At 41.7% G+C, this 247089-nt stretch overlaps 30 protein-coding genes, 2 long non-coding RNA genes and 4 pseudogenes across 42 annotated transcripts; 18 read left to right on the plus strand and 18 right to left on the minus strand.

Moving 5' to 3' along the window:
- Positions 1–13273: 13273 nt before the first annotated feature.
- Positions 13274–14114, minus strand: LOC6618395 (39S ribosomal protein L21, mitochondrial). The gene is made up of 2 exons (XM_002042629.2): positions 13951–14114; positions 13274–13872 (listed from the first exon to the last, which is right to left on the minus strand). Exons 1-2 carry the CDS (start codon positions 14018–14020, stop codon positions 13337–13339), a joined length of 606 nt encoding a protein of 201 aa, XP_002042665.1. The 5' UTR covers positions 14021–14114; the 3' UTR covers positions 13274–13336.
- Positions 14115–14480: 366 nt separating this feature from the next.
- LOC6618396 (ruvB-like helicase 2) lies at positions 14481–16258 on the plus strand. The gene has a single exon (XM_002042630.2). It carries the CDS (start codon positions 14652–14654, stop codon positions 16095–16097), a length of 1446 nt encoding a protein of 481 aa, XP_002042666.1. The 5' UTR covers positions 14481–14651; the 3' UTR covers positions 16098–16258.
- A 268-nt stretch (positions 16259–16526) lies between these two features.
- Positions 16527–19753, minus strand: LOC6618397 (lysophospholipid acyltransferase 5). Of its 3 annotated transcripts, none has more exons than XM_032717375.1 (4): positions 19736–19753; positions 19185–19300; positions 17635–18665; positions 16527–17473 (listed from the first exon to the last, which is right to left on the minus strand). In XM_032717375.1, exons 2-4 carry the CDS (start codon positions 19291–19293, stop codon positions 17123–17125), a joined length of 1491 nt encoding a protein of 496 aa, XP_032573266.1. In that variant the 5' UTR covers positions 19294–19300; positions 19736–19753; the 3' UTR covers positions 16527–17122. The 3 variants fall into 3 exon arrangements, with proteins under 3 accessions (XP_032573266.1, XP_002042667.1, XP_032573265.1); XM_002042631.2 differs by lacking the exon at positions 19736–19753 and adding an exon at positions 19623–19725; XM_032717374.1 differs by lacking the exon at positions 19736–19753 and adding an exon at positions 19639–19724.
- Positions 19754–20694: 941 nt separating this feature from the next.
- LOC6618398 (BET1 homolog) lies at positions 20695–21507 on the plus strand. The gene is made up of 2 exons (XM_002042632.2): positions 20695–20888; positions 20981–21507. The coding sequence occupies exon 2, from the start codon at positions 21018–21020 to the stop codon at positions 21369–21371; it is 354 nt and encodes a 117-aa protein (XP_002042668.1). The 5' UTR covers positions 20695–20888; positions 20981–21017; the 3' UTR covers positions 21372–21507.
- Positions 21508–21759: 252 nt separating this feature from the next.
- Positions 21760–23346, minus strand: LOC6618399 (protein max). The gene is made up of 5 exons (XM_002042633.2): positions 23149–23346; positions 23008–23073; positions 22642–22749; positions 22314–22437; positions 21760–22252 (listed from the first exon to the last, which is right to left on the minus strand). The coding sequence occupies exons 1-5, from the start codon at positions 23191–23193 to the stop codon at positions 22110–22112; spliced, it is 486 nt and encodes a 161-aa protein (XP_002042669.1). The 5' UTR covers positions 23194–23346; the 3' UTR covers positions 21760–22109.
- A 230-nt stretch (positions 23347–23576) lies between these two features.
- On the plus strand, positions 23577–24137 carry LOC6618400 (SOSS complex subunit C homolog). Its single transcript, XM_002042634.2, has 2 exons — positions 23577–23794; positions 23854–24137. Exons 1-2 carry the CDS (start codon positions 23669–23671, stop codon positions 24106–24108), a joined length of 381 nt encoding a protein of 126 aa, XP_002042670.1. The 5' UTR covers positions 23577–23668; the 3' UTR covers positions 24109–24137.
- Positions 24095–25958, plus strand: LOC6618401 (methyltransferase-like protein 5). The gene is made up of 2 exons (XM_002042635.2): positions 24095–24607; positions 25713–25958. Exons 1-2 carry the CDS (start codon positions 24120–24122, stop codon positions 25864–25866), a joined length of 642 nt encoding a protein of 213 aa, XP_002042671.1. The 5' UTR covers positions 24095–24119; the 3' UTR covers positions 25867–25958.
- On the plus strand, positions 25165–25756 carry LOC116801032. Its single transcript, XM_032718326.1, has 2 exons — positions 25165–25528; positions 25713–25756. The coding sequence occupies exon 1, from the start codon at positions 25203–25205 to the stop codon at positions 25479–25481; it is 279 nt and encodes a 92-aa protein (XP_032574217.1). The 5' UTR covers positions 25165–25202; the 3' UTR covers positions 25482–25528; positions 25713–25756.
- On the minus strand, positions 25887–28060 carry LOC6618402 (putative aldehyde dehydrogenase family 7 member A1 homolog). The gene is made up of 2 exons (XM_002042636.2): positions 27977–28060; positions 25887–27579 (listed from the first exon to the last, which is right to left on the minus strand). Exon 2 carries the CDS (start codon positions 27576–27578, stop codon positions 25956–25958), a length of 1623 nt encoding a protein of 540 aa, XP_002042672.1. The 5' UTR covers position 27579; positions 27977–28060; the 3' UTR covers positions 25887–25955.
- Positions 28061–28481: 421 nt separating this feature from the next.
- Positions 28482–32635, plus strand: LOC6618403. The gene is made up of 7 exons (XM_002042637.2): positions 28482–28642; positions 28701–28804; positions 29659–29740; positions 29800–30561; positions 30656–31067; positions 31130–31594; positions 31662–32635. The coding sequence occupies exons 1-7, from the start codon at positions 28568–28570 to the stop codon at positions 32384–32386; spliced, it is 2625 nt and encodes an 874-aa protein (XP_002042673.1). The 5' UTR covers positions 28482–28567; the 3' UTR covers positions 32387–32635.
- A 1606-nt stretch (positions 32636–34241) lies between these two features.
- On the plus strand, positions 34242–38240 carry LOC6618404. The gene is made up of 5 exons (XM_002042638.2): positions 34242–35088; positions 37230–37290; positions 37341–37415; positions 37703–37951; positions 38016–38240. The coding sequence occupies exons 1-5, from the start codon at positions 34962–34964 to the stop codon at positions 38140–38142; spliced, it is 639 nt and encodes a 212-aa protein (XP_002042674.2). The 5' UTR covers positions 34242–34961; the 3' UTR covers positions 38143–38240.
- A 295-nt stretch (positions 38241–38535) lies between these two features.
- Positions 38536–39238, minus strand: LOC6618405 (collectin-12). The gene has a single exon (XM_002042639.2). The coding sequence runs from the start codon at positions 39221–39223 to the stop codon at positions 38558–38560; it is 666 nt and encodes a 221-aa protein (XP_002042675.1). The 5' UTR covers positions 39224–39238; the 3' UTR covers positions 38536–38557.
- A 526-nt stretch (positions 39239–39764) lies between these two features.
- LOC6618406 (glycogen-binding subunit 76A) lies at positions 39765–50959 on the minus strand. Of its 2 annotated transcripts, none has more exons than XM_032718201.1 (3): positions 49950–50959; positions 43605–43794; positions 39765–43495 (listed from the first exon to the last, which is right to left on the minus strand). In XM_032718201.1, exons 2-3 carry the CDS (start codon positions 43770–43772, stop codon positions 41621–41623), a joined length of 2043 nt encoding a protein of 680 aa, XP_032574092.1. In that variant the 5' UTR covers positions 43773–43794; positions 49950–50959; the 3' UTR covers positions 39765–41620. The 2 variants fall into 2 exon arrangements, with proteins under 2 accessions (XP_032574092.1, XP_032574094.1); XM_032718203.1 differs by lacking the exon at positions 49950–50959 and adding an exon at positions 46874–47032.
- Positions 50960–54048: 3089 nt separating this feature from the next.
- On the plus strand, positions 54049–57961 carry LOC6618407 (deoxynucleoside triphosphate triphosphohydrolase SAMHD1). The gene is made up of 5 exons (XM_032717978.1): positions 54049–54394; positions 56221–56387; positions 56453–56624; positions 56686–57386; positions 57445–57961. The coding sequence occupies exons 1-5, from the start codon at positions 54242–54244 to the stop codon at positions 57509–57511; spliced, it is 1260 nt and encodes a 419-aa protein (XP_032573869.1). The 5' UTR covers positions 54049–54241; the 3' UTR covers positions 57512–57961.
- LOC116800982 lies at positions 54401–56143 on the plus strand. The gene is made up of 3 exons (XM_032717980.1): positions 54401–55536; positions 55589–55794; positions 55848–56143. Exons 1-3 carry the CDS (start codon positions 55426–55428, stop codon positions 56065–56067), a joined length of 537 nt encoding a protein of 178 aa, XP_032573871.1. The 5' UTR covers positions 54401–55425; the 3' UTR covers positions 56068–56143.
- Positions 57745–96700, minus strand: LOC6619343 (heparan sulfate 2-O-sulfotransferase pipe). Of its 8 annotated transcripts, XM_032717976.1 has the most exons (7): positions 96436–96700; positions 77767–77936; positions 72139–72197; positions 67803–68120; positions 67502–67746; positions 67288–67442; positions 67044–67223 (listed from the first exon to the last, which is right to left on the minus strand). In XM_032717976.1, the coding sequence occupies exons 1-7, from the start codon at positions 96522–96524 to the stop codon at positions 67045–67047; spliced, it is 1215 nt and encodes a 404-aa protein (XP_032573867.1). In that variant the 5' UTR covers positions 96525–96700; the 3' UTR covers position 67044. The 8 variants fall into 8 exon arrangements, with proteins under 8 accessions (XP_032573864.1, XP_032573866.1, XP_032573865.1 ...); XM_032717973.1 differs by lacking the exons at positions 67044–67223; positions 67288–67442; positions 67502–67746; positions 67803–68120 and adding exons at positions 57745–58248; positions 58497–58651; positions 58718–59277 and having other exon boundaries at positions 96436–96699; XM_032717975.1 differs by lacking the exons at positions 67044–67223; positions 67288–67442; positions 67502–67746; positions 67803–68120 and adding exons at positions 61646–61911; positions 61968–62122; positions 62194–62753.
- On the minus strand, positions 59543–59840 carry LOC6618409 (heparan sulfate 2-O-sulfotransferase pipe). The gene has a single exon (XM_032717982.1). The coding sequence runs from the start codon at positions 59782–59784 to the stop codon at positions 59590–59592; it is 195 nt and encodes a 64-aa protein (XP_032573873.1). The 5' UTR covers positions 59785–59840; the 3' UTR covers positions 59543–59589.
- LOC6618410 (heparan sulfate 2-O-sulfotransferase pipe) lies at positions 60622–61655 on the minus strand. The gene is made up of 3 exons (XM_002042644.2): positions 61643–61655; positions 61020–61605; positions 60622–60958 (listed from the first exon to the last, which is right to left on the minus strand). Exons 1-3 carry the CDS (start codon positions 61653–61655, stop codon positions 60757–60759), a joined length of 801 nt encoding a protein of 266 aa, XP_002042680.2. The 3' UTR covers positions 60622–60756.
- LOC6618414 (heparan sulfate 2-O-sulfotransferase pipe) lies at positions 65686–66145 on the minus strand. The gene is made up of 2 exons (XM_032717981.1): positions 66006–66145; positions 65686–65937 (listed from the first exon to the last, which is right to left on the minus strand). The coding sequence occupies exons 1-2, from the start codon at positions 66121–66123 to the stop codon at positions 65771–65773; spliced, it is 285 nt and encodes a 94-aa protein (XP_032573872.1). The 5' UTR covers positions 66124–66145; the 3' UTR covers positions 65686–65770.
- Positions 96701–99340: 2640 nt separating the features above from the next.
- On the minus strand, positions 99341–166453 carry LOC6619346. Its single transcript, XM_032718650.1, has 14 exons — positions 165934–166453; positions 144940–145210; positions 144485–144621; positions 140581–140706; positions 134028–134132; positions 132811–132902; positions 131504–131740; positions 130422–130580; positions 123837–124015; positions 114726–114913; positions 109602–110252; positions 106698–107629; positions 104210–104568; positions 99341–102566 (listed from the first exon to the last, which is right to left on the minus strand). The coding sequence occupies exons 2-14, from the start codon at positions 145208–145210 to the stop codon at positions 102220–102222; spliced, it is 3783 nt and encodes a 1260-aa protein (XP_032574541.1). The 5' UTR covers positions 165934–166453; the 3' UTR covers positions 99341–102219.
- Positions 123972–125191, plus strand: LOC116801082. Its single transcript, XR_004361767.1, has 2 exons — positions 123972–124061; positions 124863–125191. It is a non-coding gene; the product is annotated as an uncharacterized LOC116801082 (long non-coding RNA).
- Positions 146633–149146, plus strand: LOC6619347. Its single transcript, XM_032718651.1, has 3 exons — positions 146633–146842; positions 146906–146938; positions 146996–149146. The coding sequence occupies exons 1-3, from the start codon at positions 146673–146675 to the stop codon at positions 149085–149087; spliced, it is 2295 nt and encodes a 764-aa protein (XP_032574542.1). The 5' UTR covers positions 146633–146672; the 3' UTR covers positions 149088–149146.
- A 13113-nt stretch (positions 166454–179566) lies between the features above and the next one.
- On the minus strand, positions 179567–180106 carry LOC116801288 (cuticle protein 70, isoforms A and B-like). Its single transcript, XM_032719932.1, has 2 exons — positions 180086–180106; positions 179567–180030 (listed from the first exon to the last, which is right to left on the minus strand). Exons 1-2 carry the CDS (start codon positions 180095–180097, stop codon positions 179635–179637), a joined length of 408 nt encoding a protein of 135 aa, XP_032575823.1. The 5' UTR covers positions 180098–180106; the 3' UTR covers positions 179567–179634.
- A 332-nt stretch (positions 180107–180438) lies between these two features.
- On the plus strand, positions 180439–180902 carry LOC116801287 (cuticle protein 16.5-like). Its single transcript, XM_032719931.1, has 2 exons — positions 180439–180475; positions 180535–180902. Exons 1-2 carry the CDS (start codon positions 180464–180466, stop codon positions 180877–180879), a joined length of 357 nt encoding a protein of 118 aa, XP_032575822.1. The 5' UTR covers positions 180439–180463; the 3' UTR covers positions 180880–180902.
- A 1447-nt stretch (positions 180903–182349) lies between these two features.
- On the plus strand, positions 182350–183727 carry LOC116801290. Its single transcript, XR_004361918.1, has 3 exons — positions 182350–182697; positions 183413–183589; positions 183645–183727. It is a non-coding gene; the product is annotated as an uncharacterized LOC116801290 (long non-coding RNA).
- A 17699-nt stretch (positions 183728–201426) lies between these two features.
- On the minus strand, positions 201427–206078 carry LOC116801289. Its single transcript, XM_032719934.1, is given in 3 exon segments — positions 201427–202004; positions 205530–205571; positions 205574–206078. Coding segments are annotated over 3 exon segments (480 nt in total). The 5' UTR covers positions 205616–206078; the 3' UTR covers positions 201427–201608.
- Positions 206079–206677: 599 nt separating this feature from the next.
- Positions 206678–209680, plus strand: LOC6619348 (chromodomain-helicase-DNA-binding protein 3). The gene has a single exon (XM_002043529.2). The coding sequence runs from the start codon at positions 206745–206747 to the stop codon at positions 209391–209393; it is 2649 nt and encodes an 882-aa protein (XP_002043565.1). The 5' UTR covers positions 206678–206744; the 3' UTR covers positions 209394–209680.
- Positions 209681–223352: 13672 nt separating this feature from the next.
- On the minus strand, positions 223353–224037 carry LOC6619349 (annotated as a pseudogene).
- Positions 224038–226160: 2123 nt separating this feature from the next.
- On the minus strand, positions 226161–226709 carry LOC6619350 (cuticle protein 67). Its single transcript, XM_032719928.1, has 2 exons — positions 226602–226709; positions 226161–226542 (listed from the first exon to the last, which is right to left on the minus strand). Exons 1-2 carry the CDS (start codon positions 226686–226688, stop codon positions 226204–226206), a joined length of 426 nt encoding a protein of 141 aa, XP_032575819.1. The 5' UTR covers positions 226689–226709; the 3' UTR covers positions 226161–226203.
- A 205-nt stretch (positions 226710–226914) lies between these two features.
- On the plus strand, positions 226915–227510 carry LOC6619351 (cuticle protein 70, isoforms A and B). Its single transcript, XM_032719929.1, has 2 exons — positions 226915–226991; positions 227047–227510. The coding sequence occupies exons 1-2, from the start codon at positions 226980–226982 to the stop codon at positions 227440–227442; spliced, it is 408 nt and encodes a 135-aa protein (XP_032575820.1). The 5' UTR covers positions 226915–226979; the 3' UTR covers positions 227443–227510.
- A 2425-nt stretch (positions 227511–229935) lies between these two features.
- LOC116800995 lies at positions 229936–231160 on the plus strand (annotated as a pseudogene).
- A 2046-nt stretch (positions 231161–233206) lies between these two features.
- Positions 233207–239110, minus strand: LOC116800996 (calphotin-like). Its single transcript, XM_032718052.1, has 6 exons — positions 239033–239110; positions 238591–238977; positions 235705–235911; positions 234265–234493; positions 233730–233860; positions 233207–233670 (listed from the first exon to the last, which is right to left on the minus strand). Exons 1-6 carry the CDS (start codon positions 239042–239044, stop codon positions 233275–233277), a joined length of 1362 nt encoding a protein of 453 aa, XP_032573943.1. The 5' UTR covers positions 239045–239110; the 3' UTR covers positions 233207–233274.
- On the plus strand, positions 234042–234586 carry LOC116801284 (cuticle protein 16.5-like). The gene is made up of 2 exons (XM_032719930.1): positions 234042–234119; positions 234175–234586. Exons 1-2 carry the CDS (start codon positions 234108–234110, stop codon positions 234517–234519), a joined length of 357 nt encoding a protein of 118 aa, XP_032575821.1. The 5' UTR covers positions 234042–234107; the 3' UTR covers positions 234520–234586.
- Positions 235507–237196, minus strand: LOC116801285 (annotated as a pseudogene).
- A 204-nt stretch (positions 239111–239314) lies between the features above and the next one.
- LOC116801283 (cuticle protein 16.5-like) lies at positions 239315–239881 on the plus strand. Its single transcript, XM_032719927.1, has 2 exons — positions 239315–239422; positions 239482–239881. The coding sequence occupies exons 1-2, from the start codon at positions 239336–239338 to the stop codon at positions 239824–239826; spliced, it is 432 nt and encodes a 143-aa protein (XP_032575818.1). The 5' UTR covers positions 239315–239335; the 3' UTR covers positions 239827–239881.
- Positions 239882–240813: 932 nt separating this feature from the next.
- On the minus strand, positions 240814–242562 carry LOC116801286 (annotated as a pseudogene).
- Between the last annotated feature and the right edge of the window lie 4527 nt (positions 242563–247089).

Genomic DNA, 247089 nt, shown 5'->3' on the forward strand with positions numbered 1-247089 from the left:
ATTTTTTTGCAATATTTAAATCAATAATAATACCTTAAAAGTTAAAATTGCTATAATTAAACTATTGTGAAATAATTTGGGATCTCAAATAAATTGGAAACTTTAATACTTTTTTGTTAAGTTTCCTCCTCCAACACTTAACGTTTAATCCAAAAAAGCATCAAAGTAGACAGACATTTTTTTCAGTGCACCCACGAGCGCTGGCTGAGAGACACACAAAATGTTAATGCAAATAAATTGCCTGCTGACTTTATTTAAATTTCCCATAAGACACACATGAACGAGGACTACCGCAGGAGAGAGCAGGCGGGTGATAAATGGTAGGGGACCCGAGGTCCTGTCCTGAAGGAGCCTCCTAAGCAAAGTGCTAGGCCGGAGTTCCATCCGCTACCCAACAGACATGTGTTGCCTGCGGCAGCTTTTTGTAATTTTAATTTTGATTTTAATTTGTGTTGAAATATTTACATAATCACTGACTGACAACAGTGCGCCGGTCGGAACCGAACCCGGTCCTTGAGAGCTGGAGGCCGAGTTTGGGGAGGAACATCTGCTTGGGCGCAGCAGATTCCGTATCAAACTTTAATGAAAATTTATAAGGTTTGCATGAATGATTAAGCAAGCATGTGGTGGCCGGAAAGTGTTTCCGCTTTGTCCTAGTTGTTTTCTAAGTTGGCCTAGCATATTCTTTGGCTTTGAGGAAGCAATAAAGCATTTTATTACCTTAACCACAGGCGACGATTTAAATGGGCTGCTAAACTGTTGCCTATCTTAATGCGTTGAATTAGTAAATAGCAAGATTGAAGCACGATTAGTTTAGGTTGGATTATAAATTAGATCTAATCCTTGCTGTTTTCAAATTCTATAAGAAAAAGACTATAGCTGTCACTCGTATGCGAGAGTTCACTGTGCACTAACCTCAGAACTTTTAGGCTGATCCATGAAATATTTTCTCGACCTGCCCTTCAATTTGAACTCTCGCATGGATGGTTCTAAGTTCTAATTAGTCTTGAATATACGAGAATATACACAATTTGCAAAAACTCTCAATGCTTGATGTCTGTTTTAATTGCACCTGCCAGGCCCGAAAAATATGCATAAAAAAATGCATACAGCCCGGCATATACTTTTAATTAGAAGGCAAGCCGAGGCCTACGCTATCCGCAGCCTGTTTTTTGCAATTAACTTTGGCAGAGGCGGCTTGGAGTGGAGCTCGACTATCCGCAAGATGCAATCGCTTTCACTTTGGCAAAAGATCAAAGGCCAGCGACAAACATATGCCCAACAATGGCTGCCTCATAGATACTTCCTCAACCCCAAACCCAAACCCCAAACTCGAACTCTAACTCAAACTCAAGCTGCAACTCAAACTCAAAGCCATACATATAGAACGCTTAAAACGAGTCGCGGCCTCACAACAATAACAAATGCAGCTCCGGCGAAAGCAAAATGCAACAAAAAATGGTTTGTGGGTTAAATGAGGGGGCGGCGAGTAAGTGAATGAAAAATATTTATGAATGGAATGTAACTACCGCTGGCAGATAAAAGCCGTGGCCCAGGCAGTGTTGTGAAAGGTACTTTCCAGGTGAAATGGGTTAAGGTACTCTATATTCTATCAAGTGAATGAAAAACGATATTGTACCGCATTTTCATATCATATTTTCGTTGTATTTATTGCCATAAGATAATGATAATCTATTACTGTTCTTGAGTACATTAATGGAATTTCATATTTGTAAGATATTCCTCTTCTTCAGTTCTTAATATCATACTAGATTTAAGAACTATAAGCTTTTGAGGTTGCTCTTATTTCGACCTACAGATCTACTTATTATAACCCTATAATCACATTCATGGTGGAAAAAGATTTATTAATTCCTCAGAATAGAGGTATGTCCCCAAAAAGTGTCGCATGTGTGTACTCAACTGCTTAGATTCGCAACAACACTGGGCACAGGAACGCACAGGCCATAAATACAGGTAGTCGCTTACTGAATGGCTTCGTAAACGATGCCAAGAGAGGTATGCAGCTGGATGTGGAGTTGGAGTCCTAAGTGAATTGCCACACTGGGCGCACACACGACTTCCTGACAATGGGCCTCTTCTCATAGCAATTGCATTGTGCATAGTTTTGCCAAAGTCCTATTCCTCGAATCCTGGTTCCTGGCTCTCGAATCTCCCCCATTTGCAAAACCCCTTTGATTTATGAGATGTGCGTTTTAAGTTTGATTTTTATTTTGCCCACATATGTATGTCCTTCGACGGTACAGTTGCTTCTTCCATTAATTGGCACAAGCGAAGTTGTTGCATACTTTTGTGCGCTCTGTTCACGTGAAGAAATGTGAAGGTTTCGCACTCGGTCCCACTGTCTGTCCCGCCGACTCTTTATATTGAGAATACCTTAATTTTTTCAATTGAGTAAATAATTCTTTTAGTACAACTTAGCTATGGAATCGCAAAAAACAGAAATATTTAGAAAATCATAATTTACGCATATAAGACAAATACCGCGTATTGACATTGTTTTGAATGGGTTTTTAATTGTTTTAAGTATTTTGTGTTCGCTTTCTTGGTGATAAAATCCATGACTTAAAATCCGATTAAGAGGTACAGCCTATGTCTATTCGATTCACGATGTCTTCGCCCAAGTTAGCCAAGTGTTTTGTGGTCGACAGTGCACTATAGGCTGAATGGTACCTTTTTGTGGCAAAAAAAACATACTGGATATGTATAAAATCTCAATAGCTGATTCAGTATATGATGATGATGAGGACAGATTAAAAACACATTGCAAAAACTTTTGCTATAGATTGTCGCAAAAGTGGACTGCAAGCCAAAGAAATCTGAAGCTATTTGAATTATTTACCGCACTAAATTTGTATACTTAAATGCTAGAAACCAGAACTTGAAATATACGATGAAAAATGTACTTAGTTTTGGCAATACAAACTGAACTCTTGAAAATAAATGTTGTAATATATATCAACCTGAATATATTTACGCAAAAACAAATTGCTCTAATTGCAGCTACATGTAAGCTGTCATATCCATTACATTGCTTTACAACCAGGTAGCACAGGAATATGCTAGATAGTACGGCTGAAGCACCTTTGCCGGATAAAACGCATGTTAATTTTTGTGGAAATGCGAGAAACACGCGCAGCACACAAGGATGCCAGGTGCAGCAACCACATGGAAATGCAACTGCGGAGGAGACCAGGCTCAGCGGAGGGGAACCAGAGGGTTGATGACATCGGGATGAAATGTTGGGCCAAACGAGAGCCACAAATTGCGGCAGAATGCATTTTTCAAAAGACAAAACCAGAGAGGAGGATGCAATCTCAAGTGGTTATCTCCGAGGCCCTCTGGACCTGTGGGACATGGGGACCAAAGTCAACATCAAAGTTCACGCCGACAAAGCGTCGAGAGTAAATGTTTAATGAGCGAGGCGCGCGGGGAGCGTAGTTTGCTAAAAAGGAGTAAAGGATCAGGACTCCTTCAAGCCCGGGCGCAAGCCAATTAAAACAAAGGCCAAAAAACAAATGCACTTCAAGGGGCAAAAGCTGGGGGAGGAAAGCGCGTTTGACAGTGTCAAAGGACCCGAGGAGCGAGCCTACCACGTGAAGTGTTTGGCAACATTGTTGGACCTGCCAGGACCACCCACAATCTCCCAGGACCTCCCGCTCGCACACCCCCATTTCCATTCCCAGCACGCACTCCAAGCAACAGTTCTTCTTTGAAGTCAAAAAGATTTTTTCCCAGGCTGCAGCGAAAATCGCAGGCACAGTAAATTAGCTACACTTCACTCGACTGTTTGGCCCCCGGGAAAGGAAAGGGGTTCAGGAATTTCCACTGGAGAGTGATGAAAATTCCATGCTGCAGCTGCTGCATTCCGAAGTATGGATGACATGCTAATCAAGGTGGCAAATTAATCGGGGAGTAGAGAACTTGATCGCTGGACTGAAGTGGGACAAGGGAAATGGTCTCTAAATTAAGCTGTAAAGTTGGCTAAGGTCAGTGTAATAGAAGAATCTGAATCTTGGAACTATGGCCTAATCTTTCCAAGCACTATGATCTCTTTTAAGTATTGTAGTACTTTTTAGGTTCGTATTGTTCGAAATTATCGCAAATATTAGGATTTTGTAGAGGTTTCCATTAAAATGCTAGTCATTCTAATTGAATGAAAATTGCAAAGTATATATATAAAAAGAAGTACGAGTATCTCCTGGAAGCTCTGCCTTCGTTTTCCTTTTAGCTTGAGCTGGAGATCCAAATCCTGAACCAAGGACCATGATTTTCTCGACATTTTCATCGCTTTTAATTATGCTTAGCTGACAGCGCCAACTACAATGCTCGTGACGCGAAGAGGCGTCCGCAAAAGCAGCAGGAGAAGGGGGAGGAGCAGGAGCAGGAGCTGGAGCTGGAGGAGCAGGACAATGAGGAGGATTAGGTAGAGAAGGGCTTTAGGCCCACTGGCGCCCGGCGATATGTGACAGCCATTTAATTTGATTTATGGCAAGTGAATAGCCTTGATTAGGACGCGTTCGCTACAATGAGAACCGACGACCGACAAGGATGCCTGCGGGGCAGGATGTGTGCATGTGGAGATGTGGATGTGCATGTGTGGATGATTTTAACTCAATTTCACATAAATCAAAAATGTAGCCATCCCAAAACCCGCTCCAGCTCCTGCTCCAGCTTGCGAATCCGAATCTCCTCCCGAATTCATTCATTCATTTCCCCCGTGTGCACCTTGGCGCTAATCGCATTTCAATTGTTGAAACGAATTGCGAATTGAATGAAGTGTTGAAATTTCAGCAGCCAAGCTCGTGAGTACACTGGGGAAAAAGAAGCAAAATTATTTACATTTTATGTTTTTAAAAGCAAAGCTTTTAAATCAGCTGAAAAATAAAACTAGTTTATGCTTTTAAGACAGAAAATCACTAGTTATATTTCAGAACATTTTCTTGTTTGAATAGCTACATTCAAAAGAGTTTAAAAATCTAATCAGAACCTTACCTGGACTAATTTTTTTGAGTGCATAGATATAGATTTCCCCTATGAGCGGACAAGTTCATAAAAGTAAATCCAAAGCAGGCAACAATAAGCGAATTTAGGTGTCAAACAGCAGGTGGCAATGGCAGCCAACGGAAGTGCCTGTCGTCCTTCGATTGCGGACTGGGGTTGCGACTCGGTTTGGGGTTTGGGGTTGGGTTTGGGGCTCGGTTTCTGGGTTCCGGGACTGTGCGAGTGCGGGACTCCGGGTTTCCGGAGTCGGGTCTTTGGGGACTGCTTGGTATCGTCAGAGACAGATGATATCTTAAACACACACACACTCAGACAATCACACATGACTAGCCAGCCAAATGTTATCAGAAAAGCAGCAACAAGCGAAAAAAAACCAAACTGTTGTACAATTTTTGACATGGGTTACACCAAACAAAGGGCCACAAACTTGGGGCGGGCTTTTGATACATATACATATAGGTACTACATATGCGTATATATATATATATATGGGAAACCTTCTTTCGATATCATTTGAACAGCGCCTGTGTGTTGGCAAACCGCAAGAACATCAACTGATGGCAGATAAATTAAATTTTGCGGTTCTAAATGGGCAATCAATGAGGCGATCCACAGGAGGTCCTGCTGCGAAACTCCGCTTCCATTCCGAAAACTATGTGGAAATAAAATTTAAAAATTGAACAAACACCAGCCAATAACTTGACCTCCGACAAAGGAGACAGACACGGCGAAATTGCCAAGAAAGGTGAGGCATCCGAAAAGTTGTTAGTTGCTGCTGAAACTTTCGGCTACGACATCAAATATTGACTCAAGTCGGGTGGGACTTCCCCCATCTTCCCCCACGACTCAAGTGGGTGTTGTTGTGTACAGTTGACACCTGGAATCCCCCTTCTACGTCACCGTTTATTGGTATTTATTCGGCAGCCGGAATGCCTAATCAAACAGTCGGAAGGCACTTCAAGGACTGCTTGAGCACACAATATACAACTAATATTGAACGCGATTCGGTATTCGCAAGGGAAATCCTTAAAGCCCGGATAAAATCGGGCGAAGGGTTAAGACTCTTCCCAACTCTGTGGAAATTGCATTTGTTGGAGAAAAGTTGAGCAACAGGAGTCTTAAATGGTTTAAAGTTTCAATAGAAAATGTTTGAAAATCTAACAATTATTGAAAGACTCTAGAATATATATCTATTTATAAGCACTTCGACTATTTGAAGAAAAAATAGAGTTCATCCATTGAAGACTAATTGACTAGACTATAAATTCAATCAATTTTATTGTAACCTTTTGCCATAATAATAATACTAGTTTTGCCCTTTCTTTTTAAATTTTTTATTCGTTTCAGGATAACCCCCTGCCAGTCTAGACTCAACAGTTGACCAGTTATTACGAGTGGGTTAACCGTCCAACGCTGGCTAAAAACGGGGCAAAAGGCCTAGACCAACTGGAATGAATGGGCCAAAAGCCGATGCCATACAATTCTATATCAAAAGGATCCCCTTTTTATGTACCTCAATCGGCGGCGCTCGAGGGAAATATTTATTAATTAACCATTATCGCCGACTGGTCCCTGGCTGACTGCTGATTCCGATTCTGGTCCTGATGCGTTGTTGATGATAAATGGATGTCTGAAGTGCAATTTGCATGCGAGCTGAACAAAAAGGAGTAGAGAGAGAGAGGAAATCAGCGGCGGCCATTGATGCCATTGAGATGTGGACACAAAACAGCCGGACAGAGGGACTTCCGGACGTGATGGCAACCTGTCCACTGATGAGCATCATTATGCCAAAGGACATGCTGCTCGTCCTGCGGATCGGGCTCCCAAGAGTTGACAATTATGACAGACGCAGGCACGGGACATTTCATTCGTCGTTGCTGCTGGAATTAACGCCATTTTAATTGAATTTTAATATTTCACATACGACTCAACAGCCGGAAGTGGAAGTTCGCAGAGTAGGGCTTTCGAAACTCGAAGCCCAGAAACCGCAAGTAAAACGTGAAGAGTAGGCGGAATGGTTTATGGCCAACGACCATAACGGATGCCCTCAGGATCTGGCTCCGACTGACTGACCAATGAAATAGCCATTATGGAAATCTGTTGCCAAGTTTGGTCACATAATGGGCAATGACGCATTAAATGCTGAATAACTACCAAATTTAAGGCTTGTGCTGTCAAATAAAGCTAAATGCTTTTAAAAATATATTAAAGTAGCAATTATGGCTTGACTGATTAGAATATTTTAACGACTTAATTTGAGTTATCCTTATTTTTAAAAAATCCTTAAAATATCTCTCTTTCTTAATAAATACACTTTTACGATTAAGTCGAGAAGGCCCTTAACTAAAAAGCAAATTTAAATAAAATCGATCTCAACACCAAAAGCTATCGATAACTCAAGATTGCAGCCCTAGCAGTAGTGTTAGAAAATTTTAGAAACACGTGCTCACCTTAACGCTTGGCTTTTCTTCAAAGTCTATTTATATACAAATAAATAAAAAGAAACGAACTGTCAGCTCCAATTATGTACGCAAAGAAAATGGCAAGTAAACTTCGCATTATATGAATATATCCTTAGTATCAATAAAACCTTTATGCAGATGGCAGTGCGTAATGAACGAAATACTCAGGCCAGACTTCGGATGAAGACACCTTCGTTTGATAAAAGGGTCATTGAATTGGAGCGGCATGTAAATGGATTAGCCAGAGAGGTGCGAGAATACAAACATCAGTATTGTGAGATCCCCGAACAGTTCCAAAACGTTGAATACCTCGTTGTGGAGTTGGTAGAAGGACCGATTTTGGTGGATAGCCCTTGATTTTCTACAGGAACGAGAGGCCCAGAAACATTACTAAGGCCTAATGTTATAATAGTAACGAACATATAGCAGTCTCTAAGTGAAAAAAGTACTTATTACTTATAATGCTATGATTCTTTCGAATCAATTAGTTTAAGTGTTAAGAAACAAGAAATTGAAAGTTAATCCTAAAATGTAAGTGAAAATATACATAGAAAACTAAGCTATGGAAAGTAAGAATTACTTTTAAATGTTAAACTAAAACATGCTCAAATTGTAAGCCCTTATAAATAAGAAGTGACAGGTATTATACCGCTTTTAGTTCCTTACTATGGACTTTATTAATCCAAACAACCTTACTTGTTAAGTACACGCTTTAAATCATTGTTTAAGGAACTTACTTATACGTATGTGCTCAGATTTTCATTTGCCATTGTACAATTCGAAAGTTAAAGCCAAAATCGGCGTTTATAGCCAACAGGATGTGCCTGAAAACCTGATCAAATATTTTGTCACGACCAACAAGCGCTGGGATGTGCCAGTGTCCAAATATTAAATGCCATTGTGACAAACGCCGCCAACTGCCTATGAAACAGCAAACTATTGGCGTTGATGAGGACATGGTGGCCCAGACCAACGGGAACGGGGCAACTGGGGTGTGACAAACGCAGATGGCAATTTCTTCGTGTAACATGCAAATTTCAACGATTTTCAATCACAACTCGGCACTCACTGCAGTTCCCTCTGCATCATTTGGGCAGTGCTGCCGCCTTAGATAGATTTAAGTCTGCAAAATACCATTTGAAATGTATTATAAGCCACTAATGACACCATCTACTAAGGCGAAACAATGCCAAAGCTCTAATTGGCATTAAAAAGTTGGTTGATATATAAGTATAGTTAGGTAATTAAGTGAATTTGGAATTAAGTAAATGTAGCCAGAAATCTTCTTAAGAAAAATATGTAAATACATAAGTGAAACTCATTTCAAACTTAATTCATAAATTCGTCTTAGTGTTCATTTTACAGCTTTGCGGATGCAGTTAGTTTTCCCATCACCTTGGTAAACATTCCAGTTTTGTATTCCAACAATCGCTGGCTTTGAAAAGCCGTTTGTTTGACATTTTTGGAACCCATTCCTGCTAAAAGTCACGCAACACTGGCCTCTGCTTTGACTCGCGCGGGCACACAGTGCGTATGAGCAATGGAAAAGTAATTAAATTTAACAGGCAAAAGCGAGAACTGCACAGAGGAGACCTGCGTCCTGGGCTCCATTCTCTGTCGATTTCCCGGCCAGTTAGACTAACAAAAATAAAAGGAGAAATATTGGGGAAACTGTCATTATTAACGCATTGAGCGCGGCTCTGACAGCTGTTGCACCCCTTCAAAAAGGATGGAGAGGATGAAGTGGAGGCGGTCGGTAGGTAGGTGCCATGTGCCATGTTGACACTTTGCCGAGACCAAATGACATTTATTGAAATTTCATCATTAAGCGGCGTAGTGGAGAAGCCATCCCCGAACTGTTTGCGAACTTTGCTGCTCATCGAACTTATTTAAATTCGAATTGCGACACGTGCGGGGAGTGGGAGTTCGAGTAGATTGTCATATCACCATCAGGTTATCAAAGAGGCGGAACTCACGGAATAGCACAAAAAGAAAGCCATGACAACCCTTTCCGCTGAAAATCTCTTTTTCTGGCAGCGCAAACAACAATTCAGTGAACTGAAAAATATCCCCAAGGAGCAGATCCAGCATTTTCAACATTTTTGCATAATTTTCAAGAGAAACTTTTCAAGTTATGCGTTAGGTGACAGATATCATCGTCATCCCCTCATCGAAGAATGATATGTGAGTTTATAATTCGAATATAATATGCTTTGGCCAAATTGATGGAGACGAGGGTTGGGTTTTCGGGATCGATATAATGCGAAAATAATATTCCGATTGTGGAAGCTAAAGTTTTGGGAAAACAAATTGATGGATACGAATATGAAAGGCGTAGGGGAAATAAATGGGATCTTCTATGCAGAAACCCAATATTTTACTCGAAGTGCTTGCAACTGATGGGTTCACTGAGCTCTTAACAAATTTCTTTAAAATAGCCGTGCTAAAAGAAAGAAATCTTAACTTTAACATTTATTTAAAATAAAATGAAAATGAATAAATAAATTGAGAACTACATATTCATATTATGCTTATATACAAAGGCTTACTTTAACGGATCTTTGGTAAATTTAGAAAATATTCGAAAAAAAATGGTTTATATCTATGAACAGACGCCTCATTAATGTACCATTTATTTATTACTATTAATGTGCTACCAGCTTATGTTCATAACTAGAATCATCATTTATGAACTTCAAATAAAAAGAGTAACAAATATGACGAACAGAGGTGATTGCTAAGCGTCAATAAAAGTGGGATTACAATCAATTGCCCGCCGTCCTGACTTCGCCACTTAGCCGGCGATCCATCGGCACACCCGAATCCCGCTCGAGTCAACCCCCTGTACCATATCAAAAGCCACCCCTGGTGGATTCCCTTGGATTCCCTTGGAATGCTTTGGCTATATCCTCGTTCTTCGGATTTGACCAGCCTGCGGGCTTGGGCTCGGGCTCGTCGGCCGGTGTCTAATCAAAAATGCAATGTTTGGCTTGGTTAAGCGGAAATCGGTAGATTGCGTTCGCACAGTTTTCGCTTGTTGATATTAACACATTCCTCCCACTCCGTTTGCATCCTATGCCATCAACACCCCCACTGGCGGAGGTGGGTTAATGAAACGTCACAGATGATGACGACGTCGGCATAAGATTTCAATGATATGTCAAAACTGAGTGATGCTGATGATGGATGGGTGGTCATAACACAGTATCCTTCGTCCTAGCTACACGCAAAGAAAATGAGCCACACTTGTTGAAGTTTTATGATGACTTATCCTCATCAAAATTATGTTATTATATACTAAAATATTAATTTGATTAATACTAAAGTTAATCATTTTATACATTAGTTAGCATGGCAAGTATTTGAATAGTTACTTAAGATGAGACACCGATGGTAAACTTTGACTTTTTTTGTGTTTGAATAAAGCTTAGCTAAGTGGATGAGAATCTACCTATATTCTTGCACACTTTTTCTTTCAGTGCCTGCGTTCACATTTCCCTTTCTTCTGTCTTCCGCCTTCTGCGCCCCATACATCACACGCTTCTACGCATAAATTTGGGAAATTTGGGCCAACTTGAGCCGCATTTACATGGGATTTTCACGGCGGGCACAAGGGAGTAAGGGTTGCCAGAAAGTGGTGGCTTAGATGGACGTGCGACAGTGGGTGGTGGGTGGGTAGTGGGTGGAAACGGAAAGGGGATAGGGGAAAGGGTCCAGGGGGCCAAGGGCATGGGGCGCCATAAGAAGACAAACAAACCCAGCATCCGCTTGGTGGCAATTTCCGTTTTGTCACTTAACGCACATCAAATGCAATTTTCCTGGGCAAATAACATAATCATCAGGGAAAAGTAACAGGAGGGGCGTGGTGCCCAAAACTTGGCCAAGCAACCAGTGCCGGGAGTCAGTCAGGTGAAATTTTATCACACCAAAATGCTTTCAATTTGTGTTTCTATTTTCCGCCAACTCTTTTTATTTTGCGCCTCCCATATTGAAATTTGATTTTTCGCCGGCAAAGTGCAGCTGGAATACACATTCTTGTGATGGATATTTGAGCAAAACTTGCCCGAAGTGTCGACAATTGAATTTGTGCTGCTTGTGCAATTTGCGAAATTTGATGTGGCACCATTAGAAAAGCATCTACGTCGGTTTCCACTTGGAGAATGGGCTCCCCAGGATGGAAACCATAATTTTTAATGGCGTTTTTATATGGAGCGAAAGTGATTTTATTTAGATGGTGTCAACACGGATGTCGCCAAGAACGATGAGGCGAAGGAAACTCCTCGAATTTATAACCAAGCCTCTAAGATGGGAAAGGAGTAGGGGAAATGGGTTGGATCTCAAACGGGAAACAAGTTACTCTAATATAAATTAAATTCACATAAAAATGGAATAAGTAAGATATACCATATTCAAGGTTCAACAAAAAAATGTATGGTATCAACCCTTATTATTATAAAGATCTCACCTTTATTAAGCAATCTATTTCCATATTTATGTTAAAATGCCACATTTTTAAGTTTTACGTTAAACTAAACTAACATGTATAACATTTGTGTTTCTGACCAGTAAGCTTATTTTGATTTTTAGATTTTAAATATAGTCAAGACGTACATATTATACTTATAATCCTTTTGCTTAGTTACGACTTAGAAAAAGTTTTTCAAAAGTAGCTGTATTTTTTCAGACATATGTGATTTAGAAAATATATATATATAGAAATAGTTTAACTGCAATAAATTTAACTCGCAGGCCCAATCAAAGTGGAATTCTTTGGCCTCGCGTGTTCTTTCAATTTCCATTTCCCCCGCGGCCCCGCCCAACTGAAACCGGAAAGGCCAAACTGGAAAATGGGGCCAGGGAAAAGCAAAAGCAGCTTTACCAGGCAAAGGCTAAAAAGTAAACGCCTTTGGTTAGTGAAAAGTGAAAGAGCAGCGTAAACAAATACGACAGCCACCGACTCGGGAGCAACTTACATCTGCTGATAAAGAAAACAGCAGGCATCCCATGTGAGCCACGTCCATAGGTTATAAATCGTGGTTGGGCTGCCTGGTTGGGTGGTTCCGACCTGGCTAGGTTGGTTGGTTGGGTGGTGCAGCGACGTCTTTTAATGAAAGATGGCAACAACATCATGGGCGATAAAAGGTTGTCATTAAAATTGCAGTGGTTCTACTGGTTGCTTCATTAGAGAAGGCGCCTCTCCTTTGTCGCGGTGCAAAAGTCGGGAGCTGGGTGGCTCGTATTCCGAACTAGGTTGCCGTTTTGGGTAAATACTGTCGGGCAGAGTCATTGAATCAAGATGAAAGTGGAATTTCTAATGGCAAGACAAAAAGCAACGGCAGAAGGGCAATATGTGCAAAATTTCACTATGCAAAAATATGAATGAAAATTGGTAAAACATTTGCTTGGTTTTAAAAATTGGTAGAAAAAATAAATTGCGAAAACTTTGAAATCAGCGTGATGGAATTTAACAATCATATTCATTTTGCCATATGTTAAAAGTTAATATAAGTTTAAAATATACGAAATTATATGTACTATTTAAACTGTTATCAGTTAAAATTAAACTAATGCTTACAATTGATTTTTGTGATAAGATAATTAGAACAATCAATTACCAAATGGATATTTTTCTTAATAACCTGGATTGTAACAAAGTCTTGCGGATGTTCCACTTTTATGACACTTATTATTAATGAAAAGTTTCAACAGTTTTAGAGATTAAATATCCAAAATCAGCATTTGTATAAAGTTATCCTCTTTTAAGTTCAAAGTGATAAGCCGTTGCCTTGGGTTTTCTTAATTACCTTCCAATAATTTGGTTTATTTTTCTTGATCAACAGCATTTTAAACTAAAACAAGCGCCTCGAGGAAGCCTCCCCATCGCCATTCCCGTCCACTGGACGAGCCAGTTCAATGGAATTGATCCGGACCATTGTGTGCGGGGATCGCTGGAAGTTGATGCGCATGTACTGCTTCCTGCGCTTCTTCCTGAAGTGTGTCTTCGTGTGGCTGAGCGTCTTCTCCACGACGGTGGCCTTTACCAAGATGAGTCCAGGCTCCAGAATGGGCCTTCCCACGAGCGTGAAGTCGCGGGCACCGGCCAGGAGCACCTTATCTAGGCTGATCTCGTCTCCTATCGTTGGCGGCCAGTAGCCCTCCACCAGGATGATATCTCCTGGAGTTACTTTGAATTGCTTGCCGCACAGGTGGACAACCGCGAAGAGTCGTCCCTCCTCGGATTTTTGCACCTGCCGGTTGATGCGCTCGCAAATGCTCAGGCATTCCTTCTGCTGATCCTTGGCAATGGCTGATATATCCACCGATTCCGTCGCCGGCTTGTTTTGCTGTTCAATTACCGGCGATATGCTCAGTGGACGCATGGCACCTACAAAAGAATGGGTTTTCAATAAGACCTGGTTATGTCACATTGTTTACATCGATGCTATTCAGTGAATACACTTACCTGCCGTCAACAAACTGCGATTGGGCACGTGGCGCAGCATTTGGCGCATAGTTTGCGCTAGAAAGGACATCGTTTGGCTTTATTTTTATTTCAAAAAGAACATAAATAAATCGGATCGGTTAAATGTCGCTGGATAGGCAAAATATGAATTACACTAACGCGTTTTCGGACAGCTGTGTTAGCATGCGCACGTTAACATTCCTGTTATTTACAGCTTTAGCTCTTTATGTTGCATCTGCACATTTTTAGAAATAGCTAGTAGTAGCTAGTACAGCTAAAACTTGAAAGCAAGTGCAACTAAATAAATAACAATAAGTAGCCGCACAGTTAAGTATAATATTTGTGTAAACTGGTATTTAATCTTGGTTTCCTAAGCTAAGCCCAGGCAAATTGCCTAAAAATAATTAAATTGTATCATATTTAGCATTTAGTATCATTTTATTTCGAATAAAGATTACATACCTAGCTGCCGCTAGCGAATGTTCTCCCACGCTGCCATCACTGACAGCATGTGCTGTGATTACAGTGTTGTATAATCCCCGCACTTTCAACACTACTCCAAGCAGGCCGGCAATTTCTTATACGAATTTTGTGCTTAGCAACTTATTTAAGCCCAGTAAACAACTAGTGAGCCACTGAAAAGATCGCACAAGAGTACAAGTCCCGATCAGTTATACAGCAAACAGAATCAAAAGCACAAGATGGCAGAGACAGAGAAAATCGAGGTTCGCGACGTGACTCGCATCGAGCGCATTGGCGCCCATTCGCACATCCGCGGATTGGGATTGGACGATGTGCTGGAGGCTCGCCTGGTATCCCAGGGAATGGTGGGCCAGAAGGATGCCCGCCGCGCCGCCGGCGTTGTGGTGCAGATGGTTCGCGAGGGCAAGATCGCCGGAAGATGTATCCTTTTGGCCGGGGAGCCTAGTACCGGCAAGACTGCCATTGCTGTGGGAATGGCGCAGGCTCTGGGCACCGAGACCCCATTCACTAGCATGTCCGGATCGGAGATATACTCGCTGGAGATGAGCAAGACCGAGGCTCTGTCACAGGCACTGCGCAAGAGCATTGGCGTTCGCATCAAGGAGGAAACCGAGATCATCGAGGGCGAAGTGGTGGAGATCCAGATCGAACGCCCAGCCTCGGGTACCGGGCAGAAGGTGGGCAAGGTCACCCTCAAGACCACCGAGATGGAAACCAACTACGATCTGGGCAACAAGATCATCGAGTGCTTCATGAAAGAGAAGATCCAGGCTGGCGATGTGATCACCATCGATAAGGCGTCCGGAAAGGTTAACAAGCTTGGCCGCAGCTTCACCAGAGCCAGGGACTACGACGCCACTGGCGCCCAGACCAGATTCGTCCAATGCCCCGAGGGTGAGCTTCAGAAACGCAAGGAGGTGGTGCACACTGTGACCCTACACGAGATCGATGTAATCAATAGTCGCACCCACGGGTTCCTGGCCCTGTTCTCCGGCGATACTGGCGAGATCAAGCAGGAGGTGCGCGATCAGATCAACAACAAGGTTCTCGAGTGGCGCGAGGAGGGCAAGGCAGAGATAAACCCGGGAGTACTCTTCATAGACGAGGTGCACATGCTGGACATTGAGTGCTTCTCCTTCTTGAATCGCGCCCTGGAATCGGACATGGCTCCGGTGGTGGTGATGGCCACCAACCGCGGCATCACTCGCATTAGGGGCACCAACTATCGCAGTCCGCACGGCATTCCCATTGATCTACTCGATCGCATGATCATCATACGCACTGTACCGTATTCCGAGAAGGAGGTTAAGGAGATCCTGAAGATTCGCTGCGAGGAGGAGGACTGCATCATGCACCCGGATGCCCTGACCATTCTCACACGCATCGCCACAGATACCAGTTTGCGCTACGCCATCCAACTGATTACTACAGCCAACTTGGTCTGTCGTCGCCGCAAGGCCACCGAAGTCAATACCGAGGATGTGAAGAAGGTCTACTCGCTCTTCCTGGACGAGAATCGTTCGAGCAAGATCCTCAAGGAGTACCAGGATGACTACATGTTCAGCGAAATTACCGAGGAGGTGGAAAGGGACCCGGCCGCTGGAGGCGGAGCAAAGCGTCGCGTGGAGGGCGGCGGAGGAGATGCCCAGCCCATGGAGCACTAGAGTCCGAACTGTTATCGCAGCAACCTCCCAGTACATTCTCATGACTATTTTATGATCAATAAATAAGTTTCCTTGTATCTATGATTAAATTAAATGGCTATGATTTCGGTCATGGTTTTATAACGATAAAATAAACCATTATCAGCATTTTGGGCTAATAATTTCGGAAAATATTTAATTAATTTTAAAAGGTAAAAATAAAATGCCTATTGTGGGAATTGAATCCAGTCCTTATTGCAGCAAGAAAATCAAGATAGTAAGAATTATAGAACTTAAAAATTGCGCTTAGAATCATGCAAAATAACAAATAATAATCAACAAAACGCAAGAATGAACTTAATGCGCATGTGATTTGATTCCAACTTGACCATTGCTTATTAGTTTCTAGTTTAAGCTATCTTACGAAATAACTAGAAAAACAGCCACGCGTCTTTTACCTAAAAATAATTTCATTGCATTTATTTCGCATTTCAATTTACTGACATTAAAACTTAGCGTGAGCATATCAAAATATATCGTCGCATCATCTTTACATTGGTATAAAACTGTCTTTATGGCTTAGTTAGTCTCCTTGAGCGCTGCTCCCGTTTCAATAAATGAATTTGTTTGATTTTCAAAGACCCTGGTGTATCGTTATAGTCTTGAGTGATCTGTCTAGTTCCTAGTTGAACTAAACTGGTTTAAACACTTATACAATTTACAATTCCATATAATATATATATATATACGACTGAGAATATGTTCTTAGGCAAGATAAAACAGTAACCTATCGCCAAAATACACACTGCATACTTGTGGATGACTCCTCCTTGACTAGGCAGACAATATATATATATATATGTTAAAATTGTATTTCAATAGCTAGTTAACAAATCTCTAATTACATTGTGGCTCGTTATTTGGTAATCTTCTTATTTGGTTATTAAGAACAATTCGATTATGTGTAAAAAACCAATTCCAAACAATTGTCAAGGCAAACCAAAAATTTTGAGAACTGCCAGTAGCTTCCTCCTATTGCTTCAATCCTACTCAGACTTCTTATCTTCTGGTTTCTTTTCCTCTACGAGTTTGTCCGTGTTGTCCTGCAACTTCTGATCCTCTCCAGCTAGTTTCCGGGAACTGCTCCGGAAAAAGTGATTGTAGGTGTGATAGAAGGCAGCCCAGAGTACTAGGAATGTGAATCCATAGTAGCTGACCGCTCCGTAAACCACGATCCAGCGCTCGTATTTCAGAAACACAAATGCGGTGAGGCACCAGCCCATGTACACAACGTTGTACGACTTCAGGGTGATGAAATAAAGCAGTTTGTAAATGTCCGAGTTGTTCAGAATGTGGCCCCACTGGGGCAACACCACTTTGGTGTAGAAACGGGTTATCTAGAAAAGGGGTGAGGAAACAGATTAGTTTGTGATTGTGAGGATTGATAAAGATAAGCTTTGCTTGGCTTTTTATTAGCAGGTTGTATAACTTTTAACCGATTTGAAGATACCAAATAAGCTTAATTCACTTCCGTTTTACCAGCCTATTGAGTACTCACTTGTTTTTCGGTGCTCACAACCATGTATTCCATGAGGAATGTCATGTAGTAACCGCTGTGGTATCCATGCCAGACCGCCAAGAAACCCAAAGCTGCACCATAGCTGATCGTGCGGTTGTTGAGGAACTTGAGTCTCTTGTAGATATACTGTCCAACCCATTGGTTTGTGTTTACATTGAAGCTTTGAACGTAGTGCTCCATGGTGTTTCCGGTCTCCAGCAGCTTTAGCTTCACATTGCTGCAGCCCGACCAATCGGGCTGACCGTTCTTATCCTCGCCCTTGTAGGTCAGACCAATGCAAATGAGGGCTCCCTCGGTGAGCAGCCAGCATGATATGTACTTGTATAGACTGAATTTGGCCCAGAAGCCGAGGAAGTAAATCCTCTTGACGAACGAAACTTGCGCAAACTCCGGGGTGAGGAAGTACGAATCGGGCAGATATATCAATCCCACTTGACACACAATCAGATAGAACGCACCAGCTCCAAAGCGACGAACGCCAGCCTCCACGTTTCCTTCGTGCTGACGGAATTGGCCATCGACAAAGGCCTTATACCGGCGGAATGGGAACTGCGGTCCAACCAAAAATCCACTGGGGAAATAGGAAAAGGCCAGGAGCTCCAGCAGAGAAGGCGGTTCCTTCAGAGCAGTTTCCTTTTGGTCCTTAGACAATTCCGACTCCTCTTTCAGTCCGTCGGTGATGTCGAAACCATAGCCAATCATACGAAGAACCAAAATGCAGTGCGGCATCGTCCACAGAATATCGTAATCATTGCTGGACGTGTAGAAATATCCCAGCAGCAGGTAGCTCATATGGAATATGAAGTTAATGGCCAGGAATATCTGCGTCTTCTTTCGCAGGAGGAGTACCAAGAAATAGGTCGTCAGGATGGCTATCAGTGAGTGATATGTGTCGCGGCCATAGTTGAAGTAACACAATCCAGCGCCGCATCCAGCGAAGAACATGTGATGCACTGTTTTATCGGCAATAACAGCAATAAACTTTTGATAAAATGCTGCCACCGGATAACCTAAAACAAATGATGTACATTAGTTGGATTGATTTATAAATTAAAAGTTTAGCTCATGCAGTAAATTTTTTCACCTTACTACAATTCTATTAGATTCAGTTGGTTTACGTTTTTGCATAGCCTGACTGTTATGGAATTTTGGGAGTCATGGTACAATTTTAAAGGTCTTCGTAATTTATTTCAGATCTTTAGTAATCATAAGTTTTTGATACTTAGGATTAGAAAATGTAATAATCTTATTGTTACTAAATAAGTTTGTGAAAAAGTTCATTTAGCGATAAACCCTAAAAGTTATATATGACATTGGACGAAAAATAAGGGAAGAACAAATATAACACACTCTTTAATGATAGGTACATAATTTATAAACACCTGTGCATACATATAATCTACATATATGTGCAATGAATTTGCGTGATATGCTAAATATATAAATATCCATAGAACATATGTTTGACTTTAAGATACTTTAAGTATAGAGTGTCCCTACTTAAAATCACTGCTGCTGTGGCATCTTACCAGCCAGAATGGTGAGGAGCAGCCGGAGTGCCTCCACGGGAACGCCCACTCCCGATGCGATCACGTCCATCAGGCCGTTGTGGGGCAAGTCCTCCTCGAATTCCGTCATGCTAAATCTGGAAGGGAGAAGAGTTGTAGTGCTATCAGTGAACTCTACTCGCGTGATTCGATTCGCTGGGTTATTGCGCTCCAGTCCTTATCACGCCGTAATTGTTGCTGTTGTCATTGGCGCATATTACGCAAACTGATTGTTTTTTGATCATCAAAGGAGAGCGCCGAGGGGCAGGGGGGAGGCTGATTAAGGCAAGAGGAAGAGCAGCGGAAAGAGCAACAGCAACAGCAACAACAACAAACGAGTGTACTTAGTCAGGGTCAATGAAAATGCAAATGCAAAGGTCGCATTATCTCGGTGAACCAGTGAACTCGATAATGACGCACTTGCCACCGAACGAACTTGAATATTTGATGCTTATTGATTTCACGGCCAGTTGCTGAAAGCGAGTGGGAGCAACAAAATCGAGAGCGGCATGCCAAATTGTGGCCAAAATTACCTAAAGTTAAGTTACTAACAGTGGAGCAGTGTGCCCGTAGGCGGGAGCATTGAAATTACCTGACTCTAACAGTAATAGACACACGGATTAACCCACTGTTTCTAACATTTAAAAGTATTTAAGATCCACACTAAGACAATAAAAGTTTTTACCATCTATTTTACTAAAAACGTGCTTTAGTTATATTTAATTAAAATTGTTTGCATATTAAAACAAACTGCTAATAACAGTATTTTATTCATTGTTATTAAATAATTCTTTGACATATTTTACATTTGTCCCATATTTTCATGAACGCTTACAATAAATACAAATATAAAACCAAAATGTTTCGGTTACCTATTTACTATTTTACTAATATTTAACTAAAATTGTGTTTGTATTATATATAACAAACTAATAATTCTTACACATATTCTACAGTATGTACTATATCATGAACTACTGAAATTAATACAAATTTTATACCACTAAATAGTGTAAATATATGAATATGTAGTTGAGCATATTGAGGACTTTATACTTTTCAAGCGCCTCAAATTAACGAAGATCAGTTAGCGGCAATGGAGGAACGGTGGATATTGGAACATGGGGACGTTTTTATTTATTTACTTTTTCGTTATTTGGAGGTGAATTTTAACCGACAGTTCCACCGACTGTCCCACCAAAGTGTCCCAACGACCCTGTCCCGCCGACCATGTCCTGAGGACCCTATCCCGCCGACTGTCCCGCTGTGTGTCCCTCCGTCCCGCCGTGTCCCGATCACCCTAAATAAATTTTCATGAAGTCTTAAAATAAATATTTAAATAAAGATAGACATATAGATATATATATATATATTAAAATAGTACATTTCGGAAACTTATAGAAAGAACTTACAATATTAAAAACGTATTGGCAAGCAATGGGTTAATTGAAAATTGTAATGTCTGTCACACGCATTGCTACGGAATTATGTTGCTACTACGCTTTGGTCACACTGCTCGGCGACTAGAAATTGAATTGCATGAGAATTTAAAAAGTTTCGTTTATTAAGTAGAAGCATTAGTCAACCGATTCTGGAAATCACAACACCGAGGTCAAGGGTCAATGCACAGTCAGCCACAGAGGTTGATCCAAGAAGCGCCTATCCCAACAGCTGTTCTGCCGCTGGGTGAGATTAGATGTTTACGTTTACGTGTCACTTGATAAAAACTGAGATTTGTGAACATTGTATTTATTTCGTTAAATTCACCCAATCTGCAGCAATCCGGATGCCAAACTGGCACACTCGGGGAGCAGTATGCGCCGCAACAACTACCCGTACCAGCCCCTAAACCAGCACCCATCAGGGCCCCATCCCGCGAGCCACGACGCCTTGGAGGCGGAAAACGAGCAGGCGGCGGAGGAGCTGAAGCAGAAGATCGGTGCCCTGAAGTCACTCACCATCGATATAGGCAATGAGGTGCGCTACCAGGACAAACTGCTCCGCGGCATTGACGACGACATGGACCGGACGAGTGGATTTCTGGGCAATACGATGACACGGGTGGTGCGACTGGCCAAACAGGGCGGTGGTGCTCGCCAGATGTGCTACATGTTCCTCTTCGTCCTCGTCGTTTTCTTCATCCTTTGGATAACCCTCAAGTTCAAGTAGTTGTTGGTAATTTTATAAAATACATACCCACATATTTGTATTGTTTAGTGTAGTCAAAGGTTGTATTTGGTTCGGATTGGGGTTCACTTTTGGCCTGAAAACATAAAGTTAAATATATTTTTTAAGTTCAAACCAATATTAGAAAGACAGATACGTACGTTAAAATCTTTTCAGCAAGAGGAGGTTTCAGTATTAAGTGATAAAAATACTTGCAAAAATTGCTGATTTTATCTAAACCTAAAAATCATATTATAGTCGCATAAAATGCCAATAATTTATAAACTTCCTAAAGAACAGCACACATTTAGTATTGCAATTAGGATAAAAACCTGTTACTCAATTGGTCTAATTTCCATAATAGAATTCATCAATAAGAAGCCCCTTTTTTCTAAAATATGTACTTACTACTTTATTCTTTGCGCAGAGAGTGACAATTTGTTGAAAGTACAAAAGACGCACGCATACAAATTAAGGTCGATTGGGTGGGTTACATTTTGGGTTTACAGCTAATGATGATTATGATTATTGGACTTGTTACTGTTCTCATTTCCACATAGTGTGATTGAAGTGGCTTTAATTCGAATTTGGAACCGTTTCCTTCACAAATTTTCGAGGGCTATTGCTTTCGTATAACACAACTCAAAGTTGAACTTAATCCACGTATGTAAGAATTCAGAATGTCGGTGAAAATGAAAACCGAAACACGCCTGTAAGCAGCACTTCGGGCTGGACCAGCGGCTATGCGTGGAAGGTCTTCATCTTTTTATTGCTTCTGCTGAAGTCCTGGTCGAGGTCATCGTCATCGGCCTCTTCGCTGCCCACTTCCTCATCGCTTAGATATTCGGTGAACTGATCCCCATTTTGACTCTCCAGTGCTCGAACTGGAAAGTATATAAAGTATATTAGCAGGAAGTTAATCAATAACCTCTAGTAGTTGCTCACTCTGCTTAGCTAGTATGTTGTTTTGTTTCCTGATCTCTTCGATGTCTTTCTGGTTTTCACTGATCTTCCGCCTCATCGTCTGTATGCATTCGGTGGTCTTTTTCAGGATTTGAGCTCGACTCGCCTGTAACCGGATGAAGATATGTATTATTAACTTATTTACTATTTCTAATTTTTTAATACTTCGAACTTTGAACTTTGAGAATGTACTATATCTCATGCGATTTGTTCAATTAACTAGCACAAATGTAGTTTACTGAAAAACGAACTGGTATGATGGAATATTCTTGGCAGAAAGTGAGCCCGACCTGTTGCTCTTTTGGATTACCTTTTCGCCCTTGAGTGTGGGCACCGCCTCTCGCAGGTTGGTAAAGCTCTCCTTGATGTGATCTCGCCGCCTCCGCTCCAAAGCGTTGTGGTGCGCCCGCTTTTCGGCCTTGAAACAAACATAAAAATTAGCATATAGGAAATTCCATGGCAAATACAGCAGAGCTCAGTATAATAATAACGAAAATTGAACGAAATAGTCTCAAGACCATAGGAATGTAAACATAAGTTTATTGCTGTGAACTCTGCTGTAACGTAATCACGCTTCTGTAACAGCAACAACAACACGTGTGCGTTCTGTTTATCAACAAAAGGCAATGTGCGCAGTCGCTTCTTCCCACTCAGCTTATGCATGATGGATAGTCACCTGGGTGAAATTGGCGGTGTTCGTGTGTCGCGAGGATCCCAAGCCAGTGTCCGAGTCCCCATCCTCCTAAAAAGTCGTTAATTCGGCATTAAAATCAATATTAAGCACACGTATGAGTATTTTCCTCTGCGCCTTGCTTACGTCACTTTCGATGTCTATGTCGCGGTCGTCGTCGCTCATACTCATGTTGCTTCACTTGTTTACACGGATTTCGCGCAAATTAAGAATTACTTGCAAAGATTATTCCACTAAGCTGATAAATTGTATGTTTGTTTGTGAATATTCCAAATAAACATGCAACTTTGTTGTTGTCTGCTCACGTTGTAAGTTTTGCAGAGTGACCAAATCAAGCTATGCTAAAAATACTGCAAACTTAAATGGCACCAAAACCCATATTTTTAATATTTGATTTGTTTTAAATACAAATTATATATATAAAACACAAATTCAATATTCGCATAATACTGTTGTTTGTTGCAGATGGTTTGCTTTCAATTAAGAATATTCACACATTTGGTTCAGTTAGAATACCGCTACTATTTGCGCCACACTACAGCACTCGCCAGTGTGACCACACTGCTAGCAAATGCCAAAGGCAGCGGCAGAAGCAGCAGTCTCCAAGAAGTTTTTGATATAGTTCCGACTTTTACTAGTTTATTTGATGGCTTTTCCCACCACAAGTGCCCAGCAAGCCGAGACGAACCGCAAGATACTCGAGGAGATCCAGACGAAGAAGCAGTTGCTCGCGGGCGGGATCATAAACCTTGGCCTGAGTCCGCCGAACCAGGTGAGTTCGTTGGGAGCATGGCGATTGCAAAATGTGTTTGCCTTCTACTTCAATCGTAGATGCCCGCACCCCAGTTGCTGGGACAGCCGACGACAGTGAATCCAGACTTCCAGGCGGGCGTGGGCATTGCCACTAATGCCACATCCACCACCCGCTCTGCATTTAATCCAACGAGCTCTACGACTTTGGGCTTCTTTATACCTCAGGATTCGTATTTTGGAAATAGCTTTATACCCGTGCTGCCTCGCCTGGAGCCGCTGCCGTCGCCTGCGACCACGCCCACCGCACCGCCCAGCCACAGTATCAGCAAATAGCCGGATCCGCAATGGCCCGGATGAAGCTGAGGAAACTGGAGGAGTACCTTCAGGGCGTTGATGGCTTCGAACAGCCCAAGATCCTATTGGAACAGTACCCCACTCCGCCGCACATAGCTGCCTGTATGGCCCATCATATGCAGTCGCAGCACGAGGACATCGAAGGAAAGCTGGTCGGAGATCTGGGCTGCGGCTGCGGAATGCTCAGCATTGCTTCCACTCTGCTGGGCGCCCAGCTCACGGTGGGCTTCGAACTGGACGGCGATGCCGTGGACACCTTTAGGGGCAATGTAGTGGAGATGGAGCTACCCAATGTCGACTGCGTGCGGGCGGATGTGCTGCAGTTGATCGGCAGCAAGTGGGAGAAGTCCTTCGACACGGTGCTAATGAACCCCCCATTCGGCACGAAACACAATGCCGGCATGGACATGCGGTTTCTGAAGGTGGCCCTACGGTTGGCCAACAGAGCAGTTTACTCCCTCCACAAGACGTCAACAAGGTGAGTTAGTATAAAATTAATTATAATCGATACTCGTACAGGAAAAGGGAAGATTTGATTAGGATTACTATCCGTGTCAAGCCCGCACATTGCCAAAATGTTTTGAAATGTTTATTTTATTCATTTCCTTTCCGATTTCTATCCGTATTCAACGAAATTTCGAATTTTTCCCTAGCAAACCCCGTATTTTATACCAGGGCTTGGATTTAATATTATCTCTTGTTTTTTAATGTAAATGCATTGAGCTTTTAAATATATACATTAAATCGAAGCGAACTCTTAGTTAAACAGATACTCAGGTAGTATGCTTGGTGGTCTATATATATATATAAATATATTGATATTCAATATTCAATATATGAATGTACATATGCAGATTTATACTTCAAGAGTATCTGCTGGTATAAACAGATGCGCAATCTTTTGTTATTGGCACAGTAAACAAAATATACAATTGTGCCCGCTTTTTGGTAAATGTTCTTCCTTACCGCTGTTTATGCTATTGTTGTTGTCTTGTTAAGAGCGCTGCTCACAACTATAAAAAACCGCAGAAACACCAACAAGTTACAGATAGCAACCAGAAGTCAGCAGCAAGATGGTCCCCTCACGTAGCGTGTCAATCCTCGCTGTGGTGCTAGCAATTCTTTTGGCCTCCATGTTTACTGAAGCGCAGATCCTGGGCCGCGGCCAATGCCGCCTCACCGCCATTCGAGTGTCCGCTGGCGGGACAGTGTGCGAGAGACTCTGCTTCCGAAAAGACTACCGCGGTCCGCCGAACCTCTGCCGCCGCATCCCCAGAGATGCAGTGGTTCCTGTCTGCTCGGGTGGATGCTGCCGCAGCGGTCCCAACTGCCTGCAGCTGCTTTACACATAAAGTACTTGGATAAGATGCAGCACGTTTCATCAATAGTTTAGATTTTAGTGAGAAACTATGAATATTAAATATTTCAAAATATATATGCTACTCATTATGAGAGGATGAGTTCTTTAATTAAAAGGGTATATTATTATTCTACCCCTTCCTTCCTGTTAGAATAATCAAACCTACACAACTTTGAAATAGTACATCAAAGCCAATTTTAATATCAATTTTAATTATTCGCAGGTCGTACATTCAGAAAAAGTCACTGGAATGGGGCGCCCGCGGCTCTGTGGTCGCCGAACTCCGGTACAACATCGACGCCAGCTACAAGTTCCACAAGCAGAAGTCGAGGGATATCGAGGTGGACTTCTGGCGCTTTGAAATCGGTCAGGAATAGGAATAATTATATCGGTTGCATTTAGTTTCGGACATTATATGTATTTGTATTTTAAATTGTAGCACATTAAAATTTATAGTATGTGTTATCTACTCCACATTGAAGACAACGCCCTGGGCGCAGGCCAATTCCCCGGAGTGGTTGACTGTAATGGTGGCCCGCTTGCAATACTGCTTCCAGGCATCCGATCCGGACTCGCGACCTCCTCCTGTGGCCTTTTCGCCTCCGAAAGCTCCTCCAATCTCGGCGCCGTTGGTGGTGGTGTTGATGTTAACGATACCGCAATCGGAACCCTTGGCTCCAATCCACTTGAAGGCCTGCCCGATGTTCTCGGTGAAAATGGCAGAGGATAAGCCCTGTTCCACCTCATTGTTCCATTCGATGGCCTGGTCCACGTTTTTGGCTTTGAGAATGTACACGATCGGTGCAAAGGTTTCGCGATGGACAACGCTGGCATCGTGCGGCAATCCAGTGATCACAGTGGGCTCTACGTAAAAACCATCCCGCTGGATGACATTGCCTCCGAAGGCCACCGTTCCTCCTAAGGATTTCGCTTCCGCGATAGCCACCTTGTAGTTCTCCACGTTTTGTTGCGTGTGCACGGGACCCACCAGGGTTTGAGCTTCAAGCTGGTGGCCAATCTTGGGAATTAGCTGTTTGTATTTACCAACCAGCTCCTTTACGAACTGATCGTGTAGCTTTTCGTGGACAATAATCCTCCTGGTGGTGGTGCATCTTTGACCACTGGTTCCAATGCAGCCGAAGAGTGCTGCGTCCAGGGCCATCTTCACGTTGGCAGATTCATCGATGATTAGGGCATTATTACCGCCTAACTCGAGGATCACCTTGCCGAATCTGCGCTGCACTTCGACGCCCACATCCCGACCAGTCTGGCAGCTGCCGGTAAAGGATACGAGGTTAACTCTCTTATCAGCCACCAAGGTCTGACCCACATCGGTTCCTCCTTGGCACAGGGTCACCACCGGCGGCAGATTGTTCCTGCGCAGCACTTCAGCCACAATTTTCGTGGTCGCCACCGAGACCAAGGGAGTGCTGGGAGCTCCCTTCCACAGCACACTGTTGCCGGTGGTTAGGGCGATGGCAGCATTCCAGCCGAACACAGCATTGGGGAAATTGTAGGCCGAAATAACGCCCACCACTCCCAGCGGACGCCAGGCCTCCAAAATCGAGTGATCCGCACGCTCCGAATTGATCAGCTGGCCGGAGTAAATCCTGGAGAGGCCAACGGCGTAGTCGCAGATATCTATGAACTCCTGAACCTCGCCCTGTCCCTCGCTGTAGATTTTTCCCACCTCCAGGGAGACGAGCTTTCCTAGGGGTTCCTTGTACTTTCTCAGCTCATCGCCGATTTGGCGGACTATCTCGCCGCGGACGGGAGCTGGAACCTGTCGCCACTGCTTGTAGGCTTCCACCGCCAGCCCGATGGTCTGCTCGAGCTCCTGGACATTTCCCTGACGCACTTTGGCAATCGGTCGACCAGTTCCGGGATCGTAGCTGGTAACGGATGGCCCACGACCCTGCCACTGACCCGAATAAACACCTGGATTGTCGCGCTCCAGTCCCAATTCTTTCAGGAAACTGTACTCCGGCTGGTCAATGAGAAATGATGAGGACGATGAGTAGCTGGCGGATTGGGTAACCAGGCGGCGCGGCAGCGCCAGCTTCGAAATATTTCTCAAGTGTGCCAACATGCTGCATAAATAAATAAATATGTTTACATATATTATGAATTTGTAAATAATAGAGTTGGATAGCATTCAGTTGTTATCAGTGATCCATATTTTCGTATTTTAGTATCACTTAATATAAAGGAAGAGTTGTTAAATAGTTCATAGGAGCTTGAGATTGAATTATATACTATATATTGTATTGTGGGGGCATGTTAAGATCCAGGGTTATTTCTATGAAGAATTGTTCTTCTGGCGGAGGAGAACGTGAGGAGATTTATGGATTACTGATTAAGAGCTGATACCACTCTTATCGAGCGATAACAGCACCGTCTGTTCTCTGGTTGCTGGCTGGAAAGTTTTGTTTTCAGATCCCCAGCAGAGCGGATCCACTGATAGCATCTCCACTAGAAGGTACTCACTTGGTAGGTGTCCGGATCGATGGAACGACTGACTGGCCGAGTCGCGAGTCAATTATCAACTGACGGCGGATTCTGAATGCTGAACCAGCGGGACAAATCGGCTTTTGTGTGCAGCTTATCGCAGCCGCAAACTGAATTGAATGCTTGAGGAGAGGGGGAGGTAGGGGAGCTCCCCTGGTTCTTATCAATTGAATTAAAAAAATTTAGAGGTTGAGTGCAGCGCGGTCATGAAAAAGTAGCATACTTTCAGATGGTTAGTCGAATATTTTGATGTGTTGGTTTTGACCATTTCCCTAGGATCCATCGTATATAGGAATCTCTTGATACTGTTGCACTAATTTTAGTATTGTGAATTTATTATTCATATTTGTTTTAGTTATCACCAATTCTAATTTTAGTTAAGCTGCGCGTTTTTGGAATGTCCTGTTAAAATATCGCTGTTCATATCCGATTTCCGCTTTCGATTGGCTAAATCCTCTGTTTCCCTAGCAACAAACGAACTTAATAAAATGTTTGTTTGTTAGCACATATTCAGCAGTTTGTTTGCCGTTGAAAGTTTATTGTTAAAGTGTTTGAAACAGGACCTACATAATGGAGGTGCTCGAAGAGGGAAACTTAATGGACAGAGTGCCCATTTTACTGCAGCGCGATCTCGAGTTTTACCAGGTTCAATACCCTAATCCTGACATTGTTGGACATTACGTAACCCATCTCCACATAACAGACACATCAGCGGGTGCTCCAGGAACCAATTTGCTCCGGAGTTGTGGGTGGAAAGCTGGATTTTCCGCGTTACGCCTCCTTTGCGGCCATTAAATTAATAAGATGGTAGGTACATTTATACTATATTTTTCACGGATTCGATGAATCTATTTATTAAGTAAAACAATAGTCAACAATAGAAGCGTATTTATTATTTCTTAGAATTGGTTTCAAAGCTAATGCTCTTTAGTTTTTGTCTACAAAAAAGTTCGGGCAGATGAGTAGTATTGTGTGGTGCGTCCATACCATCATTGGTGCTGGAGGAGTAGATTACCGTACTGATCCATTGATGCAATTGCACTACATCGGTGTAAGATCGCGAGTTGGAGCAGTTCGCCTCGACGGAGTTTGCGATGCCAAACAGAACTGTCCGGTTTGGAAGAATGTAGTCTATTTCACGGGTCAAGGGTGCGCCTGATGGTTCGTCACAGGAGTCCAGATCCTTGTGGCCAGCACAAAACTGGCCCTTGTCCAGTTTTCCACATGCCTGCGGCATACGGACCACTGTTTTGGAGCTCAGTTCCGAGTTCTTCCATGTAGATCCATTGAAGTAGTCCAGTTTATCCAGAATCCAGAATGGTGCAGGATGACCGTCCAAGGACCCACTGCATCTGGCGACAGGCTATCGCGTCTTTCTCCACAGATGTTCTCCAGGAATTGTTCCAATGCTTCCACTATCAGATACCCCTTACTCACATCCCACCTGCACATCACATCCACACCCATCCATACCCATGCAGCGTCAAATCTGCCACGCCCACTCTGGACTATAAGGTCTATTCATCGATTTTCTAAAACAAAAGTTACAATTTCTTTTTATTTGCATTTTCAATAGCTTAATAAAGGGTATCTGACAGTCGGGGCACTCGACTTTTGTTTTAAATTGTCGATGCATGAGAAATATTTGTCAACTTTCTTAGGTGGGAAGATGAATACTTTGCCTCGTACCGCAAGCCATCTGGACTTTTGCACACAGAAAAGGAGATGAACGAAGGAAATTTTGTAAGTTTAATTTATTTAAATAATTTAGAAATTTTTATTTAAAACGCTGTGTTTCTCAGTCAAGTGTCACCGTGAAGACCTCCGATCCGGATAAGTTCGTGCAGCTGGTCACGAAGTCGGCTGACTTGCTGTTGGAGCACATACATCGCCTCTCCCAGGAGTCCTTGGATCACGCCGACCTGTCTGTCCTCACTGCCACCATTGGAGCAGCATCGCTGGTCAAGAACTCGTTGAGTGTCTATATGCAGGCAGCAACCACTACCATATGTCCGCCCAAGGGTGATGAAAAGGGAGGAGCACTCAAACTTAGTTTCAAGCAGTATTCCCAGATGTCCGAGGCTCTGGCCGAACGACTTCTGGATCTCCATTGCCGGCTCCTTTTACTTTACATAATGCAGGATGCCGACTGTCTGCACTGGGAGGATACCCAACCGTTTTTCGAGTCCGAAAGAGGCTCCTATACCGTCCAGATGTGGTGGCATTACATGAGGGGTACACAGACCGATCTGTGGAATTCAGTGCCACCGAAAATGGCCCAAAAGATATTTGCTGGCATGTTGAACGAAACGCTGAGCGTTCTCACTGTCCGATACACTCAGATAGTAACCAGTGTGGCAAGATCGACGCTCCATCTGGTGGATATATGCAACATGTTGCTCTGCATCGCCGAACTGTTGCCCCACATCTGCGAGAGCGGCGAGGCCTATGTGGGACTGCAGCTCAGTAACCAGAGCGTTATCATAAGGGACATCCACGCCAAGTGCAAGGAGCTCTTCTACTGTCTTCTCTTGAGAGGATCGCCATTGGGAGTGCTCTCCAAGGTATGAAGTTATACTTCTCTGTATCTTTAGGGTTTGTAAAACCTTTTATTGGAAATCATATGCTAGTTCAAGATCCTTTGATTTTGCTTTTCAGGTTTTTCGCAAGGGATTGGACAACATGGAAATGTTTAGTTCCCGTCACGGACTGCCCAGTGCCTGGATCATCTTCGCCCTTCCCAGATACTTTCCCAAAGAGCAGTCCTGTCAGTGGGTCACCGAATTCTCTGATCTCTCCACCAACACAGCTATTTCGTTGGACTTGAGGGTACTACTCGCTTTTCCCGAGGCAGATTGGTCATATCTCTTGAAGATTTTACTGATGAGGGATGCCTATCTTACTGGCATTATAATGCGCCACCTGATGCAGTACTTACCCTCATCGGAAAACTTCAAAAATGTGGCAAAGATATCGTTTACCAGTGCTGAGGGTGCCCCTCAGAAGTGCGAGGCATTTTTGTGTCGTGGAGAGTGCTTCAATGTCACAGATTCTATAGCTGGAGATATTGGTAAGATCTAGAATTATATTGTCTAGAATTTGTAACTTTGATAATATATTACTTCTACACAGATCCAGTTGGTCAGTCCAACTACCAGATCGTCCTATCTCTCACCTATTTGGTGGTAGCTGTTGGCAAGGCAGTAGACATCAAGTCCTGCCTGATCAAAACACTGGAGGAACACGCTATTGCTGGATGGAGTGATTGCCTGGACAAGCGACAGGTGTGGAACCAGAAGCGAACCCCCTGGTTAGAGGCCATCATGCACTTCGTGTACCCTGTTCTCGATTGTGTGGTGGACATGTTGGTGAATGCCGTGGAGAACGGAGCCAGTATGTACCAGGCCATGTCCTTGGCCCTGACGTGTGTCTCTGAGATCTGGGATTGCCTGCCCGAGGGGCTGTACAAAATCGCCTCCTTGCTGCAGGACATCATTCCAGTATCGACCAGGCCGTTGGGAGATTCAGTGCTACTGCAGGTGGTTTTTGCGGCACTCTATACAGAGCTGATCAAAACAGCAGAGATGTATGAGCAGGGTGTGTAAACATTTCATACAGTTTCTTTTAATTTTTTGGTTATTTATTTAAATCCTATTCTGATTAGCTAAAGACCTGGACAAGGCTGCCATCTGTTACTCTATATCGGAGGCCATCTGTTCCATTGACGAGGACGACAAGCACACGGATCAGATCGAGCTGTTTCTCAAACAGGCCAAGGAGAGTATCAACTTGGACACGGACTTTGGTGGAACTGCAGGCAGCAATAACCGAGGCGCTGGTGGAATGAGTGCCGTGAGTACCATCAAAATGGACGACCTGGCCCTGACCAATGCGGAGTCCGATCGCCTAAGCCACAGTCCACCCAACAACTATGCCATGGAACTGGATGTGGGAATCGCAGATTACATAGCCGAAGTCCTGGTCAGCGATGTTTTGACCACCAATATCGGGAAACAGGCCCTGAAAGTGGTGTACAACTATTTGAAGTTCAACAAGGACTGGTTGCTCGAGCAGCTGGGAACGGGTGACAATGACCCCAGTCCTTTCCAAGGCATCCAGGGTCAGAATATCAAGGAGGCCAAGACTTCGGTGCTGAGGTCCATGTTCTTCATTGGGAACACCCCCTTCGACCAGCTGCTAACGGGCTCTTTGAAAATCGACTACGTCAGTTGGTTGCAGATGCCGCTGTCCTTGAATCCGGAACGGACCTGGCTGCACTTAACCAGACGCTGCGATTTCCAGGAGGATGCCAAGCTGTCGCTGCCCGAGGTGGCCATGGTGGCCGGGATTACCAAGATAATGAAGCGGCGCAAGGAGTTTCCCAAGTGAGCGGCGCGGAAAGCGTCATTAAGACGGGATGCACTTAAAAAAAATAAATAGTTATGCAGCAACTATGCAAATGAGAAAGATTAAAAAAGCTATCAAAGTTAGTAAGACACCAAACTGGATAAATAAAATATGAAGCCATTCTTAAATGGCTACAAAGTAATTAACTTATATCGTCTAAAAATATCTAAAAGATATTAGCTAACAAAAACAATAAATGTTTATTTTAGCTTGTGTTTTTACCTATGAAAACTAATTTTTAATTGTGTAGAGTGTAAGACCAATTGCAAGCATAGAAGTCCTGGACAAACGAACCCAACTGCAGGAGGTGGTATCAAGGACGACCTTCAGAAGTATTTCGCTGGAATCCTCGAACTGTTCCTTAAGGAAATTAACTTTTCCGAGTGTGGGGCAGCTGTAAATTATGTCGTTGATGGCGGCGGCGACAGTGGAGAGTTTCCTTGGGGGCGACGGCTGCCACTTTGGATGTCATTAACGCCGCATAATGCAAACAAGCCTGATGACAGACACCTTAGCAAATGCACAGGACAATAAGCGGAGGAGCTAAAAAAATATTTACTCGTGCTCCTCCAAAACCCCCATCCTGAATTTGGACCCCATTTAATGTATGAGGATGAGGGCGGTGTAGCAACCGAAAATGTTTTTGTCCACATTCTGCGTACTCACCCGCCTCTTGGCAATTGCTCAGCTTTGCTCCTGGCTGTCTTTTGAGCTTCTTTACGCCTCCCGCCACTCCGCTTCCCTTTCAGCCAGTTATGAAAATTACTGAAACGTGGCCAAAGACGGGTGAGGGAATCCACAGGACCTGCAGGACGAGGGCACGCACACACAGAGCCGCTTCAGCAGTGGCAACAACATGAGGCAGTGGCTTCACACACAGGACAACGTGACAAATAAAATCAAGCTGGCCTTGAGCAATGGGCCAAGTATCCTGTTTTAGGCTTAAAACTCAAATATTTGTCAAATTTAAATATCTTCTTTATACCTAATAGAATATTGGTAACATCGGTTACTCAATAAATAAATAAATTCTTTATCGTTGCAAAAAAGAGTATTAAAAAAGCTAAGAAAATAACTCAGAAAAATTAGGTTCCCGCCCATGGTGCCTTCTTGTAAAAAACCGCAGGACTATAAAGACTGCCCCAATGCGCTACGCTACACAATAAATCGCTGGGAGGAAACACTTTAAATAAAACAACAAATAAAACATACAAACTGTTTTAATTAAAATACCGAAGACAAAAAATAATGAATTATTCATTTGAGTTCTTCAATAATATTAACAATGTTATTCCAAAATGTTGTAGTGTGAATAATGAGTAACCAAATTAAATAATTTCTGATAGAAATTAAATAATTTTAAATTAATATATTTAAAGAGCATAGTTATAAAGAATTCTCATACTGCCAACGCCAAATAAGTTCTCAAATACAAATGATAGTGGATGTCAAAAACAGCTAACCAATTAAAAGCATCTTTAAAACAACATGGATATATTTGCGGTCTCCATAAATCTCAGCATTAAATCGAAAAAACGGATTTAAAAAGAAATAAACACTACTCGTGCGCTCTCGTAACAAATCAACTTAGCAGTTTCGAATGCAGCGCCGCCCCATTGGCTGGTATTTGGCTACAAAGTCAGTGGCAATAGGAAAAGCAGCCTGAGCGGCGACTCTGGATCCTGACTCCGAAAATAGAAACGAATCCTGGCCGGTCCTTTCATTCAGTTTCATTCAGCTGGCGCCGCTGAAAGCGTGCGGACGTTCGTTGTTTAGAGCTCGGCCATAAAGTCGAGTGGCAAAGTGGCACTTTACAAAAATAAAAAAAGTTACAAACCTGCAACAACAATAAGAAAAATATTTAATCAAAAGAAAAAAAACAATATTATAGAGGGCACACAACGTGCGGGGGCAAAGTGCAAATGGTAACGGTAATTTGCAGACATTAGTTGCCACACACACACACACACACAAACAAACGGTGCGGTGATTAAAGGACATGGAAGGAGAGGTGCGAAAAATGTCACATTACGAATACGCAGTGTGTGCCCGAGTTAAATGGTGAAATTTAAAAGCTGTGCGAGCGCTGGAATTGAAAATGTTCGTCTCAAAGTTGTTTGGCCACTTAGTATGCCAGGCACGTAGTGCATTTTTGTGATGTGGATACGGCTCTTTGATTGTTTTATTAGCGATTCCCTTGGACAGGACCTAAAACGACAGTTTCGGAAGAGAGTTATGGAGGATTAGAATGTAGTATATTGAAAATTTGAATTTAAATGAAGTTCTTCTGAAGTGAAAATTAAAAATCAATAAAGATATTAAATAAATTCAAAATTAAGATAGTGGAGCTTAAACATTAATCAAAAAGTTAAAGGCTATGGCTTCGACTTTTGTCACCAGTAATAACGAAAGAGAAGGAAAACTTGAACTCCAATAAATAAGATATTAACGGCAGGATTAAGCCACATTTTCGGCAATTCATAAAATAAATATACATATAAATAAAAAAATTTATAAAATAAATATATATATATATATATATATAACACAGACAGCCATGAGCCTGATGCAACTGCAATCGCAGCGCGTTCGCCGCGCCCGTCACCATCGCCGCAATCAGTCCGCAGAGCCGTGCGAGTGCCTTCGTCCTGTGATAAGGATTTTTGGTCTGCTGACTTCATTCGGTAAGCTCAAGTGCGCGGAAATCCGAGCCAGTGGAATAAGCTTGTCGTTGCCGGTGCCCAGGTGACCCCCGTTTCGAGATAATGCCAATCTCGATACGGGGCTATGATGCATGTGCATGTGCATGCATTTATGTATGAATGTGCAATGCAATGCTTTTCTGGCCCTTGTTTGGAATGTTTACCCTTGACAAATCGTAGGAAATAGTTGTGCATGGTAACCATTGCCTCGGGATATGTTGAGTGCTGTGGCTTATTATATTTCTTGGCACTGAATGGGAATCGCAAGACGAAGATGCTGAATGGGGACATGCTCTTATTGGCTGCTTTTATTGTTCCTTTCAATTCAGGTTCTGCATTTGTTCGAGTAGACTGGCAAAATAAATGTACATAAAAGGAAATGGTTTTCCATATTCGCAGAGCACAGAAATGTGCTTTAATGAACAGATTATTCGATCTAATGTGATTTTGTAAAATAAATAAATTCCATCCAATACAACTGAAATTCAAGTTTAGCTTAACAATTAAACAGAACACAGAGAGTAAATTGGTAGAAGATTAATTTACCTTTTTTTCCGTCATTTAATTACAATTCAATTATGCTTTTTTTTTGTACTACCCAGCTTTGTGTTACATTTTTTCCGCTTAAATTGAGGCAATCATTTTAGATTGACAGCCTGAAATTTAATGGCATTTCGTTTGCCAATTTACGAAGTCAAATTTAATTTATTAAGCAGGCAAGGTAAAGCAAAAGCAAAAACCTAATAAATAAGGTTGCATTTTTTCATTCTCTATCTGCATTCTAATCTGCGAAAATGCAATCACATTTTTTCATCCCAATTTTTCGGCCATCTGGCGGAGTTATCAAAGTTGGCTTAAACGCTTATCGTGGCCAATCATAACGATTTTCCGTCACCATCTGACATTTCCCTAATGCCCTTAAGATAGTGCACCGCCGTTTTTTTTTTACAGAATTTGATAAATCGCCCAGCTGCAGGCCAACAAAAACTTCGGGTCAAGTTCAAACTAATTTCTTTGCAAATTGTTTTGGGGTCCATCATGGGTGCAGTGGCACGCAGGAAAACAAAGTATAAAATCTCTGTAGTTCATAAGCTCCGCATTATGGGGATCCTGGTAAGGGGGAGGGGGATGGGGTTTTCCAAGGAAACTCTCTGGCAGAGCCATTAACAAGGCATTGGCCTCTATGCAGCTTGCAGCTCACGACTGGCATCCTGTGCCAAGAGCACAGAGTTTTCCCAGCCCGATTTTCCCCTTATCAGCAACTATTCCATACGGTCGACAATGAGCTGTGTTGTTAGCCTCTTGGCGCCAGCCATTCGCCAAGTTTTCCTCTTGCGCGGCATCTTTTTTCCCCCCCCACCCCGCCGCATTCAATTATCCTTATAATTTTTGCATGTTTTTTCGATTTCCGCTTTTTCAATTTTTATCTCCGTTGACAGCATTTAATGTAATTGCTTTGGTTTCGCTTCTGCAGTAGTGCTTAAATATGGGGCATACATATATCTAACTGGCTAATCTGATTGCTTTTTCGCGACTAGGCATAATAAAAACAACTTAATTAGGTTATATTTTTATGGACCACTGGGCGTGGTGGCTCCATAACCACGGCTAACCATATCTTATACATTCAAAGTGGATTTGGCTAAGACAAAATGTGAAGTGGAACCATAATGTGATTAGAATATGAATGCTGCGGAGGGCAGTTAGACAAAAATATATAAAATATAGAGAGGTTGTTAAGAAAGCTTTTACGTTATAAAATTTAAGTTCGTTTAATTTTATTTCAAGTTCATATTACAAACATAAATATAATTTATTATCATTTTTATTTTGTTATTTGTTGGGCTTACTTAAAATGCTTTCTTTCAAATTATGCTAGCTTCAGCAAAATTGCCATAAACTTCTCGAGCTCACCTCGTTTCTATTCATTGGTTTTGTATTACATTTTATGGCCAAAGCGTGGTAAACAAAAAAGCCCCAGCTCAATAAATATGCTTATAAATATATTTGCCTAGACAAACTCACAATATTTTGTAGACTCGTTCAAGGATAACACTCCTCGTTTCAACCCGCCAAGAAGGACCCCCCGCACCCAACCTTTCTTAAGCCATTTTTCATTTCAGTTATCTGCGGCGTTGGCGTTGATGTCTACATGCATGGCTATCAGGCCGGTCTTTATATAGTGTAAGTCACGGATCTAAATATCCCCTTTAACTATACTAATTTCTGGTTAGTTTTTCAGCCGTGCTGGTAATGCTCATTGAGATCAAGTGGCTCGTGACTATCTTTCTGCAACTTCAGTGCGCAGAGTAAGAAAACTATTCAAGATTCACAAATTATATGTTAATAAATATAAAAAATATTATATTTTATTATTTAAATATTATTTTATTTATGATTATTTTAATAATATAAATTAAATGTTTTATTATTACAAACTATTATTTATAATAGACGGAAATTCAGTTACCAAACTTGTGCAGTCGAAAAAAGATAATCACTAAATATACTATATTATCATATACTATGCCTTTCCTGAGATTTTTCCTTAAACACTTTTCTCAGTTTACATATCTATGGATTCAATTTGTTTCAGCGATAATTACCAGCGAAGGTCCTGTAGCTGCTTGGCCTGCTGGCGACTTTCAGCGATTTGTGGCGGTTGGCGACCCACTCCTGTTTATGCGGTCATCGGCATCTGCCTGATCCTGTATCCCCACAATCTGTGGCTGAGTTATGTGGCCGGGATGTTCCTGATACTCCTCGGGCTCCTCAGACTGTGCACGCTGCTCCGGTTCAGCGCCTCGAAGGAGGAGGGCCTCCTGCCGCAGTGTGACTTTGAAAAGTGATGCCAGCCAACGAATGTCTGTGTTATTTGTTTCTAATGTCTGTTTGTTCTGCGATGATAGGGTCTCGAGCTTTGTGGATACCATGGAGGATGATTTCGCGGAGATTGGTGCCTCGCAAGTGGGATTGGATGAGGAAGCGGAGGAGGAGGGCGACGACCACACCGCCATAGACGATGATGTTTGCTAATAGTTTAAGCCAGCTTTTCTGCCTAATGTAATGTGAGATTTTAAACGACTTAACAGATGTCTAATAATATACAGTTTGTAAAGAGGTTTCGATTTAAACGCTGCATGGTATAATTGTATTGGTAATCTTTTAGAAAGGCAGCTCGTTTGATTTCGTACCTTAATTATCTGTTCATTCCTTTCGAGAAAAACGTAAGTCCGAATCGTAACACAAAAATCCAAAGTAAGCCCACATTTTGTATAATTTTTCTACCCATTTATAAACATAGCAACTCTAATGCCTGAAATATTCAAAAAGGAATTTTTCCAAATTATTTTAAGAGTTCTTTTTAAGTAACGGGTATCTCTTAGTCGGGTATCTTCTTTTTCCCTCCAGAATTAATTATCAAAGCTATTTCTTTTTAAATACTGTTATTTTAATTTGGTCTTTTATTGGTTTTTGTGCTAAACGGATTTCTGCGTTCACTAAAGGCCAAAATGAAGGGCTGGTCGTCAAATTCTTCAGGTCTTATTAGACCAAACGAACGCTCATTGCCGTAGTCATAGTCCTCCTCATCATAGTAGTTATCGTAGTACCTATGGGGTCCTTTTGGGCCATGTGGTGGTGGAGGCGGAGGTGGAGGATAGGGATACGGCGGATATGAACCTCCGGGATATCCAGGAGGACCCTGAGGACCAGGTTGGCCAGGCAATCCAGGCATCCCGTGGTGGCCCTTATCTCCTCTTGGTCCCTTCTCGCCGGGATCACCCTTGGATCCCTTGGGGCCGGGATAGCCCTTCTGTCCCGGCAGTCCCGGTGGACCAGGTGGACCTGGAGGACCGGGCGGACAACGACAAGGCTGTGGCTGAGGATACGGATACGGATAGCTTGGCTGATAGTGTGGCGGATGTTGGTGATGATGATCGTGATCCTCTTCTATGATCACCTCCTGTGGCGGCGCCGGAGCGGGACTTCCAGTTTGGAGGGTGATCAGTCGGGGCACAGAGGCATCATCCTTGGCGAAAACTCCACCGAGAACTGAAAGTAGTGCCACCAGCAGAATAGTCCAGTTCGCAGAGCGAACTTCCAGATTCGACGACATACTGTAAACTAACGAAAATCAGATCGCAGTCACTTCTTTTATGTGGATAAATGCGTCTGAAAAATGGCAATAGAGGAGAATCATTCAAACTCCCGTTAAGATAGCTCATTTGAGATTTATATGTCTTGTCTTACGATCGCACTATAATTGTATCGTATGCTAATTTCTCTTGTTCAATAAACCAAGCCATTTATTTATAAAGTATCTGATTTGCATAATATTTAATGAATGAGTCGAGTTCTTAGACCGATGAAAGAACTTTCACACCAAATGGATGTCGGACTTTGTGATTGAGCCATGAAAAGTGAATTCTTGTATGCTGGGATGGCTCAATAAACAGGTATGTATATCAAATCTGAGTGTAAAAATAACAAATTTTAAATGGAACCAGAGCAATGTCTGCTGGTGACCAATATGATGATGATACTAACCATTTTGAATAACTATGGTAATTTTGTAATTTTCCTACCCCTGAGATACCATCTGTCCGTCCATTTGAAGCACAAAAGAAAACACTTTCGAGACATGTTAAAGATGTCTGTTTGCAGTTTTATTTTACTGTGGCTTCTTTATTATTCTTTTGTAAGTGTGAAGTGGAACTCATGCTGACAAGAGCCACGCCCACACAAACCTCAACAAATTTTTTGGGTTTTTGGGCAGATCTCATAACACTTCTCGCGTATCTCGCGAAATACTCACGCTTCAGTCTAAGTCATTTGGATAGTTATGTTTGTGAAATTTCTGCTATGTTAACATATTTATGTAAATAGTTGTAACTTTTAAAGTTCGTTTTATTTGTTGTTTTGCTTTTGTTTTACACATGTTTGCTATGCAATAAACATATTCAATAGTTTCTTTAATCATAAATTTACTTTGTTTAACTATTATTCTCTCTTTTTCGTGTTTTCGGTCGGAAAACGTTGAGGTAGCTGCGTTTGCAATTAATTGTTATAAGTAGCTAATCGTTTGTTTATCCCTGATATAGGATATTTAAGGTTCTGTTGTGGATAAGAAGAGCTCAAATGGTATTTATTATTATTCAGAAAATACATAGATAACTGAAAGAATCAACCGAAAAGCAATAACTAAGGTTTATGTTTATTTTATTTTGTATATATATTTATATAATATTACGATAGATATATTACGCATCAACATATACATAGAAAATATTCAAATCGTTTAAATTAAAATTAAAGCATTTAAAAAATCAAACATTAGAGGAATATCAACATTTAAGAGAAACAAAAGTTAAGGTTTGTCTGCTGGATGGCTAAAAGGGTATTCCCCGATCGGGCTAAAAATATAGTGGGATTGGAGTATTTCCTTTTTGACTGCGAATAGTCAAAAGGTAGCAAAAGTAAACTCGAGTTGACTAGATAGTGGATGTTGGTTAGTTATAGTTAACTTTTGACATGATCTCTGTGCTCGAACGGATCTGCTTTTACCGAACAAAAAGTATAAAAATGGTGCTAAGCTCATATACTTCTCAGAACTGCTGCTGAACTAAGATTAATGGCAATTAATCTTTTCACATAACTGATTCATTTAAAAGGTACTTTATCTGGCAGATACACAATCTTAATAGCCCGATCCCACTGGCAATCGCTTTCGCATGACAAACAAACCTAGGAACAAACCAAATAAAATTGGGAAAGTAACTAAAAACAGAAGAAGACATTGAAGAAACTGATCTGAGTTTTAGTTTGTTATCACTTGCTCTTCTTATAACATACGACTAACAACTATCTTTGGGATTCATTCGAACCTTGCTGCTGGCTTTTGTTCTAGTTCGCACTACTCTGGTTTGATTCTTTAGTTTTTTGTGGCGCTCTTACAGCTCCTCTTGCCCTTCACTAACCCTTCAATCTTTTCCGTTCATTCTATAAAAATATAAACAATGTTTGCCTTCCTTGGAAGGGTAGGGTGGTTCGACTTATCGACGTGCAGGGACTGAAATATTCTTGTGGGAGTTATGTAATTTCTTGACATTTCGTACGATAGTTCTTCTTGTTAGTAACAGCTCTTAAGTTGCAAAATATCAAAACTTAATCTGCCTTTGACTGAAAATTTCATTCCAAATTAGTTCCAAATGTGTTGATACGTTACGTTAAGAATTGCCAAAAAAATACTTAGTTCCTTGTGGATTTTCTAACAAAAAATCCAATCACCCTAATGAAGAGCTAGCCCCACGAAGGTTGGTATTCTGATCTGTGATCTCTGACTGGGCGGTCATATGGGACTGCTGGGATTTGATTTCTTACTGGGACGTAGACACCACGACAAGGCCCGGAAACTTTCCCAGATCTTGGTGTCGTGTCGTTGGATTGGGCATGGTGGGGGGGATGGATTCTAGACGGGATGCCAGTGCCTTTAGTGCGGGCCCATCGCCACCGGTTAGTAGAAGGAGCTGCACCAGGCATCGCCCGCCGTGGGGCTTAGCAATCCGACCAGACTGGCACTATGGCCGGTGGATACGGCGCCAGTCGCCACAGACGGAGGCGATGCCGTGGAGCCGCCGACGGTATGTGTCGAGCTGGGCAAACACTGGAAGCAGTAGTTGGCCCCGTAGTTGTTGTCCCAGAACTGTTGGCCCTTGCACTGGAACCTTACGGCGAACTCCAGCCTCTGGCCCACGTGCAGCGAGTTGCCGAACAGCACGAAGGTGAAGATGTCGGAGAAGCCATCGCAGGAGTTCTCCACGTAGTTGGCCTGCAGGTCGGCGTAGCTCCTCCATCCGTCCAGCGAGTACCTTATGTGCACCGACTTGTGAAAGTCCAGATTGCGCACGCGCACCGATCCGGATATCGTCTGGTTGATGTTATCCGTCACGGCAGCGTTCTCCAGGGAAACCTGCTTCTCCCGGACCGCATCGAGGAACTTGGGCAGGCCCCCTGGCTGCTGGAAGAGAGGCATCAGTAGCTTGTCGGACTTGGGGCCGAGCTGAAGTGGCGGCTCCGACTCCAGGATCTCTAAGTCTTCGAACGCCGATTTCGGTATGGTGGGTATCTCGTCCAGGAAGGTCTTCACATCGGCCAGATCCAAGCCAAGGACGTCGGCAAACCTCACTATCTTCTTGCGACCCGGAGTTCCGGGTGGTGTCTTTCCCGTTTTCAGGGAGGAACAACGCCTGATGCGCTGGGGTCTACAATCGTCTTCATCATCTGTGGTATCGACTGTGGCACCCCGACTGGGGGCACCAGTCTTTTCCACAGCCTCAGTGGCATCCTGTTTGGCCTGTTCGATTTGGGCCAGGTCCACATTTACGGTGAGATTACTGGCCGACTTGTCTGTTTCATCCACACCACTGTCTGGCGAGAGCTCATCATTCTTGCTTTCCTCTGGTGATCTTTCCAAAGTGGTTACCTCGGTGGGGATTGATTCTGTGGCGGATTTGTGGTTGATTTCCACTTGAACTGTATCGTTGGAGTTTTTCTCTTGAACCCTTTCATCGGACGCGTCCTCTTGGACTCTGTCTTTAAGGGATTCTTCTTGAACTCCTTCGAATGGCGTTTCTTCTATAACCCTTTGCTGGGAGCTTTCTTTTTGAACTCTATCATTAGGTGATTCCTCTTGGGTTCTGTCAGTGGAGGCTTCTTCTTGTGGAGCAACGATTACATTTGGAGCTCTGTTTGTAGTACCAGCTACCTCCAGGACGTCCTTCAGTTCCAGCTCCTCCACCTCCTCGAGATGCCCATTGGTGAGCTTGCCCTCCTCGGAACTTGTCTGATCCACTTCCGTCAAACTGATGCTGTGCTTTTGGAGCTCACTGAGGATCTGGGCCTGCAAGAAGGTCTCGTCCTCCTGCACCGCATCCTGGCCAGCTGGCTGCTCCTCCTGCACTCCATTGGCCAGTCCATGCCTTCCGTTCAGTTGCAGGGTATTCACATACTCCTTGAGTTCCGAGGCTGGCAGCGTCTGATCCTGGGCAGCTACAGCCTTGGATGTGGAAGGGGATGCGTCAAAGTACGGACCATCATTGCTGCTACTATGGCTGCTGGCCATTGAAGCGCAGGCATAGCCCGACTCCGCCGTGGAGTTGTGCGGCGTATTCGAGGCAGTTTCGATCAGGCGCAGGTACTCGCACTCGTCCACAGGACTCCCCGGCGACTCCAGCTCGCAGTCGAAGTCGAAGAAGGAGTCGGACTCATGGCGCAGTGGCTGCAGGTCCGTCACTGTCTGCTCCGAGTCGTGGGAGTTGACCCACGTGTTCGTGCTGGTTCCATTTATGATCGGCTCATCCTCCGCGTTGCCCTCGCCCTCCTCGGTTGTCTGCAAAGTGGAACACTCAATTAGTTTTGAATGTATAGACTATACATAACAAACCATATAATATAACTCATTTATGATTTTCCCCCCCATTAAGATTACATATATTCACCTGTGATCCCAAGGTGCGCAGCTTGGAGGACAGACTCCGTGCGAATGCCTCGGCTCTTCCGCGACATGAGGACATCCCTATGGTGGGTATGATGGAGATGATGCTGCAGGGCGGCCTGCTGTCCGGAGTGCTCGTGTGTGTCAGTGGTATATCGCCGGGATCGTTCATTTACGTCCGATCTGCGGAATATCTGCAAGTATAGAGTCATCGGGATATGTGACGTGAGTGATATATTGAAACGGGATGAGCAATTTTTAAGTAAACAAATAAATTCGCACGAAATGTTGTTTTCCATCACTTTCCCTTTCCGCTTGTCGTTCCCATATTCCTGGTGGCATTTTAAAACAGCTGGGAAAATATCATCGCTGCGGTATATATGCTTTTATTATACTCAGAGCATTGTTCATTTCTCTTTCGTTGCCTGTGTCTTTCATTTGATTTAGTTGGTTGTCATTAAAATTTAAATAGACTATTGAAAGAATTTCTCGTTTTAATTTGTTCTGTCTTGCCAAAATGTGCAAAATTTCGCAGAAAATATTTATTATGAATAGGGTTGACAAATATACCATATTTGGTTATTATATCTGTCTTTCAGCTGAAGGATTTGCAAAGGATGTGGAAACCCTACTATTTCCGAGGATGTTCACTAGCGCCACCTGGCAGCGATAACAGTATGTGCTCATATGTGGAGGTATCCTTTAAATTTAATAAATATTTAAATTTAATAACGCAGCGTATTATTATTATCAAAAATAACCTGCAAGGGTGACTATAATCTGTACATTGAGCAAAACTTAATATAGTTTCCAAGATCTTGTTTATACGGACGGACAGATGGACATGCGTACGGACGGACACTAGATAGCTGTCCTTCTAACTTTTAAACTTTAATTTCAGTACGTATCCTAATGTAAGACATCTTTAAAATCCCCAAAAGCAGAATATTTTCTTATATAAGTCAGGTGATGAAAACCCGTGATAGATTGTCCGATGTATCCAATGTATCAATGAACCGCCCGATGAACCGGATGACCACAACAAATTGTTAACACCTCACTGTCTTGCTCTTGGCAGATGGCAATGTTATTGTTTTCATTTTGCGGCGGCTGCACGTGCATTACCTTTGATCAGGTGCAAAGCCAAGCCACGCCCACTTAGGGATATGTTCGATGAGAGCGAGAGGGCGTGTTAATTGAGAGAGGAGGTGCCGCCCAATTAAGACATCAGAGCTTTTATTTTCAAAATTAGATGCGCCAATCAAGAGGAGACAAAGTCAATTGGCCTTGAACTTTTCGCGGCATTTCTTTTCATCTGCTTCGATTTTCCGTCCTTTTTCGTTTTATGTGTTTTACTTTTTATCTTTGGCAGCATGCATAGGAAATTTAATTAAGCAGTAAAATGATTAAAAAAAAGTAAGAAAACTGACATTTCTTGCCTCGCCACATGGCGTCGACAAACTTTTTAAATAAACAAACGATCGTCGGACAATCGATCGATTAAGGAGGTCGAGATGCCGATCTCTTTTAAAATTTCCTTAAGTTTAAATGCAGATCTTTTGTACCTTTAGCTACATATATAGTATATGCAGATGCCTCTAGAGATGAGGTGGTGCCACTTATGGCAGATATTTCATGATTCACAGACTTCCCCTGCAACTCAGTACCTTTAATAAACATTTTTCGGCCTACAGATGGGCGGAATACTCTTTTGGCTTTGGGCCAATAGCCTAAATGCGTTTTGGGCGCTAATGACGTTGGGTCAAGAGAGGCATTACCAAACCGAATGCATACATAAAAAATCGTAATCGCTTTGAATTGTTGTCATTTACGTATTTGCAAAATTAAGATACCATTCTGAATATTTGCGATTTCTATAATTGAAACGTAGATTAATTTATATTCTAATTTAACTTTAAGTTTCGTTTTTTTTAGAATATTCTATAGTCCCATAATAATTGCTAGTGCAGCGTCGCGAGCTCACATTTTATAAATAAAATATATGCACAGTGAAAAGAAATGAAAATAAATAACATGAACACGAAATCTATAAATAAAATCTAAGAAAACATATGTCTTTGGCTTTTATTTTACGGCCAAAGTAACATTTCCGTTTTTTCCTCTTATACATGATATTTTATTTGGCTTGGCGAATTTAGGCCTCGTTTTGACGGTAACTGCGTAACTGAAAATATTTTCTTAATTTTTTCTTCAAGTTTTCGACTTAAGTTGATATACGCACTGACTCAAGAGGCACCCATAAAGCTGCTTAATTGAATTAAATTGGGGAAAATGTACGGAATTGATGTTAAAGTGGACACCCCAGCGGCTCACGCAATAAAAAAGTTATTCGAATTATGCTTGATTGGTTCACAGTGGAAGTTTGCAAAAATAGGTAAAGGTGCCAATTTTGTACAGAAAGTAAAAGAATTCTCATTAATTATTACTCATATATGAAGTCTAAAATGGCATGAAAAGTATAGTATTCTAAAACTATTTTACTTACAAATTTAATGGGTTTTCAGCAACGTTTCTAAAAAATTTAATAAGTATTCTCAACAAGGCAATAAGTTATTATTGCTATTAATTACTTTACAAAAGCTGTTCGCATTGCCAAAAATATTTTAAATAAAATATATATTATTATACTTCTTAGTCACTTTATATTTTAAATTAATTTGAGCATCTACTACCATTTGTATCTATAGTCTTTTATATGCTGTATGCTAAAGAATAAGAACATGATTTCAAAATACAAATTCAAATTATGAGAACTGAACCAGTTTGACATTAATTGCATACTTCAACTATACATAATAGTGTAAAAATGTGCTTTATTATTAAACTGGAAATCACTCGAAATAGAAAGATGTGCACTATTTACAAGCCCTTCAGGTGCCGCGACTATTATTGACAGACAATCTTATCATCATGCATCTCGCAGTTGCATTTGTCATGTCAATTAGTTAGTCACTGGTCCAGAGATAGATGCGCCATTAGCTGTTCACTTAAGTAGTTCGATTATATGTTTCCAGGCCCACCCGCTTATCACCTGAACCACACATGATATTTGCCACTGGGCGATGGTTGGATGAGTGGGTGGCTTGGGTGGTTGGGTGGTTGGGTGGTGCGGCGAGCGGAACACTTAATCATGCTGCGGCGGCGTCCCGATTATGAGGCGTGATAACGAATTTGCAGTTTTATTTATAGCAATCTGAATTGACCCGCGAACGCCGCGCTCACAATTGCACTCTTGGTCGATTTTGCACCTACACTAGACGGCTGCGGTGATATAACCGATCGATCGGTTCACCCCACGAATCTCCGCCTGGGATTATGATAGCTGGGGGTATGGGTTTATGGCAAATCCAAAAAGATTTCGAGCCAGAACGAGAAAACCACCGAAAACCACTCGAACGGCACCACGTCTGCAGCGTCACAGTGTCGGGCGTGCACTGACTACCCACCGATCTTTTTTTTTGTGTTTTTGGCATTTAGCAAATCCACCCTGATTGATAAGGCGAAATCGGAACGGATCGGATCGGATGAGATGGGATGGGATGCGATGGGATCGCATCGAAAGCGAAGCGCAGCGCGGCGGAGCGGAGCGAAATCGCAAATCGCAGCCAAACACTGCCCTCAAGTAGATTGCATTCACCCCGCATCCGCATCCGCCTCCACGGGAATGCGAATCCGAATCTCAATTGGTATCGGTATCTGTATCTGTATCTGTCTCTGTATCTGTAGCTGTGCCGCTGTATCTGTAATGGCAGTACATCCTAGAATCCGACTACCGATACTGGCAGACAGCCGCCACTAAAGACAGATGCTCGTGATCAGTGACGTCGCTGTCTCGGTTGGTCTGCCTCCATCTTAATCTTAGCTAACTGCTCTTTGGATTGCCCTGCTCCCATAGAGAGTAATACTAGAAGTAACTTAATTGGTCATTAAATACATTTTAAGGTAAAAACATTGGTCTTACTTCTGTAAAATTGTAACAGAGTGTCTGTGCCTTTATTATATGTACTAAAATAGTTTATTTACTTTTGTCTTTTTGGTTTAAAATATAAGGGGTCCATAAAGTACCCTTTTTCAATTCAAAATAAAATAAACCAGAAAATTCTACACAAATTTTAGATTCCACTGTGCCTCTCAACAGCACATAGAGCAAATCAGCCAACGGATTTCCGTTGCTGCAATAAATTGGTAAGTAATGTAACTTATTGCTTTAGCCATATCTACCGTGTTACCCGCAGATAAACTATCAGCGTTCCATATTTGCTGTCAATTAAGGCCCGTGGGCTCTGGAGAAGCCTCCACCCGCTGTGATTGTGGTATTAAATATTCGAGTATGTGCGAATGCCAGAATTGGCCATTCAATGTGTTTCTAATCAGCGGACGGTTCTTTGCATTTGTTGGCCAAGCATAAGATTAGGCAACTATTTTGTTTGCCTGCGGATTTGGCGCCGGTATACATAGTTTGTAATTCTGATTTGGCAGAACTAAGCCACTTGAGTTGGATTGATGGATGACAGGAGGTGCTGGAGGAGATAAGATTGCCCAGCGGATCATTGAACTGTTCTACAAAGTCAATATGCTCAGAGAATTAGTCTAAACTGGCAATTAATTAGAAATGTGAAGAGCAGTGATAAGCGAATAATCTTATCTTGACCAGTAAATATTTCTAAATTGTTGAATTTATCAGTATCGAGATGCTCTCAAGAAATATTAAATTATAATGTAAATAAATTAATGTTTGAAATTAAGATCGCACGTAATAATAATATATAATTTTGTATATGCTAATATTTTTCTATTGAAAATAATATATAAAATTCAGTTAACAGTTGAAGTTAATAGTAGTAAGATTTAAAGATTTTTTACAATATTTCCTTCGAATAATACGTATATACAGCCACATAAAATGGTCAGCTTTAGAAACTAAGAAATATAATTAGAGAACATTTTCCCGCTGTCATTCAGTGTCGCATATATCATTAGCATAAATTCTATTCCGGCCAATAATTTTCAGACCGGCAAGTGCCGCCCGCGCAGTTGAAAAGAACCCAGAAGATACGTGTTCCACCCATCAACAAACCACAACAGCTGACTGGCTTCTTTATTTATAAATAAACCGAAATTAATAATATATAATATTAATGGGGAATTAGCTGAAATTTGGACTGGCGCATGTGGCTCGATCCCGGGTATCCGGATTTGAAATACTCGAAACGCAACCAAATAAAATCGATTTCTATGTGAACTCCACCGCAATCAATATAAAATACAAGTGGATTACACGAGCCTCGTTTGAAGAGCTAATTTGCCTACAGTAATGTTTCCTATCTATCGGATACAAGGCGCGTGTGTGAGTGCGTGTGCTCGGATGTGGGTGGTTTCCACACTCATTTTTTGCTTTTCGGCAGCGCGTGGATTTTTTTTATTTATATTTGTATGACATTGCTACCGAAAGAAATGTCAAAAGCAAACAAAGCCAAGCACCGTGAATGGCAAAACGAACTGGAAAAACGCTTGCGCCGTTCTGAAAAGTATGTTACAGATACAAAGATACTCGGCGAAGGATACGGATACTTTCGCTTTCCACTGGCTCTCGCTTTCCTTTTTATGGTTATTGTTGGGGAGAATTGCTTGTTTTGATTACTGTGATAACGAGACTCGAATTGTTTTGTTTTGATTGAGGCAGACAAGAAAATTTTCCCATAATATGTTTCTAGTCCACGGTATTGATTAAGGAAAAGTACTTGTTCTAGAATTTGTTACATAAATATTTTGAGTTTAACAAATTCTTTAGTTTAGAATTTATATTCCAAAACTGTTTGCTGGAAAATTAGAATAATTTTTCAATATTATATAACGAAGATAAGTATGAGCTGTAGCCTTTATTTATTTGGGTAAATATTGAACCATCACCAAATAATTTTTTAAACAAAGTTAATCCATTTAACTAGTTATGGTAACTCTGTATTCATTTATGTTTAATTTTGATTTGTATCAATCTATGGAGCTAAAACTGGGTTTTTATCTTAATACTCAAATAAGTTCATTGTCAGATACATTTCTTGAACTGCCTGAACTTGCACTTCATTGAACTTGTTCTGACTTTTGAGTTTAGCTCGAGTCAAATCGAGAAAACTCCATGTCCACTTCGACATATGAAGCTTTGACTTTAAGTGGCAAATCCAATGTCAATTGTATCTGATGGATAAACGCGCAGCCTAATTGCAGCATCACCAATTCGACGAACTTAATTGTGGTACATGAAACCAACACGCAATGTTTTGTATAAAACACGCACTTCATTAAGTAACAATAATTATGATTTACCCACCTGATGTTTTAATATTATTCCAAGGCTTTCCCTTTTTGGCGTTTGGGCCAGCGTTCTACTCGCGCTCGTCGGCGTAGCAATAAAAAGAACTGCTTGTCAAAAGTCGTGGCATAAATATCGCCCACATACACCGATTCTGGGTATATATAGTTACTATATGCGCTGGTGGGCCCGTAGGTATTCGCGTGCCCTGCTGTCGTTTATGCTGCGATGCCAGAGGAGGTGACCCAATGATGGTGAAAGGTTACCGAAGGATATTCGCCGCCGAGAACTTTCTCTTTCCTTTGCCGCGCACACACACACACACTTACACAGGCCACCAGGGGCGCTAGTTAGATAACACTTGCTTATTTCAGATTTCTCGGATATGTGGTTTGCCTTTAATTTTATTAAATTTTTTTTTATTTTTAGGCGGGTGATATCTTTGTAAATGTCAATTATTTCGAATTATTTTAGCACATCTTTCGGTTGTGGGTTAAAGCTTTGATAAGGATCCGTCGGGGCTTTTCGGCTTTCACGAAGGCACGCGAAAGTTCTTTGACTTTAATAAAATTTTCACTTATGTGCAGCGCAGCGTTCTGTTATTTTGTTTCTGTGATAGCTACTATTATTGTGTTATTATTTTCATTAATAATTGTGTGTATTTTTGCCAGCGCTGAGTGGCAGCCGTGGCAGCAGCGCCCGTTAAAGTGGCAACGTTGGCGACTTGGTCGCAATAAGAGTGTCATTCAAGGGCATTGCAAGGTCGCAGCAGTTGCGTCTTTCGGCCACTGGCAGCTGAGATGCGAGAGCGCCAAACGACGGCCTCTTTTCGGTTCTCCGATACACAGATACAACGATTTTCGAGAATATATTTCGTACTTATTATTTATTTTTTGCAAAACATAGTGCCGATGCTTTCGGGTGAAGGGGGGCTAGTTCACGCAGCGTTTTTAATTATTACTATTAAATTTGGCTATACGCGTATCTCACGGATACGAGTTCAGCCCGTGCCCGCGTCTTGTGCCTCCCAAGTCGCCCGTTTGGCCCTCCTGTCGTGTGGCAACTGAGGCAAGTCTCGCCAAAAGTTGCAACCTTTCGGGCCCCACTTTCGCTCTCATTCTCACCGCTTCTCCGGCCGCTTCTCTCGGGAATTCTAACTCTCTAACGGCTCTACAATGTCAACGATTTGAGAGAGGCAAACTCAGGAGAGAGCACTTTTCAAGCAGTGGACCGTGGTTGGCAACATGGAATAAATTTACAAAAGATCATATTTAGAATTTAATGAAATATATATAATAACATATATTTATCCAGAAAGACAGTACATCTTCGAAAAAGGTTTAATTATTCCTTAAATCTTTATCTCTAGCTTTAAGCCAAAGGTAAATTATATTTATTGGCTTTACGATGTCGAAATCATTGCAAAAGTATAAGGATATTAATAAGATAATTAAAAAAAAATTAGAAGAAAAATAGATTTTTTATCGAGTAAATTGCCACTGTGCAGCATTTGTTTGCATTCTGAGTACGCTCTTGTTTTCTCCCAGTGAAATCTCTCCATATTGGCTCTCTTTATCGCTTTACTCGGTCAAGTGTGGAGCCGGCTTTTTTTTTAAATTCCTGTTTTTTGTTTATATTCGCATATCAAAATTGTTTGTCCAATGCTTGTTTTCGTTTCATTGTTTTATTAATTGCTTTCGTTCCTGGCAATTTTTCGTTTACCTATTTGGAGTTGAGTATTTCACTTACACACTGACGATAAACTGCGGCACAGATACAAATGTATCTTAATGCGAATTGTTTGTGCTCTCTGTTATTCTTTAAGTGCGTTGACTGCCGGGAGAATTCTACGAGGAGATGCAGAAAGTGCAATGCAACCTAAAATGAAATTGCATTTATGTGGGCTGCAGATACAGATACAAAGATACATTCTCATTGCCGCGAATCTGTTAGCCTCTCTTTACTTTTTCCTCCTCTTCCTGAACATTTCTCTTCGGTGTGCTACTTTCATCTGTAGGTCAGCGGCAACTTTCGCTTTCACTTCAGTGCGACGGCGCTCTCAGCAAAAGCAATTTCCACGCTAAGTGAGCCACGTGCCAGCCCCCCCACCTCTCCCCGGAAAATATATCCCGCAAAATCTGATGGGGAAAGAATGGGAGCTACCTATTATTCGGCATAAATCGGTTCTTTTATCACATGACATTTAATTAAATGTAATTTGATTTTAAAATTCGGGTGTGTAATTAGCAAGTCAATCAAAAACTACATGAAGTCATTTTTTTGTCAAGAGTATCACTTCAAAATAAATTGTGATTCATTTTAGAATGTGGTTTGCCATGATTCTGTATGTGGTTTAGTTTTAAAATAGCCAATTTTTTTTAGTCGGATATATCAGGAAAAATGTTAAATAATTAAAAACTAAATAAGCTTTAGCGAATACTGCGTAAACATTTCAAATACAAACTGAAAATATTGAATTTCAAACATTATCCCTGTTTTAAAGCCTATGGGCGTGTCCCGCTGTTTCCCGCTGTAACTCCCCATGTTCCACCGCTTTAAAACTTTCTGCAATTTTTTTAATTAATTTAACACATGGAGAATGTCTAAGTCCTGGACTATGGGAACAATCATAGTTCAACAATCTTTTTGGCGTATCGAAAAAAATTGGCATATATAATAGGAAGATAATAATAAAAAGAGATTTTTCAAAAGTGTGGGCGTGGTATTTTTGGGCTGTCTTGTAAAATCCATAGAAAGTTAAAAGACTAATAAAAACGTGTGGGCGTTATAGTGGGCGTGGTATCATTGGTCAAGAATGCTTGCGCGGCATCTATCTCAACATTTAAGCTTTTATCTCGTCGTTCATACTCACTGACATACAGACGGACATACGAAAGGACATGAACAGAACGACTAAGCAATTGATCCTAATACAGAATGTTTTTAACTAGTTTAATATCCTACCTTTTACTCTACGAGTAACGGTAACGAGTATTTCCAAACAAAATTCATTATTTCTAAGGATCCAGAGCGCCGCCATCCCGATTTCAGGGATGTTGGGGGCTGCCATCCTGACTGTTTGAAATGTGTACCCAATTCTAATCGATAAATCAGCATGGGCAGAGAACTAAAAAGCGAAGACACAAACCTTAAAACCAAGTTTCGACGCACTCCGCATAGGTGGCTCATTTGACTCATTTATTTACACAAGCTAGTTACTTTATTTTTTATACATACTATGTGAGTTATCCAACCGATAAATATAGCAATCTACCCCAGTTGATAAACAAATTTCAAACTCCACTCTCAGCAGCATTGCCTTTACCCTTGTCTTTGTCGCCAACACTTAGCCACCCGATAAATAACCAAAATTAAAGTAAACACAACCTCTACTTGGAGACCAAGCCATGATCAACTTATGGCGCTTCAATTCAACTGCATCAGTCAGCTAATTTCAATTTCACAATGCGGAGTAATAACGTCAGCATAAAGCTTTTATCCTAAACATAACTGAAAGTTCAAAATGTTCGAATTAAAAGCTTCTGGCAGAGGTTGATTGGATCATGACTAAAAATTAGAAGATCAGTCTCAATCGGGATAAGATCGCGAACGGCTTCAAGCCAAAAATAAGCTAGTAAAAAAGTGTCTTGTAAATAATAGTAAATATTAAATAATAAAAAATAAATACTATTTTTTTAAATAATTAAATAGTAACAATTTTAATTTGTCACACAAAATCATTTCACTTTTTATATATGGTTATATATATTTGTGCATTGGCGTTTTCCGAAAAGGGAAACATTCCTTACTTTATTATTCTTAATTAAAAGAACAAAAGTGTATAGGAACTATAAAATAGAAAAGCCAAGTATATTGCTAATTGTCTGCCACAAATGATTAAAAACTCTTTAATTTCTAATTCTAGTTCTTTAAATTATCTTTTAAATTTTTTTTCTACATATTGTGCTTTACAAATACTTTCTTATTGAATTTAACATATATTTTATTTGTTCTACTTTCGTAAAACGTCAAAATGTTTAGCTTTACCGTTTGAAAGCGTCGCCATTCTCGTGCAGCTTTTACCGCATCCCTGGTCGATAACTGCAATCAGCTGTGCGCACCCATCACCAAATTAACAGTTGTGTACGCTCTGCTTGACGAATCGGATTTCGCTATAAAATGTGAGAAAAATCCCCGGATGTTTTATATTCGCACAAATCGGCGGGAAGACAGCCTTCAAGACGTCGTGCTGTGCGCATTTTCGGTGTTACTTCGGACGCGGATTGTCGATAAACAGAAATCCAATTAGAATGTCAGCCAGCGCAGTGATTCACTCCCCCGCGCAGCGACGGCGCTCTCTTCCTCTTCCCCTCTCCCACGAGCCGAAAAACTCGAAACTCCCGCTTTTCCCACAACAACAACAGCAGCAGCATGGACACCACGTACAACAACAACGCCCATCTGTGAGTTAACGGTTTGTTATTGGTTGCTAGTGAAACATGACAGCTGATTGCACTCGCAAAAAAAAGCGCATTAATAGCACTTGACCTACTAAACTTTGCACATTGAGTGAGGCTTTGTAATGCTTCAGTCTCCCACATATTGTACAGAAATAGTATAATATGTTTGAATTTTCAAGTCATGATACATTTGCAGTCGCCTTTGTAAACCAATGGGTGTTATACATTTTCTTCTAATCAAAACCGTACGCTAATCTATTTCTTTGGAAATTTAATGAAAGCACAAGCTAAAACAAAGGAGCGTAAAGTATCTGGGTTGGAAAAAGAAAGAATTTTAGTAATTCGAAAATATATGAAGATTTTTATTGATCCCCATAACATTGCAAACTCTTTAAAATTGAAAAAATTTTTGAAAATATAAAAATAGATTAACACCGTTTTATCAGAGAACCAAGAGTTGTAAGAGAAACGTGTAAACTTGATGCAGTGACAAAACTAGATTGTGTTCTTAAGTTCAAGAAAAATTGTCATTCTAGTGGGATATGGCGAAAACAGAGCTTATGTATCAAACTATCAAGCTCTAGTTCTAGTTCTATTTTGACCGTTAATATAAGTGCAGTTAACAAGAACGTCGTGGTTTGTGGTTCAAACTGGTTTCTTGTGAGACAAATTACGTTTCTCTCATTATTATTATTCAAGAAGAAAATGTACGACATATTACTGTTAAAAACACTGTTTAAATTAATATTTGTAGAGTACTTTAGATCTTATCTTTTATGTGGAATCCCCCATTTTTCGGTACTTTGATAATGTTATATTCATTTGACAAAGATATGGACAAAGATAAGAAAGTTACGCAAATAACTGTCCTACCACATAAATTTATTATCAGCAGGTTATGCGTTAGACGATCCAAACATTTTTTATTTTACGTTTTTTCATAAATTAAAGTGACCCATGATTTAAAGTCTTACTCTGATTTAAATTTAAGTGTAGACACATATAGTACATACTTCCTCGACAGGCTGACAAAAATGAAAATACCTGCTAACTTGATCCTGCCACTTCCTCTGGGAAGCCATAGTCCGTGTCAAGATCCATTGAAGCTGTTAAAAATCCATCGTTTGATGCTCCGCCCAGCGACTGTGAGAAATAAGTGTGGACCAATGTAGATTGTTTTAAGATTGAATATTGCAGATCGGCACGGTTGTGACATTGATAACAGCAGCTGTTGTTTTTTTATTTAACAATAATGACGCTTACTTGTCGAAAAATGGGAAGCTGGCTATCGCATCCTTGATTTACATGCTGATAGTTAATTTACTAATTTTTTGCAAGCCTGTAAGCATTCTGGTTTTATTAACTTTGTATGCAGCAGCCCAAGTGCTAACCCTTCCATATTGGTAAGACCGATCTATTTGTATATAAATCATGTTCAAATCATAATCATCCGTAGTGTCTTGCTCATCCTTAACATCCGCCGGTTGATCGATGGCCAGTTCGAGAGGCAGGAGTGTGTTATGGCCGCCCTGGTGCTAGTTCCAGACATTATAGGCCTAAGTCTCTTTATAGTCTCCATGTGCCTGGGTGGAGGATTCGGAAGCTCCGACGGAAGTAGCAGTGGAAGTAGCAGTGGAGGTAGCAGTGGGGGTAGCAGCAGTGGCTGTAGCAGCTAGCCCTACTTTTGTGATGTACTTAAATTATATATATTTATTATATTATCCCATCTTTGGTTTAGTTGGGTCAAGCAGAGTAAGACTTATAGAACATGGCTCTTGCAATAAGTTATGAACTTTGCTTAAGCTTTTTATCATGTTTGTTTCCTTCAGATGCTTATTGAGGATGAGGTTCACGGTGTAATCGAACTGTCGAGCCATATCCAAGAGATCGTCGAGCATCCACTCTTCCAGCGCCTCAAACATGTCCACCAATTGGGTCTCCTTCCGTTGGCCACCGATAAGAAGGCCGATCACAAGCGATACGATCATTGCCTTGGGTAAGCAACACATGAAGTAATATTGATTTATATGTAAAGTTTGTTTTTTTTTTTTTCAACTCCAGAGCCTACAAAAGCGCGCAGGATCACCTTAGGGCCATCGAACGTAATTCGCATTACGAGCCAAAGCTTCCGGATTGGTGTCGTCAGGCGGTGGAGATAGCCGCTCTCCTTCACGACATTGGACACGGACCAATGTCACATGCCTGGGAGTTGGTAACCAACCATGAATTTGATGTAAGTTATCTGTACTGACACTCCTAGAATTCTGAAACTGATATTCCCTTTTCTTTTATAGCACGAGGAAAACGCAATGACCTGTGTGGATAAAATTTTCAAAGATGCCATCAATCAGGAGCTGGTCTCCTTGAGAGACGATGGTGGTGGGCGAGGTGTTCAATTGATAAAGGCTTTGATATTGGGATCCAGTGAGAAGCTGTTGTTTCCCATGCTGGGGCATACCTACATCTTTGATATTGTGCATAATCGTCGCTGCGGATTGGATGTGGATAAATGGGATTATCTGCGGCGTGATAACAAGCGCCTGAAAATACTCAGCTCTGCGGAAATGGACTTTGATGATGTATTTCTTCAGGCTCGCATATCACCCGATGGACAACGCATCGAGTATCGTTATGCAGACTATCATCGGGTATATCGCTTGTTCGAGGCGCGATCGCTGCTCCACGTAAAGGCCTATCAGTATCCTTTAACTTGTGCCATGGATGTTATTTTTGTCAGTGCAGTACAACGTCTTGCGCCAGAACTACTAAGTATTCGCTCAAAGGATCCAAAGTGGCTGGAATTGACCGACGAATATGTTTTAAATGTAATTGAAAAGGATCCTATATCGAGATTTGTTAAGGAACCCCAACGAATCGTAGAAGTCACAAGCAACGACTGTTCCGGATCGGACATCATACGGGTGAACAGGGTCATACCTGGACCTTGGGAGCTTATAAAATCCGCAAGGGAGTTAGTCTTCTTTGGCAACAAGCGGTATACATATCTTTACTTCGATAACTATAGATCACGAGTTAATTATTTTTATTTCCAGCAAGAAGCGTCCAATTACTCGATGTGTAAGCCAGACGATAGTCAGCAAGTGCTTTAAGTTAGAATAGAAACATCAACCATTCGGTTCATTTTTTTATATTTAATAAACTATATTTCATAAAAAGATTTAGAAATACTCCAACGGTTCGTAGTGCGACCATTCTTAATGCCATTCACCTTTTGTTATACAGCATAGTCTGTTAGAATTCGTTGAGTTTTTTTTTAGTTATTTAATGTTCTTTATTTTTATTTTTCGTTTCCATTTATAATTAAAACTGTGAAATCAGTGGAAAGACAAAAGTGTTCTTAAAATAATCATTTATTAGTTTATACAGTGTTTATCATAATCGACTTAAAACTAAAATACTAAATCAAAAATTTCAACAGTTCACTTGAAGACATCACAATTCAAACTCAGGTCTTTATAACATAAAGTACTTACTAATCTATATAAATATAAGATGCATTTGTCATATTTTTGATAACCGCTTTGAAATATACACAAGAGAAAACAATAATAGGGAACTTAGCTGACTACAGGTTTCGAGTACGATTTGTTTATCATATTTGTTGCTACATTTGTTTCATTTTGTTCAATTGCCAATCAGGCCGGGCAGATGTGCTGAGTCTGTGATAATCCGCTGTGGTAAGTGGGCAGCCAGATATTGTTTGTGGAGTCTCTGGCGGCAGAATTGATAGAACTCAATCTCGTTCGTAAAGTTCCGACGCACTATGTCCTTCACATGCTCGCTGACCGGCGGCTTGAAGTTGTTCTTATTGATCTTCGTCAAGTACTCTGCGCTGGCTAAAAGGGGAATTTCAAACAAATACATGAGTCAGGATTGTGTACCATAAATATTATCGTAGCTCAGTTTTGCTAAGTTCACAGAACGATATCAATTATAAGATTGATACAACATTGTATAGAGCCACAAGTGGCTTTATTACTTATTACTTTGTACTACATAGAAGTGTAAAATGAAAACAAAAGCATTGAACAAATACGTTCTCATTATACTTACTATGTAGTTGACGCTGAGCTTATCAACTTACTTGCATAAATATCTCGAACGCCCTCAAAGAACCGTGGTACATATTTTTCAAGTACTGAGAGCGTGGTGTTCAAATCCTCCAGCACTCCAACCACCGCGTACTGCTGCTCTACGGCAAATTTGGCTCGTTCCAGTGCACCCACAGTATTGAAGGGTCTAGAAATTTAGGCACATCAATATGTTTAGAATTCTCTTCTCTTAGGGAAATGTTAAAAAACGTACGTGCACTCGTAGTCGTGACCGCAGAAGAATAAGCTCTGCCTGCGATGATCGCCGATTCCCTCCACGGTAACTCCTTGAGTATAGGTGCACTCCTGATCGCCATTGAGGACACACGTTTCGAAATCTTTTTTAAGCCAAGCGGGATGGGGCAATGGTAGATCCGGGAAAGCAGCTTTGCGCTCCACGAAGTACCACGGAGCCCTCACGTAGTAGAACCAGCTGATCACCCGCTCCACGGGATCGCGGACCACATTTAGGTAAATTGGTCTGGGCAAGTTGAATTTGGTAAAGTTGGTGAAGCACACATGCTTGATGAAGACAGAGGGTTCCGGAAGCTCGCTGATCACCTCGGCCATTTCCTGCTGCTGATCTTCCGCCAAGCGAATTGTCTCCACTTTCTGGACTGCATCGCGGTGGAACTGAAAATTATTGCGCTCCGAAAGTCGACGGAGGAGCTCCATGAACGTCTGACTTCCCACTTTGGGAACTCGATTGAAAAATACCAGCTCCATTTGTGCTTTGCGGGTATTGTTCAGATCCCGCACGTTAAGGGAGGACATCTGGTTAAGGATTACAGAATGTTATTAGAAATAATATCGAGGTAAATAGGGTTTAATATAAGTGTATATCATGTAATTTACCTTCAAATCCTTGGTGTTTGATATGCATTTGGGGGAATGGGAAACTATTCAGGACAAATGGGGTAAAATAGGAATAACTTAGGGGAACTTTTTTTAGCGACCTTGTACGAATAAAAGAGCTCAATTCGAAAGGAACCGTCCCTAAGGATTGGTTTATTCTTGTTAATAAAAACGCACTTATAACTTAACTATGTTCACTTTCTTTATTTGGTTTTTTGTAGTAAAGACCATTTAGTGAAGATTATTCTCGAATTGAAGGGCCAAATATTGCTTATACAAACGCTGCTTGCAGAAGTAGTAGAACTCATATTCGTTGGTAAAGTTTCGTCTTACCATCTCCCTGACATCCGCATCTATGTGGGGTTTGCGATTATTGCGATTCCGATTTCGGATGCTTTTGCTGTGCACTGAAAGAGATAACTCCATGACTCTCGATCCTTTCTCGATGATACCTGAACACTTTCGAGCCAAGCCCCTGAGATTACCTACACTTATATAGAAATCGAGCGTGATTGAAGAATCGGGGAACGTATTTCTCCAGCACAGTAAGGGTTATATTCCTCTCTTCCCAAGTGCCCACCACGGAGTACTCCTTCTCCACTCTACGTTTAGCTACTTGCGTAGCATGGTGGGAGTTAAAGGGTCTACAGAGGGGTATACTCAAAGGATAATTCAACGAGGTCTCAGGGGTACTCACAGGCAATCGGCTTCATTGCCGCAAAAGTAAAGGGTCTGTCTTTTAAAGTCCTGAATATAATCTGCCACAGCATGCTGGACAAAGAGACACTCAGGACTTCTACTTCTCACACACTCATTGAAACTCAGTTGGTACCACTCGTCGGGTCGCTCCCGTCGACCAGGATACATGCGCCTGTATATAGCTCTCTTCACCCGACACCTTCGCTTATAGAAATCTGTAATCATCCGGTCTATCGGATCCTTGACCAGCGAAATATAGATGGGCTTCTTGAATCCGTAGCTAGCAAAGTCCAACCAATTGGAGTGTGCCATATAGATCGATCCTTTCTCCAGTTCGATGGTCCATTCCGCTTCGGTTAGTTGCTCCTTTTCGGTTCGAGTTCTATTCATCGTCCTGACAGGTCCGTTGAGAACCACATTTATGTCATTCATGGCGGCCAATTGCCTGAAAAGTGGGACCATTTGCTCGCTGTCCACTCGGGTTGGTCGATTGAAGATCACAGTTTCAGAACCCGCGAATCGAGTATTGTTCAGATATATGGGGGTCACCCGTCCAAGCTGGGAAGTTCAGGGGTTTTGCATTAAATGCATTCAATGTCCAAGACAAAACACAGATGATTGATATGAAGAACGGAGTGTAAATTGTGTAACTAACTAAGACACAGTATTTTCCCAGGCGCAAGTAATACCCAAAAGTGTTCAAGTAGTCCCTAAAACATTTTTAAACCATTCGACATCGAACCTACACTCAAAAATATTCCTGACTCCCTTGAAGAACCGCGGTATATAAGCTTCGAATACCGTCAGAGTTATGTTAGTCTCCTCCCAAGTTCCTACGACTGCATAATCGCGCTCCACATGCAATTTGGCTAGTTGAATGGCGCGTTGAGAGTCGAAGGGTCTGAAAAGTACTCTCCACATCATCTTTCCAAATCTAACACAATAATTCCGAATCAACTTACAGACACTCCCTGTCGTGACCGCAGAAGAACAGGGTTTGTCTTTTATAATTACCCTCCGAATCTTTAATGCTTCCAGGCACGTACTGACACTCGGGGTCACCACTGCGAACACAATCGTTGTAGCTCTTTTTGAACCACTTCTCCGACTTAATTGGTGCGTTGGGAAATCGTCGATGGTGAATGGCATTGCGATATGCACTACGAACGTAGTAATACCAACTGATCATCCGCTCCACGGGATCGCGAACCAAGTTGATGTAGATGGGTCTTGGTAGCCGATATCTGCGGAAATCCAACCAATTGCAATGCTCTATGTATATGGTCCCCGGCTCCAACTCGGTCACCCAAATAGCCTGTATCATTTGCTCTTTAGGAGACCGGGTGCGGGACTTAATATCCATTGGTCCTTTGGTAACCACTGTCATGTTATTGTGGGGAGACATGGTTTGGGTGAGTTCCATCAGAGCTTCACTTCCAACTTTGGCTCCACGATTGAAGAAGAGCACCTCCAGCCTGGAGTGCCGAGTGTTGTTCAGCTTTTCATTGCTCAGCGAAGCAAGCTGTGATTTGTATAGATGGGATTGGTCTTAGGATTTCATAAGAAAAGCCTAAATGGTTTCTACATGTTAGTAACATAACTATTGAGTACTTTATTAACGAGCTACAGAAAAACTATGTCAAAATCTAAAGTTCAGTCTACGAATTCAAGAAAAATTCAGTCGTTCCAATTCGGTGCGCTTAAGGGCTATGTACTGCATATAGAGACGCTGTTTGCAGAAGTAGTAAAAGTCGTACTCATGGGTGAAATTCCTCCTGACCATGGCCCTGACATCTGCATCCACGTGAGGCTTTCTGTTATTGCGATTGCGATTCTGTAGGGACTTTTGGTACACTGGAAAGGAATTTCTTAAAATGGTAGTCCTAAGTTGTCTTTGATTGGGGTCTTACAGTGAAAGATCATTTTAGCTCTTGCGAAATAACGAGGTATATAGTGCTCCAAAACGGTTAGAGTTATATTGGTCTCTTCCCAAGTACCCACCACTGCGTATTCCGTTTCCACCCTACGTTTGGCTATCTGAACAGCCAGGGGAGAATTGAAAGGTCTGGAAAAGGGTTGGGATTAGAAGGACGACTCTTGAAAAAGTGAAGAATTGACCGCATCTACGGGACTCACAAACAGTCCTGATCGTGGCCGCAGAAGAATATTGTCTGCCTCTTGAAGTTCCCCTCCACATCGCGAACTGCCAGTGGAACATACTGGCATTCGGGGTCACCACTCCTCACACAGTCGTTGTAGCTCTTTTTGAACCAGGCCGTGGGCTTTAGAGGAGCCAGGGGATTGTTGCGGTAGAAAATGGCATTTCGGTAGGAGTTCCTGACGTAGTAATACCAGCTTATCATGCGCTCCACGGGGTCACGAACCAGGTTGATAAAGATGGGCTTGGGTAGATTGTACTCGTTGAAATCGATCCAAGGGACGTGCTCTATGTAGACGGATCCTTCGTCCAGGTTATAGATATAACCAGCTGTCTCAGCCTGAGCCCGTGGCTTCAGTTGCCTCTTCGATCTCTTGTTAATTCCGTACTTATCCACTTGGAAGTTGTTGATTTCCTGCAGATGCTCCATAAACTCCGTTAGCGACTCGCTGCCCACTTTGGCGCATCTCGTGAAAAAGAGGCGATCCATTTCGGCCTTGGCTGTGTTGTTCAATTGGCTAGGTGTTAGGCTAGCTAACTGTTTGGGGGAGGGGGTATGCGATAAGGGTTTTAGTGGCTTCATGGGAGGGTTTTATGTCACACAACAAACGATAAGACACACAGATGGGTTCAACGTGTAAATAAAGTGTGGGTCTAGTCTACGGGTTTACTGACTACTGGTTTATTGAATGGAAGATTTGTTCGCGCATATATCAACTACTACGATCTAAGGTCGGACTCCAAACCAACTAGTTTAACAGACCATGCACCTCCAACTCCTTCAGATTGAGGGCCAAATACTGTTTGTACAAGCGCTGCTTGCAGAAGTAGTAAAACTCGTACTCGTTAGTAAAGTTCCTGCGAATCATTTCCTTGACCTCGGGCTCTACAAACGGCTTGCGTTTGTTCTTGTTCCGATTGGTGATCTTGCTATTGTGCACTGTTTTTGGGGATTGAGAAGACAATGTCATTTCGCTGGATAGAAATTTGGGGACATGGGACCTACTTTCATACATGAGCTTCGCACCACGAAAGAAGCGTGGAATATAGTTCTCGAGAACGGTCAGGGTTATATTCGTGTCCTCCCAGCTGCCCACAACAGCATAATCCCTTTCCACGTGCTCCTTCGCCATTTGCACGGCAGTTGGTGAGTTAAAAGGTCTAAAAGATCACTATTAGCTTGGTCCATGGTGTTGGGGGAAACCTTATTGCTCCTATCTACTTACAGGCAATCGTCGTGATGGCCGCAATAAAATAAGGACTGCCTCTTAAAATTGGCAATCGAGTCCTTGACCGTGTGGGGCACGTATTGGCACTCGGGATCTCCACTCCTTACACAATCATTGAAGTTCTTCTTATACCAGGATTCGGGCTTTATTTTTTGATTGGGCCTCTTTCGGTACTCGATGGCATTCTTGTAGGAACTCCGAGCGTAAAAGAACCAGCTTATGACCCTCTCCACTGGATCGCGCACCAAATTGATGTAAATTGGCTTGGGTAGGTCGAACTCATCGAAGTCTAGCCAATTGATGTGCTCAATGTACATGGTGCCCTCCTCCAGATCGGCTACAAATTCGGCGGACTCACGTCTCTGATTTTTGTTCATTTGCCGAACGGTTCTGGTATGGAGACCACGTCTTTCCAGCGTTAGATCTTCGTTGTACTTTTCCAGCGCCATAAAGAGCTCCAGCATTGATTCACTTCCGACTTTGGCGGCGCGATTGAAAAACAGCACTTCGATTTCCGCGTGTTTTGTGTTGTTGAGGCGATTTGCGCTCAGTTGCTGAAGCTAAAGATGATAGGTATTCTATAACATGGGGTGCTTCTAATCCTGGTTAGTAAGCAGCGACCTTTCCAATTCTTCCCGACTTTCAAGCGAATAATAGTATATTCCGTAGAGTGCGAAGAATCGAAGAGAAAGAAATTATAGCTAAGCTTTGTTGGTTTGGTTATAAGCGATAGTTATAGATTAAGAGAAGGGCTTTAGCTTCATTTGATCTGCTTTCAAGCTTCTGAAGAATAATCCTCTGTATAAAATAGAGCTTATACTAGTAGTCCCGGAAAGTATTCCCATTAAAAAAATTTTTTAAAATTAAAGATGATGGAACAATCTATAATGTTTATACTCTCATCTTTATTAATTTATTTTGTAATATATCTAAGTAGACTAGTTGTTGATGACCATTTCTTTGGCCTCACTTAACATGGCCAATGACTTGTCCACTCGCTTGAGATCGTTCAGTTTGATGGCCAAGTACTGTTTGTGCAACCGCTGGCGGCAAAACTGATAAAATTCAATTTCACGAGTGAAATTCCGACGAACCATATCTAAAATATCCTGCGAAATGTGCGGCTTCATTGGGTTAACATTTTGCTTATCCGCATGCAAGCCCGCTGTAATATAATTAATTTTCTGAAATCTTTCCAATTCTGAAGAGTATTAAGAAGATATAACATCCAAAATCAAGAATCTACTGGTTTTAACATATATTCCAGCAATCTCCGGAATACGTTGATTACCAAGTCTTTCTTGATCCTGAAGATATCCTTCTCCCAACAAAATTCCCACCGAAACTTACAGTAATACATTTTGGAGGCATCTGCGAAATAGCGGGGAACGTAAGCCTCTAAAACGGCAAGGGTTTCGTTCGTGTGCTCCCAGGTTCCCACCACTGAGTACTCCCGTTCCACATTCATTTTGGCCAATTGAAGGGGCAGACGGGCATTGAAGGGTCTACAGAGGGGTTCGAGGTATCACTGAGAGAAAATGCGGCTATGCAACCCTAACTCACGTGCACTGGAACTCATTGTGACCGCAGAAGAACAAAGTTTGTCGCCGATGATCGCCCACATGTTCCAGCAGAGAATTCTCGATGTAGGTGCACACCTTTTCGCCACTCGTGACGCACTGATCGAATTCGGTGTTAACCCATTTGGGATTGGGCATTTCGCGATTATTGCGCCTCCTGCCGGGAACAAAGACCCACGGAGCCCGGATGTAGTAGTACCAGCTGATAACCCTCTCCACGGGATCCCGAACCATGTTGATGTAAATGGGTCTGGGCTGCTCGTGCTTGGTAAAGTTAAGGAAGTTCACGTGGCTGGCGAACACGGTGCCGTCAAGGTTAACAATATTATCGATCATGTCACTCTGCTCGGCGGTCTCCAAGATGGGAATAACGCCCCCCTGTTGGGGATCCTTTTCCACATCGTAGTCATGGACCTTCCCCAGCTGCCTCATAAGCTCAATCAGCTGCATACTTCCTGTCTTCGGAACCCGATTGAAAAACAACACGTCAATCTCGGCCTTGGGTGTATTGTTCAGCTTGTCAGGACTAAGCTGCAGGATCTGCAAAGGTCGTTGGTCACCCCGGAATTAATTTCTGATATGGGTGGCGGAGTGGAGAGTGAATTCAAGCAACCAAGCCATCCGAAATGATTAGTAGCGAAGGAAGGGAAAAAGACTCGAGTTGCAACTTAGGTGTATAGATCATTTGGCAAAACCCAGTATTCATTTCATGTTTGTAAACCTCAAGGTACTTAGTACTAATTCGACTAAAATTCGTTCTTATGCACTGCTATATACTGTTTGTAGAGTCGCTGCTTGATAAACATATATAGCTCTATCTCGAAGGCGAAACTGCTCTTCAGATACTCCTCCACATCCTTATCCAGATGAGTGTCATGCGAAACATTGTTTATCGTAAAATTTTTAGTGTTACCTAGAAAGGGAAGTTTAAAGTTAGCCGAGTTGAGTTCTCCTGAATTGAAGGCATTGACAACAACATACTGTAGTAGACTTTTGTGGCGTCGGTAAAAAACCGCGGTATATAGGCTTCTAACACAGCCAATGTCACATTTGTGTCCTCCCAACTACCCACAACGGCGTACTCCCGTTCCACATTCATTTTGGCGATTTGCGTGGTTGTTTCCGAGTTGAAATGCCTGGATAAGAACACCTTATATGCGAGAACATTCCGAATATCTATCTAATCAACGGCCAAGTTTTAAAGAAATAGGTACATATATGTTCTTCTAAATGAAGAATGAATTGATTGAGCTTGAGTTTCAAAGATGATGATGTAACCTATTTCTTTCTAACTTGGACTTGCGATAATAGTTTGATTTCCGTTTCGAGAGGACTAGGACCTACGTGCAAATTTCTGAGTTGCCACAAAGATGTAGAGAGAACCTCCTCCAATCGCCGTTGAAAGGATTGTGGGCGTCGAAAACACAATGCGGACTGACCCGCTTTCTGACGCAATCATTGAAGTTGGTATCGAAGAATTTCTTGGTCTGCATCGGCTTATTGGGATTCCGCATCAAGCTCTGGGCGAAGATCAGCGGATGGCGTTGGTAGTAGTAGGCACTAATCACCTTCTGAATGGGATGGCGAACCATATTGATGTAGATGGGACGCGGACTGTCGTACTGGGTGAAGTTGACCCAATTGGCGTGCTCCACGTAGACCGCGTGCTCCCCCAGCTCGAAGAGCTGCTCCACCAGATCCTTCTCATCCTCCTCGGATTCGGTAATCGACCTATAGGGACGCACGATATTTCTGTAGGTGTCAAATCCAAGACGATCACCCAGCTGCTTGATGAGCCGTGTCATCGACTGACTTCCTGTCTTTTCCAGGCGATTGTAGAATATGAAATCACGCTCCGCTTTGGGGGTATTATTCAAATGGGCGGGGTCCAAGTTTTCCAGCTTGAAAGTGGGGAGAGAAATAAGTGCGCTTCCTTCCACAAAAGTTATCAAAACCCATGACTTGACAGAAAATGAACTACAGAATTGTTAATAGAAAAACGAAAGGAGCACACAGATGTTCAGAAGTGCAAGTGCTTATTTATTGCAAAGTATTGCCGATACAAGCGCTGCTTGCAAAAGTAATAAAATTCGTATTCCTGGGTGAAGTTAGCCCGCATTATTTGCTTGATGCGTTCGCTAACTTTCGGCTTCCAGTGGTTGATATTCTCCTTCTGAAAGGCCAGGCCGGTTTTGGGTTCTATGGGAATGTGGAGGTATTTTTTTGTTAGCACCTCAAGGAAGGAAGCTTCAAGGGTCATTACCATAGTACAGCTCCATGCTGCCCTTGAAGAATCGCGGTATATAGTGCTCGAGCACTGTCAAAGTGACATTGGTGTCCTCCCAGGAACCAATCACTGAGAAATCTCGCTCTATGTTCTGCTTGGCTCTCGCAATTGCCGCCGGGGTATTGAAGGGTCTTGGGTGGAGAAACCGTACCGTTAAGACTGCGGATCACCCGGATATCAAACTACCTACTCGCAAATAGGGGAGTGTCCGCAGAAGAACAGGCTCTGACGCTTGTGATCGGCGGAATCGTCCTTGAACATAAGTCCGTAGTCATATCGACATTCCGGATCGTGTGTTAGGACGCAATCCTCAAAGTTCTTGGTGTAGTGGGTGCGATTCCCAAACTTCCCCGTCACCTTGTACATTTTGACAGAGTTCCAGGGAGTGCGTTTATAGTAGAACCAGCTGATCACTCGTTCTACGGGGTCTCGAATCTGATAAATCAAGGCTTATATGAGTAAACAGACTAGGGTCGCGATATTGCTCCTACCATGTTGATGTAGATTGGCTGGGGTAGGTTAAATGGGCGAATGTTCATGTAGTTCATGTGCTCTACATAGACAAAGGCTGGTTCCTCCTGTAATTCCAGGATGCGGGTGGCTTCCTCCTTTTGCCGCTCCACACCCCAGTATATTCCAGTGGGTTTCGAAAACGGAGACCTTTCGTTCTGAAAGTCGTTCTTTTTTCCCAGTTGAATCATCAACTCGATCAGCGTTTCACTGCCCGTCTTGGGAACTCGATTGTAGAAGATAATATCGCGAAAGTGAAACTTGGTGTTATTTAGAAACTTCGGATTTAATCGCCACAGCTGCAAAAGTTCAGGACATAGTTGTAGCAACAAAAAAGACAGACCCACAGATACTTTCAGCACAAATGAAGACACACAAAAAGCTCTTCACCGGATTGAAGTTACACAGAAAGCATCAAACACTGTGCTCACACGGAGGAATTTTAGTCACATAATGCCTTTTTAGATCATTTCGATTAAAGCGAGTGCGAGTTGCTCAAGAGTTGTATAAAGTGTTAAAAGATACTTATAGTTTTTCAGCTTCATTTATTTTAATGTGTTCTAGCAGTCCTGAGTTTTCTCGGTTTTCTTATACATTTCATACTGGCTTATCACTTATTCACTTTGTTCCTATCAAAGGTATCCTTACTAATAGGCCTCATTGTAGTCGTTTTGCTGTTCGGGTACCAGAAGATAGTCATCCTCCCCGAATCGCTCTCCATGACTTAGGGCGGCATACTGAAGATACAAACGCTGTTTGCAAAACTCGTAAAACTCGATCTCGTTGGTGAGATTTTTCCGCAGAATAAGTCTAGTTTCATCGCTGACGATTCGAGTGACATTGTTGCGATTCACCCGCGACAATCGGTCTTTTCCCACTGAAAAAATTGTGACGGATTCAGAAATATCCTCAGCTTGCATAATAACACGCTTACAGTAGTAGGCCACTTTGGCATTGCGGAAAAATCGCGGTATATACGCCTCCAAAACGGAGAGCGTTATATTCGTATCCTCCCAGGTGCCCACAACAGCGTACTCCGTCTCCACTGTCCTCTTGGCCTTTTGCATGGCCGCCTCCGAATTGAAGGGCCTATCCAAAGTTATGGGTTACGATCGTACTAACTGCCCTATCTACTTCCTACTTACATGCACAGCTTCTGATTCATGCCGCAGAAGAAGAGCGTCTGTCGTCGGTGATCGCCCACCGGATTCTTGATCTGCATTTGGGTGAACGTGCAGTGGGGATCGTGGTTCCGCACACAGGTGTCCAGATCGAGGTTCATGAACTCTTCCGAGGGCATGGGAATTGCTTTATCCCCCAATTTGGCCTGCATATCGCGATAGTACCACGGAGCCCTAATGTAATAGTGCCAGCTGATGATCCGATCGATCGGATCGCGAATCAAGTTGATATAAATGGGCTTGGGCAAGTGGAAGCGAGTGAAGTTTATGTAGGCTATGTGCTGGCTATATATGTGTGGCTTTGGTCGGGTCAGGAGATCGGCTATAAGATCATTCTGCCGCTGCTTGTTCATCACGATCGTTTCGTGGGCACTGCCCTTATTCCGAGCATGGGTGAAGCCATTGATCTTGCCCAGACGAGCCATCAGCTCCATCAGCGATTGACTGCCCACTTTCGGCACTCGATTGAAGAAGACAAAGTCCACCTCGGCGTACTTGGTGTTGTTCAGGAGATCGGCTTTGAAGTTGAAGTCTTCGCCTTCAGTGCTTCCCACAGCATTGGCCAAGTCATCGTCATTTTCCTCGACTTCATCCTCATCGTCTTCGTAGTGGACCTCATCTTCATTGTGCTTGTTGTCGGGAACAGCCAGTTGTTTGTCATGCGACGCCTTGTGATTGTGCCCATCGATCTTTTCCTGGTGATGCACATGATGGTGATGCGAGTGGTGATCATGATGGTGTCCATGTGCCGTTGGAGTTCGCAGCTCCTCTTCGCTGCTCCGGCGATCGTGAACATTATATCCGACCTTCTGCATGGATGATACGCTGTGTAAGACTAAATCTGTGCGAAATCTACCGAAGCTAGCCCAATCGAAAGTTCACCAAGGGTTAGAATTATACCGGAAAGATCGAAAAGATCGAAGCAGAACGAAAGTTAGCATAGTTTTATTACTCTTCAACGAACCCTTAGGGACTAAATTCCTGCTAATCCCGCAGCTTGGGATCTTCTTCCAGCTTTAGGGCTATATACTGCTTGTAGAGCCGGTGCCTGATGAACTGATACAACTCGATTTCCCGGGTGAGGTTCTGGCTGAGAACGGCCCTCGCCTTGTCACTGAGACTGGGTCTGTAGGTATTCCTGTTTACGTTTCCCAAACTTTTCTTTACAGCGTAGTACTCGTCCTTGGCCCCACTGAAGAATCGCGGGATATAACCCTCGAGAACGGACAGCGTGATGTTCGTATCCTCCCAGGTTCCCACCACTGCGTAGTGCTCTTCCACATTCTTCTTGGCCCGCTGCATGGCCTCATGGGAGTTGAAGGGCCTGCAGTTGGTTGGGTTTCACTCAGTTCTCGATCTTACTTCTTGAGATATCGGGTGGGGTTTTAGCCAAAGGAGCGGTTGATCCAAATGTGGAAACTGGCTATAAAATTCGCACCTTCGACTTGAATCATTGACTTTGTCCGAAAGAACTTGGTTGATGTTGGGTTGGAACAGATCCTCAAATATTATCGATATTATTATTTAGAAACCTATATCTTTACATAGCTCTTAGTCATCACTTTTCGAACAACCTCTCCTCTAGCTTCTACCACCCATCGCTAGGAGGACTACTCACATGCACACCGCCATGTTCTGACCGCAGAGATACAGTGACTGTCGCCTATGATCGCCCAAATTGCCCATTTCCATTTGCTCGTACACACACTCGGGATCGCGTTCCTCGATGCAGCGGTTAAAGTCCTTCTTGAGCCAATCTATGCTGGGCAGTACGATGGCATCTCCAAACATTTCCTTTCTCTCCGCGAAATGCCAGGGGGCGCGGACATAGTAGAACCAGCTGACCAGCCGCTCGATGGGATCTCGCACCATATTGATGTATATGGGCCAGGGTTCGTCCAGCAGGTCGAAGTCCAGGAAGGCCACGTGCTTCGTATAGCTATTGGCTTTGGTGCAGTTGATTACTTCGGTGCGGATAAAGTTTTTGGCGTAGGCGTCGTGCATGTTGACCACTTCGTAGAATCCCTCGACATCGCGACGCGCCTCGAAGTTGTGGCGCTTGCCCAGGATCTTGAGCAACTCCATCATCTTCTCGCTGCCGGTCTTGGTGATCCGATTGAAGAACAGCGTGTCCACTTGGGCGCGAGGAGTGTTGTTCAGCTGGGTGGTGGTCAGGTGTCTTAGCTGCCGGATTGCAAAAGTTGGGAGTGCTAGTTGGAGTAGTTTTCAGCTGGCGGTTTGCTTGGAGTTGGGATCACAGACACAGAGTTACACGCACATAAACGAGTCAAACACAAGTAGGACAACATGTAAACTTTTATAAAAATAGACTTTAAGCGGTTGCGTTTTTATTTATTTTTTGTTCAATTTACTCAAGCAACACACAAGGCACCTGGAGGCATCCCATCATCTTAGAAATTTCGCAAGAAGTTGCTCCAGCACAGCTGGGTATTTGGGCATAAATACTAAGCCTCCCCGCAACGGACACTTACCTTTGCTTTTTAATCTTTATAAATCGATTTTCTATCGCTCTATGTCGCAACTAGCTAACGAGTCAACCAACATCGAAAAAAAAAATCATAGGACTGCGCACTGACAAAATTCGAGGACAGAGTCGAAGTGTAATTTTCGTAGTTCGGTTAGTGTTAGGATAGATTCTGTATAGGATAGTGTAGAGCTAACTAGGATCGGAACAGGTATAGTTGTAGATATAGGGATAGCTGATAGTCTACCAGATGGCTAATTGGCTAATCTTTCTTATTCTAGTGTGTGTGTGGTGGGGTGTTGTTTGTGTTGTGTTGTATGCATGTGGGTGGGTGGGTGAGGTCTCAACTGGAGAAAGCTACAGATATTATGCAATTCTCGCCTGACACAATGAGTGCGACAAAGACAGCGCATGAGCGAGACAGAGACAGAGAGATAATGAGGTTTTCTGGGCAGGCAAATGCTAAATGTATGCTGAATGCTGTAGGCCAAATGCAATATCAATCACCAAGGAGCTGAAGCTACCGTTGATGGACTTTCATCGATGGTTTCTCTTTTCCGCTTTATGAACCACCAGTAATGTATGCAACAATGTTTACGGCGATATGGTAAAATGCAGGATATACCAGGTTTATGGAACTGCTTAGCTTACCTGGCCAGTGCTCTTCAGATATTGGAAGGTGCCGTGCAGGGTGTTGATGTCATCGTGCTCTGAAAGATGTCGTAAAGTTTGATTAAAAGGTTGTAAAAACCATAATAGTAATAAATTGCTTTGCTTTACAATATCATAATGAATCACAGGCCAACTTCGCTCTACGATCGTCAACTCAAAAATCAGCATTTTGAACGACCTCACGATTATCCCATTATCGTCTAACGCCGCCTTAATAACTAATATCAGTTATCATCTCGACCCCAATTAAAGTGAAATACTCGGTGACCTTAAAATGTGACGCCAAAAAAGGAAGCAGACCGAGTACTTTTACTTTTGATTTGGGCCCGCAAGTGTTTATGCAATATTCGAATGGGATGGATGAAGCTGAGGCGCAAGTCGAAGTTGAAGCCATTTGATAAATAAATAAAGACGAGTGCAATAAATATGCAAGCTCATGATGATTCCTTTCACTTTGCCGGCTCTCATGGGATGCGATAGGGATCATCTCCGGCGGATTCGAAAGGCCTCCCCATTTCTTCCCTTCCCCAAAAAGTAGCAGCAAACAACGCATGCAAATGGAGTTTCCTGCGTGTCGTGTGGTCAATTAAAATGCTGATGCCAGGCATTTGTCCATTGCGAAGTCGTAGGCAGTGCATTCAATTTGAGTACGGCTGGCAAATGACTGCAATTGATCAGATGGACAGGATATGCGGAAAACATCTTGATTTTCAAGTGTGCTGCGGCTCGGTCGCACCACTTTTCTTTTGGCCAGGTCTCGGTTTTTATGGCCAAGTATGTATTTCATAATTCGCCGCGAACTGGACGAGGAAGTCTGCGCATATCCAGTCCAATTGCCTTTAAACCAGATCCGTTGTATTTGGTCAATTGGGCAGTTTCGTTGGAAAATGCGAATGAATGAAAGTGTTGCACCGACTGGTTTCAGCACCGCTTGCTGCACAAAAAACCACCGACAACAAAGTCACTGAACCAGGAGTGAAACACATTTTGCGGTCGAAACCTTAAAATAGAAGCCAGCTCCCTGCATTTTTATTTGTCACTTTTTAGCTGGATTCTCTTACGAGTTTTGTGTGCTTTCGTTTCGTGCGGTTTGCAAATTGGGTCACATCCCATCCAGTTCGCCTCTCGATTTGCTCTGATTGGATTCGACTTCGCATTTCTCTGCTGTTCTAATGCAACCTTCAATCTCGGCCTAGCTCCGGTTATTGGCCATTTGTCCGAAGGTGAACCACGTAGCATATGTCGCTGTTTATTAAGTTGTGGCATTTAAGAACAAACATGTGAATTTATTATAGGGTGTGGTCTGCTCGCAGGCTATCATGTGGTAAGAAATAACTGAGGAAATAAATTTTGAAAAATATAAACTAGTTGGGATTGGGGTACATTATTCAGATTTTCATCTTTGAACAAGTCTTTCTCAACACCTGGCATATTAGATCAAGTGAAATCCATTCATTAAGTGTCTAATGACTTATAATTAGGTATACCTACTACTTAAAAGCACATACCAAATAGAATAGGTAATCGGGATTTAAACTTTTCCGTATTCTACTCGAAACTTCCTTATATAAATATATATAGAAATATATATAGACCCACCTAAAACCTCATTCATTAGGTTAATGTTATGTTTCACTTCTCAATCTCCCCATCGCACCCAATCTTAAGATCCGACTCTAAAATTATCCGAGCCCCTTGGAACCGCCCATGCTAACACAAATTGCTTGCTTGCCTACATTTTCCAGCTGAATTGGACCTCAGCTCCAAAACATTTATTTTGGCTATCCAGTGAACTTTACACAGTCGAAAAAAGTATCTAAAACTAAGATAAACCATTGGGCAAGTATCTAAATTATAACAAGCATAACTTATATGTTAGTTGTACTTAAGAATGCATCCTTTCGTACTTTTCCGGTATAGTTTCAAACTTAATTTGATAATATGATAATAATAATTTGATAATATGATTTAGAAATACTTTCTCTCTCTGTAGGTTGAGGTAGCACACATAGCCATTGGTGCTATTTTTATGGGTGTTTGGGTCTGTGGCTCAGTTCGTGTCTTGCGACTGTCTAATTGAAAATAAAGCAGCTGCCCGGTTCGGTAGTGAGCGCAAAGAACTGGTTTGCTATGCATTTTAGCCAGGGGCAAAGTTGGCATTGCACATTTTTGCCAAGATTGTTGTTAGCGTGCCAGTTGAAGGTGCAAACAATTGTTGCGTTGGTTTCTTACTACCGAGACAATGGCTTGTGACAGGTAGAGTGCCGAAAGGTTCCAAAGACGGTTGATCTATTAAATACAGAGATCCGACAGATTTGTTGGGAGAAGGGAGAAATAATAGATTTCGAAAAATTGTGCGATATCAAGACATACAGGCCATATTCATCATTCTCAGTACGATATATAAAGTTCCAAAAACATCGAAATGAGTGCTGTATGTTCACGTACAATAATTAATCTACTGGCTTTAAGAAATATGGTCTTGTAAATTGATTGCATGTTAAAATGAGTTTAATCAAGTAAATAGATATAATAATATACTAATAATAATGAAAATAACCTAAAACAGCCAATGCGCTGCCTGTTTATAATACATTAACATGGTTGCTTAATTACTGTTTTTGAAAATTGGTAAATTTCTTTAATAAATCTAAGCCACTCGCCTTGAATTTATACTTTTTAAAATCCGCAAGAATCTTTCGATTTTCCCCTGCTCATTTCCATTTGCGCGTTAGACCACGAAATTAACAAGCCGCCAGACAACATGGCTTGCATCGTTCGGCACCGTTAATTAAGTTAAGTCAAGTTCAATGTTGCCAGCCAAATAAATATGTACGTACGTATAAAAATAAGTACAAAACGCCGGGCAGACAGAAAAAATCGACAGCTGCCGGCGGCAACAAATGGTGTCATCATCATCATGATGGCTTAAACGAGCATGTTGAGTACGTCGTCATATTCGTATCTTTATCTCGTACTCGACCCCAAGTCGTGTGAGTCAATTAAATGAAATATTTATGAATGGATGAGCACTGTGGCGCACTGGAAGGTAAACCTTTTTTCTAGCACTTCACACTGTTTATTTCGTTTTGTAGTTAGCCCAGAGAAAAAAACTCCATCAGCGTCACACGGTGCTGCACACTTGTCCATGATTTTCGAAAATATTTTCTTTTCTTTTTTCTCAGCTATTTGCTGCACTTTTTTATTTTTACCATTAGCCGGGTTTATGTTTTTCTGAGAGGGGCTAACCGGGGACAATTTGTAACTGTCGGCAATTGACGCGTGCGCAGACGCAAATGCAACAGCGGCAACAATGAAGATGCCACCAGCTGGCATCTGGCATCTCCTGACCTCCGGAAGGTCCGTGGAGCATCTGGCCCGACTTTATCCTCTTGCACATCATCATTATCATCATCATCACTCACGGCACAGTGGAAAATCGACTTGGCCTGCGGAATTTTAGCTACAAATTCACTCGAAGAGGGTATTTTAGTATTAGCTAAGCAATTAATAGATATTTTCAGCCCACAAAAATTATTCATATATGTACATATATATAAAAAAGGAAATAATTATCTGTTATTATATTTGGTTCTTGAAATTAATATCTTGCTTATAATAAGTACCAAATGAAGGTTTTTAGAAACAGTGCTCTAAAATTTTACAAATTCGCTGGTGCTAGCAGAAAGTAAGCAGCTAAAAAATCGCTTATTGGTCAGGGTATTCATATTTCGGTGTCGTAGAGAGGCTTTCTCATTTCCCCAGTGCTGGCATCAGCTGACTGCTGTTGTTGTTTGGCAATCACCGCAGTTAGGCGTGAAGTCTTCTGTTTTCTTCTCCTCGGCCCCTTCAACTCGCGTTTTTACCGCGAAAATCCAGCAACCGAGTGGAGATCACTTGGCACAGCTGTCGTTGGAGCCGCGATGTTGGGGCAACTTTGCCTAATTTGCAAGCGCCCGCCAAACTTCCGGCATGGAAATTAGGGTTTTGCATTTCCAGGGAGCTTGATTCGATTATATATTGTTCCGCGGTTGCCTAATGACAGCATTATTAGTCGGTTGCAGCGGCCTAATTTGTGGCTATATGGATATATGGAGTGGCAGAATCTCAAGTGGGTGCCCCCCACAAACACTTATTTTCATTTCATTGCAGCCAGTTTCATATTTTATTGCCTATGCACTCAAGTGCGGTTTCCTTTTTGGAATTCGGAGTATGTTTGGCAAACATTGTTGTGGAGCAAAAAGGTGTCAAGTGATGGCTTTTGTGGCTGATGGTAATGAGATCTCAATGGGGAGCATTTCGAATTGTTTGGAAATGCTTAACACTCAGAAAGAAGCGCAAAGTAAGCAAGGGGAAACTTAGCATACATACAAATATTATAAATTATTGATTTATAATCTATTATTTTTATTATCTCATATATACACGTACATAGGCGCTTTAGTTAAAAAGCACAAACAGACTAGCGTATTTCATTGCAATTAATCCTCGATTTCCTTTTCACATTATCTTTGTTTACTAATTGAATTAATAATATTACAATCAATATGTTTCATTATTTATCTCGGCCACAAAAACAAAAACGAGCTTAACGCTAGTCAAAAGGTTAAATTCCCAGTCACGCTGATAATGCCTCTAACCTCTTCCCCAGCGAACCTGTCGCTCCTAAATAATTTATTAATGCACTAAAGTATTGGCAAAAAAGGACTCCCCATTTACAAATACATGCAACATAAACAAACTCATGCACATTGTAATTAAAATGTGCATAGCACATATTTGTAGAAACTGAAATATATGTATATGTAAGTATGCATCGACCATTTGCTGTGTTGTTTTAAATGGCCAGTTTATTAGTGCCAAATGTGTAAATTCTCACATATTTGTATTTACTCTTTGCGCTACATTTGGAAAATAGAACATAATTAATTCACGAGCTCTAATTTGAACTAAAACGATCCACTAATTTATGGCAACCGCCAACGCAAAATATTAACAAAGGTCTTAGCCCCGCGGAATCTGTTATTTTTATACTTTTTCCATGGCCTGAGGCTTGGGTCAATGTGGTAATTAAAAATCAATTGGGCGTATCTGGAAATCGAATGAGATACTACATATATTGGAAGGGTGGATTCGGCCATTCTATAAGAAAGGGGTTCTAACAAGCATGTATTATGTGCTCAAAGATAATATATCTCCTATTAAAAGTAGTAACCACTTATGTCGTCTAAATGGCAGTAGTAGATATTATTATATCTAATACCATATCTTTGAGTATGCACATTTCCAAAAGCTTTCCGCTAATATCCACCAATCGTACCCTGTTTTCCATCCACCGTTTTTATCACTTCTCGCACAAAGCTTCCTGTCCAAATCTGATGCCCTGTTCCGATAGGCAACGCAACGCGAATGCAATCGAGCGCATCTTCTGGCCCACAACCTGGCCTTGTGTCCATTGTTCCGCGATGGAAGATGGATGAGATGAGATAAGATGAGTCGAGATGAGATGAGATGCGGTGCAGTGCGGTGCGTTAGATATGCACGTGAGATAGTGGTGGCTGGGGGAAGTGGGTATCTGTATCTGAAACTAGGGGAATAGTGACTTACTGCCGCCCGCATCGTGTCCGCTGATGTGGTTGCCCGTTAGACCGAGGGCCGAAAACTCGGATGGCTGCAGCTTCACCTCCATCTCCTTGAGGCGACTGTTCAGTTTGTTGGTGTGCATGAACAGGAAGAAGGTGCACGAAATAGCCAGCAGGGCGATCAGCTCGACGGAACTGCAAGAGAACAAGCAAATTAATTGTCAGTCAAAGGTTAGCCAAAGCGCGAACAAAGGAGTATGGCGTCTGTTCGCCATTCATAATAGCCATTAAGCTTTTATAATTTACGCCAAATTGGTTTTTAGCAGCTATTATTTCATTTACACTTCGAATTGCTGTCACAAACAGCCAGCTCCGGGCTCTCCATGCTGCCCACGCTCCCCAGGATTCCCCAGGATCCCCAGGATTCGCAGGACTCACAGGACTCGGCGGCAGAGAAAGGTGGCATAGGGGCAAAGGTCCAGGCAGCGGGACTACAAAGTGTGCGCTGTGACAACATTTAATTAAGTTCTGAAAAGCCGGAACGGAATGAAACGAAACAACAAAGCAAAAATCGGCGAAGGGACACAAGAAATGCACTGGCAGTGGATGGGGGAGAAATTGCAAAAATTATAAAAGAAATTATCAAACAACTGGGACTGAGTTGTGGGGTGTTGCTCCAAGGAATACCTGACAGGTGTGCGGTACAGCTCAGCGATTGAGGTATTTAAATCGGCCATTAAAAGGATCAACTTATTGGAAAAAATTAACCTTACAATCGAAAACAGTATTTTAATGTATTTTTAATTTAAATAAGTAGTTGGGAAATATATAAATACCAATTAAATATTAAATGGTTCTCGAAAATTATTAAAAAACAAGCTAAGAACAAAAAACAATATAAGAAGGATAGTAGTAATAACTTAAATTTTGTAAGCGATATTATCAATTAAAAAAACAAATCGCTGAAAAGCTTTTATATCCATGATCAACTCTCCTAATCGACTGATTCAAAACCATCCATGCAAATATATGTGAGCTTTATAACGTGGAAAATAAGAGTAATGCATCTTTTTCTGATCCTCTACTTTAACTTAAGTCCTCTCAGGATATTTTGCTCTCCAGGACGAGGATTTTGCTCGAATAGGAACGGAGTTCCAGGAGGTGTCTCCACTTTTTGTGGAATTATTTTGCTTGAGCTCAAACGCCAGTTCAAACGACTTTCAATTGTTTTCCTTCTATGCATATATTTTCATACCAAATTGAATTCGCAGCGTTCAGATTTGGCATTACTTTTGCTTGAGTCGGTAAGCCAGGGCGGACAACAATGACCCAGTTGGAAGGACTTAGCCGAGTTGCAACAGACCGGACAACCTTTTGTGGGTCCTGGTCAGTCGGTAGTGGAGCACACACAAAAACTATATAGCTAAGTTGGGTGTATTTTCATTTTGTTTTGATATTTTTGCTCTGCCCAGCGTTGATAACAAAACACAGAAGAAAGAAATAGAAAGAAAACAACGAACCTACTAAAGAGAGTTGCAAAATAAAACGAGGCAAAAATTGCAATGCAAACAATTTTCTTTGGCAACTTTTTAATGCAGCTGTCCGTGGCTCCACTGGACGGACAGTCGGGCAGAAAAAAAAAACGAAATTAAAAGCAAAAAAACAGAGTGTATGTATTTTTTATTGTTGGCTTTTGTTGGCATAAATCTACGGGCAGATAGCACGAAAACTGGGCAGACAAACACGAGGAAACTTAAAAAACGGTATCAAAATAATAATGACAATAAATGCGGCCATAGAAGGGAGACAAGCTGGAGAAAGAAACCGGCCAAAAATGGGGCTAAAACCGAAAGCTAAAATACACTCCAAGTTTAGTGGTCTATAATATATTCAAGCACAAATCAACATTTCTATAAAAATGCTTATTTTAATATTAGATATCAAGATTTCTTAAAGCTATGCTTATCATTGTGTACAATTTATGGGTTTATAATCTTTTTTGGGAGTTCCAAAGTTTTGACAAGTACGAAATGCACAATAAAAATCTATAATGACCCCCAGCTATCCCCCCCTTAGCTGCTTAGTCTAGTTTGAGGGATCTTGTTTAGTTTGTCATCAGGTGCACAGACTAATTTATTTCGAAGGACTGCACTGGAGCTGCTCAGCTGGGCGGAATGTCAAAAGGAGGGGAAACCGGGGAACGCCGGTAAAATCCCAGGTCAGACTTCAGTGTATCTGTGTCTGTGTATCAGTGTAAATGTATCTGCAGGATAGACAGATGCAATTGATAGTCGAAACTGTATCCAGGAGGCTGGCCAGAAGGAAAAGCTTAGACGCTCACCTGCTGTGTGGAATCAGCTCAAGTTGCTCAGTATATGAGCGTTTTTTTGGGGAGGCTTCATTTCATTAGCCCACAGTGCCCGCCAAAAGTTTGCGGCTTATGTGCAGGCGAATGTTCCGGCTGGCCATTCATGGCACCGTTTTTTTTCCCAACTTATTGTTAAAGTTGACACTACAGTGCCACGCAAATCCCACTTAAGCGCTCTGGCCCCCAAAACTTGTACTTTTACCTGAGCATATCCCAACTTTGTTACTCACACACACTTGCGGTCAGAATGAAAGTATTTCTTAGAACTTAAGAACTAACAAACAGAACTAAGATATTCTTATATGGAAAATCATATGCTTTTTGTTTTAATGATTTGATTTTGCATGATCATAACATGTAGGGTATAAAATTAATAGCTGTAGTAGCAGCTTTTATAATCTTGCTCGTAATTATATAATATATATTTTTTGGCCAGCCCCAACAAAAAGGCTCGAATTTATTGACATTTTGTTGGCTACTCCCATTGGAACGGCGTCGTGTAAATGCCGAAAGTTATGTGATTATTAAAATAATTTTACGTGACTGCGTCGATTTCTTTGGACGATTCTGCAGGGAAAGTTCTGGGGACTTGCGAGTTGGGGGCCTGTAGATATCGGTTGGTCCAACTGCAGTTCGTTTGCTGCCACGTAGCACATGTGCAGGCCATTAGGGACCCAGAACCCGGGACCTCGGCCACACTTGGTTCGTTAGCGCTTTTTTTGGGACTTTCAACATGGTACTATAGTATACTATATGTATGCGATGCGAGTTCTATTTCCCTTGCTTCGGTGTGGGCGGTGGCGGAGTGGGCGTGGCAAGCGGGGGATGTGGCTCCAAGAGTAATAGCTTCGAGCTCGATTTCCACAGTGGCACAGTTGGCTACAACTTCATCAAGATGATTGAAATATGTGCGTGCATGTTGGTAATGAGTGAAATGGGACGAAGAGTTATAGATATTCGTAAGCTAAAGCTGTCGTTTGCCAGACCGAAATTTAAGCTATTTTTATGGGGTATTTTTGAATAGTTTATAACTTACAAGCCAGCTCCTTAAATGGTAGATCTACGAGTATAAGCGATGTCTAACTGTTTTTGTGCTAAGGTAGTTATGATATGCCTTTGGGCATGTTCTGCATCTAACAGCCATGACTATGGGTACGATTATTCCTACGGTTCATGCATATCCAGCAATTTTTCAGCGAATTCAATTCCCATCTCGGAGCGGAGAAATTGCAGAATCACCAAGAAGTTGCCATAGAACGCTGAGTTCATTGGCCAAGATGTTTTCCGTTTATCCGTCAGCATTTGTTGGCCAACAGACCGCATCGGGCTTCGAAATGGAATAAGTCAGCTGCCGTTGCATGCAAATTGCTCGCCATTTCCGCTCATTGTCATTCGACTGCCCATACACGTAAGCCTAGGCAGCAACTACCATCTACCAACTGCAAACATAATTTAATTAAACGATGGCAAATTTTCCACCTAATCAAACTGTAAAACGGCAAGCGACCGACCAAATTGCAGCCAGTTTCCAAGGCATTAGAAATGAAGAAAAACTACAGTGGAGCTTGGATAAGTCCAACAATAAGAAAAAATACCAAGTGCCTTAGCAAACCTCACATTATTTAGTTCTAAAAATCATGGGTATATATCTATTTGATGTGATTGAACGTATGTGTATGATTGAGGATGCGGATTGCGGACTTTGCACCACCAGCAAACCACTCAAAATATGCTTCAGTGGAATATGTATGTACAGTGAAGCAACCCCAGTTGACGCAGCTCCAACTCGGTTTACTTGCAGAGCAGGCGCAACAAATTGTTTGAGACATGAAGATTTCTTTCGCAATGGGTCCGATATTCGATGGGGGGATCTGCGAAGATGAAACAACCGAATCGCGCTTGGAAGCCGCACACTCCAATCAATACACGCTATAGGCAAGTTTTCGAAAGGTGTTTGAACCCAGATTTGCCCCCAAGCCAGCGGCATTGCGATTAGAAGTGGCCAAACAAGTTGAAAGAACGCGAGTGCTGGAAATATGAAATCATTGGATCGAGGAACACCTTTGGATGTTCTGGACCCGACTCGGTGGAAAGAACTATTCATTGTTGGGCATTAGCATTTCGGCGGCACCATGACATAACCCAAGCCCTAGCCGGCAGATCTTTTAATAACTAGTTTGCCCCCGGGTCAGACCATGATTTGCCTGATTTAGTATGCAAAGAAATTGAATTTTATTCGCGCTTTCGGCTTTTTGGCGTAACAAAAGTTCAACAAACTTTCAGACCGCGCATTTATTTTTTGGAACCTTTCGCTTGACTTTTGGCTGGCATCTGGCATTCGCAATCCATGAGCACTTCATTAGGCAATTTTCGTGGGTCCGGCTCAAAGGCACATTAAAATTGTCAACTGAGGTCAGTTAATGAGGCCTTCCGCTGTAGGTTGTGTAAGCCCGTAGGAAAAGTGTGTGAGAAGCGAGAGAGGTGCAATGAGAGAGGGGTGCAATGAGGTCGAGGGGTCACGGTTCAATCTCTAAAGCTGGGGGTTCCGTTAGGCCTTATCCCCAGACAGTGGGCATATTCGGGGTCATTTAAGGCAGTTTCTCGGGATTTAATCATCGAGAGGAAATGTACTAGGTTTTTATTTGGAACGTTGCATAGTCAAAGAGATGGAAGTTTCATATTTGGGTAGTTTTACAGAAGTTTAATGGAAAATCTTCTAGCTTTAAGATCTACCAGACGTTGTGCGATGCCAAGACCTCTCAGGTGACATTTACGAGTAATCACATTTCCCTTGGGGCTTGGTCCACAGGCGGCATTCGCCTGGCCCACTCCCAATAAAACTATTAACTCTAATCTGATAGCTGGCTCCATGACATGGGCCAGCATATAGATAGACATCAGCAAAAGCGGCAAGAGAACGGGCCGAAATCTCGGCTCAAAGCGAAACTAGGCCAATTGTAATTAAAACGTCCTACGTGCCCCTGTCGATGATTTTCGGTTTACTTGGCAGTAGATGGGGCCAAAACTGACCCACATCGAGCAGTAATAGTTCGTGGCAAATCTCAGATGAAAAGTGCGTACCGGAAGCTCTCTGTTTCGAAAATGTGACCGTAGAAAATTGGGATAAAAACGTCAGTTTCGACCGATTGGGCCAATTGAGCAATTGAATTTAGTGACGTCACGAAAAGTGAAGTAAAGCAAGGTTCGAAAATACACAATAATAATAATAAAATAATATTTTGATTAGAAAGTTGTATAATCTCGAAAGAGACGAGCGCTGCGATCCGAGTCATGTGAATTTTTTATGCAATTGTTTTTCTTTTCAGTCTTTTGGTTTTTGTTTTTGCACGTAGCCTCCCAATTTCGGGTGGAAAAAGAGTCGGAGTCGGAGTCTCGGGGGCGGCTGATATTGTATTGTATAAGTGGGTATAGTCGTGGAAATAGCAACAATTTCCAGCTGTCTGAAAAGCCAGCAAAGCTTGGCATATGATTTAATTGAAGCCGCAAAACACAAGCAGCAACAATCGTCCACAGATTGGAACTGTGTTTATTTTAATTTCACAAATGTTATGCCATTTTTTAACTACATTTTACCATTATTCTTCGTTTTTTCGCTTTGCATTCGGCGCTGCTCTTTTATTTCGTTATTTTTCTGTGGTTTGTTTACTCTAATAACAAGACTCTGTCAGCATTTAAAAACTCATCAAAAAACGAAAAAAATCAGTTATCCTCGTTTTTCACTGCGTTTTATGTGGTAAAGTAATTGTGATCAATTTTAAGTAAACAAGCGAACGGCACTGAAAAAAGTTGGGTCAACACAATTGCTTTTAGACAATGTTTAAACAGGGTGAGATGGTCTAACAAATTTGCCTGGACTTTAATGGAATTTCGGTAGTGGCTTTTGAATGGGGCAAGCGTTTTTGGCGCTTTGGTCTTGTGCTACCAAAACTAAATTATTGCCACAAAAATGTGGAGCATCATAGTCTATTAAGTTCGCCATAAATTATTCTCATTAAATTAAAATCCGTTCGATAAATGGTTTGATCTGATAATTAATTTTACGTATAACGTATTTAAAATGCTTGCTTATTAATTTAATGAGAATAAATAAATTAAATAGTTTTATTAGCTAATTAATTGTAATTATAGCCTTTTAAACATGTTTATATTCTAATTCGGGATAATGGCCAGCCCAGCTGCTATTTTCACCATTTTCCATGCTAGGGAGTCATCAGCTTTCGAGTTTAATGAGTACAGCCTCGAAATCTGATTACAATCAAGCCGAAGGCGACGACTTGCCCGAAATTATTTTAATCTGCTTCGGCACGCTCAAGTTAAATATAATACAACAAATAAGAGTTAATGACTTTGCCAGCCGGAGCGTTCAATAGCCGCAAAATAACAATCAAAAACAAAAACGATTACTGCAGATATGCTGGTGGAAAAGAAAATATTCCGAAGGCATTTCACGCCTGTATCGAATATCGTAAATCCCATACCGTGTGGCATAAAGTGGCGCTTAACACGCACTTAAAAAAATGGAGTTGAATGCGCGGAGTGGGGCAATATCCCCCACCCTGTTCTGCCACTCCCACTCCACCGCCCACCTTTCTCCCCTTTCTCTATCTCATGACTTACTTCCATCCATCAGCTGGGCTTGTTGCGAATAATTCACGTTTCAAATAGAACGTGATCCCATAAAAGAAAGCTGGCTAAAAAGTAAAAAGTAAAAAGAAAAATAAAATCCCAACCGGACACTGGATTCTGTGCTGGGAATGGGTCTTCTTTTCGATCAAATGGCTAACAGCGGTTGCTGTGTAATAGACGCAAAAAGCACAAATACAACTCAACTTTCAATTGCGAATTGTGCGGCGTTTTCAAGGAACGTGCAACTGCAACGCTCCGCTGCAAATCTGTCACTCCCCCCGCCGCCCAGCGACAAATTGTTTTTGCTTAACCCGATACAAATAGATACAGATAGGTAGTACAGTACAGCATCAATAGATTGAACACATATTTGGTTCACATCTTTGGCATTTTTCAGTCTTTCATTGCTTCAACCATTTAACTACTATAATGTTTACAACTTTTTATATAATTTTTAAAAAAATCGTGTTAGCTAAGTTCGTCTGTAGTTAGATAGCCAGATGGATGGATGTATCTGTGCGAATGGAGCTGCGGCTAAAAGTCAGAGTCACAGTCATGGTCGTTGAATAAAAGTGTCAATCTTAGCCAGCAACATCATCATTATCGCCCTCATGATTATCGGTGGTAAGACAATTTGCTCTTTTGTCTTCGAAAAAATGAAAAAAAACGTGCTGGCAAAAATTGAATGGAAAGTAACTCACAAAAGTGACAGCTGTTTGTAGACTTTGAGCTGGAGTAATATATGCACAACGTTTTATTAAACATTTTTTAGTTTGTCAAATGCACAAAGGCACTTCATTGTTGTAGTTCCTAGTTGTTCCTATGTTCTTCCTAATTTAACAGTTTAGAGTTATCAAAGGATAGGTTATCATTAATATTTACCTTCCTTATTATAACTACTTTTGTAGATTCCGTAAATTATGTTCAAACAAGCACCTTTTTGGACCATTGTTGCAATTTCTGAAGTTTTTGGCTTGCACAGCTCTTTTTAAAGCATCCAATTAAAATGCCATTCCAGCCATTTCGTTTCATTTTGCTCGTTGAGCTCCCATTTAAATTTCCTTTGCGATTCCCGCATGTCAAATGAAAAGTGAACACGTGAGGTGAAGCTTCATTTGGCTTAGATTAACGCGGCTTGTAATTAAGTTGTAAAACCTACGTGCGGGCTTTTCAAGTATCTGCCCCCTCGCCGAGTTGCCCCTAAATTTCGCCTAGTACACACATAAAAGTCCTAAGTACACAACACATTTTTGGGTGGAGTAGTGGGAAACTTGTGGCACAAATGGAACTGGAAATTCATTAAGATCTGCTAAATTTTTACCTACACTTGCGGTGAGTAAGTGCCATATAATGTGTATACATTATTCAGAAGTTCAACATATAGAACATTTAACAATATATTCAACAATAAAAAATATTTTGAAATAGAAAGGAGAGATTTCTTCCTTCCGACTGCCGTTTCTTGCACTTATTATTATATGCTTCATAAGTTTTTTGTGGCTTTTATGAATCAATTCTACCCTTTTATCATTTGGAGGTGTTGCTGCTCGTGCAAGTGTGGCATGCAACAAATGTCGCTGGCAACATGTTGACGACGTCCATTAACACACTCCAGTTGTCATTTGTTTTACTGCCGGGCTAGAATTCGTATTTGGCCATGGAGTCGAGGTAGAAGAGATGTGTTGACAATTAACGAATTTCATATCATGGCCGTAAATCTGACGGTTTGCTGGAGTATGAAAGTCCCTTGACGAGCAGTGTGCCAAATTGCGTTTGTGGGTCAAATTGTAAACAATTAGCAGTTATGGTAACCGATTTCGCCGCGAAGGTTAATATTTAATGCCATAATGGAGCAATGAGAGCGGCGGATTTTGGAGGCGGCTAGGCTTGAGGAGCCATCCTAATGATAATGAACACTTTCTGCGGCTTATTCAGCTAAACGAATTAAAGTAGTTAAAAAGTGATACAAGTGAAGATTTATTTCTAATTGAGATCATTGCTGAATTGGTTATATATGAAAGCAAGATATAGTATTAAAGCAATTTCACCAGGAGTTCTCCTTATATTTGCCAACAGAATATTTCGACCAAAAAGCGGAAACCAGCAAAAGGCGGCAAGTAAGACGTTGACAGCTTTAAGCCCTCTTTCCCTTCCTTGCCTTCCCCTCTTTGACTTGCACCGAATGTTAATAACATTTTGTTGCAACAAAACCAGCAACAAACAAAATTTACGCACTCGACAACAGAGGCGAACAACTCGGCGGCTTTGTTGCTGTTGTCTCCATCGTTGTCGCTTCCTTTAACGAGCTCGTCCTTGTTGCAACCGGCGCACGTGACACGCCCAACGCCCCCCGCCCACCTGCAACGTTCGCCCCCAGCAGAGGCAGCCCAATTTCAGGACTCGGAGTCTCCTGCTCCTTGGCCTCCAACGCCATCTACATCTGAAGTCTGCGCCTCCGTGGGTGCTTACTTTTACTACTTGACGCTGTCATTTGCGGCATTGCAATTAATTTTTGGCTGCTCTCTCTGTGTACGTGTGTGTGTGTGTTTGTGGGCGGTGCGGGAAAAGGGGAGGGGCAAGGCGTACACACGAAAATGTTGCCATCAGTTGCCACAAAGAAAATGCATGATTTGCACAGTCTTAAGAAAATACTATTTAATGTTTATTTGAGAATTTTCCTAACATGAATGTATGTAAATATATTCGCAATATTTAAATATATCCCCCGAATTTTCTCTCGGTGCATGGAATAAGAACATGAGGGCGGTATCGGGCCAAACAACTTGGCTCACTAATTCCTGATCTCTGGCCGACCGAGCAACAACTGCATCCGACTGGAGGCGCAGTAGGGATAAGGTGGCGCCTCCCCAGTTGTCAAACGCTTCTCATTTAACGCCTGCCTGGACTCCAAAGTGAAATCAGGGAGAGGGGTGAAATATGTATTGTGTAGCGCGTTGGAAACTGGAGCTGGCTTTTCCGAGCTACCCTGGCCATGATAAGCATTTGCATTGTCATTATTTTACCTGAAACGACTTGCGGCGAGGAAACTGATATTGACAAAGATAGTTTACAGATAATTTTCCAAAGACTAGGCAAAGAGCCTTGAGCTCAGGTTGTTTGATATGGAAAATTGAGATGACGTTTTAGTTGGGGGTGGAGAAACTCATGAAAGCGTTGCACTGATGCAGATGATTTTTTCTGAGCGTATTAATCTGAAATAATAGAGACTAAGTTTCATCGCCGAAACTCTTAAATATATGGCAGTAACAATGTGAAACCACTTTTATTAAGCGAAATGGAAAGGGATATGGATATTTCCAAGGGATCTTAGTACACCTATTGCAACTCCAAGCCAACACCAATTAAATCCATTATGGCAGGAAAACTAACCCCAAGGTAGCTAAATCGGAGCCCCTTGAATTTTCTCTGCCGATGGCGAAGACGTAAGGGGAGAATCCTTTCTCCACGGTCGCTCCACAATCCCCATTGGCCACATTCGCCAATTTGCGTTAACCAAAACCCGCTTTTTAGATGGGCTCACCTGAAAAGGTGGGAGGGTGCTTAGGTATTATGTATTTGTATCACTCATTGACTTTCACATGGCGAACCCGATCCGATTTTCTGCTCATTTGTGATGTAAAAAGAGCGCGCCGCCTGACAGAAACTTGCCATTCAAATTGGTGTCAACCAGTCAACTGGACGCCAAAGAAAGTGGCGCCACGGACCAGGCGAAATGCACTGGAAAAAATATCAGTCATCTTGCATCGTGACACAAACCCTTCGGTCTAAATCAATCTCTTTAGGCCAAATTCCCTTTTCTGTCTTAAACAAGTTTTGCTGAGGCAACAACGTGCAGCATTGGAAAAAGACAATTTGAATAAAAAATAATCTGGTATTAACTTTGGCGACATTTTTCCTTGTTTGGCAGCTGTTTTCGCTGTTCGCTGTCTTTTCGCCACCGCCCAGCAAAGATCTCCGACTTTTTCCCGTCCATAGCCGCAGTCTGAATTCGAGTAACAGTTTTAGCCAGAGGCGATGCCAAAAGTAGGTCGCCAGCGTCGCTGCAACTTGTTTAACCGGCGACCGAAGGAAAAACTCGCTCCGCACATAAAAGTCGCAGAGCGAAGGAACGAAAGGCGGAAAAAATGGATATGCATCCTGGGGGACATCTTTGGGTGCACTAAGACTAAGCTGCATTAAAATTAAATTTTATCTGCAATTTTATTTGCCTGTCGGAGGCGTTCTCTTGTTTTCGCACAAGGAAGAGATAGTGTGCAAATTAATTAAGCAATTCAATTTCCCTCGCAGGTATTTGTCTGTCGTATGTTTGCCATTGCATTTATGTTAATTGGAAGTCATTGGAAGCGAGAAAGGATGTTGGCCATTGCGAGCGGTTGATTTACACAGCAAATAGTTCTGAGACATTTGGCTCCTAGTTTAGTTTAAGTGCTATAATCAGCCGGAACAGGAAACTCAATTAATCCAGCTTGACATTTATTTATTGGCCTGCATTTCAGGGAGTCACTTCAAAATATGTTTTTGGGCTCACCTCTTTTTAAATGTGCCACTTGATTATTTTTTTTTAATTTGTAAGCAACTCAGTTGCTGGTGTGCAATACCTCTTCATAACTACTATTTGCTATTGGTTTCGAATAGAAAATCCCGTTGAACATTAATCTGAGCTTCTCGTGGCCCGGCTAATTAAAAGTATGCTCGACGTACGGGAGGGATTAAACTAAGCTCTGGCATTATCATAGAAATGCAGACGGACAAAGCAAACAAAAGATGTGAGCTGAGCCAGCGCTAAACTAAACTCAGCTGGCATCTTCGGCTTTTGTTTAGTGAAAGGCAGGCGAGCAGCACCTGCTGCACCTGCCACATGAGGAAGGCCCCACCTAATATGAAAACAGTGCTTCGGCACTCCAAAACTGTGGCAGTGGAAAGTACACGCACAGCTGGTGACCTCGACAGGGCATCTTTCGTCACTGATTGCTCACCCGAATCCAAATACTCCAGACATACATGCATGTCTTGGCCATAGAAATGAAAAATTGTTGGCCAAAACCACCCCAGCTCACTCCCTTTCAGGTGGCGGCAACAAAACGAAATGATAGCAAGATTTATGATTTTGGAACATGATGTTCGGTACATGTCCGATAAGCGATCCGAAACGAAGGCATCATTAAAATCAATTTTGATGCTCCAACCTCCTTTCACCGACCATCATCGAGCACTGAGTTCCGAGTAACAGCTGCCACATGCGGGGGCACGGGAGTGGGGCAACACTGGATTGCCACGCTTATTGGGGGTGTTTGGTGGCAGGTTACTACATCCGTCCGACATTCATTAGGGATCAATTTAGCTTTCTTTACGTAGCAATTTCAATTCGTTAACTCTTTCGTCGGCCGGCAATTCGTGCAATCAAATCAGGGCTTTAATGATCCATAAAGTCAATGGCATTATTTTTGCGATTGTAAGCTATCAAACAATTTGTAAGGATTGCTTTCATTAACAAAAGTGAGGCCAATCGGTGGGGGGTAGTCGGGGATATGTAAATAAAATGAGTGTTTAAACATACTTAATATATTTATAGTCCTATATTTGTTATGTACTATTTGGTTACTTTAATTGAAATTTTGAAAAGTGGCCATAAGCATTTTATTTGCAGCCTTTGTAGCAACTTATCTGTTGAAAACTAACTAGTATATGACTGCACTTAGCATACCATTATTCCCAATCGGGATCCTCAATCTGGCACGTTTGCAACATCATATTTAGATCCCCATCAGTTTTTCCAGTGGCTTGAGCATCGTAAACCTCAATTATCTGTGGGACATAATAACCCTAGTCTTTAGTCCCGATGGCCGTTTAAAGCTGGAATAACCACTTCGAGAAAAGGCAGTCAAGATTTCAGTGTTTTCCACACTTACTGGTCTAACCTAGGCCAATCCCAATCCCCCAGGCAATTAAAAGACCGCAGAGAGCGCAATAAAAAAAATATTTAATTATAGATCCTCCTCGAGCCGTGGACCGATTTTCCGTTTGCGGTTCGGTTCGGTTCGGTTCAGTTCGGTTCGGTTCGGTTTAGCCTAAAAGCCAGTGGAGGCACATGAGTTGGCCGGGCTGTTTCATGTGGTCATTACGTCATGATGCAGCTTTTGGCTTTGGAGTGGCACAGTCAAAAGACCGGCGGTATGGTTGCACATATAAAACGGGCGAGGAAGGCGGAAAATGGGGAAAAACTTGTAAGTCGGGGCAGACAAAAACCGCATATTTGTCGTGAGCATTTTGCTACAATTTCAATTTTGGCCTGGTCCATTGTCGGGGGTCGGTTTCTAGATTGCACTCTTTATATGCTCGCGAATCTTGTAGTCTCACTTAGTTTTCTGGCCAGGCGTTGCCTTCGCCTTTTTGTTGCGACTACTCGACTTTGCCAGCATTTGAAAGTGCATTTGTTTCGGTCTTGGCCAATATTTGCCAACTATCAAACTGGTTTATTGCAGTTTTTCATCCAGTTTCTTGAGCTTTGACGAAATGGCCTTTTCTGGCGAGTCTGTTCGACTTCTCAAGTGCAAGGGAGAGGCACACACAAGTTAATAAAATATTTTAACTTTTTGTTCACCTGTATTCTAAGTTGTACTAGATATTACCAATTATTCTTCATGTGCATTTTTTTCTTACAAACTAGTTACTTAATTCCAATTAACACCGAAAGTTCTCTGAACGCTTGACTGGCGGAAAAGTGAAAATAATCATAAATGCGCCCGCTAATTGGAGTTCAATGCTTTCACCTGATGGCCACGAAGAGCACCGCCCACCTGGGGATCTATCTCTTGGGATCCCAGACATGTCCCACCGTTAAATATTCTGCTCGCCCAAGTAGCTGGTGCCCATAAATCTTCGCAGTTTGCCGGCTGTAAAAAGTGATTTACATACTCGAGGTATTTACCAAGTTCGGATCTGAAGCTAAGCGTTAACTCACTTTCGCTGTGTTAGAGTGAAGAAGCGGCAGATAAATTAAATTCAATTTTGCCTCGTCTGCATTTGGCAAACTTAAAAAAGAAAAAAAAACGTACGGATACGGTCGCAAAAAAAGTAAACACACACATTTTGCTTTTTATTCACATTTAGCTTGGTTTCTTATTTATAGCATTTTGCATGCATATTTGATCAAAAACAATCAAATTTTATGAGAAAGTACGAGTAACAACATCTTTATATGTTTGGGGAAAAACATAAATTGAAAGGAGGTTTATGTGCTTTTTCAAACATTTTATGCATTGCATAAAGATAATTTTTATGAAAGTCTTTTCGGCCAAGGAAGTGCCTAAATAAATTAGGGGACCATTTTGGCTGTAGTGCTATTAATGAGTTTTCTTCATTGTTTTTATCAGCGCGGTGAAAGGGTAATTAGTTGATGATCATTTGTCCGAAACTGAAAAGATGCGCCAGGTGGGTCGTATTAGCTATTGTATACCCTTGAAAAAATAAAAATACAACTTAGGCCCTCAACTTAGCCCTATGATAAGTTTGACTAGCCTTTACCTTGATTACTCCCATGACTCATTACTCCATGACTGATTACTCCCAAAGCTCAATAACTTTGAACTAGATCGACCTCCAAACTAACTCCACCTTTCGTTCAACTTCACCTTTTGGCCCACCAATTTACACCTGGCAAACTTGAAACTTGAAGTCCGTCACAAGACGAAAAGAAAAATTCATCATTGTCATCATCACTTGGCTGTTACGCATTGCTGGCCACGCCCCCTTGTCCCGCAGCCCATATTTGTAAATCAAGTGAAAGCTATACACATAATTTTCAACTTGTCTGCTGCGTCTGGGTATTTCTCTGCGCTTGTTTTATTTTTAGCCGAAAAGTGTTGCACTTTTTTCACATGATGGTATTAATTAGCTTTGGCTTTGGCTTTCTTGAAGAGCCTCCGTAATACATAAACTATGCTAAAAATAATGCGAATTTTTTTAGCATTTTGTATTTGCCACTCTCTGCATTCGACCGTTTTTTACATAATGTAGAAAAACTGTTTCGTGGGAGAGGGCGTTGTTTTTTATGTCCACACAGTCATAACCGAAGTTTTTGTTTTTATGGCCAACTAATAACAGCCACATAGTTAGAGACTACCGGTGGGCGTTTGTTGCTCTCCGAAATTGGCCCAGTAAAATTGCCGGTCATCTCTTCTGAAAGGTGCTAAACGGCTGCGGTCATAAATTGCTATAATGTTTACAAAACATGTGAATATTTTGTGGGCTTTCACTTGCCAAAAGTTGCGTGCGAAATTATCAGTGAAAATGGTAGCCAAATGTGGGCAGAGGGCCTACAATTTCACCTGATCATGAGGGTTAGGTGTGAAGTTTTAGGAAAATTGTGTAAAATACGGGCTTAAAAGCACCCAAAGTGTGCTCTTGTTATTCTCTAAACTTTGGTTTCTGTTTAAACTATTTGAAAATATAATTGGAAAGGTAAACATAGCATATTAAAGAGCTAAGTGTGTTTTTGGCACAGCTAATAATTTTGAAAATAATTTTTTATATAAAATAATCGAATTTAATTTAATATACATTTTTGTTTGGTTGTTGAAAATCCTGAACGTGTAAACAAGATTGTGTAAGCGGAAAATAAACTCGTAAAGACTTACTTCTTTCATTCTTTTTTAAAAATATTTTCCTAAATATTTGTAAATAAAAAAAATAGGTAAAAAGAGAGAAAGTCGTGTATTTAACCCTACGGCTATAAATTGGTTTTTTTCTTAGTGTGTGAAGAAAGACATTTTAATTGCAGTTTAAAAACATAAAATTTAGCACATATATATGTTTTTGTTAATAATTATTTTTTAATTTGCCACCCGCCGCAAACGGACAGCAATAATTAACTTTCCCGCGGGCCACCGGCAGCGTGTAAAATTCCCAATATGCATCATTTCCACTGCAGAAAGACAGGCAAAATAAAACAAAACGGCATGCAAAACTCGAAAGAAAATGAAGAAAAGAAAAACAAATCACATCACTGAATATAATTACCAAAGAGTGAGTGACTGCATGTCGTGGCGCCCAGAGAAAGAAAGAAACTGGTAAGAAAGAGAAGAATTGCTGAGAAAGGCGCACAGAAGAAAGACTTGTAGACTCGGCAGCGAAGAGCCAGCTACAGTCTTTTCAAGCCCGGCTTGAGTCTTCGCCCTCTTTCTCCGCACTTTGTAGCCGCTTTTGGGGGCGTTCTAAATAATTTCTGTCACGCTTCGGCTTGCAGTGAAAATAAGAGTGAGTTTTGTATTAGGTAAGCCCTAATCCAAATGGAAAGCAAATCAGAAACGTAATTTATGCTAATTCGGAAGAAATTATTGCATAACTGCACTTCATTCCACTCATTGAGCGTATAATTGTCATTGACTTTTAAAATCGATTCGAATCGATTCCGATTCTGACTGATTTTTCTCAACTGGGTGCAACGAACCCATTTTCTACGTATGCTCATTTATCGCGTGTCCGGATAATGAAGCTGCCAAACATCTGTCGGCGAGTTATTTAAGCAAAACCAATTAATTTCATTAATTAATATCAATTTGAGAGCGTACAAAAGAATTGTGCAAATAACGACGCAAGTATACGCAGCAATATGGCTGCGAATTTATGTTTGTATGTTTCTCTGCAGGACAATTCGTATCTGTTGCGATAAATCATATACATATTCAAATATTTTCACTATTTTGTTGTGCAAATGGTAAGATTACTCGTCTCACTAAGTCCCCTGGCCATCGGAAATGGATAAAAAATAAATGTTTACCTGATTGATTGGCAGACTGACTGATTGGCCAACTGATTGACTGAGAGTTTGCAGCTGCATGAAATTGTCAAAACGAGCGTGAAATTTATGCTTCAGCCAGCGGTAATCACAGAAAGTATCACACATATCTACATTTAAGCCATGTGTTTAATTAATGCCAGTAATTCATACATTTAATGTAATAATTTGTTCTGCAAATAAACGGCAAATGGGCCGAGCTGCGCAAAAATTAATGAGGGCTTAATAGCAAAAAAGGAGTTATTTGACTTTGATATCTTGCAGGAACTTAATAAGTGGAAAAATGTTTAAATAAAATAATACATAAATGTATGTTGTTGATCCAATTTGCCTTTAGCTTGAGCTAAAGCCACAAGTATTCACAAGTATTAGCTGTGAGCCATGACTTCGCCACGTTTTGCCTTAATGAAAAGCAAATTCTCACACCCTTTTAAAAAGTCAACAAAAACGGAAAGAAATAGTTTCCCAAAAGCCAATTAGCCCATAACATGTGTAGTCGGTCGGTATATCATTAGTTTACATCTCGACGCACTCGTTGCAACAAATTTGGCCATACAAACGGAAAAACGAGCGAATCTTGCACAATAGCGGACGCAGTGGCTGAGTTCTCTGGCCTAAACACCTTTTAATAGCCAAAATTGTTATGGGCGGCCGCAGAAACCGCCGGCCGCCGGCCGTCGACCATCAACCATCGACTAATGAGCGGGCAGTCAAGTCGGGGGCTCTTAACTTTTATCTGAGCTGACTTGGCCCGAACTTGGGTTCTGTAAAAGGCCAGAACAAACACCGAAAAATGCAGGCCCACACAATGCAGTGGCAGGAATGGTGGGAGGATGGATGGTGGTAAGACACGGCTCTTTTGGCTACTTGAAATAGTTGAAGTGAGCTCGGCTTTTGTGGTTTTCCTCCTCTTCATCTGCCGCCCCGAGGTGCTACACCAAATGAATTATGAGAAGAATTGAGAATGAAAAACGCAATAAAAAATAGAAACAAGATTGTAGCTTTTAACTGGAGCAGAGATTGAAAAAACGTCAGCCGCAACTGCACAGAGCGAAGTTATTGAAACATTTTAAATTAAAAAGCTTAAATACTTGCTTTTAATAAGTCTTCAAAATATTAGAAAATATTTTAAAAGTATTTTTTATCGGATTTATTGAAACATTTTAAATAATTTTATGATAAATAATAGACCGTTTTCTTGTACTTAAAAATTGTTGAAAATATTTTCAATTATACATAAGCTCATATCAGCATTCGTAATAATTTTTCATGTGTACAAATAGCTAAATTGAAAGTACTCAATCAATTTTCAAACATTATAAAGTTAATAATTATCAGACTGCTATAAATAGTTGGATGATATAATGAATTAAATATTATATATTAAATATATGGCTTTGAGTTATTTATATTATCATAAAGCTCGTTGATCTACATATACCCATCTAAATCGTTGAGATCCATATTAAGTTAAAGATCAACAAATCCATTTCTTCTAGTGTAGCTGCAATTAATTTACTGGCTGCCACTACTTAAAGTTTGGAGTTTTTATTTAATTGTATTTATCAAATGCAACGACCCTGAAACGCTATCTCTTTTAGCCAGCTGCGAAAACGGAAAGTTAAGCGCTTTTTATGGAGAATCGAGAGCAGATTATTTTTAATCTTTTGCGCTGCGGCGAACGCAATCTTCGATCTACCAACTCGATTTCGATTCCCTGGCCATTCAATGGCAATTATGACCGGTTTTCAATTAAACTGAAACTGGAACTCAATTGCATTTCCCCTGTGAAACGAACACCGTTCTCGAGTGAAAGAAATCTTTTCTCCGCCGCCTTTTTCTCGTGTGGAGATCTCACTTACCGCTTGGGATACGGTATGCGCCGGTATTTGAAGGCGTTTTCCACATCGCGCAGTTTCATTTTGTACGATCGTTCGGCGTTCAGAGACATCCAATGTCAATTACACAAAAACACAATCGCTTGAGATCTTAGTTCTCGCAGACCTTTCTTGGCCGAAAGAATTTTCCGGTCGGCACTTGAGTTCACTTTAATTCCGATTCACGACTCGAAGACTTAGAGATATAGACGTCCGTAGAGCTCGGCGATCGCGGCTTGACTGAATGTTCCTGGGGGCACTTGGCCGCCTTTTTGGCCAACTTTAAGATGTTGGCAGCGGCGGCTTACCACTGTTTGCTTTTACCATTTTCTTCGACTCTCTTTGGCTCTGTTTATTCGCTCTTTCGATCGCTCTTTGTTCGCGGGCTGACTGATTTCGTGGGGACGTGACTGTAGCCCATTTGTCTGTGGCAACATTTTTATTATTACCCCACCATCTGACAATAATCTACTTAGACATATTTATTTAGGTCGTCCAAACAGCGTAGTGTCTTTATTCTCCGCGCAAGGAATCTAATTTTGGGCACTTGTTTCAATATCCTCTATTGGATCAGTTGGTTTTCCAACCTCAATGGTAATTTGTTCGATTGAATAGAACATATTGCGTGTGATCCAAACCACGTTGGCAAAAAGAAGAAGTTTAGTTTTTTCTATTTCTTCTTAGAGGAAGGGAGAATTAGAATTAAAAACAGGTTTACCTTTGAACCCATCCCCCCAACTGGACAGTCGAAAAGTTGACCTTCCCGCTTTTGTAATTTCCATCGATTAGTTTTGGCCATTCGTACAGAAATAAGCGATTTTCGCCTCGTTCGTTAGCCAACTTCGGGATCTAAGCTTAATTTTTGCCAAACTCAAATCTATAGTTCCTACAAGAGCTGGATTCCGCGATCCCCGCACTTGCTGTCCACAAAGCTAAGCTCATTGACCCTTATTCAACTGTTGACTCTTATGGCACAGTGGCTCAAATAAATCTTTTTTCAGATTAAATTAGAACATTATAGCATTACATTTTTTTTTAAATAAATTTATAATATATTTCAAGTTATAAGTCTGTGTTATCATATATTGCTTTAAATTACCCTTTTCAGGTACCATAACTTTTCACTCTCACTGTAACTGACTTGTCCACTAACTGGCGTCAGACGGCTGTCGACTTTAAGCGTTTACCCACAACTATCTGCATAGGTCCACATTTTTAGGACCGACAAAAAACTGATTGTTTAGTCTTATTAAACTTTTTTTATTTCAGCAACAAGTTGAAAATTCGTGTAAATTTCTCGATAACAATGACAAAAAAAAGGAAAAACGCCAGCCTCAACATAAAAACAGGCAAAACATAAAAGTAAAATTAAAACGAAATGCGTTGGCGGCACATGTCTTGTGTTTATCTGGTAATAATTAAAGGTATTTCAGCATTTAGTACCAAGAAAGTGAGTAGCTAAAAAGCTGCAAAGTTGCATTGATGACTGTCCAAATCGACGGAGATAATTGAGCTATCTGAATTATCAGACTCTTTCTCCGATTTCGAAACTCGAAAGTCGACGAGTTGTTAGGCTGTCGGTTTTCGGGTTAAGCTTATCAGCTGTCCAATTGTGGTTGCTCACAGTAAGTTGGCTATATCTTTTTTGCTGCCAACTGTCCCTTTGTGGCTGTGCCGATTGCGCTGAGCTGGCCAACTCGATTGTAAACAACATTGCAATTGGCCCTAGGTGCAAACACAAATAGCTGATTGTGTGAGTTTGTGGCAGGTGTGTGTATATATTATATTTGGCCAATACTCGCCAGTGTATTTTATGCAGCGAGGTTGTCCATGGTAATTGGTTGGCATGTTTAATACATCCGTTTAAATATATTAAAGGAATTTAAAATCGTATTTGGTAGATATAAAATATAAATTCGAAATATAATTAGTTACGCAAATTCTAAATTAATTTATATGTATATATTAAGTGTAAGTGCGTACAATATAGCAAATAATTTCAACAATTTCTATTGAACTAGACTGAATATCTGAATTAGATATATATATTAGATGTAAATTAATGACTACGTCAAAAAAAGAACTGCATAAGTATTAACTTTAATAGCCAGATACTTAAATGTGTTAATAATAAATAAAAGCAATAAACATACTAGTTATTAGTTTGATAATCTGTAATAATGCCAAAATACATACATCCAAGGTAGATCCCTCCATTAAATTTGATTATGCTTTGGTATTTTATGTTTTAAATATTTACTTTGATATCAAACTTACTGCAAAAACTCCTTTACCACGCCTCGTTAGCGATTTCCGGTCCTTTTGTCGCCCACGCCCATCAAAGCCATTTTGGCCAAGTCCACGGGCCAGAGTTGCCAGGGCCAGAAACAGAGCTGCCGGCCATGAACACGGAGTCAGAGAACTGGGGAATCCGAGGGAGGAGGCGGAATCTGTGGAATATAGAGCACACACCACACGAGCACCAGGGCGGTGGCTTATGTTTTATGCGGGCTCAGCGAGGGCGAGACGGGGGACATGGAAAGCCCATAGCCACAACGCGATCCCACGGCCAATCCGAGTTCCGACCGGTGAGAACACACGCCTGGAGCTGCCGGCTTGGCTTGGCTTTAACAGCATCTCGTTCGATGTTCCGAATTTTCGAGGATGTCCACCGATTGCTGCCCGGATGCGGGCAATCAAAATCTGTGGCCTACTTGACTGCCAGCTATTTGGACACGATTTGAGTTCGCCTTAGTTTGGCCAACGGTTTTCCCCCGAGCGTCAAACGGAACAGTTGGCATTCCACCCACCCACTAAACACCCCATCCATTCCCCCCGAATATCAAACACCCAACCCACTCACCCACTTTAGCAATTTTGGTGCGCTGTGTTCAGTTTCATTTTTTTATCGGTTTTATTTTGCTTAAAGTTCCTTTTGGTTTTAATTGTCTTGGTTTTAAATACTCGTTTCATCTATTTGATTCAGTGCGTCATTAACTTAAGGTTTCCATTTCATATACGTATAATATCTCTATATAAATATTTGGTTTAGTTTTATTTATCATACAAGTGAAACTTACGCTATCGAACGGCGAAAAGAAATGAAAATCGGGGGAATTCAGAAAGGGAACTTAAGACATGATCTCCTTTCTGGAATTTCTCATTGGGTCACTTTTTTCAGTTTTTTTAGTTTTTTCGGTTTTTAATTAAATATGCGTTGACTGTACGCAGTTTGACTATTTACACAGCTGTCTGCATTATATTGTTATTTACCATCGCGCAGCGTTTTCTTCTCGTTTCGTTTTTGAACATTTCAAATAAATTATATGCAATGTTTTATGTGCGGTCATAATTCAATTTCTCCAACCCACGCCGCCCCCCACTTTTTACTAATTTTTTATCTTTGAATTCTACTTTAAACACAGTTGGCACAGAAATTTCCATAGTTTGGTTTGGTTGAGAGAAGGAACTGAACCGAACTGATGATTGAGATGATGTGAGTTTGTGTGAGTGACAATGGTGGCCAACGAAGTAGTTACAGCATTTTAGCCGGGCTTAAAGCTAACTATTTAAACGCCCTGCCAGCCGTGTTTTCGATTTTTGTCCTCAATTGGCGGCAGTAAAAATGCATTTTTGGCCTATGCGCCTTTTTTAATTAATTTCATTTCCTTTCGCTCTCGTATATGTTTCAGTATTATTTTATCTCTTATTCGAATGTGTGTAAAATATCCTATATGTGTATGCTATGCTGTGTGTCTGAATATAATAACTAACTGCTCGTTTTTTATTAAATTGTACAAAGTGCGTTTTGTTAAATTTTCTTTCTTTCTTTTTTAGCTATAAATATTTAGGTTATTTGCTATCAAAAAATCCCAACCGAAAATATTTGATTTAATTTATGTATATATTTCCATTTACTTTTTATGCTGGCTAAATCATATATTTTTTATACACACGCTTTTCGGCAAAGTTTCATTCGAGTTGAAATTTTAATGGGTTTTTATGGATGTGGACTCTGCCGGCGTTGGCAGAGGTTCTTAAATTTTTAAAATTCCCACTGCAGCCAGTATTTGCTTTGCTTTCAGTATTCAGTTTCATAATTTTTGCCCTAGTTCAGTGTCTATAAAATAAAGTACTTATGTCCTTTTTCCGCTTCTTCTTGGTGTTGTTTGCTTAATCCTACTGCAACTGCCAAAAGTTTGATTGTTTATATGGGTTATGAGCCGTGTCCTAAATGGTAGTTTTGCATACAGTATATTATTATTCTTCGCTCGTAGTTTTTACAAAGTCTATTAACTTTAGGAATGTTACTCACTGCAGCTACTTAAGGGGAATCGGTTTGTGTTCAAATTACGAACATAAATGCTGACGCAAACCAGTGATTGCTCGACAGAAATATTTACATTGATTGTTTTGTTGTTTTGTTGTCTAATCCTTTGGCAGTTCTCTCGATTAAGTGCAGTGAACATATCTCTGGTTTGGAGCTCTACTTAATTCATTAATAACAATTGCATTTAATTAACTTGCTGTATCGACTTGTATATAATAAACCACTAGGTGATGTCCTTTGCTTATGTGTGTTTGTGCTGTACGATAATAACAGAAAAGTGCTGCCTCTTAGTTGACTAGTTAGCTACTAGCTAGTACCTATACAATATACGCCTCCGGTTCTGAGTACTCGTCATGTAAATGCTTCGACGTTAAACATAGTGTTTAAACATAGTTCAGTATGTGCATGCCTTAGATCACAACACTGTAGAGATTACCCTCGACCTTTCCCAACTCCTCTCCAATCGCTGCTAACAGTTTTTTGCCTAGTCTAACCGCTTAAAATTAGTGTCAGACGCATAGTGCCCTACGCATAGGGATCTGCTCTTTGAGTTGCTCTTCTATACAATTTTATTGTAGTTCATGATCTTCCATTTAGTTGCTAAATGTCATTGGATTACTTCCTTTAATGGGTGCTGTGTGCTATGTGGTAATATGCCGAAGTCATCTACGAGCCGCCCACGAATTGTTGTTCTCTAGCTGATCTAACTGGTTTAAAGGTACCTAATTTACAATAGTTTTATGTCCTCTTTTTGTTTGTGTATGTAGTCCTAAACTGAAAAATTGTTAACTCTCATAATCAAACTAAAGCCCAATTATGTAAAGGTCAAAACGGGCTACCATGTGACTAGCAATAAATTCATATTACTCGAACATTTTGAGTTTTTAAAAGTGGTGAGTGATCAGTTTTGATTTAAATTTGGAAACCTTTAATGTGTGCAATTATAAAGATTTTTAATTTGAACTCAAAGATAATTTTTTAATATTGAAAGAATAATGATAGGACATAAAGATCGAAATACCTTAAAAAAGTTCTTACGGTGCACAATCCTGACTCTCTCAGAGCTTTTAAATTATTTATGCTTAAAGTTAAATAATATATACAAAGTAAAAAGCATTAGCAACTCAATAACAGCATTTTCCTTATGACTACATACACACAACTTCGCTAGTGCGCAATTTGTTACTCCCAGAAGCGTTTAGAAAAAGTTATCGGCTTAAAATGTAGGTTCATTTAGTGTTCTCATACCTCCAGGCGTCGACTCTGTATCTTTAAAATCTCCAGGCCAGATTTTGAACGGGATCAGCGGACTGATCCATCGGTCAGGCCAGCTCCATGGAAAGCTCCACATGATCATAGGGGATGCTACAACCGGCGGCAACACATCACACGGTGGTCTCCCGGTCCACGTGGATATATTCGACCGGCTGTAGTCCGTGTCAGGAGGCCGGATCGATGTACAGCGCCTCCTTCTTAAAGTCCTTCTTCAGGGTACCGATGCTGGCGGCGGAGACGTTGCCGTTGCTCGCTCCGTTCATGAACCCGATGCCCACGCCCATCCCGCCCACGCCCATTCCGCCCATGCCGCCCACTCCGGCGCCCTTCTGCACCACCGACTTTTTCCGCTTCCTCATCAGCCCGAACATGCAGAATATCAGGCAGGCGGTCAGGGCTGCTGCAATGCATCCAAGTGCGGCGAAAACTCCGCCCGGCAGTTCCAGCAACTTGCGAGCGGTGCCGCACTCCTCCTCCGACTCATCGAAACCGCTGGGGCAGTTGTGGTGGCCTGAAAAGGAGAGATTACAGGGACACTTTTAGAAAAAAACGTCACTTCTTAGGAGCAATACATCTGTCCCAGTTTTCTAATCAGAATATTGATATCATTGTTATCACCCCAAACGGTCTTAGTCTTAGTGCGTTAAAGCGTTACATATTTAAGCAGTTTCATCAATGCAATCCCTAGTTGAATGTATCTTTTTTATTATGCATATAGTTTCAAATAGAGCTTTTGAAAGTAATATTAGAACAGTATCTTTTCTGTCAGTGCCAGAACAGATTCAGTATCCTAGATAGAGGTAGAGGCGCTGATTGAAAAATTGAAAGCAGATTGGGGTTTGGGAGGAGCACCGCAGCTGGGTGGCCTATTCTAAGGTTACAAATTGAATGCAGTGTCACTCGAGTGGCCCGTGGGGTCCAAAGCTTGTTTAATGCCCTGGATTTTGCGGTTAACCAGCTCCAGATGCAGACGCGCCTGGCTGCCCATAAATAATTGAAGCTAAAAGGCAAAGCCCAGGCTAGCCTTTGTATTTTTTCCACCGAGCGTAAGTTTTAAAGAGTCTGTACGGCTTCTAGAGTGTAAGTAGGAAAATGCAGGAAAATCAATGCAATTTTATACTTATACATCACACATTACACAATCTTTAATGTACAAAGTATATACTATTTAAGAAACAAAATTAAAGTAATTAAATTAATTTTGGGGAATATATGACACTTAAATATTGGTAAGCTCATGTAAATACAGAATGCACGGCGGATTCCTTACAAAAGGGTATTTCCTAGTCTATAAACTTTCCCACATTGCATCTACTTTTTTGCGCCCTTCATCTCCCAAGTGCATTGAAAATAAGTCTGCCACAGCTGTTGCGGCCATTTCGTGTTGGCCTGGTGCAGGACTGGGGGACAAACTTTTTCTGCAAGACATTTCGGAGTTTTGCCGCTGCGGGTTTGTCCAACAACCGGCCATCCCGCCAGTCGGCCAACAATCGCCAACAACCAGCAACCGCCGACAACGACAACCGACCAACGAAGCAACTAACAACTAGCAACCGACAACCAGCAGGAGTGGTGCACTGCAGCCTGGTGCAGCAGTCAGGAAACTTTGCCTGATTACAAGGACGTGGACAGCCCGCTTCGAAATTAACAGACAAGCCAGCCACAAGTGAAATTTTTGGTTGCCTTCTGCTGGCGGCACGCTGCAAATGGATAACCCAAATCCCCAAGACTGAGCGCCAAATCACGTACAAATAGTGCAGAGCTCCAGGCGAAGTTCCAGGACTCTCCTTAGTGATATGAAATTCCCAGAGTAGAATCCTTGAAACCAGGCATACCAAAGTAAGGAGATAAGCCTATTTCTAGCTCTCTAGCGGTATTAATTTTCCTAAGAACGTTTCTACTGAATTTGGAGTATGAATTCGTACCCTAAGTCCTTTAAATTCAAATTTTGCTGGATAATTCAACATGTTCTTTACTCAGATGCCCTTTTCTTAAGTAGTTGCCCATTGACCCGAATTGATGAACGCACGAAAGATTCTTGGCCACGTCGACTTCTATGAACTGCTTTGCATGCAGTGGTTCCATACCAAAAACCCATCATTCGGCAACTCCCTGAGAAATGGTCTGTGGCCTCGACCGGCAATCTGTACTCACCATCGCACCACAAGCTGGCCGCAATGCATGCATCAATTTCAGGACATTTGTATTCGCAGTCGGACTCCTTGGGAAAGAATCCGAACTCGTTCAGCGTCTCGTTGGCCGTTGCTCCGCCTGCAGAGCCTCCGGCGTTGGCAGCAGATCCTGACCCGCTGGTGCCCAGTCCCCCAATGCCCGTGTTGGAGCCGGCTGCGGACTGGGAGGAGGTCTGGGAGCCCATGCCCGTGGTCACGCTAGCGTTCACATGTAGGTCCAACTGCTGCAGCAGCGCGTTCTTGGTGCGGTGAATCTCGAGCCACGTGAAGGAGATGTCGCCGGGCTCCTTCAGGATTGGCTCCAGCACCAGGCTGATGGGTCTGAAAGAGGATATGTGGAAAGCGAGTTCGTAAGCTCAGTGTTTTCAAAAAGATACTCATGCCACCAAAATACTAAAAAAATATAACGATTAGAATACTTAGATATAATATTTTAAGATTGCTAATAGTCCTTTATTCTTAAAGGGAAATGGACTCCACTCATGGTCCCTGCTCTACATAACTTTTGGAGCATCTAGCTAAATGGGGTATGTCCTGCCCCATTTTCGTATCCCGACAGCCTAGTAGTTGCTCAAGTGCCACTAATTACTTGCAACTTTCAAGTTGCCACAGACAAATATCTTACTCGTAGTTTGGCTTAAGCCGCGCATTAAGCGAGTTAGCCGTCAAAGTTTCGCTGGATGAAGTCCGGCCCAATTGGTTTCACTTCAAGCCAATGAAACAAATATTCCCGAATGGCGAATAGCAAATTATACAACTATCTCGAAAGGATATTTCAATTATCTTGGATTTATTATGATGTTATCTCCAGCTGACTTAAATCCCTTTGAATTAATACACTTTAGTGCAATCACACTTCAACGTTTCGTTGCCTTATTGTGTGTGTGGTCATTGTAATTCACAGATGATTTGAAAAGCTCTCAATTAATTACCTAAAAAGGCTCGACACACTCATTAGCCAGCTAGGATATCCCGTGCAATGTCCAATTACCCTTTGGGGTCCCATAAAAATATGTTTTCACATGTCGTCCACAGTGCAATATTCCTTCGCTTCTTTTTCCGCCCATCCTGACTCCCTTTTTATGTTCTGCGGCGACAAAATTGAGCAAAATGCAAACACGGACAAAGGGAGGAAGAGCTGACCATAAAATTTAATGGCAACACGTTAAGCGCAGAACCAGGAAAAGGACACAGGTTGGTCAACTGCCGGACTTTCCCCCAAGAAACGAGCGTAACGTCCAGGTTCACCGGTTCATTTCGGTGGCACGCACCTTGGACATAAATTGCCGGAGCACATACGGCCAAGTTCCAGCGGGCAGAATGCTCTTACCCGTGCGCCACCTTTCCACCTGTCTTCGCCTCATGCTCGCTTTGCATGGTTCATGCGCACAGCACCGGTCACATGTTTAGTGGCTTTAAAAAAATACTAATCTCATTTGAAAGAATCTAAGTATGATAGTTGTGTTGCTCTCCATGGGATTACCTTTTCTTGCGACAGTTTTTCATTCAAGTTAAATTTTCTTTAAGTTTGTTATATTTGCTTTTATTTTTCTCAGTATGCTTAAGCACAAACACTTTTCTGCATGAAAGCTCAAGTGCTCTTGCTGAAAGTACAACATTCCCAGCCAACGAATCTAAATGTAAATTTATCTTAATACATAAACAAAATGCAATTTTGTATTAATACTTTTTTCTGGAATTCAAAACTCCTAATTGGTTAACCGCGGCTGTATACATATGTTCATGTCTGACGGCCATGTTTGTTTGCCTGGACTTCGTCTCGTTTGCGTTTTCATTTTTTCATCTCCTGCATAGCATATTTCTTTGCGCTCAATTTCCTGTATTTTGTTGCCGTCGTAGCCATTTCCTGTTATTGCATTTTGAAGCAGGACTTTTTGATGGAGCTTGTGGAGCAGGGGAGGGGGGAGCAGCCTGATGCCGGTGCAAATAAGTGCACAAGTTTTTTGAAATATTAGCAACTATTAAAATGCAATTAATTTTGAGTGAAAAATTCCCAAAATACTCGACCTAAGAGGCTTTTTGTGTAGTCTTCAGTTGCTCGAGTGGACTAGCTCGCATGCTCTTCATAATGGCAGGGAGTCCATGCGTCATTAGGCATGAATGTTTTCAAGTCCTGCTCTTTCTTTATTTGTTCCTGGAATATTTTCGAATTTTTCCCAGAGCATGGGTAATTGGTCGGGCAGACTTGTGAGGCGACACGACACCAGAGCGTGAAATTGTAAATAATTCAGTCTCCTCTACTAGCAAATAAATAAAGCACAGAAATGTTATCCACAATCTTTCTCAAAAGGGTCAACCGTTGTTGGTTTCCTAAGGTTATTAGTTATGTCTTTTGTATAATTCAAACCACATGGACTCAAGCAGAAAAACCAAATGAAAACTATTTGAAAACTAATATATTTTTAAAATTAAATATATAGTTCACTTACTTGTTCATGAACAAGGGCTGCCCATTGGTCCAGTCCTCGGAGAAGATGTGCAGCGACATTGGCCGCGGACCACTTTGGGCCGGGCACACCACCCTCATGGGTCGCAGGGGTCGTCCGGAGTATATCATCAAGCGGTTCTTGGTGTGACACCGCATGGCATCCTCGGAGGTGGGATCCACGGGCAGATAGGCGCCCCAGGTCTGGACGAAGAGCGACCTCTCGGCCGATTGGGCTTCGATGTACCAGGCCAGGCCTTCGCAACTCGCATCCTGAGTCTTTAAAGGATACTTGAGTTCGTCCTCTCCGCCGGCTCCTTTGAGTTTCAACTGCTTCCTGCAGTCCGGTTGTCTCTTGAATTCGTAGGAAGCCGAGAAGAAGACATCCGCAAAGTCCTCCGATATATTTAATCTCGTGACCGTGAAGGACAGCTCCATAATCCTCGAATGCGAAACGAATGTGAGCGGTGCATTGCTGTATAGGGCACTGGAGTTATCGCAGAAGCAGCCCAGTTGGATTTTCACGTCCCTAAATGGAACATCAAACAGTCGCAGCTCCGTGATGCGGCCCTCCGGATCCAGTTGATTGCAGCGGGGTCTGCCTGTATGCAGATCCGAGTCAGTGGTGCAGGCTGTACCTTCTCCGAAGGACACGTTATGCAGGACCAGTTTCACCCTCTCCGAAGGACCCGCTTCAAAGCGATACAAGCAGGTTATGTTCTTGGCTCCGCCTCGTCCGTACAGAAACACATTCCTGGGAACCTGGATGTTGCCCTTGCGCTTCTTGAAAATTCTTGAGCAGAGTGGCGGCACCGGATCTTCTCCCCGTCTCCCTGCCCACGTCTCGCCACCCTGCTCCGTGTCCACAAACTCGTAGTTCAGAGCGAACTGTGCGGGAAACAGGGCGGTGCCGGTATGCGTGTGGAACTCCAGTTTCTGTAAGGGGAGATGGTAATAAGAGAGTTGGAATACTGTGAAAAACTGTTGCCTTCAATGAGATTACAATAAATTGGTATTTAAAAACGAACTAAAATTTGCACCGGTAGCAACTTTCGATATTTTTAAAGCTCTGCTCAGTTTATAAAGTATTTACAAGCTTTGTAAATCGTTATATTGAATAATTATATGATGAAAAATGCTGTGAAAATGATTTGTCCTACATTTTACATAATATTCAACTTCAATGAATATTCCGCTAAAGGCATCAACTGTGCCATGTTTAATTTATTTTTGGAAACTATTTAATATTGACAGTGCCAGCTAGTGCACATGTGTATTTAATTTAGGGGAGCTTATGGATATTTCGTAAAGTTCTTTATGACTGCATGGAGAGCGCGGAATTGCACAATGCGCGGCGGCTTCAATTTGGCATCACAATATTTGCAGTTCATATTTGTCAACGAGGAGCGACGTCAAAAAGGCTAAGCAAGCTTATTGCGGTTGTCTGTTTGTCCGTGCATGCCGTCAATGCCGCCCCCTTCCCCGCCCATGGCCACACCAACGCCCACTTACCGCCCCCCATTTTCCTTTGTATTGCGTGCGTGTGTGTGTGAAAAGCGGGGGTTGGGGTACTATGGCTTTGGCGAATTTGAATTTGTCGCCTGCCCCTGGGAAATTCGCTCTGCTCCTTCGTTATTTGTGCACGTCTGGCGATGCAGTCGAGTGTTTAATTTGATTAATTTTGTCAAGTTTAAAGCAAACACGAATCGCTCTGCACTCTGCCAAAAAATTCCCAGCTTCCGGCTGCCAGTTTGCAGCTCTTCAGTTCTCCAGCTGCGTTTTATTTATTTGTGAGGGCCCTTGGGCGTGCCAAATTGGGCACTCGGCCCTCGGCAGCCAAGGTGCAGTCACAAAGTCGTGTTCCCCCACTGCCTAATTTTTATTTTATTTTATTTTATTTTTTTAAGCACCGGCCAAAACAAGGAAAACAAACAGTGTCAGCTGACAAATTAGAAAAGTCCTTTGCACAGTGGTTGCCATTGTATGGGAAAGCGGTTCCCGAGTACGGGAACAGTACGGGACCGAGTACGGGCCCGCATATATACCACCTGGGCAATGTTTATACACAATAAACAAAAAGAATTATTAAGTTAAGTGGAAGTGGACGTAACGAAACCTCCAACGAAAGATCGCAAACATAAACAAAAAACATCTGGAACTATATACTAAACACAACACAAATTTACGCAAAACACAAAACGTCGTACATATAAATTTTTTTTAAATATACTAAACACCATTATCTATTATACAAATGGCTTCCATTGCAGAGTAATGCGATTTATAAGGTTTTTTATTGAATTGACGGACAGCTTTACTTGTAAGTTGCTCACGCTGCAATATTCGATTGATATCATGCTGTCTCTTGCGATGCTATTCTTGAAGCGGACAGTTAGAGCAAAACAAAAACATGAATAAATTTGAATAGCTAGACCAATTATGAGAAAGTAATGATACATTTAAAGACAAAATTTGGACATTGATTTTTTTATTTTTGGCATATGGGAGGAACCACTGTGCTTTGGTTAAGTTCTAATTTTCCCGACTTGGTTGTGATGCCAAACGCAGCCGGAAGGTAGGCTACGGTTTTTATTGCTCTGCCGGCGGCGAAGCTAAAGCGTTGCCTACTTTTAGGCTGCTGCAACTACCCAATTACAACCGGAACTGAGTTAAGTGAGATGACTTCGAGCAGAAAAAAACTAATTTTTGCTCTATCTTTAGACATATTAAATAATGGTATATTAATGCTAAGGTTGAACTTCTTTTCCAATTTAGCGGAATAAATGATCAATATGCCTGTTTGCAAAGATAACTATTGCATATTGATTACTGGCAATTTAAACCAAAACGTTTACTACATTCCATTTTTTTGGCATTGAGTTAATTAGGTGGTTATGGCTTAACTTACCAAATCCCTGCCGGTGCTCACGTAGCTCTCCACCGGACTGCAGGGTCTCTGTTTGTTGCCCCCCATCACGGCACTACTTCCGCTCACTCCACTTCCGATGGCAGTGTGATCGCACAGCTTCGGAGTCTCGTAGTCGTAGATCTCCAGCATGAGGCGTCGCTTGCCCTTGGTGCTCATCAAGGCCACCGCACTATTACGATCCGAGCTGACGACCGCCGCTGCGGAGACTTCCTTGGAGGACTTGCCGCTCGAAATGTAGTTGAGGCTTTCCTTGACCCCGGATATGGGCTTGCCGGATCCAGCGGATCCAGCTGATCCTCCGCCAGGACCCCCACCCTGGTAGCCGCTGTACTTGTTCTCCTGGTTGAACACGCTCGACTGCGTGGGGCCGTATATGTAGGTGTCCACCGGATTCCAGGCATTGTCGATGTTCACCCGCAGATTCCGATTCAACTTCGGATTACTGGCACTGTAGTAGTAGCTGCCGTAGTTGCTCTGGTTGAGGAGGGTCGGCTTGCCCCCGTCCGCCGAGGAGGCAACGGGGGGTGGCGGGGGCGGTTGGCCGGTGGTTGAACTTGTCGATTTCATGGGCACATATGTGCCATAGCTGTCCCACATCCTCAGGCGCGTTATCCAAGGTGGCAGATCGCTCTGCAGAAAGACAATTGGAGAGCGAAAAGAAAGCGAACATATGTTATTGTTTAATTCTTTTGTTGACATTATTTTAAGGTGCACTGAGAGAAACTACCCAGGAGAGTTTCATGTCTTAGAAAAAACTATACCAACATCTTCTCCTAATTAATATCCTCGGGAATAAATAATTAGAATTTTATATTTATATAATTTAAGCTGCTTACACTAATGAACAATATACCTAAATAGCATTTGTTTCTTTTGTAATGGTTTCTTATGGTTTGAAATTTTTGGCACTACAAAATTCGATTTCCCTTATTGAAAGTTACGAATATTTTTCCTGAGTATTGGAGTGTGAGTCGTGCCATTCATTCCACGCGTTATTCACGCTTTCCCTTTGGCTCTCTGTTGTTTTTCCTTGTTAGCTTGCCCGCTCGCCCTCCGTTTGTCACATGTCATATTCAAACAGTTGCAAGTGTGAGTTATTTGTCGTTTGTCACTGTCCCCAGTAGAAAGGCTCCACACTCGTCGGCTTTGTAGTTGTAGTCGCAGTCTTTGCATTCCTCACAGTCTCCTTGTTGTTGTTTGCAGGCATTAAATATTTTTCCTAGACGCCTCCTGGCTGACAATGTTTATGTTTTCTTCCCCGCCGCCCCGCATTCCGCTCCATTCCGCCTAGGCCCTGATTATTGTTGACTGTGTTAATAATGAAAAAGACAGTTGCAAACAGCTGTGGCTTGGCTGAAGAAACTGAACTGAAGTTACAGACTCCGGACCCAGACGAAGTGTCGGCCCAGAAACTAACTGACAGCCGTTTAAGTCCGCTGCCTCTGTTCATTTCATTTACTTGATTTGCTTGACGATGCAACAGCAACATTTGTGCATTTAATTCTGTAAAGTTAATCCATGAAATTAAAGTCTAAGAAGTGCAAACAAATAAAACAAACTACTGAGTCTTAAGAACAATTTTAAATCTATCTTAAAGCACGCTGCACATTTTAAAGTAGAAATTCACTTAACTACTTTTAATTAGTAAACTGCATTGCCTAATAACCCATTTACCATAGCCCGTGTAAGTCCCTTATATTTGGCAAATTAATTATTTTCAGTCACAAATATTTGGAAAATGTTACCCATATGAATTCCTAAAATGCTACGACTGCCAACATTTTCTCTGCTTTCGAATTCATAAAATTCCGGAGACAAACCACACAATAAAACACACTACACATGCTGCACCTTGATTGCTTTCGCATTTTAATCAAAGCATTTTCCAGAGCTGTGGAAACTCCTCATCTGTCGTCTTATCAGATAAATTGCCAGACGCTATTCATGCGCTCAAGGTCGTTCTCTGTCTAGACGCATATCACGTGAAACTGGGGGCTCCTAATTTATTTTTGGTAGACACACTCAGCGAGCGCTTGTGCAACTGTGGTGCCAATTAATTTGGCCAAAACCATTGGAAAAGCGGAAGGAGAGCAGATAAATGGTGACTGAACTCTCTGCCAACACCCATACAATTGTCTTTTCCGTTTTTGGGCCACGCCCCCCCGCAGGATGCTCCTCTGTCTGTGTCAATTGCAGTTGCCTCACCTACACTTTAAATTGCGAAAAATGAAAAGCTGCCAGCAGCACACAAATAAACAAAAAACGAGAAGGAAAATATATCGAGGGGGCAGTCAGCGAAATAAAGCAAAACAACTTCGCAGTAACACCTAGCACACCCACACCGCCCAATGTACACTGGGAAAAATTGGTAGTTAGCACATGAAAAAGTGGAGCTAGTAAAAAACTAAAAATTATCTTTAAGTGCATTATTATTATTATTAAGCACATTATTACGGTGAAATATTAAATAGTACATTTTCTTAAATTTGTTGGATCTAAAAACTCCTAAGTTATACATTTTGTTCATTTAATTTCCTTGATTTTTATAAAAATTCGAAATCATTAGTTTCGAATATCATATTATATCATAATTTATGTCAACGAAAAAGGAGTATACTTTAAGTGTAGCTAATATTTATCAATCTGGATAATAAAGTGTGTGCTTTCGCAGGTTTCTGGTTCTGTCAAAGTACGTACTGTAATTTTTTCTCAGTGCATTCATCTCTCCCCTCTTAAGCGGCTACAAACGGGAGTACAATAAAAAGTGACAGGACAGAAATATGTGTAAAATAAAACACAGAACGGGCGACTCCATTGGGCGGGAGTGGGCGGTGGTGGGAGTACTGGAATGGAATCGGCAAAAACAGTTCATGAATTTTGTAACAGCGAGGCAAAGTGACGCAAACAAAAACAGCAGGTACTGCGAACTGAAGTCATTGGAACGTGGGCGATACCATTTTTTGGGGCGGGGGGGAGAGCGTGGATAACGACAAGCTCACAAACAAGTGAATGTGAATTTTCTAAAATAAAAAAGAAACAAATGGAAAAAACAAGCACCACCACCAGCACACAAGAGAAACCGTGGCAAAACAAACTTTTTAAATTAAGAACCAAAGTTAAAACTCGCCGACGAAATAAAAATACAATGGCAGTGGGACTCGGAATGGGTATGATTGGAGTGGCTGTGGAGCAATCCTGGAAATACTTGTAATGCGACGACATTTATGAGACCGCGCAAAGCGTTGACATGTCCCCCATATCATTCCATTTCACCTTCTATTATTTCCATTCTGTGATCTTTGGCCCCACCGAACACACGGAAAATGTTGGGGAGTTCGGAGCACTCAGACAAGCAGCTTTGAAAGTTGACAGCGGATTCCGCTTAGAGATTTTGGCCTTTAAAGTTAAGTTCGTCTGCCTTTGCAAGGGCAATTCAAAAAGTTTTGAGCAACTTGTGAACTCTACTTAATTTCAACTCGAATGATCAAATTAAATATAGGATTTTGAAAACAGAAACTACTTATATACTGAAAGATACAAAAATATTTAAGGTAAAATATAAGTATGCTTGCAACTACTATGCGAACTCTTTGTGCTCTGTCATGATTACTTTGAGTTATCAAAGGCAAGTTCCATATAAATTATTAAGAGATATTAGGTATGATACTTCACTGCTCTGCGCTACCTTGAGCCTTAATCACCGCACTTTAATAAAAATCAGGTCTGCTTGTCGCGGACTCTCCAACCTGCAACTCGAATGCACTTTCGCGTGGCCTAGCCCAAATGACCATTCAGTTATCTGGGGACAGGGGGCGCCATTTCATCCTTTGAGGGACCCGCTGACCCGACATTAAGCGCAGTTCGTCCTGGCGAACTCAACATTCTACCTTGACACAATTCACGGACCGTTAGGCAGGCGACAACGAACATTTAAAATGCACACACACACATACACCGATATGATGAGAGCACTAAGAAAAATGCCCACTAAGTTGCATGTATTTCGAATACTAGAATTTAGATGTGTTTTACAGTTTGATTCCATAGTACAACTATAGTAAAGTGCACTTACAACCTTTGTGTTTACTTGACGTTATTGCCCTGGAACTTTTTTATTCGTATCAATTTGTTTGCTCTGCAGCAGAGAAAGAGACAGCGCGACGAGCGTAGAAAGAGATGACAGGACATTATTATGGACGCTTGATTTTGTTGGCTGTGCCGCATTTTGACGCAGTTGCCTTTGCTGGCGGGCGGACTTCAGACTTAAAAATGTCTCGTTAGGAGTTGCGTAAGCTTTCACTTAATTATACATTTTATACGGCGCATTTCTATGGCTGCATTTTTAATTGGCCAGCAGAGACAAAGTGTCGACCGACTGGCACTAATAGCAAGACATGTAGGGGGCTCTGGAGCTATAGGTGGGGCCAAAGGGAGCCCAAGACAATGGCGAATGGAGGAGACGCCGCTGGCGTAGACGCAGTGCATTTAAGAGACAATGCGAGCGGCAACCACCCACTTTCGCCCACATCCACCCATCTTTCCCCGAGCTCTATACGCCTGCATCCCTCCCACGGGCACAAATTTTATGCATTTATGTAAACGGTTAACTATAACGGCAGCAGAATCCTCACACTGGACAAAATAGCGGATGACATTAAGGATTAATTCAATGCATTCACAATGACTTTGTTGAAGAACGTATATCTTAAATGCAAATGGTATAAATCTCAATTTCTTATTTTATAATAGAGGTGATGAACTATCAAGGCTTTGTCCAAAGCTTATGCTAAAAGCGGTATAATTTAATATTCTTTTTTTGAGAATATTCTATTACAGCTTTCTATAAAAATGTTTCCAAATTAATGTAACTAAATAAGTAAGGACATATATGTATAGTTTTTGAGCAGATCCAATAACAGGAATCGAAACCCTGATAGATTGACTGACTTAATCACTCAAATATATATCAATGCTTCACATGACCTTACTCAACTAAAAACGCATTTTCTCTCAGTGCATACCCATCCCCGTCCCGCGACATCCGTTCGGTTAAACGCTTTATGGCGCAAACACAGACGCTCAGCAAAACTCGACTCAACTCACCCGTCCCAGCGTATTGTTGTCGTGTATCGCCTGCTGCAGGATCTGCAGATTGTAGCTGGTGAACGATAACCAAATCAGGTCACCAGGATATCCGTGAAAGTGGTACGTGCATGTCGTATTCGGCGGAAGCGTGTGACGCGGACTCACAATGCGTCCCATGCGGCCGCGCCGCGAGAATAGCACATCATCTGGAAAGGGGGCAAAAAAAATCAGGCGAGTGAGTGGAGGAGATTATAGTATTCATGCAGGCGTGTATATAACATATAGCATATATAGGATATAGATACAGATATTTATGTACACCGACGAGCTCGGTGCCTCGTCCTTGCCGACTTTTTAATATGTCCTAAGAACGCTGTATGACAAGCGGCTTACGCGTGATTTAGGTTAATTTACAATGTGAGCCTGGCGGGGGGATATTCCCTTTGTTTTTACACACTCTCTGTATGCGGATAGTGATTACGAAATTGGGCGGACTGTATACCAAAAGAATTATTTTAGAAATAATTAAAATAAATTATGTGTGAACACATTGTAACTAATTTGGCAACAATTTGCCTGGTCCTGCTTTTAAGATAATTAAAGTTCCCGGCGATGCATTCCATTGTTGCTGCTCCCTTCATGTCTAATCTCTTGTTTTTAATTTCTGGCCATACCCTTTCATTAATCACAGACAACTTTGCTCAGCATTTGCGCCGAATACAATGTTAAAGCTCCGGCAGTTGCCTAATGCCGCAATTCCGGCTCTCGGCTTTAATTAAAGTGGGCAAAAAGGAAGCGGCAACAAAGGAGCCGTGGAACAAACCAGGCTAACAACGCGCAGAGCAAACCAAAACCCAGAGCTACACAGCTTCGGCCTGGGACAACTTTGGCAACTTTTGATTCAAGTGACAAATTAAAAAAGGCAGCGCGAGCAAAACAACGCCGCAAAAAGTGGAGAAGCCAGGCAAGAGCAACATCTACTCGGCGTTTCAATTGGCAAAAGTCGCCACGTTTCGTAGCAATGCGCCAGCAGGAAAAGCTGGAAAATGCGGAAAAATGGGGGGAGCGGGATGGATGGAATGGGAGAAGCGTGGCTGGCTGAAGTGCCAGTCGATATAAAGGAAACAATCGTCAACGGTATCGATGATAACACCTGCGTCGATTCTAGCCGCTGCGACAGCTTTTCCAACTTGCCGGCGAAAGAGGCCAGGAGACTTTTGATGTGTGCCGTGCCGCATCGAGTGGCAGGCTGGAGGGAGAAGTAGCTGCAGCTGCCACAAGGCAAAAGTTGCCGGCCCACTGAGCCCGCTTTTCTTCTCCTCATCATTTTTTATTTTTGGCTGGGGAAAAGTTGAGGAATAAAGCCAGTTGCAGGATTGTTCCTCACACTTGAATACACTTCGAGAATCGTGGAAAATAATGCTGTTTCTAAGCCTGAAGTGGGTTGTTCCTCTTGAATATGATTGTTAAACGGTTAGGAGAGACATAGAACCAAGCATTTATTACATTGACTTTATATTTACATATCATTATGATACGCAGATAACACAGTCAATATAAACAACTCAAAGAAGTAGCTTATTTCTTTTAGTGCACTGTATGCGAGAGTCCTAGCTAAGTAATACGTTTTTATGAGAGTTTTATTGTCACATTTCGCTGGCTGTGGCATATAAAAGTAAAGTGGCCTTTAAACATGAGCTGCGCCTCCAGAGCAGCGAATGCTGGATGGGAGTTTCAAAAAAGTGTTGCCTACATTCGGGCGTCGTGTATGAAAGGTATGCCATATTAAATACGTACAATGTTTTTGAAACCGCAAATCCATTGTTCATTCCATTTCTGTCATTTGAAATATACAAATCAAATTTAACTCGCATTTCGAATGCAGGCGACTGTATGGTTTTTAAGGCCCTTCTGGCGCAGAGTGGATCAACTGAAGTAAACATTCATAAAATTTGCAGTCGAAACTGTCAACAGAAATCCCAATAACATTTTTCAACTCGCTGGGGAATTGTGATTTCACATAGCAACTAAAATGCGCAAAATAATCGACAACTCGCCACATGAAAGTTACATACACATATGCAGGGATACAAGTGTTTGCGACTAGCAAATGCATATGGCACGTGAAATGTAATCATTGGCCATTCCGGCCCTGGCATGTGAATTAGTTAACAGATGGCCAGGAGCACTCAGTATTAGAGATGGCAATAAAGCCTGAATTAGCCATGAAATATATTTGTACTTCTAATATCGTGCAAGTACCATAAGCAAATGCAATTACAGAATTGTCGTTGAAAAAGAAGTCATTCCTTTATATTTTAATAAAGTTGTTTTGTTGGATGTTCTATAATGAATTATTCTTTAAAAAGAAGGCAATTCTTTAATTCCTCATCTACTTTAATAAAGTTTGTTGGCTTTATGGATTTATGTTCTATACAGAATGGTTCTTTATTCCTTCGATTTTTTATTTAGGTTTCTTCTTAGAACATCGGATAGTATCTTGTGGCATCCTGAATGAAAAGAACAAAGTACAATCTCACGCGCACACCTCTAACTTCCGGTGGAACTCATCTGGTTTCAGTTGCACGAGTCGGCTGTAATAAATTTCGCTTCGACACATTTGCGCTGACTGCGTGGGCTTACAACAATAAGAGTTGCCATAGCCATCGGGACCCGCCAGATATATGGCCACTATATGGTCTCGCACACACGTACGGAATAATTCAAGGCAGGACTGTGTGGGTGCGTAATAGTAGCAATAATAATGATATGCTTATCAGCTGGCCATAAAGTGCGACTATCGAGTGGCAACACTGCGCAGACAGGTGTGTTTGTGAGCCTGGGAACCCTGGACGCATACCCACACCTGGAATAGGAAAACCGCAAGCGCTGGCAATAAAATGGTTATTTCTGCGATTTATTATTAGAGTGCATTTGGGCCGCCGGCGGTGGGGAAATGTTGGTGGCACGGCCACGTTGGCTTTGTATTTTTTGCCTTGGCCAGCAACCGCAAAATGTAGTCGCAACACATTTGGGGCATTAAATTATGGGGTGTTACCTTTATTGATTGCGGGTGGAAAGGCAGCACTTGGTCCTGGAATCCAACTATTGCTGATTGAGTAGCATTTCCATTTCCATTCAGGGTCCTTTTTCCCGCTGATTGTTTACTGGATTGGATTGCCGCCGCGGTTGCTGTTTTTCGATTTCGCATTTCGGACCCCGGCGAGTGCGCAAATTAAATAGAACTCGTCCCGCGGGCTGTGTTATGTATATAGTTAGTGTGGTATATCTGCCCATGGCGAACTGGCCAAGTGGAGCTGTTTATTTTCGTTTTATGCTGCATTACATTCAACACATTCAAACAATTAGCCAGACCGAAACCAAACCCCAATCGAGACTATTCCAAACCGGAGCGGACCATTTAAAATGCAAGTGGGCTCCACTGCGAATACTGTATATATCACTTAATGGATTGTCACGCATATTTGATGGCGCTGAATTGGTTTTTGTTGAATTGCCGGTGGTAAATCGCCATAAGCCTAATGGTCATTCAACATTAAATTGATAACTGCGCCAGACGATCCCTTTTTTCCCTGCATGTTTTTGCCAATTCCCAGCATTCTATGCATATATATGTTTTTGTTTAATTTAAATTAAGGGATGGATGCCTGTTTGAATGAGATGGTTCTGATTTTAAAGGGGATATTAATTGGCTCAGCTAATTTTTATAAAAAGCGTATATAAAGGATACTTGCGCTAATTTCAATTCAAATTAATTTACTCGCTATCCTTTTAGCCGTCGGAGTCCAAGTTCCCTACTGATTTCATATTTTGTTTATTGACTACCGAAACCGAAACCAAAAATAAACATTTTAAGTTTAGCCATGGCCAAAACTAGTGAAACAAGAATAACAAACCCCAAGCCGAAAAGCGAAATATGATTGGTCCGGCGCGCAAAGCAAATTAAACGTAATAAATAATAAATGTGTGGCAAACAAAAACATTCGCTTTTAGCCCGCTTTCCCATTTGGCCACCACATTCGCTGATTAAATATACGTATGCGTATGCGTATGCATCACCAAGTTAATTATGTTTTTGTGCACTGCCAAACCGAAATTTACGAAATTTCCAGCCGGGGGCAGAAAGTAGCTTAATAAATATATGCAGGGGCATGCCCCATGTTTCCGTATTCTGGTTGTTTGCCCTAATAATTAATTTCCATGGAAAATTAAGTTGCCAAAGCTTTCAGCCAATTAATGTTTGGTTGCACCAAAGCCGAAGGTTTCAGAGGGCCAGATGGAACGTGTTATACCATAGCCCTTTAAAGCAATTTGGCTATTTTCGGGCAAGCAAGCTGGAATATTTTCAATATTTGGCTAAAACTCAAATCGCACAAAAAATGGCACACAGTTAATAGAGAGCTGCTAGAATTTTGCCATCCATTGACAAATTCAAAATTAAATATTGATATTACATAAAAGCGCATACACACATGCGAACGCACACACACTCTCGCACACATTCGAATGCAAATAAAATGTTGCCGTTATGTGCAAATATGCTAATTTGTTGTTTGCCAATCATCTGCTCCACCACGCCCCCGCCTCCAACCAGCCCCTCTTGGCCAACTCGGTTGTTGTTTCCAATAGCTTCCTCTTCCCATCCGCTGATTGCAAACAAAATTGCAACTCAATAAGCAAACTAAACAGCAAATATTCGCCGGCTTCTCCGACATCGCAAACCCATTTGCTTCGATTTTCCCATTGGGGAGCATTGAGGAAAACCGGGAAAATCCAGCTGATATCAATGTATCGCACAAATAGGTTTTAATTGTTAGCTATTCGGTATTTATTTATATTTTCCCTAGGTTTTTATTTGCTTATTTATTATATATAATTTTAAAAATTTAAAAATTCAGGATCAAAATAATTTCAGGTATGGAAAATACTTGAAAATCTCTTAAAAATGGAAAGAAATGTAAGAACTTACTTATGATTTAAACAAAATGACTAGAATAAACCGACTTCTGGAATTTAATTATTTACCTCCCTTCACGCATATGCTGTTTAATTGATGTTGTTAATTAGCGTACTAAACACAATTTGATCAGCTAATTTTGTGGGTATTTTTCGTGGCTCTTTCGTCCTTTCAATTTCGCAAAACACCTTTAATTTTACATGTTACATTCTAACCAACCTTCCCCCGCCAACCCATTAAATAAAAGTTCCTTTGTCTTTGCCGCCGTTCCACGCTTCATTGTTTGCTTTCCCTTTCTTTGTTTTCGTCTGTTGACTTTATGAAATTAAAAAGGAAAATTCCCACAAACGTTCCGGGAGACGAGGGAAAAGTAACAGGAAAATTGAAAGGTTTTGCTTAAAGTTTGCTGAAAAACTTTGCGAAACTTTAGGTGTAACAACAGCTGGGGGCGGCGCTGAAAAAATGGCTGAAGTTGGCACGGGAAATGGGTAAATGGGTTGGTGTTAGCAGAAACTTAAGTTCCGCGGGGCGAGTTGGCAATTCCTCCAACTATGTCATCAACAATAATCCGTAAATCAATGAACAGAAAAACGTCAAAACAACTTTTCCGGAATTAGCAAGGGAATCCCGTCGAAACTCTGGCTGTCACATAAGGTTAAAATACGAATGTTGAAAGCTTTTTAATCTCAGCCTTTTTTATCAAGCCATTCAAAATTGTAACTCATTCTTTATTAAAACTCGAGTGTATTTCCTATCCTATATTTTGCTGATTATTTAATAAAATGTTTACAATCGTTTCCATGGCCAAAACATAAATCGAATGTGTTCCTTGGTTCGTTGGGTCATAAATTTTCGGCATCTGTGATTGCCCGTTTTCCATCGCAGCCTGTGTATTCCTGCTTAGTTGGCATAAATGATTTGAGCAAATCTTACAGCGATTCCATGCAGGATAATTTATTACCCAATTTTGATTGGCGGCATTAGATGTGAGAACAAGTTGCCATGGCAATGGACATGTTAAATATGCGCAGGATGAAGTTTTTCCGCTTTTGTGGGCGCTCAATGCTTACGGGATGATCTTCGGCTGGAGTTGATTAGCACTAATTAGGGAATCCGGACGGGATTGAGCATTGGTATTGATTGGGTCAGATAACGCTTGGCTGACGGATAAATCCTTTTAGGAAATAATTGGATCGACAATTGGCAGCTATGACAATGGCTATGAAAATACCCAAGAACTTTTGGCAAGCGCTGTTGTGCGATTGATTTAAACGTACTTTAAACGATTGCAGGGCTGTCAGCGGAAAATGCAAGCAAACAAAATGTAATTAAAATCGACACACACCACAGAGCCAAAGGGTTTTCTTCACTGGCTGGGCGAAAAGTTGCGAATTTAATTAAAGTTAATTGAAAAAGTTATGGCCAAATCAAACCAAATTAAATATGCAACAGATTCAGTTACGTAATCAACGCAATAAGTGAAACCCGAGCCGGACTTCTGCACACAAAGCATCTGCATCTGCATTTGCATCTGCAGTTTATTAATCATACGCCGCGTGGTCCCAGCGCATTATTTGCGTTGAATATTCTACGAGAATTCTATTGAAAACCGCACACTGATGATTATGGTATGTATAACATTGCAATGACCTTTGTTGTTCATAATAAATTGTCCTTGTTTCGCCCGTTCTCTGGCTGAAATTTCAAATATTCAAATACAAATGCATATTGAATTTTAGCCTCCCCATGCTTAATGATGTTGTTGTTGTTTGTGTTTTGCGAAAAGGGGGGTTTTTTGCGGAGTGGGGCCGCAAATAAAACCGCACACAGCGAACAAATGGAAGCAAAATGAAACGATAAATATTTGGTTTTCGTTAAAACTTTAATTAAAATCATGTTGCACCCCCTAATAATTTATTTGTATCGCACAAAGCTGCCGCCCCTCCCACGCAAACGGGGCGTGGCCTTGGGTGTGTGTGCGTGTGTCGATAACAAAACAATTATACCGCCTTGTTGGCCCGAATTGTTGGCCAACTCCTTCTAACTCCCCCTCACCACTTCACCCACGCATTCAGACCGCGTGGTTCCTTGGCTGTTATAAATAAATGTTTCATACGCCGAGTTTTACTAATTGAACGTGCCGCAAAATGTTGCTAGTATTTAAGGCATTTTTCGATTTCGGTCACAACTCGCTTTAACGGAATGCTGTTTGCTATTTCTAATTAGAATCTATTGCATTTCGCTTGTTTATCCATTTGGAATTAGTGATTTTATTTTCTTTTTATAAGAATTTCAATAAGTTAACTTTAATGCTTTGCCTCGCCTTTTTTATTAGGATAATAAAATTAATAGCGATTATTTCGTGGCGGGTCTTGGGTGCTTACAGCTTCAGTTATCCCTTTTTCAAATACACAGCTACAATTTTCCGTCTGAATTATAACTATGATGGATATAGCAACGAAATCGCCGCTAAAAATCCTCCCACCCACCTAGAATTTTTGGCCTAATGATAGCAGGCACATCTGCTGGATTTCCCAGCCAACGCATTAAGCCAAGTCGAATTGAAAAAGCCAAGGGAATGGGGAATGTGGATGAACAGCATTTCACAAAAGTTAAACGGTCAAAAATTAAGCCAAACCGAAACAACATCAACACACTTACATATATATACATGTACATATATATTATATAAGCTGGCAAGTTAATGAGCACAAGAACAACAAGGCGTCGGACAACTGTTATGTAAGGAATAAGGAGGAAAGTAAACTAGGACCGAGTTGATTTGCCCTATACTTTTCCCTTCCAAAATTGCCTGCTCAACCAAAAAACTAATTTTAAATGAGGGCTGCCTCAATTTTCTTTCCTTTTTGCGAGATAAAAAAGCGGTGGAGAAAATAATAAAAGTCCGGCGCTCTTTCGGCTTGGCCAGCAAAATAAAATCTACTCAAAAGTTATTAAGTGCAAATTAATGAACATTAGCGGCTGCCATGGCGTTGCCTACTTTTGGCCACCGCTGCGGCTGCTGCACTAAATTGATGGAGCGTTTCTGGTTCTGGAGATCCTTTCCATTTTCCAGTTCCCTGGCACCCAAGAGGCTCAGTAGGGCAGTCTGAAATTTCATTTAATAATTTTTCAATTAAATGCAGCTGACTGCTGACCAGGGAGCATGAAATTCCAGAGAAGCCAAGTCAAGGGGAAAGCTTAGGTGAAAGATGCAGGCGGAGATGGATGTTAATGGGAGTGGGGAGGCGTATGAAAACAAGTTTAGAATAGGCAACTCCTTCGGTTAGTGGCGAATGTTAATTAATGTGGCCACAAGGATGGGGGTACTTCAGCTTTTTTTTACATAATTAAAGAGTTCATTTTTAGCTTCAATGTAGTTCTAGTCAAATTTACCAGCCTGATTTTATACACCAAGAAAATAAGTATGGAGAGCATAAATAAATTCACCAAGCTTGAAATTATCTATATTTCCCCTTTCCCAATTACCCAAGGAACCGCATCACAGGCATCTAATTTTCCCACTCCTCGACTGAAATCCATCCCGAACATTATCGCTGCCCAAGCAATTACTCATACTTTTCTTCTTGGCCGCCGCATCAAGTCAAACCTGAAAAGCCATTTGGCCAGCTTAAGACTCGGGTTTCCGTTGGGTATTCGTCTGGCCATGAATTTAATTAAAATCTCATTTAGTCTGTTTAGATTAGAGCCAAAGGCTAATAGAGGCTGCATGGTTGCGGCCACGTCCATTAAAATGTGACACCTCGCCGAATGGCTCTGTTTACACCACGTCGCAAAAATACGTCAAGGAATTGGCTTTCAACATCTGATTGTTTTTATGGCAATTAAGCAGTCAGCGAAGTGCTCCGTCCAGAAACATTCATCAGCAGGCAATATAAATAATAATTCCCCGTAAAAAAAAAAAACGAAGAAAAGGAAGCACTCTTGCATTTATAAGGAAGAAATAACTCGTAAAAGTTGCGCAAGAAGTGCGAATTGTGAGCAGTGGAAATGGGTAATGCAAAATGCTGACCCAGTTGATGGTGTCCCTCCTTTCGGGAAAGTTTGCCGCACCTGCACCTGCAGCTGAGCCCCACATTAATTGCCATTAATTACGGTTATTCATATTCATTTGCGGATACCCCTCTCACCTGGATTCGAGGCATTTATGTGGAACTCGCACTGGTTCTTGGTGCCCTGCGCGAAGTCAAATGAGTCGGAGTCGGTGAAGAGGATGTCCACGTCCAGTTCGAAGCCTCGGTTCGGGATGCCCTGCTGCAAGGGCGCAGAAAACGGGCTGGAATGGAAGGCCACCAACATCTCAGGACCTCTGAAAGTGACATAAGACAAGTGACATTAAGTTAAAACTATATTTCGTAAGTGTTGAGAATCTAAAAACAATCGAATGTTTATTTACATATGTTTTGTATGTTCCTGATAAATGCACATAGAACTTAGATACGCTTTCCCTGGTTGTCCTATCACGTTCCATTTTATTATTAAATTCAACTGGATATTGGCTTATTTGTTTGTTTAAAATCCTACGATACTTGGACATGAGTGGCGAGCAGCTGGGCCACAAAAAGTTTTGCACAAAGAAATCTCAGAAGTTTTACCCCAATATCGCTCATACGCCCCGTGGTATCTGGCGATGTTTGTCCATAACCAGGCCACTGGCACTCCAATTAGAGGCGTGAAAAAACTTCAGCGCACATAAATTTAATTTGCACAATTCGGCAAACAAGAAAAGTCGTAAACTTTTTGCCCACGAAAGAGGCAACAAACCCAAAACCAAAACAGCCAGCGAAATAGCACAAACAACAATCTCGGTGGGCGTTTTGCCAAAATGCCGACGAGCCGCGCCCTAAAGTATGACGCAGTGCACCGCCGCTTTGTTTTGGGCTATTTAAAGTGTCCGCTCCGTCTGGTTGTTTGCATTTTTGCTGCCAAATTAACTTTTTTCGCCATTGTCTCGCTGGCGGGCGGTGGGCGGTGGGTGGTGTGCGAAAGTTTTAGGCAAATTTTTTGGCATAACAAAGTAACGAAGTCGAGTTGGGCCAAAAATTCCGGCGTTTGTCTTTTAATTTCGCTGGCCAAAAATTATGAAATGTCAGTCGCCAGTGGGTGTTGCACCAAAAGCATATCCACCCCCTCATATTATTTGTCTCCACTTGCAGACGGCGCGACGCCAGATTTTTTGGAAGCGAAAAGGCTGGAACAGCTGCCATGGCACTGACATCGAGTGTTCATAAACTTCGAGTGGTCGCTACACTTGCAGATGCCGTTTTCACAGAAGTGTCTATCAAATTGAGAGTTCTAAGCGAAAATAATAGTCTTAGTACGACCCTAAAAGTAGGTGATGACATGGTTATTTCCTTGCCTGCGTTAAATCAAATTCATTATCTAATAACTTTTTTTTTGTAAGTTACTCAAACTTTATGCTCTTCAGAGAAAAGTCATACTATGCATTTCATTGAACTATACAATAAATTTGTTACGCAATTTATCAAATCTTTATGATTATTAATCTTAGCAGACCACATATTATTTAAATTTCCATAAGTTCTACTTTCCCCGCTATTGAAAAGTGATGTACGCATGTCTGGGTTCCTTCTTCATCTTCTTTGCATGCCGCATTTATGACCGTATAAATGTGGGAAATGAACCAGATCAGCGAACTAAAATGATCGATAACACAGAGAGCAAGAGAGTAACGCGCAGTGGCAACGCTTATTAACGGAAAGAACAAAAAGGGGACTTCGAGTAGAATGGTGTACGAGGGCAGTCGCAAGTTTTTCAATCGCGCTATATACTTACGCAACTAGAGCCAAACAATTGTCATCAAACAATTAAATTATAATAAGCGAGAACTATTGTCATCAAACAATATAAAGTGTACTATAACCAATTTTCATTAAACAATAAAGTAACACATTATAATAGAAACTTGATACATAAATAATGTTCAAAGTTTTCAATTTAAACATCAAATTGAATTTTTATTGCCCGGGCAAGAGGTGTGCACACACGGCGTATGCGTAATATGGCATGACATAAAATAAAACGGGAACAGAGCTCCCGCACACACACACACACACAGCCACTAACTCACACACTTGCACCCATCCGAGCCAAGACTTTGAACACTTAAAAAGAAACGCTCACGCAGACGATGTCAAAAGCCATCAAACATGGCCAACAAAATGACTTTTTAATACGTGTAAGTGTGGGCGGCAAAGCTCCTTATTATTTAAGCGAAACGTGTCCTCAGAAGGAGGTGCTCGGATTAGAGGGGGGCTTGGGGTCTGGATGCGGAGCAGCTGCAATGCTTTCTGTCAGTGCCAAGTGCAATAAACTGCAAATGAAAAGTATATTAATTTTTAATAAAGCGACACAAATGTTTGGTCCCCACTCAGGCCGCTGGAATTCAGCTGGGGCATGTCCTGGTTGCTTGGGAATGTCCTTTTCGCCAGCGCTTGTGTGTGTTGGTGTACTCGGGGAAATGTCTGGATGTTTTCCAAATTTACAACCCCCACTTAAGAGGAAAGGGTCTGGTAACGCCTTTTATATTTGGCCAAACTTAGCTTATTATTAGAAATACAAGTATAGCTTAATATTTAATATTTATAATTTGAATTCTTTTTATGAATCTAACAATGGAAACATCTTGTCGTAAATACGTCTATCTTTGTTCTTTATCTTTATATCTTAATATATATCTGTATTTTCTCTAGAAGTTTGGTGCTCAGGCTAAAGTCAAATTTTTAAGTTGTTTCTAATTTCTGCAAGTGTAAATTTCAGTACGCGTACTTCCGTGACATTTGGTTACTGTATGGCCTGCGGCACACTTGTGGGTGTCGTAAAATCAACACGAATCCATAGCCAAGTTGCCTCCTTGAACTCGCCACTCCCGTGCGACCTCTGCTCCAAATCGCTGTCCCTTTGTCGGTTATCAATACACGTTGAGTTCTCCGAAGCGTCAGAGTGTCCTGACCGCAAATGGCAGCTATGTCCTCCCCGAAAACGCCCCTCGAAATTCTATGGAATTGCGGTCACCATGGGTGCTCCGGGGGTTTTTGAAAGCCTCGTGTTTGCAGGAGAGCTCAGTAGCAGGCGTGGATTTCAAGTTATTAAATGAGCCGAGCATTAAAAGCTCTTTTTGATACCCAGCATTGCGTGTTTCAATCGAAAATCAAACTGTTAAATTGATTTGCAGCACTAGTTTTCCTACAGTTCTAAAACGATTTTGAGGTACGAAAATTAACCAGATTTCAAAATCCGATACTTTAAAATAATTTCTTTAGTGATACACTGATATTTTAAAGTTATTTAAGCGATTCCGTAATGCACCTCCAAGGCATAAAGCACTTAAAGTTAAACCTTTCCACACGAAATCCCCATCCAAAAAATAGAATTAACCGAAAGCAAACATCCCGTTTTCTTTCACCGATTTTCATCAAGTCTAATCCGCAAAGTGCAACCACAAAAAGCAGGTTTAGTGGTGTGGAGCGCATGGGGAGGGGTGGAAAATTTGCGTCATAAAAAATTAATATGCAATTTAAAAAGTTATCGCTTTGAGTTTTTCTTTTCTTGGCTAACAAAAATTAACATTTACTTAGAGGAAAATCAACAGCTGGTGCTGCTGCTGCAGCTGAGATGGAAATACAACTTTTCCAGCTTTTCCAACCCACTCCCCACCCCCCCAAAAAAGGGAAATGCGAGAAAAAGAAAAAGAGACCAATAAAATACCAACGTCTCACGGCACCTTTAGCTTGTTGCAATTTTAAGTTGCGCTGGGAAATTAATCATTTTCATGTAGCTTCCTCCGCCCCAAGATACCCCCAACCCAACTCACTCATTTCCCATTTCCCTTGTCCTTGTGTGCATATGCGATTTTCGCATCAAGTCAGAGAACCATGTCTGAGGTGAGAAGCAAAGCGAGCGATGTTTGCAGGCGTAGAAGAAGGACTTTTCCCTGCGTCTGTGTGTGTGTGCATCAGTAATTCGTGTGCTCATGTCGCGTATGAAGCTGACGCAGTGCACGGGAAAATTCGGAAAACTGTATAATAAAAATACAACTAAACACAGAATTAGGAAACAATCATTCAAATAATTTATTATATATGTAATGCTTAAATTTGTTTGGTAATTTCTTGTTACCTGGTCTTTTCCTTATGGCCTATGTATCTATCTTTTTGATTTCGTTCAGATCAATCTGCACTGCAGTTCATGTAGTATTAAAGTTCTGATGTGATCAACAATTGGGAAATAACACTGTTTTAAAACATTTTCATCAACACTCTAGCCCACTGAGGAAATTGTTCTCGGTGTCCTGCCAGACGAAGGATGTGAAAAATGAGTGCGGTGTGCCGGTGGAAGGAAAAGCGCGGCATGAGCTACGGCCCTGGCTTCTTAATGCCGTTTTTCTTGGGCACCCACTTTTCCATCAAGTTCTGTGAGCGTCTTTTGCTTCGTTCGTTTTCTCCTTCATGTGCATATTACGCTCTATGCATATTTGATGCGCATTCCCCGATCCCGTCGCCCTCTTTTTGGCACCTGTGCGCGCTTATGCGATTTTCCCAAGGATTCGGAAAGGATGTCAATAAATGTGAGAGTGCAACTCATTAAGAGATTAAGGGGCAAGACGAAGATCTCATCATCGTTGGGCCGATTTTATGAAGCGACACATTTTAAGCAAGTTTTTAAAACATTATCATTTATAAGCATTGACATACTCAAGGTGCTTTAAATTAGAACAGTTGATATAGAAACATGTTTAGGTATTTTGTTATTTTCGAAGTTATGAAGAATATATATAACGGAGTGCAACCCTTAAATGTTTTTCCACTTTTGCAGTCCAACATGAATACATTAATTTGAAAATTGATTGCTTGAGATCTTCCATGATATGTTTTTCCAGCTGCAAGAGCCAGAAGAAAGCAAAGCACAGTCCAGTTAGAAAAAATCCGAGTTTATGTGCATGTCTCAAGAGGTCACCAAGTGGGCAGAGGAGACCCAGACCCTGGAAAAGAGCAAACTTTTGGCCCTGACCAAAGACCGAAAGACAACAAAAACAAATGCTCAAGTGCAAGATAAATGGCCAGAGGCGCCGTCGGAGGGGGTTTAAGGTGGTTGTGGTGTGGGGTTTGGGGCAACTAGGCCACTTGAAGCCATGGAAATGCGTGGGCGTGGCTGAGAGCTGCATTCCAGCGTTTTGGGGATGTCCCGAAAGTGTTCTTAAGCACATCGAGAGCAGACTTCCAAGAATTTATGACAATCTAAACCCAATGAGTTGGTAGTTTAGTATTTGGGAGATAAATGTGTAACTTGTTTTATGGGGATTAAATTATTTTGGTGTCCCGGTGAGCTAACAATTTTGAGCTTAAATCATTTATTTGTAAACTATTTAAACATATATATGAGTCCTTTTGTTAGCATTGTTTCTCTATTTCTTATTTTCGGAACTGCTAGGATATATTTTTAAGCGATTACTTGGTTACTTTAAGTGCCTAAGCTAAAAATGTTTTATTTAAGTTAGTATTTTTATATGAAGGAAATCAAAATACGGACCGTAAAGCTTTTTACTAATGAGCGAACTAGTTCCACTAACTAATCCGAAATTACGCCGATTAGTAGCTGCATTTTAATAAGCCAAACTCCAGGACAACGCCGCAGGTGTGTAAGTGTGCGTTGAAGTTTGGAAACTTAAAACTGCTTTTGAAAGGCTGGTGAGCCTTTAAGAATTTATGGTTGACGATCTAAATGCTGGCAACTGGGAAACTAATGAGCAAAATTTTGCCATTGCATAAATCACATGCATCAAAATGTTTTCAATAGATGGCACTAGCAAAGTTTCAACCGGCAGCATAAATCTATTTATTTCTATGTGTGCGCTGGGCTGTTTTGCACTTTGCGAGTGTATCTGTATCTCGAATTTCGCATCTCTTTTTCACTTTTCGCTCCGAGTGTGTCTGTCTGTCTGTCGGTCGATCTCGGCGTCTGTCCTTCGGTTACTGTCTGCCGAGCAACCCAATTTCCGGTTTTGCTTAAGCATTGCGCACAATTGCAAGGCACACACACGCTCGCCCGTTTTGTATCTGTGTGAGCGGCTTTGTATCTATGTGTAACTGAATAGGAACACATGCGCCCCAAGCCAAACTGCAGTGCAGTGCACTAGGCTGCGGTTCCCAGCCCATGCACACACACGCACACATGCACATCAGTGATGCGGAAAAGGGGATCCCCGTCTTACAGTGATCCGTAAATTACTCTTGGCCAGGGATACATATCAGAGCTTAGAAAATCCCTTTTATTTTGTTCACATGAATTAAGACAACTCTTTGATTATCTAAGTTTTTATTTATATTCATTGGAATTATGTGTTATAAGAATGTATCACATTTCACACATCCTTATAGTTTAGATAGCACTGTGAGGCATCACTGTGAACGATACTTACATCATAGCATAGTGGCACACACACACACACGCTCATTAAAAATGCCTGTCTATCCTTTCTTGTAAATGTATTATGAGTTTTGCTGTGTTTAAAAGTTATTTAACTTTTTCATAACAGGGAGAAGTGGCGTTAAATAAATGTCCTATTTCTGTTTCTTTTGGTCCTGCCTTTCTCTCTTTCTCACCCCTCTCACTCTTTGATTAAGATAATATATGTGAAGGATATGATAGCCTATAAAATGTGAGAAATTCTTGCGCAATTTCATAGTTTGACTTACCGTGAAACGACGCGTGGCAACCAATCTCCTCCGCAGTATTTGGCCAAAACAGGATCGTTGGTGGAGCTGCCGTCGTAGAAAATCAAATGGTCCCGTTCACCTGTACAGTCCGACCAGGCTCGAATGGACCGGGATGTTTTATTAAAGCTGGCTATTGAGCTGTGAGTGTGGGCGGAAAAAATGGGAATCATATTGGAGAGGTTAGCCAAAGAGCACGAACAATATGTACAATTGAAAAACGGAGAAAAGCAATCAAATCGAAATGCAATGAAAACATTTTCATTTGCCAAAGCCAGGCTAGAAAATTTGTTACAGCTGGGGTCAAAATAATAGTAAAAGCTAAAGTAATACAAATAATATTTACAAGTATGTGGAAAAGTGTCGTCAAACAATGGTTACATAGAAATAAATATTTTTCTATCAATTTTATAGTATATACGTTTGTTTCCAATAGCTGTGTTGTTTTCTCTATTCCTTATTGTTTCAATGACAAACTTTTTAGAATCAAACTTTGTAAATTTATAAAAAAGTTAGGAGTCCTGCAATGACTATTTTCGTTGGTGCATATAAAAGCACTGATTTTACACCTGAGCAGAAAACCCAGATGTTCTCTTCGAAAGTTGAAAATAAATGTGAGCTAATATCATAAATACATTTACCTAATCCAATCAATCCAATTACAAACTTCACATACTGTCCTCTAATACGGTTTTGCATACAAATTGCATCGGCTGCCAGTTTGCAGCATTTAATTGGAATATACAAAACTTTTTGGGCGACGAATGCTTAACATTCTCGGACACGAAACAGTTTCATTTGTGCCGTCAGTTAACAAACTGCAAACTGGTACTTCGCCTAGCTATTTGCCAAATTGAAATTTGTCATACAAATGCAGTGCAGATGCAGATGCACTTTGTCTGGCCGGGATATGTATATGCACATATCCCATTCAATTCGGGACCGGACTCGAATTCGTCGGACAGAATGGTAATGCTTATTTAATGCTCTCCAATGCAGGTATTCATTCGAGATTCTTCGGCACAATCCCCCATCCCCGCCCACAATTCCCAGCTCCAACTTACCGTTTTACCAGGGCCTTGTGCTGATTTTCCTGGCTAACGGCAATCATGGCGTGCTTGCTGGTCGGGACTTCCTTCTGCCGGATCGTCCAGTAGCAGGTAACGTTCCTCGGATACATGCCAGGATAATTCGGACTTTGCAGGCGACACTTGTTCCGATAGCACTCGTCGAATTGCCTGGTACAATAGGTGCCGGGTGTCACACGTCCCAGTTCGAGCGGCTTATCGGGCAGGCCGTATCTGGAATGGAGGCCAAAAGGTTCAGTTCTCAGTTCACTAAGTGTTGTGCGAGTTTAGGTTCTGCGTCCTTTTCGTTTTCGGTCCGTGCGACTACATTTTGAATGGTATTTAAGGCAGGACCAGCACCACCAACAACACAAAGACCAGCAATTTGCATAAAATGTGCTACGGGACGCACACGCCCACCACTCTACATATACATGTATAGACGGTCATACCTGTGGTCTGATCATTGTTTAGTTTGCTAATGGTGTGCACACGATTCACGGACAACGAACGGGCTTTTCACTTCAAAAATATTCCGATTTACCTTTTAAACAAGAAGCGAAATATGTTTCGAAACTTTGCTTTGTAAGTGTAACTCTCAATTGAGAAATAGTCACTTTAAATGGATTCAAGAAGTTTAAGATACATTATTGCAGATTCTTAAGTTCTATTTAAAGTCAGTTATACTGACTATAACCGTTTTCGCGGTGTAGCAATGACTTGTAAATTCTGTGCAACTTATTCAGGTGTAAAAATACATTTCAATTTCTATTTTCCTCTCGCTCTAATTTTCCTCCTGCAAACAAAAAGCGCGGCACTCGGATGAGGAAGTGGGTGGTGGTGGGAGGAAAAGCGATACGGAGACAAATTTGACACATGCCTAGGCAGCAGGCACAAATGGATTGCAGAGCAAATACATGAGGTGAGGATAAACCTGTATTGAGAAACTAGACAGAACACGGCTCATGTTTTATGCAGGCAACCTCCTTCGATTCGGAATTTCCGGAAAAGCCATCCCCAGGGCAACCAAGTGGCATTGTTCTTTCGGGCAGAAAGATTTAAGTTCTAAGCAAGAGCCTTTGAATCGAGCCAAATCCAGAGCCAGTGCCAGGAATAGAAACATCTATGGAAAGATGAAAACTCGAGCGGGAAAAGCTGAGGCAACTGATGACATTACCCTCGTTGGGTCGAGAAGAGTGGTGAAGTCGGAAGAGGGAAATGCACCGAACCAATATCAATTGAATACTTTTCCAACTGCACAGATATTTGTCAGTTTGCCAGTGCAATTCGGTGCTGCAACTTACCTCACAACTGCATCCGACTGGCTTATAAATTTATATCTTATGCTGAACTCAAAGGGCTTCTCGTCTCGGATATTGCGTGGCGGATGAAATACCTGCAAGAAAATGGAAAGCGGTCGTAGAATGCAATTTGAAATGTTAAAACGCCAAAAAGAGCAATCTATGTGAAAATGTTTCACCGGAATCGTGACTCAAGCTAGTTTCCTGGGATGTGAAACAACAGGAACTGTATCTAACTAAACTTAAACATACACATAAGCAATTCCTTTATAGTACTGATTAAAATATAAGTTAAAGAAAGGAACAAAATACATGTAAGCTGAGGTAGGTCTTTTAAAAACGGCTTCCGATTGACATTTACATGGCTCTCCCATTACTTAAGTTGCAGAAAAGAAGACCTGCCTCTCGATAGAAAACAATACAATTGTATGCTTAACGAGTGCAAATTTCCATCTCGACACGCAATTTCTCTTCAATTATGCCATCTGCGATTTCTCCTTTGATTTTCCTCCATTGCCATGTCAACTGCTCGTCAACACTTTTGCAGACAAGAAGTGTCCGAAGGAGTTTCCTCTCACATGGCGAGTGAACTTTTATTAATTTTCATAATTTATGCTCGGCAACTCGACGGCAGTAACTGAAACCATATTTCCGGCCGAGATCCTCCCATGGACGTGTCCTTTTCGATGCCTTGTCCATTTGCCCGTTTTTATGGCAGCGCGTTTATTTAAAAATTAATCAAAAAGTGGCAGTGGAACTGTTTCGTCGGCTGACAGCCTTAAGAAAATATTACGCATACGACGTGTGGTGTGCGCGGAAAAGTTCTTCAACTTAAAATGAAAGGCTGGACATGTAAACTTTGGGATAAGCTGAAAATTTCATTCTCTGCAGGCTGCAGATCCTCCCATTATGCAGATGGACATATAAAGCATCGTCGACAATGGTGAAACTCGCTCAACTCGCAGATGTTGCATGTACAATCAAATACAATGAACCAAACAAATAAATAATAAATTATAAATTTATATATAATTTATATATTTTACATGAATAAAATTTGTTTAAATCAAATCCAAACAGATGCGCCAAACTTAATGACCTAAAGTCCTGGCAGGGTATGTAATTTGAGCACACACAGGTAAGTCGAGGCTCCCAAAGCTCCAGTTCCAGGCGCCCCATCTCTTTCCCCCGTGCTCCCTCTCACTTGCACTTGCACTCACCTTCACCGAGGCTGTCACCGTGGATGTTTCGCTAAAGTACAATTGCGGTCCGGTGGCCTTGCCGCACCAGGAGCCGCCGGTGAATGGGCGTCCCAATTCGCTGAGCTGCCAAGTAAATAAATAAAAATTTAATTAATTAAAAATCAAGTTTGTTTCGCTGGTGACACGCCCACAGACAGCCAAACAGAGCGGCTAAAAGCAATTTCGCCCAGCTCGGCAAAATGCCACGATGCAACATTTAAAGCCCATAAAGCACCTACGTATGTATGTCGCACACACACACACACACCGTCGCATTAAAAAATTGGGTTAAGTTATAGAGTTCGAGAGCCCATATTGATTTTATTGGCACTGGGTTGGCGAAAAACGCATGGAAAATTAATATACGCACGTTGCAGTGGGCCAGCTGGCGTGGGCTAATGGATTATGAGTGCGTGTTGTGTTGGGCAGTGTAATTTTTTGTTTTCCCTGCCACCTCTCCGCTTAATATTCGATTGTTTTCCCCCGTTTTTCCAACCCCTCCAGTTTCCTCCGCTTTCCAGCGCAACATGCCACTTGGCAGCGGTACCAAAGCGCAGTGTACCCCACTTTCGAGCAGGTATTTTATGCATGCGGAAAACCGTTGGCAACCGGCGAAGGTGTGCGACCAGCAGCTGAACCAACACTGCATCCGTGAAAGCGACAACTGCAAATGCTGTCCCATAAATGTATTTACTTTGCGACCAAAAAAGGGACCCCTAAAGCCTGCCAACCGAATGCTGGTTAAAATATTAACGGAGCCGAAAAAAGAGTGCGAACTTTAAATGGGCGGCAAGAATAATGGGCGTTGAAGTACTCTGCCCTTAATACTGAAAAATCCTCAATATTGTATCACAGTTTAAGCAAATGTTCAAAATATTTATATTTAAAAACATATAAAGGTTTTTATTTTAACTTAAATTGGTTTAGAAAGCATTTAGCACTCAATAGCTTTGAAAGATATTGGGCTATCTAAATACATTTTAACCCTATAAGCTAACATATTCATTAGCTAGTATGATAAAAAGTTATAATTTCTTTTTCTGAATATTTATAAACATACTTTTAAAAATTGTATATTTTAATATTTTAATGTAATTTATAATAATTTATGTTATATGAATGTGAACTCTTTTTAAGTTAAATAATTCGAAACTCATACAGAATTCCTGAGCTCCTGAATACCCGCTATATGCGCACAATCACAAAAAGCTTTTCGCCCCAGGACAACTGACATCTATTGAGCCTGCTCGCATAGACAGCATTAATATTGCTAATACCAGGACGATGAGGACACTGCCGGTTCCGGTTCTCAATTCTTTTCTGCTGCCTGCGGCCTGGGTCAGTGGCCACCAGTCGATAAATGTGGGGATCGGGAAATGGCGACGGCAATGGCAACGGCAGCTCATTTACACTGAGGTTCCAATTGATTAAGTTTTTAGTTAATGGGTTATTTGAACTGAACCGACGGCCAACGAGCCCGTCCCCTGGCAGACCCTGGCTGCCCCGGCCATGTCCTGCGGCTGCCTCAAACTCAAACAACAATTTTTGCTGTAATTGCAAAGTCGCCAATCGAGGTCTGGCCAATATTTGTAACTGGTTAGAGTTGCAGTTGCACTGGAGTCTTGTCGGCCCATTGCTGCTGTCATATTGAATGGCAATGGCCAGTCCGTCGGCCATCCTACTCTATCTCATCGCCAGGATGAATAGTGGATTTGGTTTGGCTGGATTCTGGTTGGAGTGGGCATGGAATGGGGCAAATGATCCTGGCAGGACGGGCCACAGGCAGGCTTGACTGCCCGGCATAATGGTAATTTTCTGATTTCGATTTTGTGTAAATTCATTGCAAACTCTGGACGAATCCTGCTCACAGGACACTAATTCGCACACTCACAAAAAATATCTAAATGGAGATAAAAGTATTTAAGCAATAGACATAGTGAGATAGCTATGAGATATAAGATAATTTAATAAAAAAATATTTGTTAAATTGTTAAATATTTTTTAAATAAATAAATCTTGTTCTAAAGAACTTTCTGTTGCAGGTAATATAGAAGTCGGGAACATGTTATATCTAAAATTAATATTCGGAACTTATCAATTTATTGTCAGAATACAAAATCATAGTTCCAGTGTTTTTTGGTATTAAATATTTTTATTCTGTAGACAAACTATATTTTTAAGACCTAATCACTGCAAGGGTATAAAAACAAAAACCTCTAGTGGCTATTTTTCATTCTTGTTTCATATACTTTTGCGTGAAATAGGCACAAGTTTTACAAGGCTTATTTCTGAAATATAAATATATTTTTATTCAAGTTAACTCTGATTTCTCTGAGTGTTCTGTCTTTTTCCCCTCTTTGGCTTTCCCTCCATCTTAACCCACTGGTCGTTCCTCTTCATCATCGTCATCATGTCCATTGTGTGCACTGGAGCGTTATTAGCATCGACTTCATAACGAATTATTGGACCTTGGTCCTTGTGTGTGTGTGTGTGTTCTTTTAAGCCCGATTCTCCTTTTTTTTGCCCTCCTTTGCATAGCTGGCCTATCTGCTCTTGCTATTTCTGCCACATTTTCTGTTGGTTTTAAATTGATTGAATTAGTATTGTAGCAGGAGACTTTTTTGGCTATGGCCTATGGGTTTAATTTTATAGGCTTTTTTTTATTAGGTCAGTGCTAATAATTGCCTGACATTTTGGCCAAACATTTGCTCATATGCCAGTCGAAATGTTGGCCTACTAAACTGGTTAGCGTTCAATGGGCACGAGTTGATATACAAATTTTAAGTTTAATAGTACATTCAGAAATCTGGTTCAAAACAAAAGAAGCCTATTGTGATGTTAAAAGTAATTTCTTTAATTCAGTTGAAGGCGCTTGATAAATTCAGCATCACTTCATCCTCATCCATTAAGAACTTTCTAGCTATTAATGGGAGTTTCGGTTGCATTCTGTAACCCCCGCAGATATCCGTAATATATTGTTCCGTACTCTGGGTCTGCGCCCATACGCACACACACATATGCAATACAGTGAGTGCGATAAAAGTTTTATCAGCATTGTTGATGTACTGGCATCCGCAGAATCCTTCTCGCTTCATAATCTGCCAACAATAAACAAAAGCTGCCGCTTGTCAGTTTCGCTCCGCATCCTTTTCCTCCCCCAGATGCCACGCCTTTTATTGCACACTGTTTTTTCACATAATTGTGAAACAATTTAAGCGCATAATGCTAGCACTGGCCGACTGTCGCCGCGTTCTGTTTGATTTATAGTAATTTAAAGCGTTTGGCATATTACAAGTAAGTAACTTAACCGTGAAGGCATTTCATTTGCAACACAAATGCTGGAAGATAGGCCAATAAATTACAAAAATTATATATTCTAAGCTCAGCAAAACCAAGAGTTATGTTCTTAGCGCACAGCCATGGCAGAGTTGTTATATAGTATACATACACTGGACTAACCAATAAAAACTATGGACAAGCTGAGACAGGACCAAGCTGCCTTCACTCCTCCAGTTGTTGTCCTTGGCTGGGGTGGGGGAAAACAGAGGGTCGGGATGTTATGATTGTCAAATATTGAGTCATTTGGCCAAGCTGCTCTCGCAAGGACACACAAGGATAACAGCTTCCTCCTCCGCCGACCGCCTGACTTTGTTGTCTCTGTTGATTTAGGTCAATACGTTTATGCATAAACTTTATTATTTATGATTAGCAATATTATACAAAAGGTCCAGTGGGAGTTTCAGCCGGTTAGAACCAGAGATACCGCGTAAAACTGGCCTCACAAGTAAGGCGAATTTCGTTTCTGGCTAAAACAGCCAGAATAATCAAAATATAGATACATGTGTATCTGAAAACATAGTTGCAAGAATGTGGACCTATGCAAATTGACTTAAAGGAGTTTAAACTTTGTCGCTACTTAAGAACTGCGAGAGATTGTTTGCTGAATTATTAAAAATAATTCCGAAAAGGTCAAGATAAGGACAGCCCAGTTTCGCTCCGCTTTTGGCCTGCTACAAAATGCATGAGACAGAATGTCCAACTAAATTAAATAAATGATTAAACCGAAACTTCAGACTCGACACGGGGTGCTGCGCCTGAACCTGGGTAAATCATATATAACCGTATATGTGGGAAAGGCAGCGGATATAAATTTTCCGTTTCGGTCAAGAATTTATGTGGCCAGGCCATGACACGCATTATTTATACAGATCGGAGGGCCTGGGGCTTACAAAACCGCGTCAGCAGTTAAAATTGCCTTTACTGGGGTAAAAAAAAAACAAGCAGCTCCGATGGAAATGGAGGTTTTGAAGGGGGAAACACAACACAAACCTGCGGTTAGTTACGAGTCTATATAGAACTGCAACTACAACAATAAACAATGCACGAGCAGCGGCAAAAAACTGAAAATATTTAACTGCATTTTTAAACCGGAGAGCAATGCCAAATATAGAAAAAAAAATATCGAGTACATAAATGGCTCACGTATGTAACGAATTTTGGAATACCCTCTAAGGTATTTCACATATAATAGTTACTGTGTTACGATTATAAAAGTATACACATTATAAGTACTAATTTTCAGGCTAAATCATTAAATTTTTCGTTTAATTTACCTTGACACTGCGTTTAATTAGTTAATTAACTGATTTTTTTTAACTATACTAAACTTTTTTCTTATTTTGAAATGCTACATTCAGTTTTTTATTTCTTTGGCATTTCAAAAAAAGATCCTCCTATTTATTTTGTAGAGCTTACCCTCTGTGAGCGTATGAAAGCCGCTGCTGCCGGAAAATGCAGCGGCAGGAAAAACTAGATGCATGCCTGTTAGCCAACCCCCTCCCGCGTGCCGTCGTCCTTGCGGAAATCCCTCAACTCCGTACACATGTCAAGCGCCAAATGAAACCTCAACAGGACAGCCCAGGAGTGCCTGCGATGGCTGCACTGGATGGCTATTCCATATCCTTAGTCCAGCTTCGTTTTTCAGTTTTTGGGGACGAGCACCGCAAAATGTCAGCGCACGCCCCACGCTTGTTTAAATTTATTGTTGCACAAAGCGACCGGCAGACACAGAAGGCCGGCGGGAAAAGTCCGGGCTTCGGAGGGCCTACGTAGCTAAACTAATAGAGGTTTATGGTTTTCCAACAGTCGGACAGTGGGCGGAATGGCTCTTTATACCGAGCGATGGGAAATGCAACCAATGAAAACCTATAGTCCCAGTAAATAGGAAGGAACTGTGGAAGGGAGTGGGAAAATGGACTAAACATGTGAGGTAATCTCTAAAGGTATGGAAGGTTTACTAGGTATCTCTTCCTAAGAAGGAGGGAGTAAGACCATGTTATATCGCTTTTTTGTCAGGATTTTATATAGTACTAAGGTACTTTTTATTATATATACTTGTATTATAACTAGCGCTGCTTCAACTCTTTTTGCTCTTTGCATGCATCAGCATATATTTTCCTGCAGGCGATATTAACTTTTATTTTTTATCAATCACATTTAAAATGATATGTAAGAAAAAATTTGCAGGTGTTTTAATTATTTTAGATCAACCAACCATCCACTTCATATCCCAAAATCATCTTAAGGCAGAGGATTATGCGAACTTACACATTCGTTTGGCATTCGCCTTTCAGCACTTCTGTGCGAATATTTAATTTAATCCCCAAATTAAAACAGCTCAAGGGTTCTGGGCGGGAATGGCAGCAAAGCGAGCAGTCCGTCTGGGCTTTATCAAAAGCGATTTAAGCAGGGCCAGTCAACCCGAAACCCAGATAAAGATACCGATGCAGAAACGCAAAGTGAAACAAAAACTGAGACACAAGCGGATACATTTGCGAAGCGGAGGGGCATTTAAACATATTGCACAAGTCAATTACAGGGATTTAGTGAGCTCTTTCGGACATTTTATTTAGCCAGGATTTTGGTTTTAGCATTACAAGGGCGAGGACATCAGCACAGCACAGCACTAGTCACCAGCCAGTTTCCAAACGTGTCCGCAAAATTTGCGATAAAAATATACACCACGCACACAGATCCTGGTACATGTTAAATAGTTTTCCTTTTCGGCCCAGAGAAGGGCAAATGGATGTGACCCAACAACACTTACAGCACTCAAGCTCCCAATCCCGGGATCGGCAGGACACACACAGACATGGATATCGGGCCAGAGACGTACACAGGCGCAGCATTCAATTCAATTTGCCGGGCTAATGTGGTATTTGTCAACAGAGAACCAAACAGAAAATTACAGAATTACTCGGACATTGATTGAATCGAACGACGGCGACATCGAGGAAAGCTACCAATGATGAGAAGCCAAAGTCCTCGCCCGGATTTTCCAGCCACCCAACCACCCACTCTCCACCACCCACAACCCATCGCATCCCACCACCACCACCCAGTTGGGCATGAAATTATGGGCAAGCAAGCAACGCAAGCAAATGGAGTGCAAACTCCCGGACACAATTTCCCGCAAACTATTTTTATTATCACGTAACATGAATTTTAATAAATGGAATTCCAGCCCACTCACCTGCATGAAACCCTCGGGACATCCTGGCAACTCGCCCGTGGGACTGAGGTTCGTTTCGTAACCATCCACATCCGTGTCGACCATGCCCTCGTCGAACCTTCCCACCGTGAAGCCATCGAAGATGATCTGTAGGAGTCAAATTTAAAATAGTAATAATTTGGTGAAAATTTGAGTAAAATAGAAGAATCTATACCATTATATTAAAATATTATCGATTATAAGAAGTGTGCAAATTATAAATAACTTTAAAACAGAACTTATTGAAAGTAATTTTAAAGTAAGTTGTTTATGAATAGCTGACTAGAAAAGTTAATTAAAAACAATTTAAAAAGTTCGATACCACCTACGTTATTATAAGACTTACTATCGTTAATCCTTTATTAATTAAATTCTTTTTAATCTAAATCTTTAGAGTACAGTTTTGTTACGCATTTCAGGGTACTAACACTATATTTTATATTTGCTTAAAGCTTTGCAAATGAAATTCCATTTGCGAAAAATGTAGGGAACAGCACAACGCCCACTGTTTGCATATTTGATTGGCCATAAAAAATATAATACCGCATTCACACTGCCTCGGAAGAGGGAGTCAAGTCAAGGTCAAAGTAAGGAAGTTGTGCGAGTCAGAGAGTCAAGTGTCTAATCCCGTATGCAATATGTACTCGTGCGGCACATGAGTTTTCCTAATAAAATATGCAAATAAATGCCTGCCAGAGTGTGTGTCGAAAATTGGAAAGAAAACTCCAATAAAAGGGTTCGGCCTCGGGTTTCAGTTGCCTGCCACTTGCTTTTCATTTGGCCGAATTTCCCAACACCTACGCACATGAAGAGATTTTCACTTCCAATTTGAAATATTAAACAAAGGCAAAAGTGACAGCGAGCAAAAATGAAAATGAGGAAGGGAAATCCACATCGCACATGGCATTTGTGGCTTCATTAGAAGCGGCAACTGAACGACAGAGGGAAATTCTGTGAAAAACTTTTGCATCTGTAAGTTTGCTCTGGACTTCAACGTAGACTTCTCGTCCGAAAATTCTCCTGGACAAATGAGAAAGCATAATTTATGTGTAGTGTATGCTTTTTAAGGAGTTCTCTCATGTTTTATGGTTTTTTCCTCTCGAACTTTTTTGGTCTTCGACGTGACAAGCTGCGAAACTTTAAGGACTTTAAGGAAAACTTACTGACTGCCTTAACAGACACTTTAAATAGAGTGGTCAGTGGTGTTGATTTCGATTTGTTTGCAGCAGTAAATTAGGTCTTCATTTAAATTTATCGCAAAATAAATCCATCATTAGCTCGACCAGAAAATACCAATATTTTGCGAAATTCCATCAGCTCTGCTTAACTGAGCAAAGTGATATCAGTTTCATTCTAATTGTCATACTAATTGGGCATGAAAATACAACAAATTGTTGGGAAAATTATAAGCGCACATTTTTAAATTTCCTTGAAAACAATTGGGAAAAACGTTTTACACATACAAACAATTTACAATGCAAAAAAAAAAAGATTAAATAAAGGCTTATATTTTTTATTACAAAAAAACTACTAAGCTAAAGTTTCCCTTTGGTTGCTTTCTTCCATAAATTTTCCCGTCCATTAAAGGGCGATCAAAACAAGCTTTAATTATATTTTTTATATATTTTTAATTATTATATTTGATTGCAGCTAACATATTTCAGCGTTTGGGTTAAGGCATTTCCATTAAAAATTAGCCCATGGGTGCATGGCTGAGTCCCAGGCAATTTAAACTTCTCCCTGCCGCGAAGTTCTGGGACTCCGGCTGACAATCATCAATCAATATGTACAAACAGACAACATCGCATCCTTCCATCGAATCCTCGTCCCGCCGATGTCTAACATTATTATTTCAAGCAATTTCTTACACAGACGCACCCGGGTGAGAACCAAAAAAATATATATGAAAATCGAAGGGAAAGCGGAAAAAACGGGAAGCCTCGGAAAGCCAACCGCATGATTTATATGCCACGATGAAGAGGTGAACAAAAAATGTACACTGAGCTACACTGCCATAAAGGGGGTGTTAGTTTATAAAGTATATAAATAAAATAAAAAATAAACTAATATAAAATTTTAATATTAGGGTAAATAACCAAACAATAAACTCATCTAACAATCAAGCTGAATTTACTTGCAGTCAGATAGCAAACTGTTTTAGGTGTATCCACGTTCTATCGAAAAGTGTTCTACAAATTCGGCAACGCGAAATAATGCAAAGCCCACCAAGGAACATTTTGCATACATCATTCCACATTCACCCATATATATACATATATACTTATGTAGTATATACATATACCGGGATGTGTGAGACTCCCAAGCGGATTGGGGAAATTTAAGGAGCAAATGGGGCGTCGTGGGAGCTGGGGAACAGATTTGCTGACTACCACTTCCTGGGACTCAACTGCTCATTGCGATGTTTACGCAAATTGCTGGGGAAATCAATTATTTTCGAAATTGAAATTGACGTTTCTCTGACAGCTCGCCAAAAATGTTTGAAGTGTGTCTAATTTCATTGTCAACGTGGGTGTTTCCACTCCTCCCGAGCCGCTCGAGTCGCTCGAGCCGCTCGATTTGTTTGCTTATTTCGGCGACTGCCTCCTTCTGCTTTTCGGTCCCCCATTCTAGCTTGTGCCCAAGTCATTTTAAAGATCCGGTCCGGTTCATTTAAAAAGCAGGCGGCATGGCTGGGATTCAACTGCAATCGTTGGAAGTCCTAATTAAGCACGCACCAAATGCCAGCGCCGCTAAAAATGTCAGGAGATATGCCGCCAAGGCGAGAAATGGAGACATTCTGCCTAACAAGCACGAACGGAGTGCGGTGAATGCGACCATGGAATATACATACGTGTTTTCGGAATACCCTGCTAGCTCGGCAAATATCACTGTATGTACCCAGATTGAGTCCTTTCAAATTTTTTGGCTACGGTTTCGGTACAGTTTTTAAATATTTTCACAAAAATTAGAAATGTATTTTTTGCCCAATCTGTTCATACATTTTGGTAAATATATAGAGCTTAGACTTATGTAATTTCGATGTACCCTGCAAACTGAGAAAGTACCTTATTTATCCCTGCAGTCCCGACTGTGGCGAGTGTCCGCGCCAAACAGAACCCATATACCTTGTCCGGATGGCGGACACATAAAGCCCCTCGCGTGATATGTGCGAATCGGATTGCCATTGTTGAGAGCGGGGGTGTGTCTCGGAATACTTCACGGCGGTGCATTTGTGCGTTTCGCTGTCTGCTGGCGGTGTGTATGTGTGTGGGTTGTTTCCCGTTAGAGTGCACTCCTCCCCCAGGACACTCCTCCTTCTGCCCTCAAGAGCATGTGTGTGTGTGTGCATTGCACTTTTATTTCGCTGACGCACGGCTAATCTTTGGCCTACGGCGCACTAAAGCCAACAAACGGACAACGGACAACGGACAGTGGACTACAACACGAGCTGGACAAACACTCCACTCTGATTCCACAGCACCAGTGATGCGAAGGTACCAATATTACCTTCTGCATTTAGGTGCTCAACACTGACTTTCTTTACAAGGCATTACTGCAAGTCAATACTATTTTAAAGCTTACTTTAAATGATAAAATAATTGGAATAAAATTGTTCCATTCACATTTTCTAATAGGTTACATTCATCATAATAATGCAGTTCAATCACTTTGATTGATTTGTATATGCACATATACTGTTATGAAACTTGAATGCAGAAATTAAAATTAAGGAAAATAAATAAGCAAACAAAAAGTTGTTGACTATAAAATATTTACATTTAATAAATGTATAGGATTGTAAGTATGTGCACCCATCTACTCCATTTAGGTACAAGTACCTGGACCCTTCTCATCACTGTCCAACTCCCCACCACCTCCTACTCACCTGCACAATGTCGCCTTGATCATGACCGGATGCTGTGAATGTCAAGTGACAGAGGAAGGGCAATTTATTCCACTGTGGCGTTGGCACTTTTATGGCATAGGTGCGTCCGATATCGCCATAATATGTACGATTGCAGACTGCAGGGGGTCGGAAAGAAGAATGTGAATTGGCGGTACAGTGGTTTAAGCAAAGTAAACAATCGAATGTGTAGCAATATTTATATATACGTTAACTGATAGTTAACTGGCATGGTACTCAGTACTCATACGCAGTGTTGTCTCTACAAATATTTTATTTTTTGTGCTCATAACATGGCGTTGCACTCCCAGTTAAGCTACCTTTAAAAAATCCTAGTGCAAACATTGTTTCATAAGTTCACTCCTTCGATTGCTTACTGTACTGTTGGCCACTCCTCTCGTCGGAGAAGCGGACGACAGCTGGCGGCATTTACTCACCGGAGCAATGTTTGGGTTCATCGCTGCCATCGGCGCAATCGCTGCGTCCGTCGCAGTATTTGTCCAGGGGCACGCAGATGGTGCCGCTGTTCCCGCTGCCTTTGCAGGAGAACTCGGAGACGCGGCAGGCGAGTCCCAGGGTAGTGGCCAGCAGGACGACCAGGAGCGCCGGCAGAAGGAGCTGCAGCTCCACCAGCCGCTGCAGCGGAGATGAAGATGAAGCGCACAACCGATGATGGCAGTGTTTGTGACGCCTCCCCATCCTAGGCATCTGAAACGGGAGTGGGTGGAGGGGCAACGGAGAAGGAGATTAGTTGAGTCAACAAATTGTCAGGTGATGTGCTGGAATCAAAGGGCTCCTGTCAACCGGAAAATGAGATGGCGGTGCGTCGGAGGAAACGACCGCCAGCTGACCCAGATGAGTGGTGCGAATTTGAACAGACAGGGGTTTGTTCACCCCGTCACCTTGCCACGCGGATCAGGAAGCAAACAAACGATGACGATGGAGTTGCGAGTGTTTACCCTTTAAGCTTAAAGTTCACTAGTTTGGAGTACAAATGTCAGTTGCATCATACGGAATCATTGGATAGGACACAATTTCTTTCTAAAGCCTTTCAGAATATCCATATAATAATCCTATAATATTATTGTAGGTGCCGGTTGCTATTAACTTGAAACCCTTTCAATTGGTAGCTAACTTATGAGTTAGCAAACTTATTTAAATACATTTCCTTTCCTAGTGGAGAGGGAAACCTTAGGTATTCCCTCACCTGGGTTCGTTTTACCATTTTTGTCTCTCTTTCATCCCCTTTTATCTCTTCGAGCTGCCCCTCGTGGCCTTCTCATTTTTTGCAACTCCGGCTTAGCCCCCAGCTAATTATTTTAGCTTCAGCTGGGATATCCTTTTTCGGCCACTTGTAAGTTGCTGAAACAACAGGACAAAGCAGGGTGGAAAACGCTTGCCTCAGATTCAGACCTTCAGTCCTTCGGTACTTCGGTCCCCGAGCAACGGACGCTCCCCAGTTTCTTGGGCTAAGTAACTGAAAGTGTCCTGGTTGGCATTATCTCCACCCCTTAACCCCGCACACTCACACACACTCGTATGGGTGTGTGTAGATGGCAGGCGTTCCGCAGGGGGAAGACACAATTATAGCACAAGTCGAGCGGGAAGCATATTGACAGGAGAAAGCCACGAGGGTCCGACTCAGTAGAAGAAGAGGTCCGGGAAAATGGGGAGCGAAGCGTTATGAGTGTTTTCCCGTTTGGCACGCGTCGCTTTTCCCCCAAACCCCCCTCTTTTCGCAGACGCTGGACTGGCGTGGCACATTATTATGCTTTATTTCCGTGTACCGTCTTCTTGCGTTATTTTTATAAAAAGCAAGCACACGTTTCTTACTGTTAAATACATTCACTCTATTTCCTATCCCCCCTTTTCATTTTATTTTATTTTTCAGAAAGAAGAGAAATCAAATTTTAGGGTTTAGAGACAACGTTTTTGGAAAAGGAAATGAAATGTGAAGAATGGCAAGTCGATGCTTATATACCAAAAAAGAACAATCTAGTGCCCATTTTGTTTTTAAAAAGTATACGATTTTTAATTTTACGACAATATGCGATTAATTTATTTTCGATAGGTTATATTCTAATAATTTTAGGTGGCAACACTTTTAGAGTTGTAGAGTACGTGGAGAAAGTTGACACTTGAAAATAAATTCGAATTCATTTCTCACAAAATGCCACGAACTTCGATATTTGATTCGGATTCAGATGAGCGCGAAGATCTTGCGCTTCTTAATACTCGTAAGGTCAGCAATGGCAGGGTGAAAAAGCGTAAGAGGAAGAGCAAAGACACCATCTACAAGCAGGATGAACTCCTGAAAAATAAAAACCATAACTCCTCCAGGTGAGAAATTTTTAAAATACGGTCATAATTAATATATATACATAATTATAACTTCGTATTCAGCGCTTTTCCAGCAGTAAATGAACCATTGTACCGGTAAGCCATATGCATTTAATTATGGAAACGATTAATTAACATTAATTCCGATTTAAGTGGACGAGACCCAAAGCCGCTGCCCACCAAGTTCCGCGGTGATAAGGATGTTCTGGACTTCGGCCTCGGGAAACATGCGGATCCCATGAACGTCGTCCACGAAGAGGGTTCAATGAAACCTCCAAAGTCATCGAAGATTGTCAAGACCCGACGATTGCCCAACGAGGCAACAACATTTCCAACTGAACGCCAAGATGTTCTAAGATCCCCCGTCAGAATAGAACTTAATCTGCCAATGGCTTCACATTGGTTGTTTAATCGCCATTTTCGACCCGTGTCACCTATCCGCAGGAGCTTTGTGGATGATATTGATATAGATACGCCATCGTTGGAGGATATATGGTGCAGTTACTTGAACGTGAAGATGGGAATTATACAGCTCTCGGATGCTGTATGGCCATTGTGTTGCATGGCGAATTTGGAGACATCCAAAACTCCGCCTACAAAAAGAGTTAGGTGCGCCGAAAATCTCCATAATAAGAATATTTTCGAAACTGGTTTGGAAAGGCAGATCGGAGAGAATGAGCTGCGGGTCTTGAATCAGTGGTTAGAATCTGAGGTGCTCAATAGTCCTCATACTGATATGGAAAAATCCGATTTAAATGGAAAGGAAAGAAAAGGAAATGCACCCCAGAAGCCTCGGATTCTAGACAATGAAGAAGTCTCCTTTTCTAACTTGACTATTGGAATCGAAGAGGAGCGAGCCATCAAGGAATGGATAAATAAGGAAGGGCTCAGCGAACACTACAGTGATATAGATGAGTACGATATGCTATTTAAACTAGCCAGAGATCCTGAAAAGAACCGCGATCTTCTGTTTGACTTACTGAAGCCCAAGGATCTTATCCCCCAGGATAAGGCTGCTTGGAAAAAGTTTCCACCAAAGGTGTTGCAATTGGCACAGAAACCAGATTTTGTTGAGCCTGAGCCTTCCTTGGATAATATTCCGGAAAAAGAAACTCCATTTATTGAGAATAAACCAGAAAAGCCTGTTATCATCGAGGTCAAAGACATTAAACCATTAGTCCCCAAACCAGAGGACGAGGCAGATATACAGGGTTGGCTACAGCAATGCAGTGAAACCATTTCCCAACAACTGCAGCTTGTCATCAATGAGGACAGTTCCAGCAAACCAGCTTCTGCAGAGCCCGAGGGCATTGACTTCGAATCCGAGATTAGCAAGCAGCAACTGCAACCCCGAATCATGGGAGAAAGCAAAAAAAAACTCTCACCAGAATCTGGATGGCAGAACAGCTTCACAGTTCGCCTCGACGACTTCGAGGACATCGTCGACCACAATATGACAGAGTTTAGGGATCCCCAAGCTAAGAGAATCCGATCCAAGTGGAACCAGCGCTTTGGATTAAAGTTGGCGGAGAATTTGAGAAGATGTGTGCTGCTTCCGCCTCTGCCAGTTCATCTGGACAAGTGCCTCCAGAGGATCAGAATCCTAAGGCGTCCCAACAGGCGCAATGTGGAGCAATTGCGCCTGCGCGTCGAGATGAATTTTTGCAAAACGTATTGCACACTGAGTATGAACCGAAACTTGAATCTTGGAATTGCGGCTAATACCCTAGGCAACGCCGTCTACAATAGAGACATAGATGTGATCCAAGTGCGGTATGAGGCCTCACAAATAGCCTGGATTTGGGTCGATGGCAGTGTCTTGATAATCAATGGAAGAGGCAAAGCGATGCTGGCCGAAACCCAAAGGGATATATTTTTAAGGATTTCTGGAAAGCCGAACTTTAAAGCCGACCCCACACACAAGCTTCTACACCTTCGTCTCATTTCCTGTGCCCACTTTCCATGGGCCATCTCTTTGCCGGAATTCACTGCGTCAAGCGCTATTTCTTCAGAACCCAATATGAAGTATGTCTACTACGTGGACAAGACTATTCCCGGGGTGGCAGCCCGTGTCCATGAGACGGGAATGATCCAGGTGTTTGCCATGACCACGAGTGATGCGGATAATATCCTGAAGATCCTCTACCCCATTACGGCCAATCACCGCAAGGCCACCACCATAGATGGCACCCCCATAGTTGGCATCAAAAAAGAAATAATTGACGAAGAATATCCGTCAGGTTAATAACATATTTACTTAATCATTTCATCTAAAATAAAAATAATAAAGCTTATTGTATAGCGAGTGGGAATCGGATGTTGTTAATACTCATTAATAATATATAAACTTTATGTGGTCGTCATCTTCTGACTGAAATCAGTATACCAAAATTGTTTCCCTCTAAATATTTTCTGTCCGTCAAAACAGTTTTAAATTTGTTGTCATGCAAATTTCGTTTCTTTTCCTTGGCTTGAACACATTTGTCTCAGTAGAAAGTTAATTTGGTTTTTTCTTCGATAGAAGTGCCGCTTGAGACGTCGTCTTGGACTTGGACTTTCCTTCCTCCTTTCAGTTGCTCCTGGTCTACTTCGGCTTCGGCTGGTGTCCTGCGCTGAAGTGTTTACAACACTTCCGGCGCATAATGGAAAACAAAAGGCTTAAAGGGGGATACACAAAGGATTTGAGCAATCAAGTGCGCTTTTGAGCACGCAGACCGATAACAGTTTTATTCACGCTCGCTTTTTCCAGCCTCTTATTTTCCTGGCACCTGCCATTAGGTTGAGGGCTAAGAAGAAAATGTGCTTTCGCCCTCAGTTTATTTCAAAGTCATAACAATGCTGGCTTTTCAATATGCGCCCAAAGGAACCCACACGCGCCATAAAGTCCTCCCATGAGGCAGGAAAAAAGGGAAAAATAAGCAAGGAAACGGGGCATAAAACTTCAAGTAGTTAGGTCCAAATGTCTGCACGGCTTTAGCCAGCAACAACAATGCGGCCCGAAAGGGTGGACACAGAAAATAAGGATTCCGAGGGGTTTGGCTTTTATGTCTAAAGTTTCACTTGAACGTCGAGCGCACACACACAAGGACTCGGGTGAAGGGACATTTAAATTCTGCAGAGGAATGCACCTATGGGCATAAGGGATTCCGGTCACAGGGAATTCTAATTATAAGACTGCTGGCTTTCCGGGCTCCTGGAGCCACAAAAATACGAAATTCGCCCACTTAATTCAATGCATATTCGCCCAACATCCGGCTTGATTGAGCTTAAGAATGCACTTACAAGCAGCTGTACATCGTGAATGAGGCAGTTCCTGAGCTTCTGAGCTAGAAGGATAATAATCAGAGATAAGAAAGGAGCCGAAGGAAAGTCGTAAGATAATCGGATGCAGCCCCAGTCGTCCCTGGGGCCAAAAGGATGGTCAGGAAAAAACAGGGAAGCGGCTTGTAAGCCATTCCTTAGCCACATGCCTGCAAACAGGGCCAACCAACCAAGGCCAGAAAGCGGGCCAAAAGAGCCCGGAAGAAAGACTGGCAAGCAACAATAGAAGAAGCTCCAAAGAAGAGACATCAAAAAGGCGACTTTGAGGATAGTACTAGAATAAATACAACACACAAAAACACCGAGAACTAATTTAAAAAAATTGAGCATTAATAAATGTAAAATAAATATGATGTAAATTACATACATATTTACAAATAGTGCACTACAATTTTTTATTTTTATACAATTTTTAATTTAAAATCTATATTGTAGCTCACATTTTTTGGCATTCAATTTTATTTGTTTAGCATGCGATGTGAATTTGGAACAACTTACTTTGGAACCGACTTACTCAGCCTCTTATCCTTTCACTTTCAGAGAGCCACTAGTCCAAAAAAATTTCCCAATTTTTCAATTTCCCAATGCCACCACTGTTGGCCATCTGCATCTGCAGCTTTCCCTGGCTTAAAGGTCTTCCATTTCATTTATGGGCACATGCTACAAAACTACAGGACGGTTGGCCAACTGGATGACTAAGAATTTGCCACAATTGACAAAGAATTAATGCGACGCTTATGAAAGGCTTTCCAGCTAAGTCCCTTTCACCAAATGACAGAGTTTCACTTTTTCTGCAGGAACGTGAGGCCAACTGGGTAAGCCCATGATAACGATGTCCTTTGGTCTTACATCAGTAAATAAACGCATCTGGGCCAGAAAAGTGAATACCGCAGGCCACAAAAAGACAGTATAGGATATGAATAGTTTAGCATACATATAGTTTATTAAGGCATCAATGATTTTGTACTAAATATTTGTTGAAAATACATGTGTTGTGCCAGCAACTGACTGAATTAATATATATAATTAGTTATGCACTAATATTGCCATTTTCCGCATCGCAGAGCACACTTAACTGAAATTAGAAACCTCTGTCCTAAAAAAATCCCTGCAAATCGCTGTGCAAATGTTGACTTTGTAATGTTGTCCATTTCCTGTTACTGAGCAATCGCCACCAACAAAAAGGCAGGAAACGTAAAAAAGAATAATATTTAACATTAAATTAATAAGAAACAGGATCAAAAGCCGGTTGGGCTCAAGGCGACCCCAATGGCCAGCAGGCGTCGGGAAATTAGCATAACAAAGTCATTAGAGGAGGCACGGGGGACTTGGACTGCCAGTGGATCCCGATTTCAAAGGCAGCATCCACCACGCGACTGTGCCAATGACAGAGGCGTAAGGCCGAGGGGCGTGGCGCCGCGTGGGTGACCGTTGAGCAGGGGGGTGGGGGTGGTGCCACCGGCAAAACGGCAACACAAACACAAACAGACTAAGAGTGTCACCCGCAGAGCGCCACATACACCAGCAAAAAATGGAGAACAGCCTGCTGGGGTCTGAAGTTAACTTTGGCATATGTTCAGTTACTGCTCAGAGTTTTTTTTTTTAAATACCGATTCATTTTCTATATTTTTCTATCTTAGCCAGATAGCGATTTTAAAAAAGGTCCTTAAACCCATCTGATTGTACATATAAGAGGAACAATATTTATTTCTGGAGAAAAAACTTTAGGACACGCAGCATTAATATAAATTAATTTCCTTAGTCCATAATTTCTAAGCAATAAAAATTAATATGTTTTTAATTACGCACTTTGTGGGTTCAGTCAATTCATAATATAAAATTTTCCCTGGTGTAGCGATGGTTGCAATTTTTTCCGCGCTTCTTTTACTCGCAGTCTACGTGAGACGCTACTTTTTGAGTAATGGCCAAGATTACGCTGCAATGCGATGGAAATGGAAATGGTCGGCGACCGGCGGAGGAGGATGCGAGGGATGCGCGGAAAAGGACAGAGGTCCTGTCGCCTGTCTTTGCACAATTTAAAGTTGGTGTCACGCATCACGCTTCGCTCTAATGAGTCTCGTTTCTCCTCTCGTTTGCGCTCCAGCTTCGTCTGTGGCAATTGCAACGTGATTTGGCCAACGCGGCTCCATCGAGTTTCGCAATTCGAGGGGGGTTTGAGAAGTACGGACTTTGATTACACTCCGTGATGAATTTCGCCGCTGACTACGCGGCGTATGAGTAGCATACGACTGGGCATCAACTAAGCCAACTAATCATAAGAAAGGCAGTTATAAAGAATAGATCTCGCAATCGAAGCGAGAAGAATTATTGCCGTGATCAACCATAGCGAGAAGAGTTGATTATCCTTCTAGATGATTGGAAATGTGGGAAGAACTAAGCAATTTATTCCCATGGATTAAAAATGGGTTTAATCTCACATTTAAATAAAAGGAAACTTAAAAGCAAATTTCAATGGTTAAAGTATATGGAAATGAGATAGAAAAGTGCAACAAAGCAGTTAATTGCATGAAACGGAATATGCTTTGAAAATTGCTGTGGAAAAACTCATCTTATCTTAGAATGATTTTATTTACTGTAAAAAATTGTGTTGCAAGAAACGAATTACAAAGCTGAAATTGTCCACTTCCCGACAGTTAATCCAACATCCTGTTCCACATCCCTGACCATGAATTTAATCAAAATCCCTTGCGGAGTCCTTATCCAAGTGACGTCCTCTACGCTCCCATCATTTGCCATATGATATGACTTATTTGCCACATACTCCTGTTCCGTATGTCTTTTTCCACTATTTCTCATGCTGACTATCAACTGGCGAACGGAGTACCGAAAGTCATGACCATTAAAGTTGGCAAACATAAAACTGACGCAGTTGCAAAGCCAAAGGGCACGGACTTTTGCCCATTAAAAATGTAAACTTAATTTTAAAGCCTGGCGAAAGAGTGGAATGGCGGGAATTTGCAGCCGAAGTTGGAATTGGTAAAAGAAGTAGGGCCGGCATCTCATACAACTATAATGCCGAATCCCGACGGCTCCTTCGCCGGGGAAACATTTCGCATAAAATGCCAAATGCTCTTGTCCTGCCTTCATGTGCATGTGTGTGTGTGTGTGTGGGTGTGTGGGTGTGTAAGGGTGTGGTCGTAAAGCAAACGATTGTAGCCAAAGCTACAAACTGACAACAATGTAGACCGTCGTGGATTTTTATTCCCGGCAAACTGTAAAAAGGACCAAAGCCCCCTCAGCTTTTCTTCCAAACAAATTGCATATGAGCATTTTGCATTTTCAATTTAAATTTTTCGCGCTCACTACGCCGCGGCATTCCGCACAGAGCAAGAAAAGCGGAAGAGGCTGGCGAAAATTGAAATTCACGCTATCTGCGCGTATAATTTCTTACAACAAAATGGAGCCCTGCGGCTTGGGCAATGAACTTTCAGGGAAAAGCTAATGCAGGCGATGTAATGCATTGGCCCTGGCCAAATGAAAACCTCGAGGTGAGTTCAAGGACTGGCCAGACGACGTCGGTAGCCTTCGGCGCCTGGACTAGACTTAGGCTTTTCTTTGCCTTTCATGCCATTCGCTTCCTTCGAACAGGACATAATAGGTTCCATCGTCTTGGCCGTACACACATTGAGTATACGCCCTGTGTGAGATGCGTTTAATACATTTCTAGCTGTTGGAGCTACAGGGTAGCAGTATTTCATGCTTTAAACAAATTTCTAGTCAATTTTTATTTTATAAGATATAATATATATTCTTATATCCAGACATTTTGTTCTCTTCTGCTTAAAGTGCCTTGGGATTTGGCTTACCTATTATTGGCAGAATTTGGCTGTCTAGTAGACACACCACTAGGACGAACAGAGACGGCTATACAGACCGCTGTTCTAGGAGAAAGAGATAGGCTTTTGCATTTAATCTTATGAATCTTTGAACATACTTTAGCACTTTGACACTTTTGCCCATCGCCTGCGGCGGCGACAGAGTCGAGCGATGGCAAACAGTTTTCGGTCGGATTTTTAGACTTTGTTAGCAGCATCAGAGTGCCATTAGTGTGTGGCCAGGGGGATATGGGTGTTTCTGGGGGATCCAAGCGGATCCATGCGATTCCAGGGAGCTGAGGTGCCCACTTACGTGTGGCGACTTTGGGAAGATTAATGGCAGTTGGTGGGAAAATGCGGCTTTTAGATGGTGTATGAATGAATACTACGTGCCTGAGTGCCACAGTTTTAGGGTATATTTATGGTGTATTTACGCCATAACGGCTCCACCATTGATTACTACTTCAATACAGATAGGAATTCGAGGTCTGCCAGATAAAAACAAAACAAATATATCGTTTCTCGTGAAATATATTACTAAATCATCATATATTGATTTATTTTCAAGTACAACTCAAAGAATAACTTCAAATCTCACTAAACTAATTGCCTGCCACTTAAGTCAAACGTTTAAGAGCTGCTATATGATTTCAAGATAAACTAAAAGCTTAGATCCACAATTTAAGCATATTTTACTTATACATATCACCCAGAATTGATTTGATAGGTAAATTTTGAATTCCGAAACCACAACACACAAAAATATAGTATACGGCATTATTTGAAATTGAAGAAAAACAGCCTTAAAAACATTGCAAGAATGTTCGGGGGATTTAGTTTGTGTTGGAAACAAACGTTCGCTTTTATTTTGTGGCGTGCCATTGCAACTAAATGGAAAATGAAAAATTTATAGAAATTCAAATGCAATGGCCGCCTCAAGTAAAGCTGGCTTAAAGACCCGGGTTCCGAATGGGTTACGTTGCGGAAGCAAACTGAAAAATATAGCGGAGACTGGACTGGACTGGAAGCTGGTGGGAAACCGAGAGCTATCAATGGCAGCAGTTGCTACAAAATGCCAAATTTGCATATAAAGTAAAATTGAAAATGCCACTGCTAGGGTGGGGAAACCGGAGGGGGAGGGGGCGGCAGAAAGCAACCGAAAAAAGGAAAATCGGAAGGGAAAAATAAGAGGAGCTCTTTCGAAAGCCGACAAATGCAGTTCTTGACTCGGCCTGCATTTTCCAGTCCACAATCGCTTTAACCTCTCGCCTTCGCCTCCTTTGCTGTGGCTGATTTCTTTCCTTAAAAATATTTACATTGATTTGCTTGGCTTTGACTGCCAGAATTCCGCCCCCGCCCACCTAACCGCCGCCCATCGCTGCGTTGAAATATAAATTGCTGGCACTTTATATTTGATAGGCGGACTTGCGGAAATGCGCGTCACGTACATGGGGCCCAAATGGAGCTGGTCGGAGGCACTGGCACAGGATCATCCCGAGTCTAAAACCAACAGAGGCCACAAATCACAGGCCTCACTTCGCGCTGAGCCTCGTGTCCTGGATCGCGGAGGTGTCATCGTGAGAGTATATGCTCCGCAAGGAGAGATTTTGTTTACATTAACTACGAGATAATTTTATAAAAATACCCTAGGATAGACTTCAATGTATTGTAATGTAGAATGTAAAATAAGGGTAAAATCTTTTCATGCTTCCACTACAAACATGTCAAACGTTGATTCGGAAAATGCCCCCAAAAAGATTGAGCATTGAGTTTTTCCAGTGTTTTGCGACCTCGGGCGGCACAAATACGCAGCTCCTAATTGGCCTCACGCAACCATGTCTCTGATTTCAACTGTTGCCTCACGCCGATAACTATTTTCGTGTACTTCTACCTGTTTTTTTTCTGGTTCCGTAGATTTCGGTTATGCTGGCATGGCAGGTAAACCAGGTAAACGCTGCCGGGGAACGATCCAATCCCCCAGTCCGCGCAATCCTCCAATCCTCCTGGCCACGGCCTAACTGATACAAATTTGTTACACGTACAGCTGTGGGGCGACTAGAGATACGGCCGGAGTCGAGTACGTGTGTTCGTTAGCCTAAAATCCGCGTGGCCTAAACACTGCCACGCCATCCTCCCCGGCCCTTCGTCCTGGCAGGCTAAAAACTAATTCGAAATTCATGGGCTCGATTTGCATTTTTGATTACTCGGAATACACTGCACTACACGCAGACCGAGCCAGGAAAAGCATGGCTGTGTAGTTGTAGTTGTAGTAGCTTTCATTGTCTTGGAGGAAAACTAGGGTATATACATCCATTTTAAAACGGATATGTGGGGGCGGCTGGAAAGGTGTGATATTTATATTTGCGGAGGGAAAGCTGCACACGACTTCGGGGATCTGGGGACACTGGAGGGGGATTTTTCGTTAGTTTTAAGTGATTGGGCGCCGTTTTATGACACACACACACATAGTCAGGTTCTCACTTGGGGCGCATAGCGAAAAACACATAAATATTAAAATAAAAATAAAATTATAATGTATTCGTTACGGTTTAATTGGTTGCAGTAAAACGTGTCTCTCGCCTTGTTTTTCTCCCGTGTGCTGCATTTTTGTGGCTTTAATTAAAAGCATAGGTAGTCGAGGTGAGAGTGGGGAAAGGTGGCAGAGGTGGCGTACTAAAAGAATGTAAACTGCTGGGAAAAAGTAGGGGAATCTGGGGAATGTGCCTGCCATAAAGCAGAGACTGTAAAATGTGCATAACTAGCTGGGGAAATTTTTTAAATTTAATGGCTGATTGAAATTCGAGTTGATTACATTTTCTAGAGCAGTTTTTGCTCAGTTTCATCCGTGAAAGGTGGCACAATTAAATTGGTTAATTCCTCTCTACAACTCTGTTTAATTTAATATTCAAGTTCTTAATTTTGGGGATAGTCGTAGGCCGATTCCTCTCTGTACCTTAGGTTTTAAGCTTTTTGCTACAGTGCTACAGTAATAATCTTCACAATGCGTACTACAAACAATTTAGAATATCTATCTAAAAACAGAAACCTACAGAATTTACCAAAAATTCATAGTTGGGAAGCTGTGCATGGATCTTCCAATTTGTTTTCTCATTTCATGGATATATATTTAATTAGCCAAAAAAAGCTTTGGTACATATCCAACCCAATTCCATTTTGAACACTAACACGTAACTGGAACTCATTGCGCCCACTTATTTAGTAATTTTTCGGTAATATGCTGAGAATAAAGCTATTGCAGACCCAACGGGGAGAATCCTGGCCGAAATTGCGCAGATTTTCACTCCACATTCGTGAAACACTCCTCATTATGCGCCCCTAAAGCCCGAAATCTGAAAATCCACCCTGCCAACTAATGGCCACCGCCCATTTGGAGCCATTTCCCTCGTACCTTCATTAGGACACTTCACCTGGCTGTCACCTGCAAGGGAGACCGGCACAGCCGAGCAGAAGCTAGAAATAGCATTCTATAGCAACACGAAAATGTGCTAATTTGTTTAGTCAGCGCCACTTTCCACTGCACTAATGCTGACAAATAACTATAATAATGACAGTAGCAGTAACAGCCATTTGGAGTGCTGCGACAAAACTTTCAAATATGCCCAGCCCAACTACCGAAATTATTCTGTTTCGTCCCCAAAGAGGGGAATCCCCATTGTCAGTGCCTCCGATGGTAACGATTGTCTACGTGTTTGCGTGTCACCAGAACATTATGGCCAGAATGTCAGGCAACCACGAAGTCGCCTGTAGTCCGTCCCGCGCTGAATGGCTTAATTAGTCAAATATTTTGGCAATATCTTGCGCCTTCATCAAGGAGAGGCTCTTCATCAAGAACCACTCAAAGAAAATGTATTTACTTATATAAATCTATAAAACTTTATCCTTTTGGCGTATTTTAAACAGCTAATATATCCGATAAATTTACGAGTATTCTATTTACCAATCTCATTAATAATTGGAAACCACAAAGGTGCCTGCTTTTATTTTTAGTGCACAGACCATAAATTTATTTATATTTCTTTAATTAACCGAGCCAAGCCGAAAGGTGTCGTTTCCATTTGCGGCGACACCTCGAACAATAAATTACATCAGCGACATTTACTTTGCTCGCTGTTGATGTTTGATTATGTCCTTTGATGCAGCAGTGTGTGTGTGTGTCGATTTCTCGGGTTTTTCATTTCATTTATAGGGACTGGCACACGTGCTCGCCAGTTTCGGGGCCATGTTTCCTAATCAATGACCCTTATCACCCTGTCGTTCGTGGCTTTAATTAAAGTTCAAGCTATCAGGCGGCAGCAGCGGAATCGAACAGACGTAAATTGAATTTTAATGTACGTATACGTAAAATTTGGTGGGTTCTCCGAACATCCCGCCTTTAATGCAATCAATAGACGAGAAGCAGAGCTCAACTTAGCCCACATTGCTCAGAACACTGAGCTCTGAAGCAGCCACTTGACAAGCTGCGCAGAAGGGGGAAAATGCGGAGACAGCGCTGGGAAATCGTGGGAAATGCAGGGAAATGGAGGGAAAGCGCGGAAAGGAGCGAACGGCGACGGCCTCAATTCTTCAATTTTTGTCTTCTCCCCTTTTCTTTTGTTGAATTCTGTGGCCTAGTTTTTGGCGAGCGTTCAATCAAAGCCATATTGGCGCCTATTAGAAAATGAAATTTCCCAGCAGTGAATGGCAGGCGGAGAAAGTGAAAAGAGGAGTGTTCGTAATTGGGTGAGAGTATTTCTATTGGCATACATTTAGATGCGGTATTTATTGGTAATTTGAATGCATTTGTTATGGGTAAATACAACATCGGATGCATTTGTTAACTACGCCTTTAATATTCTGCAGAGCATTGCGTATCTGCCCAAATATTCATCATTCAAATAATATTCCCTCCATTATTTAAGGCTCAACAGTCTAAGCCAACCGAAATCAATTTCAATAAAATATTTCACAAATTGCCTGCGGATATGCAAACAAAAATAGATGTGTATATATGGCCTTGTGCCTCTTCCAATCACTTGTTTATGAACCAGTTTGATGTTCGATACCCACTAGTTTCGGATTCCAATACGGCCTGCACTTTTGGCCCGGCGCGTGTTTATTGTAAAATTTTTGGTATTTATTGGCACTTGATTTTCTGTGGCCAGCAACCGAGTGTCACGTTTCTACTTTTTCTCTTTTTGTCTGAGCACTTGCTGTGGAGTTTTATCTTGGCAATTTATTTAGTTTTTATGCAAATCAAATTACAGCCAACAAAAAGTAGGCAAAAACAGTTTCAAATTTGCTGTGTCGTTCCAAGCACTTTCCATTCAATTCTTTTACTGTTTGCTTACCTATAAACGGGCTTATACTAGCATGTAGTTTTTACCATTCATAATTCCACTTTTAAAATTAATTGATAGCATTTTTTTGACAGCCGCAAAGCAAGGACGCTAGATAACAATGATGTCCGTTGGCCTGAATTTTTCATCGAACAGCGCCAAGTCGAAATGTACACGAGCATGACAGCGGAAAACTGTTTTTGTTTTTCCGCCTTCAATGGGAATTCACTTTAACGAATAGTATTTAGCATGCGATGCATTTATCGATGCGTTGCGTATCGGATTTAATGAAATTTATGTGACTTTTGCAATTTGTCCGGCATCAATCTTTTGATTTCTTATTTCTGGGAAAACTTTCAAATTAGCTGCTCGACAATAAAAACAAGACGAGACACAAAAAGCAATTGCTGTGACCAGGAAAATCGTTTCCAAACTAACTTTGCCTGCGAACGCACAGCAAACTTCTTGTCATGTGCAAGAAAGTATTGCAATCCGAATGAAAATTTGTAAGCGCAGCTGAAATATTTTCTCGGCAAACATTTTCCGCTTTCCTTTCCATATGCAAAGTAAAACTAAATGGCGTGTAACAAGCTCTGAGCCAGAAAAACAATAAACTGTCTGAGGTTTTCCCCGAAATATGGCGAAACTGAGGACTCGCATTCGATGCGAAAGAGGAAAAAAATTGAAAACATATTAAAGACTGGCGCCAAGAGTTGATCAAATTGATGCTTGACTTTTGGGACAGCGGCCAAAACCGATGGCACAGCAGAAAATTCTGCGAAACTTATAAACTTTGGCAGCGCCAAAAATAAAAATAAAGTGAAATAGAAAAGCCGGAAAATGAAATGGCATGTGAGCGAAAAAAAATAAAAGAAAAGCTGAAGCAGCCGCAGACGCAGAGGTCCTTGCATTTCTCCGGCTCACGCAAACAGAGCGCAACGGACACGTAGTACCCCGTGGAAGTTACATCTCTCCAAGGATAAAGGGGGTGTGGCAGCAGGACCAGTGTAGCAACCAACAACAAACAACAGCCCTCCTGGGCCTGCCAATGGCACAGTTCAATTTCGCCTGGCAAAACACAGCAAAGAAAAGAAACCCACTCGATCCTCGAAAGGAAAAACGGAACTCGTCGGAAAAGGTTGTCATCGATTTAATCAGGACAAAGTTTTATATATTCCCTTACAGATTGTTCAGGTGCCTTGGGTAATTGTGGCCAAGCTGACAATGTGAGAAGTTGGCTGGCAAACAAAAAGGCCAAGTGCCGAAATTTGTAGCCACTTCAATCAGTAAACTATTCAGGCTGGCTGGATTAAACTCTGATTGTCGCATTAAACTCAGAGTATAGTGATATTTAAAATATAACATATTTAATTAAAATTAACCAAATTGTAAATAGACCTAATCCCGAATCGTTTAAATATGTTGTTCATGGAAATTAGGAAATTTTTGGCTATAAATTATCAACAAATTCTCATAAAGTTTACTTGTAACCATCCACTATTTAGATAGACAATTGGTTTATTTTTCTTTCAACTAAAGCCTTTCATTATACAAACAAAATGCCCTAAACTTAGAGGAATATTTATATAACATAAAATTTGATTCACTAAACTATTGGTATTTAAAAGTTGAATTTGTGAACCATGATTCCGGCGTTTGGTAAAATGTTCTAACTTATCACAATATTTTTTAGACAACCATTTTGCTTCACTGTGTCCTAACTTGGCAAATGACCATTGGACGTAGTATCGAAAACAAATACAGCAGCAGTTGAAAAGCCAGTCCAAGTGCTTCAGTTTGCAATTGGCCACGTCAAGTTGGCTCCGAAAACTTTGCATAATTGGCAACAGCAACTTGACAAGAAGCCACTTGAATAGAGACCCTCGAACTTTCTCCTCCTTTCGCTGCAAATTTAATGCATCCGTTCTGGGAGCGAAGCCGAGTCCAGTGAAACACGCTCCTAATTAGTGGCGACCCTGGGCCCGTTTCAATTTCATTTTTTATTCCGCTCCCGCCGCCGCGCACAAAGGCCAAACAGAACGAGAAAATTTAATTATTTATGAAAACATGAAAAGCGCCCGCTCGGCCTGCGAACATTTTTCATTAGAGCCGAGAGTTGGCCCAACCAAAAAAAAGGAACACAGTACAATATAATTGCAGAGCCAAACCCAAACAGCTACCAACTTTGAGCGACTACGGCCTGACCGCTATTGTGGCCTTGAAGGGACTGAAAATGTCAGAAAGAAGGGGTGGTGGGTGATGGAAAACGGGGGCTAACCCACATGTAATTTGTTTTTACGCCGAGAGTTCCGAGTTCCATTTTCAGCATGCAAGGCAAAGAGCAAACAGCAACCCGCAGTACGTACATTATAAGGCGCGATATATTAAACTCACACACGCGAAAGGGCCAAGAGCAGCCGAAATGGCCCAAAGAAGAGTTGGCCCGAAAGGGGGTGAGAGCGGGTTGGGGAATATAAAATAGCAGCGCTTTGCTGAAAGTCAAAGTGAAAGTACGATGCTCACGGAAGCCCCCGAATAAAATGTCGGTCACATTATGGTAATTTACATTTGAAATATCCACCAGCAAATGGATCCCAGTTCCGCATTTGGATAGCGGTGTGCTACATATGCCTGATACTTTAATTTGATTGATGTTCCAAGCGGAATTCGTGGCTTATGTGGAGTATTCACATTATTTGGAACTTGCATAAAATATATGATAAAATTTTACATATGACATTGGTTAAGTATTGGCCATAGATTTGTGCTGCCATTGGGAGACATTAAAATCAGGCATTCATTAAAAATAACTCCTATGAAAACTTGTTAAGCTTGCTTTCATAATTCACACAGAGACATTTATTCCGTGTAAAATTCCACTGCAACTTAAAAGCCCATTGAATCGCTTGTGCACTTGCGGGAAAATCCCTACTTTGCAGCTGAAAAGTACGGTTGGAAAAACCGTGTTGGCTCAACTATTTACATTACAATATCGTGTTATATTGTGTTCTCAAACAAGCTGAGGCTAAATGCCAATAAAACAAGCGTTTTAACAACTTTTCCATTTTCATTGCCCTTCGTTGTTTCATTTTTTCGCAGCCATGTATCCTTTTTCATCATGTGCGGCCATCCTTCGCAGATCTCATGTATCTATGCATGCAAAATGCCCATTTTGGTTGTTGGCTTTATGTTTTTTTTCTCCACTGGCTCGTCCGATGCCTTTTATTTTTGTAGCGCCACGTTTAGCCTTCAACTCTGGCCGCTGTTGGTTATTGATTTTCCGGGCTTCCTAGTAGTTTCGTTACAAGGTTTTTAATATTTAAACGCCGGCCGTGCCCTCTCGCTCCGCCAGCGTATATCTCTGTTGCGCAAACACAATTCGGAAATGACCCAAAAATGCTTAAATCTCAATAAAAGGGCATTTTGACTTGAACTGTCAGTCGGTGAGTGAGGCGAAGGGTTTTCTGGGTCGATGTGTCGGGTCGTCGGGTTTTGAGTCGGATGGAATTGGTCGGGAGTGGGCGGGAATGGGTGGTAATGGGTGGCAATGGGCAGGGGGAGCGGGTGCTTTCGATGGGGTCTGGCCTGTTGTTTTTAGTCGTCAACGTTTTCTATGCCAAGTACTCACACAGTGGCACACTCGCAGCCTGTTGTTCGCCCGGCAAAGTGAAATTGTGTTAAAAATCGCATTCCTTTCTGCACTTCTGTGCAGCGGAAATTGAAAATAGCGTCTCGTTGTGTGAGCTCTCGTCCTTGTTGTTGTCCCAGTTGCTGTGCGAAATGCTCATATGGCATGAAAATTTAATTGGAGTAAAATGCTGCTGCACAACTCTCAAAAACTAGTTAGAGGGGGCCAAAGCGAAAATGGAAAGCGCAGGAAAAAAAAGCGAGAAATCGCCAGGAAAACTAGCACATAAATCAGCGAGAGTTTCCTATTCTCGCCGCCACCTTTCACCTCTCTCTCTTTTTTATTCCGGTCCGAGATTGAAATGTGCATACGGCATTAGCTTTAAAAATGGAAGAAGCTTATATAAATAACATGAATCTTGTGTGTGCGGCCAAGTGGCAAAACCAATGTTTATTAGTTGCCTCACTACTTCGAATGAGAGGATATAAGTAAAACAAATTGTTTTTCTGGCTTGATTATTATGTATAGGCTTATGTGCTCATATAACTGATCAGCCAGTTGAATTGATTTGATTATTTAAGTTATAAGTCCATAAATTTTACTTCGGGATTTAAATGGTAAAATAAATGGACGTCTCTAGTTATAGTTATATATCGGCAATGATGTGATAAACTATGCCAAATAAAATCGAAGGCAGTACTTTCATTCCGATCACTTCCGTTTCCGATTTGGCACACTTTCGTTTCCCCTCACCCACACAAGCGAGCACTGCTAGTAGCGCCTAAAAGCAGGCTAGACAGAATAAATTTATGATGACCAGCCGAGGAAGTTTGGCATGCATAAAATGTAACGACATCCCAGCTGAAGCCAAAATAAACACTTAATTTATGCTAGAACTCACAACCAGTCCATGAGTGCGAGTGTGTGGGTGCAGCAGTCGCCTGTGGGCTGCACTGCTGATAAATCAAAGTCCGCAAAAAGTCTTTGACACCGCTCTCGGCCATGGTCGAGTGGCTGTTGGGGCACCACCTCCAAGCCCACACCCACTGTCCACTGACTTGGAGGTCTGCCTAACACTCGGAAGAAATATCACTAAGTTCCATTACACTTTTGGCGATTTTCCATATTTAAATCGATTTAATTTGGTATATATATAAGGTATAATATATAATAAGGTATGATATCACAATTTTTATAAGGTAACTCACTACCATATTTGAATAGAATTTTGTTATTAATACTAAGGGATATTGAAGTCATAACTCTCATCTATAAATTTGCACATCCTAACATAATAATGGTTTTTAAACTTTTATGATTTTAATTGATTCTATGAATACGAAAGATAATGTGTTTTTTTAACTTCTTACTTTGTTCTTGGAACTATACATTTACCATCATTTACAATACAACAAAATTCACGTTTTCAACAGTTCTCTGCTGCCTAAAAATCAAGCTTTCCTGTTAGTAAGTTCGATGTATGGAAATCTAGTTATTGAAGTTTCAATGGCACACCTATTGATATACTAAACATAGTTTTTTCTGTGTATTTCTCTGGAGAATCTGAAACAAAAAACACGTTACGTGCACACATATTCTGCTGACATCAGCTGTTTTGGGTAGAGCTTTCGGCTTAGATTTTAGTTCTGACCTCGTTCTCGCACGGCCCACAAGCCAAAGTAACAAACAAGTATGAAAACATAGAGAAAATAAAGCAGAGTAAAATACGGCAGAACAAGCCAGAAGACAACACAAGAATATGTTGTCCGATGGGCAAATATTTGTCGTAATGCGTAGAGCAAACAAAGTGCCTCTGATGATGGAAATATATTTGGGGAAAGACTCGAAACGGCAAGCCATAATGCATAACTCATACGCCACGTGGGCGGGAACCTCCACTTGATGTGAGTTGATGTTCGCCTCCTTTTTCTTGTACCCGTAGAATGACAAAGTTGAAAGGGGCGAATGTAGATATCGCAAATGGGTCGTCATCAACAATCTTTAAGGCGAAATTAACTTGAGACGAGCGCGATACGAGAGCAGGAAAGTTTTGAGACTCATTTAAAGCATAATTTTTCAAATACCTTATAGTCATTAAATTAATGACAAGTCTGCGTTTTATGAAGAACACAATTCTCAGAATCCTGTTGAAATGTACTTGAATCTTTCAGCCAAAAATGTTATTGGTTAAATTGGCTTACGTGAGCGCCAATAAACATTTTAAACGTTATGCTTAACATATTTTTTTTATAAATCAGAAGTCTCCGAAATAGATATATTTTTAGACTTTGTGCTTATATTCAAAAATTTTTGAAGGAGTTTATGCACATTTCTTAACAATTTCCTCACATGGAATACTTTTAAATATTTAAATGAAAGTACTAAGCTCATCCGCTGCCAGAAAGTCCCCAATTTGTGTTACATACTCAATTCCATTAGTTATTTGCCTGCCACAGATCCGAAAACAAAGCGGTGAAGTAACATTTTCATTACTCAAGCACTCCAGCCCGGAAATCTGTGTCCTGACCTGACTCAAAGTTCGTTTGGCTGGGCTACCTGTAATGCAGTCACAGGCCGTAAATAATAGACAAAAGCCTAAGCCAAAAACTATGTCAGCCGGGGCACACGAAAATAACCAATACACCAGTAATCCAACAGTTTGTAGTCCTAAAAGAAAGAGTACAAGAGTACAAATCCAGCGGCAGGAGACTTTTCTTTGTAGCCGCCTTAAGGATTGTTTCCCCATATATGTACATATATCCTGCCGTATCGTATATAGAGCACATAATGTATCCATGTGTGTCTAACCGAGGAGATAAGTTGCGGCACACACACTAAGGAGGGCAGCCTTTCTCGGTGGGATTACCTCCTTTCCACACCAAATCTTGGCCCCATCCTTGCAAGTGCGGCAGGAAAGGAATTTTCAATTTTTGTTCTTTTACTTTTTGACTGACTTGGCACTTTGCTTACTTTAAGTTCGCTTAGTTGATGAGCTGCTGATGACTGGAAACTGACTGCGAAGATGCCTCGTTTGCTTTTAGAATTAGAATTGTTTTTTGCTCTGTAGATCCTTATGTTTTTGTGGGTGACATGAGGCGTCGGCGACCTTGACTGTCAGCTGCACGCATTTCACTGCTCGAGCCTCGGAGCGGAGGCTGCTCTTTAAATCCTCACTGTTTCATCAGCATTTTCCCAGTGGTTTAAGTGTGGCTCTGCTGCTGGGCAATCAATAAAACAACACTCCGCACACGTTGCGTATACGTAACGACTATCTGCTGATTCGGCACAATTTGGCTCTGGGAAAAAGCACAAGAACACACGGGGCACTAGAGCACTTAAGCACTTAGGCAGCACAATTTTCCTGCATTTTCATTGCTGTATTTATATTCAATTTTTAACTTCATCCGCTTAACTCAACGCGCTGCGCGATTTATGCGATTTTCCCTGGCTGCGCGCTGCGTATTCTGCACGTAACGCGTCCTTGTTTCAACTACTGACGTTCGAACGTAATGAGTTGGCCACAAACTCGGAATCCTGGACGCCCCGAAAGGCAGGCCAAAAAGAAGCTTTCGCCTCTCTGGCACTTCCATTCAGCGGATTTTGTGCGCACGCGCAGTCAAGATTTTCATTTTCCTCCGCTCTGCACGTGCTCCCGCTTTTCCGACTCTCGCTGTTGCCTCTCCACGTCTTTGTTTTGTTTTCGCCATTCGTCGTTAGGCAAGGTTAACAAAAACAAAGCTCTCTCCGTCGGTGTGAGCGTTTGCCCCTGCGTCTGTGTGTGTGTATATGTGTGTCTGGGCGCCAACATTCCAAAACATCTGATTGCTGTCAAAAAATGTTGCATGCGTCAGGGATTCCGACGGACATGCGCGTTTTTCCGAGGATATTGTGTTCTCGATTTCAACTTGACTCCGGTTAATGTGGGTTAATTCTGGCACGGCATTGCGATGGTCAGGTGAGCTCGGACTGTTCGGAATGTCCGAAAATTCCAAGACACATCGCCTTTAGTGGCTAGGCTATAAAGAAGCAGGAATTTGAGGTGCACAATGGAAATGGGATTATTTGGAGCTACATATATTAAAGGACCTTTAAGAAGCACAATAAAATATGTATTATATTGAACTTGCTCTAAATAATGAACAACTGTGGGAAAATACATGATTCCATGCCCTGAGAAGCGCTTAAAGTAAAACCCTTTGAGAGGAATATCTACCCAAAATTCCTATAGAGCAAATCAGAGCTTAGCAGCAGCCTAGGCCAACATTAAAGTGCCAACACCCACAGTGCCACCAGGTGGCATCTGCCTTTTGGTGCGGACAAACCCGAAACTAACCACAAACACCAATTACGCGTACGCCCCTCTGCCGGAAAACAAAAAATATGCCACGAAGCGCTGGCTGGAAGCGAAATTACGGCGGGCACCGCAAAATAAAATGAGACAATCCCGGTCCAGGAGGACCAAAGCCAGGTTCCCAGCCCGGTCTTGCACCTGATCCAGCGGCAGTTAACCCTAACTGCAGCTAGTTAGTTAGTTTCTGGCGACCTGCATGCATGCATACTCGTACATATTTCAGAAAAGTTGCGACATTTTCGCAGGGGTTACTTTTTATTTTGCAGCCGGCGCGTGAAAATCCGAGAGGTGACACTTGTCCAAATTATCTTGCTGGATAAACAAGCGCACTTAACGTGTTATCAGAGGCAAGCGATGCCGGGATCCAGGATCCCGGATCCAGGATGCAGGATCCAGCAGGACGAGGCTGCCACACACACACTCGCACTCGCCGAGGGTGAGAACATAACCAGCATTGTAATCAAAAGCAGGCGAAGGCTGGAGGAGCGAACAAAACTGACATGCAGTTGACTCCAAAAGAGTCGTAGCCTCGCAGGACACGCGGCGGAGTCCTCCTGCCACCACCCTCCATCCAATGGACGCTCGACAGTCAGAGTGTGACCGAGTCGACAGGGAAGCATCTTTGCACTGCAAGAATGAAAGCTCTACCCACTAAAATGTTCGTACGACAATTTAAGCCTCTTTAATTATGAAAAAATATAAGAACCTCTCACTATCCTTACCTGCATCCAACAAACAGTCTATAGAAGAAGTGTGAGTTTCGTTCCTATAAAGAAAGTTGTAAAGAGAGATAACAAGAGATACATTTGAATTCATATTCATATTATAGGTGCAGAGAATGGTTCAGTTTCTTTAACAGCGGCGCTTTAAGGAACAACTTTCTTCCAGTGCACATGAGTGTGAGTGCAGGACCTTGTTTGTGTGCGTCCGCACAGGCGACAGCTGCTGCATAACCCATACAACCCGTACAGCCCGTAAAACCCGTACAACCCATAGAGCCCATGGAACCCGTACAAGCCGCGCACTCAAGGCGAGTTGAAAATGTTTAACACGAAAAGGAGTTATCACGCTGACAGCCTAGCTGAGGCCCGGGGCCGAGCGTCAGAGGATTCCGGGCACTCGCAGGAGTCGGCGGAGTCAGGAGTCCGGAGTGCGGAGTCCGTGGAAGTCGACGTGCCTCACTGCAAAATTATGACAAAGTTCTGCGGAAGAAAAATGCCGCAGAGGGCGTGGAAAAAATGCTTTGAAATGAAATCCAGAAAATAGGGTTCGCCTTCCCTTTAAGACGCGTGATGTGCTAAGCAAGTAATGATTGCCCGAGGATAAGTCGTTGGCTCCCGAGAGATGGAAACGGTCTTGAATTACTTTAATGCCAGTCCTATAAGCCTTAGCCAAGGATAGTTTTTGAAGTTTCCTCGTTATTATGAGCCCTACTGACTTACTGAGCTACATACAACAAACTTTTAGATACGAAACTTAATAGTATTCAGATATTCACACGCAATCAAGTAATATCATAATAATAATATAACAATGTTCTGCTAAAGAGAATCAACTTTACTTCTCTACTTATAATACACATTAAAATATTATTATATTTCCTTAAAACGATTTAAGGTATCTATACACTGTTAAAAAAAATGTACAGACTTGTTCGATTTAATATGAATTTTGTAGAACATAAACTGCTTTGCTAGGGCGAACGTGGCTTAAATTGGAGGGTCAAAACCGCAGGCAGTGCGACAAGTCTCAGACAGAAATGGGTGGCTGGGAAAATCGGCGGGGGGAAGTCGTGCTAAGTCCTAGACAGGACACCACGCCTATGTTCATCGGGGGGTTGTCAGCTAGTGACACTCAGTAACCCCCATCTGGTTTTTTGTCTGATTCCGCCTGCAAGTGAGTGGAAAGCGCGGTCGAAGAAATGAAGTAGCCACAGTTGTTGCGGCTCGGAAAAATTAAGTTCCTGGAGGTCGTGCTTTCAGCATTTTTCCTGCTTTCACCAGTCGATTAAAATGGGATAAATCTGTCGGTTTGCCGCTGCGGTGGCTTTAGTCACCTCAGAGTTGGCTTTAAAATCTGTCCACAAGGCATTTAACACGGCGGCCGCACGGATTATGGCTAAGTCGGCGTGGCTAATTACACATAAACCGTCCGTGTTCTGTTTCCATATCCGTGTACACTGAGCAAAATACCGTTGTCCACCTCAATGTGAAAACATGCATGTAAGCCATAGAACTTCGATACTATTTCTAGTCTAGGATCTCGTTTTTTATTTTTAGTAACAAGATGCTTCGACTTTAAAAACATTTTTACTGGCAGTCGTGCGAAAAAATACGGTGTCAAGAACGTATTTTTGTGGTGCACCCTTGTTGTTTTAGGCATGGCTAAAAACAAAATATGGTCACAAAAGGCAACTTAACCCGTTAACGCGTTAAAGAGCAAGCCGAGTGGCTAAAAGCTATGCCGAGCAGCGACTACGGCGATTATGATGCTGAAGATTATGATGCTGGCGAGGATGATGATGACTACGGCGACTGGTTAACTCTGGCTGACTGGCTGCCTCGGTTTACTGGTTGGTTGCCTCGGCTTTTTGCCGGCCCAAGTTGGCCAAAAGGGGTTGTGGAATGGCAAGTCAAAGACTTTTTGAGTGGACTGCAGCACTCTGCAGAGGTTAAACACTAACCTGATGATGCCAAGCACAGCCGCACAACAGCAAGAAATGTGGAGAGGACTCCAGGGGTTTGCGATGGTTTAAGGCAAATTTAGAACACTCTTTTCGGGCGTGGTAGTGTTGCAAAAGGGATATGAAACAAGATCCATTTATTAAACAACTTCGAAGTTAAGTTAATGAATAAATAAGTGAAGTAAAAATTGAATGATACACATACGATTTAAGTAATATTACTTTCCCAGGGGCAACAGAAGTCCTCGCTAACCAAACCAAAAGAGCAACCAAATATTTTATAAAAATGTACAGCGTTTGGACCAACTGCATATGATAGTTGAAACACCCTGGACATTCTGGGCCCTTTCCGCAAAACCATCAAAGTGGGGTTCTGTTTATGCAAATATGTTTGGGTCTGAGGTTTTTCTTTTGCCGCCCGTGTTGTCGTCTCTGCACATTTGCAACTGTGTTGGGCGTTATGTGGAAAGCAAAAGGAGGCACAGCATTTGAAAACAGGTGAAAATGAAGACATTTTGGGTGTGTTCAAGTTGAAGTTTGTTTGCTGGGAATTTGCGAGAGTTTGTTTACCTTTTGCTGGCCAGAAACTTTTGCGGAGTTTCTTTTTTGGGCAGTTACCACTTTAAGAACATGGGCAAACAGCAATGTGGTTGCAGTCTTGAAATATGAAAACATGATGACTTTATGAACACTGAATGTGTTCACTTTTTTTTTTTGGCATATGTTTTTGTGAGTTATTTTATTTTTTGTTTACCTATCTTCTGCTGGTTACGGTGTGTGTGGCACCATCAACGATGTTGTGACGTTGACGAATAACTTTTAACACTTTTTGCTAACGCAGCCGGTTAGCTTCATCTTTTTAACGTTATTAAAAAAAAAAAAAATTTGGTCCCAAATGTAGTATGCAATAAATTTCTATTATAGTGAAGGGTGGTACGACAAGGACTTTGATTTATGACATTACTGTTAATATATAATATTTCGTTTGCATTTGCATTTCCGTTCTTATAAAGCTTTATTCCTGTAGCTAGACAAATGCAAATAATTCAAACTTAATTTCCCAGCCAAAAATTGTGCGGTATATTTTTTGACATTTTAAAAACTGACAGCGAATAGAAAATATATACATGTTGAATGAATAGTGATATAACTTCTTGCATACTTCCGCTACCAATTCCTTCACATACATGTACATGAAAGATAGATATCGATATAGAATTCAATTCTTTAGAATCCAATCGATTTCCAGCATTTTTTATATCCTTTTTCAAGACCAATTTGAATTTGCAACCGTACTATTTCCATAAATGATAATTACTCCTTTTTTTATGCCATTTTGAGCTTTAATGTCTGAATAAAAAATTGGTGCAATAGCCATTCAAGTTAGGTTATCAGACTCCCCCGGGGCCCTCTCCTCCACGCCCACTCGTTTCCACTTTCCACTTTCCTTTGCTTTTCCAACCCAGATGGCTGGCAGCCCCGAAAGCCAAAAGAGGCTGGGGTGTGGGCGCATGCAACTAAACCAAAACTACACTCAGCTCAACCTCAAAACTAGCTAACCAACAAACCTTATTAAAATGCGAGCCCCCCTTAACCCATTACTCCCTGACCCCTGACCGCCGAGCCCCGCCCATCTCCCCCCATTCGCCCACGCACGTAAGGAAGCGTATAATTTAATTAAATTATCTGGGGCAGCTGCTGATGCTGCTTCTGTTGCAAGTAGCAACGAAAAATGTGCATCAAAGTGCACTTAAATCATCAGCGAGGCACGGCGACATACAGAGAGATAGAGACGGATATAGAGAGCTAGAAGGAGAGGGTCTGCGGGAATTGGATAGAGACAGAAGGATGGGATGGCCGCCCAAAATGGAGTTGGCTAAGTGCCGTGGCAGGGAGTTGAAAGTAGAGAAGAGGCCACTGAGAAATATACATGTTTCAAATGAATCTATAAGATATAATTGCGAACTTTAAAAATTACTTTATTCTATTAAAATACACATTCAAATTTGATATTAAATACGTGCTTGGTACCGACAATTGATATGTATCATATTGATAAAATAACTTTAACATTTTCTTCTCAGTGGAGCCAAAAGTGGGCTGGTGTGGGAAGTCAGGCAGCCAAGCAACTTTGTACTTTGACTTGTATTAGTGACCGGAAATGCAGCTTTCAACAAGGAACAGGATCAGCGCAGGAGCCGCCTCAATGACTCGCCAAAGGCAAAGCGGCACGGAAAGGGAGTTAAGGTTGTTGGCAGGAGGAAGTGGAACGGGAGCGGGAAGCTTGAACGGAACCGTTGACAAATGCTTTATGTATATACAGACTTGTTGAAATACTTTTATTTGCAGCTGGTACAATTTTATGAGCAAAGCGTTTGCATTTGAATGGCAAATATATTTATGAAAGGAGTAGAGGTCGACTCGGGACTGGGGGAAAAAGAGCAAACATTGCTATTTAAGTATACGAAAGTTAACGCTCAAATGGGATGGAAAATCTTTAAAAGTTTACTTAAGACGTAGCCGTAAAATGCTTATGCAGTGTACAATGCAACTAAATAGAACAATTCAGCGCTAACCACGAGGTGAAAAATTGCCATTAAGATTGCGTTAGTTGGGCTAACGCAGCTTACTAGCTTCCCACGTCAGACTCAGCTTCTTAAAGCCTCCCAATCTGCATCAAGATTAAACAGCTAATGCTGTAAGGGAAAATCCTTTTGGGACATGCACCATTATCATCGCAGTCACAGCCAACCCCCCAAAGAACACAGTCAGCAATACCTTGACATCGTTTTCCGCAGAATTTTCCTTTAAATTATGCACGACATTTTCCGTCATTGTTTCGATGCTCCGACTTGCTTCGCATATTTTTTTAGTGTCAAGTCTCGTGGGAAAACAGTGAAGGGGGGTGGGGGTGGGAAAAGCGAGTCGCCCTAATGCATCGAAATTTTACTTTTTTGAGCTCAGCTGACATGCAAAATGAGTTAATGGCATTGGCAGCTGGAGGAAAGTGAAAAGGCGTCTTAGTGGCCGGGGAATATATATTCCTCAAGCGATTTGCAGTTGATAAGCGAATGTCAACTGAATTTGAATGGAGTCAAATGGAGATAATCGAGGCTCGCTTAAAGCAGAAATTAAGTCCCCCAGAGCCGAGATATTTAATTTGCGCAGAGATAATCCTCAAATTTGCGCTAAAACGAGAAATTCCATGCAGCTTCGTGTGCAAATATTTGAAATGAAATCCGTGCACCACCCGATAAGGTCTGGTGGGCAATTCGACCCCATAACATTGTTATGCCAGCAATCATGAAAACTTAATTAGAAGCTTATTTGGTGTTTTACAAAAACGTCACAATTTGCATACCGCATTTCATTTGCTGCCCCTCGCATCAGGCGATAAACGGACCGCAAAACATTTCGGCCCAACTGGGCAGGACGGACCAAGTGGCGGAGCCCACTGTAAAATACTAAAATTAAATGTGCTATAAAATTAACATAAACAATGAACCGATAAGCACAAAATTGGCCTGCGCCAACACACTCAAACGAATCACACCGACAGCCGAATGGAAAATTGAACAACTAATTTGGTTGAACGGGTTTTGCCAATTTGCACAGAGTCGGCTTTTGGGCAACTTAAAAGTTTATGCTAATTGAAAATGTATAAAAGGATTGCAGCTTATGAATCTAATGTACATTTAGCACCAGCCGAGGAGGAAACTACTTGAGTCTAAGCACTAGCTCGTCTGAAATGAGCATATTTAATCATCTTAATTTGTTGTTTCACTGCTTCTCACAGTTCATTGAACTTGCCGTGTAAGTTAGTTGTTTGATGTTGAGTTTCATTGCGTTCTATTATTAATGGATTTCAATTAACAGCCAATATTATTAACACAAGTGAGAAATAAGAATTTTGCCGGAAGATCGATCTCAGTGAACTTAAATCTTATAAGCCAAGTCACAAGTTTAATTTGTGTCAAAGGTTTTCCGACATGATGAGGACGCCTTTATCTTGTTACGCCGACATCCATACAAGCACAATCCGCAGCACCTCGAGAACCGTCAAAATGCAAATAAGTTGTTAATTAATTTTGAAACGTTTTATGTGCCAGGCCAGGAGTCGTAGTCGCCATCTTGTTCCCGCACATAGTTCTTGGTCCTTTTGTCGCAGCGAGCTTGGTGGTTGTGTATGTGTTTCTGGGGCCTGCTTGTTAAATTTAATAAACTTATGGGAACTTAATTAAAACGAAATTAATTCACATTCCCTGGCGCAACTTAAAGGCAGCCCGCAGTGCGCTCGCACTTCGGCAAGGGGGCGTATGCGTAATTTCGCCAAGAATTGCAGAGCTCATTGCGCATACGCCGCATTGTCTGCAGGAAGAGAGCTTTGCATTAATTTTGATTTTCATCCGGTTTTATTTCATATCGTTTTTGGCAAGAATGTTGCGCGCTTTTCGCGCTTTTCACGCTTTTCTTTCTCCATGTAATTTATATGCGCGCAATGAAATGTTTGCAAAGTTACTCGCAAGTTCCATGCCTTCTTTTGTTGCCCGAAACAGCGCTTCTTCTAATTAAAAACAAAAGTTTTTTAATCTGCTTTATGACATAAAGGAAAATAATTATGCATTTTTTAGTGGGCACTCGGAAAAAGCAAGGGGGATAACTGTTTTAAAGTAGTAGTTATAAGAAATGGGTTGGATTTAACAAAATTTTGCTTGTGATTCGATTGGCTTAGTTATTAAATAAACGACAAAACTTATAGAACCATCAAATTGAAGTGCAGTAAAATATAATGTGATTTGCCCATTCGCCACTTAAATACCTTGTGGAATTTCCAGTGCTCAACTGTATTTTGCTTTTTGGCCCAATAGAAGATTAAGTCAGGCAGTGAATTTGTGATTACCATTTAGTGGTGATTGCCAAAAGTTGCAGAGTTGCACTTCTGTGAGTCGGCCTGCTTAGATATGTAAACAATCCATTAACCAGAAACTTAATCAATTGGAACTAGTTTGGAATGGCAATGCATTTTGCCGAGCACAGCAAATGCCAGAAATCGAACTTGGGAAACGGCCCGTCTGCCGGCCAGGATTCGCTTCATTTTCAAAGTGCCCGAGAAGTTTTCCACGGAAGTTTGTGGGTCTCACTGTCTGTCTGTATCTATAATTGAGTGTGTTTGCCAAAGATGCGTGTGTATGGAGTCGTAGCCGTATCTTTTGACCAAGATTCAGCTGCAAACTTACAGATTCTGGCCAAAGTTTACGTGCGGCTGCTACTGCTGCTGCTGGCCCAAAAGGTAACTGATAACTTTTGTGATTTAAAATTTGAGTTTAGATTGGGTTTTAATTGTATTTCGGCTCTGGCTGGCTCCGTCCTTCTGTCTATTCGTTTACCTGGCTTGTGTAAATTTGCCAAGTGCCAGGCGGCGATGATGAATGAACGATGGTGCCGAAAACGGGTTTCGACTTCTGGGTGGGCTTTGAATTGTGTTGATTCAGGGTCCGGACATCCAACTGGGATTTGATAATAGAGCACCATGGAATGGTGTGGATGGCAGTTTGGTGATTTGATGAGGGTTATCAGCAAGGTTAATTATTGGGCCCAAGTAGCATGTACATACACAATTGGTTAGAAGCAGTAGAAACGTTTCTGCAGAATAAACACGTTTTAGTTGTGCTTAATATAATTGAATTATTAATCTGCGAATTTAAAATCAAAACCTATAACAGTCAAATAAAACTGCTTAAAAATATTTCATTAGTCAAGTATTGACAACTTTACATTAATTTACTGCTTAAAAAGCATTGAAACTGAAGAATTGAGTTTATGATTTCTTTTTGTAAGCCAAACTATTTTATTTTTACTCGTTACTCGTAGAGTAAAAGGGTATACCAGATTCGTTAAAAAGTATGTAACAGGCATTTATATATATATTACATATATTCTTGATCAGGATCAATAGCCGAGTCGATCTAGCCATGTCCGTCTGTCGGTCGGTCTGTCCGTTCGTATAAACATCTTGGTTTCAGGAACTATAATATACAGAAAGGATTCAGATTAAGCATAATTATTCCAATGTCTTTGTTACTCGTAGAGTAAGAGGCTATACTATATTCGGTGAAAAGTACGTAATAGGTGAACGGAAGCGTTTCCGACCCTGTATTGTATATATATATTTAATTAGAATCAGACTGTTTACACGACTGTGTCTGACTGTTCCTATGAATGCTGTGATCTCGAAAACTATAAAAGCTAATTAGTTAAGATTCAGCAGGGAGATTTTAGAAACGCAGACGCAACTCGAGTATTTCGTTAATAATAAGCAAAGCACCAATATTCTCTGAATCACTACATTTCTTTTGAAATTTGCAGTTAATTTAGATTCAACAGATTAGGACTGTGATTAAGAAAAGTATCAGATTAGATTAGATTAGATGGCGTTAGAGTGTATTCTCGGAATTATTTTTCATCAATGCTGGGAAATTTTCTAGCAATCATTTTCGTGTACGTTCATCAGAGCCAATTTTTCATTGAAATAAATATAAATTTGAAACGTGTTAAAAGAGAATATACAATTGAATAGCGTTTTCCATCTCCATTTATTATCGTTGTCTCCGAGGTGATCACAGCTTAGTAATTTAGATAAGGAGCGATGCAGAAGCTGCGACGTAGCTCAGTGCTGCGGAGTAAGCCAAAGGCGAGGAGTAGGTCACGGAGCAGCCATAGGAGCGGCCGCGTACTTGGCCACAAGTGGATCAGCCACGGGAGCAATCACAAGAGCAAGAGCGATGCCATTGTAGTTCCGAGTGGTAACTTGACTACTGGCAGCTACCACGACAGCGGGATCAGAGTGAGTCAGAGGAGGAGAGTAAGCCACGTCAACAGTGTAGGCCAAAAGCAAGCCAAGGCAAGGACGGCCTGTGAATAAAATACAATAAGTAAATAGGACAGAAAGCTAAGATTCCAAACTTACGGATTTTAACATTTAACATTTTGATTATGGATCTGGTGCTTTCGGTTCGGAAACCCACTCTTTATACGCCGCATCGGGACTGCGTCTGTGACCTCAGGCAGTCGAATTCAGTGGCCACCAAGAGTTATTCCACCTTCTGCAGTCAGCTGTGGGAAATCACATAAAATACGGCAAAGTGCAAATGGTAAATGGTAACGGGAGACTGTCAACGCATTTAAACGAGCGCACATTCGGGTATAAATATGCTCCACGAAGAGGAGTGGGATATCAAAGCCTTCCGAAGAAGCAAGACAACGAAATATTTCACCAAAGACACTAGAATAACAATATCCGAATTCCGAGTCTATTAAGCTATACAAATTTATAAAATAAATAAAAATATGAGAACTGTTTATTGCAAAAGTAATATCTTGAGGAACAAAGTGCGGACACACGCAATCAACAATCATTGCCTTATTAATGTTTCACACGTCGCAAGCTAAATACTCTAATGACAAATATTCTAATATAAAGTAATTTTTGAAATTTATTTTGGTATATTTTGTACATAAGAACGTTAGGACAATGCAAAAGAAGAATTTTTCACAGGGTGCCAATTAATCAAAAATAATATAGATTTAAAGTCAGAACTTCTATGGTAAAGGGCATATTTTGTAAAATTTACAATGCGTGAGTACACGTGGGCTGTCAATTGCTGTAGAGCTCTCCGCTCTCTCGCTCTTGAACAAAAACTCGAGAGAGCCTGGAGCCACCTCTAGAGCCACGCCGAAAAAATCGTGTGCCAAAACATCGTATGGCGTTACGCATCTTGTTATTCTAGTGTCTTTGATTTCACCATGTTCAAATACGTACGTTTTTTAGAAAGGACCCCAAGTCGCCTGCGCTGAGACCGCCACCAGTAGCCAGATTATCGCCAGGAACAACAATGGCATCGATGCTGCTTCTGAGATTGCTCCCGTTGCTGCTCTACTGGTGGCCAAGTACGCTGCTACTCCTTTGGCTGCTACATTGGCCTAATCCTCGCGTTTGGCCAACTCCGCACCACTCAACTACGCGTTTGCTCCTGCGCAGATCCTCTTCTAAATTATCAACACGTGATTACTTACAACGAAATAAATGTACAAATGTAGGTCAAAAATGATGGTGGTGGCAGTGTGAGAGGAAACTATCGATAGGATCAGGAGGTCTGATGGCAGGAATGATCGAAAATAAGTTGCTGAGTTGAAATCGAAATGAATGGTAATACAACGAGAGTTGTGGAACGGCGGATAAGTCATTGAAAGTAGAAGTAGTGTTTGTCTTTTCTCTTAAACTTTGTTACATTAAATGATAAAAATAAACATTAAGCAATATTAAAAAATATATTACATGCTTTAACCATGTTTAAAACTAGATATAATCGTTCTTAAAATGAATGTGTTTATAGGATACTCTCACTGATGATTAGGCTTTTCTGGGCTTTCTCCCTTGTTTTCTGCCTTTCAAACTGCCAAACGACGACTGAACTTAAATATCTTTTACCTCGGCTATCTTACATTCCACTGAGAACAAAGATATTGTGAGATTAATTGGCAATATAACATGTGATATATCACTTTGTTTTGTGTGCATGGAACTGTGTGAATTCGATGCAGAATGCGTTTATAGGATTCTCTCACTGATAATTAGGCTGTCCTCGGTCTTCTATTATGTTTTAAGCCTTTCAAAACAACCAAACGACGACTGAACTTAAATATCTTTTACCTCGGCTATCTTACATCTTACACTATATGAATTTAAAAGAATCGTTATGTCCGTTTTCTGTGTCGTGGATGGCGATTAGCCGCCCTCTTTTCTTCTTGCCCATAGCACGCAGTCATGTCGATACTCGTTAGAATGAAACTAGGCTGCGGATCCGGGCCAAGACCACCCACCAACCCACATAACCAATATCGCACATTTTCACCCGAGCCTTACGAAATCGTTACAGAATTAATAAATATTCCTGATCAGGATCACCAGCCGAGTTGATTTGTCCATGTCCGCCTTTAGAAGGACAGCATAATGTATATTTTTCTTTGGACAATTGGAATGAACGGCGGGATCTTAGGAACTATTTAAGCTAGACCGTTTGGATTGGGCATGAAGATTTTAGAGGAGTAGGCGCAGGGCAAGGTATTTTGAAGATTGATACCACTCAAACCGCCTAAATTGAAAAAAAAATTTTTAAATTTTGTTTCATATAATTTGTGTAAATTTTGTTCTATCTCCCACTCCCACTAGTGGTATCTGGTATCTGATAGTCGAATAACTTTACTATAGCGTTCTCTCTTGTACATTTTATACCCGTTACTCGTAGAGTAAAAGAGTAAACTAGATTCGTTGAAAAGTTGAAAACAGGCAGAAGAAAGCGTTTCCGACCATATACAGTACATACATTTTTGATCAGGATCAATATCCGAGTCGATCTGGCCATGTCCGTCTGTCCGCATGGTAGAAGGTTAAGAATAAGCATGAATGGACGCAGTGCAAGTGTTTTGACCCATATACTCTGTTATTCTACAAGTATATGGATTTTTGCAACTCCAAAGATCCAGTGGTTCAGCAATTTTGTGAGGTCATATAATCGATATAAGCGTTTATATATATTCATAATATATTTATCGTCCTAGATAATCACAGCGTAAACATTTAGATGAGAAATGGTGCAGGAGCAGCGGCGTAGCTCAGTGGTGCGGAGTAAGCCAATGGCGAGGAGTAGGCCAGAGGTGCAGCCAGAGGAGCGGCCGCGTACTTGGCCACTACTGGAGCAGCCAGAGGAGCAGCCGCGTACTTGGCCACCAGTGGAGCAGCCAGAGGAGCAGCAACGGGAGCAATCACAGGAGCAGCGGCGATTCCATTGTAGTTCCTGGCGATCACCTGGCTACTGGTGGCGGTCACAACTGGAACGGGAGCAGCTACCACGGCAGCAGGAGCAGAGTAGGCCAGAGGAGCAGAGTAAGCCAGAGGAGCAGTGTATGCCAGGGGAGCACCCAGGAGTCCAGGCTTGGCAGCAGCGCAGGGAACGAGAGCGAGAACGACGACGGCCTGTGAATAAAATGCGATTAGTAAATAGGGCAGCGAGCAAAGATTCCAAACTTACGGATTTAAACATTTTGATTATGGATCTGGTGCTTTAGGTTCGAAAACTTGAACTTGTCTGATGCCGTCCAACACATTCCATACCACTATTTATACGCCGTATCGGGACTGCTTCTGTGACCTCAGGCAATCGCATTCAGTGGCCACCAAGAGTTATTCCACATTCTGCAGTTAGCAGTGGGAAATAACATAAACTACGCAAAGTGCAAATGGTAAATGGTAAATGGTAACGGGAGACTGTCACCGCATTTAAATGAACTGAATGCGTGCGATCATGAGTCAGAGCACACATTCGGGTATAAATATGCTCCACGCAGAGCATTGGTATATCAAACAGTTTCTAGCCTTCCAAAGAAGCAAGACAACGAAATATTCCACCATGTTCAAATACGTACGTTCTTCAGAAAGGACCCCCAAAGGATTAAACTAATCAAGCTGATTTGTTCACAGGCCGTCGTCGTTCTCGCTCTCGTTCCCTGCGCTGCTGCCAAGCCTGGACTCCTGGGTGCTCCCCTGGCATACACTGCTCCTCTGGCTTACTCTGCTCCTCTGGCCTACTCTGCACCTGCTGCCGTAGTAGCTGCTTCCGCTCCAGTTGTGACCGCCACCAGTAGCCAGGTGATCGCCAGGAACTACAATGGGATCGCCGCTGCTCCTGTGATTGCTCCCGTTGCTGCTCCAGTAGTGGCCAAGTACGCGGCCGCTCCTCTGGCTGCACCTCTGACCTACTCCTCGCCATTGGCTTACTCCGCACCACTGAGCTACGCCGCTGCTCCTGCACCATTTCTCATCTAAATGTTTACGCTATGATTATCTAGGACGATAAATATATTATGAATATATATAAACGCTTATATCGATTATATGACCTCACAAAATTGCTGAACCACTGGATCTTTGGAGTTGCAAAAATCCATATACTTGTAGAATAACAGAGTATATGGGTTAAAACACTTGCACTGCGTCCATTCATGCTTATTCTTAACCTTCTACCATGCGGACAGACGGACATGGCCAGATCGACTCGGATATTGATCCTGATCAAAAATGTATGTACTGTATATGGTCGGAAACGCTTTCTTCTGCCTGTTACATACTTTTCAACGAATCTAGTTTACTCTTTTACTCTACGAGTAACGGGTATAAAATGTACAAGAGAGAACACTATAGTAAAGTTATTCGACTATCAGATACCAGATACCACTAGTGGGAGTGGGAGATAGAACAAAATTTACACAAATTATATGAAACAAAATTAAAAAATTTTTTTTTTAATTTAGGCGGTTTGAGTGGTATCAATCTTCAAAATACCTTGCCCTGCGCCTACACCTCTAAAATCTTCATGCCCAATCCAAACGGTCTAGCTTAAATAGTTCCTAAGATCCCGCCGTTCATTCCAATTGTCCAAAGAAAAATATACATTATGCTGTCCTTCTAAAGGCGGACATGGACAAATCAACTCGGCTGGTGATCCTGATCAGGAATATTTATTAATTCTGTAACGATTTCGTAAGGCTCGGGTGAAAATGTGCGATATTGGTTATGTGGGTTGGTGGGTGGTCTTGGCCCGGATCCGCAGCCTAGTTTCATTCTAACGAGTATCGACATGACTGCGTGCTATGGGCAAGAAGAAAAGAGGGCGGCTAATCGCCATCCACGACACAGAAAACGGACATAACGATTCTTTTAAATTCATATAGTGTAAGATGTAAGATAGCCGAGGTAAAAGATATTTAAGTTCAGTCGTCGTTTGGTTGTTTTGAAAGGCTTAAAACATAATAGAAGACCGAGGACAGCCTAATTATCAGTGAGAGAATCCTATAAACGCATTCTGCATCGAATTCACACAGTTCCATGCACACAAAACAAAGTGATATATCACATGTTATATTGCCAATTAATCTCACAATATCTTTGTTCTCAGTGGAATGTAAGATAGCCGATGTAAAAGATATTTAAGTTCAGTCGTCGTTTGGCAGTTTGAAAGGCAGAAAACAAGGGAGAAAGCCCAGAAAAGCCTAATCATCAGTGAGAGTATCCTATAAACACATTCATTTTAAGAACGATTATATCTAGTTTTAAACATGGTTAAAGCATGTAATATATTTTTTAATATTGCTTAATGTTTATTTTTATCATTTAATGTAACAAAGTTTAAGAGAAAAGACAAACACTACTTCTACTTTCAATGACTTATCCGCCGTTCCACAACTCTCGTTGTATTACCATTCATTTCGATTTCAACTCAGCAACTTATTTTCGATCATTCCTGCCATCAGACCTCCTGATCCTATCGATAGTTTCCTATCACACTGCCACCACCATCATTTTTGACCTACATTTGTACATTTATTTCGTTGTAAGTAATCACGTGTTGATAATTTAGAAGAGGATCTGCGCAGGAGCAAACGCGTAGTTGAGTGGTGCGGAGTTGGCCAAACGCGAGGATTAGGCCAATGTAGCAGCCAAAGGAGTAGCAGCGTACTTGGCCACCAGTAGAGCAGCAACGGGAGCAATCTCAGAAGCAGCATCGATGCCATTGTTGTTCCTGGCGATAATCTGGCTACTGGTGGCGGTCTCAGCGCAGGCGACTGGGGGTCCTTTCTAAAAAACGTACGTATTTGAACATGGTGAAATCAAAGACACTAGAATAACAAGATGCGTAACGCCATACGATGTTTTGGCACACGATTTTTTCGGCGTGGCTCTAGAGGTGGCTCCAGGCTCTCTCGAGTTTTTGTTCAAGAGCGAGAGAGCGGAGAGCTCTACAGCAATTGACAGCAGACAACCCACGTGTACTCACGCATTGTAAATTTGACAAAATGTGCCCTTTACCATAGATGTTCTTAGCCTTTAAATCTATATTATATTTGATTAATTGGCAACCCGTGAAAAATTCTTGTTTTGCATTGCCCTAACGTTCTTATGTAGAAAATATACCAAAATAAATTTTAAAAATTACTTTATATTAGAATATTTGTCATTAGAGTATTTAGCTTGCGACGTGTGAAAAATTAATAAGGCAATGATTGTTGATTGCGTGTGTCCGCACTTTGTTCCTCAAGATATTACTTTTGCAATAAACAGTTCTCATATTTTTATTTATTTTATAAATTTGTATAGCTTAATAGACTCGGAATTCGGATATTGTTATTCTAGTGTCTTTGGTGAAATATTTCGTTGTCTTGCTTCTTCGGAAGGCTTTGATATCCCACTCCTCTTCGTGGAGCATATTTATACCCGAATGTGCGCTCGTTTAAATGCGTTGACAGTCTCCCGTTACCATTTACCATTTGCACTTTGCCGTATTTTATGTGATTTCCCACAGCTGACTGCAGAAGGTGGAATAACTCTTGGTGGCCACTGAATTCGACTGCCTGAGGTCACAGACGCAGTCCCGATGCGGCGTATAAAGAGTGGTATGGAATGTGTTGTGCCGTGACAAGATCAAGTTTCCGAACCGAAAGCACCATATCCATAATCAAAATGTTAAATGTTAAAATCCGTAAGTTTGGAATCTTAGCTTTCTGTCCTATTTACTTATTGTATTTTATTCACAGGCCGTCCTTGCCTTGGCTTGCTTTTGGCCTACACTGTTGACGTGGCTTACTCTCCTCCTCTGACTCACTCTGATCCCGCTGTCGTGGTAGCTGCCAGTAGTCAAGTTACCACTCGGAACTACAATGGCATCGCTCTTGCTCTTGTGATTGCTCCCGTGGCTGATCCACTTGTGGCCAAGTACGCGGCCGCTCCTATGGCTGCTCCGTGACCTACTCCTCGCCTTTGGCTTACTCCGCAGCACTGAGCTACGTCGCAGCTTCTGCATCGCTCCTTATCTAAATTACTAAGCTGTGATCACCTCGGAGACAACGATAATAAATGGAGATGGAAAACGCTATTCAATTGTATATTCTCTTTTAACACGTTTCAAATTTATAATTATTTCAATGAAAAATTGGCTCTGATGAACGTACACGAAAATGATTGCTAGAAAATTGCCCAGCATTGATGAAAAATAATTCCGAGAATACACTCTAACGCCATCTAATCTAATCTAATCTGATACTTTTCTTAATCACAGTCCTAATCTGTTGAATCTAAATTAACTGCAAATTTCAAAAGAAATGTAGTGATTCAGAGAATATTGGTGCTTTGCTTATTATTAACGAAATACTCGAGTTGCGTCTGCGTTTCTAAAATCTCCCTGCTGAATCTTAACTAATTAGCTTTTATAGTTTTCGAGATCACAGCATTCATAGGAACAGTCAGACACAGTCGTGTAAACAGTCTGATTCTAATTAAATATATATATACAATACAGGGTCGGAAACGCTTCCGTTCACCTATTACGTACTTTTCACCGAATATAGTATAGCCTCTTACTCTACGAGTAACAAAGACATTGGAATAATTATGCTTAATCTGAATCCTTTCTGTATATTATAGTTCCTGAAATCGAGATGTTTATACGAACGGACAGACCGACGGACAGACGGAAATGGCTAGATCGAATCTGCTACGGATCCCAATCAAGAATATTTGTACTTTATAACTTCAACAACGCTTCTACCACTCCTTGATATAACAAAAGAAAATTCTACAGTCGAGTACAGTTCAAATCAATAAATTAAAACGAATCTAAACCTTTTTCAAAAAGATTGAGCGTGACAGTTTAGCTTGGCCTCTGGACATTTGAGTGAGAGTGTATAAATGTTTTTTGCATATCGATATAAATTTGTAAGACAAGTGATGATATAATTATACCCGACCCGTTTCCGACTATATAAAGTATATTTCTGATCACGATCAATAGCCGAGTCGAACCAGCCGTATTGTACGTGGAGATCTCAGGAAATATAAAAGCTAGAAGGCTGAGATTCAGCATACAGATTCTAGAGACAAAGACGCAGTGCCACGCCCACCCTTACTACCACAAACCGCACAAAACTGCCACGCCCAAAATTTTGAGAAATGTGTTAATGTTTTTTTTTTTAATTTCTATCGATTTGGAACACAACTTTTAGCCACGCCCACTCTTACGCCCTTAAGCCTCCAAACCGATCACGCCCACACTTTTGAACAATTTTAAACTTTTATCTCATTTTATTCCTCAATATCTATCGATAACCCAGAAAAATTATGAAATTTCGGGTATTTGATAGTCGGGGAATTCGACTTTAGCATTCTCTCTTGTTAGATTTCTACTTACTCCTTGCAGTTATTGAATCTTAAGAATTCTTCCCCCTAGTTGGAACCCTATGTTTATGTTCCTCCTGAAAGTGATTTACAAAAATTCGCCTCTCTCCGCAGCATTCCAAATGTGATTCTGCCCAGCATATTGAGATGATATAAGGCTCTGGGAAAACGTTGAATTAATGCTATCAGAATGCTTGATTTATACCTAATTCTGTGTGGGGGTTTTCCATTCTCGCCGCCCCTCCGGAGCATCTTCCTTCGGAAAACGACATCGGCAGCAGTTGTCGCTTCACACATTAAAATATTACAACATGAACTGGAAACATGAACACGATGACACCCCGCACACCCATACACTGACAGAAATTATGATGTGTCAGCAGAGCATGTTAGTAGGGCCCTCTCGCTCGCACCCGAGGCGAACATAAGCCCGAACATGAGCTCATATTTCGTCGAGCTATAAATAAACTAAATTGCCAAAAGTCGAGACAGTAGAACCCAAGGCGGGCGTTTTGGCTTAACGGCAGATTAAACAGGATGTGCGTGACCCAGAGTTGGTATCGTGATTAAGGATATCGCGGCACGAGGCGCGTGACGAATGCTGTTTAATTCTGGTTACTATGATTGGGATATGTTAGATATTGAAAAAAAGAGTAAGGTCTAAAAATGTGGAGTTCCTCGGCTATCACATACCCTTTCTTTGCCAAATCGTTCGAAATTGGCACGAAATGTTTTTCAAAATTTTGCTATGGTGTCTAGTGAAATCTTTCTTAAGTACTTACAAATATTTTCGAATAATCGCCTCACTTGGGCAGCACTTTCGAAAGTGGAACCCACTCGCCACGCCCATCGTGTTTGCCATTTGCCTGTTAGCTTTTATTAACTATGCACGCGTGTTCGTGTTGTTGTTGTTAGCGATTACAAGTATAAAGTGCATGACTCCGAAGACAAGCTATTCCACACCTGGGGAATTTGCTCGCCGAAAACTTTGCAGAAAGTTAATTGATGGGGTTTCCGACGAACCCCGACCCACTCTACAAAATAAAAAAAAACCCATGCGCCCCGCCACCCACTGCACTCAAGACAATTGCTGATAAAACGCGAGTAGAAAGCTCAAATAATATCAAAAAAGATAAAAGCCGTTGGCCCTCATCTCGAAAATTTACTTTGTGCGGCGACTGTGAAAAACAAATGAGCAAAGAGAGTTGCAAGCACGCCAGTAAGCCACCCAGCCAACCAGCTACCCAGACAAAGGACCTCCTTTGCCACCGAATTTCCACACCACCCAAGGGACCTACCATATGCAAATAATTGCTGTGAACTTTTGGCACAGAAAGCAGGCAGTGGCAAATGCAATAGAGCTCAGTTAGCAATCAAATTACGAGTATCAAAAGAAAACCCGAGAAGAAGGCAACCGAAAAAAACGAGCTCCGAAAATGTTGACAAGCCAGAAAATGTTGGTCCGCTGGACAGGACCAAAATGTTAATTGGGCTCATGACACTGCCGACCAAGGCATAAATCATAAAAATGTAACACCAGCGACACAAGGTGGCCCGGAAAATGGAAATGCAGGCAGAGCCAGAGGGGCGGACCAATATTCTGGATGCTTGGGCTCTCCGGCGGAGGATCTGCACCCAAATCGGGCGGAGGCATCGGAATCGGAGAATTGGGAGAAGTAGCTGGCCAGACGAGACTAACGAAACGTAACGACCAAGCGAAAACTTAACAAGTGTGAAGGGAACGGTGATGGATGATGGCCAGGATAAATGCCCTAGAAGGTCCTGCGGATTTATGAGGCTGGGGACACGCTTTTTCGGTGCATTAAATGGGTGGTGAAATAAGCAATATACTAATTCTAGATAACTATGTTATATATTTTATAAACTTAAAAATGATTAAAATAATGATAAAAATTTAGTTAACGAACACTTTTCAACAATTTTCCTTGTAGTCCAGTCCACCCCTCATATCCTTGACCCATTAGTGGGCACAGAAATGAGTTTATGCTCGCCTGACTCCAACTTTTTAGACACACACACACCCAAAGCAAAATGTGGAAAAAATATAGTCAGATGGATGTGGATCGAAAAGCTAATGGGAGGGGAGATGGAAGCTTTAGACCACTAGAACTCCGTGAAGTGAAATGTAAGTACAACGTAACTTAAGCAGTTTTACATCTTCAAGCAGCATGAAATTGATTGATGACCAGAACTCACGCTGCCTTTGCCGGGAAGTAGAGAAAAAATGAAAAATGATTTGCGCGGATTATGAATTTCCAACGTTTTCGCGGCCTCCTTGACGCCCCCTTACCCTGTCATCCACCTCGCCATTCAAAGTGGGGATCGCTGAAGGGGCGTGGCTGGGGACAAGATGGCCAGGGCGAACTTTTTAACCTTGTGCTGGTGGCAGGGACGTGGCATTGATTAAAGCCGTCGCCTGTCACCAAAGTCAAAGTTAAGTAGGTATTAGCCAGGGATAAGGGATTGGGAACAGGGCAAGGGCTAAGGCCAAGGGACATGGACAGGGCATCTGGAGGCGACGGCTGATTTACACATTTCCGCTGGCCTCGGCAGCCGAGAAAAGACAGCTGATTGGCTTCCCCAGGAAGGATAAACCATCTTAACCCTTACCTTGGCATCTGTGCTTTAAAATCGCCAACAGAACTGTATATTGGTTTATAAAATCATACACATAAAAAAGTGTTATAGTTGTTAGTTATTATGCTCCTTTCTTAACAGAAAATCGAAAGTCAAATATCTGCCTATACATATTAAATTTTAACATGCTTTTCTACAACTTTAACCCTCTCATCCATCCAAGAAATGCATTTTCTAGTGTATCAGTTAACTTTTTAAATGCATTCTACTCGTGAGAATAGCAGATTTCCCGTACTAGCTTTGAAGTGCTGGCTAAGTTGGATAAAGGGTTAAGGATATGTAAAATTTAACTCCCTATGTAATTTTCGCTACCCGTACAAATGTCTACAAATGTTTCACTAAATTGTGGTTGCTAAGTTCAAGGCTAACGCTTTTTTGCCCGAGGCTCCTTGGCTTCCAAGGTTCCGAGGTAGCATAATTAATTTTCGTTTAATTGCCGGGCGCTAGTTAAACTAACAAGCAGAACACACTTGTACAGCGTGTTGCCCTCCCTTTCTGCCGTGCTGTGTACCCGTCCCTTTCATTCTAAATAGTTCCCTCTCTCTCGCATGGCCGGCAGCATTTCAATTAATTAATGTGCCAACATTGTGGGCGTAGTAGGACGTTCGGATCAGGCTGAGAAATGGGGGGAAACTCGCAAGTTGACAACGGCAAACACAAGTTAGCCTACATATAAAGCAAGAAATCAAACATGGCAGCCCCTGACCAGCAAAACGAAAGATTTGGATAGTGTGGGCCGCATGGACGGATGGATGGATGGATGGCTGGAGCCAGAGGAGGAGCAAAGGAGCCAACTGCTGCCGTTCCCATTAATGATGAGGTGCTGGGTGGTTGGACTGGGGCTGGGACTGCCCTACTGTGCCGTCTACTGTTTCTTCCACCACCGCCGTTTGTGTGAAAGCGTTAACGACTTCCGATAGTTGCAAAAGTTGAGATACACCATTCACAGCCCTTTTCCCACACGAAAACTTGAAAAGGATTCGCAAAAAGCGCCGCAGGATATGTGTGATAAACTGAAAAAGAAGCAAAACCAACACTCACATGCGTTGAAGAGGGATGCGACGCTAGTTTTACAAAGCTTAAGCAAATATTTCTCTTTACAAGCATCCTAATTATTTTTCAAAAGCAAAAAAAAAGTGGCTTTTATTAATTGATTAACACATGTTCTCGCTTAAAGTAACCATAGTTACTTTTCAATTCGTTGTGAAATTTAAAGCAATGCCTTCGTATCGATATACTATTTCATGAAGAAATTTAATAACTTATATCTAAGCAATTTGTTTAGTTTTTTGTGGCTTTGCCAACCTTTTGACATATATTATTAGGACAAGGATTATTATATTCCAAGCAGTTGTCAGAAACACCAGACCCACATATCCATGTGTTCTAACCGCTTAATCAACCCTCTGAGAGGATGCACACAAAGGCCAGGGATCGGCCAACATATGTTGTATAACTTCCAGCGCCGACTCGGAGCCTCATTATATAATTGCAACTGTTTTGAAGTTATGACGCCACCCCCCAACGTGGTGCATGCAACGCACCCCCTCTGGAACATCATCCCTCTCGGCCACGACCATGGCTTGTGTTTTGTGTCGTAATTTGTAATCTCAGCGCTGGCATGTGGAAATTTGTTATCGTTTTAGTGTTTGTTGCTTAAATTGCCACAGCAACGCAGCCACGATGGGAATGGCAGGGTGGGACAGAGCAAAGAAATGTGAAATAAAGTAAAAAGGGTTCCAACGCGTCTATCATATTAAGTCGGTATTTATACGAGCGCTTGTGCGCCGGAGTTTCGTCTAGACTTTGCACAGGTAACCGACCAGGCCAAAGTAAAAGTTGAGTGAACTGCAAAGGCTTACAAATAAGCAGAAAAGGAAAATCCCGGAGTGGAGAGGTGGAAAATCAAGCCCGCGCGGCGCTCCTAAGTATGCTACAAAATATTATATTAGCAAACAAAAGCAGCTGCAGCAAGTACTCACACACACACGGAAACATACCATCTTGGCTTCACCACAAGCGCATTGCGTCACCAGGTCGTATACGTAATGTGCGAGTGCCTGTGTGCGTGAAAGAAAATTATATTGAAATTACAAAATCCCCGTGCTGAAAGGAAAGTGGTGTGAAAACTGCTGCAGAATACAAGGTTGCGGTGGGTCATGACTTGAGTATTTTGCTTAAGTCGTCTAGTCGCTGGGCTCATTAAATGGATGGATGAAGATCTTAGAACACATATAAGCGAAATCACATAAACGAAAGGCTTGGCTCAGCTCCTTAGCCGGCTAATTGTATGAGCCCCTCATTCATATTCATACTAAATGACAGGTGAGTGCGGTGAATGGGATTATGATTAAAGGAATGACTTTATAAAGTATAAGAGGCCTAACAGTTAACGCATTGTTCATAATAAGACAAGATGTGTAATCTAAAAAAAGGTATTGGGCTACTGAATAAAACATTCGTGGGATCTAATATTTTACGAGTAATGTTAAAATACATAAACATTTATTTATTACAATCAACTGCAAGGAAGTGAATTGTGAAGACCGAGGTATATGCAAATATTTTGTATTGCAAATCTGAGTAACCTTTCGCCCCCGTCGCATCCATCACAGGTGATAAATCCATTCAAGGACTATTCAACCTTGAAAATCCAGCCAGATAGACACCTCCCGAATAATGGCTAAACAAAAACAAAGTTCTTTGCTACACACATTAAAAACAAATTACAAATAGATGATTGCGGGAAACACTTTGCGGCTCAAATGGAATTTAAACCACTTCTATCAGATGCTTCTGTGTAAATATTTACACTTCGTTAGCTGCCAAAGATACCCACAGCGAGTACCCCAATGGAAAAAAATTAAATCCGCCGCAATTGGAGGGGGATTCCCATTTGCCTCAAACACACGGCGAAAGTTTAAAAAACCCCCTCGTCTGCTCCTCCCTGTTTTGTGTTCCTTCGAAAAGCATTTTATGCAAATGCCTAGCGCCAGAAATAGCCCTAAAAAATGGGAAAAATACAGAAATACATTTTCTGGGCCAGTGCATGACAAAGGAACACAAAAAGCTGTGCGAATAAAGAGAATTTTAAGTGCTCCCGAAGAAGAACTTGGGCTAAATTAACCTGGCAAATTGCAGGCAAAGATAAATCTAATATGGGCCCAACTGACCCACAAATGAAGTCATCTCGGATCAATTCAAGTCAATTTGCTAAAAATAGGCGTTCGAACTGATAATTTTTTTGTTAGCTCCGGCGATGGCTTAAATGCAAGGACCTTTTTCAGTTTTTCCTGCACTTTCCACACTCCACACTACCGCCCGTTTTCCCCGTTCTTCTCCGCTTTGAACCGACCACAAACACCTGCTGGAAATTCTTTTAATTAGCGTAGAACAAAGGCAGCCAAACGATGATGACGATGGGGTTGCATGGCGGGCAAATTGAGAAAAAATAAAGGAAGCGGTCCCAGGCGGAACAGCCAAACAATGAGCGTTAAATTCTATTCAATGGCAAAAATGGAAGCAAAGCAAATAATTGAAGTAGTTTGGCCAGCCAAGAAAAACGGAATATAGAAAGAAGGGGACAAAAACAACATTAATGAGCTTGCTCGCTGCCTCGCTCTTCCGCTTTTCCCAGCTTTTCCCCGCTTTTCCTTCGCGCCGCTGAAAATGTCATTACTGAAGGGCCAGCAAAACGGATGTCGAGTTATTGTTTTGGTTGTTCTCGCAGCCATTGTGATTTGTATTTCTTCTTTGTCGACTGCCCTCAATTGGCAGCTTATGCATTTGACAGGTATTGATTATGATTATGTTGTTATTTATTATGAAGTGGGCGGTGCTTTAAACTCTGATTGAATTATTGTCTAAAGTAGCTAATGACCGACGCGCACGAAAATTAATTGCCCCTTGATTAAAGTTGGAAAGCTTAAACAGCAAAGTAAACATAGTAGAAAATTACAAAGAATTTTATATTCTATATATAAACAATATATGTTTAATTTCCAAACATTAAATCTTTGTCTTATGTATAGGAATCCAATTTAAATTATAATCATCTTTAGAAATATGAAATACACACTGCCAAATAGTTTAAAAGATTCTCAAAATATAAAGGATATCACCCAGATCTAGTGCTAAAAAAACATAAATTATGCATGAATATGGCACAGGAGTTTACGTCATCAAAAGACAAAACTTTCCTTTACATAAAGCAGCTTTTTCCAGGAAAACTGGAGCTCCACACGCAGCCAAAGACAGCGAGCAAATGTGGAGCAGTACAATAGAAAACCTCTCGCACAGATAATCAGGAAAAATTGAGGAAAAGCGAGAGACAAATGTTTTATTCAACATCTGAGCGGAGTTTCCAGTCAGCTGGCCGAAGAGCGGAGAAAAAGAAAAGCTTTCGCCAGCTGAGTTTTCCGAAAGAGAGGGGGAGAGAGAGGTTGAGCAAAAGGGAGAGCAGAGCACGTGCTGGTGCGTGAAAATATTGAATGGCAGACACAAAGAGCAGCGCTCAAAACAAAGAGACAAAGGATTGCAAAATACAAAAAATATGCTGGGAAATGTGCCACACACACAGCTCTACATACATGCCACAGGATTTATACATGTAGGGGATGGCAACATATGACAGCTGTCATGTTAGAGTCCTTAGCAAAAGCAGCAGCAGCAATGAAAGTTGGGTTAGGTTGTGGAATTGAGATTAGAAACGAACAGGCGGAAGTGGAAAGCAAGCTGGATTAACGGCTGCAGGCGGGGATTATCAAGTTGTCAATGAATAAGTGAAATGGATGAAGATATAAGTCAGGCGGGAAGCGCCCTAAAAGGATTATTAAAGGACCTTGCTCATGCCGCAGATAAGAAATTGCAGTGGGGCGAATGAAGCTCTCGAAATTTCTGGTTAAATATTTTAAATTTATCCCTGTTTAGTTACGACTTCTTGCTTTAAATTCAGAATGTTCCCATGTACCAAAATATATAAAGTGATTAATATAAAGAATACATTTAAGTCGTATTTTGAAAATGATTTTAAATTTTTGATAGTTGCATTCACTGTTATATCAGTGTAATTATTTCATTTGCCATAAATTAAGTTTAATTCTTAAAGGTAAAGTTCAATTGGCGCCAATACTTTCCGAACTCTGCCACAAGCTGATTTAATTAATAAGTTATCAAAGGCACTCGATGAAATTGGGTTAAGCCAGCATTAACCCAATATCTGGCCGGTGTAACAGCTGCGCAAGGATTAAAGCTCGTTAAGAAGGTGACTTCCGAGTTTCCTATCAAATCAGGAGCAGGCAAGCCCAGTGACCGATGAGGGAAATCGAATACGCAGCCAACTATGCCAACGCAAATTACAGTCAGGAGCAGACGCATCTGGAGCCGGAGTCCTGGATCTCGAATCCTGGCAACGGTTGTCAGCCTCGGCGCCTCGGAAATCTGAGCATCTTGCATATGATGGAAAAGGGCGGCAAATCAAAGAGGGTTAAATGACGCGTGAAATGCTAAAAGGCAACCAGATCTGACTAAAACTCCACTTTAACAAACGGAAAACGGAAAATATATGCAACGGCATAGGATATCCAAAGGAAACTATAAGAATTTAAAACAAATACTTGTTAAAATACATTTATTCTCTTTATCATTGGGTGTAACTGCTCTTTACTAAGCGAATATTTCGCTGTTTAAGATGAATGCTCCACGGCTGAAGCCTGGAGGAGCAATAAACCTGGCCGAAACTGGATGACAGTTTCCTGGCCGAGACCCTGGAGGATGGATGCATGGGAAAAGGCTGCGGATCGGGAATGAGCGATTCCGACCACAAAATGCATGTCAACCGCAGCAGCGCAACGCGGACAAACAGCCATAAAAACAGGGCAAATTAATATTTTATAACTTAATTAAAAACAAAAACAAGAGCAGCATCAGCAGCAACGGCAGCAGTGGCAGTGGCAAAAACAAAAAAAAGGAAACAAGGAGCGAGCATATATAAATATAAAAATAAATGGGCGAAAAAGCATTCCTGAGGTCGCTGGGAACTTAAAGTTCCGCGACATGATAATTTTTCATTATTCACACGCAGCGGTGGCCGCTGGGAAAGCTTTTCTAACGTAAAACACTGGACGCCGCACAGTCAATTTATTTTTAATTTACACTTCATGCATAAAAAATTAAACGCGCGTTGCCGTGTCAATTGATGAGCGGCGAAATCGCGCCACACGCAGCTTTTTGCTATCCGATACTCATTCGGGTGGTCCAGGATGCGTGGCTCCTGTGGAAAATATTTATAAAAATGCTATCCCCCAGCCCAGGATAGCAGCCCCACCGAAATAGCCCAGCCCATTAAGCACCAGGACGAAAAGGATGCGGTCGATTCAGCAATTGTTTGTGGAAATGTGCAGCGGAAGCCGGAATGGAAGTATTTTACGGCCAACTGCCAATGCAGCAGCCCGGATTCCCTTGCTCCCTCCGAGCAACTGGCAAAGGATTCCGCTCCTCCAGGTGGACTGGGTGGGGAATGTAAATTTGATTGAGATCTTAAGCAGCAGAGCTCGAGGAACGGAAAATGGTAAATGTGCAGCGGTAAGGGATACTTTGTGAGCTCTCACATTGCTTTATCCTGATTAAAGCAATCCAGGCAGCTTATTATAGAGAAATGTCTGTGTAGAAATTCTCCTTAATTTTTGTATATTATTTCAATTTCTGAATTGTATACACACTAAATTATCATCAGACACGTTAATGCAATTCAATGAAATATATATTTACTCGTTTCCAATATGCTACATCTTATTTTTTTGGGTGTCTAAGAGTGGTATTTCAGTGTTGACTAACTTTTGTCAGGTTAGCATCTATAAGGGATTCACAACCTACACACTTTCTTATCTAGTTTGTTCTATTTAACTGGACCCAGAAGTATCTCAACTAGTTTATGCCATTTCTTATCAAGATTTTATGTAGAATTCTTCTTGTTTAGTGACACATTTTGAAGATATTACCATTTCTGTCACAATTTCTCTTCGCCATTGCTTGACCTAAAGTGATATTTTTGTTTTGACTTTTGAATGAAGAATTCTTTTTATGTTTTGGGAAAATATTTTCGTCGCTTTGTTCTCGTAAATTGAGTTCTCCTACAATCAATCAATTGTGTGAGGCGTATGTCAATTTGATATGTGTCTAAAGCCTCGCCCACTGCCCTGCCACGCCCACACTAGAAATACATACACATATGCCTACGAGTTTGTTAGGCTTACATATGTGCAAAGTACACAAATGTGAGCGAAATATAGCCATCAAACAACAACATTGGTCCCAAAACAATTTCCATGTCGATAATGCATGTATTCAGTAATTGTTGGTACTTAGTATTGGCTTCATGGCTTTCATGTGTGCTGCAGATTGAGTCAATTAAGTGCAGCGTTTAATATCTTAAAAGCTGCAAGACCACACTCATTTTCAAGACCCATTTCCGATAAAACATAATTACTTTGACTGGCGGAGTCTGAAAACCGGAAACAAACAGGCTACAAAGCCCATCGAAAAACGGGCAGACAAACAGAGATCGATAAACTTTGGTAGAGGCAAGCGATTTGTATGCCATGCGACCCTTGCACCCACTCCGCCTCAAAAACATAGACAATAAATTCGAACAAAGGGCAAAACACATTCGACGAGTGGCAACAGCAACCGAACGTGAAAAAATCTAAGGGAAAATCGAAAAAGAAAATTGTCAGAGGCAGCAGGCGAGGAGCAAACTGTGGAAAGTGTGGGGACCGAGAACAGGGAAAACCAAAAACCGCAAACAAAATAGAAGCTCTTTTAGTCTCGGATTCGATTTATATAGTTATATATAATGTGGGAGGCGGCAAAAGAAACGCTGATGGTTGCCCACTGGAGTGGCAAATTCTTTTGCGGCTGCCGCTGGAAAATGTGGCTCCTCCAAATGCTTACACACATGGAAAAGCATAAACACATATATCAAATTTACACTTAAAAGGCGTTGTTTTTAACCGATTTCTAAAAAGCTGTTACCAAAACTATATTCTTAGCCACCTTATATTGCTTCCATATCACAGGACTTAACAATAGATCATATTTTTATGGCCCCTTAAGATGCCAACCACATCCTTTGAAATGTACAATTGTAGTTATATATTTTTTAAGTGTTTTTAAATATTTTATGGCTACAATTTCCTTCTCCGCTTAGCAAGAAAATCCGGCGACGAAGAGAAAGGACCCCACTCCGCTGCACGAAGTTTTTTATGCCCTGTTAATTGTGCCCTTCCCCCCTTCGGAAACCTTTTCGCCACTTTGCATACGCAACTGTCAACTTTTGCCATTTTCGCCAAACTTCACACCAGTTGGGTGCTGGGTGGGAAAAGACCACCCACTCCCACTCACATGTGTGTGAGGGTATGGGCATCATAAATATTTTCCAGCCCATTGATTTTTGGTCGTTTGGTCTGCCAGCCGTTGCTGATGAAGTTGCCATAGACATTTTCCGAGTGTGGGCGTTCCCAAAGTTAAATTCTCCAAAGTCTAAGCGCGAGGCGAGGAAAGTTCGGAAAATTCGGCCTGTCTGGGCTTTGGGAAAGCTCCCGATAATTGCCATTCGAGAATATTGCGGCACACAATCATATGACTTGGTCGCTTGGTCGATAAAGAGGATGCTTTAAAATGACACAAAATTGATTGGGTAGGAATTGAAGGGTATTGGGATTTCGGAGCCAGTCAATGGATCTGTCGAGGTTCTGCTGATGCTTTTGTTGGCCAACCACCCAACGCCACCCATCGCCACCCACTCACCACCCACCTTCAACCCCATTGCCATTATGTCGTGTGTTTTGTTTTCAGGGACACTTGATTGCCTTTGCGGCTGTTTGACTGTGTCTATGAGGTCGTTACACCCTGTAGAAAAGGTATTTTGGGACACTTTAAAGGAAAAAAACATATATTATTATATACATATATTATTATATATATTATTTGGTAATATATTTACTTACATATTATATATATTAGGTTGAGCATGTAGGGTTTGTAGAACGATTCAGTTATTCTCTACCAAGGTTAGCCAAGGTAAGCAGATCTATGAAAAAGAAACTCTATATATTAAAACTTGTGATACTCCAGGGTATTATGCAATTGTTACTTTCATGAAACTCGCATAGCTGTTATTATTTTTGCTGGCACCGAGCCCATGGCCAAAAAGTATGCTACGCATCCCATAGACGCAAATTATGATGTCGGCTGATGCGAGCAAACGAGAAACAAACAGGCGGCAGGATGGAGAAAGTGGAGAGAGTGTGGAGAGAGAAAGGAGCCAGACACTCGGGTGTGTTGGTGTGCGTGTGGGGCTGCTCGTCGATGCGTTTTTATGCCCAGACAATTTGATGGGGCAGGCTCATAAATATTTTTGCTCAAGTTAATTGAAACATTACCAAAAAATCCTTGTTGGCAAATATTGAACGTTTTTTGCTGTTTGCAGGACTCACACACACACAACTCGCACACTCACACACACAAGACTAATGGGCGCTTGTACGCACACATGTACACATCCAATTTTTAGCATAAAACGATTTTTTGTAATGATTTATTGGCAGTTGATGGATATAAATGGATGGTGAAATGTTTGCCTGTTGTTATATGGCAAACAGTTTCCGCGGAAATTTAATGGCAACCAGTGCGAATCAAGAAAAAATGCGGAACCTCAAATTCCAGGCGATTGTCGATTTTTGCAATTAATTGTCACCTCAGTTGCTTATAGTAAATATCAAAAGATTGCTATCGAGCAATTAGCGTAATTAAAGGTACATCTTACTATTTTATAAAATATTATATAGTATATTATAGCTATCGAGAAATTGCTGAGAGCAGATGAAACTCCAAAGGATCAATTTTCAAATTAAATATTTCTATTATATTAACATATATGGAGTTTGTCTTTATGAAACCACTGAACCAATTCTTTATGTATTAACCAATATATTATGATTTTTAGGTGATGCCAAACTGAGCTGCTCTCAACCGCAGCATATTAATACTTATCAAATTTATAGCAAATTGTTTGCTTTGTAGACCATTAAAATTTCATATTTACTTTCGTTTGGGCAAAAAACTGCAACCACATAATTTGGCAACATTTTGCGGTTGAACTTTCTCTTTTCTCGGCACTTTTTCTCCAGTTAATTTTGCGGGTTTTAATTAAAATTTGTTTGCGCCACACAAAGCCTGTCATTTTTGTTGCTTTTCGTCTGGTGGTCCTTCCCTAATTAGGGTTGAGTTCACTCCTCCGCCCAAAAACAAAATCGCACGCTGTGTGGCCGACCTTTTAATAATGCCGCTGAAAAAGTATACCTACGAAATTTGACAGACAGCCGAAGAAACGCAGGCGGTGGCAGCTAATTGAAAAAATACATTTTAATAGCATAATTTTTCCAGCTTGCGGGTTGTCGAAGGACCGCGGAAAAGCTGGGAAAAGCAGTGGGGAAAATGTGAGCAGGGAGTTTTCCGGAGAAACCTGCCGTTCGTTATTGGTTATCACCTGGCGAAAATCTACGGGAAAATGGCAGGAGAAAGTCACGTCTCGACATCAAACACTATTCAAATGAAATTTGTTTTTGATTAGACAATTTCTATGCAAAAATCGCAGCGCCAGGATTTTAATAAAACAAATTGGTTTTCCCGCAGCTTCCCTCACTTCCTATTTTATTTTATACTTACAGCTAAATTAAATTAAAAATTCAATGCGAGGACATTTGGACAGCGAGCAGATTGTATTCCTCATCTTGGCCAGAAGATTGTCTTCTAGTATCGACGATGATGCAAATGAACCGAGGTCAGAAATGGTAGTGTCCAGAATATATTTCCGTGTAAATGTGTCTCGAAATCTGTTGATGCAGCTAAAAGTAAAAACAATCTGCAAGTTAAGCATTAGCGGAATTATACCTTATGAATTAAGAATTTAAAAACATCTACTACTCTGTCAACTTAAATTACTTTGTATTTTCATTGAGAATAAAGTATCTTGCAGATGCATTAGATTGGCTTTGGAGTCAGCACTTAAGAAGTCAAGTTCATAGGTTGAGTGGATAACCAATCATAGATCCAAAGGTCTTTAAAGGACTTTGTTACCCAGTTCCCGTTAACTCCATCCTTTTTGACACAGAGTCAAAAGTTACGCAGTTGCCGAGAAGTTAAGTGCAGGATGCTAATGCTAAAGCTCCTTCCCAAAAGACCGAAAAGGTAAAATGTAAATATGCAGACTGCGGAGACAAAGTCTTGGCCTTTGAGCCGTAAGTTTTACGGGACTGCATATGTGAAAAGGAGCTGGAAGTTGGAGTTTATGGTCTCCCCATCCCTATCCACCGAGCCCAGAACTTCATTAGGCCAAGTGCATCCACCCAAGTGCATCCAAGCACACTGTTGGTTGACCATCTAATAAATTGAAATATATGTAGCACCCACTCCTGACACCCCCAACACACAGATATGGTTAAAGCAATGTCTAAGTTGTGTAATTATTGTTGAAAAGCATAATCAAGCATATGAAAAAATTATAATAATTAATAAATCATTTTCGATGATTTATAATACAATTTATCTACATAAATCCATGCTAATAGCAATTTAATGGCATTAAAGTTTCAATTTTTATACTGATTATTTCTCAATGCAAGTTACTAAACAAGCTAAAAGTAATGAATTGCAAGAAGCTAGTTATCTCGTTCCTTGCTGCAGTTATGTTCTATGTAAGATTCACTACTATTTTGGCCGCAGGTGTAGGGGCATTGCACCACTTTCATTTGCGTTAATAACGCCAACGGTCAGCTTTGATTGAGCATTTTGTGAGTGAAATAGAAGTGGAGACGGGGTATCCTGTCCAGCGGCAGAAGATGTTGTGCTCGCAGTTCTGCTGAATTGGGCAAAAGTTTGGGGCTCCTTTCTCCATTACGTGGCGACGCTCGACTCGAACTCGAACTCAAAAGCCACTTGGGCAATTAGAGCCCTGAAAAAGTTTGTCCAGCGCCATCGCCATCGTCATAGCCATCGCCACCAGCATCATCATCATCATCATTATGGTCGTCATCAGGACAACTGTGAAACTTTCGTCAAGCGTTTGGGAGTTGAAGTTTTCGCCCTTTTCGGCTGCTCGTCCTGCGGTAATTGCGTGCGTATTGTTAGGCGAAGGCATTCAGGATCCCATTTTCGGTGGAAGGAGCAGGAGCAGGAGCAGGGCTAAATTGCAGTCGAAACGTGAGACTTTGTGAATTGCGGGCATAGCAGGTGTAATTCGAGTAAATAATTTATTTTGCATCGCACTCAGTGCGGCGTTTTGCTCTGACGTCCAATAAATGGAACTCTGCACCTAATAAATCTGCCAAATCAATAAACGTGGATTGTAGAAGCATATATAATCAAGTTTGATTATCATTATGATTTTACAAGCCTTTTTGCAGTGAAGTTCATTCGCTTTGCTTATTTAAGCAATTGTTTTGCTCTACACACAATAAAAACTACTTTCTGTGGAATTATCTAATTCCCAGGCATAAGCTGAATACGAGTTTATATGTAAATGCGGTCGCATCACTCACATCCAAGCCGTATCCTTAGACCCTTGACCCATCGGATGATGATAGCTCTGATTTCCAATACGCTTGTTGAGCATCCAGTTTCTCCGGGGGCAACAACATAAAATGCATATCAAGTTCAAATTGAATATCCTCATTTGACGCATGGAGCAGCCAGGAAACACGGACAAGAGCCCGCTGAACAGGAACAATGTATGCAATCCCTGTTCATGGCAACTAAAATACACCTTTGTGTGTTGCCTATAAAAAATGCAGTAAAGGAGTGAAAATTCTGGGCGAGCAAGCAGATTACCAGCAGTTTCTGCTCTGTGTCCGTGTCCTGGCATTAAGCACTAAAAAATGCAGAAATGAGAAAATGCAAGGAGCGGAGGAGCGGCAGCAGCTAGTCAATAGTGGCAATAGCTCCAAAGTACTACAAGAAACACGGGAATACAGGCCAGACGAGCGGCAACAGGCCACCACAGTATGACAACAATAAAACGGCGAACGGCAATAAGGAATACAAAAACCTCCAAAGAGCAGACTGACTTACGGCGAGGGGAGATTGGCAACTTTCAGGATGTCACCATGATTTCATGGCCAGTAAAAATTTCCTAAATAAAAACGTTAGGGTAAGTGTACAATATGGGTTATGACTTAATACTAGCCATTAAATTTATAGAAATATTAAGGGAGTAAAAGTCCTTACATTATAATAACCATTATTTTTTATAACTATTCCATTTCATGACTTTTTTAACAATTGTTAAAAATCTTCATATTTTCTGCGCACAGATCAATTTAATTGGTATTAGTATTAAGTATGCTATAAGTTTTATGATAGTATAATTAAGATAGCAAGTCATGAAAAGTGCACTTGATTATCTTTCTTACTTGGAAATAAAATGGAACGGCGCCATTTTCAATAAATATTAAGGACTCAACTTTAAGGCTACCATAAAAAGACTCTATAAGATCAAATCGTGTAAAAGTATAAAGTTTAGTTTCTCCATTTTTGAAGTACTAAATATTAACTTGCCAGATGGGAAATAGTTGATATATTTCAAGCGAACCTCGCCCATAACCGATTCTTAGAGCTTACTGTTCCAACTCGGCATTACCGGCACTGCCGACAAACAAAGGATACACGGCCAACACATTCTTCTGCTCCTCCGCTTTCGTATCAGCCACGCCCCCTGGATCTTGGCTTTTTACCGATTTTCTGGATGGCCAACAGCAGCAACAACGAATCGTGCCGCAAACGAGGCAGCCGCAGAGAGAAAAGATAAGCAAAGATTGTGAAAATTGTATTTTCCATTGTGGCAGCGTGGGGGGATGGGGAAGGTGTCCGTGTCTTGGCCAAAGGATGCAGGCGGAAACAAAAAGGAAATGCCGAAACCGTTTGCTCCACGAGTCCTCCTCAATAGGCATCGGGGTGCGGGGGCAACCCTTTTCGGACAACCCTTTTCGAAAACTGGCAAGTCGAAGGGTGCACTGAAAAAACAGATTCACTTTATATAGATTATTTATTCAAATACGGATATTATATATTTTTGACTTACTGATTTGAGTATATGATATCAAGTGTATTAATCAAGTTATGGAAATATAGAATATTGCTTTTCTCTGAGTGTACGTTTCACTCCGTTTCCGTTACACGCCGATGCGCGTGTAAGGAGCATGTAAATATGAAAGGCATACTGCGATGGATGCCAAAGTTATGAGCCAGCAATTGTACTTATGTGTGTGTGGTGTGGGGAGGGGCAAAAAGTCGGAGGGAGGAAAGTTGGGGCTTGGGGAAAGAGGAGGAAATTCGGTGCGGACTGTTGGGCAGCATAAATCAAAATCAAATTTGAGTGCTATTTAGTCAAGTGGTTGACTTTGCAAGGAGTGGGAATGGATGGATGGGGGTTCGGACGGAAACACAGACCCAGAAGTGACCAATAAGTGGGTCAGTAGTCAGCACTAAGTGGAATTTCCAACTATTCTGCTGACAACAGAACCCAACCCATTGTCCATCCATCCATCCATCCAACCAACCACCACGTCTTATCAAAGGATCCCTGATTGGTTTTTGATGAACCGGTCTTAAGACAATTAAAAGCCATCAAAATTCAACAGCTTACAATTAAATCAATGGCTGCGAGTCGAGGACTCCGGCTCAAGTCAAGTCTGATGCCGATGGAAATGAGTTTGGGTTTTGAGTTTTGGACTTCATCGGCCACTGGGGATGGGATCGTGAGCTGTCCGGATGACCGAGCAATCAAACAGGACACTGGGATAAGTTAATACGGTTAGAACTTCATTATATGGCTTTTGTTTCAGTACGATTATTGAAGTTGAACAGCAAAGAAGGAAACCACATTAAAGTTATTGTACATATATTTCGCGAAAGATTTAAGGGGGCTACGATATCCCCACAACGATTTCCACGTAAATCACAGGTTTATTCCGCAGCGTTTAGACACGTAGAGTCCCCATCTCTATGCATCTTTGTCTAGCATTTGTTTACGCGATGAAAAAATTTGCATTTTATTGGCTTTCGAGCTGTTGAAGGGTCCGTAGCACAGGCCTCCAGTGATAAAAGGCCCAAAGAGCCAGCCAATCGCAATAAGAAGCATGGCGGGGAAGGGGCAGGACAGACAGGCAATTTGCATTACAAAGTCAATGAAAAATCACTTAGTGTTCGAATCGCAAATCCGAGGTAGAAGCGTCCAGAGAAAGCATCGATAAACAAAGTCAGCCAAACGATTTAGATTAAAACTGGCAACTGGCGCAGAGGATAAACCTCAAAGATGAGATATTCAGATATGTATCCCATTGCATTATTGTGGATCATAAATACAGGGCTTAAACGGTGGAGGAAAAGCGAAAGTTTTCGTTCACTATTTTTGCGATTGGACTAGCCGGAACTGATTGCGAAGGACATGGGAAACCTATTTGAATTTCATTTTCGTATGCAAATTTTCAATGGGTTTTTATGCCGCTCGTTTCATTTCGTTTCGTTTGTGAAACGGAAGCTAAGCCACACAAATATGCAGGCGAATTGCCTTGGCCTCGGAGCTCGGAGCTCGTAGCTGGTAACTCGTAGCTTTCGCCTTGACTTTCATGGCGGAAAAGCGGTCCACAAAAACCGCCCAGCCCACCAGGCTCATCCACCCACCGGGAGTCTGCTGGGTTCTTCCCTTCGGTTGGGTTTACGAAACAATTGAAACAAGTTTGCAATCAGTGCTCAAACTTTTTGCTGGCCATCTGCACACAAACACAAACATGCACAGAGAGAAAAATAAAAAATTTCGGGCAAATGTAGGGAATATTCATTTCACGCGTAAAAAGTTAAATGAATATTATACAAGGGTTCTATACAGAATTAATAGGACACACAGCTCTAATATCAATATGAGTTTCCCTGCTTACGGCTCGAATATTTCTTTCTGTGTACAGAGCTCAGGCGCTTTGGTGCAGACAAACAAGCACTGAGAGATACAAAAACGCGGCAGCAAATTGTGCGGCTGTCAAGGATGTCGAATAGTCAGCGTCCACTTTTGGGCCAATGTACAGGATCCCGGGTCCTTCGTCCTTAGTGTGCCTGTAAACAAGTTCAGTCGCGCGCCTAAGAGTATGCAACAAAGGCACAAGTGAGAAGCGCTAAATGGACATAGAAAGGATCAACGAATTCCCAATGCACTGCGGAAAGTAAACATAAGACAGGTTTATCAACCTAAAGGTGCATGAACAATGCGTTAAATAACAGATAAGGTAAAGGGTAATGCACACCAGTTTTCTGGAGCTTGAAACAATGAAAGAAAATTTAAATCTAAAGGTTATCGGTGTATCTATAAGAAATATTCTTTTGTTATAGGACAATAATAGCGTCTCCCAACTTAAGTACTAGGCATATATCTTATCCTTTCTGTGTACAGACTGTTCCTACAAATACCTCACTCTTTCGGAAAGTTTTTCTATGAAACTACGCGCTCTGGCCAACTTCACATTGCCGGTTTCTCAAAGGACCACAGTCTCCTTTGATGGCGGAGCAGGGTGAGTGGTATGATCCAATATCTATAAATCAAAAGGCGTACTAAACCTCTTAACAATAAAGCTTAATCACAAACAAGTGGGCCGAGCGAGGAAAAGTTTAAGCAGCAATCAGGAGCAACAAACAGAAACAGTAGCTGGGAAAGTGGATTAAAGCCGGGGCAGAGCACCAGAGGCATCTTAACAATGAGTTGGGAAATTAAAACTCGGCTTACTAAAAGTTGTCATCCTTGAAATAGCCATGCCATGCCATTGATTGATGCCAATCAAATGTAATTGAATGTTTTCTAATTACGCCTCATTAGGATTACAAATCGAACGGCCCAAGTGTTGGCCTCATAAATATTTAGCGAAATGAGATTGAAAACGAAAATAGGAGCTGCGACAATTGATTTCGGTGCACAGTGATTGATTGTCTGCTGGCTGTAATGGGAATCCTTCTCGACGACACCATAAATGTCGTTCGTTGTGTCGCAGTCACACCTCCGCATCACTGGCTCCCCAGACTGTGGCAGGATATGGAGGAGCTATAGCGAGGAGCCCCCTATGGGATGCAAAAGCAAAAAGCGGTGGCTCCGAGCCATGTACATGACGTATGAAAGTCGTAACAAAACACTTTGATTGATGATTGAAATGGCCCGTGCCCTAATTGGCGATGGTTGCGTGAGATGCTCAAATGGTATGGCTTGAAGAAAGTAACAGAATAAAATAAAACTAATATTATATCACATTGTTTCTAGTTGATATTATTTCTGATACGTTGCCTTGTTTCTGCTTCAATGGGCTCCACATTAAGCCGATGAAATGCTCGCCGAGTCACGAAACCATCTCCAGGCGGACCTCAAATCGCTGCCCCGACCGCAAGTCCACACGGACTCCCGCCGCTGCCCGCGCCCCCGCAGACACGCACAGGTGCGCATAAGTTCATGATTCCATAATGTCTGTGACATGTGGCCATCAACTGGCCCTCACTTCTTTGGCCACCCACTCACCAGCCACCCACACCCACTCTGTCAGTGAATGTGTGCGGTCAGGCAGTTACAAGGTCTGAGTTTGAGTTGATCCATTGTCCTGGTCCTCGTCCTGTTGGCGACGGTGTTGGTGATGGTGATGGTAATGGTGAATGGATGGTGGTGTGGCCGACTGTTGACGGTGTTGCCGCTGTTGGTGGATTGTCTTTGAAATGTTTCGGCGGTCGCGGGTTCGTTGCTCTGCGGCTGGTTTTTGGTTTTGGATAAACGCAGGCATCGGCGAGCAGAGCGGAGCTTTAACGGTCCATTTACATCCAGTTAAAGCATTAAATTAATAGCACTTTAGGGTATTCGGAACAGTTGCATTGCGATGATAAATGCAATAAAATTGCGTATATTAAATTACGATGTTTCCCTTACTTTGAATTAAATTAATTACTTAAATATATACCGATATTTCGAAAGGTTTCCGATTGTTCTCAGCAGAATATCGCTAATGTTCAAGCACTTCACCAAAATGTAAACGCTTTAATCAAGCATTAAGGTAAAACATCTGGATTTGTTAGCTTCAGAGAACATCCCGCTAAATTAAGTAAATTCTATTCATTTATGTATGTATGTATGGTATGTTTATTTTAATTTCATGAAGAGCGAGTCGAAATTTTGACGATCTTGATGATTGTTTACCTATCGAATGCCGCTGTGCAACCCCGCCCGTGCGAACATGGTATTAGCGACGTTCGATACATCGAAAAATATCAACAAGTGCAAGCCGACTTTGAGGGAGCTTCATCTATTTACATTATGTTCGATATTTACCAGCCAAATCTGTTTAACGTTTAGAAAAAAGTTCCTATTTTCTAATAAAAATTTACCAACTTGTTTTAATATCCACAGGTGGACTCCTGACTTAAATATTTATATGTTTGTATTGTTCTATAATACTTGGTTCTTTACACAAGCGGCTGAACATTAATCATTTGCTTGTAACGCATATCCATTTAATATATAGAATAACCTTTGAAACTAATAAACTACCCCATTATTTTAGCCCATCTTACCCAGATCATAGTGTAAACGGCGCATCAGAGCTATTTATTTTGGAAGATCAGTGTAAACGTGACTTTGCGTGGGATTATAATTGGTAGTACCGTTTTCTTCTGGCGCGCATTTATAACAATTTTCATTTCTGAATCTGTAATTGCAAGAACTAAGTTCAAATAGCATGTTATCTAAGAGGGTGGCTGATCCAGACTGGGGAATGCCTGGCAAGGCTTCCAAGGACAAGCGGCCAAAAACCAAAAAGGCCAAAAAACGGAAGTTTCGCGACGAAGAATACTGCAAAGTTTGTAGAGATGGAGGAGATCTGCTCTGCTGCGATTCATGTCCTTCTGTTTACCACAGAACCTGTCTGAGTCCTCCCTTGAAGTCGATTCCCAAAGGCGATTGGATCTGTCCGCGCTGCATTCCCTTGCCCGGAAAAGCCGAGAAGATATTGTCATGGCGCTGGGCCCTCGACCAAAGCTCCACTTCCAATCCATCTGAAGGTGAAAGGCGGCGCGAGTACTTTATCAAGTGGCATGATATGTCCTACTGGCACTGCGATTGGATTTCCGAAGGAAAAATGCTCCTGCACCATGCCACAATGGTTGCCAGCTTCCAGAGGAAGAGCGATATGGAAGAGCCATGTCTCGAGGAGCTCGAAGATCAGGAGTGCGATCTTCACGAGCGATTCTACAGATACGGCATTAAGCCGGAGTGGCTCGTAGTCCAGCGAGTTATCAATCATAGTAAGGAGCCCAATGGCAGCACTATCTACTTGGTGAAATGGCGTGAGTTGTCCTATAACGAGAGCAGCTGGGAAAAAGAAAACGACAGCATCCCTGGTCTTAACCAGGCCATCGCTCTGTACAAGAAACAACGGTCCAGCAATAAGGGACGCCCCAAAGATAGGCCTGCACCCACCATAGACCTGAATAAGAAGTACGAGGATCAGCCAGTATTCTTGAAGGAAGGTGGCCTTAAATTGCATCCCTTTCAGATGGAGGGCGTCAGCTGGCTTCGCTATAGTTGGGGCCAAGGCATCCCCACCATACTGGCCGACGAGATGGGTCTGGGCAAGACCATTCAGACCGTGGTTTTTCTTTACTCACTATTTAAGGAGGGCCATTGCCGCGGACCCTTCCTCATATCCGTGCCACTTTCAACACTGCCCAATTGGGAGCGAGAGCTGGAGCTCTGGGCTCCAGAATTATACTGTGTCACCTATGTGGGCGGCAAGACTGCTAGAGCGGTTATCCGGAAACACGAGCTGAGCTTCGAGGAGGTAACCACCAAAACCATGCGAGAAAACCAAACCCAGTACAAGTTTAACGTAATGCTGGCCAGCTACGAGTTTATCTCTTTGGACGCTGTCTTTCTCGGGAGCATCGATTGGGCGGCGCTGGTCGTGGACGAGGCGCATCGGCTAAGGAGCAACCAGAGCAAGTTTTTTAGGATCCTGAGCAGGTACCGCATCGCCTACAAGCTGCTGCTGACCGGCACTCCGCTTCAGAACAATCTCGAGGAGCTGTTCCATCTGCTCAATTTCCTGAGCTCTGGCAAGTTTAACGACCTGCAGACCTTCCAGGCCGAGTTCACTGACGTTTCGAAGGAGGAGCAAGTGAAGCGACTGCATGAGATCTTGGAACCGCATATGCTCCGTCGCCTAAAGGCGGATGTATTGAAGAGCATGCCCCCGAAGTCGGAGTTCATTGTGCGCGTGGAGCTGTCGTCTATGCAAAAGAAATTCTACAAGCATATTTTGACCAAGAACTTCAAGGCCTTAAATCAGAAAGGCGGCGGTCGCGTGTGTTCGCTGCTCAACATCATGATGGACCTGAGAAAGTGCTGCAATCATCCGTACCTGTTCCCCTCCGCCGCCGAAGAGGCCCCTATCTCGCCCAGTGGTATTTACGAGATGAATTCGCTGACCAAAGCTTCCGGCAAGCTAGTTTTGCTGTCAAAGATGCTAAAACTGCTAAAGAAGGACAACCACAGGGTCCTTTTATTCTCCCAGATGAGCAAGATGCTAAATATTCTCGAGCACTTCCTCGAAGGGGAGGGGTACCAGTACGATCGCATCGACGGGGCCATCAGAGGCGATTTACGACAGAAGGCCATTGATAGATTCAATGATCCCGGATCGGAGCAGTTTGTCTTCTTGCTGAGCACTCGAGCAGGCGGACTGGGTATCAATTTGGCAACAGCCGACACGGTCATTATTTTCGACTCGGACTGGAATCCGCACAACGACGTTCAGGCCTTCTCCCGAGCCCATCGCATGGGACAGAAAAAGAAGGTAATGATCTACCGATTTGTGACCCACAACTCGGTGGAGGAGCGCATTATGCAGGTTGCCAAGCGCAAGATGATGCTCACCCATCTTGTGGTGCGCCCGGGAATGGGTGGCACGGCAACAAATTTCTCAAAGGACGAGCTCGAAGACATCCTTCGCTTTGGCACCGAGGATCTTTTTAAGGACGGCAAGACTGAGGCTATTCACTACGACGACAAGGCGGTGGCCGATCTGCTTGACCGCACGCATCGCGGCATTGAGGAGAAGGAGTCTTGGGCCAACGAGTATCTTTCGTCCTTTAAGGTAGCTTCTTACGCCACCAAGGAAGATCACGAGGAGCATGATGACTACAATGATGATGCTGAAAACACTGACCCAGCCTACTGGGAAAACCTAATGGGCCAAAGTCAGCGGAAGCTACCAAAGAAGCCAAAGACGCAGTCGCAGCAGTCCCAGGAGGACGCCGAGAGCAGCATGGGAAAGGGCAAGCGAACCCGAAAGGAAATCGACTATTCCAAACAGTTACTAATAATGTGAGATAAGCATTAAACGCCGTTGGGTACAAATCAACAAATGAATAAGAAACAGAAACCATATTGTTATTTTTAAGTTTATTGTTCAAGCTTGCCCAAGCACAGCTATCTTTAATATATAGTCATTTTGCTCAACAATTTCAAAAATAATCACAAAAATAAGAAAAGTCAGTAATAGCATTACTATTACTGTTTTGCTCTACAGCAACAGTTTTCGCCCAGTAAATATTCTACGTTACCTTTAAAATTTTCATTAATTTAAGTGGATAATTATGTTGATTTAATTATTATATTTTTAAACAGAGAAATGAATAAAGATGAAGAAGAAGAGGAAAGCAAATAGACAAATGACAAAACGGGAAGCAGTGTCGAAACGATTTCGGCCAAAATGTCTGGCGAAATAATTGAATGTAATTCAATCAAAGGCAGTTTATGCGTAAAATTTTATTAAAGCCCAGCTTTTGCAGGATGAAGCAGAAAAGTCTCAATGCCAGACAAACACAGCACACATTACTATATACACTGGGAGAAAAAATGCTGAAAAATCATAAATACAGTCTTTTAAAATGATTAGTTTTGACATTGCGTCTTTTTCGAAAAATAATAATTTTGAAATGGATGCTAACTAAATGGCACACGAGCTGCAGTAGCTGCATCTTGATTGCACTTTTCCTGGGTGTACCCATAAATGCATGCATGAGCAAGGACATCCTCGTATGCACATAAGTATGCGTTCGCAATCAATTTATCATACGCCTGATTTGACTGCCAGAGCCCTGAAACCGGCCATCAAATGGCCCCGAGAATTGTGAAATGTAACTGCAATGTAATTAAAATGAAATAAAGACAGAAAACAGAGTGTCCAGAGTGCAGGTGAAAGGTCCTGTGGATCCCCAAAGTGTCTGGCCGGGCGATTACTTAGATGCGTCCGGTGACCAGCTGATGGATTAAATCAGGCATATTTAATTATCACATACAATGGGCAAATGGCCAAGTCGTTTTCGAGATGACTTCACTTTAATTACGTTTTCTTAATCATATTTTTTGCACTTGACTTGTCTCTGAAATTGTTGCAGTTCTTTGTTAGCTGTTGGTAGATACGAGTAAATATTTCCTAATTGAAAATGTGCGAGCTTGAATGTTTATTTTAATTATGTAGAGAAGATTTAAAATAAAACTTTCCTCCGATTGATAATTGCAGCTTAACAACTTAGATAATTAAGGTGAAATTTCATGATTTAAGGGCTAAATGTGAAGCTTTTGGACGCACGTCACATACTTCGTTATCTGGTTTGGCTTTAAATGTACCTAATTAATTCTTGTATTGTGGCCTAATTAGAGCGTTATGTCTGCGCCAAAACAATGACCTGACAAATTAAATAAGCATTAGGTAAACTACGGCCTTCCCTTCACGATTTCGAACACGTGAAGGACGAGTGTAATTGACTCCTTGCTGCGTCTGAGGACCTTCACAAAGGACGAAAGACAATCGTCCTGATTAAACGGATGTCCTGCCAATGGAGGATATCTATCCATTTACTCCATGCCTCCATTTTCGGTGAGCTCATGTGTAAGACGTATTATGCAGTCATCGCATAACTTATACGCACCGTGGCCCGCAAGTTATCCGTTGCGTAAAAACATCCGCACGGAGGCCAGGAAAAAGGACTCAAACAAATTGAACAAAATTACCGGCAACCTTTATACAATTACAAAAAAAAACCTTAAGCATTCAAAGAGAAATGTAGTAGGAGGCTACAAACCACCGGAGGCTCCCGAAAAAAGGATGCTGATGGAGGTCAGGGGCGCGTTGTAAGTGTTCAGGAATACCAATTGGCTAGGATATTACAATAAGAGAAATATAAATTTATGATACTTTGAAATTGAAAAGTAAGTGTTGTTCTGTAATACTAATGACAAACCCTTATTTTAAAGCATTTTAGTTTTTATTAATATTTTTGAGTAGCGTTCTATTCACATGACTTTCGCAGTAAGTTAAATATTTTCGATATTCATTGTGGAATCTAATAATTATTTAAAATGTCTTATTTCCTCCATTCATCACGATAATTTTTTCTGATACCTTTATTAGTGTTATCTGGCATTCCTCTGCCCAGTAGGCCTTGGAAAATTCTTTGGGAACCCTTAAATCCACTCCCACGGAAACGCCTCTGATCTTCAGAATGACCACCACTTAATGATAATTGCGCAGCTTAAAAATGAGCAGCTTCAATTCCGGCGGAGAAGCGGAAAAGGACCGCCCAAAACTCGAAATGGAAAAGGGGTCACGTTGCTGCCTTTGTTGATATACCCTTTGCTTGACCCGCAAACCCCAACCCCTAGTTTTTATTTCCGGCCATACGCTGAATGTTCTAAGCCGGCCAACAAAAATATTTACAGCTATTCGCCGCTTAACAACTTAGAGCATCAAAAAAATAATACAAAATCCCCAGCCAACCTGCGAGGAAAAGCAAAACGCCGGACAAAAGCCAAACCCAACGCACATTTTTCACATAATTTCCTTGGGGATTAAGTTTCCACTTGGCCTTGTCCGGTTCGTTGGCGAGGATGGGTGGGCCAGCCAACGAGGACCTTTATTAATTTCGTGCCACAAAAGTAAATAGAAAACGGGGCGACCCGAGTAAATTTCATTAAAGGCCGTCTGGGAGTCGAGGGGCGTGGCAAGAAAATGTCACTAATAGATAAAGTGCGATTACGATTTCTCGGGTCACAAATCGCACGGCGACAGGAAATGACATTTGTTGTCGCTGGCAAAACGAAATGGGTGGGCGGTGGAAAAAGCGGGCAGGGCCAAATCAAATTACAATCAGTCTGGCCTTAAACTGAATTTAGTTCGCTTCTTCAACGATGCAGCAGCGTTTTATTTTCGCAACTGCGGAATATTCTGCATAAATTCCGCCTGCAGGGCACCAAAAAATTTATGCGCACACCTCTTTCGGAATTTTAAAAAAGTGCTAAAAATGTATGCGTAAAAGTATGAAACATGGCTGCAAGCACGCGAAAGAGAGGGCTAACTTGGCCAGAAAGAGAGAGAGAGAGTGGGTATCCTGCGAGACAGCGGGCTTTTCTTCCCATTTTCCTTAGCGCGCACTGAATGGCGACAAAAGTGAATGGCGCATAAAAATAGCGGTAGCCCCACAACTTTTTAAAGCGACAAAAATGTGCTGCTGCGGTTTCCAGGAGCAGGAGCAGGCTCCCTTGGTGGAACCAGGATAAAGTGCAATATTCCTACAAATTAAGGCGGCCATGGCTGGCAGGAAATTGTTAACTATTGAACTTCCAGCCAAAAGTTACAGGTTCGCACTTTTAAAGTAACTTTCCATGTTGCCATCAATTCATTGTTTCAAGTTATAATTTAATATATTTATTTTCTTTAGAACGAAAGAAAATGAACGCAAATGAACGCAAGTGAACACAAATGAACGGAAAACTTTAACAGAGAATTCAGCACTGTGCAATTTAAGCGCAATATTTACCAAAGCCCAAGTTGCTGGCGGTGAAAAAGGCTAGAGGATAAGGCTTAAAATAAATTATAGACAAAATCAAGGCAATTAAATCAAAGCCACGTCGGTAACTCAAACAAGGAGGCCAGTGTTTGGCTCATGAATATGCAACGACTGAATGAGTGCGGTAAGGAGTGTTGTCTGCGGGGGGTTCGAGTGCTGTGAGTGCTGCGACTGTGAGTGTTGTGACTGTTTGAGTGAGTGCGAGTGTGAGTAGACATCGAGAAAGGGACTCTGCCAAATGGGGCAGCATTTTCGTGATTGAATTCATTGATGAACAACAGTCGAACAGTCGAATTTTGCCACGTTTACGCGCACACATTTGCTGTTTTTGTCAAATGAATATAAAGTGTTTACGAATATGTGCACATTTATCTTAAAATAGTTTGTATTTAAGTTTTAGTTGCTTAAATACGCACGATTGTTGGCTAACTTCATGTTTTGATTGGTATTATGTGAATTATATTATATTGATATTTTGTATTAGATATATTTTATTTAATTAAAAAATATAATTTTCAGGTTTTAACATACCTATTCTAGAACTTCGTTGCGTATACGCGAGACGAATGCGACTGGGAGTGAGTAAACCACAGCAATTGAAGTGTATGCAAGTGATTGGCCACATGTGCCAAGCCGAATGAACCTCTGCATACCCTAGCCGACCTCCGACCCCCGACCCCCGCAACCCCCTCGAAAGCAGCCCCCTCGACCGCTATCAGTGTCTGTCCATTTCGAAATGCACAACAGCGTGAAATGTGTGGCTGGGGGGGCATTGAAACAAATCACCTTGATTGATGATTGGCATTTTGCTGGCGAGTGCCACTCCCCTGCCCGATTTGCTCGCCTTCTGTAAGTCAAAACCCCAAAAGTCGACCGCAATTAAATGAAAAGCTGAATGGTAAACGGGGGGGTGGTAGGGTGGTAGAACTACCACCACCCACAACTGTGTGTGTGTGGGGCGGAGAAATTTGAGCTGCTGCTTTGCTTTATTGCTGCTGCAGTAACAGGTGCAGCATTGTTCGGGCCAATTTCCCATTTCCCATTTTCCAGCTTTCCGCTATGCCCAGCCACTGCAGTTGTCAGCAATGTCAGATGACCCTGAATCCGGGCGTTGTTTCCACCATTTAATCGAATTAACAGCAACACTTGACGGTTTATTGCGCTAATTAAAAATTTCGAGAGCTTTGACGCAGATAGATGATGAATTTCAAAGATGGAATAAATTAAATTTCAAATATAGTAGTTGGCTCGCTTGGTCTCTTACTCAATTTAAGCTTATTTTAAACTTATATCAGATTAAATTTTATGATTTTACAATGCAATTAGCATACTATTATTTTAAAATAAAGGAATTTACTTCTAATTATATTTATAAAGGATAAAAGCAATATTTTCTAGCAAGTTCAAGCGTAATTGTACTAGTAACCAGTACGTACTGTTTTGTCTTGAGATGTATGGATCTATCATTGTGGATGTTTTGCAATATATCAGTCCAAATAGCCACTTATGAGGAATCTTGCTCATCCGGACCTGCCCCTGTGTACATAATCCGTCTAGCGAATCCAGAAGCGTAAACAGATTGATTGGACGGGTGATCAGGCGGAAAACCCTCCGGGCCACACACTTAACCAGCTCCAACACCTTGGCCAGCTCGAGAGCCTCCGGCTGGAAAGTCCCCCCATGGGGCCGTCGCTATCATTAAGTTCCCGGCACATTTCGTGGGGTTCGGCTTGCGAAAGTGGTGGTGAAAAAATTAAATCAAATAACGCTTAAAAATTTATTAACGTCCGCCAAGCCAGTTAAACGTCAGCAAATTGTATTTTTATGTTAAGACCATTAATGAAAACCGGAAGCAAACAGAAACCGAATGGATGGATGCAGGCAAGCAAAAAAAATGGAAAGCTGCAAGCCAAACGCAAAAAATTTCATTTAATGCACACGGAAAGTGGAGAGGGGCAAGGATTTTCGGGAAATTCCAACAGCGGCGGCGGCATTGGCAGCACTTCGATTAAGTAGCTTTGTAAACAGCAGGAGCGGCCACAGGAGCTGGGAACAGGACCCCATTGAGACTCCGTACCCGGGATGTGGTTGTCCTGCACAAGAAAAAACAAACAGTTCCTTTCTGAATGTTGGGAAAAAAGATTAGGAACTCAGAAATACAGTTATGTAAATGTCCTTAAGAAAATTAAATAAAAAGAAGAAAAGTCCTTTTAAGAACATTCCATACCTACATCCTATAGTTTTCATACATAATTCTTTAATTACCTACACCTAGTCCTTTTAAATAGATCACGACTTATAAGCCTTGTTTTATTATCCTTTATCTAAATCGAAATTCTATTTTCAAACTACTATGTAAATGAAAATCTACAGGATTTTCTTTTAATTGCATTGATTATTCTCGGTGCGCCAGGACCTTCAGGACTGAGGCACTTATCAAGTGCATAACTTCTGAATGAGGTGCGGTGGAAAAAGTCCTGCCAGAGTTCCCCCCGACTTGTTTGCCTCGCTTTTAATGCATTTTACGCTGTGCTGCGTCCTCCATCCTGCTGTCCTCGAGTCCTTTTTGTTTTTGCTCCCTGCGAAAATGCAATGCAAATGCTATCATTGTAAATAAAGCTGATTAAGCAGCATTTTGATAAACTTTCCCTCGATTTTACACTTAAATTGGGCATTGGCAAAAGAAAACTTGCTGCAGAGGAGTCGTGAATAAACCGCATTGCCGCTGGCATCAAGAAAAATTCGTCGCCAAAAGCTGCCGGCTATTTCTCAGCTCTCTCAGTCAAAGCCAAATTAATTAGTGGCTAACACACACACACACACAGAGAGACATGTAAACTCAACTAATGTTGCAGGCTCTAGTTAATCAGGGATGGAACATGATCTCATTTCAATTTCTCAAATTAAAACTTTCTCGCATTTACTTCTATAGAATTTTAAAACATAGATTTTAACTAGTAAGTTCAAACTTTTAAGTGATTTTTTTCCAAGTTAAACCTATTAAAAGTTAGTTTGCTTACTTATATCTTAAATACTAAAACATATAAATGAGCCCTGGATTTTCCGAACAAGTTTCAATTTCTTGACTCGCAGCCCTCGAATTCGAAGTGATTTTGGCCATAGCTCTCTCGGCGCCGCTCCATTCCATTCCATCTTGAAGTTCTCACAAAGTGAGCAAAACTTTTTGGGCTGTTTGCTTATTTGTCGTGTAATTAAAAGGCTTGCACATTAATTTCAACTGCACGAATAGGAAATACGCAATGCAGACATGGCCGGCAAAGACCCGAAAAGCCTTACAAAGCGCTCCATGATAAATCCCCGAGAATTCTGGCCAAGCGTCGGAGGAATGGGGCAGTTCCTTTGTCCATCTGGAACTTATTTTATTTCCTGCTCAGTTTTTTGGCCGCCTCGCCGCGCTTACCCCTCCCCTTCCCCTCCCATCCACCAAACAACAAAGTCAACAAGAAGAGTGTTTGGGGAGGGGGGCGTCGAAGAAAAACCAGCAGCAGAAGAGGAAGAAAATCCCTTGCAATTAGCGCTGGAAAAGTTCTTAGCTCTAATTGATTTGCTGTAAACCGTTTGACGCTTGCTCGCCGATGCGCCAGTCAGCTCAACTTTAAAATTTAATGCCATCCTTTTGTGCCGGCGCACTAAAGTATGCAACACAATTGTTATTGAACACGTGCGCATTGTGCATCCGTGTCAGGTGGAAAAGGGGCGTGCTTAGGGTGGAAGAGAGGGGGTGGGGCGGGGTGGAGCGGAGACAGAGCCATCGTCAAAAGGAAAACAAAGAGGTTTTCCCCAGCTCAACAACGATGGTTAAAAATGCTAAAAAGTTTGCTACAAAAACCGTGTATAGCAAATAGGAGCAAGAGGGTGGATAGAGCACTTTGTGCGTTGTAATAATAAAACTATTTAACCATTTAATAGAGCTTGCTAAATTTGCAGTTTACCATTACCGATATGTCACTTGAAACTTATTTAAAATATAATGAAAAATGTAAAAAACTATTTAATATTATTCTATTCTTAAATTCACTGAACCTTCCTATTCTGTGATATTCTGTGAAAGTTAATGCTATTCTGCTATTAGTGAAACACTACGCGCCGCCCATCAGTTGCGCAATTTATGGATCCGCCCACGGTGCATCCTTTTCCCGAAGTGCAATAAAATGCACAGGAGCATTGCTGCATCGGTGGCTGGGAAACAGCTTTGCCAAATGGTTGTTGGCTTGGACGTTTTGAAAAACTCAAAGCAAACAACAACGACCATCGGCGAAGCTTTTGCACTTGCCGCTCGCTGAGTTTTCCCTCTTTCCACGATCCCTCTTAAAAATCACACAAAGTTATCGCCACCATACAGGCAACAAAACAATAACTCCATCCGGTTTCAGTTTGCAGGTGAAAACAGGGGTAAGCCGATTTTACACGGGGGCGAAAATATTCCATTCTTCCATTGCCATTCCATAAACGAATTTTTGAGTATTATGTTAAAATATGGAGTGGAGCATTAGACTAGCATATTTAGACTAGCATATTTAGGGCTAGATCTCGTTAGCGGTATAGTTGATTTTAGAGTTGGCTAAGACTGCTCAACTCTTACTTTCCAGCCCAAAAGGAGGCAAGCCAGAAATCCGTCGCAAAAATGACCCTTCTTCTTCTTAGCCGAAGGGCATGTCCTGCCCACACTTGAGTTGAAAACTCATTTCGGCCACGTTGCCGCGGCAATTGACGGCTTCACTTTTGGCGCCTTGGCATCGCAAAAATCGCCGGATGTGGAAGAAAAAAAAAGGAAAAGGGAGCTCACACCCGTCGGAACGGTAAGCGAGTTACACTTAAAGCTACGCCAACGCCTTTGACACGCATGGCGGGATGCCACTTTGATGTTCGTCCTGCGAGAAGGACGCTGTGGCTGGGCGGGAAAGGGAGGCAAATATTTGCTAAATGCAAATTACTTTTGACGCTTGATAAAATGAAAACGCAAGTAAAATGATTGGCTGCTCACCATCGCAGGCAGAGGTTGTGGGATTCTCGAATTAAGGGGAATGTTGAAGATAGCACCATTTGCCAAACTGATTGGCAACTGAAAATATTAAATACAATTTAATAAGATATGTTAATCTCCTTTAAAACAGTTTGTTCTAGCTTGTCAAGATTGTACATTTATCCCATCTTAATATTAAAGATAGTGCAAGTATGCTTTAAAGAGTCACATTATGTAACACAAGGTATCTATGACAGCAAATTGTGCACTTGAATAGCCAACAATTTTTCACTACCAAACTGGGGAATGCCGAGTGCAAAGCAGGCCAATAAAGTGGCCCAAAGGCTTCGACTGCCCAGTGCATATGTTGCTGCCACCTGGAATGCCACTTCGTTGCAATTAAACACTCAATTTGCAGTCTGTGCCACAGAATGTTTGCAAATGAAATTTGGGAAAGGTAAAGTTTGTACGCCGGGAGCGGCAGATGCAGTTGGCATTGGATTTCTGAGACTTGGACTGGGCACAGCGTCAACGAAAGTCGCAAAACAAATAGCAAAAGCGAAATGACGTCCCACAACTTTGCCGGGAAAACCGTTGGGTGGGGTTTGGGTGGTTGGTTGGATGCAGCAATTTCACCCAGCTAAAGACGCTGACGTTGCGCATTTGCCGTAGATTATTACAAAAGTTTAAATACACAGACAGATAGAGTCGACCCTGGGAAGCTCTTGTGATTATACTGGCGCAGTTCTCGCTGGCTGCCCTCAGGTGTTGTGACTGAGTTTTGCTTGTCGACCCACAGGTTTCCGGGTGAGATGGGTGGAATGGTGGCCAACTAGACGGAATCCGAACTGACACTCAAGGAGTTGAATTGAGTTCGAGTTGGAGCTTTTAAATAGCCTTGGCAGTTGCAGTTGTTTCCACACTTTTCCCCAAGCAGTTTCCCTTTTTTCACTTCGAGAGTTGTTGGGAAATGCAAGTAGGGAAAGCGTAGGAAAACGCATGTCATCAGACCGCAAATCGTTTGGCCAGCAGTTTATTACAGCAAGACAGCATGTTTTCCAGATTGCAAATTTATAAACTTAAACCGGGGAAGTTTCGTTATTTGTTGGCATAGTTTGGGTTGGAAATAGCACATATACATTTAGCATGAAATCCTGTGAATGTGGGAATTCTTTGCCACTTAAAATTGGTAGAAAAACCTTTAAGACTGGCCTGTTTAGTCTGATTAGAACACACCACACTGCCGGAAATCAGCTAGGCCCATCAATCCTTCATTAGCTTATGCATGTGAGTATCTTGTATCTTTCATCTCGTGTCGCCAAGCATTTAATTTTGCTAACTTCCCGCAATTTGCCACCAGCTGCTCCCTTTGAGCTGCTTCTGTTGGTGGCGTTTACTTTCGTTTTAATTTGGCAGCCCGCATAATTTTGCTATGATTTGCACTTCTTAATTAATTATTTTTCCTTTTCGACAGACAAAGCGGATTTCAAGGAGCTGCGTCAGCACTCACATATGTATGTGTGGGTGGTCCGGAAAGGGGAATCCCTTCGCCCATCAGCACACACGCGCAGGAAAACAAACTTCGGCAAAAACTTTCTCCTTCAGGGAGCTGGTACAGAAAAGGGTTATTAACCGGAAGACGGAACCCGGGAAATTCTTTCCTTTGTTTAGGCGCTGCGAGCAAGGAAATTAGCTGGATATGCTCGTAGCTCGATGTCCTTTGCTGAATGCATTTAAGTGAAAATTCCCATTCGACCTTTGACCCAATTCCCTTTCAACCAAGAAGCATCGATCCTATCCTACGATTTTTACACTACCACCAAAAACAATTAAATCAGTTTTGTTTTACACATAATTAATATAAGCTGCAAAAAAAAAACGGAAAACATAAAAATGAACTTATACAAATGAACTAGCAACTGATTTAATGCCGCTTTTTATGAGTATTACCATTCGTTTAATTGGCCCGACCAAATTTATACAATTTTAAGCTCGGAGCCAAGTTTTGTGATAACAATGTTATCTAAGGGGATTTTTTTACCTTCTATGTTCCTGTTCGCTGGCTCACCTGCCGCCCACCCTGCGTATGCGTAATATGGGCGAAAAATCAATGCATAATCCGCATTCAATGGAAAAGGCTTTGCTCAGCTAAATCCCGCAGCTCATGGCAATTGACAGGAAGTGAAGCGTTTCCGGCATCCAGAAACAGACATGGCATGGCATGGGATGTCTTTTTTTTGTTTCCCCAGCCACCCGACGCCTTTTTCTATTAGTTCTGATTAAGCTTTTGTCGATTCGTTCCATTGTCAATTGCATTTGGCGTCGGATTTGGCATCCGCGTGGATGCAAATTGCGATCCGACAGCTGCTCATTACTTAGACGCTTAACCACGCGTCGTTTTGGATTTGCATTTGGGCGATTAAAGTTGCGCCCCGGACGCCACCTGGCGCTCGGAAATTGAAAATTTCGCGCGGGTGCCAAATGTCAAAGTGCCAGCAGCCACACCCACACGGCGCCCGCCCACAGTGCCCACAAGCACACGCAAAAGAATCCGCCGTTCGACATCTCCATCCGAATCACAATCTCCATTGGCATCGGCAGCGCCATCTCTGTCGCACATCTCGCATCTCATCCATCGCCGGGCCATGTAAATTGCTCTGGCAAACAAATCACGTATACGCACACTGGCCGAAAAGATCTGGGATTGATGTACAATGTACATCATTTTACATACACTTGGGTCTTTCGAAAGTGGCATTAACTGAGGAATTTAACAAACGGTAGCTGCCATGCATGGTTAGTTAGTTTTTAAGAAAAAAGTTATCTTAACTGAGACCCAAGAAATCCCAAAATTCGTCTCTGTGCATTACGTATACGCCATGCGATCCGTTGCGATGCGATGCGCTTCGCTCCCGTCCCGTTCCCGTTCCGTTTTCGTCGAATCAAAAGCCAGAAAAGGCTGCTGGATTTTTGCGGTCTGTAGCTGAAAGGCTAAGCAACCGCATTGAGTGACTGAGTGCCGTTATTTGGCCACGTTCCCCTCGCATGCCCGTCGTTTCCTCTCCTGTTGCCGTTATCCTGGAATCAGCATCCAGGGCCTAAGCAACCACAACCGGAAACGGTTGCGACCAAACGTCTAGCCCGCTTTGTCTGCTCGGAGTCCTGCGATGTAGCTCCCCACGTGCACATACACACATTTTCTGTGCGGATTCGATGTGCGAGTCCTTAAAGAATTTACTGCACCATTGGCATGTGCAAGCGGAGTCCTTTGCAGCTAAAGTAAATATTGAAATGAACAGCGAATGATATTGAAATGTTAAACAATTTGAATAAAAAAATAAATGGCTTTTATAAAACCGAGATATCATACACACTTTTCAATAGCATATAAGATTCGACTGTTGATATTTTAAGCAGTTTTAGCATTTAGTTAATTCTCAAAATCTAGACCTTTTTTCGATTTAAGGAACTGTATTGTATAATTGTACCAAGGTAGCTTGGTAAAATATGTAAGTGAGCCATAATGAAACCAATAAACACGAACCCTAATGAAAAAGTCTTGCTAATTACTCGAAAATATGCATTAAAAACTTTTCGCCCACAGCGGCAGAAGATGATAATAAACCAGGGTGTGGATTCCATCCAGGCGCAGAACTTGATATTGAATCAATTAAAAGGAAAACTCGGCAAGGCAATGATGCAACAAATTAAAACGCATACGAAGCGAGCTAATGAAATTCTAAGGCTCAAATGGTTGGGAAAGCCACCTTCCTCAAAGAAATGGGGAAGTTTTGGGGCCATGCCCCAACTGCTTCTATGGACAAGGGCGGAAATTACCGAAAAATTGTGCCGAGTAGATGAACAACAACAATAAACTTGGCGCAAAAAAATAAGGCAAGTGGAGTTAAAAGTTAAGCCAGCAAATGAAGATGGTGGATGGTACTGGAAGTGGAAAGGAAGATTCGGATGAATGGGAAGTGCAGGGAACCCGCTCCTGATGTACGGCCTATCGCACATATAGATACACAGGAAAAAAGGTATCCTTTAGATATTAGATAATATAAGATAATATTTACAAGGAAATGTATCTTGGAATTTGTAGATACACATGGAAATGTTTTTATATTGCAATACTTCCCCATCTGGCTCTTATTAAGGTTAGATTTTATTTAATGCCTACTTTTCTCTCAGTGTACATGTGAGTTTCCCAGCCACACACACACGCACACACGCACACACACAAAGCTGAGAGGCAAAGAGACAGATGGCGGGGCGAACTTCAAGCGCAATTTTACGCAACAACAAAAAGTTTAATTGAGGATAAACTTTGCTGCGTTTGCGCTGCTGTTGAAAATCAACCAACGTCGACATGGAAAATTTCCCCAACCCGGGAAAATCGTGGCAAACTTTGTGGGGGGGGGGGGGGGGGGTTAGGTTGGCGGAAAGAGGCTTTTGTAATGTAGGAATCGCGTGTATGTTTGCCTCTTATCTCTTTTGCCGTTTAAGTTTTCGCTTTCTACCCGACATTACTGTCTTAATTTCCTTTTTTCCCTATGTGGCGTTGCTTCCGCCCAAATTTTTGGCTTTAAGGTAACCTTACTGCATGACTATTGTGCCTTTAACTTGAAAAGTGGAAACACGACCACAATTTGAACATTTATTGGGCATTCATTGCGCTTCGCTTCTTGCATTGTTTGTCAAATGCCAAAAAAATGGCAAATATCGATGAAAGGGACATGAAAAACGATTCGATCCCAGAGTGGCCTTCTCCACGACCTGAGCCACCTATAAACCCACTCGGGCACCCACTTATCCCCAGAAAAACCACATACACACACACACATCACCAATGTGCCATAACTCGTCCTTAGAACCATAGACGAAGCCAATTTGGGACAATGAAACACAAATGACCTGGATAAAAGCGACGACTCGACACAAGCGATTGACTCCCTATGAGTGGCCAGCATTTTTTTAGGTGATTCGGAAAGTATGGGATGCGGAGAATATAGCCGGGCATCCAAACACCCTTCAAGTTCTATACATATGAAATATATGTATCTAATATTGCTAAGAAGAGGGAGCGAAAGTAAATGTAACATAACCAATTGTTTTAAAATGCCATTAGTTCTTATATATAAAAAATAAACAATCTAAATATTAAATGTATCAAATGATGTGCGCCAAAGTTCTTTTAATATTTAAACGTGTTAAACAATGTTCCAACTCTTGATATAAAAACTATTATTAACAGTTTTTGAATACCAGTTCAATTTTTTTCTACCGTTGTGTGATTGTGTGATGTAATTTGAAAAGAATACATTTGCGAAAAAAGCTAATAGCCAGATCTTTTTCTGCACCATAAATCTTTTTGTCAAAGGGCTTTAACCAAATACCTGAAAAACCAGAGAGCCAAGCCAACAAGAGCGAACAATTCAGTACCATTTTTTTTTTTTACCAATTTTAACGAATTTTATTAAGGGCTATCAGTCATTGAACACACAGACGGTTGCTTAATCCCGGGGTATGCGATTTTTCCTTTACCACAAAGCGGGCGCGGCATAGTTCAAAGGTGCTGGGGCATAAGCCAGTGGAGCCGCGTATTTGGCCAAAACGGGCGCAGCATAGGGAGCAGCGAAGGGGGTGGCAATGGGAGCAGCAAATGGAGCCACTCTGTTGAGGATGGGAGCAGCCAGAGGAGTAGCAACTGGAGCGGGAAGAGGAGCGGCCAAGGGAGCGGCGAAAGCAACGGGAGCTGTAGCGCGCAGGGGAGCTGCTAGGGTCCTCAAAACTGGAGCAGGAGCCACCGGAACTTGGGCGATCACTGGAGCCGCGGCGATGCCGTTGAAGGTCCTGGCCACGACTTGGCTACTGGCGGCAGTGACCACGGGAGCGGGGGCAGCAATCACCGGAGCGGGCAGAGCTGCCAGAGGAGTGTGCAGCAATCCTGGCTTGGCAGCCACACAGGCGATCAGGGCGCAGATGACAACGGCCTAAAAGTAGAAGAAATAAGATAGTTAGCTACATATACTTCAGCTACTTGGCAATCCCAAACTAACGTATTTGAACATGATGGCTTAATGGTTTTTGGTTTTCTGATTTGAAGCTAAGCTTGGATTGACTTGAAAGCAAAGAGCTGACTGATGACAATCGAAGGCAGACCGCGGCGTATTTATACCACTCAGTGTCCCACGCGACGGCTACTTAATATTCCGAGAGCGCCGCAACCCATTGGGCCATTATTAGTGTCTGAAAAATATTAGTTAGTAGTTCGCATGTTTTAGGTCTTCGAGGGACGGCATAAAACCCGAAGGGCAGTCAATTGCACTCGCCGACTAATTATACAAAAATGGTTTTTAAATGCAATTTGGATTTCATGGGGAATTTACTACTATTGGTAGGATGTGGTTGATGCCAACAAGTGGGTTAATAGCTGTTGGTAAGCATATTACTACACTTTCTACAACTGTTTTCCGTAACCAAAGCCATCGGTATAGATACTATGTAGATACCCTTTGACCACAAAGGCACAGGTAGAAATTTATTAGTTTTTCGGCTCAGATTAGGCAAAAATGGTGATAACAATAATTCAAGTCAACATTTCTCACACTTCAACCTAACCCTTGCTCTTTGGCCCCAGGAATTTTCATTGAAAACCTGTTGGCAGCCACAAAAATATGTATGTATATAGAGACTAGTCCAGGCTTCCCGGCCAATTAAGCATTTTGAACACGTGCCGGCTTCGGTCAGCAGTAGAAAGCACACATGAACACACTCGAATGATTTGGGGAACTCCTCTGCTGGCCGGCGACATTGCAACATTTATTGTTTTGGCCATCCGGGTCAAGGTTGTAGAGCGATTGTGGTTGACTGACCTTTGCCATTTGTTTAGGGATCTCGGGTATGAGGGGATCCATTTGCATGGATGGTAAAGCAGCACTATTTGTTCTTTTCTTATTTAAATGACTTCCATTAACTAAGCTCGCAATTTAAAAACTTGTATGTGACTTAGTCAATTAATCAATTGAAACACGCAATATGTGAGAGAATATCTAAATGATTATAACAAAAAAAACTTCGCATAACTACAATGATGCCTTGCTCATTTTTGTCTCCTTTAAATCAATTCAGTTTCATCATATTTTGCTTAATAATATATACATGTTTAGTGAATACCAACCAGCACATTGAATCATTATAGTTAAGAATTATCTTAATCGAATCATATTAGTAGGCAAATAAAAAGAGAGAAAAACTGTTGTATAATTTTGGAAAATATTTGGTAAAGCCTTGATCTCAATTCACTTTAAATTTTATTTACTACACTATAATAATACAACGCTTATATACGGTTAGCCGGTGAGGTGTGCTCTGTGAATGCTAATTCTTTAGCGGACCGTCACGTTCTCTTCGGAATCCACAATTTAAACAAGTGAGAATGCTAAAGGCAAGTGTTGCGAATATTGGGTACCTCTTATCGAGCTAAGGGACAGAGGCGTTGGGACAGACAGACGAAAGAACAGACTTGAACCTGATCAATACTGCAGGAATCAGAAGATCTCCTTTCCTCTGTTACATACGTTTAAACAATATAGTATGCCCGATTAATGGGTATTATTAAGTGAAATCCGTTTCACACAGCATTCTTTTTATATAAGTATGCCATAAATAGGTATACTTCTTTATATTGGTATTTCCTTTTGCTAACCTTTTCTGTTTTTAGCACACTTATTAAAACTTAAAAACTTAGTATATACATTACAGCGTAAAGTCTTAACATCTAATTGAAATTTAGTATGCAATCAAGAAAGGATTGTATCTTTCAACCTAATGGGTTGTTTTTCCGTGCACACCGTACAATTAAAATTTGTTCGTAACTACGAATCTTTAACTGCCTATTACCGTTAAATTAAAATGTCCTTACTTTTTTAAGCCCTTGATTTCTTTCAATTAGCCCTGGAAAGTTCATTGCCCGACCTCGAATGCTCTGCGCCCTTGACATAATTACCTATTTCAGTCGCCAACAACTTCAAAACAAACCATTTTGGCCACTTTTAAATATCACGCATCCAGCGACGGCAGCCGGTGGCCAATAACTTGTCCACTGACTACGTGATCTGCATCCGCAAACGCGGCGTTGGAGTTCCAGAGGCCAGTCATTACTGTTGTTTATGAGCACGGCCAGCTGTCAGTGGCTAATTCAATTTAAATTCTCCGGTAGTCCCCAGTACCCCTGGCCCGTTGAAGAAACTTCTCCTGATTTATCTCATTTTTTTCGTATTTTTATTGATCAGTCGACGTTCTTACAGAAGAACTGGAGCGGCAACCGGAAGCGCTTTATAAGCCAATGGAGAAGTGTAAGCCAGAGGAGCGGAGTAGGCCAAAGGAGAAGCGTAGGCCAAAGGAGCAGCAGCGTACTTGGCCACCACAGGAGCAGCCACGGGAGCAATCACAGGAGCAGCGGCGATTCCATTGTAGTTCCTGGCGATCACCTGGCTACTGGTGGCGGTCACAACTGGAGCGGGAGCAGCTACCACGCCAGCAGGAGCAGAGTAAGCCAGAGGAGCAGTGTATGCCAGGGGAGCACCCAGGAGTCCAGGCTTGGCAGCAGCGCAGGCAACGAGAACGAGAACGACGACGGCCTGTGAACAAATCAGCTTGATTAGTTTAATCCTTTGGGGGTCCTTTCTGAAGAACGTACGTATTTGAACATGGTGGAATATTTCGTTGTCTTGCTTCTTTGGAAGGCTAGAAACTGTTTGATATACCACTGCTCTGCGTGGAGCATATTTATACCCGAATGTGTGCTCTGACTCATGATCGCACGCATTCAGTTCATTTAAATGCGGTGACAGTCTCCCGTTACCATTTACCATTTACCATTTGCACTTTGCGTAGTTTATGTGATTTCCCACTGCTAACTGCAGAATGTGGAATAACTCTTGGTGGCCACTGAATGCGATTGCCTGAGGTCACAGAAGCAGTCCCGATACGGCGTATAAATAGTGGTATGGAATGTGTTGGACGGCATCAGACAAGTTCAAGTTTTCGAACCTAAAGCACCAGATCCATAATCAAAATGTTCAAATCCGTAAGTTTGGAATCTTTGCTCGCTGCCCTATTTACTAATCGCATTTTATTCACAGGCCGTCGTCGTTCTCGCTCTCGTCGCCTGCGCTGCTGCCAAGCCTGGACTCCTGGGTGCTCCCCTGGCATACACTGCTCCTCTGGCTTACTCTGCTCCTCTGGCCTACTCTGCTCCTGCTGCCGTGGTAGCTGCTCCCGCTCCAGTTGTGACCGCCACCAGTAGCCAGGTGATCGCCAGGAACTACAATGGAATCGCCGCTGCTCCTGTGATTGCTCCCGTTGGTGCTCCTCTGGCTGCTCCAGTAGTGGCCAAGTACGCGGCTGCTCCTCTGGCTGCTCCAGTAGTGGCCAAGTACGCGGCCGCTCCTCTGGCTGCACCTCTGGCCTACTCCTCGCCATTGGCTTACTCCGCACCACTGAGCTACGCCGCTGCTCCTGCACCATTTCTCATCTAAATGTTTACGCTGTGATTATCTAGGACGATAAATATATTATGAATATATATAAACGCTTATATCGATTATATGACCTCACAAAATTGCTGAACCACTGGATCTTTGGAGTTGCAAAAATCCATATACTTGTAGAATAACAGAGTATATGGGTCAAAACACTTGCACTGCGTCCATTCATGCTTATTCTTAACCTTCTACCATGCGGACAGACGGACATGGCCAGATCGACTCGGATATTGATCCTGATCAAAAATGTATGTACTGTATATGGTCGGAAACGCTTTCTTCTGCCTGTTTTCAACTTTTCAACGAATCTAGTTTACTCTTTTACTCTACGAGTAACGGGTATAAAATGTACAAGAGAGAACGCTATAGTAAAGTTATTCGACTATCAGATACCAGATACCACTAGTGGGAGTGGGAGATAGAACAAAATTTACACAAATTATATGAAACAAAATTTAAAAATTTTTTTTTCAATTTAGGCGGTTTGAGTGGTATCAATCTTCAAAATACCTTGCCCTGCGCCTACTCCTCTAAAATCTTCATGCCCAATCCAAACGGTCTAGCTTAAATAGTTCCTAAGATCCCGCCGTTCATTCCAATTGTCCAAAGAAAAATATACATTCTGCTGTCCTTCTAAAGGCGGACATGGACAAATCAACTCGGCTGGTGATCCTGATCAGGAATATTTATTAATTCTGTAACGATTTCGTAAGGCTCGGGTGAAAATGTGCGATATTGGTTATGTGGGTTGGTGGGTGGTCTTGGCCCGGATGCGCAGCCTAGTTTCATTCTAACGACTATCGATATGACTGCGTGCTATGGCAAGAAGAAAAGAGGGCGGCTAATCGCCATCGACGACACAGACAACGGACATAACGATTCTTTTAAATTCATATAGTGTAAGATGTAAGATAGCCGAGGTAAAAGATATTTAAGTTCAGTCGTCGTTTGGCAGTTTGAAAGGCAGAAAACAAGGGAGAAAGCCCAGAAAAGCCTAATCATCAGTGAGAGTATCCTATAAACACATTCATTTTAAGAACGATTATATCTAGTTTTAAACATGGTTAAAGCATGTAATATATTTTTTAATATTGCTTAATGTTTATTTTTATCATTTAATGTAACAAAGTTTAAGAGAAAAGACAAACACTACTTCTACTTTCAATGACTTATCCGCCGTTCCACAACTCTCGTTGTATTACCATTCATTTCGATTTCAACTCAGCAACTTATTTTCGATCATTCCTGCCATCAGACCTCCTGATCCTATCGATAGTTTCCTATCACACTGCCACCACCATCATTTTTGACCTACATTTGTACATTTATTTCGTTGTAAGTAATCACGTGTTGATAATTTAGAAGAGGATCTGCGCAGGAGCAAACGCGTAGTTGAGTGGTGCGGAGTTGGCCAAACGCGAGGATTAGGCCAATGTAGCAGCCAAAGGAGTAGCAGCGTACTTGGCCACCAGTAGAGCAGCAACGGGAGCAATCTCAGAAGCAGCATCGATGCCATTGTTGTTCCTGGCGATAATCTGGCTACTGGTGGCGGTCTCAGCGCAGGCGACTTGGGGTCCTTTCTAAAAAACGTACGTATTTGAACATGGTGAAATCAAAGACACTAGAATAACAAGATGCGTAACGCCATACGATGTTTTGGCACACGATTTTTTCGGCGTGGCTCTAGAGGTGGCTCCAGGCTCTCTCGAGTTTTTGTTCAAGAGCGAGAGAGCGGAGAGCTCTACAGCAATTGACAGCAGACAACTCTATGCGTGCCCACGTGTACTCACGCATTGTAAATTTGACAAAATGTGCCCTTTACCATAGATGTTCTTAGCCTTTAAATCTATATTATATTTGATTAATTGGCAACCCGTGAAAAATTCTTGTTTTGCATTGCCCTAACGTTCTTATGTAGAAAATATACCAAAATAAATTTTAAAAATTACTTTATATTAGAATATTTGTCATTAGAGTATTTAGCTTGCGACGTGTGAAAAATTAATAAGGCAATGATTGTTGATTGCGTGTGTCCGCACTTTGTTCCTCAAGATATTACTTTTGCAATAAACAGTTCTCATATTTTTATTTATTTTATAAATTTGTATAGCTTAATAGACTCGGAATTCGGGAAACTGCATAGTGCTAAACCAATGGCCGTTACGGATCTTGTTATTCTAGTGTCTTTGGTGAAATATTTCGTTGTGTTGCTTCTTCGGAAGGCTTTGATATCGCACTGCTCTTCGTGGAGCATATTTATACCCGAATGTGCGCTTATTTAAATGCGTTGACAGTCTCCCGTTACCATTTACCATTTGCACTTTGCCGTAGTTTATGTGATTTCCCACTGCTGACTGCAGAAGGTGGAATAACTCTTGGTGGCCACTGAATTCGACTGCCTGAGGTCACAGACGCAGTCCCGATGCGGCGTATAAAGAGTGGTATGGAATGTGTTGTGCCGTGACAAGATCAAGTTTCAAAATCAAAATGTTAAATGTTAAAATCCGTAAGTTTGGAATCTTAGCTTTCTGTCCTATTTACTAATTGTATTTTATTCACAGGCCGTCGTTGCCTTGGCTATCGTGGCCTGGACTCCTTGGTGCGCCTTTGGCTTACACTGTTGACGTGGCTTACTCTCTGATCCCGCTGTCGTGGTAGCTGCTCTCGCTTCAGGTGTGACCGCTGCCAGTAGTCAAGTTACCACTCGGAACTACAATGGCATCGCTCATGCTCTTGTGATTGCTCCCGTGGCTGATCAACTTGTGGCCAAGTACACGGCCGCTCCTATGGCTCCTCCATGACCTACTCCTCGCCTTGGGCTTACTCCGCAGCACTGAGCTACGCCGCAGCTTCTGCATCGCTCCTTATCTAAATTACTAAGCTGTGATCACCTCGGAGACAACGATAATAAATGGAGAAATAATAAAACGTTATTCAATTGTATATTCTCTTTTAACACGTTTCAAATGAATGTTTATTTCAATGCAAAATTGGCTCTGAACGTACACGAAAATGATTGCTAGAAAATTTCCCAGCATTGATAAACAATAATTCCGAGAATACACTCTAAGGACATCGAACAACTGATACTTTTCTAAATCACAGTTTTAATCTGTTGAATCTAAATTAACTGCCAATTTCAAAAGTAATGTAGTGATTAAGGAGACATTGGTGTTTCGCTAAATGATTACCGAAATACTTGAGTTGCGATATTACAATTATACCCGTTACTTGTTGGAAAATATGTAACAGGCAGAAGGAAGCGTTTCCGTACCATATAAAGTATATATATTTTTGATCAGGATTAATAGTCGAGTCGATAAGCCATGTCCGTCTTTCCGTATGAACGTCGAGATCTCAGTAACTATAAAAGCTAGAAGGTTGAGATTTAGCATACAGATTCCAGAAACAAAGACTCAGTTCCACGCACACTCTAAAGCCCACAAACCGCACAAAACTGACACGTCCACATTTTTGAAGAATTATTGAATACATTTTCATAACCTATAAGTCGCTTAAATTTTTATCGATTTACCAAAAAACTTCTTTCCACACCCACTCTAACGCCCCAAAGCTGCCAGTAGTGGCCAAGTACTCTGCTGCTCCTGTGGTGGCCAAGTACGCTACTGCTCCTTTGGCCTACTCTTCCCCCTTGGCTTACACCTCGCCTTTGGCATACAGTGCCCTGCCATCAGCTCATGTTCTTCTTTAGAAAACTTTTAAAGTAATAAAAAAAATCAAACGAACTCCAAGTTCTCCCACTTTTTTGGGCTTCGCTAATTGGATTTACCGCTGGCATACTAAGAGCGTCGAAATCCACAACATGCTGATGGGGGGACATTTGAAAAATTCGAACGCAGGTCACGTAATGGTCATAAAAATTATTGTCAGCTCAGCGGCAGTTGCTGCAGTCCAATGTTTGTTACATTAAACTGTGCGAAATTGATTTGTATTATAGGTTTATTTTATTTTTCTGCTTTGAGTACAGACCTTCGAAATTATGTCAAGGTCAAAGCTGACCTGTGACCGATAGGTGCCACAGATTTGGCAGAATCAACCTGTCTTAGAACTGATGGCCCAATTTGTGTTTGGTTGCTAGTTTAAAAAGGTTTTCGTTGCACTTGTAAAATATATGTTATACATGAGAAAAAATCCTTTTTCATACTGTTTCATAACGGTTGCCCCTAGAGTAAAAGGTACTATATTCAAGAAAAAGTGGATAAAAGGTAAAAGCTGAAGTTGGTGCAGTGCCACCTAGGGGGAAAGAAGGTTTTGGGCCGCCATCTGGTTGTGTGTCTGGTTTCTAAAACTGGAATCGGAGCAAAGGAAGAATTCTTCGGGTCAGGAATTTCGGAATGAAAGTGCTGTTTGTCCAGCAGAATGGCGTGGGATCAGAAAAAGGGTTTGAGAATAGGGTAGTGTAAAGAACATAAAGGGATTTTAGCCATCCCCAACTGCGTGTTAGCATTATGCAGACTCGACGCCCAATATCGTATAACTAATTGGAAGCGGATGCAGTTGAAGTTTCATTGGATTTATGTAGGGTTCAAAATTCCAAGTCGATCGAACTGAGCAGCTAGCAAGAAGTAATTAAAAGCGTCCACGTCAGGTTCCAAGTTGGTTTCTTACTTATTTCCGAAATTAATTATTTTTCCACCGAAATTATTCTTTACTATAATAATAAGCGCAATAATCTATCACTTAAGTTTAGTAAAAACTCGAGATTTTTACGTTTACTTAAATTGTTATTAGAATGTATTCTAGCTGTTAAACATACAAATTATGTTTTGAAGTCTCTAAATGTTTGCCTCTGACTAGGATGTATGCTCTGTGAGCCGCGGTTAATAACTTTAAGGGGCCATTCTGGGTGAGAATCCTATTTGGGTCTTAGGTATAGAATGGCCAATGCCGGGCCGGCACTATATGAATTTAAAAGAATCTTTCTGTCCGTTGTCTGTGTCGTGGACGGCGATTAGCCGCCCTCTTTTCTTCTTGCCCATAGCACGCAGTCATATCGATAGTCGGTAGAATGAAACTAGGCTGCGGATCCGGGTCAAGACCACCCACCAACCCACATAACCAATATCGCACATTTTCACCCGAGCCTTACGAAATCGTTACAGAATTAATAAATATTCCTGATCAGGATCACCAGCCGAGTTGATTTGTCCATGTCCGCCTCTTGAAGGACAGCAGAATGTATATTTTTCTTTGGACAGTTGGGATGAACGGCGGGATCTTGGGAACTATTTAAGCTAGACCGTTTGGATTGGGCATGAAGATTTTAGAGGAGTAGGCGCAGGGCAAGGTATTTTGAAGATTGATACGCCCACTCAAACCGCCTAAATTGAAAAAAAAATTGTAAATTTTGTTTCATATAATTTGTGTAAATTTTGTTCTATCTCCCACTCCCACTAGTGGTATCTGGTATCTGATAGTCGAATAACTTTACTATAGCGTTCTCTCTTGTACATTTTATACCCGTTACTCGTAGAGTAAAAGAGTAAACTAGATTCGTTGAAAAGTATGTAACAGGCAGAAGAAAGCGTTTCCGACCATATACAGTACATACATTTTTGATCAGGATCAATATCCGAGTCGATCTGGCCATGTCCGTCTGTCCGCATGGTAGAAGGTTAAGAATAAGCATGAATGGACGCAGTGCAAGTGTTTTGACCCATATACTCTGTTATTCTACAAGTATATGGATTTTTGCAACTCCAAAGATCCAGTGGTTCAGCAATTTTGTGAGGTCATATAATCGATATAAGCGTTTATATATATTCATAATATATTTATCGTCCTAGATAATCACAGCGTAAACATTTAGATGAGAAATGGTGCAGGAGCAGCGGCGTAGCTCAGTGGTGCGGAGTAAGCCAATGGCGAGGAGTAGGCCAGAGGTGCAGCCAGAGGAGCGGCCGCGTACTTGGCCACTACTGGAGCAGCCAGAGGAGCAGCCGAGTACTTGGCCACCAGTGGAGCAGCCAGAGGAGCAGCAACGGGAGCAATCACAGGAGCAGCGGCGATTCCATTGTAGTTCCTGGCGATCACCTGGCTACTGGTGGCGGTCACAACTGGAGCGGGAGCAGCTACCACGGCAGCAGGAGCAGAGTAGGCCAGAGGAGCAGAGTAAGCCAGAGGAGCAGTGTATGCCAGGGGAGCACCCAGGAGTCCAGGCTTGGCAGCAGCGCAGGCAACGAGAACGAGAACGACGACGGCCTGTGAACAAATCAGCTTGATTAGTTTAATCCTTTGGGGGTCCTTTCTGAAGAACGTACGTATTTGAACATGGTGGAATATTTCGTTGTCTTGCTTCTTTGGAAGGCTAGAAACTGTTTGATATACCACTGCTCTGCGTGGAGCATATTTATACCCGAATGTGTGCTCTGACTCATGATCGCACGCATTCAGTTCATTTAAATGCGGTGACAGTCTCCCGTTACCATTTACCATTTACCATTTGCACTTTGCGTAGTTTATGTTATTTCCCACTGCTAACTGCAGAATGTGGAATAACTCTTGGTGGCCACTGAATGCGATTGCCTGAGGTCACAGAAGCAGTCCCGATACGGCGTATAAATAGTGGTATGGAATGTGTTGGACGGCATCAGACAAGTTCAAGTTTTCGAACCTAAAGCACCAGATCCATAATCAAAATGTTCAAATCCGTAAGTTTGGAATCTTTGCTCGCTGCCCTATTTACTAATCGCATTTTATTCACAGGCCGTCGTCGTTCTCGCTCTCGTCGCCTGCGCTGCTGCCAAGCCTGGACTCCTGGGTGCTCCCCTGGCATACACTGCTCCTCTGGCTTACTCTGCTCCTCTGGCCTACTCTGCTCCTGCTGCCGTGGTAGCTGCTCCCGCTCCAGTTGTGACCGCCACCAGTAGCCAGGTGATCGCCAGGAACTACAATGGGATCGCCGCTGCTCCTGTGATTGCTCCCGTTGCTGCTCCAGTAGTGGCCAAGTACGTGGCTGCTCCTCTGTCTGCACCACTGGCCTACTCCTCGCCATTGGCTTACTCCGCACCACTGAGCTACGCCGCTGCTCCCGCACCATTTCTCATTTAAATTTGTATGCTGTGATTATCTAGGACGATAAATATATTAAAAATGAACGCTTATATCGATTATATGACCTCACAAAATTGCTGAATTACTGGATCTTTGGAGTTGCAAAAAACCCGATATTCATAGAATAACAGGGTATACTAGACTCGTTTGGAAGTACGTAACACAAGTTCGTCCGGATGAACGTCGATATCTCGGGAGCTATAAAAGCTAAAAACAAGACTAAAACGACTATCAGATACCCGCGAAAATTAATAATTTTTCTGGAATATCTATAGATATTGGGGAATAAACTGAGAACAAAATTTAAAAACTGTTCAAAAGTGTGGGCGTGCCCGATATGGCGGCTTTGGGGCGTTAGAGTGGGTGTGGAAAGAAGTTTTTGGTAAATCGATAAAAATTTAAGCGACTTGTAGGTTATGAAAATGTATTCAATAATTTTTCAAAAATGTGGACGTGTCAGTTTTGTGCGGTTTGTGGGCTTTAGAGTGTGCGTGGAACTGAGTCTTTGTTTCTGGAATCTGTATGCTAAATCTCAACCTTCTAGCTTTTATAGTTACTGAGATCTCGACGTTCATACGGAAAGACGGACATGGCTTATCGACTCCACTATTAATCCTGATCAAAAATATATATACTTTATATGGTACGGAAACGCTTCCTTCTGCCTGTTACATACTTTCCAACAAGTAACGGGTATAATTGTAATATCGCAACTCAAGTATTTCTTTAATCATTTAGCGAAACACCAATATTTCCTGAATCACTACATTACTTTTGAAATTGGCAGTTAATTTAGATTCAACAGATTAGGACTGTGATTAAGAAAAGTATCAGTTGTTCGATGTCCTTAGAGTGTATTCTCGGAATTATTGTTTATCAATGCTGGGAAATTTTCTAGCAATCATTTTCGTGTACGTTCAGAGCCAATTTTGCATTGAAATAAACATTCATTTGAAACGTGTTAAAAGAGAATATACAATTGAATAACGTTTTATTATTTCTCCATTTATTATCGTTGTCTCCGAGGTGATCACAGCTTAGTAATTTAGATAAGGAGCGATGCAGAAGCTGCGGCGTAGCTCAGTGCTGCGGAGTAAGCCAAAGGCGAGGAGTAGGTCATGGAGGAGCCATAGGAGCGGCCGTGTACTTGGCCACAAGTTGATCAGCCACGGGAGCAATCACAAGAGCATGAGCGATGCCATTGTAGTTCCGAGTGGTAACTTGACTACTGGCAGCGGTCACACCCAGAGCGAGAGCGGCTACCACGACAGCGGGATCAGAGTGAGTCAGAGGAGGAGAGTAAGCCACGTCAACAGTGTAGGCCAAAGGCGCACCAAGGAGTCCAGGCTTGGCAGGGATGCAGGCCACGATAGACAAGGCAAGGACGGCCTGTGAATAAAATACAATTAGTAAATAGGACAGAAAGCTAAGATTTCAAACTTACGGATTTTAACATTTAACATTTTGATTATGGATCTGGTGCTTTCGGTTCGGAAACTTGATCTTGTCACGGCACAACACATTCCATACCACTCTTTATACGGCGCATCGGGACTGCGTCTGTGACCTCAGGCAGTCGAATTCAGTGGCCACCAAGAGTTATTCCACCTTCTGCAGTCAGCAGTGGGAAATCACATAAACTACGGCAAAGTGCAAATGGTAAATGGTAACGGGAGACTGTCAACGCATTTAAATAAGCGCACATTCGGGTATAAATATGCTCCACATAGAGCAGTGGGATATCAAAGCCTTCCGAAGAAGCAAGACAACGAAATATTTCACCAAAGACACTAGAATAACAAGATCCGTAACGGCCATTGGTTTAGCACTATGCAGTTTCCCGAATTCCGAGTCTATTAAGCTATACAAATTTATAAAATAAATAAAAATATGAGAACTGTTTATTGCAAAAGTAATATCTTGAGGAACAAAGTGCGGACACACGCAATCAACAATCATTGCCTTATTAATTTTTCACACGTCGCAAGCTAAATACTCTAATGACAAATATTCTAATATAAAGTAATTTTTAAAATTTATTTTGGTATATTTTCTACATAAGAACGTTAGGGCAATGCAAAACAAGAATTTTTCACGGGTTGCCAATTAATCAAATATAATATAGATTTAAAGGCTAAGAACATCTATGGTAAAGGGCACATTTTGTCAAATTTACAATGCGTGAGTACACGTGGGCACGCATAGAGTTGTCTGCTGTCAATTGCTGTAGAGCTCTCCGCTCTCTCGCTCTTGAACAAAAACTCGAGAGAGCCTGGAGCCACCTCTAGAGCCACGCCGAAAAAATCGTGTGCCAAAACATCGTATGGCGTTACGCATCTTGTTATTCTAGTGTCATTGATTTCACCATGTTCAAATACGTACGTTTTTTAGAAAGGACCCCAAGTCGCCTGCGCTGAGACCGCCACCAGTAGCCAGATTATCGCCAGGAACAACAATGGCATCGATGCTGCTTCTGAGATTGCTCCCGTTGCTGCTCTACTGGTGGCCAAGTACGCTGCTACTCCTTTGGCTGCTACATTGGCCTAATCCTCGCGTTTGGCCAACTCCGCACCACTCAACTACGCGTTTGCTCCTGCGCAGATCCTCTTCTAAATTATCAACACGTGATTACTTACAACGAAATAAATGTACAAATGTAGGTCAAAAATTATGGTGGTGGCAGTGTGATAGGAAACTATCGATAGGATCAGGAGGTCTGATGGCAGGAATGATCGAAAATAAGTTGCTGAGTTGAAATCGAAATGAATGGTAATACAACGAGAGTTGTGGAACGGCGGATAAGTCATTGAAAGTAGAAGTAGTGTTTGTCTTTTCTCTTAAACTTTGTTACATTAAATGATAAAAATAAACATTAAGCAATATTAAAAAATATATTACATGCTTTAACCATGTTTAAAACTAGATATAATCGTTCTTAAAATGAATGTGTTTATAGGATACTCTCACTGATGATTAGGCTTTTCTGGGCTTTCTCCCTTGTTTTCTGCCTTTCAAACTGCCAAACGACGACTGAACTTAAATATCTTTTACCTCGGCTATCTTACATCTTACACTATATGAATTTAAAAGAATCGTTATGTCCGTTGTCTGTGTCGTGGATGGCGATTAGCCGCCCTCTTTTCTTCTTGCCATAGCACGCAGTCATATCGATAGTCGGTAGAATGAAACTAGGCTGCGGATCCGGGTCAAGACCACCCACCAACCCACATAACCAATATCGCACATTTTCACCCGAGCCTTACGAAATCGTTACAGAATTAATAAATATTCCTGATCAGGATCACCAGCCGAGTTGATTTGTCCATGTCCGCCTTTAGAAGGACAGCAGAATGTATATTTTTCTTTGGACAATTGGAATGAACGGCGGGATCTTAGGAACTATTTAAGCTAGACCGTTTGGATTGGGCATGAAGATTTTAGAGGAGTAGGCGCAGGGCAAGGTATTTTGAAGATTGATACCACTCAAACCGCCTAAATTGAAAAAAAAATTTTTAAATTTTGTTTCATATAATTTGTGTAAATTTTGTTCTATCTCCCACTCCCACTAGTGGTATCTGGTATCTGATAGTCGAATAACTTTACTATAGCGTTCTCTCTTGTACATTTTATACCCGATACTCGTAGAGTAAAAGAGTACACTAGATTCGTTGAAAAGTATGTAACAGTCAGAAGGAAGCGTTTCCGACCATATTACTGGATTACTGGATCTTTGGAGTTGCAAAAAACCCGATATTCGTAGAATAACAGGGTATACTAGATTCGTTTGGAAGTACGTAACATGAACGTCGATATCTCGGGAGCTATAAAAGCTAAAAACAAGACTAAAGCGACTATCAGATACCCGCGAAAATTAATAATTTTTCTGGAATATTTATAGATATGTTTTGACCCATATACCCTGTTATTCTACAAGTATATGGCTTTTTGCAACTCCAACGATCCAGTACTTCAGCAATTTTGTGAGGTCATATAATCGATATAAGCGTTTATATATATTCATAATATATTTATCGTCCTAGATAATCACAGCGTAAACATTTAGATGAGAAATGGTGCAGGAGCAGCGGCGTAGCTCAGTGGTGCGGAGTAAGCCAATGGCGAGGAGTAGGCCAGAGGTGCAGCCACAGGAGCGGCCGCGTACTTGGCCACTACTGGAGCAGCCAGAGGAGCAGCCGCGTACTTGGCCACTACTGGAGCAGCCAGAGGAGCACCAACGGGAGCAATCACAGGAGCAGCGGCGATTCCATTGTAGTTCCTGGCGATCACCTGGCTACTGGTGGCGGTCACAACTGGAGCGGGAGCAGCTACCACGGCAGCAGGAGCAGAGTAGGCCAGAGGAGCAGAGTAAGCCAGAGGAGCAGTGTATGCCAGGGGAGCACCCAGGAGTCCAGGCTTGGCAGCAGCGCAGGCGACGAGAGCGAGAACGACGACGGCCTGTGAATAAAATGCGATTAGTAAATAGGGCAGCGAGCAAAGATTCCAAACTTACGGATTTGAACATTTTGATTATGGATCTGGTGCTTTAGGTTCGAAAACTTGAACTTGTCTGATGCCGTCCAACACATTCCATACCACTATTTATACGCCGTATCGGGACTGCTTCTGTGACCTCAGGCAATCGCATTCAGTGGCCACCAAGAGTTATTCCACATTCTGCAGTTAGCAGTGGGAAATAACATAAACTACGCAAAGTGCAAATGGTAAATGGTAAATGGTAACGGGAGACTGTCACCGCATTTAAATGAACTGAATGCGTGCGATCATGAGTCAGAGCACACATTCGGGTATAAATATGCTCCACGCAGAGCAGTGGTATATCAAACAGTTTCTAGCCTTCCAAAGAAGCAAGACAACGAAATATTCCACCATGTTCAAATACGTACGTTCTTCAGAAAGGACCCCCAAAGGATTAAACTAATCAAGCTGATTTGTTCACAGGCCGTCGTCGTTCTCGTTCTCGTTGCCTGCGCTGCTGCCAAGCCTGGACTCCTGGGTGCTCCCCTGGCATACACTGCTCCTCTGGCTTACTCTGCTCCTCTGGCCTACTCTGCTCCTGCTGCCGTGGTAGCTGCTCCCGCTCCAGTTGTGACCGCCACCAGTAGCCAGGTGATCGCCAGGAACTACAATGGGATCGCCGCTGCTCCTGTGATTGCTCCCGTTGCTGCTCCAGTAGTGGCCAAGTACGTGGCTGCTCCTCTGTCTGCACCACTGGCCTACTCCTCGCCATTGGTTTACTCCGCACCACTGAGCTACGCCGCTGCTCCCGCACCATTTCTCATTTAAATTTGTATGCTGTGATTATCTAGGACGATAAATATATTAAAAATGAACGCTTAAATCGATTATATGACCTCACAAAATTGCTGAATTACTGGATCTTTGGAGTTGCAAAAAACCCGATATTCATAGAATAACAGGGTATACTAGACTCGTTTGGAAGTACGGAACACATGTTCGTCCGGATGAACGTCGATATCTCGGGAGCTATAAAAGCTAAAAACAAGACTAAAACGACTATCAGATACCCGCGAAAATTAATAATTTTTCTGGAATATCTATAGATATTGGGGAATAAACTGAGAACAAAATTTAAAAACTGTTCAAAAGTGTGGGCGTGCCCGATATGGCGGCTTTGGGGCGTTAGAGTGGGTGTGGAAAGAAGTTTTTGGTAAATCGATAAAAATTTAAGCGACTTGTAGGTTATGAAAATGTATTCAATAATTTTTCAAAAATGTGGACGTGTCAGTTTTGTGCGGTTTGTGGGCTTTAGAGTGTGCGTGGAACTGAGTCTTTGTTTCTGGAATCTGTATGCTAAATCTCAACCTTCTAGCTTTTATAGTTACTGAGATCTCGACGTTCATACGGAAAGACGGACATGGCTTATCGACTCCACTATTAATCCTGATCAAAAATATATATACTTTATATGGTACGGAAACGCTTCCTTCTGCCTGTTACATACTTTCCAACAAGTAACGGGTATAATTGTAATATCGCAACTCAAGTATTTCTTTAATCATTTAGCGAAACACCAATATTTCCTGAATCACTACATTACTTTTGAAATTGGCAGTTAATTTAGATTCAACAGATTAGGACTGTGATTAAGAAAAGTATCAGTTGTTCGATGTCCTTAGAGTGTATTCTCGGAATTATTGTTTATCAATGCTGGGAAATTTTCTAGCAATCATTTTCGTGTACGTTCAGAGCCAATTTTGCATTGAAATAAACATTCATTTGAAACGTGTTAAAAGAGAATATACAATTGAATAACGTTTTATTATTTCTCCATTTATTATCGTTGTCTCCGAGGTGATCACAGCTTAGTAATTTAGATAAGGAGCGATGCAGAAGCTGCGGCGTAGCTCAGTGCTGCGGAGTAAGCCAAAGGCGAGGAGTAGGTCATGGAGGAGCCATAGGAGCGGCCGTGTACTTGGCCACAAGTTGATCAGCCACGGGAGCAATCACAAGAGCATGAGCGATGCCATTGTAGTTCCGAGTGGTAACTTGACTACTGGCAGCGGTCACACCCAGAGCGAGAGCGGCTACCACGACAGCGGGATCAGAGTGAGTCAGAGGAGGAGAGTAAGCCACGTCAACAGTGTAGGCCAAAGGCGCACCAAGGAGTCCAGGCTTGGCAGGGATGCAGGCCACGATAGACAAGGCAAGGACGGCCTGTGAATAAAATACAATTAGTAAATAGGACAGAAAGCTAAGATTTCAAACTTACGGATTTTAACATTTAACATTTTGATTATGGATCTGGTGCTTTCGGTTCGGAAACTTGATCTTGTCACGGCACAACACATTCCATACCACTCTTTATACGGCGCATCGGGACTGCGTCTGTGACCTCAGGCAGTCGAATTCAGTGGCCACCAAGAGTTATTCCACCTTCTGCAGTCAGCAGTGGGAAATCACATAAACTACGGCAAAGTGCAAATGGTAAATGGTAACGGGAGACTGTCAACGCATTTAAATAAGCGCACATTCGGGTATAAATATGCTCCACATAGAGCAGTGGGATATCAAAGCCTTCCGAAGAAGCAAGACAACGAAATATTTCACCAAAGACACTAGAATAACAAGATCCGTAACGGCCATTGGTTTAGCACTATGCAGTTTCCCGAATTCCGAGTCTATTAAGCTATACAAATTTATAAAATAAATAAAAATATGATAACTGTTTATTGCAAAAGTAATATCTTGAGGAACAAAGTGCGGACACACGCAATCAACAATCATTGCCTTATTAATTTTTCACACGTCGCAAGCTAAATACTCTAATGACAAATATTCTAATATAAAGTAATTTTTAAAATTTATTTTGGTATATTTTCTACATAAGAACGTTAGGGCAATGCAAAACAAGAATTTTTCACGGGTTGCCAATTAATCAAATATAATATAGATTTAAAGGCTAAGAACATCTATGGTAAAGGGCACATTTTGTCAAATTTACAATGCGTGAGTACACGTGGGCACGCATAGAGTTGTCTGCTGTCAATTGCTGTAGAGCTCTCCGCTCTCTCGCTCTTGAACAAAAACTCGAGAGAGCCTGGAGCCACCTCTAGAGCCACGCCGAAAAAATCGTGTGCCAAAACATCGTATGGCGTTACGCATCTTGTTATTCTAGTGTCATTGATTTCACCATGTTCAAATACGTACGTTTTTTAGAAAGGACCCCAAGTCGCCTGCGCTGAGACCGCCACCAGTAGCCAGATTATCGCCAGGAACAACAATGGCATCGATGCTGCTTCTGAGATTGCTCCCGTTGCTGCTCTACTGGTGGCCAAGTACGCTGCTACTCCTTTGGCTGCTACATTGGCCTAATCCTCGCGTTTGGCCAACTCCGCACCACTCAACTACGCGTTTGCTCCTGCGCAGATCCTCTTCTAAATTATCAACACGTGATTACTTACAACGAAATAAATGTACAAATGTAGGTCAAAAATGATGGTGGTGGCAGTGTGATAGGAAACTATCGATAGGATCAGGAGGTCTGATGGCAGGAATGATCGAAAATAAGTTGCTGAGTTGAAATCGAAATGAATGGTAATACAACGAGAGTTGTGGAACGGCGGATAAGTCATTGAAAGTAGAAGTAGTGTTTGTCTTTTCTCTTAAACTTTGTTACATTAAATAATAAAAATAAACATTAAGCAATATTAAAAAATATATTACATGCTTTAACCATGTTTAAAACTAGATATAATCGTTCTTAAAATGAATGTGTTTATAGGATACTCTCACTGATGATTAGGCTTTTCTGGGCTTTCTCCCTTGTTTTTTGCCTTTCAAACTGCCAAACGACGACTGAACTTAAATATCTTTTACCTCGGCTATCTTACATTCCACTGAGAACAAAGATATTGTGAGATTAATTGGCAATATAACATGTGATATATTATTTTTTCTGTGTGCGTTGAACTTTGTGGATTCAATGCAGAATATTTTGGTAGAAACAAATTTGTTTAAAACATAGATACCAATAACCAATCGTCTATGAGAAAATACATTTTCTGTCATTTTTTCAGCGTGATCCAAGCACTTTCTTCGTGGGCACATGGTTTTTGTTAGTTTCGGCTCTCGGCTTATCTCTAAAACGCTTTCATGGCGCATTTCATGCATTGATGCACAATTTAAATAGCCATTTTTGGGTTCCCGCGTTCAGATAGGAGTTGGCAGTTCCTTGCCAGCTGCCAGAAGCCAAAAGAAGAGCCGGAAAAATCCCCGGCATATATGTTATCGCCTGCCACGGGCTGGAAATCCCCACATCCTCAAGGATTTGCGCTTTGGCGCTTCTTTTCCTTTTTCGGTGGCCGCGTTTCCTCTTCATGGTCTGCCTTTAATTTGATTACTTACAGCTGGTGATTACCGAAACAGGAAAAGCAATAATTCCGAAGCTCAACAAACCCGCTGTATAATGAAGTTTACACACCAGGTCACCAAGTCACGGTACGACCAAAAAATCTGCAACTGCAAGCAACAAAAATATTTGCGAAAAGTGTTAGGAAAAAGTGTAAACGCGACTTTTGCGTTCTCTCGTCTAAATAATTAAAAGTTCACCCTTGCCCAACGTCCACGCCCCTTTTTTTGCCGACTGCCTTTTTGTTTGCCATTTTGTAATTGCTGTTAATGGCAAAAGCAAGCAAAATGCTACACAACCTCGACTGTGGAAATCCGGGAGCGAAAAGGCTCCCAACTTACACGAAATTTGCATTAAAAAACCAGTGCTTGTAGAGTAGCGGGCTAACAAATATGTTTTTATTTGCCGCACCGAATGCCTAAACACCCTTAATAAGCATTACTGCAATGAGAGCCCATCACTTAATCCATAATAAGTCGTATTCAGGTTTCAACATTCTACGTTTCAGTTTGTATAACAACTTGAATAAGTATAAAATTATATAAAATAGTGAAAAAGGTGTATAAGCTAACTTCTGCTCAGTTTCTGAAAATCAAGAAGAAATTTCAGTTGAATCTCATATATTTATTGACAGAAAAAAGTAGTTTAAACGAGTTTTTAATATAATTGTTTCCAACAGAATAGCTCCTAGTTTAAAAAAAAAAAATTAAATGAAATTTAATACACATAAAATAAGAACTTTCGAACATGAGAGCGGTTTTTTTTATAGGAATAACTTTCGATAGAGTATTTGAAAACTGTGTGGCTGGCGCCAAGACGAACTTACTACATTCGGATTCAAAAATTTGTTACCCTGCATCCAACTGGGCCAGAGCCCAGTTACCAAACTTTATGAGTTCTCCATGCCATTTTCAGTTGCCTTCTGCTGTTTGTTTGTCAGGCGGCATATGTATGTATGTTTTCTGCTGGCTGGTAATTTTGTTTGCCGACAAGGCGCAAAATGGTTGAATAATGGCCAGCGACATTTCGCTTTATGTTCGACTTGGCTGCAACAAGAAATGTGATGCAGGATGCGACGGAACGAGGCACCAGTACAAGAGCCAACAAATGTTTGCTAAGATTATTTCCTTGTTGCTCCTTAATTTGATTATGAAAAAGGATTACTCGGGCGGGCAGTGGGGGATGTGTTTAAATATATTCTTTACTCATTTGAACTTAGATAATGTAATATTTTTTGAATATTTCAAACACAACTAATTCAAGATGTTTTAATGTCGTGGCATACGTTTTTGATACTTCCCAAATTGAATACATGCTGGCCCCTCGAAAATTCCTGCCAAACTCTCTGACTTGGCTAATGACCTAGATCCCCAGCCAAACCAAGAGGCCTAATTCCCCGAAAACGGAGCGAATAGCTGGCCATTGCGCGCCTATCTATATGGCTAATTATGCTAAACAAATTATGGAATATGATTAATAGAGAGCTCGGCCTGGCAATTAACTTTTTGCGATAAATAAACCCGAATTTATACGTAAGTCTGAATTAATGCTCGCTGGTATTGCGGGCAGATTTATTGGTCCCGCCCACATTTGGCGCCCCTAGGGTTCGTTTTGCAGAACGGATTTGTCCTGCGATTTAACAATTCACGTAGTGACATTTGCATTTTTGATTGCCTCAATATTTCTTGCACTGCTTTGTTTTTGCTTATGGCCATCGCCATCGCACCGTTGTAGGTGTTCCACCCCAAAAAAAAATGTGGGCAAAAAAGTTTAAGGCCAAGAAACGTGTCGTGTAAATTAAACAGGTTTGGGTTTTAGTGGGCAGTTTTTCGGTTTAAAAAATGATACTCCAAAGGTCAGCGAGGCTTTAAAATGTTGTGCAAGTCATTTATATACAGCTAGCTAATTATGCCGTATTGTGGGCGGCTCAGCTGTTTTTTACTTGGGAGTCAACGGCATTTACTTGATTCGTCCGCGGTTCATTCACGCCACCGAGGAATATATTTCAATCTGCGGGATTAAAGGCTAAGCAAAAGTTCGAGGGACCAGCACAAAGAGCCGATGTATTATATTTCCAGGCCATTGTTTATGAGCCCTTCTTCTTCTCTTGGTTGGGCATGGCATGGGGACATTATTTTTTCGGTGGGAAGAATCGTGCCAAAGTGGCGGCAAACATAAAAACAAAAGAAAACGGAACGACGAACCCCAAGCGGCGTGGAAAACTCCTACTCCTACACGCACTCCTCTAAGGGATTCAGGACTCAGGACCCGAGGAGTGACGCGTTTGGCGCTGCACCAGCACTTAACCTTGGCTGAACACCGAGGACACGGCACTCGAGGTATGAATTAAATCCTGCCACGAATCCTGTCCGCAAAGATACCTAACATATAGACGAGGCTTCGTTTCTATGTGGAAACTTTAACCTAAAAGCCTGAAAGGACGAAGTTGGCTCTCTTTCGAGGGACAGGAAGCTTTGTCCTGCTACTTCCATTCAGCACTTCTCTTTGGCGAGAGCTTTCAGGATGAAGAGAATTAATGTTAAGAGAGTGTAAGAGAGGAGGTCTAAAAACATGTTTGTTGGAATATCTACGAAGGGCTAGTGTTGCAAACTGCTGCATATTTTTAAAACAGAAATAATGAAATAATAATAATAAATAAAGAAGAAATAATAATAATAATAAAACTTTTGTCAGCAGTATTATTACATAATTATTGATACATTATATGTAAAAAAATTTGTTGCCAACTTGCAATTAACATTTTTTCTTGGTCATTTGTACTCCAACTGATGATTGTCCGTAAAAATGTTTAGTTTCTGCAGCATATTATCCGCCTCACTCGTATACACCTGGATAATTCCTGGGAATGCCTTGTCCACGTAGAAGACATATTTCATATGGCGCTCTGGAGAAAGAACGCTTAATACTGTGAAGTTCATACCGCATTGGAGGATACATTTTCCAAACATCCTTTGCATGGGAGATAAGATCCTTGTTCCTAGGAACTTAACTACGATTTTTTCATTGGCTAGGCATGATAATATCCATTTCTTGATGGTCCACTCGTTGCTGATTCTACTGGACGGTGATCAAATACAACATCTTCATAAAGCAGAATCTGGGGCTTCGACATTATCCTTAAAATTGGATTCCCTCTATCACTTTGTGGCCCGTTGATCTCCTCCAATTCTAACCACTGATTGAAGACCACCTGCTCTTTCGTTCTCTGAGCTTTCTTTTCAAACCTTCCAATTATTCTTTCGAAATCAGTTTTGAAAATATTCTTTTTTTCGCCGGAATCGGAATTTGCCATGCACCACAAGGACCATACAGCTTATGTCGGCTTTATCAGATCCCACTTAGATGTTTAGTTCTTAATGATTTCGTTTTGATATTTGTACAATGTTGTATACCCTTACAGAAGGAATATTGTTTTCAGCCATAAGCTTGCAGCGCAGTAAAGCTGACATAAGCACATATGTACATGTACATATGTACAGATATTCCGTGCACACACTGTCTCATAACAGCCAGTTTTCGTAAGCCAGCGGCACTAATGCATACTTTTGGTTGCTGATTGTGGGGAGCCATACAAAAAGCGATCAAAAATTGAAAACTTTTCGGGTAACTCACTGGAGCACTAACACAATGGCAGGGGAAAATGCACACGGCTTTTG

This window comes from Drosophila sechellia, chromosome 3L, assembly GCF_004382195.2.
Source record: "Drosophila sechellia strain sech25 chromosome 3L, ASM438219v1, whole genome shotgun sequence".
NCBI lineage: Eukaryota > Metazoa > Arthropoda > Insecta > Diptera > Drosophilidae > Drosophila > Drosophila sechellia.

Bases quoted from the DNA above. Each gene is read 5' to 3' on its own strand.
- LOC6618395 (XM_002042629.2), bottom strand. From the start codon at position 14,020: ATGTCCTTTCTAGCGCAAACTATGCGCCAAATGCTGCGCCACGTGCCC. The intron at 13,873-13,950 runs GTAAGTGTATTC...ATTCTTTTGTAG, and splicing joins TCGCAGTTTGTTGACGGCAG to GTGCCATGCGTCCACTGAGC.
- LOC6618401 (XM_002042635.2), top strand. From the start codon at position 24,120: ATGGCCCGGATGAAGCTGAGGAAACTGGAGGAGTACCTTCAGGGCGTT. The intron at 24,608-25,712 runs GTGAGTTAGTAT...AATTATTCGCAG, and splicing joins CTCCACAAGACGTCAACAAG to GTCGTACATTCAGAAAAAGT.
- LOC6618404 (XM_002042638.2), top strand. From the start codon at position 34,962: ATGAGCCTGATGCAACTGCAATCGCAGCGCGTTCGCCGCGCCCGTCAC. The intron at 35,089-37,229 runs GTAAGCTCAAGT...TTTTCATTTCAG, and splicing joins TGGTCTGCTGACTTCATTCG to TTATCTGCGGCGTTGGCGTT. The intron at 37,952-38,015 runs GTGATGCCAGCC...CTGCGATGATAG, and splicing joins CCGCAGTGTGACTTTGAAAA to GGTCTCGAGCTTTGTGGATA.
- LOC116800996 (XM_032718052.1), bottom strand. The intron at 234,494-235,704 runs GTGATTGCTCCC...GTGCGGGAGCAG, and splicing joins ATGGCATCGCTCATGCTCTT to CGGCGTAGCTCAGTGGTGCG. The intron at 233,671-233,729 runs GTACGTTCTTCA...ATTTGTTCACAG, and splicing joins ATTCCACCATGTTCAAATAC to GCCGTCGTCGTTCTCGTTCT.
- LOC6618414 (XM_032717981.1), bottom strand. From the start codon at position 66,123: ATGAATGTGGAACGGGAGTACGCCGTTGTGGGTAGTTGGGAGGACACA. The intron at 65,938-66,005 runs GTATGTTGTTGT...TTCCCTTTCTAG, and splicing joins CGCCACAAAAGTCTACTACA to GTAACACTAAAAATTTTACG.
- LOC6618399 (XM_002042633.2), bottom strand. From the start codon at position 23,193: ATGAGTATGAGCGACGACGACCGCGACATAGACATCGAAAGTGAC. The intron at 22,438-22,641 runs GTAATCCAAAAG...ATCCGGTTACAG, and splicing joins CCACACTCAAGGGCGAAAAG to GCGAGTCGAGCTCAAATCCT. The intron at 22,253-22,313 runs GTGAGCAACTAC...TATACTTTCCAG, and splicing joins CAACATACTAGCTAAGCAGA to TTCGAGCACTGGAGAGTCAA.
- LOC6618406 (XM_032718201.1), bottom strand. From the start codon at position 43,772: ATGAACGATCCCGGCGATATACCACTGACACACACGAGCACTCCGGAC. The intron at 43,496-43,604 runs GTGAATATATGT...TCCACTTTGCAG, and splicing joins TGCGCACCTTGGGATCACAG to ACAACCGAGGAGGGCGAGGG.
- LOC6618410 (XM_002042644.2), bottom strand. The intron at 60,959-61,019 runs GTAAGTTGATTC...AGTACTTTTCAG, and splicing joins GGTCACGACAGGGAGTGTCT to ACCCTTCGACTCTCAACGCG.
- LOC6618402 (XM_002042636.2), bottom strand. From the start codon at position 27,578: ATGTTGGCACACTTGAGAAATATTTCGAAGCTGGCGCTGCCGCGCCGC.
- LOC6618405 (XM_002042639.2), bottom strand. From the start codon at position 39,223: ATGTCGTCGAATCTGGAAGTTCGCTCTGCGAACTGGACTATTCTGCTG.
- LOC6618403 (XM_002042637.2), top strand. From the start codon at position 28,568: ATGGAGGTGCTCGAAGAGGGAAACTTAATGGACAGAGTGCCCATTTTA. The intron at 28,643-28,700 runs GTTCAATACCCT...TCCACATAACAG, and splicing joins GCGATCTCGAGTTTTACCAG to ACACATCAGCGGGTGCTCCA. The intron at 29,741-29,799 runs GTAAGTTTAATT...TGTGTTTCTCAG, and splicing joins AGATGAACGAAGGAAATTTT to TCAAGTGTCACCGTGAAGAC.
- LOC6619350 (XM_032719928.1), bottom strand. From the start codon at position 226,688: ATGCTCCACGCAGAGCAGTGGTATATCAAACAGTTTCTAGCCTTCCAA. The intron at 226,543-226,601 runs GTACGTTCTTCA...ATTTGTTCACAG, and splicing joins ATTCCACCATGTTCAAATAC to GCCGTCGTCGTTCTCGTTCT.
- LOC6618400 (XM_002042634.2), top strand. From the start codon at position 23,669: ATGGCTTTTCCCACCACAAGTGCCCAGCAAGCCGAGACGAACCGCAAG. The intron at 23,795-23,853 runs GTGAGTTCGTTG...CTTCAATCGTAG, and splicing joins GCCTGAGTCCGCCGAACCAG to ATGCCCGCACCCCAGTTGCT.
- LOC116801283 (XM_032719927.1), top strand. From the start codon at position 239,336: ATGCTCCACGCAGAGCAGTGGTATATCAAACAGTTTCTAGCCTTCCAA. The intron at 239,423-239,481 runs GTACGTTCTTCA...ATTTGTTCACAG, and splicing joins ATTCCACCATGTTCAAATAC to GCCGTCGTCGTTCTCGTTCT.
- LOC6619346 (XM_032718650.1), bottom strand. From the start codon at position 145,210: ATGCCTAGGATGGGGAGGCGTCACAAACACTGCCATCATCGGTTGTGC. The intron at 134,133-140,580 runs GTGAGTGGGCTG...TTTACTTGGCAG, and splicing joins GTCCCGAGGGTTTCATGCAG to CTCAGCGAATTGGGACGCCC. The intron at 114,914-123,836 runs GTGAGAGGGGTA...CCCCCTTTCCAG, and splicing joins CATAAATGCCTCGAATCCAG to ATGATGTGCTATTCTCGCGG.
- LOC6618397 (XM_032717375.1), bottom strand. From the start codon at position 19,293: ATGACGGAATTCGAGGAGGACTTGCCCCACAACGGCCTGATGGACGTG. The intron at 18,666-19,184 runs GTAAGATGCCAC...CATTTGTTTTAG, and splicing joins GCTCCTCACCATTCTGGCTG to GTTATCCGGTGGCAGCATTT. The intron at 17,474-17,634 runs GTGAGTACTCAA...CCCCTTTTCTAG, and splicing joins TTGTGAGCACCGAAAAACAA to ATAACCCGTTTCTACACCAA.
- LOC6618396 (XM_002042630.2), top strand. From the start codon at position 14,652: ATGGCAGAGACAGAGAAAATCGAGGTTCGCGACGTGACTCGCATCGAG.
- LOC6619348 (XM_002043529.2), top strand. From the start codon at position 206,745: ATGTTATCTAAGAGGGTGGCTGATCCAGACTGGGGAATGCCTGGCAAG.
- LOC6619347 (XM_032718651.1), top strand. From the start codon at position 146,673: ATGCCACGAACTTCGATATTTGATTCGGATTCAGATGAGCGCGAAGAT. The intron at 146,843-146,905 runs GTGAGAAATTTT...CTTCGTATTCAG, and splicing joins AAAAACCATAACTCCTCCAG to CGCTTTTCCAGCAGTAAATG. The intron at 146,939-146,995 runs GTAAGCCATATG...TTCCGATTTAAG, and splicing joins GTAAATGAACCATTGTACCG to TGGACGAGACCCAAAGCCGC.
- LOC116801032 (XM_032718326.1), top strand. From the start codon at position 25,203: ATGGTCCCCTCACGTAGCGTGTCAATCCTCGCTGTGGTGCTAGCAATT.
- LOC116800982 (XM_032717980.1), top strand. From the start codon at position 55,426: ATGAAAATACCTGCTAACTTGATCCTGCCACTTCCTCTGGGAAGCCAT. The intron at 55,537-55,588 runs GTGAGAAATAAG...TGAATATTGCAG, and splicing joins TGATGCTCCGCCCAGCGACT to ATCGGCACGGTTGTGACATT. The intron at 55,795-55,847 runs GTAAGACCGATC...AATCATCCGTAG, and splicing joins GTGCTAACCCTTCCATATTG to TGTCTTGCTCATCCTTAACA.
- LOC6619343 (XM_032717971.1), bottom strand. From the start codon at position 96,524: ATGTCTCTGAACGCCGAACGATCGTACAAAATGAAACTGCGCGATGTG. The intron at 69,812-72,138 runs GTAAGCTAAGCA...TCATCCATGCAG, and splicing joins ATCTGAAGAGCACTGGCCAG to AAGGTCGGATATAATGTTCA. The intron at 68,699-68,755 runs GTAAGCGTGTTA...CAATTTTTTCAG, and splicing joins TGCCAAAGTGGCCTACTACT to TGGGAAAAGACCGATTGTCG.
- LOC6618398 (XM_002042632.2), top strand. From the start codon at position 21,018: ATGCGCCGCAACAACTACCCGTACCAGCCCCTAAACCAGCACCCATCA.
- LOC6618407 (XM_032717978.1), top strand. From the start codon at position 54,242: ATGTCAGCCAGCGCAGTGATTCACTCCCCCGCGCAGCGACGGCGCTCT. The intron at 54,395-56,220 runs GTGAGTTAACGG...TGTTTCCTTCAG, and splicing joins TACAACAACAACGCCCATCT to ATGCTTATTGAGGATGAGGT. The intron at 56,388-56,452 runs GTAAGCAACACA...TTTCAACTCCAG, and splicing joins CGATACGATCATTGCCTTGG to AGCCTACAAAAGCGCGCAGG.
- LOC6618409 (XM_032717982.1), bottom strand. From the start codon at position 59,784: ATGGAGTTATCTCTTTCAGTGCACAGCAAAAGCATCCGAAATCGGAAT.